The sequence below is a fragment of the Pseudochaenichthys georgianus genome, chromosome 12, assembly GCF_902827115.2.
Source record: "Pseudochaenichthys georgianus chromosome 12, fPseGeo1.2, whole genome shotgun sequence".
Classification (NCBI taxonomy): Eukaryota; Metazoa; Chordata; class Actinopteri; order Perciformes; family Channichthyidae; genus Pseudochaenichthys; species Pseudochaenichthys georgianus.
In genome coordinates, this window is record NC_047514.1 from 29,408,107 (window position 1) to 29,684,909 (window position 276,803).

Below are 276,803 nucleotides of genomic sequence, written 5' to 3' on the forward strand. Positions count from 1 at the left end.
TTGCCGGAGGACCGAGGATCGAGGAGCGATAATGGAGGAGCGATAACCGAGGAACCACCAGACCATCCTCTGGTGAAATTCTCAGACACTCGCCCCGCCCCCTTACTGTGTATCGCTCACTGATTGGACGAGGCAGCGCATGCACTGATCTGATGCTTCTTGACATGAGAGCAGTTTCCCAGAAGAGTGAAGAAAACACATGAACCTCACAGGACTCACTCCTCAGTTTATACCGTGTTTTGTTTCAATTAATGTTTCATTTAGTTACAAATATGTGATACATCTGAACAACAACGTGGTCAAAAATCATTTTATTCACTTTTTGGAAACATTTTCATGATCGCTTTTTTCGTTTTACATTTTCATTTATTGTCATTTCCATTCAGTCAGTCATTAAGTTCTATTTAAAATGTTAATGTGCTACATATCCACACAAACACACAAAGTGTGCAATCCAATGAATGTTAATCTAACTGGGTTTTGATAGATAACATATCTCTTTTTCTTCTCTCAATTATTTTATTTCTATTGTGCACTCTAATCAATATTAATCCAACTAATGTTCGTTTATACATTTTAAGAATGGCGTTTATCTTTTTTGAGAATTAGTTTGATTTTATTTATTTGGTTCTACAACAGATGATACAAATGTTTGTGTCAGTAAATGTGTACTAACAGAGGCGGGGTGTTTGTGGAAATAACGGGGACAGAGCTGCTGTCAGACGATCAGCTGTGCGGCGTCATCACAAACGGACGTCGCTTCACGTGACGCTCCAGAGGAAAGGACGTCCCATTCCTAGGCTGCAGTCGAATAGTTTAAAAATCAGCTCCTAAGTTCTAACCCTATCGTCTATTCCTTGACCTCTGAGTGAAACGTCACGGGGTTAAGGGATAGTGGATAGGAGAATTAAAAAGGACTTAGGAGAAGAGACTGCGGTACTTTAGAGAATCCGAATGCACTTTCACTATCCGACGTGTTTATGATGCGCCAGCGGACGTCATTGTGTGCGTCTGCTGCTGTGGGGAAACTATGGAAACCACAGTTTTCTATACAGCGGACTACAACATGGATGTTTAATAAGAACGAGGGACTACTGTGAACTCATCTAGAGACTCTGCACCGTGCTCTGATGCTGCTGCTTTGCTTTATGAACGTGGACAACAGAGAAACATATTCTTCATGACCAAAGTTGGAATTTAAATAAAAAAGGAAAGTGAAACTTATGCTCGTCACCCTCTCCCTCCGGTTCACATTAATACAAATGATCCCAATACGTATGATTGTATGAACTAAAGATCTTAAAATCAATACAGATGTATTTATTATAAACGTTAGTCCTTAACATCTATCACTGTGTATATCACCATTCAAACATCTTTTAAAAGTTGAACAAACCCCACACAGCTCAGTGAAGACTGAAATGTTGACTTTATTTGATCATTTCAGTGAAAACTAACGTTCATATTTCTCTCTTTGATTATAATACTGATGAACGTTCAAAACAAAGCACTTTGGCAACTTACCACCTATGTTTTAAAAAGCTTAATAAGCACCGTAACTTTCATGATATCATTTCTCCGTCATAATAGTTTTTTTCCGTGAACGGCCGACTGTTGAGTGACGGCAAATGCTGCGGCTGCAATGCATTGTGGGGCAGCATCTTCGCTTCTCCTGTCAGTTAGGGAGGTCCAGTGGTTCCTAAGCTAAAAGAGGTTATAAAGGAAGTTTGAAACTTCCTTTCCTATCATTCTCATCATTCTAGAGAATTCGAACGGCACTTATCATGGCTGCCACTGAGGGACTTCCGGGTCATTTCACTCCTTTAGGAAGGTTCCTAAGCTAAATGGACTATTCGACTTCAGCCCTAGATATATATAAACACTAGATGACTCACCCGCGCTGCTGGCCAATGGAGACCGACGTTGCCACTTGGCCGCCATCTTGCTACAGGCAGTTCTCTCATTCATAACATTATGATTTACTATTTAAATAACCATAGCTTGCTCAATTTTCAACCAATTTTCAAACGGTTTGGTTTTTTATAAACATCAAAGATGTAGTTATGATACTGCATACTTATAATCATGGACTTTCATATGAAAATAACATTAATCAGATAAAGCAATAGCTATGCTATACACACACACACACACACACACACACACACACACACACACACACACACACACACACACACACACACACACACACACACACGGTATTTATATTAAATATGTGCCGGTGTATATATTTCCATTTCTTTTATTATATTGTCCATCTTCTCCCGCTTATCCGTGGTCGGGTCGCGGGGGCAGCAGTTCCAGCAGAGAGCCCCAAACTTTCTTTTCCCTGGCGACATCAACCAGCTCTGACTGGGGGATCCCAAGGCGCTCCCAGGCCAGCGAAGAGATATAATCCCTCCACCTGGTCCTAGGTCTACCCCTTGGTCTCTTCCCAGCTGGACGTGCCTGGAACACCTCCCTAGGGAGGCGCCCAGGTGGCATCCTAACTAGGTGCCCGAACCACCTCAACTGGCTTCTTTCGACGCGAAGGAGGAGCGGCTCAACTCCGAGTCCCTCCCTGATGACCGAACTTCTCACCTTATCTCTAAGGGAGACACCAGCCACCCGGCGGAGGAAACCCATCTCGGCCGCTTGTATCCGCGATCTCGTTCTTTCGGTCATGACCCATCCTTCATGACCATAGGTGAGGGTAGGAACGAAAATGGCCCGGTAGACAGAGAGCTTTGCCTTCCGGCTCAGCTCCCTTTTCGTCACAACGGTGCGGTAAAGCGACTGCAATACCGCTCCCGCTGCTCCGATTCTCCGGCCCATCTCACGCTCCATTGATCCCTCACTCGAGAACAAGACCCCGAGATACTTGAACTCCTTCACTTGGGGTAAGGACTCATTCCCTACTTGGAGTGGACAGTCCATCGGTTTCCTGCTGAGAACCATGGCCTCAGATTTGGAGGTGCTGATCCTCATCCCAGCCGCTTCACACTCGGTTGCGAACCGATCCAGTGAGTGCTGAAGGTCGCAGACCGATGAAGCCATCAGAACCACATCATCTGCAAAAAGCAGTGGTGCAATCCTTAGTCCACCGAACTGCAGACCCCCCCCCCCACGACTACGCCTCGAAATCCGATCCATGTATATTACAAACAGGATTGGTGACAAAGCGCAGCCCTGGCGGAGGCCAACCCTCACCGGAAATGGGTCCGACTTACTGCCGAGGACCCGGACACAGCTCTCGCTTTGGGAGTACAGAGATTGGATGGCCCTGAGTAGAGACCCCCTCACCCCATACTCCCGCAGCACCTCCCACAGTAACTCCCTGGGAACCCGGTCATACGCCTTCTCCAAGTCTACAAAACACATGTAGACCGGATAAGCGTACTCCCAGGCCCCCTCCAGGATCCTTGCGAGAGTAAAAAGCTGATCCGTCGTTCCACGACCAGGACGGTGTCAGTACCAGATGTGTTCGGCCCATAGATATATATAAACACTAGATGGCTCATGGGAGATTTTCCAGCGTAGCTGACTGGCCGCCATCTTGCTACAGTCAACAGTTACTCTGATTCGCGTTATGGTAGCTGTTGTAAGGTGAGTGATCTGCACAAAAATACTCTTAACTCGCTGAAATCTTGACTGATTTACAAACGGTTTGGTTTATTATAAACATTATTAGCATGGCTATGATACAGGATGCTTGGACATGTTGAAATTGCAGCTTTTCTTTGTGTATGTGGTTGTATTTATTAGCTGGCTAATAACAAGAGGCTGTCAGTGAGACCTAGTATTACAAAGTTCACCCAGCAACTTTACACCAGTGGGAGAGGCAGAACTGCTCTTTCTTTTCAACATAACTTAAGTTACACATGATTTCTTCCAAGTGGTTTGGCTTGTTAAAAACATCTTGCATTATGATACAGGAATTTGCTGGCTTTGTGTTTACAGAAGTACCTGACTATGCCGGACTTTTGTGCAGCCTACGGATGCTCCAATCGCCGCTGTCTGCAAACAAGAACCCGTGGGATCACCACATATAATTATGTTTGCTCAGTCTAATAAACCCATAACATGGTTGTGAAAGAATACCAAAGCTGAGGCTGGACGATGATTGATTGTTAGTGTGCCATGTGTCACTGTGTGTCTTATTGGTTTTGTGGTATACTGTATTTTATTGTATTGTGTGCAAGACACATTTAAAACAAATAACCTTGAAGCCCCATCTCTCCCCACCTGCTCCTGCTTCCTACATCCCCTCCACACCACACCAAGTTGTTCTTCTTAATAATAATAATACATTTATGTTGGGGGGCCGTCTTTCATAACACCCAAGGACACCTTACAGGGGCATAGGGGCAATATAGGGAACAATTTAAACAGTGGATTTTGTGATATATCAGCCGGGGTGAGTCAAGACAAACCACAAATGGACTACAGAAGGACATATGGTACAGTTTATATTATTCTTGGTCTTTTTTCAATAACATATTTCATAGGTTCTGGATTTGTTTACAAATCTAGAAACTAAATACAAAACTAGGATGATATGAAGATCTCATGTCAAAAATAATTGTGATAAATTAGACAGAACTGGCCTGTCTGTGAGCACATTTTATGTTGGTTTGGTTCTTCTGATAAAGGTGTGAATATCTAAATAATATACCAACATATGCTATTGTCATTAGTTGTGTCCCTGTTCTTCAAGCTAAGGCATTGCTCAATTAACAACTCTTGGTTTACAGAGTGGTAACATGAGACCGATTTTTATATATAAAATATAAATGTATTTTAATTTTATAATTTATTTATAATTTATTTTAAATATTGACAATATAATAAAATAAATGGAAATATATACACCGGCAAATATTTAATATAAATACCTTGTGTGTGTGTATAGCTATTGCTTTATCTGATTAATGTTATTTTCATATGAAAGTCCATGATTATAAGTATGCAGTATCATAACTACATCTTTGATGTTTATAAAAAACCAAACCGTTTGAAAATCGGTTGAAAATTGAGCAAGCTATGGTTATTTAAATAGTAAACCATAATGTTATGAATGAGAGCACTGCCTGTAGCGAGATGGCGGCCAAGTGGCAACGTCGGTCTCCATTGGCCAGCAGCGCGTGTGAGCCATCTAGTGTTTATATTATAGACTGTATATATAAATGGACGTAGGGTCCGTGACGTCACCCATAGGATTCTGCAGAGTTGCCGTGAAGCCCTTAGTAGGCGGAGTCGGCCACTAACGGCTCGACAGCGACGTCAGAGTCTAACTCCCGCCTTCTCCCGCCTGCTCCAAATAAGGGCAAAGAGGCGGTGCTGAGGCGGAGCCGAGGTTGGACAGGGCGGGACCTGCTGCCACCGAGCGTGACGTTCCAGACCTAGCTCAGGCTAAGAAGCTAAGCTAACATGCTCTATTCAGTATTAAGCTAACAACCTATGCTAACAACCCAGCTTGAGGTCACTGCTCCTCGTTCCCGGCATATTCTGAAGGTAAGATACCCTGTAACTTTACAAAACTTGTTCTTTTGATTTAAATGTTCTTGAACCTACACTATAAAATTGTTTTTTAAGTGCTTCACCGTTTTTCAAATATAAATGTCATTTGTAACTAAACTTTGTAAACTAGCAGAGATATGGCCAGTGTTGCGTGAATTAAATGTGATTAATGAAATATGACTGTAGAAAAAGAAAGGTGCTTTTATATTGATTAAACCATTTTTATTTCTTTCAGCATTAAGAAAAATGAAGATGGCAACCTCCTCTACGCCAAACTGCACAACCTGTAAATTGATGGTCCTGGCTTACTTTACATGACTTCAGATGGTTGACATTACACACAAACATACTATACATATACATGTGTGCACAATTGTAGATAAACAGCACACAGTATATAAATATATATATATAAACTCTGTGCTGTTAATCTGTTTTTTGAGGTTTTGCTCTCTTGTTACTTTTAACCATACAGGTGTGATTTCATAGTTATTTAGCATGTTATTGTCAAAGGAACAACATGAGAAACCCTTTATAATTGATTTGATATTCCTCATGATCTGAAGCATTTGTTGCTCTCATTTATTTTCCTCCCATAGTGACTGTATGGATAATCGGAGACAGCTATGTCCGGCATGGAGCCCAGAGAGCTACAGAGACCATCGGCAGCAACCTTGGCCTCGACCTGAGGGTGTGCTGGTTCGGTTGGGGTGGACTGCGCTGGAGAGGTGTCCTCCCTTTCTTTTCCTACTCCCTGCGAGGAAGAGCAGTCCCGGATGTCCTCCTCATCCACTGTGGCGGCAATGACTTGGGGGATGTGCCCAGTGTTCAGTTGCTGAACCAGATGAAGGAGGACCTGCACCAGCTTCACCATCGGCACCCTGGCATGAAGATCATGCTCTCCCAGATGAACCAGAGGCGCCGGTGGAGGGCTGGTGCAAATCCTGTCAAAATGGACAAGGCCCGGAAGTTTGTTAACAGTGTTATGGCTACTTTTGTTCATAGCCTAAATGGTGCCATTGTTGACCACTCCAACATTAGACATGACAGTCCTGGGCTGTTTTTGCGAGATGGAGTTAATTTCACCCCTTGGGGAAATGATATTTTTTGTAAAGTCACTAGCCAATTGCCTGAAAGACCACCTCCAAAGACTGTGAACTGCTAAAATGTCAGTATCACTGTTTTTGGATTTGGCCTTTAGAGTATGTATTCTAAGGCCCTTGCTAAGCCCAGACTGTCATGGCTAATGTTGAGTTAGATATTACATCTGTAGCCATAACACTGTTAACATGGCTGCTCTTCCTCTTCCCCACATCCCACCCCCCCCTCTTCCCCCAATGGACTCTGCAGCTCTCCAGGCCCATGCTGGGCATGGCTGTCTGTCAAACCTTTTATTTTGTATTTGTTATGATGTTTTTTGTTATTTTATTTGTTAAAATAATTATGTATTTATGTAAATATTGAAAATAAATTACATTCATATTTTCACTTCTTTTGTCTACTGCTTACTGAAAATGTTAGCTATCACATCCAAATGGGACTATCAAATGAAAGGATAAGCTTACCATACAATACAGAAAACATTACACATTAAGGCTCAAATCTTTTCCCCGGAGCAGTGTGAAAAGAGTCCCAAGTTTAAAAACACAAAATCTTGACAATGAATACTACACTGTCATTTGTCAGTGACAATGCAAACAACAGGAAGGTCTCCCCTAGTCCCATGTATGTTGGCATCAATGTCATAAGCATACCATAGAATGTAATTATGAAGTGCAATACCCACAATCCCTACAGGGTCGTACCGTCACAGAAGATAATACCTTTTAGAGAGTTTCTAAATTGTTCAGTATGCAGATAAATATTTGTTTTACAATAGAACATTTTTTCTCTATAAATGTTCCCACATGTTGTGAGCATCTACTTTAAATCTGTTGTCAACAAATAAAAAACATCTTAATTTCCTTTAGGACAACATTTTGTTCATAACACCACTACATTAACAATAAGCATAGGAAAATGATAACTGTCAACATTTAAGATTGTGCTTTTACTCTTTATTTAATCAGATCTATTTACATTGAAAATGTGATAAATACACAAGCCACATTGAAAGTTACATCTTGCATTTTATGAAAAGTAAAGGTTTCGAATCATTGTATGACTTAAAGGGATAGTGGAAATCCGCGAATTTTGGGTTTAACTTATGTATTTTTATTAAAAATAAGCATAATAAACCATTTTTTTTTATTTCATGCGCCTAGTTTCATTTTATTTTCAATTTTACTGCTCCCGACCACGCCCTCTCAATGAAACGAAATACTTCGGGAATCTTCGGGTGATGACGAAAACAAAGGAAGACGGGCACAAACATTGGACGAGGCACGAGTATTTTATTATGTTTTCTGGCTGATTTAATGCATCATTAGCCTGTACCATTGTGTACAACGCCATTTATTGCCTGTCGATTAGGCGACCGGAGGCCTCGTCATCCGATAATCCGGTACACAGTGTCGAATGTGTACACTACAGTCATCATATAGACATGATAGACTAACAGTACTGTGAGTACAGCCTACACTTGACAGGCAGCCTGGCTAGCCTAGGATTAGGACCATACTACGTCAAAAGACCGATTGGCTCTAGCTGTATATCATGCTAGTATACAATTCATTTAAATGTATTCATGTAATTAATGCCCATAAGGCTGTTACATATACAATAATAAATGTGACAAGATAATTTATGTGAACCTGACCCTGGTATGTTATGAAATGTACCCTACATGCAGTCATCCTCGGGCATAGCCATAGGCCTACAGTGCATGCATGCCAACTTTTGCAATATATAATATAGCGCCTAGCGTGAGCTATGCTTAGGGACCTACCAGTCAAGATTATTTGTGCGTAGGGGTGCATCATCTGGCGCCTGGTCCTGGTCATCCTCGCCATTGCCCATGCCGTGAACTAACTCCATCACCTCGGGCTCGAACAAATAAGGACGTAATGGTCCATCGTCTGGCTCAATATTCTCACCATCGTCGCTTACTGAACCGGATTCAGATTCAGTTCCTAAAACTACATTTTCGCAGGAAAGCCGAGAGGATGTTTCTGACTCGCTATCATCACTGGATACCTCGTACAATCCTTCTTCTTTGTCTGGTATATTTGCCCTTCCACGTTCATTCTGCATAGACGCCATGGTTTGTTATTGTTTCGTCTTCCTGAGTTTTCCTCACTTCCGGTTTGGCTGACTCGATCATTTCGTTTCTAAAAAAGTTCGGGGAAGCTGCAATAAAGTGCTTCTAACATGCGTAAGGCAATTATTATATTTTTTTAATCAGGTGTGATTGTTTTGGTACGTAATTATGCTTGTATATAAATTAAAACGAAACTATTTGGGGTTCAATTTCCACTATCCCTTTAAGTACACTACAAAATAAATTAAAGATGTGCAACAACTGTATCAGTAATTAAAATGATATAACCTATGCACAGGCTTGGGAGGGCTACTTGCCAAAAACACAACCAGTAACTTCATGTGAGTATCAAGATATAAAAGTAATGTAACCTGATAACTTTCTTTTTGTTTTGGATTACTTCAATATCAAATGTAATGCAAATAAACACAGGAGAGAAGAAATATGAATATGATTTTTTTACTTAAAATGTATAATATAATACCATAAAGCAGATTCAGGCAGTAGGTGTAGAGATTCACAATGAAAGTATTATCCTCCAGAACAGTACGGCTTCCAGAGAAGAGATACCATTTGATCATTTTAGGTTTTGAATAAGATTGTAATCCTGAGTTTCCCTATTATTAAAAAAAGTAAAACTAATCCGATTACATCTCTTCCTATGTAACTAAGGATTACACTTTCATTTTTTTCTATACGATCTTGATTCGTGTTCGATGTAATCCATTACTATCTAAGCCAATACAAGTCATAACTTTTGGAAAATTGTCTCAAGTTATAAATTATGCCTTCAATCTCTTTCACGTGGAGAAGACATCCCATTGGCCGAGGCGTTGCAACTTCCCTCAAGCGTCCTACATGAAAGAAAGATTACATGTTAGAAATGTGTGCACAAACTATTCAGTATGACCCGTCTTAGTTTAAAGCCCAAGTGTAAGAGTGAACAGAGGCGGAGTCTGCCTGTTTTCCAATTTGTTTTGTTTGTTGGCTGCTGCTGCCCAAACCAACACCCTCCTCACAAGCATTGACTGTTGGAATGTCATTACGCTCCACATGTGGAACAACAAAGGCTTCTTCAGGCATGCCTTGTATCATAATGATATTGCTCTGATCAGCAGCAAGACTGTTTTCACCACTACCATGGTCTACATCTGCAACCTCCTCATTGCTATTAACAGTCGAACTAGGAGTGTCACTTACCTCGTCATTGTTACTCACCCTGCTTTTCCTTCCAGGCTGTTGTTCTTTGCCATTGGTGAAATAGAAAATGGTGGGCACTGCAGTGTTTTTCAGGCATCTCCTTCCCTAATAAAAATAATAAACAAAAACACATAAAATAACTTTTTGAGGTCTGTAGATATTCAACTTTCTTTTGAATAATGTTGTTTTAAATGTAAGAGTGCATTATAAAAGACAATAGAGGGCCAACATGTTAACTATGCAGTTAATCCATTCAACAATTACGTGTTTCCAAGATTCAGATTCAAAGGATTTATGTCATAGCACATAGGCTACAGTGTGGGAATGGCAATGAAAATCATCTGTCCCGAGCTCCTCCAACAATGCAACAGTTATATAAGACATAAAACAATAAAAGAAATTCAAAATTAAATTAAGAATAATAAATTAGTGCAGGCAAAAATCTATATACACGTAAATATAATAAGACATATGCAAGAACAGAATGTAAAGATAAATATTGTATAGTAAAATTAAATCATTTTTTTTTTACAGTGATAGCTGTTAAGATAAATAAGTTATAAGATGACAACAGATGAATGAATGTTGCTATTAAAATAATGTAAAAAAAAGGTAATATAATTCATCTGTTTTTAACATAGAGTATGTGGGGGGAAATGGCAATTCTCTATCTATGATAAAGAGTCTTTGCATAAATTGAAGAGAAATGTGATGGTTTGCAAACAAATCGATTTCTATTTTTCTTTACTTAACTGGCAAAATCTTAATTTGGCCTTTAATAAAAAGAACATTACTCATCACTGATGTGCAAGCTGTGCCATAACAATTATTTAGCATTGTATAATGTATAACATGTATTTAATTAGTAACAACAATTTACACTCACAAATGGAACCAAGTTATTTTGTTTTTAAAAAAGGATCTGTACCCATGAGTCCGTGCTGAAGGGATGACTCTCAAAGTGTGCACTGCACAGGCGAGAAGAAACGTTGGGGGTCCATGTATTCCTCCGGATGTTCAGCACCCACTGGTCCAGCCTGTCTGGATCACCGAAAGGAAACCTTTATTCAAAAATACATGAAAACCGACCCAAAGACAACAGGAGGGTTAATGCCATATTCACTTAGTAACGCATGAACAACTTTTACAAATATTTCTATATAGTCTGTGTTGGTAAATGTAATCTAGGTTGCACATTTCCTGCTGAAATACATGCATGGGCCTACCAAGTTACTGCGTGGCACTTTGGTTTTGATAAAACAGTGTAGTTCCACTATATAAACGTTACATTCATAATCAAACAAGATAATATGCAAGATAAATAGCTATTTGTTGTTATTCTTAATGCTTGTCATTCACACGTTAATAAAATAAAATAAGTACCGATACATAGCAGAACAATTGTGGCGATGTTCAGCTTAATAAGCCTTGTTCAACATCATTTCTTTAGCTAATACTATAGCGGGCTGCAGGCGAACGAAGTCCGCGTTTCGCTGCATTCCTTGATCTCCAGTTATAACGCCGGGCTCCGCCGCTGGCCGAAGCTAACGGAGCCGCAAAGGGCTAGCTACGGCTCCGGTTAGCTTCGGCGGCGGACTCCGGCAGCCACCACTGGGATCATTTGGTCCCCTTTTAACATTTGCTCCCATTTAGCATTATGGGCGTCATAGCCATAGACTATAAAAGTCTTACCCAAGGCTGAATCATAAACTAAACTGTATATATATATATATATATACACATGCATAAAGGGTTACGTCCTTAGCTAGCTACATAACAAGCTAAGCTAACAAGCACACAAACACCTGCTAACGGGGTTAACATGTATAATATTATCATTTTACTCACCGAAAAAAGCTGAGAGTAGACTTCTTGGAAGTTCTGTTAGTACATTCAAGCGCACAGCACGACATCTTAATTGTCTGGTATATCACCACGAACACGGCTAAAGCTAAAGGGTCAAGTACAGTACTATGACTAACTAACGTTGTAGCCACTATGGTTGTAGCCTAGCAGAGTGGACAAGTTGCTGTTAGCTGACAGTGAGGCACGTATCTGTCAATCAAAGTGACCACGCCCTAATGTATGCACAAACTTTAAGACCTAATATAAATAAAAGGGTCGCGTTAGAAAACAATTCACTCACAGATCCATAATCATGAAGGTGGAATCTAACTATATCGATAATAAAATGTATGGAGCCAGGGAGAGAAACATGTTTTTTTCCGCTGTAAAGTTGGGCATTTTAACATGGGGGTCTATGGAAATTGCTCCTTTCTGCAGCCATCGCCTATCGGCCAATATATGAACTGCAGTGTGTGGCACTTCCGTATTGGCTTCCCGGCTCTTCCCCAGAGTTTGCCGCTTGGTTTATATATATCTATGCCTACACCGGCTCCCGTCGTTCACTATAGGAAACGCCCCTATAGGAAACGCCTCCTTGCTGCGGTCTGCAGACAGACTCTATTGGACTGTTGAGTGACGGCAAATGCTGCGGCTGCAAGGCATTGTGGGGCAGCATTTTCGCTTCTCCTGTCGGTTAGGGAGGTCCAGTGGTTCCTAAGCTAAAGGAGGTTATAAAGGAAGTTTGAAACCTCCTTTCCTATCATTCTCATCATTCTAGAGAATTCGAACGGCACTTATCATGGCTGCCACTGAGGGACTTCCGGGTCATTTCACTCCTTTAGGAAGGTTCCTAAGCTAAATGGACTATTCGACTTCAGCCGTGGTTTCCATAGAGCAGGGGTTGGCAAACCGCGGCCCACGGGCCGCATGCGGCCCTTTAAGCCCTCTGCTCTGGCTCCCTTGAGCTTAGAGAAAAATAAGAAAGAGATAAAATAAAAGTATTTGTAGGACTATTTATATTTAGTTGCATGGTTGAAAATGTTTCGTATCTTGTATTTTGAGGTGATACTGTGACACATAAATAAAAAACAAAACGGTTTTAATTAGGTCAACTAAAAATATGCGTCACATCCTGCTCCGGTCCCGCGCGAGCGCCTTTTCTTGGAGGCGAATAACCTGACCCCGGCTCGATGAGCGAACTATGGATAAATCAAAGAAAAGTACCGGAGGAACACAGGATTTAATTCTGCGTGGACAGAGTTATCTGCTTTCACAGCAAACGATGCTGGTTTACCGGTATGTTTGATATGTAGAGAGAAGTTGTCAACGGTGGTGCAGCCTTTACGAGGGAGAGAAGACAGCTGACGATCGTCAGTCATAATTCAATGGGGTATGTAATTTATTTCAGAAAACACTTTTTGTTATATTCCATGGAATGCTCTTAACGTCCCGATAGCAATGAATATATTAAATGCTTTGACAATAAATACATACAAAAATTAATCTCTGGAAGCCGTAGCGCTGTAAAAAGCACGACCAATCATCTGAGCCGGCCCGGCTAAAGTAACTGGATGGCCTGCCTGCCTGTCAGCCTTCCATCGGGGCACAAACGTATCTCGTGCCCTCATTGGTCATGTGCGCGTTCGTGTGTGTTGGAGGAGGGGCTCTGTGAGGAAGTCTGAAGGAAGAGGCATATTTTTTCCGGTTGTGTACTTTCAAATTCTAGCGCACTCGAGCTGGTTTCTCCATTCGTACCTACCCTACCTTTAACTCTTTTTAGGGTGAAGCTATATGTTTTATTTATTTCAAAGTGGGCCCATTTTAATAATATTTTTTTTCCCTTCAAATGTGCAGAGGACTCCCCAAGTGCTGTGTTTAATTTATTTTAAAGTAGGCCTGTGTATTATTTTTAATTCTCCTTATAAGAGTTCTTTGTTTCTTTTTAGAGGTTAACAGTTTTATATCATGTAATAAATAGCCTAATAAATGCAAAAAAAACTGTAGTTTTTGTCTGATATAACAATAAAAAACTATGAAATATGTTTTGTGGCTCCAGACAAAAAAATGTTTGGGAAAAAGGAACAACATGGCTCTTTTGGTCAAAAAGGTTGCAGACCCCTGCCATAGAGGCTTCTCAATACTCAAATTTACCCTCCTCGACTCCTCGACCGAGCATCGAGCGTCGAGGAGGCTCTCTGGAGGAGCTATAACCGAGGATACACTGATGGTTCCTCCACAGCTCCTCCGCGGATGCATTTCCGGGAACGGTGGAGGCGTGACGCACGGCCGGATTTATCTCAGCCAATGATAGCTCTGCATGCATCCCTTGGATATTATATTAGTAACTGCTTGTTTACAGTGAGAACAGCTGTGAGGTCCGGCAGAAAGCAGAGCAGTGTGTAAAATAAATATCACTCAGTATAGAGAACCGCAGTGACGCGTCCTAAAACCCGGAAGTAAGTTAGCATTTTTAGCACTTCCGGTTCCTTCGTCAAAAAAGCAATGTATTTTCTCCATAGGGTTTTGGAAAATAGCTCGAAATAAGGTCTGTGTTTGACACACCTTTAAGAGATAAATCACGTTTTGTTCTACGACAGTAGATACATCAGCAGTGACCCCACTGGTGATTTTTGAAGAGTTTACGTGTCTGAAAAACGATGGTTGTTACCGAGTGGCTGAATAGGACTACAGAAATTGTCGAGGCCGTTGTACGTCATTACGCCTACACACGTAAACACTCCCGCTAAGTTTGTTTTCCCCTGTGTTCTGCTTGAAAGCAAGTACCTGCCTATCTTTAGTAGCCTATCTGTAGTATCTTTAGTATCTGTATATCTATATCTTACCATTAGAATCTCTATTTTTGAAATGGTCATTTTTAACACCGTAGTTTTACAAATTATAGAACAATTAATTACCAGTGTTTTCCAATTTGACTCGGCAGTTCGTTTCGTTGGCTAACGTTAGCTAATGCTAGCGCTACTAGTTAGCTACGCAATGGTTTGTTGCTTTGCTCCGGGTTGCAGCCACAGGTCTTCGCATGAAACGTGCTCGTTCTATCGTTTCCCGGCCAATGTTTTCCAAAGGAGAGTCTGGATTCGTGCTATGAGGTAAGCTGACGTTACATTTGTGTCCATGTCACGGTGAAATGCAAATGATGGGTAGTGACTGTATCGCCGTTTTAGAGATGGCACTGCTGAAAAGACCGCAACATAAGTAAAGAAAATGAATACATCCTATTAAAACCTGTGTGGCTTATATGATAAGTCTAATTAGTACAAGCAGCATAACGTTTCACCATGTAACTAAAGATTGTATTCAGGGAAATCAGTTTGACATATTTAACTAATAACAAATCACCTCTGCCTGGCAGAGAACTCTCTGCTCCATAGCTTCTCTTGGACGTAAAACCACATGTACATTTTACATTTATATTCAATTTAATATTCCATCCCTCACATACTTTTGTATATATAATAACTTATATTTTGTTTTTCTTGTTATGCTGCTGCAACACTAACATTTCCCCAATTGGGATCAATACAGTAATATCTTAATTAATTAAGAAATATAACTATTATAATCAGTGTAGCAGCTGACACCTATTTTCAATATGGATTAATCTACCTTTATTTCTTTAGTTCAATTTTGATCTATAAAAATGTCAAAATAGTGAAAATGTTCACGAGACAAAGTGCAAGGTTATATCTTTAGATGTTTTGTTTTAGCCTATGTACTGTATGTCTTAACGCTCTTATATGTGACGGTGTGACTTCCATGAAACTCCTATTTGATATCTTCCCAACAGACGAGCTGACAGGAAACACTCTAACAACCACAACATTGCAAAGGCGAGTAAATGTAAATTAAAAACGATTCACAATTTCTTAATGTCTTCTTCTTTCTTGCAGTGAGGTGAAGCTGACCTTGCACTTGGTGCCAGTAAGGATGCTCCTCACGCAGGCTGAATGTTTCTCCCTCCTTACTGACACAGAAGCCCTTGATTTGCAATGCTTCACTAATTGTCATTTCCCTGGCTCCGTAGGAACACTTTACCTCCAGCACAGCGGGAGACCCTACCAGACCATCTGGAGATGCCCCCAACACTCCTGATTGGGAGAGCCACAAACCTGACTCATGGACCTGCATCTGGGTTGCAGTGGTGAATGCCCTGACGCCCTCACATTCATTCATAGTCCCCCACTGTACAGACAAAACACCATCAAGGGCCTGTTGTTGCCCTAGCACCCTGGCACTAAGGGCAGCAGTCACACGCTTTGACCTCAGGACAGCTCCAACGTTGCTGGCAGTCAACCTTCCTTTCCTGAACAAATGCCAGTTTGGGTTGGTTCGCTGACCAGTGTAGCCACCTGAATTGCCCTCTGTTGCTCCTCAGACTATGCCATGCTTGCCACAATTGCCTCAGGTCCCTGATGCCCAACAGATTTGAGAATTTCAGGAACAGTACGTGTTTCCAAGCTGTAGTGTTCCTCTTCTGGCTCGGGGGAGAGAAGCCAAGACATTCCTGAGAACCTGCCCCCGAGTCTGTCCCTCAGCCAGTCACGGTCTTCGGAGGTGGGCTCTCTTGTCAGCGGGTTGAATGACTTATTGGTTGGAGGAAATAGCTCCTCCACTGGATGCGTACGTGTAGCTGCCTTTGGCTTCTTCCACTGACGGGGTGTCAGTGCAGCTGAAACTGTGGATGGCAAAGATGGCTATGCAGCCGCATGACTGCATTTCCATTCTCCACGTGGGCATTCACATTCTGTGGAGAGAATTCCCTCTTCTCCTGTAGTTAGTGATACCTGTGGTGGTGGGATTGTTTTATTATTTAAAATATATTTACATTTGTAATGCCTTCCCAATTATCCCTTTAATTATTTATAGCCTACTGTATGTTTATTTCATGGATATTTCTGTGTTTTCTGGTGTGTAATATTTGTAATCTTGGGGCCTCTTCTCTTTAACGTCTACATGCTACCACTGGCTCAGATAATGAAGAACAACAAAATAAGTTACCATAGCTATGCAGATGACACACACATTTACATAACCATTTCACCAGGAGACTATGCTCCAATTCAAACACTGAGTAAGTGCATTGAACAAATCAATGACTGGATGTGTCAGAACTTTCTCCAATTAAACAAAGATAAAACTGAGGTAATGGTTTTTGGAGCAAAGTCAGAACGTATAAAAGTTAGCGCTGAGCTTCAGTCTGCAATGTTCAAAACAACAGATAAAGCCAGGAATCTAGGTGTAGTCATGGACTCTGACCTGAGTTTCAACAGTCACATTAAAACAGTTACTAAATCAGCCTACTATCACCTAAAGAACACATCTAGGATTAAAAGACTAATGTCACAGCAGGATTTGGAAAAACTTGTCCATGCTTTTATCTTCAGTAGACTCGACTACTGCAATGGTGTCTTCACAGGTCTCACTAAAACATCTATTAGGAAGCTGCAGCTGATTCAGAACGCCTGCTCGAGTCCTCACTAACACTAAGAAAGTGGATCACATCACTCCTGCTCTGAAGTCTTTTCACTGGCTTCCTGTGTGTCAAAGAATAGATTTCATAATACTGCTGCTGGTTTATAAAGCACTGAATGGTTTAGGCCCAAAATACATTTCTGACCTCCTGCTAAATGATGAACCATCCAGATCTCTCAGGTCTTCAGGGACTGGTCAGCTTCCTGTCCCCAGAGACAGATCTCTCAGGTCTTCAGGGACTGGTCAGCTTTCTGTCCCCAGATTCAGAACTAAACATGGAGAAGCAGCGTTCAGTTATTATGCTCCACATATCTGGAACAAAGCAAGAAGACTTTTCTTTTTGCCGCTGCTTTTAATTGAACTATTCATATCTTAAACTGCACTGTAACTTTTATCCATGTATTTTTTCTTTTAATGTTTATTTTATTAGCTTTTCTTTTTAATGACTGGTTTTAAATGCCATTTTCTTAATGTCTTTCATTTTTTGTAAAGCACTTTGAATTGCCTTGTGTTGAAAAGTGCTATATAAATAAACTTGCCTTGCCTAATAAAGATTTCATGTGACACATCAAATGGATTTGTTGATGGGAATTAATGTGAATAAATTAACTCTAGGTTAACGGTACTCTTGCTATCACTACTCACCGACACTCTATAATCCTTGTCCCTCATGCTAGCCCTGACAACACCGGTAAGTACACCTTCATCGAGGCTGCACGTGTCCTGACTTGTAGTGGTTCTCTCCTCTATCTCCATTCTTCTTGTCATCTTTGTAAAACGATATCAGACTGGTAATTGACACAGCCATGACTTCTAGTTAAATTCAGTGTGGCTAAAATGAAAAGCTTTGTTAAAATATGCAAGCACGCGGAAGTCAAAGTCAGCTTTATTGTAAACAAATTCTACATGTGTTATACATCCAGAAATATCGTTTCCCACAGTGTGACATGTAGCCTATACATAAAACAAAACAAAAAGGGCCTAGATAAACGGGGAGTTTAAAATGTTAATATATTTAAAGTGTTCAAAGTGCAGTTTCAGTGCAAGTCAGTTGAAACGATCTTAAGTTGGCGTGACGTTGAAGTCGTGCGACCCTGCTGCTGTACTGGCTTGTAGTTCGTTTATAGCATAACGTTAGCATTTCGCTTTTGGCGACTAGATTTATGATTCAAAAATTATAAAAGTAGGGGAGACATGTGGAGATTATCCGGCTGAACAAAACGTGATCCTTCTCTTAAATGTGTGTCAACCACAGACCTTATTTCGAGCTATTTTCCAAAATCCTATGGAGAAATTGCATTGGTTTTTGACGAAGGAACCAGAAGAAGTTTACTTCCGGGTTTTAGGACGCGTCACTACGGTTCTCTATAACAGGCCTACTCTCTTTATTTGCTTTAGTTTAGTAGATATATACAAACAAAGAGTCGATATTTTTCCAAAACCATTTAGTGCTTCACATAATAAAATACACAACGGCTGTAGCCTGATTATGCTTTAGGAGCTGTAGGTGTGAGTGGTACAGTGTGTAGGTGTGTGTGTGTGTGTGTGTGTGTGTGTGTGTGTGTGTGTGTGTGTGTGTGTGTGTGTGTGTGTGTGTGTGTGTGTGTGTGTGTGTGTGTGTGTGTGTGTGTGTGTGTGTGTGTGTGTGTGTGTGTGTGTGTGGTACAGTTCGCAGATGCGGCGGACAGACAGGTCTCAGTTGGTTTGGTGTCCTCTGCTTACTTTTAATACTTGCAAATACAACTTTTGGCCCGTAATTTCAATTCCCCATTTCAGCGACCAGAGAGAGGGGGGGATATATCCAGTCTCTGATTGTGTTACGTTATTATGAGAGTGCTCTCATACTTTAAATTGCATATATTTATATAAATATATTTGTGTGTGTGTGTGTCCGCATCTGTAGCCTGTTATTGTCTCATTATACAGCACTCTCAATGAATTCAAAGTAAATATGTGGGGGAACAATGTTCAGCTGATCTAACAGAGATTATAAAATATGACAAAACACTCGACAGCTGATGCAGCCGTTGCCACGTAATAATGAACGGACGTCGCTTTAATATGACCGCTCAGAGGAGAGGAGTTCTCATTTCTTTAAACGCCTGCTGCTTCCCCTCCTCGGTCCTCCGCTCGCATCTCCTGTGGGCGGGACTAAGTCTCGAGGAGGGGAGTCGAGGAGGGGAGTCGAGGAGGGGGAATTTAAGAATTGAGAAGCCTCTCTTGCATCTTTCCATGCTTCCCTGGAGGGACTAGTCGCAGGGAAACGACGCAAATGAGGGACGCAAGGAATCCATTTAACCGAAGTGAGAAGGGCCCGAGGATTCGAGGAGGGGAAATTTGGGTATTGAGAAACCTCTCCTGTTTCCACCCTCCTGTGCAGCAGGCGGCGGTATGCCCCGGCCTTCAGGCTGTCAGAGGAAGAAAGAACATTCCAGAGCTAACAGCCCGACCCGCGAGCCGTGAGTGTGGAGAACAGAGACTACTGTATAGACCACTGAGGGATGGTATGGACCTTTACTGAACAGGAAACACTGGAGTAAATGTAAGAGCGGTCATTTCGTCGTTACGAATTCAGTGAGCTTACTTACTTGGAGATGTGTCTAAAGTGACATGTTAGTCGGTGCAGGACAGTTGTGAAGGTATTATAACTGCTAAATAGCCTAAACTAAAGTACCCTTGCGTAAAAAAACGTGTTTACCGTTAGATTATTTGCTTTGATTTATGTTTGTTCTTTGCCAACTAACGTTAGCTGTTAGCAAGGTTAAGGGCCACGTTACCAAACTAACGTCTGTCAGTTTGTAACACTGAAGCCACAGCTAACAGCCCCACAGCAGCACGTCTCCTCGGGCTCCAGGTTAGCTAGTTCCAATGTGTGTCTGAATACAGCTGTAACACCCACATGAACAGTGATGGAATGTAACTAAGTACATTTACTCAAGTACTGCAGTAAACAAATTGAGTTACTTGTGCTTTACTTGAGTATTTTTCACATATTGCTACTTATACTCATTTTGGAGGATGTAGTGACTAGTTACTTTGCAGATTTCATTTCAAACCTTTATTTATAAAGATAAATCCCATTGATATCATTGATCTCTTTTTCAAGGGAGACCTGCTCAAGTAGTTCCACATGAAACATAAAAACATAAACAGAACAACAAAAGGACATTATACAGCATCATTTACATAATTAACCACATAAGCAGGTACCAATAGCTTCCAATTGACTAGCATCCAACCGAGCTTCAAAAACATTTAGTGGCACCAGATTGTTCAGTTTCCATTTAATTTGCAGACTATTCCAAGACAGAGGAGCTGCGCATCTAAAAGCTGTCTTCCCTAAGACAGTCCTAGCAGTTGGCACATTTAATAAAACCACAGCATTCGATCTCAGGCAGTAGCCACTTACAATTCTCCGAGAGATCAGGGAGCAGATATAAGATGGAAGTTTCCCTAACATGGCTTTGTCTATAAAAATGTACCAGTGACTGAGCCTCCGTACAGTTAGTGAAAGCAAACCAGCCCTTGCATACAGGGTACAGTGATGGGTTAATGCTTTACAGTTTGTCACAAATCTCAGAGCGCTGTGATACGCAGCATCTAACTTGACCAGGCAATTGGCAGGTGCATTCATATACATCAGATCCCCATAGTCCAGCACAGGTCAAAGGTCACAGAGCCTTTTCCTGGCCTCAAGCGAGAAACAGGACTTGTTCCTGTAGAAGAAACCTAGCCTAACCCTCAGCTTTTTAAGCAGGTTATTTACATGAAGTTTAAAAGTGAGACAATCATCAAGCCAGATACCAAGGTATTTGTAACAGGTAACAACTTCAAGTTTTGTTCCTTGCGTAGTTACAATATCTAAAACAGGCTCTGGTGTCTTTTTTGCTTTTGAAAAGAGCATTACCTTGGTTTTATCAACATTTAAAAGAAGCTTTAGTTCAGAGAGCTGAGTCTGAATAGTGTTAAAAACAGTCTGTAATTTAACAACAGCCTCTTTAATGGAGGGACCTGCACAGTACATCACAGTATCATCCGCATAAAAAATTAAAGTAGCTTCATCCACATTTTCACCTACGCTGTTAATATATATGGAGAATAAAAGTGGTCCTAAAACAGAACCTTGTGGTACACCATTAGTAATGTTTAACCACTCAGAAGACAGCCCATCAAAGTGAACACATTGGGACCTTTCAGAGAGGTAGTTCACAAACCACCCACTGCATTGCTGGATAGGCCAATACTGAGTAGCCTCTGCTTTAAGATGCGATGATCAACGGTGTCAAACGCTTTGGAAAGGTCAATAAACAGAGCTGCACAACTCTGCTTATTATCTAAGATACTCTCCACATCATTCACCACTTTCATTGTGGCAGTGATGGTGCTGTGTTTCTTTCTGAAGCCTGACTGATGTTTAGACAGGATATCATTTGTACATAAAAACTCCTTTACTTGTTCACTCACAAGTCGTTCGAGCACCTTAGCCAGAACTGACAATTTAGAGATTGGCCTATAGTTATTTAAAATAGTTGCCTCCCCTCCTTTCAGTAAAGGCAAGACATAAGCAGACTTCCATACTTTTGGAATTGTATTTGTGCTGAGGGAGAGGTTAAAAAGAGAAGTGAGAGGTGGAGCAATAAAATCTGCAGCTATCTTTAAAAAGAAAGGTTCTAAGTTGTCCGGGCCAGCCGGTTTCCTAGGATCTAACTTGGATAATGCTTCATGAACAATACCAATAGTTAAAGGAGTAAAACTGAAAGGGTTTTCCAGACCACATTGTTCAGAGTCAAGGATTGGAGCGTTCACAGAAGCAGAAGTACAGTCAGTGACAGAATCAAACATAGAGCCACAAGACACAAAATGCTTATTAAAGCAATTTAGCATAGTAGCCCTGTCTGATATAGATTTAGATTACAATACAACATATTAAATTCGCTAGTACATTTTTTATATTTAATTATAGGTTAAGCCAGCCAGTGTGTGTATACAATGATTCTAATAACCCCCCTTTTACCAAGTCCAACATTGGAGTTATGAATACATACCATTACTTTGACGTTTTGATACTAAAAGTATATTTTCATGTTATTGGCTTAACAATTTGCTTCAATAACGAGAAACACATCATCCATTTTATTAATATATTTATTTGTTTAATGTATTTTTATTCTTGGCTACTTAGAGTAGAAAAGCAAAAGGTGTGCCCTGAAGACCTATAGATAGGCTTCAAAACCTAATACACAGCAAATGGAAATATCTTTACCAATTTACCTGCATATTGGTTAGGTGTATCTGTTTTATCTCTAAACACTGCTTGTGGAAAAAAGTACATAAACAGTCACCCATGGACTTATATGTCAAACAAACCCATGTTCTTGTGTTTCCTCAGCATGGAGTCCGGTCACCTCCTCTCTCCTGAGTCCACGGTGACGTCCCTGCTGTCCAGCTCCAGTCACCTGAGGAGCAGCCTGCTGGCTCCTGAACACAACACCACCTTCAGACACAGAGATAAGGTCTGCTTCTACTGGGGTCAGCTTTCTACAGTAGGGATGGGGCACAGTGGAGGATATCTGCCTGTCTTTATTTCCTGTCTTGTTATAATAACCGAGCCAAAGTGGGCAGCCATTTATACCAGACCTGACAATGAGGTCTTTTTCTGTACACCAGCATGGCACTGAGGTTCTCAGAGCTCAATCAGAACGTGTCGGTTTTAGTTAAAGATCATTCTAAAGATCAAAGAAGGTTATTATTATGAGTGGTTCAAATAAAAATTCGTACCTGCTTCCGATAAAATAACTCCAGCATTCTTTCTGTTCTTAGGAAAAATACAAAAAGACAAGCTGTTGGCCCAGAAGATGTTTATGGGGCTGGGCTTACTAAAAATTAATCTCATGCTTAATGATTTAATCATGGATATATGGATTTCAGAACTACACCTCGGCCTCTGCGGCGTTGGACGCCTACATCTCAGACTTTGAGCGGAGTCAGAGCAGCCAGTTTGTTACGAGGGGGCTGGTTCTGCCTCACAGTCTGCCCTCCACGCCGAGGGGACCCAGAGCGAGCACGCTCAGAAACACAGATGGTGGGTCACCACATTATTTAAGTTAATACGTTTGTTTTATGATAGTTTATCTTTATGTGATTGTCTTCTTTTGTTTCTTTAGTTCTCAGGGAACATTTGACCGACAGAGAGCTGGACTTCCTGAGCCTTCCCGTTAGCTCCCTCCATCACCGTGGCAACAGAGATAGACTCTCCATAACTACAGACGAGCTGCTATCTATTCCTTATGACGGCTCAATGCCTGTCACGCACACCTCCGCCTTCCTCCAAGGTCATTAAACGCATCACTCAAACTCCCCCTGACTTCCTCTGAGAATCAATGCTTTCCCCTCACCTCTGACTTCATCTGAGGTCATTTAATGCATCACTCCTTTCTCCTCCTCCATCTCATGTTTCTGAATGCATCATGTTGGGATGATGGCAATTTTCTGTGTTTCAGAAATGGTGTGGTGACTAGGGGTGTAACGGTATCCATATTCGTCCAGAAAGTCAAGGTTCGGACGTCACGGTTCAGACGTCACGGTTCGACACATGCAGTCACACGACGAATACGCCTTTTTTTTATGAGTGGGAAAAAAGTCTGTCACTGAGGGCAGTATCCATAAGAGAAGTTAGTATGGCGATTTCAGATAACACACAGGAGCTAGAAGAACCACCTGCTTCGTTTAAATCAGCTGTGTGGAAACATTTTGTGTTCCATGTGGACTACAATAACGATGGAGTGCGAGTGGTGGATCGGACGAGGACGGTGTGTTGGTGTTGTTCGACAGTGGTGCGGTATGCTAATGGGAACACGCCAAACATGCTCAATCATATCAGAAGGCATCACTCAGATTTGCCAATAGCCGCTTTCACACCAAGTACTTTGCCGTACTTAGTTCCCAGCACTTAGTTCCCCCATGGAACTAAGTACAGATCGCGTTCACACCGGAATAAGTCCCTGAGGGAAGATTACTCAAATGAAGCCGCTGACGTCACTTCTTCTTCTTTTTCTGCTTTGGGTTTGCTGGCAGGCCGCAAACAACTTCACGGCGTATACTGCCACCCGAAGTCCCCGGCCGGAAGTCCCCGGAGTTGGGGACTGGCGTCAACAGAAGCTGCTGGGACACCCAGCAGCTTCTACTGAAGCCTTCCGAGTAAATCGCCAGAACGCCGACACCTCCTCATCACTCCACCGCTCCCATGTTTTTTTTTGTTGTGTTGCCATAAGTTAGTCTCTCTCCGTTGGTGCGCTGGGCTAATGCTAATTAACGCTAATAATGCTATTGCCAGCAAATACAATGGCGGCTTTACAAAACTTTTCAGAGTTTAAAGGGGCGTGGTTTGCAATTCGCCCAGCCAAAGTACCTGCTCTCAAGCAGGGACTGAAAAGGGGGGACAAGTTCTCATGAACTAAGTTCTCTTTTTGGTGAGAACGCAAAATCCCAGGAACTATCGGAACTAAAAGAAAAAAGTACTCCGGTGTGAAAGCGCCCAATCACCAGAGCCCGGCAAAAGACAACAGCAGTTCAACAGCTTATCCCCGCTGTTTTTAAGAAGCCAATAGACATGAAAGCCGAGAGACCAAAATAAAGAACGGAAGCTATTGGCATATATATTTCAACGGCTATGCGCTCTGGAAACACTTTCTTATTATTTATTTTGTAATATTTTCAAGACATTATTTTTAGTTTTACAGCTTGATGAAACCTTTTAGTTTGACATCAGCCATTATAGATTATATGGCCATCTGCGTGTGTGGTGCTGTTTGTGGTTTGTTTTTAACTGTGTATTACCGTAATTATTCAAAATGTTAGATTTCCTTATCTTTATACTGAAACTTGCACTACTGTTCAAAAATAAATAACAACAAATTATTATTACAAATGCATAATTATTAGAATGGGACTTTTTTAAAGCTTTTTCTTGTTGTGCCGAACCCGTACCGAACCGTGACCCGCAAACCGAGGTACGTACCGAACCGTGAATTCTGTGAACCGTTACACCCCTAGTGGTTACAGGATAAATGGGTTGATAGAACTAATAATCGATGGATGAGTCAATAACGATAGTTACGGCTGTAACTACGGTTCTATGAGTCCCGGATGACCGCCAGAGGCGGTGCTTTAGCACTGGATATGTCCATCGCGCGCATGCGCAGCTCGAGTACCAATAACAACAAAGTCACCTGTGACCCACGTGACACCGGCTATATCAGCCGGTATTGTCAGAGGATCTGTTCCCCGAATCTTCTCGCGAGCACACAAGAATTCTGAGTGACAGGGAACTCTGGCGGTCATCCGGGACTCACAGAACCGTAGTTACAGCCGTAACTATCGTTCTATTTCGTCCCTACTGACCGCCAGAGGCGGTGCTTTAGCACTGGATGACCTATACCAACAATGTCATGAAGAATCCAAGCCCTTGCTCACCACTGGAAGCAGCGGAGCTCGGCAAAAGGACCACGCCCAAAGAATGGGGAGTGGCGACATTGACCTGATGACAACTGGAGAATGTGCCAGAAGACGCCCACGACGCCGCGGCGCAGATGGTCTCCAGGGGCACCCCTCTCAGGGCAGCCCAATATGTTGAGATGCTCCTTGTAGAGTGGCATCTCAGCCTGGTGGCAGGGGGCGGCCACTGGCCCCGTAAGCCTGTGAGATGGTATCGACAACCCAGTGGGGAAGCCACTGGTTAGAGGGCCTAACCTCCTTTAGTGCCGCCAGGGCAAACTCAAGAGTTGCTCCTCCTGCCGTATACAGGCAGTAGCCTTGATATACGCCCTTTGGGCACCCCCCGGGCACAGCAACTTCGATGTGCCGTACTCCTGAATGTCAAAGCGTGCCAGCTGGGCAGGCTGATTGAAGTGAGTTTGTGGAAGGACCCCGGGCGGGAATGCCACATTTGCCCAAAGGGCAACGCATGAGAGTCCCACCTCGGGCATGTATTGTTTATGGAGAGGACATGCAACTCCCCGACTCGCTTCCCTGAGGCTATGGCAAGCAGAAATGCTGCCTTTGTGGGCAGCCACCTAAGCCCCACCTGGGCCAGGGGCTCGAAGGGAGGAGGTGATAGGGCATCCGGCAGCAAGGGCAGGTCCCAAGCCGGAGCCCTCGGGGTGCAAGGGGGACGCTGCCGTAAAGCCCCTCTCATAAAGAGGGACACCGACCTGTGGCACCCCGCCGTGGCGCCGTCGACCCGAACATGTCGGGCAGAATCGCAGCCACATAAATTCAGAGTGGAGTGAGAACGTCCACTATCTAGAAGGGACTGTTGTCTAAGCAACAACGTACATGCTGTCCCCAAGGAACACGCACATTCTTGCCCCCCAGTTGGGGTAGAAAGTGCGTGAGTGCAAGCTGCACGGCCCGAAGCTCTAGCACGTTGACCCGGCGCGCACTCTGCTGGGCAGACCACTGACCCTGAACGGTCCTGCCCTGCCGCACTGCACCCCACCCTGAGAGACATGCACCTATGGTGATGGTCTCCTGGCGGGATGGGATGGCGCCCATGGGCACGCCACACCCTGACTTCACTGTGCCTGTGCCACTTGGCGTCCAAGTGAAGGCTGTTCAGCCACATCTGCATGGGGCACAACGACAGCGGGCCTAAGGGCCCAGCGGCCGAGGCAGCTGCCAGTCTGCCCAAGGGCCGGAGGAACTGAATATAAGGCACCCTCTTGCCCGGCCCACGTGGAAGTAGGCATCCCTCGGTTGGGAACCACTCCACCTGTGCGTATGCAGTAGTCAGCATATAGAATGGCAGCACCTTCAGGAATCTGTTGATTCCTCTGAGGTCCAAGATCGGGCGAAATCCGCCGACTTTCTTGCTCACGAGAAAGTATGCCGAGTAGAACCCCCTGGCTAAGCAGAGGGTCTTACTGGGTTGATTGCGTCCTTGGACAAAAGGACGGACAACTCTTGGCCCAGAGGTAGGGCCCCTGCCGGATCGCTGACGACTGTCAATTAGACCCAGCCGAAGGCTAGGGGCCGGAGCTGCGGTCCGTACCCCTGGGTTAAGGTGAAAACCACCCAAGGGACGGAAGTACAGACTGCCCAGAAACTGAGCTGCTGCTGGGAAAGCAGCCGCCGACCACCCTCGGGATTTCAGAGCCCAGCCCCCCGGACCCTGGAGCCTCTTGGGGGGTTCCGGTCAGGCTCTGGGGCACGAGGCCGCCTGGAAGGCGGGCGACATGGGGCACGAAAGTCATTGGGAGGCGGTTGAGTGGGCCGCTAAGACCTCTGCAGACCACCCCTGTAATCCAGCGGCTGAGTGCGGCTGCTAGAGTGGCCCCTGGGCCTGCTGGGAGTGGGCACAGGTCTGCGAGGACCCGAGTGCTGCTGCCTGGTCTGCCTAGCTTGGGCGGCACACTCCAGTGCCTCCGAGGGCAGCTGATCTAAACAGCTCCCCTGGCTCGACTGGTACGCGACGGAGGACTCTCCGTCAACCGGAGGAGGTGCGTCAGCCGAAGGAGGGGCGCCAACCGAAGGAGGGGCGCCAACCGAAGGAGGGGCGCCAACCGAAGAAGGGGCGCCCACCGAAGGGGGGGTTAGCAGCCCCTACACCGGGCCCAGGCTGAAGGGCCAAGAGGCGACTTCATCATGCCCCTATCGGCAGCTAGCCGATCCACTTTAGAGGACAGCCTATTTCTAGTCCTTCTATTGGGGGGAGCACACAAAGCCATCGCTCCCTCAAGTCGCCGGGAACGGCCGAATTGATCTGGAGGAGTACGTGACAAGGAGAGGTGTCTGTTGGCTGCTGCCAGACGTTCCACCTCAGTGATTCGAGCCACTCTGAGCACCCGAGGCATGCAGCTACAGCTCATGCAGGCGTTTACCGTGAGAACCTCCCTCAGATGCTCGAATTTCGTCCCCACTGACCGCCAGAAGCGGCCGAGGCAGGAGGGGCAGCGGTCGTGGCCGTCCTCGGGCTCAAGAGAAACCCTACAGGCGCTACATGAATGAACCATTCTGTAGGTAGCCAGATGCAGCGTAGCCAGGAGCGGGTGCGGGAACACAGCCTTCACCAGCTACCTGCTTAATGGAAAGAGTAGAGCGTTGCTGCTACTCGCCGAACAGAAAGAGGGATGTAATTACACCCACGTTACGGCAGAGGGAGCGGGAGCGAGATCACTGCCTTCACCTAGCTGGATTAGTAAATAAGGCAGTTTACCAAGAGCGGGGGCGAAAACACTGCCTTCACTGGCTGAGCTAGAGGCGAGTGCCAGATGCAGCGTAACCGGGAGCGGGTGCGGGAACACAGCCTTCACCAGCTACCTGCTTAACGGAACCAGGCAGTTTAGCGTCTACCAGGAGCGGGGGCGAGAACACTGCCTTCACTGGTTAAATTAAGACGAATGCCAGATGCAGCGTAACCGGGAGCGGGTGCGGGAACGCAGCCTTCACCAGCTACCTGCTTAACAGAATAAACAAGGCAGTTTAGCGTCTACCAGGAGCGGGGGCGAGAACACTGCCTTCACTGGTTGAGTTAGAGACGAATGCCAGATGCAGCGTAACCGGGAGCGGGTGCGGGAACACAGCCTTCACCAGCTACCTGCTTAACAGAAAAACAAGGCAGTTTGGCGTCTACCAGGAGCGGGGGCAAGAACTGCCTTCACTGGTTGAGTTAGAGACGAATGCCAGATGCAGTGTAACCGGGAGCGGGTGCGGGAACACAGCCTTCACCAGCTACCTGCTTAACAGAAAAACAAGGCAGTTTGGCGTCTACCAGGAGCGGGGGCGAGAACTGCCTTCACTGGTTGAGTTAGAGACGAATGCCAGATGCAGTGTAACCGGGAGCGGGTGCGGGAACACAGCCTTCACCGGCTACCTGCTTAACGGAGAAACAAGGCAGTTCCGCGTCCACCAGGAGCGGGGGCGAGAACACTGCCTTCACTGGTTGAGTTAGAGACGAATGCCAGATGCAGTGTAACCGGGAGCGGGTGCGGGAACACAGCCTTCACCGGCTACCTGCTTAACGGAAAAACGAGGCCGTTTGGCGTCTACCAGGAGTGGGGGCGAGAACTGCCTTCACTGGTTAAGTTAGAGTCGAACGCCAGATGCAGTGTAACCGGGAGCGGGAACACAGCCTTCACCGGCTACCTGCTGAACGGGAAGAGTAGAGCGGTGCTACTACTCGCCGAACAGAAAAAGGGATGTAGCTACATCCGCATTACCGGTAGAGGGAGCGGGAGCGAGAGCACTGCCTTCACCTAGCTGGGTAAAATAAAGAAGCTAACAGTATACGCAAGACGTTAGCCGAGCGGCTGCTGCTAACGATCAAGCGAGATCAAGTCAAATAACACACATGTTTAAGACCAGATAACTAGCTTCTAAAGAATAGAATAGCACAGAGCCGTAGTTACAGCAGTAACCATGGCCAGGGCTCACACGGCATCTAACCGTAGTTACAGTAGTAACTATGGCCAGTACTTACACGGCTTAGCACCGTCGTTACAGTCGTAACTCTGGCCAGTACTTGCACGGCTTGGATACTTACACAGCATAGAGCCGTAGTTACAGTAGTTACAGTAGTAACTCTGGCCAGTACTTGCACGGCTTGGAACCGTAGTTACAGTAGTAACTATGGCCAGTACTTACATGGTTTAGAACCGTAGTTACAGTAGTAACTATGGCCATTACACGGCATAGAGCCGTAGTTACGGTATTGCCTATGGCCAGTACGTGCACGGCTTGGAACCGTAGTTACAGTAGTAACTATGGCCAGTACTTACGGCTTAACCCCGTAGTTACAGTATTAACTATGGCCAGTACTTACACAGCTTGGAACCGTAGTTACAGTAGTAATTATGGCCAGTACTTACGGCTTAGAACCTTAGTTACAATAGTAACTGTGGCCGGTGCCTAAAAGTGTCAGCCAACGGCTGCCCACTAGACAATATAATATTGGGAGGATGAAATCCTCCTTAATGGCCATACATGCAGAGCACACGCACACACAGTGAAGATTGTTCTCTGCATATCGTCCTAGTGCTAGGAGTCTAGTACTAGGAGCAGTAAATACCACGATATAGCGCTACTGCAACCATACCATGCGTTTACCGGGAGCAGCAGCGAGAGCACTGCCCTCACCGGCTGAGTTAAATAATGAAGCTTAACCGTACATGCAAGGTGTTAGCCAAGCGGCTGCTGCTAACAATCAAGCAACCAAGTCAGAATACAATGTTAAGACCAGATAATTAGCTTCTAAGAAAGAGAACAGCCCACATAGAACCGTGTCTGGTTACAGTAGTAACCGCACATGCCGAGCACACAGCACCCGCCGTGAAGATGTTCTCTGCAGATCATCCTAGTGCTAGGAGTCTAGTACTAGGAGCAGTAATACAACGAACTAGCGCTACTGCAATCAAACCCTATGCTACAGGGAGCGGGAGCACTGCCCTGAGTTAATAGTTAAGCTCAACAGCAAGGTGTTAGCCAAGCGGCTGCTGCTAACAAACAAGCGACCAAGTCAGAACACAAATGTTAAGACCAGATAATAGCTTCTAGAAAATAGAAAGTACTTACCTTACTTTCTGCATCTAAACGAAAAACGGGTTTAAAGTATGACACTCTTGGCTTTCCATACTAAATCGAATGAGGGACGCAGCCAAAGCTGGGACTCAAATGCTAATGATAGCTCGGGCACAACGCCACAACCAGAACTTTCAAAAGAGCATAAGGGCAACTTTATGGGAGAGGAAGCGGAACACTGTCGTCACCAGAAAGTCTAAGCCACAAACAATAAGACGGTAATCAGGACAACTTGGCTGGGAGCGGGTGTGGAAACACAGCCATCACTAGCAACAAGCTGACACAAACCTGTCTGTCGCGGCTCTGCACAGCCGGCCACAGCTCCTGGAGGACGCGTCTAACGACCCGTAGCTCCGACTGTCAGTCGCGAAGCTTCACGCGGCCAGCTGTTTGCAGAGAAATCCCTCAGATCAAACGTTCAAACCTGAACGCTGTAGGCTACGAAAACGTAGCCACGGTACCCTCGCACAGCGAGAAGATGAAAAGGAACAGATCCTCTGACAATACCGGCTGATATAGCCGGTGTCACGTGGGTCACAGGTGACTTTGTTGTTATTGGTACTCGAGCTGCGCATGCGCGCGATGGACATATCCAGTGCTAAAGCACCGCCTCTGGCGGTCAGTAGGAACGAAATAGAACTAACGTTTTGTCTCCTCTGCTGATCCAGGTCTGCTGTCACAGTGCGGAGCCCCCCAGCCCAGAGCAGTACACAGGAGCTGGGACAGACTCAGCAGCAGCCACCCTGCCCCCCAAATGAAGTCCCACCACCCCCATCCAACCAGGAGCTCCAGGTCAGTGCTCCTGCCACTTATCTGTCTCACTATGATTTTTTCTAAAAGATCTCCGTTCTCTCCTATTAGGAGGTCAGGGGTTCTCAACCTTTTCTACCTTTTCTGCCCGCTTTCCCCAAAAACAAGAACAAATTACAAAAATTAGTAATTGTCAGAATGCCGCAGCAGAAATTGAGACTCTTCAGATCAGGCAACATTTTAACAATCTTCTATTGTCCAGGTTTGGTCAGCCAGTGCGAATAGGAGCCTCAGTTTCCTGTTCTTATCTGACAGGAGGGGCACCCTGTGGGGTCTTCTGCTGCTGTAGCCCGTCTGCTTCAAGGTTCCCTGTGTTGTGTTCAGAGATGGTCTTCTGCATACCTGGGTTGTAACCAGTTTGTGGGAGCCATAAATGCATGTGTCTTTGTTTGTATTTTATCTGCAAGTTTAATTAATGATGGAGTATTCACTTGTGTGTGTGTATAAATGTAATCACTAGGTGATCAGGTGCAGGTGTTTTGGAACGGAAGCAAACGGTTTTCGACCATGTCGGCGAAGCTGTGTCAATATGAGCTGTGTGTGTTAAACCTGTTTGTATTCAGCGTGACTGGCGTGCATATTGGTATCTGAATGGTAACAGAAAGGCTATATGGACAACAAAATAAAAGGATCGATGGATTGAAAGATATACACTCGTATAGACATTGTTTTGTCATATGGAACACGCATCCGAACTTACACTGAACAAAAATATAAATGCAACACTTTTGTTTTTGCTCCCATTGTTCATGAGATGAACTCAAAGATCTAAAACATTTTCTATATACACAAAATAACCATTTCTCTCAAATATTGTTCACAAATCTGAAACAATGTGTGATAGTGAGCACTTCTCCTTTGCCGAGATAATCCATCCCACCTCACAGGTGTGGCATATCAAGATACTGATTAGACAGCATGATTATTGCACAGGTGTGCCTTAGGCTGGCCGTTCCCATCCCTCAGTGGCTTAAGTATGGATAAAGTTAAAAGCCACTACAGTTATTTGAGTTACTATTGTCTTTCTATCATCTTTAACAAGTCCAGTGCCCCAAAACTGGCTTCAAAATAAAAGCATTATGAAATACCTTGACTAGCTAAAATAATTACAATAAGCTAGAAAACAAATGTTTAATTACTAAATAACATAAATCAATGTTACAATCACATTTGACTTTTTAATTTCTTTGTCCTTCTCTCCAGGTGCAGAGGCAGACCGGGGGCAGCCATGATGAATCCAGACGTTGACATGGTCTCCCCCCACAGGGTGACTATCATCACATTGCAATGTGTGTTCTGGGCTCTGCCTCTTAACAGGACTGTAGTGTTGTCATGGTTTCCTCTTTGTGTCTCAGCAGTGTGCACACAGAGCAGACCCCTCTGTGTGTCTGCACCTCCCCCGCTGGTTTACCTCCAACAAGACCGACATGGACTGTTCTGGGATCAGCAATGTGCCGGACCAGAAGTACCCAGCCTGGATCCAGCGCTGTGACGTCAGCGAGCGGCCCCCACCCTCAGAGTCAGATTTGTGGGACGAACAAGGTACGCCCCCTTGAACTTTGATAACAAATATGGATGCACCGAATAGAATAGAAAACCAACATATTATTTTTTAATTAAAGTTCAAAAATCTGTAGTAGCTTTGACCCTTGTATGCACCCATCCATTTGCTGAAACATAACGTGTGTGTGCAGGTGCGCCGTAAGGGGGTGAAAAGTTAGGACGATTCTAAGGGCTCGTGACTGACAGGGGCCCAAACTATTTTAGAACGTGTGTGTGTGTGTGTGTGTGTGTGTGTGTGTGTGTGTGTGTGTGTGTGTGTGTGTGTGTGTGTGTGTGTGTGTGTGTGTGTGTGTGTGTGTGTGTGTGTGTGTGTGTGTGTGTGTGTGTGTGTGTGTGTGTGTGTGTGTGTGTGTGTGTGTGTGTGTGTGTGTGTGTGTGTGTGTGTGTGTGTGTGTGTGTGTGTGTGTGTGTGTGTGTGTGTGTGTGTGTGTGTGTGTGTGTGTGTGTGTGTGTGTGTGTGTGTGTGTGTGTGTGTGTGTGTGTGTGTGTGTGTGTGTAACCTGTAGATCCCAGAGGTGGCGCTCCTTCCTGGGTAGCAGAGCTGGACCACGAGGATCAGACCTTTTCACAGGCAAGACAACTCTTTTGGAACATATCATTAAAAATAACAATGTATAAAGTCAGCAGCTTGTGTGTGTGCAGGTTGGCAGTTGGCAGACTCTGAGAGATCTGAGGCTTCAGTTAGCTGAACACATCTGCCTACTCGCTGCAGAGAACAACAGATCGGGCATTGTGGAAACTATGTTCAGAGGTAAAAGACAAACGACTGACAGAAGACTACATATGTGTTCTACAGAGCAACACTGACGTTCTGTCTCTCTGGCTTCCCCCTCCCTCCCTCAGACAACAGGCTGGAGTCTCTGATCCAGAAGGCCGATCAGGTGCTGAGCTGTCTGACAAACAATCCTGCAGGTCCAGTAAAAAACTCAGAGCTTTACCTGACCTCAGCTTTATTATTTAAGCTTTGTTTAGATGTTTATTTTTGTATTTTTATTACATTTAGTAAATTGTATACTTTATACAAAAAGAGAGCAGAAGGAAGGTTAGCAAGCAAACTAAATCAGAAGAATTGAGTGTACTGGCTCAGAACAGGATGTACCTCTACAGTCAGGGGTGGCACTGCTCTTCACGAAGCTTCTCATCGGACGGCAACTCCTCAAGCCGCTCGGGACAGACCACATGGAGACGGCTAAAGGATTTGACGCTTTGAGCTGCTTGTGTATTCTTAGCAGAGGTGGGGACTCGAGTCACATGACTGGACTCGAGTCGCATATTTTTGGACTTGAGACTTGCTTGACTAACATTGATAAAAGACTTGACTTTGACTTGGTATTCATGACTTGAGACTTGACTTAAGCTTGAGATAGATGACTTGAAAGGACTTGACTTTTTAAAATTAAATATTTGCGTTTGTTTTTGTATTGAGATATTAACGTGATTGGGTGATTATAGCGCCATGCGCGCAGACCTGGCAACCCACTAGAAGGCAGGAGTCTCAGTTAACATGGCAGCGGCTAGCTTTACTCCAGAAATAGTGAAGTTTGGATTCAAGGAATATGTTGTCGATGACGGTAATAAGAAGAGAACAGCGGTATGCAGGGTCTGCAGCATACAGATCAGTGACACGACCACCACAACATCCAACTTCATTCGTCACTACAACAAACCCCACAGAGAAAGGTACGTGCATGGGTTGTGTTAGCTAGAAAGCTAACGCTAAGTTTAAGCTACGTTAGACTTGGTTTCAAATCGATTAAGCAAAGAGAAGACAACACGGTAAATGAACACGAGAGAGAGAGAGATGCCTCGTTTATTTCCCCTGTGTTATTATTATCAGAAGTTTCTGTAAACTGTTGAATAATGTAGTTCATCTACTTTTAGTAGTTTGTTTAAATGTTTTAATGATTTTGTTTGTAGAAGTGCATCATTCCTTGAGTTATTGTAATGAATCTGAACTTTTTGATCTATGATGATAAACTGAAGCAATTTCAAAATTAACCCCATTAAGTGAGTTGTAAGTCGTCCTACTTAGTTTATAAGGAAATGATGAAGAGGAACAAAGTAAATGATTTGAAAAAGATATCTCTGTAGGCGCTGACGCTGTTGGCGGTTCGAGTGTTAACAGACATTTAAATTAAATCTGTGTAATGGCAAATGCCATATGATTTTATCACCTGGAGTTCTGCCTTTTTGAACAGACTTCTTGAGTCCTAGCTTATTGTCTGCAGTTCTAGGGTTAATATGAATCTAATATGATTGTCATCGGTCTGAATTAGATTTCAAATGATGAACTGTGTGTGTAATGAAGATCATAGTGTGGGTTACATCCATTTTCATAACCACTGTCTTTGAACTGATTTAAATGTGGAAACTGGGCTTATTCATCAGAATGTTGTCTGACTTTATGTCTTTATGTCTTTATTAGGATCCCCATTAGCACTAGCATGAGCATTGGCTATTCTTCCTGGGGTCCTCACGCACTTGACTTGACTTGCTTGACCTGAGCAATGACTTGACTTGCTTGACTCTCACCACAGTGACTTGGACTTGCTTGATACTTGTAGGTCAAGACTTGAGACTTGCTCATGACTTGCACATGTAGGACACATCTTCTCTGTGGGCTACTGACATGTTTGTCAGAACAGCATCACCGCATGGACATATTTTTCCCGCACAGTGCTACCTTGATCTGATTGTATCTGTTGTTGCAGCAGTAGGTGGAGCTGATGGAGCTGTCCGTTCAGCGAACACTGAGCAGCTGCTCTCTTCCTCTCACTGTTGTCCACCCATCAGGTAGGACTCATTTACTCTCCCTAAAATCTTAGTTGCGATCATTTCATATAACCAAACGTACTTAGTACTCTGTGATGTCACCTGCAGGGACTCCGTGACAGTGGGGGGTGTCACAGAGGCTGGGACTGACAGAGGGGCTCAGGTAGGTGTTAACTTCACATGCAGACAGACACCGCTGCTCTCTCTGTGACTCTAATCCTGAGCAGCGTCCAAATACATCTTGTTGTCCCAATATGTTGTTGTCCCAATATGTTGTTGTCCCTTTGCTGGAATAGGCCTTAATGCCACTTGTGAGAGCCAACATGCTTGTTTAGCCATTGTGGATTATTTATATTTGTATCATTACACCACACTAGGGTTGCCAGAAACTGACCATGATCAAAATCGATTATTCGGCAGCACCCCCCCCTGCGGGAGAGAGAAAAAAAAAAAAAGGATTTCCGTTGTTTTCTTTACTGGAACATGTTTAACAGTACAAACAAGCATGTCATCACAACGACGTGGCCTTGAAGTGAAGTTGGTAATGGCCGGCTGTGCTGCGTCTTTCTCTGTAACCTCTTTGGCGTGCTTCGCACTCAAATGCCAACGCATTGTTGAGGTTGAGCTGTGATAGACCAACGTCTTTTCGCATAGCTTGCATTTAACTTCCTTTGGACTTGTATGTTCGAAGTAGTTCCACGAGGAGGAACTCTTGTTTACTGCCGCTTTGTTCATCTTTAGTCGCACGTGTGAGGGAGAGGGGGGGTGGGGGCGGGGGCGGTGTGTAGCGTGCTGCAGCAGCAGTCTGCTCTGCACGCAGGCTTCCTCCAAGTTTACAGTAAAACAAACTGGTGGTGTGACCAATGACCATTTACAATTATTAATACTATTACTATTATTAGCATATATATATATATATATTTATATATATTTTGGTTAAAACTAAGCCAGAAAAAAAAAAAAAAACATTAAACATTTTTTTTATATATAAATAAAATCGATTTTTAAAAATAATATTCGATTATGGAGACTGTAGCGAATATTCGAATAATCGAATAATCTCTGGCATCCCTACACCACACACCATTGTAATGAGTCTCTTCCTGAAATTTTCACATCAAGTTATTTATTCCACCTGTGGTGTGCCGGACATGAGGGTTGAATAAAGAGGGTGATTTGGTTCCTTTTGTAGTCTTGCTGTAAATGCTTGTTTATTTGTATTAAGTTGTATGGAACACACACTTCAGTAAGGACTGCTCATTGGGAGCGAGTCACAAGGAAGAACCAAACTTAGCCTCCCGAAACTTCATTCAATTTGTCTCTACACCACCACTTCAGAGTTTCCGTTATACATTTGTTTTGCCGGTCAACATGTCCGTTAAAGTTAAAATCTTCCGGACAAAATGTGCCGGTCAAAGGTCTTCTTTATTATTTATTGAGCTTTAAAACAAATTGATATTATTCGATATTAAACAAACTAATTATAGTAGATTAACTACATTATTCAAAAGTGTAGAGTAACTTACAATAACACGGGAATAATAAACGGAACGCTCTCTTCCTCTCCTGACAGCCCGTCAGTATCATGCAGCTCACAGATCCAGTAATGAGTGACCCGACAGTGAAAATAAACATATCTATAACTAGTTTAGGTAGTTTGAGAGGTAATTAAAATAGCTACGTGTGATATTCTAACCTGAAGTGTGTGTTTTGTTCCGCTAACCGCTGCAGGTTATCATACAGAGCTGCGTGTCGACTTGTCAGCAGCAGCTGATCTCTCTCCCGTCAGATTAGGCTGCAGCCACACGAGGACGATAACGGTCGTATCCACTACAGTTCTCTATCCTATAGACGGTTCGGCCACACAAGGCCGACAGGGAAACGCAGATAACGATAACGGGTCCCAAGTAGTGTTGTATGGTATACCGATACTTGAAAGGTACCGCGATACCCTGCCATTAAAAACGGTACGATTCCTCCGTTTCATTAGTATCGGTACTTTAAGAATGACGGGGGAAAGTACTCCGGTGAGAAAGCGCTCCGGTGAGAAAGCGCTGTTTAATAAGAGCTGTGTGTGTTCAGCGCTCTGCTTCCACTCCCTGCACGACAGCCGTGCCTGCTCCCGCCCCTCTCAAGCACGCTCTAAGTCCCTCCCCTCTCTCGTGCACGCGCTAGCTGCCAGAGCATGTGAGAAAACGAGAAGCATGGCTGCAAGTGGGAGTGCAACTGCCGCTGCGCCTCGGCTTGTTGACAAAAAAGACGCCAGAAGCGAAAAACAAAAAAGTTGTTTATAGATGATGCTTCATTGTATTTAATACAAATTCTAGTCATTTATTTAGTGTTTATTAAATGTTATTCTACGCACGAAAAGTGTATTATTCCGCCGACCTATTTTGGCCCTCTTCTCTTCCCGCATTGAACATCGCAGAAACTCCGTTCAAACATCAAAACGTTCAGCTCGGTCGGGAATCGATTACTTTTCTCATTCATAACTTTCATAATTCCAGAGATACATCCCCTAATAAAACACATTTTTCACCATTGAAGTCAATGGAGAGATTCTTCAGACTTCAACAAATCTTCATGCGACTTCAACTGCTAACTGTTCATTCATACTTTCACTCAGAAACCTCATTCCAACTTTAAAATGTTACACATCTTTCTGACATTATTCGTGTAAAACTTTTAAATCTGATTCTTACTTTTAGAGATATTAAACATTGTTCAGACCTTGTTTTAGAGGTTTTCTTCAGATTTTAACATTAACTAGAGTGTGTGATGTCACAGCTAGAGGGTAGAACATCTTGAAATGTGCCTTCATATCTTTTTTTAAAACTGCCATAATTCCCAAACCCTACATTGCTGAGACATAATTGTTCATGACAAACGTAGGAAAACATCTCGTAGCTTGAAAAATGACAAATAATTAAGCAAAATGCCTCTTGAAAGCATGAAGTGACAACAACTTTCAACATGCCTCCATTAAACCCCATTGTAATTTCAGGCTGATATTTCCTCACAGCAGCACCTTTAGTTAATCTGCCACATTATTAATACGAAAGTGCACAAAAATTACACTTCAGATACTCAACTTCCTTGACATGCCTCACGTTTTGAAATTTCACAGATATCTGTTACGGTTCTTCCACAAAACGTTCACATGTAAGAGGTTTATCTCTCATTCAGAACAATGGAAACCTGTGATCTCTACAGAGCTCGTTAGCTCAACTATAAACACCTGTGTAATGGAACACGATGATGTCCTCACTCCAGCTGACATGCTCAGAGCAGCAGACTTCAGATAGCAGTGTGCTAACAGTCTAGCCGTGAAGACATCTACGGGACAGTTTGGAGATTTCTTCAAATGTCGTTGCCATGGCAACTCAATGCTCGCCATGAAACACGGATTTCTCATAACTTCAGTGGAAATGCTCCAAACAGCCCAAAACTTCACAGGTTTGGTAACGATGCGGCCATCAACGCATCTCAGTGTATTATGGGGTGTCATCAAATGCCGTTGGCATGGCGACAGATAATTCGCCATCAAGTCAGTTCAGAAGTTTGCACTTCAAATATTTTTCTGCTTTTCCAAGCCTTTTTACTTTCTTTTCTTCTCTCATCACACATTCAAGCCCCCAGTGTTCATGTATCATTTCAATCTAAATTCTTCCCTTTCTTCTTACACATTTCATTTCAGCATAGCAGTTTAGCGTCAGCTTTTCAGCATAAAGCATTCCCACTAGCAATTTCTTCAGGAATTGCATTCTCTAGTTTAATTTATTGTTCTCATTGTTTAAAAGTTTGTGTTATGGTTATGGTTCTGGTGTGAAATAAAGCACAATAATTACATTTAAGACCGTTTCCCTTTTTTTTAAGATCGAAAAATAATCGGAATCGCAATTCTTGACTTGGTATCGGTATCGAAACCAAAATGTTGGTATCGTGACAACACTAGTCCCAAGGTGGGTAGATCTGCGGACAAAACGCTCTGGGGTGCCAAACGGTTCCGTGTCTACGCTCTATAACGATCATTTCCTGATAACGATAGCCCCAGTGTTTCGAGCCAGGTCCCGATATCTCGCAGGACAGTGCACCCAGCAGGAGCTTCCAGCTAGATTTGATCGATATGGACATAAACGCGAGTGAAGTCTAATCGGACAGGACAGGAGACACGAAGCTCTGCATGATCACCTGCAGCTCCGCCCGCGATGGAGCGATGAGCGGAACAAAACACACACACTTCAAGTTAGATCATCACCCTTAGCTATTTTAATTACCTCTCAAACTACCTAAACTAGTTATAACAGGGTTTGTACGGTCATTGAAAACCTGGAAAAGTCATGGAAATTCAAAATGCAAATTCCAAGCCCTGGAAAAGTTATGGAAAACAATATTTTTCGAAATATTGGAAAAGTCATGGAAATGTAACTAAAATTGCATCAAATATAATTTACATTTGATCTAATCGCCGAAATAATCTGCAGTCGCAAGCTGTTATGTGCCATCATGACGCGCATGGTGTTATTTTTTAATATATGAAGCGTGAGCTCGAGTCTTCCTGCCTGTCGGCTGAACTCTGCTGCTACATTACCTATGGGTGCGTTCGTTAACAGTAACTGTGTGGTCCGGAGTCACTGTGGCACAGACTGGATGGCTGGTGAACAGCTGTTAGAACGGGCCGTTCAGGTGTTCAGAGCAGGGCTCCCTGTCGGAGCGACAGAGCGTGATGTGCACAGAAACGTTTTTCTGTCGCAATATTATTTAAGGAATCGTTGAGCGAGCGAGCTAGCTAGCTAGCATACATTGTCACTATCTGCTAGCGTTAGCTTTAGCCTTAGTTTTCTAATAGTCTTTTTCATAGGCTATAAACAGAGGTCGTATAAGTATATATATTGTACTAGAGAAAAAGTAGAAGTACTCAGATCTTGTACTTGAGTAAAAGTAGAAGTACTCAGATCTTGTACTTAATTAAAAGTAGAAGTACTCAGATATTGAGCCAGTTGAGGTGGTTCGGGCACCTAGTTAGGATGCCACCTGGGCGCCTCCCTAGGGAGTTGTTCCAGGCACGTCCAGCTGGGAAGAGACCAAGGGGTAGACCTAGGACCAGGTGGAGGGATTATATCTCTTCGCTGGCCTGGGAGCGCCTTGGGATCCCCCAGTCAGAGCTGGTTGATGTCGCCAGGGAAAAGAAAGTTTGGGGCTCTCTGCTGGAACTGCTACCCCCGCGACCCGACCACGGATAAGCGGGAGAAGATGGATGGATGGATGGATGGTACTCAGATATTGTACTGGAGTAAAAGTAGAAGTACTCAGATCTTGTACTAGAGTAAAAGTAGGGGGGGGTGTGTGTCTACAGAAGGTCCAGCTGTGATAGACACGGTTCTCCACTGCTCAAAATGTTACCCAAGTATAGTACTTGAGTTTATGAACTTAGTTACTTTACACCTCTGGCTATAAAGATAGAAAGACTAACCCCTAGTTTCCACTGGGTCCGTCTGCGGCGCGTTACGGCTGTGCCGCGGTTTTGGTCCGGCTTCCTCCGGCGTCATACCCTACCGGGCGCGTTTCAGAAGCATTACGGAAGCGGAGCGTCGTGCCTGCCGGCTCGCAGTTCTTGTTGATTTGGGCATATTTCCTGGACATTTGTACTTCTACAAGAAAGTAAGTAGGCTACGTAGTTAAATGGTTTATTTAAATGGTTTAAATCGTGTTTATTGTTGTTATTTCCTATTTTGTTGTGTTGTAGACTGCAGACATAATTAATAATAATTGTAATAGTCCAGTTAAAAACAACATGAATCAAAGATGGGTTGCTGTATTTTAGTGGTAAAAAAAAGCATTCATCATCATAATTATTCTATATAATTTACACACAGTGCCTGTAAACCGAAGGAGAACGCTGGCCTTTATTCTCCTACTGGAAAGACTACAGAGGAGGGATGGGGGGAGGAGAAGGAACCGGTTTTGGGGGGTGGGCCGGATGCTGTCACCGTTCCGACATTACCTTACGGCTGCGTCGCGTGGAAAAATAGACTTCAATCCTATTTCGAGCGGAGCCCAGCGGCGAGACGCTTCTGGGACGCTTCTGAGCCGTAACACGGCGCGTCTGGTGGAATAGCACCCATTGACTAGAGTGGCCGCGATCCTTGCGGATGCCGCGGCGCAACGCGCCCGTAACGCGCCGCAGACGGACCCAGTGGAAATTATTATTACTTTTTTTTTTCAGTTGAATTATACTTAAAGTTCAGGGTAATCAACTGTTAAAAACATACTGTTAAAAAAAAAATTCTCCAATAAATTGATGTTTTCAAAGTAAATGGATAATCGTTTTTAATAATCGTGATATCAATTATTGACCCAAATAATCGAGATTATGATTTTTGCCATAATCGACCAGCCCTAGCGGGAAGTCTTCTTCACTGCTTTTAGTGTATTTTGTGGCGGAAGTACATCGCCACTTACAGGCCCGACATATGTACTACACCGTCTCCAGCCGGTCGAGCGGTCTCGTGTGAACGGACACGTTTCTGGTGCCTATTGCGTGTGGACGGAAGACTTTTTTGATAACGATTTCGGTTTGGTTCCATTATCGTCCTTGTGTGGCTGCAGCCTTAGAATTCACTTGCGTTTATGTCCATATCGATCAGATCCAGCTAGTTCTAGCTAATGATAGGACTACCTGCTTATTAAAAGACACCCAAACAATAAGCGTCGCTATGCTCCCGGGTCAGGCCGCAAAGTATAGCGCAGCATTATGCATTTGTTTACATGCCCACCGGAACCCCGAGGCATTACCAACAGATCAACGCACAATCAACCCATACAGGACATCTCTTTCTCCACATTAAGTGTTAGACATTAGAATGGACTATTCTTGCCTGTCACATACTATTCTTGTCTGTCACATAAGTGGCGCAACTGATGTGGTATTGTGCCAAGGGGAAATTATTTTGACCTGACATTTTGACCGGAGAGATTTAGATTTGCCGGTCTTCAGCATATTTTACCGGTCAAAGTCCGGGAATTACCGGCTAATGGAAACTCTGCACCACTTATAGCTGAGTTACATTACATGTCATTTGTTCGACGCTTTTATCTAAAGCGACTTACATACATTCAGTACTGTGGACAATCTCCACAGGAGCATTTTGGGGTGAAGTGTGTTACCCAGGGACACAACGACATGCTGACTGCAGTGGGATTCAAACTTGCTATCCCCTGATTCGAAGTCCATCACACTACCCACTGAGCCACAGCCTCCGAGTTGAAAACCTTTCCTCTTCCCCAAATGTTTCATGGAATGTTTCATAATCATGGTTTAGTGTAAGTATAAGAGCTAAACAGTGGATCAGTGAATGCTGACGTCAGCTGTGCTTTTTATGACACGTGTTCAGAGTAAACAGTTGAAATGTTGAAAGTCATACTGTAGATACTTCATTAAAATATAAAACACTGACAAGCCAAGGAAATACAATTGTCAGTGTTAGCTGCTGCCTGCCACTTGTCCACCTACAGACTGATCCCCTGTTGATTCAAATGAAACCATAAATGGACGGCGATCATTGACCTCCAATGACATTGTTTAATAGTTCGCCTGTATGATCATTCTTGTAGATAAATAAGGCGCAGTATATATTTTTGGGATGGGATTGGCAAAAACCCCAGAATCTGTATTTACCGGCATTTCAATGACAATGGACGGGAGCCACGACATAGAGGGGAAGTACCGGATGGGTTAGTCCAGGAAAGTCGTCCAGCAGCACAGAGAACAGAGCTAAATCAAAAGTGAAGCCAAACCATGCGGTTAAAGTGAGGCTCAAATGACCCTCTGACGTATCCCCAAGTGCCCCACTCATGTCTGCTGCCTCCCGCCTCCCCAGGGGCCGTGCTCCGGACTCCATGGAACCAGCGTGTTTAAGCAGCCAGGTCCAGTGGAGGCTCTGAAACAGATGCTGTTCAGACTGCAGGCGGTGGAGGCGGAGCTTCAGAGACAACCACAGGCTCCAGCTGCTGCAACACCTGCTGACAGGCTGCACACAGAGGAGGCTCCTCTGAAGCAGGTAACATCACAGCGTGCTTCCAATGCTCATGTGAAATAATATAGCTTGTGATGCTAAATAGGGTTTACCTCATCTTTCCCTGAACATACCTCAGGACTCTGCTGTCAACATTCAGCTGTGCTGTGAGGAACAAAGCTAACTCGTGGAGAGAGAAATACCTGAGACGTCTGTAGGAGGAGACTTAAGAAGGCCAAATTCACCTGCCAAGTTCATGTTAACTTTTACAGAGGTGGTCCATCAATCCGTGCTCTCTGGAAATGTTCTTCAGAGAATCAAACTAAGCACCTATTTAACAGCTGATTGCTAACAAGTTAGGAGTAAAAGCGGTCAGAACAGAAGTTTGTGTCTGACAAAGTACAATGTTAGTAGCCTTATCTTATTCCATTGTAACCCATCTTCTTTGCCCAGAGAAATAGTCTTATCCATCCAGGTTTTTTGTTATTCCTCTCGTTTGCAGATTGAAACAGCTTCAATGTCCACTTGTTGTCATGGTGACACAAGCAACTTGTTTACCTTTAGCTGCAGTTTTGTTGCATCGAGCCTAATTAAGATAACTGCAACTGCAGTTTGTGCTTTAGAATCATTAGAACAGGGGTCGGGAACCTTTTTCCTATCAAGGGCTATTTGCATTTTTACAACATCCTTCAAGGGCCATTCTAATTGTTGAACGTACAACCTCCGCTAACACGTTCAACTCCTGACTTTATTCTGTTTGTTTCGCAAATTATTTATCATCTAGTTAAAGATAAGTGCTAATACATCTGAACAACAAAATGGACCACATGCAACTTTCTTCATCTAAATATATATATATATATGTGTGTAGTGGAAACTTCTGTGCAGCAATGCAGTGGGAGTCACCGACTCAGGAAGGAGACACGGTAGAGCAGGAGCTTCGATGTCAAACACTGGAGGTTCATTTGGAGTTACGGCCGGAGGATTCACATTACAAGTCACACAGTCACGGTCTGACTGCACGGGTGGTTGCCACGTCAACTCTGGAGCGCCTCTCTCTCGTCAGCCCATTTAACTGGTTTCACAGAGTAATCAACATATCTAGATAAGATAGTTTCACAGTTGGGCACACTGAGTCACTTGCGTCCGTCACTTATGGCCTCGAGGATGTCATACCCTGGAGTCCACAAACAACAAAGAAGGAAGTGTCCCAGTGCACCCACAACAAAGACCATCTGTGACCTAGGCCCTTTCTCATTTCTCTAACTCCCCTCCTCGACTCCCCTCCTCGACTCCTATCCTCGAGACTTAGTCCCGCCCACAGGAGATGCGAGCGGAGGAGCCGAGGAGAGAGGAGGGGAAGCAGCAGGCGGTTAGAGAAATGAGAACTCCTCTCCTCTGAGCGGTCATTTTAAAGAGACGTCCATTAATGATGACAGGAGGCAGCAGCCCTCTGTCTGATGGACAGATGTGTTCATGATGACTTATATATTTACTTTGATTCATTCACAGTGCGGTGTCATGAGACAATAATGGCTACAGATGCGGACACACACACACATATATATATGTATATATTTATATAAATATATACAATTTCAGAATCAAGCAGAGCACTCTCATAATAACGTAACACTATCAGAGACTGGATATATCCCCCCCCCCCTCTCTGGTCGCTACAATGTGGAAAATAAATTACGGGCCAAAAGTTGTATTTACAAGTATTAAAAGTAAGCAGAGGACACCAAACCAACTGACACCTGTCTGTCCGCTGCATCTATGCACACACTGTACCACACACACCTACACCACACACACACACACACACACACGCATATACAGCTCCTAAAACAGGCTACAGCCGTGGTGTATTTTATTTTGTGAAGCACTAAATTGTTTTAGAAAAATATCGACTCTTTGTTTGTAGATATCTACTAAACTAAAGCAAAAAGAGTAGGCCTGTTCTACTGAGTGATATATATTATACACACTGCTCTGCTTTCTGCACGGGCCTCACAGCTGTTCTCACTGTAAACATCGCGTCGCGATGAAAGCAGTTAATAAAATAATATCCAGGGGATGCACGCAGAGCTGTCATTGGCTGAGATAAGTCCGGCCGTGCGTCACGACTCTTTGAAACATCTCTGTTGCTGGAAATGCATCCACGAAGCAGCCGTGGAGGACCGTGGAGGACCCATCAGTGTATCCTCGGTTATAGCTCCTCCAGAGAGCCTCCTCGACGCTCGATCCTCGGTCCTCGAAGTGCATTTAGAGAAATGAGACGTCCTTCAAAATGGCGCGCTGAAATTCATTTCCGGGTCACTACCGGAGGACCGAGGAGTCGAGGAGGGGGATTTGATGAAATGAGAAAGGGCCCTAGTGTTGCCCGGTCACAGAATGAGAACAATAGCATTATGGCTGAAGCAGCCTGTGTCCTTAAAGGAGATAAACAAACGTCAGGGTTGGTCCTGTACGTCATATCTAGGAGTCTAGGACAATAATTTCCCTAACAATATATATTTTTGTTATAAATCTCAGACAGTTTTGTTTGATCTAAAGTTTTTTGACATGACTTGACTCATAATCTCATCATTTCTTGGTTAACTATGTCACCTCACAACATTGTGATCCATTCATGGATTTAGACTGCCATGTTGTGTTCAAGGACCCTGACCCTGACGTGGCCAGGAAAAACTGTGAGGAGCCTGTTATATTTTGTTGCGGTCTAGATTTAAAATAAAAAAGGGAGGGCATCATTGCTCTGACCAAGCTACTGAGAGATCGTCTCCTTATAGTCCATTAACCAATAAACAGACCTGTGGGGGTACAACAGGACCCAGTCTGAGCCCCATTTCACTGAATCATTGTGGATGCAGACCCAAACTGGGTTCTGCAGCGCTTGATTAAAACCACCAACTGCTCAGAACCTCATTGATACCAGCGTCAGGCATATCCGTGAGCTCACCAGGCTGGCACCATCAGAACATAGAGCAGCTTATTTCCTCAATTCATCCGCTACAGTCTACAGACACCAATCATACAACACCACCCAATATGGAAGAGTATTTTTCTTTTAGTTTTTATATCTGGGGAATGTTTTCCAGGTGACATGGAGTTGTGTGTGTGTTGCAGAGATCTGAAGGTGGGGCAGATCTGGAGACTTTTCCTGGTGGACCTTCACTCCAGAGGTAACTGGCTCTGAACACATTCTGCTCCTCAGGGTTTCCCGTTCACATGTTCTGTTGCTGTTGTCACTTATCCTGGGAAACATCTCAAATGTTGTTTTAGCGGCGCTGCTAAAATCAGGGTTCTTACGGTCATTTAAAAACCTGGAAAAGTCATGGAAATTCAAAATGCTAATCCCAGGCCCTGGAAAAGTTATGGAAAACAATATTTTTCCCACATTTTTGGAAAAGTCATGGAAATGTAACTAAAGTGACATCACATATAATTTATATGTTATCTAATCGCCAAAATAGTAATACTATAATGATAATAAATACTGTATCCGATAGTAATGAAACGTAAAATGGCATTTAACTGACGAGGTATTTTGCTGGTGAGAGATTTGAGTTGCTTTAGCGTGTAGAAGCTAAGCCTACTATTTGATTTGTTTTAGATGGGCACAACATGTTTCAGATGCAGACCTTATTTCCTGTTCCATGTTCAAATAAACCATTTTCAGTGGTACCGCTGAGAAGAGTCATTTTTTTGGTCATGGAAAATGAGGTAAAGTCGTGGAGAAGCATCGGTGAAAAAGTGTATGAACCCTGTAAAATAGGATGCTGAACATGATAAACATTATAGCTGCTCAACCTCTAGCCCAGGGGTTCCAAAAGTAGGGGAGACCCTGAGTGGGGGTCACGAGATGATTACAAAATAAAAATTGAAAAAAAAGATGTGAAAACAATTGTATCCATTTTTTTTTTATTATGATTAATAATAACGTGTGCAGAGACCATTTTCAGGGCGGACTGGCAATCTGTAGAATGTCCCCGCAGATGAACCACACCGTAACTCTGTGTTGTGTGCATGCTCCATATGCTGCACTGTGCCCTCGTGAAGCCCTCAAATGTACATGTTCAAATGCTTGCATTAACTCGCACCAACACAATTGTAAGTTGAGAGCAATGTTTTTGAAGAATGTTTTCAAACCTCAGAGCGATGCATCACCTGAGCCGTCTGAAAGTGCTGGTGGAAGAACCCAAAGAGAAACCCAGAGGGCAGAAGGACGAAGACGAAGGACGTTACTCCTCTTCCTCTGCTGACGGACTCTCCTGCACCCAGCTGAAACCCTCCTGAAGCTGAAGTCCTCTTCCAGTGCGAGGGCCTTGGGTTAGTGTGGCCCTCAACCCTCAGGCAGTGTGGCCCTCAGTGCTCTCTGTCCTCTGGGACTGTTGGCTGTCCCCTCCAGCAGCAACATCACAGGTCTTAGATTACGTGCGTTCTGGAGTTGTGTGTTGGATGAAAACGTGCAATCCTCTAAAAAATACTCGGCCAGTTTTAAAACATTGGATACAGCTCACAGTTGTGGAAGTTTGAAAAAGGACACGGAGACAACACATATGGACCAAATAAAGGTTGTATAAGTCCTCTTGTTTGACGTTTCCCGGGTTACAGGAAGCGATGGTTCCTGAAGCTCTGACACAATGAAAGGGATCAGACGCAAAGAGCTGTGGGAAGGTGGATTGTTTTACTGCTGATGGAGCTCGACCTCCGCTCCGTTCCTGTGCTGGCTCTGCAGCGTCGTCTCAGCGATGTTGCAGACGGGCCCTCTGAAGGAAGAAATGACCAAGCGGATGTGCTAAAAGTGACATTGATATGAATAAAGGACACCATGTTGTGTGTAACTGCACTGACATGTTCTTCAATGATAACTCTTTGTAGAAATAGCGAAGCCATCAGCGATGCTCGCCGGATGGCAGTGTCGCATTGCTAGTTGGATACATTAATGCATTAACATGTTAGCATTCTGTCAAGTAAAACTGAACCTAAGCTTGGAAGTGTGTCAGAAGTTGTGACGAAGATGGCTTCGTCACTGGACTGACGGCTTCGGGCCTTGTACTATTGCACATGTGCTTTTATTTTGAAAAGTGTTTCCCTTTCCCCATGTCTGTTACTCCTGATTGTGTGCACCTGGTGCCCTGTGTTGTCTCCCCCCCCCCCCCCCTCACCTGTGTCTTGTTGTGCTGATTAGTGTGGGTCTTTAGGCTCTGTGTTCCCCGTCTGTGGAGGCTGGTAGTGTGCGTGAGAGCCTTGTGGCCGGTGGCTGTGTTCACCTGGGCAGCAACAGTGAGGCTGTGTCCTGAACCACAGCGATGAATAAATGCCCACACCGGGTTGTATTGAATTCTCTGCCTCCGCCTCCTTGCTTGATCGGCCGCTCAACGCTCAGCTTCACAGAAGTTGAACCCATTAATTTTCTCTTTTTTTATTTTGCTACACATCAGCATGTTTACCATGGATGTGAGCATGCTAACTGGAGCATTTTAAAATATGAACGTTAACAAGTGAACATGTCAACTGTCACTGTAGCCATAGTAACATGCTATCATTAAAATGTCTAAACGCCAACTGTCCCATGTTTCTACGTGTTAACATTACTCCGTGCTGAATGTGCACGATATGAATGGTAACACACATTAGTGACCATGTGATGCTGATGAAGAGGCCATGCTCAACTCCAAGGTCTCAACCCCAACAAGAAGAACGTGGTGATCTACATGATCAGACCTTTGGAACTTTACACTTTGGTTATTTGGGAAAGCTCTTCGTTCAACACAGGAAGAAGACGTTTTTTTTAAATATTTGTATTCATTCCTGCACCGCTCTATACACATAAAAAGTGAAACAGATACAAAACTGAAACGGGGAAATATTATAACTGTCTGTCTGAGCAGAGGGGTGTAACACTGAATCAGGGTTTAGTGCCAAGCTGGTTTATACATATGAGGATTAGCTTTGTTGCACATAAACACAGTAATACTTTCTAAAAAAGGAGCAAAAGGTAATACTATAATAACAACTATTATAACAAATGAAAAATAAAGAAAATGTGTAGACCTACAGTACAAATATAATGTAATGTGGAGAGCTGTGCAGACTTTAATTGGCGTAACACAGCTCCATATAATATTACTTTATGTTATAATAATGTATGGCGTTAAACTAACAAATTAGATATAGATACTGGAATTTACCACCACGTGGTAGCAGGCTGTGTGAGACAGAAAGCATGTGACCAAGTTTTCCATAGTTACTCTTTGGGTAGACTGCGCCGCACAGTTAGTTTCATGGATGTATAATGAGAAATAAGTTAGTTTAACCATAGGGTTTTAAATGAGTATTAGAACTGTTGACAACGCTGCTAGTGCTAACTCGGAAAACGAAGGACTGGGAGGGGCTACATACAATCTGTATGCTATGGAGTCCGATTTGGGTCAATATTCTAGGGCGCAAAACAGGGGGTTACGTATTGTAACCCTAGTCATATTTCACACAGGCTCCGCCCTCTACTGGACTCTATGGGTACTACTCTCTATCATGCTGTGCGTGCTTTCACCTACTGAGTTTACGTAAACGTAGCCGGCCAATCGGGGCGAGCCTACCTGAATGCGCGCAGGCCCACAGTATATAAAGGCGGCTACACCCGTCACCCACTATCCTATACACTCTTCAGCGAGCGGACTAGGAAAGACAGGGCACCCAGGTAGAGGGCTCCGCCTGTGCTTATACAGCAAGGAGGGGTTGGAGATATCTTGAACATTATAGTTGTAATTGTGAATTAATAAATGATGGCGCTCCATATATACAGCGCTCCATATATACAGATTTGTATAGACGGAGGATGCTGGCCTGTGCTGGAACATCTCTGCAGGGCACGACACATGGCCAAAAAGACCAACTGACCTGAGACCAACTGACCGACAGGGTAACTTGGGAAGGCACTGTCAATGACTGACTCTGCGGTGAACCTGACCAAACCTGACTTTACAACCTGACAGTGTGAGTGTGAGTGTGTGTATGTCTGCACCTGATCAGTGCAACTGCATGATTTAAAACGATGACTAATCAAGCATGTTTTGGACTAACACATTATTTTTGTGTGATAATAATGTGTGAAATGAGAGGTTTCCTAACATTGCACAAAAGGGGAAACCGTATCTAATCTGCTTCATGATGTTTCACTCCCACAGGAGGTGGCGGTTTGAAGAATGTGAAACTCAAACTATGAAATTTGGAATTCTGTTTCTTTTAGGACTGAATGATGGAGAGAAACACTCTCAAGTGTTTACTGGGAAAAATGTTTGGTATTGTCTTATAATCCATTATGACCTGAAGGTTTTCTTCCCATACAGGTTTTTGTTTACACATGAGAGAATGTGTAAAAAAGGGGGAGTGTAAACTTTACAATGTACATTTTTCATTTAGGGACTGAAAGGAACCTGCTGCCCAACTCCATTGTTCAATCTGACCATTGATTGACAGTTTTAGAATTGACCTGCTCCATATTTGGGGATAAGAGGCTGTTTGGTGAATGTGGACATGTATATAGTATTGATTGAGTTATAGCAGGTAACACAGGTAGAGAATCAGTGGCCAAGGGGCTACCAGAGAGATGTAAGTCCAGAATGAAATACTGGAGAGGCTGACCGGTGAGTAATGTGTCAACTAATGTTTCAACAGGTATTAAAGTAACTGAGGTTTGAAATGTAGAAAGAACATATTTACAGTTAAGCTAAAACATAGTAATGTAATGAGACACAATGTAATTTGGACAACATCATGTAACTAGTCTGGTAAAGAAGTAAAAGCCATAGACTTTATTGTTTAGGTCATTATGGGGATATACATTTCATCTACATTTAGAAAGACATTTGATGACAGTTGGTGGGAATTCTGTATTCATTTTTTCAGTGGGATAATATCTAAGCACTGACGGGTAGAAGCAGTATCACCAGGAAGCCATTCACTTTGTTAGTATTGTGATTGTGGTTGTTTTTGAATCCATAAGATTAGTGTGTTTCTTTACCAGAAACATTAGCAGTTCAAATCATATTTTTAGATTTTTAATGGGATCTCAGGGATTTCATTTAAAAAATAAATACAGATGCTTGTCAGAAATTCAGAGCTATTGAAATATGTTATTTAGTTTACCTAAAGATGTTGGGGTTCTTATTTAGTGGGCACAGTCCAAGATTCTGAAGCAGCACAATTAATTTAGAAAACCTGTGCACACACGTCTGTTGTTTTAAGACACCCCACCAACAGGCTCCAAGTTGCCACGCACTGGTGGGTCAAACAGCCGAGGGCCCCGGAGCGTAGGCTTGAGGGATTTGTATCAGATTTCTCCACACAGGTTGTGGATGCCAAAAGGGGGACCCGAGACGCAGGAGGCTGACTGTCAACCCCAGGCTCTCCGGCCCCGACCGAGTGACCCAGAGGACATCCCATGCCGTCCGCCTACAAGGAAAGGGGGACAACTGGTACCACTGTGCGGAGCCAGTGTGCGGCGGGGGAAAACACCTGCGAGGACCCTAGACGACATCAGGACAGATCTGGCTCTCGTCATGGAGGTCGACTCGGATGCTGTCATCAGCGGATTGGAGGAGAAGGACCTCGACGACATCCTTCATCCATCCAGCAGTCGTCCCGGGAGGCATCATCATCGGACCGGAGAAGGAAGATCGGGAGGACATCTATTCAGCATCGACTCGGAAGCCGCCGCCAGCGGATCAGAGGGGACAAAGACACGGCAAGCCAGGATGGCACAGGGGACTCCACTCTCCGCTGAAACAGGAGTGTGGGTTAAGTGCAACAAGACGGTGTATGGAGCCAGCCAGGCCTGCCAAGCTATGGGCAGCCTCTACCATGACAGCTGCTTCACCTGCAGCGCCTGTAGTCGAAGGCTGAGAGGGAAGGCGTTCTACTATGACGCAGGAAGGGTTTTCTGTGAAGAGGACTTTCTGTACTCTGGGTTCCAGCAGTCTGCAGACAAGTGCAACGCAGGTGGACATCTAATCATGGACATGCAGGCCCTGGGGAAGTCTTACCGCCCCGGTTGCTTCCGCTGCGTCATCTGCAACGAGAGCCTGGACGGAGTGCCCTTCACTGTGGACACTGAGAATAAAAAGTATGGAGACTCAGCAGACAAGGATGCAGTTTTTTGCAAGTGCCTTGTATAAATTGCACTCTCTTTTTTAAGAGTGCAAAAGAGGGAATTGTAAGGATATATTTGTATGTATTCATGCAAACTGTGAAGAAGCTTGAAAATGATTTGTGTAGAAAACTGGGCTGGTTTTGGGCCTGCTAACATGTGGTTTTTAGAGGACACAGGAAGAGGGGGAAGGTCAGGAGTTAACATACAGTCATCCCTGATGTGGGGTGTTGATGATAATTTGGGCAGCCAATCACTGGTCTGGAAGGGAGGCGCAGATAACTCCTCCTTGGGTCAGCGAGGGATATAGACAGAAACCCCGCTGTGTTCGGTCTCTTTCTGGCTGGCTGGCTGGCTGGCTGGCTGGCTGACAGAACTGTATGTAATTTGTATTGATTGTATTGCATTGTATATTACCATTAAAGTGGATTATTGTTTAACGGTTACTTGTATGATCTGGATTCCCTTCCTATAAGATAATGGCTTGTGTAGGGACGCGAGGAGATTTGGAAATGCGGCCTAATTAACATTTATATCTCCTAACAAAACTCAGTAGGTGAAAGCACGCACAGCATGATAGAGAGTAGTACCCATAGAGTCCAGTAGAGGGCGGAGCCTGTGTGAAATATAACAAGCTACTCACGAGCGGAAAATGTGCTTCTACTATGGAGTCAGATTTGGGTCAATATTCTAGCGCGCAAAACAAGCTACTCACGAGTGGAAAATATGGAGTCAGATTTGGGTCAATATTCTAGCACGTAAAACAAGCTACTCACGAGCGGAAAATGTGCTTTACACGCGCATAAAATGACCCCCGCGCACTAGGGGTGTAACGGTATCCGTATTCGTCCCGTACCGTCACGGTTCGGACGTCACGGTTCGGCACATGCAGTCACACGGCGAATACCCCTTTTTTTACGAGTGGGAAAAAAGTCTGTCACTCAGGGCAGTATTATACTATTTATAATCCAGGGGGCGGTATTGCGCCTAAAAGCCAGCCGCCCGTAAATAACAAATGAAGAACAAGAACAAAACACAACAAAATGAACACAATACATGAAGAAGAAAAGTTAGCAGCTATGGCGAGTTCACACAACACACAGGAGCTAGAAGACCCACCTGCTTCTTTTAAATCAGGTGTGGGAACATTGCGGGTTCCCTGTGGACTACAACAATGATGGGGTGCGAGTTGTGGATCGGACGAGGACGGTGTGTCGGCGTTGTTCGACAGCGGTGCGGTATGCTAGTGGTAAGCACATCCGAGTCAGTCTCAGTCCCCAGCGAGAGCGTTTCCTCGACGGCAGGTGTCATAGTTACCGCCAACATATCTGCCCTCACTACTAACAACGTAGACAAACATCTTTTTGAAGAACAACTTGAAAATAGAGTAAAGCTTGAGTATCTTTATTTAGGCATAATGGCCTCACACACTCACAAGTTAATTACACATGTTAGACTTTGCTCCTAAAGGTACAGATTTTATTTTGTTTTATATTTTATCATTGTATTTATTGTATATGTTGACATCAGGAGATGTTATACAGTTCTGTATTGCCTTTTATTGATTGTGATTGAAACACTTTCTTATTATTTATTTTAATATTTTCAAGACATTCTTTTTAGTTGTACAGCTTATTTAACCTTTTAGTTTGACATCAGCCATTATAGATAATATGGCCATCTGAGTGTGTGTGTGTGTGTGTGTGTGTGTGTGTGTGTGTGTGTGTGTGTGTGTGTGTGTGTGTGTGTGTGTGTGTGTGTGTGTGTGTGTGTGTGTGTGTGTGTGTGTGTGTGTTGTTGTAGGTTTGGGGTTCTTACAACCCAACTCCTCACCGCGTGTTGTTTTGGCGAGTCCTGCTTGAAATCATAACAGGGAGGGAATTAGAAGACACCAGGATACCAGTTAAACAATAATCCGTTTTAATTAAACAAAGTAATAATGCAATACAATATAATATAATACATTACTATACAATTCAAAGAATCATATAAGCAACGTGTGGAGTACTCCCGCCCTTATTCACGCGCTGCGGACATCCTTTCGTCTTGTCAGCGCATGGAGAGAGACCCAACAACCAGATACACATTTCCCTAATACTAAGAAGGGGTGGCGTTTCATTTGGGAGATACCAAAACGCTATCTCACAGGGAATCAGCGCGGGCAGCTATGAAAGCCACAGGTGTTGGGAAGGCCTGCAGGATGCACCTCATTAAAATCAGGGGAAATGTCCCTCCCAATTTGCAAAGCCTATCGATGGTTTAACCCAGAAAAACATTCTAAGGGATAATCTTTACACTCAAAACAGAAATCACCATTAATTCTGCATCTTCCTTCTTCACAAATAGCTTAAAACACCCTTTTGATAAACAGGTAAAAAGTCAAAGAAAAAGACTATTGCACTAATCTACTTTTAAGAAAAAGGGAACATTGTTTCAGGAATCTATAAAAAACCTCTCTATATTTGAGAGGAAAAATGTACCTTTTGTTCCTTCAACTATTAACACACAGGAATGTATAAACCCACACATATACTTATTCAAGATATGTAGACTTCCCTGAAACATGGCCTGCTTGAGATCTTAAGCAGAATAGACTCTTCCCCCACCTAGCACCCTGTCCTGCATATCTCCACCTCCCCCACATGGCAATACAACCCAGTTTACTCTTAACAGCCCTTTGTCTATCGCCATTTTAAGGCCCTGACACACCAAGCAGTCACCAGAGGACTAGCTGACGCTGAAGTCGGCTGTTGCCTGGCCGTGTTCTCTTGCGTTTTGGCCATGTGTCGCACGGGAACACACCGCACCGACTTCAGTGCATGAGTGGCAATAACTCTCCTTACCAGCAGGCGGCGGTAGTGTGTATTCGTCATTCAAAAGAGGCAACAACCGGAAGACAGAGAAGAAGAAGAGTATATTTTCTCCGTAATATCATACAGAGCTGGCCTCTCCTGGATCAAGGTGATGAGCAGGTCTTCGTTTGCATCATTCCAGATCGCCATGATGAGATGAAAATGAATAGCAGTCTGTGTGTGCCTTCTTAAATCGTTTGTTTACGTCCCTCACTTCCGCTTCGCTTCTCATGCACTGATTTGCTAGCTGAACAGCCAATCAGAGTGATTATTTGGTCCAACTGCCAGACCCGATGCATGGCCGATTCAACATGTTGAATCGGCCATGCATCGGGTCTGGCAGTCCAAATAAGGCGTGTCACGGTCGACGGTGCGGGACACACCAACCTGACTACGGCGCCGCGAATGCCCGACAGCCTCTGACGGCCTCTGACTCCCAAAATCGGGTTGGTGTGTCAGGGCCTTAAGTCCTCACATTTATGAAAGGATAAAACAGAGAAATCACTATAAAACACAAACACAGGTATTGTTTGAACAGTATTCACTTAACTGCTACTATTGATAATTACCAGAGAAACTCAAAGGGACCTCTTTTAATATCTGGAAATTGCAACAAGACTTTCTGCCACTTCAAATGTAACACACTTCTTCGGTACAATATCTCACATCAATTTCCACAATTCCGTCTTTTGCACTCTTAAAAAAGAGTGTAACTTACACAAGGCACTTGAAACATAACTATTGTCACTCCTCTCCACTGTGTTCATCTCTCAACATTATATTTAGAGCCCTTTAAACATTTGGAAACAGCCCTTCATAGCAATTTCTTATGGTAGAAGGAGAGGGAGACCAAAACATGTCAAAAAGCTGAGTCTCCATACTCGTCCTCTCCCTCTGAGACATAGGCCAACAGAGGCATTTGATATGGAGGAGGAGAAGCATCTTTTCCTTCAATGGTGGAACTGATTAGTCTGACACATAATGAGCGGATGCACGCCACACAACAACACCCACATGTTATTAAAATGGCCACAAAAGTACCTACAGATATAAAAAGAGACATTATTAAACCCTTCCATTGACCAAACATGTTAGCAAACCACTCTTCAAGGGGATTGTGTATCCCTGATTGCTCATGCATAGTTTTAAATAGGATACGAAGACCTTCTAAGGCTCTGGTCACGGAACCGTCCGGCGCCGTGTTGTTGGGAATAAACGTACAGCACATATCCTTGAACATTGAGCAAACACCCCCTTTCTCCGCCAGAAGCATATCCAGCGCCATCCTATTCTGCACAGCCATAAGGGACGTTGGACCTAATTGTTCAGCCAGGCCTTCCACCGCGTCCCTAGTGAGATTGGCCAATCGGAGTATGTTGTAATGGACATAGTTGATTCTTTCCACATTTTTGACAGGGGTAACGGGGAAAATGGCAGAGATAACTGGAAAACTTTCAAACCCTGCAGCTATTTGGTCAGCTAGTTTGTATTCATTAGGGACTCCTCGTGGAACTCCTATGGAATCTATAAAGGTGGGAGAATTGAGGGATAAATCAAACGTGTTTTTGGTGTCCCTTTTAGCCAATACATGTAGGGAGGCTTTAGGGTCCGTGGGTATCAGTTTTTTTCCTAGCATCATTAGGGGTGCATGGAGACGGACCATAGCACACAATCCTACAGATAATTCGGGGATACGTGTGTACAGGCGGTGGCCCCCACAATAATAGTAAAGACCAGCCCTGGCCCAATGTCCTATACTAGTGCTAGACACGGTGTGGTTACACCAATCCGTAGGGATATTTCCTAGGACAAAACGTGGAGATTTTTGGACCATGGCAAAACAGGTGTACCCACCGGCGCCTCTGCTATGCGTGAATACGCCTGTCCTAGTACCATTATCAATTGGAGGGAAAACCTTGGCCAGGGTGATGCAGTTAGGAGGACTAGCCATCTTGGTCAGCTGTAACATACAGTTGTAACCCCAGGTATCTGTGAGAAATAAGGGCGCAGGGTCAGTGACTAATTGTGGGCGGGCCGTGGCACAGGCTAGGCAATCCCCTGCCATTTGTTCTTGGGCTGTCCGAGCAACCCATTTTAACCATAAATTGTCATCTGTGTATCCTGTGGCCATTTGGATGACGTCTAGAGGTTGAAGTTGGTTATAATCCCCCGTACATTTATCTGTGCATGTGATTTTAGACAGGTATTTAACCTTAGGTCCTGTCTGAGGGAGGTTTTGCTTTACCTTTGGTTTAACTTTAATTTCGAAGAGGCCTTGTGGCGAACCCCTTCCTGCATGAACTGCGAGGACATAAAGTCCAGCGTCGGAGCGCACGACATTCTTTAGTGTTATGCGTACCAGATTACAAAACCTGCCGGAGCACGGAACGCCTGGGTCTCTCCTAACCACTTTCATTCTATATTTGAGGGATCTAACAATTTCCTCTGATCGGTAAGGTGGCATGTATCCCCAGTCATCAGGACCCGAATTTACTATGACACCGCCCCAGGACTCGCAGGAGCAACCGTAGGTGTATTTAACGAACACATGAGGATCGCCTTTGATTCTAACTATACTGCCTTGGTAAATGTAAGGACTGCCTTTGGCCTTACGTTGGACGGTTCTATTACATACCGCTGGGGCTAAGCAGATGTATTTGATTAGGTTGGAATAGGTTCTGGCGAGGTTTCCGCAGGGGGCAATTCTGCACAGGTCGATTTGTATTATCCCATCACTGCCTTCTTGTAAAGAGAATATTTGTTTAGGAGACATGGTGGTAACTATTACCTCATATTTGACCTCAACGATCCGTTTGACCCTAATTACGGACTCATCTGGCGGGGGAGTGGAGTCTGGGTGGTCAATGGAATCACATAAGATTAAAACAATGGCAACAGTCAAAGTAGAAAACAGGACTAAGCCTGTGACACATTTCCAATTCTCATACATGGTTATGCTGTTAGCTCCAACTCTTCTAGTGTCAGTAAAAAACGTCTATGCCAACGCATGGTATACAAACCCAAGTTATCAAGAATGCTGTGGACCAAGGGGTCATTCAACCTTGACTTTTTAAGGGTTACAATGTGCATACAGTAGGGTGGACAAATAGACTACTATTCCCAATAGTAGTCGCGACCAACCGGTTGTCAGGAAATTCAGGGCTCCTTCAGCCCTTTTTCATTCTCTGAAATGTTCTGGTCTCTGTATCAGCCGTAAAAGATCCCTTGAATATGAGTTAATAAAAAGTCCCGCAAATAATGGGATATTAAAAGTTCCTCAAAAAATGGAATATTAAAAAGTTCCTCAAAAAATGGAATATTAAAAGTTCCTCAAAAAATGGAATATTAAAAGTAACTCCTCAAAAAAAATGGAATATTAAAAGTTCCTCAAAAAATGGAATATTAAAAGTAACTCCACAGCGGCTATATCCACCAAAAATGGGATACAAAAACAAACTCCACACCAGCTATATCCACCTGATCCAGCGGAGAGTGTAGTCCCCTGTGCCGCCCTGGTTTGCCGTGTCTTTGTCCCCCCCGATCCGCTGACGGCGGCTTCTGGGCTGCCTGCTAGAGAGATGTCTTCCTTCTCCTCCTGCTCGCTGATGGCGGCTTCCGAGTCGATGCTGAATAGATGTCTTCCCGATCTTCCTTCTCCGGTCCGATGATGATGCCTCCTGGGACGACTGCTGGATGGATGTCCTCCCGATCCTCCTTCCCCGGTCCGATGATGATGCCTCCTGGGACGACTGCTGGATGGATGTCCTCCCGATCCTCCTTCCCCGGTCCGATGATGATGCCTCCTGGGATGACTGCTTTGACGAGAGCCAGATCCGTCCTGATGTCGTCTAGGGTCCTCGCAGGTGTTTTCCCGACCGCACACTGGCTCCAGTGGTACCAGTTGTCCCCCTTTCCTTGTAGGCGGACGGCATGGGATGTCCTCTGGGTAGTGACCCAGAGGACATCCCATGCCGTCCGCCTTCCGGTAGGGGCCGGAAAACCTGGGGTTGAGCCACTTTGTCCCGATGACAGTCTGCCTCCTGCGTCTCGGGTCCCCCTTTTGGCGTCAACAACCTGTGTGGAGAAATCTGATACAAATCCCTCAAGCCTACGCTAATTGTGCAGCTTCAGAATCTTAATACTTGGACTGTGCCAACTAAATAAGAACCCCAACATCTTTAGGTAAACTAAATAACATATTTCAATAGCTCTGAATTTCTGACAAGCATCTGTGTTTATTTTTAAATGAAATCCTTGAGATCCCATTACAAATCTAAATATGATTTGAACTGCTAATGTTTCCGGTAAAGAAACACACTAATGTTATGGATTCAAAAACAACCAAAATCACAATACTAACAAAGTGAATGGCTTCCTGGTGATACTGTTTTTACCCGTCAGTGCTTAGATATTATCCCGCTGAAAAAATGAATACAGAATTCCAACAAACTGACATCAAATGTCTTTCTATTTAGATGAAATGTATATCCCCATAATGACCTAAACAATAAAGTCTATGGCTTTTACTTCTTTACCAGGCTAGTTACATGATGGTGTTTAAATTACATTTTGTCTCATTACATTACTATGTTTTAGCTTAACTGTAAATATGTTCTTTCTACATTTCAAACCTCAGTTACTTTAATACCTGTTGAAACATTACTCACAGGTCAGCTTCTTCAGTATTCCATTCTGGACTTACATCTCTCTGGTAGCCCCTTGGCCACTGATTCTTAATACTCAATCAATATTAGAGACATGTCAACATTCATCAAACAGTGTCTTCTCCCCAGATATGGAGCAGGTCAATTCTAAAACTGTCAATCAATGGTCAGATTGAACAATCTAGTTGGGGCAGCCGGTTCCTTTCAGTCCCTAAATGAAAAATGTACATTGTGAAGTTTACACTCCCCCTTTTTTACACATTAACTCATGTGTAAACAAAATCCTGTATGGGAAGAAAACCTTCAGGTCATAATGGATTATAAGACAATACCAAACATTTTCCAAATGTACATCCATTATTTCCCCAGTAAACACTTCAGTGAAATGAAGTGTTTCTCTCCCTCTTTCAGTCCTAAAAGAAACAGAATCCTCAAATGTCATAGTTTGAGTTTCACATTCTGCAAACTGCAACCTCCTGTGGGAGTGAAATATCATCAAGCAGATTAGAAACGGTTTCCCCTTTTGTGCAATGTTAGGAAACCTCTCATTTCACACATTATTATCACACAAAAATAATGTGTTAGTCCAAAAACATGCTTGATTAGTCATTGTTTTAAATCATGCAGTTGCACTGATCAGATGCAGACATACACTCACTCACACTGTCAGGTTGTAAAGTCAAGTTTGGTCAGGTACACCTCAGAGTCAGTCATTGACAGTGCCTTCCCAAGTTACCCTGTCGGTCAGGGTCAAAGGTCAGTTGGTCTCAGTCTTTTTGGCCATGTGTCGTGCTCTGCAGAGACTCCGATCTTCCAGCACAGGCCAGCATCCTCCGTCTATAAAAATCTGTATATATGGAGCGCCATCATTTATTAATTCACAATTCCAACTATAATGTTCAAGATATCTCTAACTTTTCATTGGAACAGCTGTTTTCCCACATTCCCTGAAAAGTGTTAGCCAAAAAATGTCACTTCCTTATTGTACTACTACTGCAGTTCATTAACACCTAATCAATATCAACACGTCTAATAGATGTAATTCAGAAACTTGTGCACACAATTATTATCTTGAGTCAAACCTCTACTACGACCTGTGTAGCTCTTCATCTCTCACTATACCCATGTATCTTCAATTCTGGTATACCTAAAAAACAATGTTAACGTCTTTAACCGTGCGTGGAACCCTGGGTGTCCGAACATGCAACAACCACTCCTTCCTCTATCAAGGACCTAAAAACAGAAGTAATTTCATCAATGGTTTGTAGCTGAACTTAGGAATTATCCCTCATGGTAGGTATGTTTTTACTTTTTAACATCTCTAAATGTCAGTTAATTACTAACTAAATGAATGTCCATTAGGAGGTGGTCCTCTAAACTCATAATCTGATGCCGTGCACTTCCTGTGAAGCTGCAAGTAAGATTTCAAAACCCACTGCAGGGTGGGTCGAGTGACCCCTCCTCCCTATTGGTCGTCAATAATATGCACCCTTACAATGGGTGATTGAAGGCCCCACATTATTTCCCATTTCAGCATCAGCCTTCTTTACTCTAAAATTACTTTTTAAATAGGAATATGTAGAAATGGAACAAATATTCAATCTTCAGAAAAGTTCTTAACCAATGTCTGTCTAGTGAATAGCCAACATATTTTAAAATGTCAGATGTATAAAAATAAGCCTAAATACTCCCTTACCATCAAAGTCCAAATCTAGACACAAGGTGAACAGTTTTGGTAACGGACAATTTAATCTAAAAACAAAACAAAATTGGACTTGTGTCCTTGTTATTTGTTCTTCAAAATACATTAGCAAATACCCTGCGAAGTATTCGCAACATAACTAACCCTCCCCAGGATATGAACTCCATTAATCCCTTTACTCATAGTTAGTTTATATGTCTAGATTATTATGTGTGACCTAATAATCAGATGTCTTGTTTGCCAAACAAGGATATTAAACTTTAATCTTTTCAGTATTCCAGACCATCGTTTAAACAATCAGCCTCCCTTCTCAAACACTAATGTTATTGTTGTACACCACCCTCTGGAAAACTCTTGCACAGTTATGCTGTCAAATCATCGCATAATTTCTTCAGAGTCTGAACCGTCTGAGACCAGCCTGTCTCAAGATCTTGTCATAATGTGAACAGTCAGTGATGCGTTGTCCTCTGCAGCTGTAGTCAATAGGATCAATGAAACTCTTGTTTTGCACTGGGATGTCCTGAGGGGGAAGGCACCTCTGGATCAATGTGCTACAATCAGCAGACACACGTTGTCCTCTGCACAGCAGGAATCCCCAAAAACTGCTGTTCCTCTTCACACCACTGTTGCCTTGGCAACGAGGTACACGCAAAATGTCAAACCCTCCTCAGATGCGTTCTTTGCACAGTTCTTCTGTTTCTGTAGTGAGCAACTCTTCACCAACACACTGATTCAGAGTACAACCCAAAGGTGGTGCACAACTTTCCAGTACCGCTGTAATCACAATAAATCAGCAACTGGAGATAAACTCAATTTAAATCTCTCCCCCAAAGGGTTACAAAATAAAACGGCTGAGTGTCTCTATGGTCAGGAATGCTGAAACATGTGAATGTTAAAACAAATCAATGGCAGTAGTCTACCCAAAAGTAGTAAAACCACATTGTAACATCTCTTTTGTCTAGTTGAAGTCCTGCTTCTAAAGTTCTAGTCAGGAAAAAATAAACTTCATCTTTAAAATCTTCTTTAATTTGAAACCAAAAAAGGTCTTCCTTCTCCACCATGATCCTATTTCTACATCCAAGTCCATACAAACTGATGATTTATCTTTAGAAACCATGAGGAATGACAGTTCTCACAAAACACTATTCTTCCTTACTTCAGTTCTAAATCGAATGAGCCAGACAGGAAACCCCCTTTAACCACTTGCTTATTCTATTCTTTTTGAAATTGTTTATCTAAGTTGTGTTACAAGCAGGTTAGATCTGTAACAAAATACAAAACTAACTGTATTTAGCGCTATAATTGAAAAACAAGTAATCTGATCATATTTAATGAATATATATGTTTGAACACTTATCATTGGTGGAAAGTTTTCCTCACAAAATGTAATCTCCATTACTAAAGCTAAAACCTAAAGAAATCATCACGGAACAGTTTTCTGTCCTTATCACTTATTTGTCTCAATACAAACTAAAAAGCGTTGTGAAAACTCCCACTCTTGAGAACATCTCAACACTTTATTCCATCTGAGCACGAGTGTTTGACAGACACGCCCTATTAATCCAAAACGGTCTTTAATGGTATCAATCGTGAACTTCCTTAATATGAATTGTAAATGCAACATATGTTCTCTTTAGAACACAGATAGGACAGTAGCTGCTGAAACTGGTTAATAGCAGTTTTCTGTCAACCTAGTTAAGCATGTTGTTGTTATATCTAGTAAATATATTTGTATTTCATGTTTACTCACAAAACAATATGACATTATTTAGAATCAAGTTTTACTCACCCTGAACTCTTCAAAACATCTACTTCTCTTGTCTCTCTCAGTTTTGCAGCTGCCGGCTCAAGTTTCCCCTCATCAATCACCTCTGTGTGTTTGTGCAACACCTCTGTCATGCGTAACCATTTAACAGATTCATTCTGACTGACAACCTTATAACAACCTCCTGTTTACTTTCTACTCTTTCTTCATAAACTTACAAACACAATTAATGTCTACTAATGATATTACAAAAACACTAGGTGGAATAATCCACTATTATGTTCAATTTGAATCAAACTTTAACCTGCTTCATATACTCAGCAAAAGCTATTATTACTTTCCCTCAACGTTACTGTATGCAATAAATGCCTCTGAAATATAAGTAGGCTAAACTTCTCAGTAAATGACAAATACCACGAAATTCACAATGCAATGTTTCTTATTTATTTAAATATCTATGACACATTGATCTATTAATCTTCAATGTTATTCCCTCCTTTTTCAGAGGAAAGCTGTGAAGTGGGGGCTTTCTCGAACCCACGCCTCCAGCCTGACTTCGCATGTCTTTATCTGACTTTTCTCCCTTATCTTATTAGTAATTATTCACAGAAAATTATTCCCCGTACAGTCTATCGAGCTTTTTTAGATTAATAACCCCACAGAATAAGAGAACGAGATTCCGTTCGTTTCAAAATGGCTTTTTGAAATTTGCGTATCTCTCCCTTGGATTTATAACATATAATACACTCCAGCTTCCTATGAAGCTGAATAAGTATTATTCAGTTTCGCCCTGGATGGATATCTTTTTTTAAGAAACCCACTGGACTTCCCCGACGGAAATTGCCGACTTGATTTCTGAAAAACCAACGGGGCCTTGCACCTTCGTCTTACATTTCTCGTCGCTTCACGTGTAGCTTATCCCCGAGGTTCCTAACCGTTGCTTTATCAATATTAGTAGTCCATCATTACCTACCTATGCTAATATATGCATTGCACCATTTTATAACATTGATAGTCCGTCGTTACCTACCTATGCTAATATATGCATTGCATTATTTTATAAGATTAGTAGTCCTTTGTTACCTACCTATGCTAATATATGCATTGCATTATTTTATAATAAAGTCTATGACACTGAGAAATATTCCTGACAACTCTAAACAATTTGAATATATCCAAATCACAGATTTTGAGTGTAACGGGTATCCGTGCTTACCTGTGTTTTTGTATAGAGCTCTGTTTTTAGTTGTCAGAAAGTATTTCGAGGTGCCCCCCTGGACAGCTTCGTCCGCTGGCTCCTGATGTGACTCCCTTTGAACTCCCACTCGCTAACGTCGGGTCACCACTTGTTGTAGGTTTGGGGTTCTTACAACCCAACTCCTCACCGCGTGTTGTTTTGGCGAGTCCTGCTTGAAATCATAACAGGGAGGGAATTAGAAGACACCAGGATACCAGTTAAACAATAATCCGTTTTAATTAAACAAAGTAATAATGCAATACAATATAATATAATTAGGGCTGTCAGTCGATTAAAATATTTAATCGCGATTAATCGCATGATTGTCCATAGTTAATCGCGATTAATCGCAAATTAATCGCACATTTTTGATCTGTTCTAAATGTACCTTAGAGGAATATTTTTCAAGTTTGTAATACTCTTATCAACATATGAGTGGACAAATATGCTTTATGCTAATGTTTATTATCATTTGAACAATGACAAATATTCTCATGAATATTAAACACAACAACCTCTGAACATTACAAATATTCGCCTCAATTCAACCTGGAACCTCTCTCATACAATACAAATGGTGTGTGTGTGTGTGTGTGTGTGTGTGTGTGTGTGTGTGTGTGTGTGTGTGTGTGTGTGTGTGTGTGTGTGTGTGTGTGTGTGTGTGTGTGTGTGTGTGTGTGTGTGTGTGTGTGTGTGTGTGTGTGTGTGTGTGTGTGTGTGTGTGTGTGTGTGTGTGTGTGTGTGTGTGGGATCGTTGGAGCTATGTGCAACTGAAGGCATATGCTCGAACGGGAGCTGCCTGGACGCTGCAATCATGTTGCTGCAATCATGAGTGTGCTGACTTCTCCTACAATGTCCCGCTGTCTGCTTCCTGCATAAAGTTAAGTGCTCGGCGCAGTTGTGTGGATCGAGCGCTCCTCTGTTTTCATTGAAACAGCTCCTTATATCCGTTAGCGCAGCTAGCTAGCACCCGATGCTAACAACAACAATGCACGTAAGGTCTCTCTCTCGCTCGCTCGGGCCACACAAACACACACCCTCCCGGTCCTCCAGATGGCCAGTCGGTGCCTGCCGGTGAGCGTGGAAGTGTGGTCTGCCACAAGCGGGCGGCAGGAGCGGGGCTGTCAGCAGCGGGGCTGTCAGCAGCGGGGCTGTCAGCAGCATCAGCTTGTAGATGGTATTTTAAACTCGATGCGCTCTGAAACTACGGGGCGGCCAAGGAAAAAAAATACACATGCGTTAATCGCGTTAAAATAATTAGTGGCGTTAATTTTTTTTGCGTTAACGTGTTATTAACTTGACAGCCCTAAATATAATACATTACTATACAATTCAAAGAATCATATAAGCAACGTGTGGAGTACTCCCGCCCAGGGTGGGAATTTCACGACGGCCACGACGGCCATGGCCGTCGTTGCCCCGCACTTTGGCCGTGATGCCCTGTTAAAAAAAATGCAATTCACGGCCAAAGTGGCCTTTGTGCCCCTGTCAAAAGTAAAAAAAAATGTCCTGTGGTATTGGTATTTTGACTAGCAATTTAGTTAAATTGTTTCGTTTATCAACGCTACAACATAGCGTTTCGTGAGTCGGTTGTCGTTGTTGGGGGGAAAGCAAACAGCTGTTTGCTGCTCGCGATGTGCTCCGCAGCAAACATCTGTTTGCTGCGGAGCACATCGCGAGCAGGCTCCCGTGAGCGGGAGGGTGCTCCTTCTTCACTACAGACTATCGCGCCACCTAACCATTCTCCAAAATGTTTTTAATACCAGCGGTAACCGGCCAAGCGCCGGGCAAAAAACAATCTTCTAATAAAAGAAAGTCACCGGAGGAGTTAAAGGATTGACAGGGAGTTGGCTGCAGTGCCGCGTCCTAAAACCCTTTTATAATCTATCGATTCAATTTATGATTCGAACATTATAAAAGTAGGGTAGACATGTGGAGATTATCCGACTGAACAAAACGTGCATTTATCAAACAGGTTTGTTTTCCACAGACCTTATTTCCAGCTATTTTCCAAAACCCTGTGGAGAAATTCCATTGCTTTTTGTGGAAGGAACCATCAGCTTACTTCCTGGTTTCAGGACGCGTCACTGGCTGCACCTCTCAATATGATGCCAGTATAAACAAGGTATTCTGTCGGCTCTGTAGATCAATGCCGACCTATGCTGACAAGTAAGTGAAGAGTAGACAATATAAAGGTATTGGCGAAATGTCCCAGCAGTTTAGGATAATGAAGGCTCTAATCTAATCTACTACATAGCCATTACATGTCTAACTCCTAATGACAGGAAGGCAGAAAGTGCATTATACAAATAATAATACTCATAATAATAGCAGACATTTTTTAACAATGACCACAATATCATTATTTTAATAAACCAAATATGAACAATTGAGGAAAACGAGGAAGAACTGATGATTAAAATGTTGTAGTACAAGTAGTAATGTAGTTAGTGCATAAATTATTGCAACAAATGTGTTAATTTTCTTCATTATTAGTCGATTTTTTTTTGGTGGACGAATGCTCCGGGCCAGTGGTTACAATGGTGGGGCCAGTGACAATACAATTTTACCCTTACTGTCTACCCCTGACTGACTTATGTGGTTTATGGCTGAACTTAACATAATACGTTTAAGAAACACTATTGCTCTTCAGCCGTTTGTAAAACGACTGGTGTTGACGTTAGTGCTACACTTTTCAGTCATGTTGATTGACCAGCGTAATTTAACCAAACAGCCTTTGTGCCCTGTCATGTGGCCTTTGTGCCCTGTCATGTGGCCTTTGTGCCCTTAAAAAAAATGTGAACGGGAAGGCCAAATGGCCTTGCCCCTAAAATGACGAAATTCCAAGCCTGCTCCCGCCCTTATTCACGCGCTGCGGACATCCTTTCGTCTTGTCAGCGCATGGAGAGAGACCCAACAACCAGATACACATTTCCCTAATACTAAGAAGGGGTGGCGTTTCATTTGGGAGATACCAAAACGCTATCTCACAGGGAATCAGCGCGGGCAGCTATGAAAGCCACAGGTGTTGGGAAGGCCTGCAGGATGCACCTCATTAAAATCAGGGGAAATGTCCCTCCCAATTTGCAAAGCCTATCGATGGTTTAACCCAGAAAAACATTCTAAGGGATAATCTTTACACTCAAAACAGAAATCACCATTAATTCTGCATCTTCCTTCTTCACAAATAGCTTAAAACACCCTTTTGATAAACAGGTAAAAAGTCAAAGAAAAAGACTATTGCGCTAATCTACTTTTAAGAAAAAGGGAACATTGTTTCAGGAATCTATAAAAAACCTCTCTATATTTGAGAGGAAACATTTTTGTTCCTTCAACTATTAACACACAGGAATGTATAAACCCACACATATACTATTCAAGATATGTAGACTTCCCTGAAACATGACCTGCTAGAGATCTTAAGCAGAATATACTCTTCCCCCACCTAGCACCCTGTCCTGCATATCTCCACCTCCCCCACATGGCAATAAAACCCAGTTTACTCTTAACAGCCCTTTGTCTATCGCCATTTTAGTCCTCACATTTATGAAAGGATAAAACAGAGAAATCACTATAAAACACAAACACAGGTATTGTTTGAACAGTATTCACTTAACTGCTACTATTGATAATTACCAGAGAAACTCAAAGGGACCTCTTTTAATATCTGGAAATTGCAACAAGACTTTCTGCCATTTCAAATGTAACACACTTCTTCGGTACAATATCTCAATTTCCACAGTGTGTGTGTGTGTGTGTTTCTGTTTGTGTGTTACTGTTTGTGGTTTGTTTTTAACTGTGTAATACAGTTAATGATTCCAAATGTTAGAGTTCCTTATTTTCATACCAAAACTTGCACTACTGTTCAAAATAAATAACAGCAACAAAAATTATGCATTTGGGACTTTTTTTTGCTTTTCCTTGTTGTACCGAACCCGTACCGAACCGTGACCCCCAAACCGAGGTACGAACCGAACCGTGACTTCTGTGAACCGTTACACCCCTACCGCGCACAGATTAAACCCCCGCGAGCGGCTATGCGAGAGAGACAGCCCTCTTGCTCCCTCGCGGGAGTGTCAGCCTCACTCGCTCGCGGAGTCTGTCTACGCGCGCGTGAAAAGTTTCTGACACTTTGGGGCGGAGCCACTGGACTTTGATTGACAGCTGCCAGGAACCCCGGAGTTGCCAGGTTTGATAAATGCCTGAACTACCAAGAGCCGAGGAGTGACAGCTGCAAGATCAGTTGGACGAGATTGAATGGTAAAGTTGTCCATAAAAAGCTATTATATTCGTACAGCTAATATATATATATCAATTCATTTGATATAAAAAAATTACATTAATTCTAGGAGTGCAATACTTTTACAAACACTATAGTAATAATATGCATTCATTATGACAATATCATACTATTACTATAGGAGTGTTCTATAGTGTGTTCAAAAAACAACTACAGAAACACTATATATTATACTATAGTAGTACTATTTAAAATAATATAGTCTTAATACGGAAACACCAACAAAAACACTATAGTAATACTTTTACAAACACTATAGTAATAATATGCATTCACTATGACAATATCATGCTATTAGGAGTGTTATATAGTGTGTTTAAAAAACAACTACAGAAACACTATATATTATACTATTTAAAATAATATAGGAATACTACAAAGATCTAGATACAGAGTATTACTATTGAAATAGTATAGGGCTACTATAGCTAATAAAATGGCACTACAGAAAAAACTATAGTAATACAATAGCTGGTGAAAAATACTACAGAACACTACAAACTTACTATAGTAGGACACTATACAACTCTTATAGTATACTATAGTAATACTAGTTCATTTATAGTTCATTTCGTAAGGGAGGTGCATACAGCAGACAATAGCTAGCAGTTTTCGACAGATACAGCCCACTCAAAAATATATTGTTTTATATAAAATTAATTAATATATATATATATATTAGCTGTACACTTTACGAATATAATAGTTTTGTATGGACACATTTACCATTCAATCTCGTCCAACTGATCTTGCAGCTGTCACTCCTCGGCTCTTGGTAGTTCAGGCATTTATCAAACCTGGCAACTCCGGGCTTCCTGGCAGCTGTCAATCAAAGTCCAGTGGCTCCGCCCCATAGTGTCAGAAACTTTTCAGGCGCGTAGACAGACTTCGTGAGCGAGTGAGGCTGACACTCCCGCGAGGGAGCAAGAGGGCTGTCTCTCTCGTGAGCGAGCGCATAGCCGCTCGCGGGGGTTTCATGCGCGTGTAAAAGCACATGTTCCACTCGTGAGTAGCTTGTTTTGCGCGCTAGAATATTGACCCAAATCTATGGAGTCAGAGCCGAGGAGTGACAGCTGCAAGATCAGTTGGACGAGATGAAATGGTAAAGTTGTCCATAAAAAACTATTATATTCGTAAAGTGTACAGCTAATATATATATATATATATATATATATATATCAATTAATTTGATATAAAAAAATTACACATTAATTCTAGGAGTGCAATACTTTTACAAACACTATAGTAATAATATGCATTCATTATGACAATATCATACTATTACTATAGGAGTGTTCTATAGTGTGTTCAAAAAACAACTACAGAAACACTATATATTATACTATAGTAGTACTATTTAAAATAATATAGTCTTAATACGGAAACACCAACAAAAACACTATAGTAATACTTTTACAAGCACTATAGTAATAATATGCATTCACTATGACAATATCATGCTATTAGGAGTGTTCTATAGTGTGTTTACTACATACTATATATTATACTATAGTTATACTATTTAAAATAATATAGGAATACTACAAAGATCTAGATCCAGAGTATTACTATTGAAATATTATAGGGCTACTATAGCTAATAAAATGGCACTACAGAAAAAACTATAGTAATATAATAGCTGGTGAAAAATACTACAGAACACTACAAACTTACTATAGTAGGACACTATACAACTCTTATAGTATACTATAGTAATACTAGTTCATTTATAGTTCATTTCGTAAGGGAGGTGCATACAGCAGACAGTAGCTAGCAGTTTTCGACAGACACAGCCCACTCAAAAAATATATTGTTTTATATACAATTAATTAATATATATATATATTAGCTGTACACTTTACGAATATAATAGTTTTTTTATGGACAACTTTACCATTCAATCTCGTCCAACTGATCTTGCAGCTGTCACTCCTCGGCTCTTGGTAGTTCAGGCATTTATCAAACCTGGCAACTCCGGGCTTCCTTGCAGCTGTCAATCAAAGTCCAGTGGCTCCGCCCCAAAGTGTCATAAACTTTTCACGCACTCGCAGACAGACTCCGCGAGCGAGCAAGACGGCTGTCTCATAGCCGCTCGCAGTAGCTTGTTTTGCGCGCTAGAATATTGACCAAAATCTGACTCCATAGGTGCCCCTTTAAGTTATTTGTGGTGGTGTTGTGTCCATGTTCACACACTTCTATTTTTAATAAGCACATTATAGAGTGGTGCAGTGACGAGTCCTAAATCCCGGAAGTGAGTTAGCATTTTACCACTCGTCTCAGAGCCAATGGGATTTCTTCATAGAATCTTGGAAAATAGCTCGAAATAAGGTCTGTGGTTGACACAAATTTAAGAGACGGATCACGTTTTGTTCTACGACATTAAATACATCAGCAGTGACCCCTACTTTTTGAAGAGTAACATGTGGCTGAATAGGACTACAGAAGTTGTAGAGGACGTTGCAAGTCATTGCGCCGAACACGTAAACACTCCCGCTAAGTTTGTTTGCCCCTGTTCTGATTGAAAGCAAGTACATGCACGCTTGCAAACTGTTAAAACAAACGCTTCACGTTGTACCATTTAGAATCTGTATTTTTGAATATGGATCTAAATTTGGCGTGTCGTTGAAGTCATGCGACCCTGCTGTACTCGACTGTAGTTTGTTTATAGCATAACGTTAGCATTTTGCTTCTGGCGATTAGATGTATGATTAGAAAATTATAAATGTATGGTGGACATGTGGATATGATCCTGCTGAACAAAACGTGCATTTATCAAACAGGTTCGTTTTCTACAGACCTTATTTGGAGCTATTTTCCAAAATCCTATGGAGAAATCCCGTTGCTCTTTGTCGAGGGAACCTGAGCGCAGCTTACTTCCGGGTAAATACGTCATCCCTGCACCGCTCTATTGTGCCAAAAAGATCATTATTTTTTTTTCATAGATTTACAAAAAAATCGAGAGGGGTCTGCCTGCAGACCTCCACTCTCAGGACAGTTCCGGTGCAGACCTCCACTCTCAGGACACCTCCACTGTCAGTACAGGAAGTGCACGCTAAGAATTCCAAAATAAAATCACCACTATCAGTACAGTGCCACTTTCCAAACAGGAAATGCACGCAAATACAAAAATAAAATCGGATCGTGACGGATCGTGACACTTAATATAATACATATGTATATATGTATATATATATATATATATATAGATATACGGACATCTTGTATTGTAGTTACTATCAGTACAGCCGCAGCGCCACTTTCAGAACAGGAAATGCACGCAAATACAAAATAAAATCGTACTGACACTTATTATATACATAAAGTATATATAGATATATATAAAAATAGGGACACCTTGTATTGTTTACTCTCAGTACAGCACCACTTTCCGAACAGGAAATGCACGCTAATACAACATAAAATAGCACTGACACTTATTATCTATATAGATATCTATATAGATATATATATATTTATTTATATATATAAATACGACATCTTGTATTTTAGTTACACCCGCTAGACAACAGTGGAAGGTTCGAGAAACAACCGTGTTTGCCGGGTGCACCGCGGCGGAGGTGGAGAGGTTCCAGCTGGGAACCTCCACTCCGCTGCGGGACCCCTGGATGTAGAAAGTGTGTGTGGAAGTCTTTGAAGAATGTGTGATAACGGACGCCAGATCTGTTTTGCTTCAAACTAAGAGACTGTTTCCGGGTCATCTCGGCTGGCGCGCGTTGATACGCTACGAAAGCCCATCGTTTGTATATGGGCCAATAGATGACCTGTATGGGAGGACCCTCCACACAGCTCCTCCTGTTGTTTTTACAATATCTCCTGTTGAGTCCTTGTGTCCGGTCTCTTTTCCTCCTGCCGTCAAGACTGATGATGTTCTCCCGGCATTAGAACCAGGGCCGGGGTAATCCGGATTACTTATAATTTATAACTTTACCAATGGTTGCTGTGAAGTATTCCTCTGTTAATCTGTTAATCTGACGCGCGGAGGCAGAGGGGGGCCTTAGAGCCCCCGCCAAAGAATTACGTCTGCCACAACAAGCTGTCCTGAGGTCAAAGCGTGTGACTGCTTCCCTTAGTGCCAGGGTGCTAGGGCAACAACAGGCCCTTGATGGTGTTTTGTCTGTACAGTGGGGGACTATGAATGAATGTGAGGGCGTCAGGGCATTCACCACTGCAACCCAGATGCAGGTCCATGAGTCAGGTTTGTGGCTCTCCCAATCAGGAGTGTTGGGGGCATCTCCAGATGGTCTGGTAGGGTCTCCCGCTGTGCTGGAGGTAAAGTGTCCCTACGGAGCCAGGGAAATGACAATTAGTGAAGCATGGCAAATCAAGGGCTTCTGTGTCAGTAAGGAGGGAGACACATTCAGCCTGCGTGAGGAGCATCCTTACTGGCACCAAGTGCAAGGTCAGCTTCACCTCACTGCAAGACAGAAGAAGAAATTAAAAATTGTGAATCGTTTTTAATTTACATTTACTCGCCTTTGCAATGTTGTGGTTGTTAGAGTGTTAGGCTTCCTGTCAGCTCGTCTGTTGGGAAGATATCAAATATTAGTTTCATGGAAGTCACACCATCACAAATAAGAGCATTAAGACATACAGTACATAGGCTAAAACAAAACATCTAAAGATATAACCTTGCACTTTGTCTCGTGAACATTTTCACTATTTTGACATTTTTATAGATCAAAATTGAACTAAAGAAATAAAGGTAGATTAATCCATATTGAAAATAGGTGTCAGCTGCTACACTGATTATAATAGTTATATTTCTTAATTAATTAAGATATTACTGTATTGATCCCAATTGGGGAAATGTTTGTGTTGCAGCAGCATAACAAGAAAAACAAAATATAAGTTATTATATATACAAAAGTATGTGAGGGATGGAATATTAAATTGAATATAAATGTAAAATGTACATGTGATGTTACGTCCAAGAGAAGCTATGGAGCAGAGAGTCCTCTGCCAGCCAGAGGTGATTTGTAATTAGTTCAATATGTCAAACTGATTTCCCTGACTACAATCTTTAGTTACATGGTGAAACGTTATGCTGCTTGTACTAATTAGACTTATCATATAAGCCACACAGGTTTTAATAGGATGTATTCATTATCTTTACTTATGTTGCGGTCTTTTCAGCAGCGCCATCTCTAAAACGGCGATACAGTCACTACCCATCATTTACATTTCACCGTGACATGGACAAAAATGTAACGTCAGCTTACCTCATGGCACAAATCCAGACTCTCCTTTGGAAAACATTGTCCAGAAAACGATAGAACGAGCACGTTTCATACGAAGACCTGTGGCTGCAACCCGGAGCAAAGCAACAAACCATTGCGTAGCTAACTAGTAGCGCTAGCTAGTAGCGCTAGCTTTAGCTAACGTTAGCCAACGAAACTAACTGCCGAGTAAAATTGGAAAACACTGGTAATTAATTGTTCTATAATTTATAAAACTACGGTGTTAAAAATGACAATTTCAAAAATACAGATTCTAATGGTCAGATATAGATATACAGATACTAAAGATACTAAAGATAGGCAGGTACTTGCTTTCAAGCAGAACACAGGGGAAAACAAACTTAGCGGGAGTGTTTACGTGTTCGGCGTAATGACGTACAACGGTCTCGACAATGTCTGTAGTCCTATTCAGCCACTCGGTAACAACCATTGTTTTTCAGACACGTAAACTCTTCAAAAATCACCAGTGGTGTCACTGCTGATGTATTTAATGTCGGAGAACAAAACGTGATTTATCTCTTAAATTTGTGTCAACCACAGACCTTATTTCGAGCTATTTTTCAAAACCCTATGGAGAAAATGCATTGCTTTTTGACGAAAAATGAGTTGTTATTTCAGATTATGTGTGCAGTGGATGCACATGATCTTTAGTTTGCTAGTTATTACGAAGATTACTTCAAGAAATTGTGTCTATACAACGTTTTCATTGTTACCAGGTGGTTGCTAGGGACGCTGCTATCGATATTATTTCTGTTATGTTGGGTAAAATGGTGTTATCTTTATTGCTACCCCCTTCCCCGTCAATGTATAGTGTTGGTCCACAGCGCAAACTTATTAGTTTAACAAAATCCGCATCTAAAATTGTGGCATAGTGTGGTGCCGAGAGATGGGAGTCGGAGGCGGGGTATCAAAGGTACAAGCTAGACTTTTATTTAGCATCTCAAAACACATGTAAACAACTTCATGCCCGGGAAGCGAAGACCGGCGGATACAGGCAGTCCGGCTCACTAAAATGTCTGTGCAGAACAATACCCTAACCCATAGATCCGTGGGTGAATAATGTCAATCACCACAATAGATTAGTGTTGTCACGATACCAACATTTTGGTTTCGATACCGATACCAAGTCAAGAATTGCGATTTCGATTCTTTTTCGATACTTTTCTTAAAAAAAGGGAAACAGTCTTAAATATAATCAGGGATGCAAACTCATCAGGTATGGAAAAGGTGACAAGGACCCGAGCCCACGGAATATCGGCTTTAAAATGAGGAATAACAGGATGTTAGCAGTCAAAACAACTAAAGCAGGTAGTAAGAACAGAAACGCCAAAGAGTCACATCTCATAGAAATATATAAAAGCATTTATTTTAATTGTGTAGCCGTCAGTTTATCATTCTGGCTGTTGAGCATTTTGAAATGTATTTCCATGCCTCTGTGCAAGGCTGAGTCGTTCTATCTTTATAGCCACTGGTGTGAAGTAACTAAGTTCATAAACTCAAGTACTACTTGGGTACAATTTTGAGATACTTGTACTTTATTTAAGTATTTCAATGTTTCTTTTGCTACTTTGTACTTCTACTCCTCTACAGTTCAGAGGTACATGGTGTACTTCTCCTCCACTACATGTATTAATCCCTTTAGTATACTTCTCAGATGTGGATGAATGATGGTAAATCTAATCAAGTGTTGAATCAGACTTGAGTTCCACCTGGAGTAAATCCACCAGCTACCCTGCAGTCTACAAAGTACTTCAGACTAGCTGCACCTCCACCAGCTACCCTGCAGTCTACAAAGTACTTCAGACTAGCTGCACCTCCTCCAGCTACCCTGCAGTCTACAAAGTACTTCAGACTAGCTGCACCTTCACCAGCTACCCTGCAGTCTACAAAGTACTTCAGACTAGCTGCTCCTTCACCAGCTACCCTGCAGTCTACAAAGTACTTCAGACTAGCTGCTCCTTCACCAGCTTTGAGAACACTTCCATGATCAATCATTATAAAACATATATATATATTATTCTGAAATGGACCAATCTGCACAACGACGACTTTTACTGTCGCTACTTTTTACTTTTACTGTAACAGAGTATTCCTACACTCTGGTGCTTCTAGTACAAGACCTGAGTACTTCTACTTTTACTGTTGCTACTTTAACTATATTTTGATGATAATACTTTTGTACTTTTATTTGAGGAACATTTTGATTGCAGGATTGTTCCTACATTCTGGTACTTCTACTTTAACTCAAGTACAAGACCTGGGTACTTCTACTTTTACTCAAGTACAAGATATATACTTATACCACCTCCGTTTATAGCCTATGAAAAAAACTAATAGAAAACGAAGGCTAAAGCTAACGTTAGCAGATAGTGATGCTAGTTTGCTAGCTAGCTAGCTCAACGATAATATTGCGACATAAACACTTTTCAGTGCACATCACGCTCTGCGCTCCGCAGGGAGCTCTGCTCTGAACACCTGAACGGCCCGTTCACAGACTTCTGGCGTCTTTTCTGTCAACAAGCCGAGGCGCAGCCATGCTTCTCGTTTTCTCACATGCTCTGGCAGCTAGCGCGTGGCCGAGTGCACGAGAGAGGGGAGGGACTTAGAGCGTGCTTGAGAGGGGCGGGAGCAGGCACGGCTGCAGGGAGTGGAAGCAGAGCGCTGAACACACACGGCTCTTATTAAAACGGCGCTTTCTCACGGGAGTACTTTCCCCCGTCATTCTTAAAGTACCGATACTAATGAAACGGAGGAATCGTACCGTTTTTAACGGTAGGGTATCGCGTTACCTTTCAAGTATCGGTACACCGTGCAACACTACAATAGATACGGTATTTTCCCCTGTGCAATTCTCAATTTACTCAACAATAACACATAATTATCCTTGTGTTTATTTATTTGTTTGATTAATAAACACAAGTTGGAGTCCGTCAGGACCGAGGGTCTCATTTGCAGCAGCTCATTTGCTTTACAGAATATTACACCCGGAAGTAAGTATTCTCTCCGCTTCGCTTGACAAACCCCATGATAGTCCTCAAGCTCTGTGATCGGAGAGTGTGCAGAGCGTCGAACAGCACTTGAAATGGGATGGAACCACGGCAGAATGTCCAAAACTGGATTTGAACGGGTCCACCGCGTCCCCCCCTCCCCCACCCCGTCCCCAGAACTACACATGCTGGCTATTGTGTGTTTCGCAACATGTTCTCTATATGGCACGTCTCTACTGGGAGTTGTAGTTTTAAAAGACGTTTTCGTATTTCCCATAATAAGAAGTTGCCAGTATTAAACTGTGTACATCCCTGGAGGTTTAGGGGACAGGAAACACTCACATTTAAAACATATCATTAATAAATGGGTGAAAATTGCTTGTGCCCATAATGGGCAGCATTAATATATATACCCACATGCCAGCTAAGGTCAGAAGAGCTTTATTTAACAGCTGGTCTTATGTGTGTGACCCCTGTGATAACATTACATTACATTAATTGATAAGCCTGAAACATGCACTTGTCAAGGTTCAGAGGCACATTGTGCAAATATGGCAGTAGCCATCGATCAGCTTAAGATAAGATATACTTTATTGATCCCAAGTTGGAAACATTTGCGTTACATCAGCATGTGTATAGTTGTAAATATGCAGTGGTGTTTATTTGTAAATCATTTAGTATAATCACACAAATTCTGTGTTTTATATTCAACAATTCTGTGTTCTTTATTTTTTGATTGTTCAATACCTGACAAGGCCGGAGATGAAAAACTTTGGTCACAGGTTCCTCAACAGTGCATCACAAGACATCTTTCAATATGTGTGTTTACCTCCACCATTAAATTGTCATATTCTGCACATTTCTTATACTATCTACATACATCTTATATAAGAGTATAATACATATGTATAATATCAGTTAAAATAAATGCTTCAACATAGTTAACATTGCTGGAGGTATGCACAAATATTGATAGATGTCTTGTAATGCACTGTTGAGGAACCTGCGACCCAAGTTTTTCAGTCATTGCAGAACTACACCGTAGTTGTGTATAATATGTCAATAAACCTTAGAAAATCTTGAAATCTTGAAAGGGATGTGCAAAATGCAGATATTTAATATTTAATGCAGCCGAACCGTGTATTACAATGCCGTTATGTGATGACTTTCAAAGAGAAAAGCAAGCACACTCGGAATAAAGTGTTTTCGGTCTGTTGCCGGTATTTGTTAATGACGATGTGCTGTGAGATGTGAGACTGGAATTGCACAGGGGGAAAATAACGTTTCTGCACCATTTTAGATGCGGATTTTGTTAAACTAATAAGTTTGCGCTGTGGACCAACACTATACTTTGACGGGGAAGGGGGTAGCAATAAAGATAACACCATTAAACAGTTACACAACATAACAGAAATAATATCGATAGCAGCGTCCCGAGCAACCACCTTGGTAACAATGAAAACGTTGTATAGACACCATTTCCCGAAGTAATCTTCGTAATAACTAGCAAACTAAAGATCATGTACATCCACTGCACACATCGTCTGAAATAACAACTCATATTTCTCGCATCAAATGACATCAAAACGCATTTTAATGGCCAAAGTAACTTTAAATAGGCATTTTACACCGAGAATAAAACGAAGTTCGGCCATGTTTTTTTTTTTCTGCAGGGAGAAATGTGAAGATCACATGACATAGACGCCAGCCATTGGAATGAATGGTGAAAAAAAACGTAGGGATCTTACAATTTCAGAGGCGTTTTCGTAGAAATACTACGTCCTACGTTGTGGACCAACGTAGTTATTACACGTTTTTTTGTGAGACTGGGTTGGAACAACAGAAGAGTTTCTCTGCTCGCCCCAAAAGACCTGAGACGGCGGAGCAAATCAATTCTTTGTTTTGTCCTTTTGCTCAGATATTCAATGTGATCCTTCCATGACAGCAGATGGTCAATCATTACACCCAAGTATGTGTATGAAACTCCCTGCTTGATTTCATCTGTATGGATGACCATGGGGACTTTATGGGAGTCAGATGGAGCCAAAAACAACAACAAGAGCATTGCTGTCAGTCCACTCAGCACCTGATGCACAGCCTGTTGGTGCAGCTCAGGGTCGTCTGTGGTACTGAGCAGAGATATCATTCAGTATCATCGGAGTACTTCATGGTGACTTGATTTGGTGTGTTGGTACGACAATTAGTGTAGAGAGTAAAGAGCACAGCGGAACTCACGCAGCCCTGGGGGGGGTGGGGGGTGTGATGACAGGGTTTTGTTAACCTTCACAAGTTGCTCTCTACTAGTGAGGAAAGCTGCATACCAGTAAATCAGGTATGGATGTACTGTAGTCCTTATGTTCTTTTGGGCAGCGGTTTGATGTGTGAAGTGTCCCATGGCAGAGGGATGGTGTGCGTGTCAATAGAAGCCTGAAAGAGGCGTGGCCTCACGGGAGCCGGCTCAGGATCAACGCTTTTCAGCAGAAAGCCGCTGCACCTATCTGGCCCAGCTGCTTTCTTGGTGTTGGTGCACTGAAAGGTTTTTCTGACCTCTTCGACACTGATGGTAATTTTGTCAGAGGAAGCAGGTATTATGGTTTCTACCTATGTTGCAAATGTATTATCTTTTCAATTTACACACAGCATCTATTGCACGTCTGTTCGGCCTGGGAGAGGGATCCCTCCTCTGTTGCTCTCCCTGAGGTTTCTCCCATTTTCCCTTAAACTGTGGGTTTTCTCCGGAAGTTTTTCCTTGTACGATGTGAGGGTCTAAGGACAGATTGTCATACTGATATTCTGTACACACTGTGAAGACCACTGAGACAAATGTAACATTTGTGATATTGGGCTATATAAATAAACATTGATTGATTGATTATGGTTTCGAGCATTTCAGTGCACTTTGCAGAATTATCCAGTGACTCAAAACAGGTGTTTAGTTCGTGAGCAAAACAAAATTCATTGTTCGTCACAATAGGTTTAGCTGAGGATGACATGCCTGTCATGGTTTTCAAGGTGTCCCATACCTTTTTGGGGTTTTTGGCTTTAAAAGCATTTTCCAAAAGCTCTCTGTGTGCCAGTTTTGATTCCCTCATATTGATCAAAACACGTTTGTCTCTGTTCATCCAAAACTATCCGGTAGCAAAATATTCCAAAAATATTCGTAATCTTATTCTTTGACCAGTTCCTATTTTTTATTTTGAGTTTTATATAATGTATTTTATGTAGAAAAAGCTTCAACGTAAAGGACTGCAGGAAAACGTTTATTTCTTAAAGTTTCAACAAAAATAAAAAAAGACTGGACTCAGGTATTCTATCTACTAGTATAAAAGGACTTTTTCAGAACTGAAATATTTGAAGAGCCTTGCTGACAGCCAAATCTGAGATCCTCTGAAGGGTTCAGTTCTTGGTTCAGGCCCAGACATTGATCAGTCCATCACTCCCTGCTGACAGCACAGCCCTCCCCCTGTGGTCGAAGGCCACGCTCTGCACGCTGTCCCTGTGTCCCGGCAGGCTGCTGGACACCAGAGAGTCCACCTCCACGACTCTGACCAGTCCATCTGAGCAGGCCACAGCCAGCGTCCTCCCTGACGGGCTGAACGCCACCTGGTTGGCAGCCCGGGGCCCGGCATCCACTGTGGCCATGGACACCGCAGGCTTCCTGATGTCCCACAGGTTGATGATGCCACAGGAGTCGCAGGATGCCACGGTGTGGCCCACCATGCTGCAGGTGGAGTGGTTGCAGGGGTGCTGGTGTCCCTGGAAGATAGCAGTGCAGACCCCCAGCCTGGCATCCCACAGGGCCAGGGTTTTGTCGGCTGAGCAGGTGAGAAGGAGGTCGGAGAAGGGCAGGAAGCAGACACTGTTGACGGAGGCGGTGTGGCGGCGCAGGGTGAGGGTGCAGCGCTGGCTACTCAGGTCCCACAGCCGCGCCGTCCTGTCAGCATAGCAGGAAGCCAGGAAGTGACCACAGGAGTGGAAGCAGCAACCCCAAGTGGGCCGGCTGTGGCTCAGCGTCAACACACAGCCGCCGCCGCAAGAGAAGTCCCAAAGCCGCACCTGCAGGAAGAAACACCTGCAGAGTTAGGGGTTAGAAACATCTGGAGAGTTAGGGGATAGAAACATCTGGAGAGTTAGGGGTTAGAAACACCTGCAGAGTTAGGGGATAGAAACACCTGGAGAGTTAGGGGATAGAAACATCTGGGGAGTTAGGGGTTAGAAACACCTGGAGAGTTAGGGGATAGAAACATCTGGGGAGTTAGGGGTTAGAAACACCTGGAGAGTTAGGGGATATAAACATCTGGAGAGTTAGGGGTTAGAAACACCTGGAGAGTTAGGGGATATAAACATCTGGAGAGTTAGGGGGTTAGAAACATCTGGATAGTTAGGGGTTAGAAACATCTGGAGAGTTAGGGGTTAGAAACACCTGGAGAGTTAGGGGTTAGAAACATCTGGAGAGTTAGGGGGTTAGAAACATCTGGAGAGTTAGGGGATAGAAACATCTGGAGAGTTAGGGGTTAGAAACATCTGGAGAGTTAGGGGTTAGAAACACCTGCAGAGTTAGGGGATAGAAACACCTGGAGAGTTAGGGGTTAGAAACACCTGGAGAGTTAGGGGATAGAAACATCTGGAGAGTTAGGGGATAGAAACATCTGGAGAGTTAGGGGTTAGAAACACTTGGAGAGTTAGGGTTTAGAAACACCTGGAGAGTTAGGGGTTAGAAACACTTGGAGAGTTAGGGGTTAGAAACACCACAGTCAGGGGCCCCACCTGCACCTGCTGAGGCAGTGGTGTAAAGTAACTAAGTATATTTACTGTACTTAAGTACAATTATGAGGTAATTGTACTTTACTTCACTTCACTTCAAATACTTTACTGTATTTCAATGTTATGCTACTATGTACACTACAATTCAGAGGTAAAAGGTGTACTTTAACTCCACTACATTTATTGAATGCCTTTAGTAACTTTACAGATTTGGATTATTGATGTGAAATATGATCGACTCTTAAATCAGACTTTGTTTGCACCTGGTTGCTATTGTCTGCAGTAGATGCAGTGTTGCTGGCGAGTAGTGATGGTTGTTTTAACCATTTTTGTATATCCATGATTATCCACAGATGCAGTGTCACTGCACTGCTGTACAGGCATCTGACATAACAACGTTACTTACCGTGTTAGCGGACAAAATGAATGCAGCAGACAATGTCATTTAATTACAATTACAATTTGTTTTGCTTTCAATTAAATTATTATTATTATATTTGTAATATTTTTCACCCCCATCTCTTTTTTCAATAGAAGGTGCATACAATTATATTGGGGGTGCAATGCATGATAATGCATCCCTGTAGAACCTGGCCTGGGCCCCGCTAAGGTGGAACCGCCCACAATGATGCGCTGCATCTGTACGACTCTACGAGGTCTGCGTCCTGCTGTGGGACGGCACGGGACGGAGAGGAACTCACCGTGCTGTCTCCACTCGTTGTTGCTAATTTCCCTCCATCTGGGTGGAAGCTGCAGCCAGACAACCAATCAGAGTGACCCTCACCTGTCAGCACCATCTGACCCACCTGCAACACACATCACATGACATTACTTTTAGCCAATCACAGTGACTCCATTGACTTGTCTCGTCTGTTCAACTCTTTTATAACATGATGTTTGTTCTGGTCTGATTTAGCCTCACACTGTCCCATCCATTTGTTTCATGTAAGGAAATGGGATTGGAGGACTTCTAATCCTCACACACACACACACACACACACACACACACACACACACACACACACACACACACACACACACACACACACACACACACACACACACACACACACACACACACACGCACGCACGCACGCACGCACGCACGCACGCACGCACGCACGCACGCACACACACACACACACACACACACACACACACACACACACACACACACACACACACACACACACACACACACACACACACACACACACACACACTGAATGTAGACTCTGTTTTAACCCAACATATTGTTAGGGGCAGTGGGTAGCTATATATGTATATACAACCTTGGTCGAAGGGACCCAGTACCCAGTAGGGGAACTGGTTCCCTGAGAGTACCAGTCCACACTAATGGCGCATTTCCACTGCAGGGCCTTGCACGGCTTAGTACGGTATAGTTAGGCCTAGGTAGCGAAACACAAAACCAACACAGCCGTTAGCTGTTAGCACTCAGAGCTCACAGCTCCTCATATCTGTTCAGAAACTAGACAAAAGTTATACAAGTACAAACCACAGACTGCCTGTGTCATGGAGAATACAGTCGCTGCTTTATTTATGTCTGTTTAGGCCGTTGTTGTGAGTGTGGACGGTTAGAGCATATACTGCGTTAGCTTAGCCGATCTCCATTTAGAAAACACGCATTTTAAAAGGTGTTTCTCTGCCGTCTGTCTGCAGACTTGTGAAAGCATTAATTCATGGTTTTTACTAACCGGTATCAGGATGTTGTTACTTCGGCATCATTTTGAAACGTGTATTACAATTAAATCACGGTCAAATATGTTCATCTTGTTGTAGTTGCCAGCAATTCTCTCACTAGTTTAGCATACTCAGCCTGGTTGTTGGCCCGGAAAGAACCTCGATTTTGGAGAGCCAGAAAAACTGAAAAAGTATCCGCTAGCCGGAACTACTCCGAGTGGAAACGCAACCAAAAACGTCCGGGCACGGCACGCTTAAACCACGCTGTAGTGGAAATGCGCTCAAGTCCGCTCAGGGACTTGATCTGCGTGACCTTTGTGAATCTAACCTTGTTACATGTCTGTCCCCCCTCTCATATAAGGTTAGCTCACTGGATCTTATTCAGAATCTCCAGTGTGTCCTCCCACCTCCTCATGCATCATTTCATCTTTATCTTCAGCTCTTTTGTCTCATTTCATCCTTTATCACACAATCATTCTCTATCAAACAATCGATTGTCTTTTCTCATAACTTAGTATGTCATATTGTATCTGATCTAAACTTGCAATATTTATATTGTCCCATCTTTTCACTTCTCTTTTTTCCATTGTATTATTTTACCTTTACTCATGTCTTGTAATTTCATGTGATTCAACCTGCGATCTATATTATCTGTCACATTCTCTTGAAGTCTTAGCCCAGGGATGGCAAACATACGGCCCGCGGGCCGGATCTGGGCCGGGAGGCATTCCATCTTGGCCCACGGGGCTGAAGGACTTTGCTAAGTAGGCTATGGCTGCATCTCAGGTCGGTTAAATGGAATCCTTGCGTCTCTCACTTGCGTCGTTTCCCTGCGTCTAGTCCCTCCCACCAGGGAAGCATGGAGAGACGCAAGGAAACCACGAGAAGCAGGGAAATTAGTTTTAAGAGCAATGGGACGTCCTTTCCTCCGGAGCGTCACGTGAAGCGACGTCCGTTTGTGATGACACTGCACAGCTGATCGTCTGACAGCAGCTCTGTCCCCGTTGTTTTCACACAACAAACAAGTGAAGTACATAAAGCCGTGGAGGGCGGTAGTTTATAAACCAAAGAGTTTAAGTAAAGCGAACACACCCGCAATGACACCTAGGCCAGGTGTCATTGCGGCCTAACCCTAACTCTATTGGTTGAGGGATTTTGACAGGGTTGTTGCACAAAAGATCCGAGCGCGCACAGAAGAAATCTGAGAGCAGACATTTCACGAGCGCACAGAAACAGCCTGAGTGCGAGGAGAAGGTTTTAAGCTGGAACACAGGGAATCTGTAAGCAGCAATATATCTGAGTGCAAGCGTACAGTTTGAGCAGATCTAAGCGCAAGCAGGCACTATTTGAGTGTGAGGACAGGGTTTGAGGGAAATAAATCAATAAAGTATGCTCTCAAATTTAAATACCACGCTCTTGAATAAAGATAGGGAATAACCCCCATATGACACTCATCCCCAAATGTCTCTGTCAAAAAAGAGAAAAGTGGACACTGGGTGCCGAGTTTTCCAAGAAAAATGGACCGCATCCTATTTTTTTACAGATGTAAATGGAAAACCTGTATGCTTGGTGTGTTCGCAGCAAGTTGCTGTGCCCAAAGAATATAATATTCGCCGCCATTATGAGACTCACCATGGAGAGAAATACGACTGCTTGCAAGGACAACGGAGAAAAGAGAAGATAAATGACCTGCTATCAGGTCTAAAGAAACAACAGGCAGTTTTTACCCGGAGCCGAGATATAAGTGACGCAGCCGTGAAAGCCAGCTATCTCATTGCTAACGAAATAGAATCAGCCTCAAAGCCATACTCTGAGGGTGAGTTTGTGAAAACATGCATGCTGAAGGCTGCAGAAATCGTGTGTCCTGATAAGCGACAGGCTTTTGCCAACATTAGTCTAACGAGGAATACAGTGAAGGATAGGATTGCCGATCTTTCAGCAGATTTGGATAGCCAGAAAAAAACAAAAGTCAAGTCATTCGTAGCATTTTCAGTTGCAATCGATGACAGCACTGACATTACAGATGTTGCTCAACTGGCCATATTCATTCGTGGTGTTGATGAGACTTTGACGGCCACCGAAGAGTTCCTTGAGTTGGTTCCTATAACAGACACCACTAAAGCGGATGACATTTGTAGCGCTCTCGTTGAAGCACTGGACAGGGTCGGAGTGGAGTAGACCCGTGCTGTCAGTCTGGCTACAGACGGCGCACCATCAATGAAATGAAATGAAAAAAGCAGGTGTTGCGACGAAAGTACAAGCAGCAAATGGAGGAGATCGTTTTTGGACATTCCACTGTATTTTGCACCAGGAGGCATTGTGTTGCAAGACGTTACAAATGGAACACGTCATGAAAGTGGTTGTCCAAACCACTTTCATCCGAGCCAGAGGGCTGAATCACCGTCAGTTCGACAGCCTCCTCAGTGATAAAGACATCACCTGTAGCCTACCATATCACACTGAAGTAAGGTGGTTGAGCCGAGGTGCCGTGCTGAAGCGTTTTTCTGATCTACGGGAAGAAATTGGACAGTTCATGGAGAAAAAGGGTAAGCCAGTGCATGAATTAAAAAACCCAGAATGGCTGCAGGACCTTGCATTTATGGTGGATATTTCAGAGCACTTGAATAATCTGAACATAACGATGCAAGGTCGCAAAAAAGTTGTCAGAATATTGTGACAGCATACGTGCATTTAAGTTGAAGCTGGCTTTGTGGGAGACACAGCTGTCAAGTGGTGACCCTGCTCATTTCCCTCATCTAAGAAATGTGCATATGACCGGAGTTACTGCTGAGATGAGAAGGTACAAAGACAAAATTACGGAATTGCTGCGTTTGAGCGGCGGTTTCAGGTCTTTGGTGAGCTTGAGACAGAGTTTGCAGTTTTTCGCTTGCCATTTGCAGTTAAGGCTGCGGATCTGCCCATCGACATACAACTTGAGATAATCGACTTACAGATGTAGCGCTTCATTTCAGACGCCTACCCGTAATCGGGACGGGGTGGGCCCCTGCTGAAAAGGAAAACCCCCCCGCAGGACTTGAAACGCCCCCTTGATAAATACATTTAATTATAATGAAACCAGCTGCAATGGATCATGGATCCACCAGGGGGAGCCGTGATTAAAAAGCTGCCACACTGGAACTCATGTGAAATAAACAGCTGATCTACAGGTATCTGATATAGCGGATATTTGTTAAGATCCATATGTCACGGATAGGATCATATTCTGTGCTAAATAAGAGACATGTAATCATTTACTAAACATCACCATGTTTTTATTTAACAAAATAATGTTTAATTCACGTTGGCGTAAGTACAAAACCATCGCTATGTCTTTAGATCAGGAAATGCATCCAGGCTCAAACAAACGATTTTCAATCATCATCCTCACGATCATGTAATGTATCATATGTTCGCGAGTTGAAATTAATGCACTAAATTTAATCCACGTGAGTTTACAACAGGGGTGATTCTCAGTCGATCGCGAGATGTGTCTAAAAATAGAACAACAATATTCAGTTTTATCGTTAATGTCCTATATCATAATCTTCCTGTGCCAGAATAATGCACTTGAACGCATCAACGCTTTGTGATTGGCCGGCGTGACCCCATGTGTCGGGGCGTGACTTGTGGGCAGTGGGCACTAGTTCGCTGACGTTGTCCGTGTCAACAGAAGTGACAGTCTGCACACACACAAGAATGGCAGAAGCAAAAAAGCCCCAAATATATCATTTTCACTCCGAGTGGGAGGATGATCATTTTTGTATGTATTCCAATTCAAAGTCCATCTGTCTCATCTGCAATGCGAGCGTGGCTTTATCGAAGAAGGGTAATTTAGGAGCGGCATTTCAAAACAGTGCACAAACGCTACGAGACGGAATTCCCTCCTAATTCTGCGCTCCCAAAAGGGGAGGGGCCTGAAAGGACCGCTAAATGCACAGCAGTCCATTTTCACCAGGCCCAACAACAAGAGCAAGGCTGCTACCATAGCACCTTATCGTGTCAGTCACGTTCTTGCGAAACACATGAAGTCTTTCAAAGACGGCGAAGTTGTGAAAGAAGCAATAAAAATAACAGTAGCGTTTCAACAGGTTTTTGATATAATAAAAACTCAAGTTAGATACCGTTATTAATCAGCTGTAAGTTTTAGTTTGTTTGAACTTATTCATTATAATTATTGTACAAAATGGTATAAGAATGCAAACATTAAGATCTGTTCTGTTTAAATTGATTATAGTCTATCATCAATTCAGGTTAAGAAACTAGTGTTGCTTGCATCCTATTTTAAAGGCATTTATTTTTATACTCTACTAAAATGCAACAAAAAAGGTTTTGATTCTATTAATTTTGTCTTTTTTATTGTACTTAGGCAGCAGATTCCTGAGTAGCTTCAGATCTGAGTTGTCTTATTAGTAAGCCTAATTAATACTTTTGTAGCAACACTAGTTTTATATAATGGCAAAGAAAGGGTTCAGAGTCTTTTCTTTTTTCCCTGTGTCATATGTGGCAGCACTGTTCAATGTTTCTTGAAAACATTACCCACTGTAGTATGTGACGTGTGAATAAACTCCAACTCTGTATCAACAACACTGTTGTGTAACTTCAGTTAAATACTTGTATGTGTGTAGATTAGAAAGAGGTAAGATAAAGGATCTGCAGTATTTTATGAAGTATTAATCTTACAAAGGTCAGTTGTATACATGTATATCACATCCGACCGGAGGAAAATGCAGCACGGCTCTCACTACCGATCATCCTAATCCCACGGGCAAACAATAATATGTACAGTGTTAATAGTTTACTGTATTATTAGTGTATAATATTACTGGGGATTTCGGAATGGTACTGGATTTTGATTTATTGTATCGGCTTCATATCGCAGTATATTCCCGAAGTCTGAAATGCAAAAATGTCCCACATTAGGGCAATTCACCCTACATTTAATCATTCAAACAAAATCATATTTCGTTTCTTTTTAACGAAATAAATGTGGTTTAATCAACATAATTTACTGTGTTAATTGTAGTGTGCACATTACTTTTCGCTGCTTGTTGCACCTGGTTAGAAGCTAAACTGCATTTCGTTGTCTCAGTACCTGCAATATGTGCAATAACAATAAAGTTGAATCTAATCTTGAGCAGGAACAAATGTATTTAGGCTACTTAGTACATATCTGACATAAACGATTAAACACATTTGTGCATTCTTTAAACCGAGTCAAGCCGAGTCCGGAGGCGGCGGCACATTAAAGTGTGCACCTGATTGTTTAACTTGAAGGTGCCTGATGACATTTAATCATTCAAACAAAATCATATTTCGTTTATTTTTAACGAAATAAATGTGGTTTAATCCACATAATGTAGGCCTACTGTGTTAATTGTTTACTGTAGTATTGTTTAACTTGAAGGTGCCTGATGCAAAGTCCTGCACGGGTCTGATTGTCAAGACCGGCTCCCGCCCCGCGACGTGCAATACCGAACCCGCCCGCTACCCGCACATATTGCCAATTAGTTCTGCAACCCGACCCGTCGGCACAAGATCCGCAACCCGACCCGAACCCGCATAGCCTAGCCTATATATGAGTAGTGAAAACGTGCAATTCTTAACACATGCAGTTGCATATGTGTCTCAAAAAGCGTGGGATGTTGGTTATTTTCTCCATCTAGGAACCAAAAGCCTCCCAGACGTTGGATTTCGCTCTTGAGGAAGTGTTATTGAAAATGCTGTATTCTCCGCTAGAGAGCTTCACCTCAGCCATTTCGAATGTGGCGTGCTCAGCAGCAGATTGATGCGCTGCAGAGGTTATGATTATGCACGGTCCCGCGGTGGAGAAGTCTGAGGATTTAAACATTAAACTAAATTATTATTATTTTAATATATTTATTATGCAACACCCGCGACCCGACCCGCATCATCTTTGTTTTACCCTAACCCAACCCGGAAAAAAGCGTTTGAAAAAATACCACCCGCGAATCACCTTTTTTGCGGGTCACCCGATGCAGGACGCTGGCCTGATGTGAACATTTCCAGAAGAACTCTAGCTTGAATGGCCTTTGTATGTATACAGTAGGCCTACAGTATAGCCCAACCATGTACACCTTCCTTTTTTCCCGTCCAAAGTTTGAATTGGATAAAGGTAATGGTTATCGATGGTACTTTTATAGCCTATTGTATAATAACTGTGTGATTTATATTGCTTTTCAAATGCATATATGGCCACCCATTTACACGGCTCTTCCCGTCAAGAATATGAATAGAACTTAGTTAGATCACTTTACATTTCTGCAAATTAATTTTTAATCACACACGTCTCCCCACGTCTCCCGTCCCGAAAATGATAAATAAAATAAAAAGAGGAAACAATTTTCAAGTTCAGTTTTCCACGTTTTATTTAAAATAACTGACATAACAGACACCATACTGTAGGCCTATCTGCTGCGGAAACCAGGACGAGCTATTTCGGGATCTGTTTTTCGGGGGCTCCTCAGTGTGTAAGAGTGAAAATGTATGTATGTAAAAGGAGAATATATGTGTGTAAGAGTGAACATGTATGTATGTAAAAGGAGAATATATGTGTGTAAGAGTGAAAATGTATGTATGTAAAAGGAGAATATATGTGTGTAAGAGTGAAAATATGCTGCATTTTGAATGTCCGATAGTCCACCATTTCCACCGGAAATATCAAACATTTAATAAAAGTGAAAAACAATGAACAAGACTTAACGTATTCATCATAATTAATTATATTTATTTCGTTTGGATGTAGGATTTTTGACTTTGTTTAGAGCAGTGATCTTCTACTATATGAACATTTTGGACCTAAAATCACAAAAAAAAAAAAACGTAAAAACAGATTTTGAAAATGATATTATTTTTCATATAGGTAACACAAACATACACAACGAAACCATTTAAAAGCTGGAAATATATACATGGGCAACACACTCTCACTCCATAATCGTCCAGGAGCGACGTTTGGTCAGGGTCCGGTGTCGTCCAATTGTGGCTCCTAGGCTCCTTCAGCGTCATAAAGGGACGCAAATAGCTTTCAACTGATTGCAATGTATTCCCATCTGCGTCGGGATTTGACGCTCATGGAAGCACGGCATTTGTTTGTGTCGGCTGCCCTTAAAGGTAATGTGAGCGTCCATTCCCATTGGATAACGGAGAATTGTACACCCGGATGTAAGTATTCCTCTTACTGTCGATTGATTTTACAGTGATATCTGCACTACTCATCGACTAAAAAGCACCAGATTATCCTTGTTAATTACACAACATTGATTGTCTTAAATTGTGTGCAATGCTTTTGTATTTTTCGCCTTCGATTCGGAGAAACAAATATTTGTTCTGAGTAAAGGATGGCAGAAGACACTACACTACCCAGAATCCCCAGCTATCGTTTGGACTACACCATGTGCTCTGTTTGACAAACCCCGTGATAGTCCTCAAGCTCTGTGATTGGAGAGTGTGCTCTGAGGGTTAAGCCGATTCTCGAACAGCACTTGAAATGGGATGAAACCACGGCAGACTGTCCAAAACTGGATTTGAACGGGTCCACCGCGTCCCCCCTCCCCCACCCCGTCCCCAGAACTACACATGCTGGCTATTCTGTTTCGCAACATGTTCTCTATGGCACGTCTCTACTGGGAGTTGTAGTTTTAAAAGACGTTTTCGTATTTCCCATAATAAGAAGTTGCTTATTAAACTGTGTACATCCCTGGAGGTTTAGGGGACAGGAAACACTCACATTTAAAACATATAATTAATAAATGGGTGAAAATTGCTTGTGCCCATTATGGGCAGTATTACTATATATACCCACATGCCAGCTAAGGTCAGAAGAGCTTTATTTAACAGCTGGTCTTATGTGTGTGACCCCTGTGATAACATTACATTACATTAATTGATAAGCCTGAAACATGCACTTGTCAAGGTTCAGAGGCACATTTTGCAAATATGGCAGTAGCCATCGATCAGCTTAAGATAAGATATACTTTATTGATCCCAAGTTGGAACATTTGCGTTACATCAGCATGTGTAACAGTTACATATGCAGTTGTGTTTATTTGAAAATCATTTAGTATAATCACACAAATTCTGTGTTTTATATTCAACAATTCTGTGTTCTTTATTTATTGATTGTTCAATACCTGACAAGGCCGGAGATGAAATATCTATATACATCTTATAAGAGTATAATACATTATGTATAATATCAGTTAAAATAAGTGCTTCAACATAGTTAACATTGCTGGAGGTATGCACACATATTGATAGATGTCTTGTAATGCACTATTGAGGAACCTGTAACCCAAGTTTTTCATTCAGTGCAGAACTACACTATAGTTGTGTAGGCCTATATGATATGTCAATAAACCTTAGAACATCTTGAAATCTTGAAAGGGATGTGCAAAATAGTCATTATATACAGTCTTTAATTAACTATTAGTAGAGAATAATGAGTAATGAATATACTTTATAGGGATCCTATTAATATCTAATAATAAAAATAATTAAATTCAATAACATGCTTTAACCACCAGGTGTCCCTTTATATCAGATGTGCTGTGTAAGGTGTAAATACAGCCGATCTACCAATTGGATCAAATATAAAAGTGAGCCGAATTAGTGTTGATACTGCAAGGAGACGTATTGTGTGAAAAGAAATGTAAGATGTTGTTTAATGGCTGATATATTTATGATCCACGTCACGTTTTCAGTTCCTCATGTTTGTCTAGAGGTCTTCTCATTAGGGCTCTATAAATACAGAACTACGGCAGATATGTAACATTTAATGCAGCCGAACCGTGTATTACAATGCCGTTATGTGATGACTTCCAAAGAGAAAAGCAAGCACACACGGAATAAAGTATTATTATTTTTTTTTAAAAATGTTTTCGGTCTGTTTCCGGTATTTGTTAATGACGATGTGCTGTGAGATGTGAGACTGGAATTGCACGGGGGGAAATAACGTAGGCTATCTTTAGATGCGGATTTTGTTGAACTAATATGTTTAGGCTGTGGACAAACACTATACATTGACGGGGAAGGGGCTAGCAATAAAGATAACACCATTAAACAGTTACACAACATAACAGAAATAATATCGATAGCAGCGTCCCTAGCAACCACCTTGGTAACAATGAAAACGTCGCGATTTCCTGAAGTAATCTTCGTAATAACTAGCAAACTAAAGATCATGTACATCCACTGCACACATAATCTGAAATAACAACTCATATTTCTCGCATCAAAACGCATTTTAATGGCCAAACTTACTTTAAAATAGGCATTTTCCACCGAGAATAAAACGAAGTTCGGCCATGTTTTCTTTTTCTGCAGGGAGAAATGTGAAGATCATGTGACATAGACGCCAGCCAGTGGAATGAATGGTGAAACAAACGGGGTTTGTCAAACAGAGCACATGGTGTAGTCCAAACGATAGCTGGGGATTCTGGGTAGTGTAGTGTCTTCTGCCATCCTTTACTCAGAACAAATATTTGTTTCTCCGAATCGAAGGGGAAAAATATAAAAGCATTGCACACAATTTAAACCAATGTAATTGTGTAATTAACAAGGATAATCTGGTGTTTTTTAATCGATGAGTAGTGCAGATATCACTGTAAAATCAATCGACAGTAAGAGGAATACTTACTTCCGGGTGTACAATTCTCCGTTATCCAATGGGAATGGACGCTCACATTGCCTTTAAGGGCAGCCGACATAAACGAATGCCGTGCTTCCATAAATATAATACAAATAATATATATATATACACATTATGTACAAAAATCCGTTGTTTCTGTCTTTATCTGTGCCACACTTCAAAGCGGTTTCTGTCAACTACGACACAGAGGGCAACATCACAGATTCCTCCTCCTCCAGGTCAAAAAACAAGCTTAAAGCTTAACTCACGTTCAGAGTTCTCTTCATCATAGTTGAATCTTCAAAACTCTAAATCTATCTAACTATATCTAAATTCTCAATGTTTGTCTGTCACTTTACTTCAATCGCAGTCTCCCGTAGCCTCTCTTCGTCTCCCGCCACCTGTCTTCGTATATCTTCGTCTCTCTCCATTTCCCGCCGTCTCTCTTCGGTTCCCGCCGTCCCTCTTCGTCTCTTTTCGTCTCGTTTCGTATCACTCCGTTTACCTGATTACCTCACCCCTCCCTGGTAAATACATCCTGTTGAGCAGAATCTACAGTTTCCAGTATTTTCCGTTTCGTAAAATGATCAAATACGGCGAAGATATTAAAATATGTTCTTCCATGTTTCATACTTTTGAAATGTATTAACTTTATATCATCGTATCTCCGTGTTTACTGGGTATTTTTGCATGAAACAAAGACTGGGATATAGTTTCAAGCCAGTACTTTCGACAGAAACACACGGCAATGTTGTCCGGACTGTTGTTTTTATGCGGCACCGGCTTGAACAGGTCATGTGATCTGATCACGCCGGCGTGACGGTCGACTCCAAAGGGTTAATATTAAATACATATAAATATCTTTACAACTTGTATTTAGAAATACTCTGTTGTAATTATTGATGCATACATGTGTTCATCTATTCAATGTGGCATCTGCTATAATGGGGTTAATGTATGATATTACTTAATAATACAATACATTATAATATATGATATGATAATTACATTTTAGTTTTATTAATTTCTTATTTCATAGTTTCTCATTGTTATTATTTTTATCGCTCATCTTATTTTTAATTGTATTAATCTGTGTGAATCTGTGCTGTCCTGTTTTTCACTCTCACCCTGTTGCTGTTTAAACTACTGAATTTCCCCACGGGATTAATAAAGGTCCATCTTATCTTATCTTAATGTATAAGTTGATTTACTTCAATCTACTGTACTGTGTAAAAACACCCCAACACTATTACAAGAAATATACTGCATAAAGCAAACTATATACTTTATTTGATCTAAAACATTGATGTTTTTTCATTATAGTAGCTTGTGAAAACCATACAGTAACACATAAGTGATTAAATGCTACAGTATTCAGTAACATAACTGCAGAGCTGCAAACATTGAAACAGACTAAGTTCTACAACACCCAGTTGTCTCTGTGTATTTTGTGAATGAAGCGCCATCTCATGGTTAAATCCTGTAATTTAACAAATGGGGAAATTGGGCATCGCCCTCTAGCAATTTGGCAACACCCCCAGCCACTGGCTTCCGCTGGGCTTTTGACTGGGACACACCCATGTGAGTCCTATCTGGGGTGCTACATCTGTACAATGTGATCAGGATTTAAAGGACAAATTTGCCTCGTCGGACTTGGGCACATTTTATCGGTATCTTTTGCCAGGATACCCAAATTGACAGCCTTGGCAGCAAAAGTTTTGAGCATGTTTGGGACCACCACAGGTTTTCTCTGTAATGAACATTACTAAAACAAAGCTGCGCTCAAGACTCACACACAAGTGCCTGAATGAAATAATTAAATTGGCTACTAGTCAGGATTTTAAGTCTGATATTGATGCGCTTGTGAGGGCTAAAAGATGTCAAGTTTCAGGAGAAAATTAATCAGTGAGTTGACCTACTGTTCAGTGACCTCAGTTCTGTGAATATAAGAACCTACTGAAATATTTGAACATTCCATCCATCCATCTTCTCCCGCTTATCCGTGGTCGGGTCACGGGCGTAGCCGTTCCAGCAGAGAGCCCCAAACTTTCCTTTCCCCTCATCAACCAGCTCTGACTGGGGGGTCCCAAGGCGCTCTCAGGCCAGCGAAGAGATATAATCCCTCCACCTGGTCCTAGGTCTACCCCTTGGTCTCTTCCCAGCTGGACGTGCCTGGAACACCTCCCTAGGGAGGCGCCCAGGTGGCATCCTAACTAGTTGCCCGAACCACCTCAACTGGCTCCTTTCGACGTGAAGGAGGAGCGGCTCAACTCCGAGTCCCTCCCTGATGACCGAACTTCTCACCTTATCCCTAAGGGAGACACCAGCCACCCTGCGGAGAAAACCCATCTCGGCCGGTTGTATCCGCGATCTCGTTCTTTCGGTCATGACTAGTGCTGCGTACCGGTACGCCGAACCGGTACTGGACTTGTAAAAAGTTTCGGTTCAAGTCCGGTTAAAACCGGAACGCCAGGAACCGGTACTTGGCCTCGCAAAAAAACTAGCACTTACGTATATTCTGGTGTCTGTGGTTATTTAAACATTCCCTGATAAACGTTATTCAGCGTCAATAAATGAGTGCTAATCCCAGTGTGCTCAGTGTACAACATCACATGTAATTTCACCTTCGACTCACGGTTTGAAAACGTAGCATTTCGCCACATGCTAATGCTAACCGGAAGTGAAGAATTTTCAGAATAAAAGTAGTAAGTAAATAGTGTGAACTTCCGTTTTTTTCAGAATAAAACTGATTTAAATTAAATAGTGTATTTAATTCAAAATTACGCCATATCAACATTGATTTTAATTTCTAACAGTATGTACATCACTATGTATGTAGTATGTACTGTATAATGTACACATGTAGAGTTGTAGAAAATACATGGTGTACAGACAGTACAGTTACAGTACGCTCTGACTGTACAGTCACTACAGTGTATACTGTATAGTAGGTGTGTAACAGTGTAATGCGTATAGTCTACTCTACACTCTACCTTTCAGCAACGTTTTAGGGATTTAGGCTCAGTCAGCTCAGGGACTGTTTGGTTACTTTAGTTTGGTAAATGAAATAAATGTTTGAACTTTGTAGTAGTTCACTGTAGTTGCTGTCATAAGTCATTTGTAGACTAAGTCGCAAAAAGTGTTTTTTTTACATTTGTACTTTGTAGAGAAATGTAGACACAAGTTCGAAGGGAGCACAATAAACCTGACGAGTTTGAATTTTAATTGATTATGAGTTAATTTTCAATTGATAATTAACTCACAATAAGTTCACCTCCAAATCTGAGGCCATGGTTCTCAGCAGGAAACCGATGGACTGTCCACTCCAAGTAGGGAATGAGTCCTTACCCCAAGTGAAGGAGTTCAAGTATCTCGGGGTCTTGTTCTCGAGTGAGGGATCAATGGAGCGTGAGATGGGCCGGAGAATCGGAGCAGCGGGAGCGGTATTGCAGTCGCTTTACCGCACCGTTGTGACGAAAAGGGAGCTGAGCCGGAAGGCAAAGCTCTCTGTCTACCGGGCCATTTTCGTTCCTACCCTCACCTATGGTCATGAAGGATGGGTCATGACCGAAAGAACGAGATCGCGGATACAAGCGGCCGAGATGGGTTTCCTCCGCCGGGTGGCTGGTGTCTCCCTTAGAGATAAGGTGAGAAGTTCGGTCATCAGGGAGGGACTCGAAGTTGAGCCGCTCCTCCTTCGCGTCGAAAGAAGCCAGTGGAGGTGGTTCGGGCACCTAGTTAGGATGCCACCTGGGCGCCTCCCTAGGGAGGTGTTCCAGGCACGTCCAGCTGGGAAGAGACCAAGGGGTAGACCTAGGACCAGGTGGAGGGATTATATCTCTTCGCTGGCCTGGGAGCGCCTTGGGATCCCCCAGTCAGAGCTGGTTGATGTCGCCAGGGAAAAGAAAGTTTGGGGCTCTCTGCTGGAACTGCTACCCCCGCGACCCGACCACGGATAAGCGGGAGAAGATGGATGGAAGTTCACTTTAGTTACTCGCACAACTTGACACAAGCCATGGGTTCAGGTCCGGACTTATAAGTCCGGACCTGAACCTGAACCTCTGGACTTGAGTCCGGACCTGAACCTGAATGTGAGTCCAGGTACGCAGCACTAGTCATGACCCATCCTTCATGACCATAGGTGAGGGTAGGAACGAACATGGCCCGGTAGACAGAGAGCTTTGCCTTCTGGCTCAGCTCCCTTTTCGTCACAACGGTGCGGTAAAGCGACTGCAGTACCGCTCCCGCTGCTCCGATTCTCCGGCCCATCTCACGCTCCATTGTTCCCTCACTCGAGAACAAGACCCCGAGATACTTGAACTCCTTCACTTGGGGTATTTGAACATTGTGTATTATAATGTCAATCAGCAGCTTCATTGGATAAACAATAGTTTGGTTTGATGTGACACTGTGGCTGCACTGCCCCAACTTTCAATATAGAAATTCTATATTTTCAAGGCAAGGGATATAACTCAAACTCCCACGTTTTTATTTGTATTTTGTGGTGAGTCAGTTCAGGTGGAAACTGTGTCTTAATACATTTCAGTTTGTTCATAACGTTTTGCATCTCATTACATGTGGACATTTTCTGAATGTACTTGTAGCCTACTTATTTGCACTTAAACAGAAATATTGTCATTATAGGGCCTGTGGGTTATTATGCTATGATTTTACTGGTCCGGCCCACTTGAGATCAAAGTGGGCAGTGTGTGGGCCCTTAACGGGAGATGGGTCTGTCTGCAGACCGCAGCAAGGAGGCGTTTCCTATAGGGGCGTTTCCTATAGGGGCGTTTCCTAACTTTTTTTATCCAGCTGCTTTTATAAATCCTCGCAGAAGAAGTCATTGTTCTAGTGATGGGAATTCCGGCTCTTCTTGCTGAGCCGGATCATTTGGCTCACCAAGAAGAGCCGGCTCTTTCGGCTCCCAAAGGGCTCTTCAGTTTACCACATATTATACCTTTTAATTAAATCAAATGTAGCCCTGTTTTGACTAATGATTTATATGTGTACACATATATCACTTAAATTATTCAAGACATCCTTTGTACTAAAGTATTCAAAAGTAAAAATTACATGTTTAATATAATTTATTTGCTGTGGCCAATTGTTTTCATTGCATTTACAGACCCGTGTAACTCTCTGATACCACCCAATTAATGCATTGACTTGCTTGTAGAACCACGCTACACAAAACAGATAGCAACACCTATAAAAACTATTTTAAAAAAGGGGCTACTGTATCAACCTATATAAAGTATATAAATATAGTTTTTCTCCCTGCAGGAGAGGGGAGCGTGCTTTGAGATCAACTGCTAGGCTGCAGCGGGGAGAAGAGGGGGACAAAAAGTAGGAAGAGAAGTAATGGGTCAGAAACCCTCCTTTTTACGCAGCGGTCCAGACATAGGGCATTAGGGCAGAGATATCTTTCAAGGTTTCACATAATGAATTGTGCTACTTTTAAAGCAAGCAACGATGTTTTCAAATCTGTAATCAAAAACACTATAGAAGCAGTTCCTGCCGTTGTTACGTTAGTTCAAACAGTAGCAACGGACTACTTTTCTTAGCGGAGAGAGCCAATAGAGTCTGTCTGCAGACCGCAGCAGGAGGCGTTTCCTATAGGGGCGTTTCCTATAGGGGCGTTTCCTATAGGAGCGTTTCCTATAGTGAGCGACGGGAGCCGGCTCTCGCCCGCGAATGAGACGTTTTTTTGTTTTGTTTTTGCGGAGGGATCTAGATCGGCATGAAGGCACATTATGCAATGTGCAATGTGGACATTATCCCGCTTATTACACATGGCCACATTCTCAACAAAGTAACGACATGACTCCCAATAATAATTTAAATGCTTTTATGGATTTAGAAAAAGATTTTATTGATTTAAAAAATAGTTTTATGTATTGATTTAAATTGACATGCATCCGCTAAGAAAAGTAGTCCGTTGTTACTGTTTGAACTAACGTAACAACGGCAGGAACTGCTTCTATAGTGTTTTTGAGGAGCTTTTTGATTACAGATTTGAAAACATCGTTGCTTGCTTTAAAAGTAGCACAATTCATTATGTCAAACCTTGAAAGATATCCCTGCCCTAATGCCAAAAGTAACTGGCAACTGAATATATGTCGCCGTAGCTATGATGTCTATGTCTGGGCCGCTGAGTTGATCTCAAAGCACGCTCCCCTCTCCTGCAGGGAGAAAAACTATATTTATATACTTTATATAGGTTGATACAGTAGCCCCTTTTTTTAAATAGTTTTTATAGGTGTTGCCATCTGTTTTGTGTAGCGTGGTTCTACAAGCAAGTCAATGCATTAATTGGGTGGTATCAGAGAGTTACACGGGTCTGTAAATGCAATGAAAACAATTGGCCACAGCAAATAATTTATATTAAACATGTAATTTTTACTTTTGAATACTTCAGTACAAAGGATGTCTTGAATAATTTAAGTGATATATGTGTACACATATAAATCATTAGTCAAAACAGCGCTACATTTAATTTAATTAAAAGGTATAATATGTGGTAAACTGAAGAGCCCTTTGGGAGCCGAAAGAGCCGGCTCTTCTTGGTGAGCCAAATGATCCGGCTCAGCAAGAAGAGCCGGAATTCCCATCACTAGAACAATGACGATTTATAAAAGCAGCTGGATAAAAAAAGTTAGGAAACGCCCCTATAGGAAACGCCCCTATAGGAAACGCCTCCTTGCTGCGGTCTGCAGACAGACCCATCTCCCTTGCTGCGGTCTGCAGACAGACTCTATTGCTTAACGGAGCGTCCACACAACAGCTTCAAAAAAAGCTTGGAGCTGGGCGTGTCTGAAGCTTGGGGATTTTATTCAAGCAACACGACCAACAACCAATCACATGAATCTCCCGCCCCCGACATACAAAGCAAAAAAACCCGGGGATTTTATGGGAGCAATATATATATATAAACTCCCCAAACAGGCGAAAACCTACCAGTTTCCCCCACTGTCTCTGCCACCTCCCTCCATGCCTGGTTCCTCCGGTTTGTATCCCGGTAGGTGAAGAGGGTCTGGTCATACAAAACCGGGTGATGGCTACGGCGATAGTTAGTTTCTCCTCCAACTTTTTTTGAAATATAGAAATGAACGTATCTCCGTGTTTACTGGGTCTTTTTGCATGAAACAAAGGCTGGGATATAGTTTCAAGCCAGTACTTTCGACAGAAACACACGGCAATGTTGTCCGGACTGTTGTTTTTATGCGGCACCGGCTTGAACAGGTCATGTGATCTGATCACGCCGGTGTGACGGTCGACTCCAAAGGGTTAATATTAAATACATATAAGTATTTTTACAACTTGTATTTAGAAATACTCTGTTGTAATTATTGATGCATACATGTGTTCATCCATTCAATGTGGCATCTGCTATAATGGGGTTAATGTATGATATTACTTAATAATACAATACATTAATTTATAATATATGATATGATAATTACATTTTAGTTTTATTCATTTCTTATTTAATAGTTTCTCATTATTATTATTATTTTTTATCGCTCATCTTATTTTTGATTTTATTAATCTGTGTGAATCTGTGCTGTCCTGTTTTTCACTCTCACCCTGTTGCTGTTTGAACTACTGAATTTCCCCACGGGATTAATAAAGGTCCATCTTATCTTATCTTAATGTATACGTTGATTTACTTCAATCTACTGTACAATATTATAAGAAATATACTGCATAAAGCAAACTATATACTTTATTTGATCTAAAATATTGATGTTTCTACAACACCCATTGTGTATTTTGTGAATGAAGCGCCATCTCATGGTCAAATCCTGTAATTGAACAAATGGGGAAATTGGGCAACGCCCTCAAGCAATTTGGCAACACCCCCAGCCACTGGCATCCGCTGGGCTTTTGACTGAGACACACCCATTTGAGTCTGATCTGGAGTGCTACATCTGTGTCTCTCCCAGCTTAGACGCGGTTTGATTGGCTACGGCTTCAGCTGTCAGATTTTCAGAAACGGGATTTGATTGGCTGGCGCTGGCTACTCCGGCGTCTCCGGCGGAGACGGACCGCTCTGCTACCCACAATTCAGTTCGGCGAAAAAGCGAGGCAACGTGACGTCACCCCATTGAAAGTGAATGGCAGATTGGAGTTTTCGACGCTGTCGACGCTGTAGTGTAGACGGGCCATAACTGAAATGAGTTTGCCAGCCCTGCCTGGCTTAGCCTGTCAGACCTCACTACAATGATCTCGTGTTCTAGTCCCATCTCATGTATCATTGCTACAGTGGCATACAGCAGCAGAGAACTCTCATCAAGTTGCTACATTTTGGTTTGATTGTTGCATTGTTATGATGGGAGAACATATGGCTGATGACAGAGATATAGGCTACCCAGCATATTTCTGCTTTATCTACTCATTTATTTTATAGGTTTCATTCTTTTATTTATTCATTTTTGTCTTTGAGAGCGATCATTATTCATTTTGTTGTATGATATTGTTATTATCATACCTACTTTACCCCCTTGTGTCCCTTGAATTGTTATATATGCTGTTATGCTGCATGTGTGCAAAAAGGTTTAACGTCTGACCTGAAGGGAATTTCTTCTTTAGTTTGTGATGTGTAGAGGCTGTGAAAGCACTTTGAGCTGCACCAGGGGTATGAAACGTGCTATAGTACAAAGCTTAATATACATTACTACTATTATTAACCCCTTCTCTTACCTTCTCCCCGTGGGCTTGAAGCAGCCATAGCCTCCAGCTGCAGTCATCACTGGCGGAGGCGACGATGAGTTTTCGTGGATGGAGGTGGATGCAGCTGATAGGAAGCTTGTGGGCTCTGATGGAGTAGGACAGGCTGAGAGGGGTTTCCATGGTTTCATGTTCAGTTTCCGGCCCCCTGCTGCAGGTGGGAACCCCGGTGTGCTCCGAGTGTGGGGCCTCGGTATCCTGTGGCCCAGTGCCGCCACTTTTTATGCTTCTCTCTTTCTTGATCTGGGAATCCTGCTGATTCAGTGCTTTGGAGTTTTGAACTCTGTCTTTCTTTAAACTGAGGAGCATTTTCTTCCTGAGAGCCTCCTGAATGGTGTCCTCGAGCCGCCTCAGTGCCGGCCTGTAGGACTGCAGGTGTTTCTTCAGCTGGTGGAGGTCCTCCATCAGCCTACTTTTGTGTTCGGCGACACGTTGGTACTGCAGCCGGTAGAAATCCCTCTCCCTTTGCGTCCTCAGCAGACGCTCCCCTGCATGCAGCACTTCCTGTCTGAGCGGGTCTGTGTCTCTGTGCACAGTGTCCAGCTGAGCCTGGACCAGCTGCCTGTGTGTAAGCGCATCAGGCACGAGGAGGACTCCTGCCCTCCACAGGGTCTGGGTCATGAGTTTCTGCGCTGAGCCGTACCACTCCTTCTCGAAGCTGATCATAGTCCGGCCCAGGCCCGCTCTCTGGAGGACATTTCTCAGGAAGTCGTCCACTGCCTCCGGGATTTTGGGGACGATTTGTTGTTTAGATGGTCTAAGGTTTCTGCTCACGGCAGTGGCGGGGGCGGCCGCCATCAGCATCTCTTCGAAGGCCTCCTCTGAAAAAACCTCTGGTGCTCTTTCTGTTCTTCTCACAGACATTTCCTCTGTCTCTGAACTTCTTGTTTACCTGTTGCCATAGTAACTATGCAGAACAGCTGAGTGTTGTTGTCCACTTTGTAACCATAGTAACTCTGCTACAACTGCTTTGTTTTATATTAAAGCTACAGTTGTTATTAAGTATATATTATATTAATTGTATTCATGTACTTTCTATTGTTATGCTCTGTTAATTGCAAGTACATTTCAAGTAATCATGATTATGCGTTAATTATGCGGCCGTTTTCTCTCACAGGATTTTCTGACAGTTTTATTAGCAAAGTTTTAAATATATATATAATATTTAATGACATTTGGGATTCACACACTCAGCATGCAAATCCTAATAGCAGATAAAGATATTTGCACATGTCGCCGCCTGAGGGCACTGCGCCACCCTAAACTGTGTGTCACATGACTTAGTCACATGACCGCTGGGGAACCACAACAGGAAGAGACTGAACATACTTCACATCTGGTTACATGGGTTACATTAGATGTCAGATCAGCACGCGATCTCCTGTCTTTAGTCTTTATAAAGCTGCTTCTGTGTTCCTGAAGTCACGTTCCTGAATCAGGGCGCACGCGCTGTTCTCTCCAGGAAGAAGCCCCCCCTCCCAAGAAGATATCTGGATTAACCGAGGTACGGATACATTAACACACTATTTAAGGCCTTTCTTGAATAAATGCTATGTAAAAGTAGTTTCAACAGATATGTTAAGTGTTATTCAGATAGCCTATATTTAATCCGTTCTTTGCCCCTCTGAGTGACCACTTCCGTTTGGTTAAATCTGTTTTTAGCGACGTTACTAATATAGGCTTGTTTCATGGAAGTATAATCAGAACGGTTTGTTTGAGATGAGCTGTGGCTCGCCTCGAAAGTAGACGAGAATAGCCGATTGCAGCCGGGGGAGGTCTAAAAAAACTCTCCTGAAGTCGGACAGCTCGGAGTCAGCTTGACTCTGTTTGCATTTATAAAGAATGCACAAATGTGTTTAATCGTTAATGTCAGATATGTACTAAGTAAATACATTTGTTCCTGCTCAAGATTAGATTCAACTTTATTGTTATTGCACATAGTACAGGTACTGAGACAACGAAATGCAGTTTAGCTTCTAACCAGGTGCAACAAGCAGTGAAGTGAAAAGTAATGTACACAATCTACAGAATAACATATAGAATGAATTGAATGATGAATAAACAGTGAGGGGTATGAATACACTAGATATCAGCCTGTGAGCAGTATGAACAGTGTGTATGAATACACTAGATATACACAGCAGCCTGTGAGCAGTATGAACAGTGTGTATGAATACACTAGATATACACAGCAGCCTGTGAGCAGTATGAACAGTGTGTATGAATACACTAGATATACACAGCAGCCTGGAGCAGTATGAACAGTGTGTATGAATATGCTAAAAATATATAAAGTATGAAAACGGTAAGCAGTGCAAGTATAGTATATATAGATATAAAAATGTGAATGGAAGTGGCGACGTAAAACTGACACTATAAACAACAACAAACGTTTGCGCATGCTCTGTGAGCGCTCATACGGGTTCTTCTGCTCTGATAGCCAGGCATGATGGGTAATCTGTGACGTTTTATGGAAGCAAACAAGAGACAGAAGTAGGGATGGGTATCGTCTGAAATGTATCGATTGCGGTTCTTATCGATTCCACGTTTCGATTCCAAACTTGTAAAAGAAAGAGGTCAAACGTTTAGATAACACAAATATCTTTATTCATTTAAGCTTTAACTGACATTTTTACAAATAAAAAATATACATGCAATACAAATGTATTGCACAATAGCTGTGCTTTATTTGAGCTGAGCTATGCCTGTGGCAAGCTATTAGCAGGCATTACACTGTGCCTTGTCTTTTTCTTTCTAATGGCGCGTTTCCACTGCAGGCCTCGCTCGGTTTGGTTAGGCCTTATTAGGCCCGGCTCACTTTAATGCTGCGCTTCCATTACAGTTTAGGAACTGGGGCAGTTACTATAGTAACACAGTGCCTACACTGCGTTACTATAGTAACGTGACGTCATCTTGAATGAGAGCCCCAGAAAAACAACACAGCCGTTAGCTCTTAGCACTCAGAGCTCACAGCTCCTCATGTCTGTTCAGAAATTAGACAAAAGTTAAACAAGTACAAACCACAGACTGTCTGTGTCATGGAGAATACAGTCGCTGGTTTATTTTTGGCTGTAGGCCGTTGTTGTGAGTGTGGACGGTCGGAGCATATACAACGTTAGCTTAGCCAAGCTCCATTTAGAAAACACGCATTTTAAAAGGGTTTTTTGCCTGCCGTCTGTCTGCAGACTTGTCAAAGCATTAATTCATGGTTTTTACTAACCGGTATCAGTATGTTGTTACTTCGGCATCATTTTGAAACGTGTATTACAATTAACTCACGGTCAAATATGTTCATCTTGTTGTAGTTGTAGCCCCCTTGCCAGCGATTCTCTCTCTAGTTTAGTATACTCAGCCCGACTCAGCCTGGTTGTTCCTGGCCCTAGAACCACGATTTAGTCGGGCCAGAAAAAGGTGAAAAAGTAGCCCCGGGCCAAAACTAGGCCAACTGGAAACGCAACCAAAAACGGGCCCCGCACGGCTTGAAACGCTTAAAGCGAGCTACCCGCTGCAGTGGAAACGCGCCATTAGTGTAGTGGAGCCTCACTTTAGAGCGTTTACCGCGATCCATCTTTGGTGTTATGAAGCGACTTAGCTCGTGAACTGTCTACGGGAGGGCGGGGGGAGCCTCGCTGCGGGGCAACTGTGGACCTCTGTCGCCTGTCAACGCAGCTTACATGATGCCGTTTAAAAAAATGAAGGGCGGTGCCGGCCGTCAGCGAACCGAGCCGGCCGTCAACGACCCGCTGACGACCGGCCGTTCTGTGATTCTCCAGAACACACATATGGCCAGTCCGCCGCTGTATTCCACCGGGTCGCCACAGCGCAGACGGACCAGGTGGAATACAGGGTCTACTGCGTTTAGGAAACGTTAAGCAGAACCGAAATTGTGTATTTTGTATGGGTGCCCGGTACCCGGCATTTTCTTATCGGTTCTCATCTGGAACCGAGTTTCGGTTCCCAACTCTAGACAGAAGAGGCTTCTCAATTCTTACATTTCCCCTCTTCGACTCCTATCCTCGAGACTTAGTCCCGCCCACAGATGTGAGCGGAGGAGCCGAGGAGGGGAACCGAGGAGAGAGGAGGGGAAGCAGCAGGCGGTTAGAGAAAGGAGAACTCCTCTCCTCTGAGCGGTCATTTTAAAGAGACGTCCATTAATGATGACAGGAGGCAGCAGCCCTCTGTCTGATGGACAGATGTGTTCATGACCACTTCTATATTTACTTTGATTCATTCACAGTGCGGTATAATGAGACAATAACAGGCTACAGATGCGGACACACACACACACACACACACACACACACACACACACACACACACACACACACACACACATACACACACACACATACACATACACATACACATACACATACACATACACACACACCTACACACTGTACAACACACACACCTACACACCAGGCTTGGAATTTCGTCATGTTAGGGGCCTTCCCGTTCACATTTTTTTTAAGGGCACAAAGGCCACATGACAGGGCACAAAGGCTGTTTGGTTAAATTACGCTGGTCAATCAACATGACTGAAAAGTGTAGCACTAACGTCAACACCAGTCGTTTTACAAACCGCTGAATAGCAATAGTGTTTCTTAAACGTATTATGTTAAGTTCAGCCATAAACCACATAAGTCAGTCAGGGGTAGACAGTAAGGGTAAACTTGTATTGTCACTGGCCCCACCATTGTAACCACTGGCCCGGAGCATTCGTCCACCAAAACAAAATGGCCGTCGTGGCCGTCGTGAAATTCCCACCCTGCTACACACTGTACCACACACACACCTACACACTGTACAACAAACACACCTACACACTGTACCACACACACCTACAGCTCCTAAAGCATAACCAGGCTACAGCCGTTGTGTACTTTATTATGTGAAGCACTAAATGGTCTTAGAAAAATATTGACTCTTTGTTTTTAGATATCTACTAAACTAAAGCATACAGAGAGTAATGTAGGCCTGTTCTACTGAGTGATATATAGTTTACACACTGCTCTGCTTTCTGCACGGACCTCACAGCTGGTCTCACTGTAAACATCACGTTGCGATGACAGCAGTTAATAAAATAATATCCAGGGGATGCATGCAGAGTTGTCATTGGCTGAGATAAGTCACGGCTCTGCCTACACTGCGTTACTATAGTTACTGCCCCAGCTACTAAACTGTAATGGAATCGCAGCATAAAGTGAGCCAGTCCTAACAAGGCCTAACTATACGGTACTCAGCCGAGCGAGGCCCTGCAATGGAAATACGCCATTTGTTTCCCTTTTTAAAACAGCTGCGGGCAGCAGATAGATACTCTGAGAGTTACAGACATGAATTCATAGATCAAAGCAGGCTGGTTCACAGAATCTCCTGTTCTCCAATCCGGTGCTTAAACAAATAGCTATACACCCCTGGCCGAAATGTCCTTAAAATGAAGTCTGAGTTTGAAATATATCTCAAATAATGTATGCACTGCCATTTCCCCACATAAACATAACAGTCTGCAATGAAATGGTTATCTCCTGTGTGCTCCACTTCCTACTTGGCGCACCGGTAACTTTCTCAACAACAAAAAAAGTCGGGATAAAGGGTTAGTTTCTCGTGAGCACGAGATACTAGCCCGAGATATCTCGCCCTACCGGGCATGTTTCAGGAGCATTTCAGAAGCGGAGCCTCTTGTGTGCCGGCTCGCAGTTTTTGTTGATTTGGGCATTTTACCTGGACAGGCTACTTCGGCCTACGGACAAAGTTAATAATAATTGTAATTAGGGATGCACGATATCGTTTTTTTTAAACCGATACCGATAACTTCCTGCTTCTCAAGACCGATACCGATAACCGATAATAATATAATATATATATATATATTAAATGTTCCTGTAGTTTTTGCACACCTGGTGGTAAAAAGAGACTAGTAGTGAGTAGGGCTGCACGATTTTGGGAAAAAATCTAATTGCGATTTTTCTGACAAATATTGCGATTGCGATTCGAATTGCGATATTTATTTTTAAGCGACCCAATAGAAGTTTATTGTAAAATGCGGCCATAACTGTGTCTAGGAAGGTCGTATCAACATACTCTTGTCTCTAGCACCCCACAGCCCGAGCTACGAGTGAAATAACTAAACTTACATGAAACTTCCGTTGGGTTGCTTTAAAGTCAAGCTTCAGTTAAAGATTCACCCTGTAATAGAAACATGTGATGGAGCATCACTAACCTGACCCAGATGGTTTGTTTCACCAAACTATCTAGGAAGCCATTTGGAAAGGGCAGGCACTTTCAAAAGCACTTGGCAGGTGATTGGATCAATCTGTCTATGACCTTCTATCATGGGCCACTTCTGATTGATTAACAATGGCTGGTACATGTGGAGCACAGCACTTCTGATTGGTGTGGATGACTGACACACAAGAAAAAAAAAAAAAAATGTAAAAAAAAATCGCAGGCTTTGCGATTTGATAATCACATCATCTCGAATCGCGATTTCGATTTAAAATCGATTAATCGTTCAGCCCTAGTAGTGAGCAAAGGACATGAGCATTACTACTATGAACAAAGCAAAGCCAAGAGCAGTTCTGACTCTTCAAAGTGACCAGATTTATTTTCCCAAATAAAGTTCTTGCCTTTTTCAAAAGCCTCGTCGATAGGTAAAAGCCCCGGTGCCTTTATAAGACTACATTTACATCGTCAAGAGGTCCTTTTGTTCTTTTTGACTAACATTCCTGACAATAGATCTCAAAAGTCATCTTTTATGGTGTAAATGCCTTTTTATTAGTGGTGCACGATAATTATCGGTCCGATATTAGGAATTATGACGTCACCCCGATAAAAGTATTAATAGCCCCGATAATATACAATATATTCTTTAGGTAAAAAAAAAGAAAAGATCCTGCGGTGTGGGTGGATTGTCGTCGGTAGTATGGGACTATTTCAAAGTTTCAGAGTTAGATGGTTCGCTTGCTATTTGTATTAACAGATGCAGAAGTTCCACGAGGAGGGAAAAAGGCAACGAGCTATAATACTTCCAACCTGATCAGTCACCTGAAACATCGCCATGGCTACGATGGTGTGTTCAAAGCGCACGAAGACGCCTGCGCTGCTAAACTAGCGGAGAATCCAAAGCCAGCTGCAAAGGCACCGGGGCTTTTACCTATCGACGAGGCTTTTGAAAAAGGCGAGAACTTTATTTGGGAAAATAAATATGGTCACTTTGAAGAGTCAGAACTGCTCTTGGCTTTGCTTTGTTCATAGTAGTAATGCTCATGTCCTTTGCTCACTACTAGTCTCTTTTTACCACCAGGTGTGCAAAAACTACAGGTACATTTAATATATAATATATATATATATATATTATATATTTATCGGTATCTGTCTTGAGAAGCAGGAAGGTATCGGTTTCAAAAAGCCAATATTGTGCATCCCTACTTTTTAATAATAACATTTTTGAATGGAACATTCTCAACACTTCAACAATTCTCAATCCAAATAAATATAACTTAAATATGTGGGAAAATACTGTGTTTGAAATGTATAATTGAAATGAGATGTTAGCTTTTTGTTTTGATATATATTGTAGTGCCGAGCGATAAGGGAGTCAGAGGCGGTGCAATGAAGGTGTAAAAGGGAACTTTATTTGAGAGCAGCAAAGGTCATGTTGTCCGGTTGCAGTCCGGGAAGAAGAGCGTGAAGAGAGGAGGGCACACAACATATATAGACAACACCTAACATGTCCGTGTGGAAACAAAACCCCAACTGTAGTTCCATGTGTGAATTATGAACCCCAGTGTATTAATGAGTGGTCACCACACAAGCCCCCCCAGAATTCAAACATGGCAAAATAAATCCTCGCGTCCGTGGAGGAAGCACCACAGGGACCGAGGAGGGTGGGGTCACAGGTGAGGGCCGGGACATGGAACGGGCCACGAAAGGGGGCCGCAGGAGAGGGTAGGGGCCCTAACGAGGCCGAGGGCACCCCCACTGGGGCCGGCCGCAGTAGGTGTTGTGGCGAACCCATCAGGAAAGAGCGCTGCCCAGTCGCAGGTGAAGACACAGCGGCGGCGGGCATGAAATCTCCAGAAGAACGGAGAGGAATCCCAGGGAGGAAGGAGCGCAACCCGGCCGCAGGCAGACACACAACGCCGGCGGGCACGAAGTCCTCGGCAAGCGTTGAGGTATCCCTGGAAGAGAGGGGAGAGAGAAAAGCAGAGAAAGAGATGTGAGAGAAAAGAGAGAAAGCCTTTGAGCTCCATACTGTTTCAGAAATAATCCTTGATAATCCATGATATGGCGTTTCATCACCGCAGTATCTGCCGGTAGAATCTCCCGCATGAGCTCAGCCCCCTCCTTTTTTTTTTTTAAAGCTTTATACCCAAAATCAGCACTTTTGAAACAGGAAGTGAAATAGAGGGATATGAGGCATGGCTAGAATGGGTGATCTGTTTGGTATTTTGAGCAAAACACTTCATAGACATGTTTTTTATCTATGTTATTGCCTAAAAATAGCATGATGGGTGCACTTTAACATAGGGTCTACGGGAAATGCTCCCATCTGCATCCATCACCTACAGTTTGCAGCATAGAGTGCCATAGTGACGCGTCCTAAAACCCTAATCGGTCATAAATCTTTCGATTTAGATTTATGATAAAAAAATTATAAAAGTAGGGTAGACATGTGGATATTATCCGGCTGAACAAAACGTGATCTGTCTCTTCAATTTGTGTCAACCACAGACCTTATTTCGAGCTATTTTCCAAAATCCTGTGGCGAAATTGCATTGGTTTTTGTCGAAGGAACCGGAAGTGGTAAAATGCTAACTTACTTCCGGGTTTTAGAACGCGTCACTTTGGCACTCTATTGGCACTGCCCCGGAGTTCGCCGCTTGGCTCTGATAGGCCAGAAGTCGGTTCGATTGCATTCAGGCTTGATTGCTTATCCTGTCTGGGTAGCCCAGATGATGCTCCCTCTACATTTTTGACATCGAATTTTAAGCACCGAATTTGACCATTCAAATTTTTTTAACGTGAATTTTTAGCTCTGAATTTGTGAACACTGAAACAAATACATTGAAATTCAGCTTTTGAAATCGATTTGGCTGTTTAGCGCAGTGTAATTGTGTTTAATTTGTATTTTAAATATTCAATTTAAAGGAATGGAATACTGCTAACTAACTGTGCATGTTCAGTTAGCATACATTGCTGACAACCGGAGACGTACTGTGATTCTCCAGAACACACAGTTGGCCAGTCCGCCCCTGTGTAGCATATTATTTTCGATGAGCAGATCCCCACTGGGCTTTCAACTAAAGACACAGCCCCGCAAAAAGTGTGGCTCCTTATGGGTACTGCAATGGTAGTTCCTCCCTGATCGTTTCACCATGGAGGAAAGCAGCAGGAAGTCGACTGGAGGTAAAGAGAGCGCGGCCTAGAAGTTATCCTTCTGCGCTGCGTTGCGTGCATGGCTTCCTTCTGCAGGGGGAGACGCGCTCTGCCGGCGAGTCCTTTACCTCACTGAGCTCTTGGTATCAGCCTCAATCCAACAACAATCCGCGGTACCGATGCACACCCTCTCTTTCTCTCTCTTGCTCGCTCGCACTTTGGCTGTGAGCTGCGGGCGCCTGATAAGTCAACATCCCCCATTTTCATCACTTACAGCGCCCACCGTACAGAGCAAATGAAAAGTGTAACCGGGGTGAAAAGGGTGTTACCTTGACTTAATAGTGAATGTTGTTACATGAATGCTGAAAATTAGGATGAGCCAAACAGTCAAAAATGTTTTTTTCCCTCCCAGAACTACCAGTGCAGCGCCCCCCCAGATCTCGCACCCCCCCAGATCTCGCGCCCTAGGCGTTTTCGGTACAGCAGAAAATATTATCACAAAACATAAAATATTTGTTGGGGTTTTTAATTATTATTAAACTGTGAATAATGTATTCACTCAAATAAATACAAAGTATAATAAAAGAAACATTAAGGTGCAGCATTTTGATGAACTGAAATAATCTGTATTTGAACAGTACTGTACTGTACTAGTACCTAAGCAGCCAGCTTGACATTAGGACTTGCTTGTCATTGTGTTTTCATGTTTTTTTAAAGAATAATGAACTTGTCCACATTGCTTGCCGAAAGGGCAGATCTGCTGGCACGAACAATGTCTCCTGCTGTGGAGAACACCCCCTCTAGGGACAGAGGTAGCAGATACAGTTCTTATTATACATCCATGATACAACCGGGTAACGCTCTGCTAACATGGCACTGAACTCTCTGCGAGTGGTGGAGGCTTACATGCTAGCGGGAGTTGGGTTTGCACTGTAGTCTTTTTTCTTTTGGTACCGGTGATATTCACGTTCGGGTGATGCCTTTTCAAATGAGTGGGTAAGTTTGATGTATTGCCAGCCGCGTAACCAATGTTAGTTGAACAATGCCGACAAACAGCTTTGGTTCGGTCCACCTGTCTTTGTCCGTCATCCTTGTACGTAACTGCGAAACTAAAATGTTCCCAAACCGGAGACTTCAATGATGCTGGAGGATTTTCAGCTCAACTTTATCTGCGTTCGCCATTTCCTCAAACTACTGACTACATTTGAACGCATCCCTGTGACCAGCTCTCATAGCATGCCTCTCGTCCAATGAAATGACTTGATCGGTCTGTGACGCGTTGAACCCAATGTGAGCAAATTACTCTGAACGCTGCGACGCAGCACCTGAGATTATTAAATATATATTTCCAAAACGTTTTTCACGTTGTACCCTTTTTTTACGACCCAAAGGGCCCATACGGAATATTTTCGGTACGAATACGTATACCGTTACACCCCTAGTGAACACAGAGCCTGTTGTCAGATGTGTACTCAGTATCTGCAGTAAGCGAGGTGCTGTATCTGAATCAGTAGCAGTTTAACTGGAGTATCCAACTCCTTTTCTGTTATCAGATAGTAATAAAACATTTAGCTTAATGTAAACATATTCTCAGGAAATATTTAAATCTGTCAAATGACCAAAACATGTGGAAACCACCATCATAGTGTCACTGATCCACTGATAACGAAGTGCTAACAGCCTACATTTCCTAAGTGAATACATCTGAATGGGATTAATAATGAAATAAAAGAACCCTTCCAATTATCCCAACATTGGATCAGATTGGACATCATGGTAGTCTTATTCTTCTAAACATCATGTTGCATATGTCTATCATACCGTCCGAAGGTCAATATACATTCATATTTGTACTATATTTCTTATTACAAAGCAAAATAAAACACCTGATTACTCCATACCACATATATCACACCTCTATCACCCGCAACAACTCAGACATTTGAAAATGTACAAACAAATTAAGATATTCAGATACTGTTGTATTTGTACAGATATTGAGAGGGTGACATTTAAGTATGGGATCACAACCGAGCCATTCTTACTGCTGTTGACTGACCAGGAAGATCATCTAATACTGTTCGCTGTACTACATGTTGTCCTGCAGGGTCAGAGGTCAGCATGGGCTCTACAGTGGAGAGGACAGACGAACATGTCCGGGAGTATCTGATCTACCGGGGCTTCACCAGCACCCTCAAACACATGGACACGGAGATGAAGAGCGACAAGGAGAAAGGCTTCAGGGTACCACTGACGGAGATATGGAGGAATTGATGTTTGACTGAGTAATGTGCAACTGTTCTCAATGTGAGTGGGTTATTTTCATGTTCTGTTTCAGGTGGATAAGATCATCGAGCAGCTGCAGCAGTTTGTCCAGAGCTTTGACCTGTGTGGTCTGAGGGAGTACTGGCAGTACCTGGACAGACGTCTGTTCTGCAGACTGGAGGATGTGTACAGATCCACAGTGAACAAACTGAGAACCAGCCTGTACAGGTTCTACGTCATTAACACCATCCAGGTAAGAGCCTGTATAGAGACCCACAACGCACTTCTGTTCTAACGCATACAGATAAAGAACGTGACTCCGTCCTTTCCTCCAACCAGAAAGGAAACCTGGAGAAGACTCAGGAGTTTTTCCAGAAGCAGGCGCTGGAGCTGCAGACTCAGACCGAGTGGCGCGATTGGTTCATCCTGCCGTTTATTGGCACCCCCGAGCAGAACCCTGCCTTCTCTCCGTACTTCTCCCGCCAGTGGGCTGACACCTTCCTGGTTTCACTGCACAACTTCCTGTCTGTCCTCTTCCAGTGTATGCATATCCTTTAGCTCAATCGAAGCTGCCATGTTTCACATGAGCAGTTTAATGTCCAGTGTGTTGCTCCATTAGAGTCTGTCTGTCTGTCTGTCTGTCTGTCTTTAAACTGGTACTGCTGGTTCTTAACTGCTCTCACCCCAGCCCGTCCTCCTCAGCTTTGACTCTGAAGTCCAGAAGACCACGAGTCTGACTGAAGAGAACGAACAGCTCCGCCAGATGGTGAGAATACATGATTTAAAAGAAGTACTTTTTAAAATGTTTATGTAGAGGCTAAGCCAACGCTTTAAGCCTCTGAGCATCCGCGTAATTGACGCACACACATTTTGCTAGGTGAATAAAAGTCTGAAACAAAGTTTCCAGTTCGATACAGTCCATTTATTTCCTTTTCACTGGTTTCCATTTAACTTGCTTTGTTTTCTCATTCACCATACACGATATAAACGGTTCACACAATACCTTTAGCAAATGTTTGTAATCGTGTGTGTGTGGTCAAAAAGGGTATGGCCTTCCGGCGGAACCTCTAACCACAAACATAGGTTCCTACTTTATAGTCACGGTGTTAATTGGCTCCTCTTCAAACTTGACCTTTATTTTGATCTCAACTTCCTACCTAAAAATTACATGCATCCATCTTTCACAGTTGCAATGCTATTTTGGTCCACACAAACAAACACACAGACGTGGTACTTCCTGCTACAGTGCGGCCCCATCAGGTTTACATTACAAGGCTCATAATGATGTTAAAGCAACACACATACCACATGTGTGTTGCAGTATAATAACAGTAAAATGCCTATTTGGGGAGTTCTTCTTTTGTAACTTTCTTGGTTGGAACATATTATTGATATTGTTTGCCTCCGTGGTTTTTATCATACACTGAACAAAAATATAAATGCAACACTTTTGTTTTTGCTCCCATTGTTCATGAGATGAACTCAAAGATCTAAAACATTTTCTAAATACACAAAATAACCATTTCTCTCAAATATTGTTCACAAATCTGAAAAGATCTGTGATAGTGAGCACTTCTCCTTTGCCGAGATAATCCATCCCACCTCACAGGTGTGGCATATCAAGATGCTGATTAGACAGCATGATTATTGCACAGGTGTGCCTTAGGCTGGCCACAATAAAAGGCCACTCTAAAATGTTCAGTTTTATCACACAGCACAATGCCACAGATGTCACAAGTTTTGAGGGAGCGTGCAATTGGCATGCTGACAGCAGGAATGTCCACCAGAGCTGTTGCCCGTGAATTGAATGTTCATTTCTCTACCATAAGCCGTCTCCAAAGGCATTTCAGAGAATTTGGCAGTACATCCAACCGGCCTCACAACCGCAGACCACGTGTAACCACACCAGCCCAGGACCTCCACATCCAGCATGTTCACCTCCAAGATGGTCTGAGACCAGCCAATCGGACAGCTGCTGCAACAATCGCTTTGCATAACCAAAGACTTTCTGCACAAACTGTCAGAAAGCGTCTCAGGGAAGCTCATCTGCATGCTCGTCGTCCTCATCGGGGTCTCGACCTGACTCCGGTTCGTCTTGAGTGGGCAAATGCTCACATTCGATGGCGTCTGGCACGTTGGAGAGGTGTTCTCTTCACGGGTGAATCCTGGTTTTCACTGTTCAGGGCAGATGGCAGACAGCGTGTGTGGCGTCGTGTGGGTGAGCGGTTTTCTGATGTCAATGTTGTGAATGGAGTGGCCCATGGTGGTGGTGGGGTTATGGTATGGGCAGGCGTATGTTATGGACGACGAACACAGGTGCATTTTATTGATGGCATTGTGAATGCACAGAGATACCGTGACGAGATCCTGAGGCCCATTGTTGTGCCATTCGACCACGACCATCACCTCATGTTGCAGCATGATAATGCACGGCCCCATGTTGCAAGGATCTGTACACAATTCCTGGAGGCTGAAAACATCCCAGTTCTTGGATGGCCAGCATACTCACCGGACATGTCACCCATTGAGCATGTTTGGGATGCTCTGGATCGGCGTATACGACAGCGTGTTCCAGTTCCTGCCAATATCCAGCAACTTGGCTCAGCCATTGAAGAGGAGTGGACATTCCACAGGCCACAATCACCAACCTGATCAACTCTATGCCAAGGAGATGTGTTGCACTGCGTGAGGCAAATGGTGGTCACACCAGATACTGACTGGTTTTCGGACACCCCCAATAAAGCAAAACAAAAACAAAAGTGTTGCATTTATATTTTTGTTCAGTGTAGTGTGTTAAGGCCGCCGCCTTCTATCTGCCTATTAACTGTTCAGTAAGTGTTTTCAGCTGTGTGTTATATGTATATGGTACTCTCGGTACTCTCTCTGTACATGCGGTGCTAGTTTCTGTTAACAGTGGTTAACTAGGTTGTGTGTATATTTGTGCTTGTTCTTACAACTCTGTTTATCTTGTAATACAAACGTTAACTGTGGTTAACCCAGGCTGTGTTTTGGTGACTGCCTATTTTTGTTAGCCTTATTCTTTTTATCCCACTTTAGAAGTGAGGTTTTCTTTAGGTTATTTTGTTTGTCTAAAACTTACAAACTCTCATTTAAAGAGTCTCCCTTAGTTCCTTTGTTTACTTATTTAAACCAGTGCCTTTGTGTTTTGATAGTGGCGGTTTGTTGCCAACTTTATTGTTTGCATTCATTAAAAAAACTTCCTATTTACCAATTTCAACTGGTTATATGTTACCTTCCACTTTCCACGAGCCGGGACGTAACTTAGTTGTATTATGAATGAGTTCTTGCTTTGAGACGTTTCCCGCTGGTGTAGGAGTACCACATGTGCCGTCATAGAGCCTGTGACCTGGTGCTTTGTATATGTGCTGACCATTCAAACGTTTTCTCTGGACCTTGATACCCCCCCGAGTAAAACTGTCAGGATCAACAGTTTTAAACAGAATGTGGCCATATTTGTACTCTGTGGGCTGATATGTTTCAACTATTATCAACATAGGGTATAATACTAATTAATACTAATTATGGCAACTTGTGTTAATTGTGCAAATTGCCCAATATATGCAGGTTAGGGGTACTCATTTCCTGGTTCACAATAAGACTCTATCACTCTGATGGTGTGTGATGGTCCTGAGGCTGACTGTGTGTGTGGTGTGTGTTCCAGCTGTTTGCTCTGCAGACGGAATGCCGGGAGCAGAGTGAGGGCGAGGAGACGGTCCACCACAAGCTGCCGCTGTACGTCCAGAACATGGACCGCCTTGGGGACACTGAGCTGTGAGACTTTAATCCACTGTATTACTGAAGACTCTCTGAAATGGCGGTCACTCTGTTCACGTTCAAAGTTCTTTATTGCACCTAGAGGCGATACTTGGCAGGTCCCCCCCCCCCCCCCCTTATGTGTTGTTTCAGAAGGCAGCCATCTTATTTCTTTCTTACCGTTGCACTTTTGCGATTTTCCTCCCTGACTTAGCTTTGTGTGCTTTTGTTTCTATCAAACAGAGGGCAGTCACATGACATGTCTCTGGTGGAAGCACTTCAGGGCGCTCAGGCCCTGTGTCCACAGAGCCCATTTTTCTGGCAGGGCTCTTATTTAACATCTCTATGACAACGTGACAGAATAGCTCTGCCCCTTCGCTTTTAACTATCGGTTTGTGCTTCGATACATGTGTGTTTGCACCATGAACATCAACCTGAAGAGTTTTGCTCTCAGAATGCTCTGTCTGAATGAGCTTCGGCAGCCAGCATACGGAGATACGAGTACAACAGTCGTACATGTTGTACATATTAAAGAAAAACACTTCACCTTAGGTCTTTGTCTGGACAGTTACTGTCTGAAAGACAACATCCAGCTTCTCCTCCATATCCTGCAGGGATTTCACCAGCTCTTACTGAAGTCAAATATTTTCCAGCTCGGAGCGGCTGCAAAAAAAGGCTTAGCTCTCAGAAAAGTTGCCACGTGGACACAGACCCTTACTCATTGTTTAATCTGTCCTCAGTGCATGGACTGACGCTATTTGTTTTACTGGAATTTCATCTAAAAGGTTTAACTATGTAGTCTCAGTTGTTGAGTGTATAAAAAAAGAGCGTTGCTGAATTTTAGAACAGAACATGCCTCTGCGTAATACAGAGTGCTAAAGTTCTTTACTTCTACTATTAGTACTGGTTCTGGAGAGTCTGACATGGTGAGCGATGCCAGAGTCAGATGTGAGCTGAATACGAATTGTGACTTCATTCTAAAGGTTTTGTTTTCACAGACGTTGTAGAAGACCAATTGTTCAGTCCCTCCACTACCTTTATCCCAGTCACCTTTAAGCAGACATAACTGCTATATTATTTTCAGTTTATTTATATCAAAGATATATTTGTAAACATTTAACTAACTCATTGTAAGCGATACAGTATATATGCTGTTTTACGTGTGCCGTGATGCAGTTGATGTGGCCAAATACACAATTCACCCGATGAATTGTTGTTTCTTGTACTGACAAGAAACAACAATTCATCAGCTGAATTGTGTATTTATACGATCCATCTTTTGTTTTCATTTTAAAAACATAATGAGAAAAATAATACAAATGTGTTGGTATACCAGTAGATAAATATGAGTTGTAAGAATTGATTTAAAGGAACATAGTGATTATGTCGCCCCATTGGATTTTATTATCTGTTTGTTTGTATTATATATATATATATATATATATATATATATATATATTAGGGCTGTCAAACGATTACACATTTTAATCAGATTAATCACAGCTTAAAAAAGTATTAATCATGATTAATCACCATTCGAACTATGTCCAAAATATGTCATTTCTTGTGGGAATGGAAAGATAAATGAAAGAAGGCGGATATATCCATTTAACATACAGTATCTATGTTTATTATAACATTGTTCTGTGTGTCAAAATGAAAGTCGGCCCACACACCTCTCAATCATCAAACCGTGGGGTCTTATTTCATTACGTGTTGATTTCTATAAACACAGGGGGGGGGTGATCTAACCGCCTTCTGGAAAAGCTTCACAAGTACGTCGGTACGCAAATGCGCTTTGTGACACAAGTGACGGTAAGCATTTCAGATTGTTGCCGTGCATGCGTACCTGCATACCAGTTATGTGCACCTACTACAGCAAAAGTATTCTCCGTCGGGACAACACCACGCCGTTATCTTGATTCTGATTGGCCAGAAGACATTATCAAAGATGTTCTATTGAGAAGACATTCACTACGTGACAAAAGTTTTAAAAACCGTTTCTGGTCTTCGGTATTTCCAGACAAGTGGCTACTGAAATCAATCTTGCTAACTGCCGTCTGTACAATTCTCGGCGCGAGTTGGCGGACTTTATTTTGCTTACTTTAACATCATTTTTCATGGTGGGGCTAAGCCATTTCTTGGTATGGGTGTAGCCTACCCCAGCCATACTCTGGCGCTGCCACTGGTGAGATGTATGGGGCGGGCCATTCTGCACATGCTTTAAATATTTTAATTCAATTAATTCAAAAAATTAATTACCGCATTTAAGGCGATAATTTTGACAGCATTAATATAATATTAATAATAATATATATATATATATACACTGAACAAAAATATAAATGCAACACTTTTGTTTTTGCTCCCATTGTTCATGAGATGAACTCAAAGATCTAAAACATTTTCTATATACACAAAATAACCATTTCTCTCAAATATTGTTCACAAATCTGAACAAATCTGTGATAGTGAGCACTTCTCCTTTGCCGAGATAATCCATCCCACCTCACAGGTGTGGCATATCTAGATGTTGATTAGACAGCATGATTATTGCACAGGTGTGCCTTAGGCTGGCCACAATAAAAGTCCACTCTAAAATGTTCAGTTTTATCACACAGCACAATGCCACAGATGTCGCAAGTTTTGAGGGAGCGTGCAATTGGCATGCTGACAGCAGGAATGTCCACCAGAGCTGTTGCCCGTGAATTGAATGTTCATTTCTCTACCATAAGCCGTCTCCAAAGGCGTTTCAGAGAATTTGGCAGTACATCCAACCGGCCTCACAACCGCAGACCACGTGTAACCACACCAGCCCAGGACCTCCACATCCAGCATGTTCACCTCCAAGATCGTCTGAGACCAGCCACTCGGACAGCTGCTGCAACAATGGGTTTGCATAACCAAAGAATTTCTGAACAAACTGTCAGAAAGCGTCTCAGGGAAGCTCATCTGCATGCTCGTCGTCCTCATCGGGGTCTCGACCTGACTCCGGTTCGTCTTGAGTGGGCAAATGCTCACATTCGATGGCGTCTGGCACGTTGGAGAGGTGTTCTCTTCACGGGTGAATCCTGGTTTTCACTGTTCAGGGCAGATGGCAGACAGCGTGTGTGGCGTCGTGTGGGTGAGCGGTTTTCTGATGTCAATGTTGTGAATCGAGTGGCCCATGGTGGTGGTGGGGTTATGGTATGGGCAGGCGTATGTTATGGACGACGAACACAGGTGCATTTTATTGATGGCATTGTGAATGCACAGAGATACCGTGACGAGATCCTGAGGCCCATTGTTGTGCCATTCGTCCACGACCATCACCTCATGTTGCAGCATGATAATGCACGGCCCCATGATGCAAGGATCTGTACACAATTCCTGGAGGCTGAAAACATCCCAGTTCTTGCATGGCCAGCATACTCACCGGACATGTCACCCATTGAGCATGTTTGGGATGCTCTGGATCGGCGTATGCGACAGCGTGTTCCAGTTCCTGCCAATATCCAGCAACTTGGCACAGCCATTGAAGAGGAGAGGACCAACATTCCACAGGCCACAATCAACAACCTGATCAACTCTATGCCAAGGAGATGTGTTGCACTGCGTGAGGCAAATGGTGGTCACACCAGATACTGACTGGTTTTCGGACCCCCCCAGAGCCCCCAAAAGCAAAACTGCACGTTTCAGAGTGGCCTTTTATTGTGGCCAGCCTAAAGCACACCTGTGCAATAATCATGCTGTGTAATCAGCATCTTGATATGCCACACCTGTGAGGTGGGATGGATTATCTCGGCAAAGGAGAAGTGCTCACTATCACAGATCTTTTCAGATTTGTGAACAATATTTGAGAGAAATGGTTATTTTGTGTATTTAGAAAATGTTTTAGATCTTTGAGTTCATCTCATGAAAAATGGGAGCAAAAACAAAAGTGTTGCATTTATATTTTTGTTCAGTGTATATATATATAATTTAATTTAGATTAATCGCATGATATCCATAGTTAATCGCAAATGAATCGCACATTTTGTATCTTTTCTAAATGCACCTTAGAGGAATATTTTTCAAGTTTTGAATACACTCAACATATGAGTGTACAAATATGCTTTATGCAAATGTTTGTTTATTATCATTGGAACAATGACAAATATCCTCCTGAATATTCTCCACACAACAACCTCGAACCTCTCTCTCTCTCTCACACTCTCTCTCTCTCTCTCCCTCGCTCTCTCCCTCTCTCTCTCTCTCTCTCTCTCTCTCTCTCTCTCACACTCTCTCCCAACCCTGTGCACTTCTCTGCACTGAGCCAGTTGCTCAAACAGACAGGCCTGTTAACAGTTGTCGGTGAAATGCCGCTCCTCTGTCTTCATAGCAGTCAAAGCATGAGACTGAAGTTCCCTCTGTGGGTCAGAACAATGCGCTGTGATGTGCAGTCGACACGTTGGATGCGATCCGAATGATCGCACGCAGCTCCTCGTCCTCCACAGTGTTAAGGCCGCTACACACCAACCTGAGACCAAAGAACGCGTACCGAAGGCGTCCCAACGTTTACGTCCCCTGCGTCAGCTACGCTGCCCGCCTACGCCGCCCGCCTACGCCGCCCGCCTACGCCGCCCGCCTACGCCGCCCGCCTACGAACACACCGCAAAGACTTCAGTAGACGAGTCACGAGTGGCAATAACTGTCCTTACCAGCAGGCAGCGGTAGTGTGTATTCGTCATTCAAAAGAGGCAACAGCCAATCAGAGAGATTTCTTTGGCCGATTCAACATGTTGAATCGGCCGCGGGAGTTGTGAAAATGTGCCGTAAAGCAACGATGGTGCGGGACACACCAACCTGAGTAGCGCGCCGCGAATGCCCGACTGCCTCTGATTCCCAAAATCAGGTAGGTGTGTCAGGGCCTTTAAGCTGTAGCCACCCATTTAGCTATCGCTGTTGCAAGTGTGGTCTGCCGCCAGCGAGCGGCAGGAGCGGGGCTGTCAGCATCAGCTGTGTGCTTGGCTTGCTGTTTAAAACACCTTTTTTTGTATCCATACCTCGCTGGAATCTCTCACCATCAACAACAACAACGTCAAGCCTTTGGGCTCTGAAACTACGGGGCAGGCCGAGGACAAATACACATGCATTAATCGCACATTAAAATAATTAGTGGCGTTAATTTTTTAACATTGAGTCCTGCTGGCCTGCTGAATAGCTGACGGTTTAAACATTTCTAGGGGTGTAAGGGCTAATCTGTCCTGCCATCTCAACCTCTCTGAATATTTGGGCCTCAAACTTAACATTTAGCTTTCCAAAACCAGTGGGTAAAAAGCCTGAAACAGACTCTAGGTTGCTCTATATAAAGATGACAATAAGTCTTTGCAGCAGTAACTGAATGGAGGCGCTGACGTTTATGTAAAAACACTGAGAACCCTGAATATCTTTAGTGTGTGATGTCCTGACCATGTACGGCCACAGAACTATGATTTGCTCTTCATCTGGGAACAAACACACTTTCTGCAGTTTTGCGTACATTTATGTACTAGTATGCTCATCTGACTGTACAACAAACCTGGAGCTGAGGAAACTGAGCCCCCCCCCCCGTGTTGCCTACAGCTGTATCACAGAATCCTGACTTAAAACTTTGACTTGGTGTGGCCTGTTCGATGTAAAATAATAATACCACTTGATAACAAATGAAATTCACCTGCAATAGATTTTTTTGAGGACGAAATGTGGATGATTATTATTGAAAGCAGAACTTAAATCAATTTAAAAAGAAACAACTTTCTAAATGTTTCAAGGGCATTAATGTGAGGATGGCATTATTTTGACGTATTGCTTATGTTCTTTTTTGTCGCCCTCCTTAGTGACTTAGTGTCGAGCCAGCGCCCGGTCAGCACCGCCATCACTCCCTCCAGAAACTTCTTCTCGACATTCCTGCCGCAGGGCAGGCGCACCCCGGGGAAACTGCCTCAGACCAGCGGTTCCTCGCCCAGCCAGGCAGCAGTGGGAAGGAAGGACCCCTCCACCAACCCCCCTGTAAGAGAGACCTAGAAGTTTCATTGTTTAAACCTGTTAAGCCCCGAGCCTGTTTTTCAGGTCTCAGGCTCGAAAATGACAGTCCCAGAACAAATGACCATATCTTCCCTTCTAAAAGGGTTACATTAATAATATCTTTTCTCAAAGCAAGGTTACACCTGTGAGTTGGATGTAGAAGTGTCAGAATCAATATAGATGTTTTTATTTTAAAGTAAATTCAGATTGAACACAAAATGATGGGATGGTAGACTAAAAGCTTTAGGAATCCAAACTACAACATATAATAAGTACCCTGTATCAAGATTGATGCAAAACAAGTGAAATTTGACCTTTTTTTTTTAGATATTTAGCAAAAAAAAGGTCATTTGGGTGGATTTGACCTATCTCTGGCCCCCCTTGCTCGATTTTGCTGATTGGCTCTTTCTAACCGTCGGAGCCAATGGAATCAAGGGGAACTCCTACATACTCCTTATTTGGTAATGTGTGTGTGTGTGTGAGACTGACGCATAGCCAAAACCGGAAGCTGCGATAACTCTGGTGGCTACCATTAGCAGCTAACTTTTACTCTTCGATTTTTACATAAAAATGGAATTATGGATTATAAATTAAAAAAAAAAATTCCACAGAAACATTATCAACCTATGGATTAACCGATTCAGCCGCGTTTTTTCTCATTGTAATGCCATTGAACAAGTCTTTTTATCAGATTGACAGCTACGGTGAGACGATCTCCCGTAAAAGCTACGTAAAGGTACGTGTTGTTCTGTCAAGAGTTCGGATCACTCAGTGATGATACCTAAATAATCTGTGGAACCTCAGTTTTAATCGGTGATTTTCCGTTAAAGTCCGTTAGCATTTTTCGCTAAGGGGTCATTTAGATGCTTCTTTTGAAACTTGTGTTTTGTTTTGGTAAAAATGGTTTGTATCGTCAGTTAGCTGAGATTCTTCCCGTTAATCTGGTATAACCAAGGGGCAAACTCTGGGGAATAGCCGGGACGCCAATACGGAAGTGCCACACACTGCAGGTCATATATTGGCCGATAGGCGATGGATGCAGAAAGGAGCAATTTCCATAGACCCCCATGTTAAAATGCCCAACTTTACAGCAGAAAAAAACATGTTTCTACCCCTGGCTCCATACATTTTATTATCGATATAGTTAGATTCCACCTTCATGATTATGGATCTGTGAGTGAATTGTTTTCTAACACAACCCTTTTATTTATATTGGGTCTTAAAGTTGTTGCATAAATTAGGGCGTGGTCAGATTGAGTGACGGCTCTGTCAAGTGACTGCTGCTGCTAGCTTCTTGTCTCTCTGCTACCTGCTCCGTGAAGCTACAGGGACTCTGCCTGCTCAGCTCATCCAGGAAACACAACTTGAAGCCGGCCGTGGTTGTTTGTTCTCATGCTTATATATCGGACTATTGTGACTCGCTCTGCGGTTGAAACAGACGGTGCATGAATGCGGTTTTGCAGTAAGTGAAATTCGAGTGCTTTATTTATGTGTTAATGATTTTAATCAGCTACGTAATGAATGTTAAGGCTTGGGTTAGCGTGTAGTGAGTGGTAGCTACATCGGTGCTAACGATGCTAATCGTAGCCTCCAAGTTAAAATAATAGACTGTATATATAAAGGTTAAAACGAAATAGACGTTAAGTGGGATAATACTGTAGAACAAACGGCTTCTGTTTGAGGTTATAAAATAAGGTCATCCTTGTAACTTAGAGATATTTTATTATGTAGGTAGAACTGTATGCATCGCTAAGGTTAATTTAAATTGGCTATGCTCAAGTATGTAGACAAGCTAACGTCGAAGTAGTGTATGTGAAATCAACCTCACAATAAGATGTGTATATTACAATTATTATTGTCATATTTCAAGATGATTACTTAGATATTACAATATGGTGGATTGAGCTGGAGTTCATTATCGAGCTTACACGTTAACGTCACAGTCATCTGAAGAACGAACCCAAACCTTGTTGTTTGTATTAATTGCATTACCAAATGGCTATCAAATAAACAGTAAGAATTGGTAACACAACTTCCAAAGTTACAGTAAAATAAAAAGGACCCTGACTCGGACAATACACAATCCAACATGTTCAACAGAAGAGAATCAGTTATATTGTTTGTACACATGTTACTTTACATACATATATATATATATATATATATGTTTGTTTAAGCTGTCCAGGTGATGCAGACAGGCTGGACCAGAGAGTGAGAGACAGAACTGGACTCCTCACAGCAGTGAACTTCAGCACAGGTACAAAGACTCTTTTTTCATACTGTACAAAGAATCAAGAAAGATATTGGTTTAAATGAATGAAGTATTGACTTTAATACACTGATATACATTCCATTAAACAATACTAAATACTAGATCACCTACACATCAGTTAAGTTGAGGGTTTTTTACATGCAAAAAGTTACATTTAGATGTTAACACGCACTATGATTTTGTCAGCTTTCTAATTTAATGTATTGAAGGCAAAGATATTTAACACATAGTGAGAACTGCTACTATTTATCTCTCAATATTGTCTGTAAAAAAACGTGGTAAAAGTGATTCTTTCAGTGAGACAACAGAGCAAGCTTCTACAGTTGCATTACGTTTTGATAACAGTTCAATATTATTTTGATAATAAGATATATTTCAATGTTGATGTTCATACTGTTCATTCATAATCTGATTGTCTTTGTAGCTCACTGTTGAAATAAAAAAAAAAACATTACAATTACAAAATAATGATATCTACAGCCCCTAAACACACAAACACACCGCTTTCATAAATAACACACTTGTTCTGCAATAATGTTTTATGTTTCCTGTCATTTTTGTTAGGAAAGGACATGCCTGGAAGACACGACATGTTCTCCTTCTCTGAGGGTCAAGAAGAACATCCAAGAGGAACATTAAAAGCTGATGATATGAGATTTTAAGACCAGTACAGGACATTCACTAAGAAACTACTTTTATTGTAAAAACAGTCAGCTGATCGAATGCAGCTATTTCCACATCTCCACTCCATCAGCTGATTATTTCTATTTGCCTCACTTTATGAGCTTCACATCACTTGTGCCTTGTACCGCAGAGTTTGCAACGTCACAAATAAATGGGGCCAATCTTCAGTCAGATGTGAATGTGTAATATAATATTTTCAGTAAGAATAATGGACAAAAGGAGTGCAAATACAATTTATTGAAATGTGAACCAAAAGTTAATCAAATGTTTTAAATAAAAAGCACATATGGACAGAAGGTGTAAACCTATTAAATGTATAAGTAAACACATTTAGTCAAATAAAGTGACAGACTAGGCCTGTGCAGTTGGTATCAGCTGTGCCCAGTAGTGTTAATTCCGTTGACTAAAACTATGACGAAATATGTTCGTCAACGACCTTTTTTTCCATGACGAAAACGAGACGATGACGAGACGGCACCGACGGCAGTAAACAATAACTGTAACGAAATCATCATGCAATATCGTTGACGAAAAGTGACGAGACGAAAATGTAGTTTACTAAATAAAAACTATGCCAAAATCTCTTTTTACTTTTGTTGACGAAAAATGAGGAGACGAAATATTATCAAAGATAACGTTACATCTCTGATAGTCAGTTTTTCTCCCAGCAGTTCCATTTCCGGTGCTGCGCTGGGCAGAAGCTGTTTCTGTGCTGCGCGCGGCGGTGCATTTGAGTTACACCGGGCAGCGGCACACTGTGAACTGTCAGGAAGACTCGGGTCTAACTCATGGTCTAACTAACCTTATATAACAGAAAATAAAATGGTAACAACAGGGCTTGGGAGCAGTGGTCGCACTAGCGTTAACCGAATACCCCCCCGCAGCGCGAGTGAGTGATAAATTGTGCACTCGACGGATAATAATGGATTATGACGGAAATGTTACAATCCTGTCCGTCAAAATTACTGACACCACTGCTTGGGAGAAAGAAACGACGTAATATGTGGGCCCTTTTTTGCTACAATGAGGCGGAGAAAAAAAGCGAATGCATTGTTTTATCAGAAGGGAAGAAATGTGGCCATAACACAGCTGGTAAAAACACCACAAACCTGAGTAGATACTCTCTGCAAAGCTGCATTCTTAATCAATCAACCTGTGTTTTTCATCAAATAAGGACAAGATTATTGTGAAATACGTTTGACTAAAATGACACATTTTTTGTTTTTGGCTAGACTAGTTTGACTGAAATGTTCTATATAATCTGATGACTAAAAAAGACTCAACAGTTTTCATTGACAAAAAGTAGACTAAAATAATTTGTTTTGTTTGACTAAAATAAGACTAAAATGCTCAGACTTTTAGTCGACTAAAACTTGACTAAATAAAAACGGGATGAAGGTGACTAAATATGACTAAAACTAAAAAGAACATTTCACACAGGACTAAGACTAAAACTAAATTAAAGAATAGCTGACGAAATTAACACTATTGCCCAGCATGGGCTCCTCCATCAGGCCTGGTCCTCCTCGCTGAGGAAAGACCCTCAGTCCTCTCCAAACCAACAGACAGGACGTCCATCACACGGAGGTTTCTCCCTGAAGTCTCTGCAGCTCTCTGGACACCAGGCTGTCTCAATCCGTCCACACTGAATATGAGAGGGGGAAAATGAAAATAATAAATGCTTTAGACAATAAGAAATATAAAGTTGACTGTTGAGTTGCTCAGTTTTTTTAGATTGTCAATACTATTACTGTATAACTAATATATCAGGTTAAGAGGCACATTCAAATAAAGATTGGTCTTTCAATACATGTTGTCTTTTGAATTGTTTGTCGAAAGTCAAGGATCTAGAACTGGTACTTAGTTTTAATGATACAGTCTGGTTATTATGCTGTTTGGAGGAGGCCTCACAGGTAAGAGCACTAACTAGCTACCATCACATGTACCTTAGCTTGACTTAAATATATTAAACGTATAGTTAAAGGTGGGGTAGGTAAGTTTCAGAAACCGGCTCGAGATACACTTTTTGTTATATTCCGTGGAATGCTCTTAACATCCCGATAGCAATGAATATCTTAAGTGCTTTGACAAAAAATCCATACAAAAAAGTCATCTGTAGAAGCCGTAATACTTTAAAAAGTACAACCTAAACGGATTGGATGGCCTACCTGTCTGTCAGCCTTCCATCGGGGCACAAACTTATCTCGTGCCCTCATTGGTCATGTGCGCGTTCGTGTGTGTTGGAGGAGGGGCTCTATAAGGAAGGGTTGTGTATTTTCAAATTCTAGCGATCTCGAGCCGGTTTCTCAAACTTACCTACCCCACCTTTAAGTGATATCAAAACACAAATAACTAATGTCATGCAAACATATTAATATTTGCTTGATTCCAGTGTTGAATTTAGCACAATTGCATACAAACGTTAAGGGATTTTAAGATTCTGAAGTATTATGCTAAAAACTCAATAACTTAGATTATTATTTATAGGTTTGCTGAATAGTTTCATGTCCGCTTACCTTAGAAACGTAAAATGTGACGGCACTGTGCAGATGGGGAGCATGTTAGCTTAGCTTGGTAGCTTCAGCTAGCTCTGGCCTTCCAGCTCGGTGGCAGCAGGTCCCGCCTCGGCTCCGCCTCTTTGCCCTTATTTGGAGCAGGCTGGAACAGGCGGGAGTTGAACTCTGACGTCAATCAATCAATCAATCAATCAATCAATCAATGTTTATTTATATTTATATAGCCCAATATCACAAATGTTACATTTGTCTCAGTGGTCTTCACAGTGTGTACAGAATATCAGTATGACAATACGACACCCTCTGTCCTTAGACCCTCACATCGTACAAGGAAAAACTTCCGGAGAAAACCCACAGTTTAAAGGGAAAAATGGGAGAAACCTCAGGGAGAGCAACAGAGGAGGGATCCCTCTCCCAGGACGGACAGACATGCAATAGATGCTGTGTGTAAATTGAAAAGATAATACATTTGCAACATAGGTAGTCCAAATGTTTGGAAATGCATGTGTGTACAATAGGAAGATGAATCCACAAGGATATTCATCCAGGACCTATGATCCAGGACCACAGCCACGACTCAAGATCCAGGGCTCGCTATCCAGGACACAGGACCGCAGGATCATCCATGACTCCGGATCCCGGCGTATATAGACACCAAAAAGAAAGACATTTGGGGAAGCTGGGTTAATCGGAACATGAGAGTACACAGGTATAGACAGAGAGAAGGAAGAAGTAAGATGTCCCCCGACAAACTAAGAATATATCAGCAAAACTAGGGGCTGAATCTAATCAGCCCTAACTATAAGCTTTATCAAAAAGGAAGGTCATAAGCGCACTCTTAAAAACGGATAGGGTGTCTGCCGCCCGAACACAAACTGGAAGCTGATTCCACAAATGTGGAGCTTGATAAGAAAAGGCTCTGGCTCCCATTGTACTTTTCGAGACTCTAGGAACAACCAACAACCCTGCATTCTTGGAACGCAATGCCCTAGTAGGACAGTAGGGTATAAAGAGTTCTTTAAGTTAAGAATGCGCCAGCCCATTAAGGGCTTTGTAGGCGAGAAGAAGAATTTTAAATAATATCCTGTGTTCTATAGGGAGCCAGTGTTAGGCAGCCAGAACAGGAGTAATGTGGTCCCTTTTTCTAACTCTGGTTAGTACATGAGCTGCAACATTTTGAATCAGCTGAAGTGACTTGACTGACTTCTTGGTACTCCCTGATAATAAGGGGTTACAATAATCCAGCCTTGAAGTAACAAATGCATTGACTAGTTTCTCTGCATCGTTTTGAGGCAAGATATGCCTGATTTTTGCAATGTTACGTAGATGGAAGTAGGCGGTCCTTGAGATTGATTTTATGTGGGCGGTAAAGGATAAATCCTGATCAAATATAACACCAAGATTCCTTACAGTCTCACTGGAGGCCAAATTAATGCCATCCATAATTAGTATATCTTTAGATAGTTTGTTTCGTAGATTCTTCGGGCCGAGTACAATAACTTCAGTTTTGGTCGTGTTTAACATCAAAAAGTTTAAGGTCATCCACATTTTTAAGTCCTTAAGGCAGTCTTGAATTTTACTTAGATGATTAATTTCATCAGGCTTGATTGATAAATATAGTTGAGTATCATCCGCATAACAATGAAAGTTTACAGAATCATTCCTTATAATATTGCCTAATGGAAGCATATATAATGTAAACAAAATAGGTCCGAGCACTGAACCCTGTGGCACTCCATAGCTAACTTTGGTTTGCGTGGAAGATTCATCGTTAACACGTACAAACTGAGAGCGTTCAGATAGATAGGACCTAAACCAGCCTAAAGCAGTTCCCTGTATGCCAACTAAGTGCTCTAGTCTTTGCAATAGGATATCATGGTCGATAGTATCAAATGCAGCACTGAGATCGAGCAAAACAAGAATAGAGACAAGTCCCTTGTCTGAGGCTATTAGAATGTCATTTGTGACTTTAACCAGAGCTGTCTCTGTGCTATGATGTGTTCTAAAGCCAGACTGAAAATCTTCAGATAAATCATTGTTTTTTAAGTAATCACACAACTGTTTTGCGACTGCTTTCTCAAGAATCTTTGAGAGGAACGGAAGATTAGAAATAGGTCTATAGTTGGCTAAAACCTCTGGATCGAGGTTGTGCTTTTTAAGAAGCGGTTTTATCACTGCTACTTTGAATGATTGTGGAACATAGCCTGCTAATAAAGACATATTCATAATATTTAATAAAGAAGTGCTAATTAATGGAAAAACTTCCTTCAACAGCTTAGTTGGAATTGGGTCTAACATGCACGTTGATGGTTTAGAAGAGAGAATCATTGAATTTAATTGTTCAAGGTTTATGGCTGAATAGCATTCTAGTTTACTATCTAGTGTAATATTAGAACTTACGTTTCTGGGAGCTGTTGATAACACTATACTGGTCAAAGGCAAGAGGTCATTAATTTTGTTTCTAAAAGTAACAATTTTATCGTTAAAAAAGCACATAAAATCATTACTACTGAGTGCTATGGGAATAGAAGGCTCAGTCGAGCTGTGGCTCTCTGTCAGCCTGGCTACAGTGCTGAAAAGAAATCTTGCATTATTCTTATTCTCATCTATTAATGAAGAGTAGTAGCTGCTCTCGCTTTACGCAGTGCTTTCTTATATTCATTGAGAGTAATATGCCAAATTAAAACGAGATTCTTCAAGTTTAGTGGAACGCCATATACTTTCAAGTTGTCTAGACTTTTGCTTTATTTTGCGGGTTTCGGCATTATGCCATGGAGCTAATCTATATTGTTTTATTTTCTTCTTTTTCAAAGGAGCAACAGAGTCTAATTTTATTCGCAGCGCATCTATAGCACTATCAACAACATGATCAATTTGGGGTGGTGTACATTTTGTATAAGTTTCCTCCCCTACATGCAGACATGCTATCGAGTTAGGTATTGGTGGAATCTCTTCCTTAAATGTGGCTATAGCACTAACAGATAGGTTTCTGCTGCAAGAGCTTTTGACTAATGCTTTGTAGTCTCGTAATAGTACTTCAAAAGTTACTAAGAAATGGTCGGATAAAGCAGGTTTATGCGGTTCGACTAATAGTTGCTCAATTTCAATACCATAAGTCAGAACAAGGTCGAGAGTGTGATTATAGCAGTGGGTTGGTTTATTTACACTCTGATAAAAACCAACAGAATCTAATATAGAGTTAATTGCAACAGTAAGGCTATTTTTTATCATCGTCAACATGAATATTAAAGTCACCTACGATAATTACTTTGTCTGTTTTAAGAACCAAAGTTGATAAAAACTCAGAGAATTCTGATAAGAATTCTGAATAAGGACCTGGTGCACGGTACACTGTAACAAATAAGATTGGCTGCAAAGTTTTCCAGGTCGGATGTGTAAGACTAAAAACGAGGCTTTCAAAGGAGGTATAATTTAATTTTGGTTTAGTATTGATAAGTAAACTTGAGTCAAAGATTGCTGCAACTCCACCTCCTCGGCCCGTGTCTCGAGCAATATGAGTATTGATATGGCTGGGTGGAGTGGCCTCATTTAAGCTGACATATTCTTCATGTCTCAACCAAGTTTCAGTGAGACAGCATATATCAATATTATAATCTGATATTAAATCATTTACCAATATTGCTTTAGATGCTAGAGATCTTATATTTAAGAGACCACATTTAATATTCCTGTTTTGTTGCACTGTAGTAGTTGTTACATTTACTTTTATTAGGTTATTATGTATGACACCTCTATTAGGTTTTACCTTAAATTGTACCTTGGGCAGACACACACACCGCTAATATTGGGTATTTTATTGGGTTCGGGATTCCTATGGATGACTGCCTCGGAGAGAGCGCAGACTATATAAGACTGCGACTCCGCCTCCTGGTCTCAACTCCAGTTTGTCATGGATTAAGTCCACAAAGACCTGAAATGTTTGCCGAAATGAGATCTGCACCTTCCAAAGTAGGATGAATCAGACCAGGTTTTCCCCAGAAGGCTGTCCAATTATTTACGAAGCCCACATTGTTTGCTGGGCACCACCAAGACAACCAGCGCTGAAATGATGACATGCGGCTATACATGTCATCATTGATCAGATTGGGGAGGGGACCAGAGAAGACTGTGCGAAATATGTCACATTTATATAATGACTATCACAGAGTCAGTCACTGACGTCACTGTCGAGCCGTTAGTGGCCGACTCCGGCCACTAACTGCTTCTCGGCAACTCTGCAGAATCCTATGGGTGACGTCACGGACCCTACGTCCATTTATATATACAGTCTATGGGTATAACACATGAATAGGTTCTTAAATATTAAGATCACCTGAGACACAGTGTCGTGAAAAAAAAAAAAAGGACCCGCCGAGGGGGCCCTTGGGGCTTAACAGGTTTTTAAACATTTATTTTGGTTCAGAGCATGCACTGCAGCTGAAATCCTGCTCACTGTAAATCTGCGTTGTTGAAAATCTGTCTTTTCAGATATTGAGACCAAACAGTGAAGCCAATGCAGAAGAGGTAAAAACTGCAGTTGTACAGGTTATTTCCCACCAATAGATAAAATTGGCAAATTATCACTGACATGTGTTAGTGAATGAATACATTTTATTGCGTCAATCACAATATTCATTTGTGATTAATGACAATTAATTAGAAGTGCAAAATGCTGGTATTCACTTGTATTTGAATGATAAAACAAATTCGTAGTGTTGTAATTAGGAAATGCACGACATACTGGCGAGAGAAATCTGAGGTTCTTTTAATTTATTATGATTTTCCAGCAGTAAGCTAAAATATTGAAAAAGCCACTGTCACAGAGAGCTGAACATGGCATATACTTGTTTGGTAGTATTCATACTTCCAGCTCTATCTGTGTTTGTCAAGCGTTTCAGTCCATCACACTTTCCACAAGGCCACCCCCCTTCCTCGCCAGGCTTTAAATCAGGGGTGGGGAGCCTCCGGCCCCTGGGCCGTGTACGGCCTGCGAGACCATTTGTGATCTGCTCTATCGAAATCAGTCGCATTGACCCGAAGACAAATTTTGAGTTGTATACACTGTTGGAAAGAGGATATTCCTAGCTTTCTAATGATATCAGGATTGTTTTTGTACTCCAAATATTAAGCGAAATATGTCACATTATATAATGACTGTCACCGAGTCCTCATTTTGAGAAAAAGGCCTTCAAAGTTTTCTCTTCTCTGGAATCCATCGATCTGATTGATTATTAGTGGAGCAAATGATCAAAATACTACGGAAGGAAGATATTTTCGTTTGGAGGGGAAGCGCGAGTGTGTGTGTGTGTGTATACGTGTGTTTGTGTGTGTGTGTTTGTGTAATTTTGCGTTTGTGTGTATTGTGTTTGTTTCCCGGGAAAAACACTCACACTCACACCGGCTGTTGTTATGGCTGCTGTGACGTAAAGTTACTCCGTTCTCCGCTTGTAATTATGCCGTTACAAGCTTCAAAGTTGTATTTATCATCTGAATTTGCCGAAACAAGTTTAATATTCTGAAAGCCAAGACTTTGTTTATTTGAAATCAGATGAAAAGAAACTGTAACGGACCCTGCCGTGTTATCTCTGATTACTATACTCTTACATTCATAACTTCAGCCGGAGGGAGGGGGGGCGGCGCTGTGGAAGAGCAGATTGCAGTGAGAGGTGCTTGTCTTCGTCCCTTTACAAGCTTCAAAAATGTATTTATCGTTTGATTTTGGAAATAAAAGTTTCATATTCTGAAAGCCAAGACTTTATTTGTTTAAAATCAAACAAAACACCCGAACCCCGAAAAAATAGTTTTTTACGTAAATCCACGTTTATTTTGAAATGAGCCGTTGCGACTTCCGACTGATTTCGATAGAGCGGGACAAACATACGCAAAAAAGAAAATAATTAAAGAAATCTAGACCGCAAAAAAATTAAACAAGCGAGTGAGGGTCCTTGAACATAACACGAGCCTAACGTGTCATCACGTGGTATATGTCTCGTCTGACAGGGGTGCAGTTCTGACGTAGAGCACCAGAACGCCGCTCCGCCACTTCCAAAAATTGCAGTACCCATAAGGAGCCGTACACATGCTGCAGTTTTTGCGTGGCTGTGTCTTTAGTTGAAAGCCCGGTGGCGATCTTCTCATCTGTCATACTGATCATACAGTCAATAACTTTGTTGTTATTAGCATCTGGTTAGCTAGCTATGCTAACGAATATAAGAAGCTTTTTCTACAACCAGTGAGGTAAAGGCAAATCTTTATATGATCACTATAGTTATAAAAAAATAAGAGCATAAAGTAAACAGGTATAAAATACTATATGACAGTAAATAACAGTTATTAATAAACAAGAATACAGTTTGAAAGGGGAGTGATTGGTAAAATATCCATAAAGAAAAATAAATCTGCTTACAGTTCTGTTGGGTGTTGAGAGATGTATCCATAGATCTCTTCATGTTGCTCTCAAAGTGCACCAGATTGATGGTTTTAACTTCAATATTTAAAAAAAAAATGTTCCTGGGGGAGCATGCCCCCTGGACCCCCCTAGAGGAGGTGAGGTCCCCCCCACTTAAATCAAGTCCACATGGAAAGAAAACGAAATACATTTGCACACATCTTGTGTCCATATATTTCTGTTTTGGTGGTCACGCCACAACTGTGCATGTGAATGCATGCGCGAGTCATGGTAAGATATCTGGATTAAGAGGTTGCTTTTTCTTTGCACAGCAAGAAAGAAAGGCCAAATGCTAGAGCTTTTCTGGTTCGGAACCGTTTTTTCTTTTCAGCCCCCGTTTTGTTCACACCGTCCAGAGACCAAATAGTGCTGCCGCTGCTGCGTCATGACATTCGGTTCCGCTTTTCGATGCCTGAGGAAATGGTTCTCGCTGCTCTCCGTAGCCTACTGTATGACTGCGGTGGGGCGGGAAATGTAGCGTTGTACCTACACTTCCTACAGCGTAACCTGAGACCATGGCCGGCCCGTCGCACTGGCGTTATAGATGTTCGCCTAGGGCGCCAGATCTGTGGAGGCACCGCGCTGACAGCTCTGGGACGAGAAAAAAAAGTTTTGACCGTTGGTGCTCATCCTAATTTTCGGCCTTGATGTAACAACATTCATAATTAAGTAAATGTAACACCCTTTTCATCCCGGTTACACTTTTCATTTGCCCTGTACGATGGGCGCTGTAAGTGATAAAAATGGAGGATGTTGGCTTATCTGGCGTCCGCAGCTCACAGCCAAAGTGCGAGTGAGCGTGGGAGCGAGCGAGGGAGAAAGGGAGGGTGCGCGCTGTTGTTATTAGCATCTGGTGCTAGCTGCTCTAACGAAAGAAGTAGATGTTTCTACAATGATGTGGAGGGAGAGTCCTCTCCTGTCAGACTGAGAGGCTGATAACTACAGCTCAGTGAGGTAAAGGACTCTGAGTGTTTAGATAGTTCACTTTAGTCTAAGTTATCTCAGTGGGTCTCAAACGTTTTGATCACAATTTATGTAAACACATACAGTGGGGCAAAAAAGTATTTAGTCAGCCACCAATTGTGCACGTTCTCCCACTTAAAAAGATGAGAGAGGCCTGTAATTTTCATCCTAGGTATACCTCAACTATGAGAGACAAAATGAGAAAAATCCAGAAAATCACATTGTCTGACTTTTAAAGAATTTATTTGCAAATTATGGTGGAAAATAAGTATTTGGTCAATAACAAAAGTTCATCTCAATACTTTGTTATATACCCTTTGTTGGCAATGACAGAGGTCAAACGTTTTCTGTAAGTCTTCACAAGGTGTTCACTGTTGCTGGTATGTTGGCCCATTCCTCCATGCAGATCTCCTCTAGAGCAGTGATGTGTTGGGGCTGTCGCTGGGCAACACAGACTTTCAACTCCCTCCAAAGATTCTCTATGGGGTTGAGATCTGGAGACTGGCTAGGCCACTCCAGGACCTTGAAATGCTTCTTACGAAGCCACTCCTTCGTTGCCCGGGCGGTGTGTTTAGGATCATTGTCATGCTGAAAGACCCAGCCACGTTTCATCTTCAATGCCCTTGCTGATGGAAGGAGGTTGTCACTCAAAATCTCACGATACATGGCCCCATTCATTCTTTCCTTTCCACGGATCAGTCGTCCTGGTCCCTTTGCATAAAAACAGCCCCAAAGCATGATGTTTCCACCCCCATGTTTCACAGTAGGTATGGTGTTCTTTGGATGCAACTGAGCATTCTTTCTCCTCCAAACACGTCTAGTTGAGTTTTTACCAAAAAGTTCTATTTTGGTTTCATCTGACCATATGACATTCTCCCAATCCTCTTCTGGATCATCTACATGCTCTCTAGCAAACTTCAGACGGGCCTGGACATGTACTGGCTTAAGCAGGGGGACACGTCTGGCACTGCAGGGATTGAGTCCCTGGCGGCGTAGTGTGTTACTGATGGTAGCCTTTGTTACTTTGGTCCCAGCTCTCTGCAGGTCATTGACTAGGTCCCCCCGTATGGTTCTGGGATCTTTGCTCACCGTTTCTTGTGATCATTTGACCCCACGGGGTGAGATCTTGCGTGGAGCCCCAGATCGAGGGAGATTATCAGTGGTCTTGTATGTCTTCCATTTTCTAATAATTGCTCCCACAGTTGATTTCTTCACACCAAGCTGCTTACCTATTGCAGATTCAGTCTTCCCAGCATGGTGCAGGTCTACAATTGTGTTTCTTGTGTCCTTTGACAGCTCTTTGGTCTTGGCCATAGTGGAGTTTGGAGTGTGACTGTTTGAGGTTGTGGACAGGTGTCTTTTATACTGATAACGAGTTCAAACAGGTGCCATTAATACAGTTAACGAGTGGAGGACAGAGGAGGCTCTTAAAGAAGAAGTTACAGGTCTGTGAGAGCCAGACATCTTGTTTGTTTGTAGGTGACCAAATACTTATTTTACCAAGGAATTTACCAATTCATTCATTACAAATCCTACAATGTGATTTCCTGGATTCTTTCCCCCCATTCTGTCTCTCATAGTTGAAGTGAACCTAGGATTAAAATTACAGGCCTCTCATCTTTTTAAGTGGGAGTACTTGCACAATTGGTGGCTGACTAAATACCTTTTTGCCCCACTGTATTTCCAAGGCACTCCTTTATAATTATTGGGATAAAACAGGTTTGAAATCATTCCAATGTATACTATAGGACAGTAAACCAGACATATCGGAGAGATAAAAAAATATGCATAAATAAAATAGTAAAATAAGATATGAATGAACAACAGAAATAAAATACGTTACATGTATTTGTTATTGGCTATGGTAGGTTATTGGTTATGTTCACATACTTATTTAATTATTAAAATGTAAACCAATCTTTTTCATATGGGTGTTTAGAGTTGTACCCCCTAGATCTAGTCTCTAGTAATTCTGCTTAAAGTGCACCAGATTGAAGCATTTTACTTTAAAATGCTCAAACATTTCTTCCCGGTATGCCTGAGAAGGCAGGTATGCTTGTTTTTCTCAACAAGAACTGTTTTTAAATGGGGGGGGGGGGGGGGGGGGGGGCGGGCTCTATAAGGAAGTAGCAGCCTCTAGCAGATTATCTCCGGTTGTGTATTTTCAAATTCTAGCGATCTCGAGCCGGTTTCTCTCAAATGTACCTACCCCACCTTTAATACGCCAAAAATAGAAAACACAATGATTGTTCACGAGTCCCAACACACGAGTCCAAGTCGAGTCTGAAGTCTTTTGGTCACGAGTCCAAGTCAAGTCTGAAGTCTCTGTGTGTGCGACTTAAGTGCGACTCGAGTCCCCATCTCTGCTTGAAAACTAACCGGATTCCGGAGCTTATAGGCGGGCTCTGCTGCGGTGTGAACAGAAAAAAACGGTGCTTTTCAGGCTCTAGCGGCGAACCGGCCCTAGAACCGCATTGGTGTGAAAGCCCCAATTTACTGGCATCCATCCTAGTTCTTAGTTGTGTGTGTTGCTGAACAGAATTTACGGCATTTTGTTGTTGTTGATCAGATTAATCCCACCTCCGACGTTAAGTGTGACGTGTGCGGTTCTTGCTTCTAGACGGACAATATTTTCGAGCTTGGTAAGAACCGGTTTTCGGGGAAAAGAGCCGGCTCCGCTGCGGTGTGAACAGTAAAAACCGGTGCTTATCAGGCTCCAGCTCCGAACCGGCCCTGGAACCGCGTTGGTGTGAAAGGGGCCTTTGTGACCTGTATGGGTTACACAGGTGTTTCTGTCATGCTATGCCATAATGAGAATCGTCTATCGCAGGGCTTCTCAAACTCCGGACCAGGGTCCGGATCCAGACCGAACTGCAAATCAATCCGGACCGAACCCTGTGTCCCATTATTAAAACAAATAAAAAAAAAAAAAATTCTGATTCTTATAATTAAAGTGGACCTATTATGCTATATTGGAAAAATATATTGTAGGGCCATACCTATACAAAACATGTCTGTGAAGTGTTTTGCTTAAAATACCAAACAGATCACCCATTGTAGCCATGCCTCATACTGCTCATACCCCTCTTTTGCAGCTCTGTTAGAGAAACGCGGATTTTGGGTCCTTAGCTTGAAAAAAAAAAAAAAAGAGAGAGGAGGCGGAGCTAATGCCTGATCAGAATTCTACCGGAGATAAAGTTAAATTCTGCTGTCATAAAACGCCATCCTGTTCTAAACCACATCAAAGATTATTTCTGAAACAGTATGGAGCTCAAATGCTTTCTCTCTTGTGGGTTTATCACAAGGTGAGTTCCTTTTTTAATTTCCTGCTTTTTAAAACACATGTGCTCTACAGCAGTGTTTCTCAAACTTTTTCATACCAAGGACCACTTAAGGGGGAGTTTACTGACATTAATCCGGACCATTGACGTTGTATACAATTCACAAGTGGACCTTGAACAAAAAAGTTTGAGTACCCCTGGTCTATCGTCTCTGGCTGCCATATTGGAGGTCTTCAACATTGTGAGTGGCTGATAGGATTCTGACCTGATATCTGCTCTGTATAAAATGAGTTTGTGTTTCCAGCCTGCAAAGTCAAAGGATGGTTTCCAAGCTAAGGAGGTAAAGCCAGTTTCCAGCCAGGCCTCCCCCAGTGAAGCTGCAAGCTCACAGCCCCAACAGGCAACACACACCTCCTCACATCCCCGACACAAGAGGGTCCAGGACCATGAGAAGGAGAGACGGGAGCTTTTCTCCAAACCACCAGCACAGGTACCTTCAGAGCCGAGGTCAATGTTTTCTTTACAAAATTCAGTTTCCCTGTCCAGTCAATCTTCATTTATGCTCCCCTATTATACTGTTTTTAATCAATATATTATAGGTCTCAGATATATACAAAACAAAACATGTCTCTAAAGTGTTTAACAAACAGATCACCCATTGTAGCATCTCATAATCCCCTCTGTTTCAGCCCTGTTTCAAAAAGGCTGATTCTCTGTCTGTTACTTTAGATGAAAATAAGGAGCCACTCCCCACGCCCCTCTGAGAGATATTTGGTTAAAAAGAACACAATGGTGCTCTTGGAGGAGATTTAGGTGATAAGGTGGGGGGGGGGTTACCTTGACTAGTTTGTTACCTACAGTGCGTTCGTTAACAGTAACTGTGCGGAGTCACTGTGGCACAGACTGGACTGGACAGCTGTTTGAACAGTTCAGGTGGTCAGAGCAGAGCTCCCTGTCGGAGCGGCAGAGCGTGATGTGCACTGAAAAGTTTTTATGTCGCAATATTATTTAAGGAATCGTTGAGCTAGCTAACTAGCATACATTGTCAGTATCTGCTAACATTAGCTTTAGCCTTAATGTTCTAATAGTTTTTTTCATAGGCTATAAACAGAGGTCGTATAAGTATAGATATTATTACTTTTTGTTTTGTTTTGTTACTTCCCATTGTAAAGCATCCTTGGGTTTCGTGAAAGGCGCTATATAAATTGAAATTATTATTGTTATTATTAGAGTTTATGAATGTATGAATAATGATAATACATACTGTATCGTATAGTAATGAAACGTAGAATGGCATTTTACTGTCGAGGTATTTTGCTGGTGAGAGACTTTTACAATCATGCCCTCTAGTCTACAGTTGCTGTAAATTCACAAGCTACCCTGCAGTATACAAAGTCATTAATATTCACAATATACATCCTTCCGATTGGTGATATCATCCGCAGCCATGGTCTCTGTTTCCACTCCTACGCCGACGAAACCCAACTGTACATCAGCACAAAACCCTCTGCCCATCTCCCCCTCAGGAGTATGTTTCTTTGTAAAGCGACCTTGAGGTTATGAAAGGCGCTATATCAATTCAAGTTATTATTATTATTATTCAAATTAGCTTCACATTTACCAGCTTTGATAACACTTTAATGATCAATAATTATAAAACACATCATATATATTACAAGTAGTGCTGTCAAAATTATCGCGTTAACGGCGGTAATCCATTTTTTGAATTAATTGCGTTAAAATATTTAACGCATTTAAAGCATGCGCAGAATGGCCCGCCCCATACGTGCCACCAGTGGCAGCGCCAGGGTATGGCTGGGGTAGGCCCCACCCATACCAAGAAATGGCTTAGCCCCACCATGAAAAATGATGTTAAACTAAGCAAAATAAAGTCTGCCAACTCGCGCGAGTAAATTGCACAGACAGCAGTTAGTAAGATCGATTTCAGTAGGCACGGTTTTGAAAACTTTTGTCACGTAGTGATCGTCTTCTTAATAGAACATCTTTGATAACGGAGTGGTGTTGTTGCAGGAAGTCCCGACGGAGAATACTTTTGCTAACTGGTACGCAGGTTATGTGCGTAATCTGAAATGCGTCCGTCACTTGTGTCACAAAGTGCATTTGCGTACTGACGTACTTGTGAAGCTTTTCCAGAAGGCGGTTAGATCACCGGACGACAGAGTCGGTCTCCGTGTGCACAGACAGGGCTGCTGTTAACGTCGGTCTGTACAACGGAATTGTGCCAAAACTGCGGAGGGAGACTCCCCCCCCCCCTTCACTGGAGAACTGCGCTAAAACAGCTGATCACAACGTTCACACTCTGTGGTCACGAAGTACTCCACTATCCGCCGCCCCCCCCCCTCTGTCGACTTTCCTGAAGTACTCCCCCGTTGATAGAAATCAACACGCAATGAATTAAGACCCCACGGTTTGATGATTGATAGGTGTGTGGGTTGTCTTTCATTTTGACACGCAGAAAAATGTTATAATAAACATAGATACTGTATGTTAAATGGATATATCCACCTTCTTTCATTTATCTTTCCATTCCCACAACAATATACATAAATAAATGGCATATTTTGGACATAGTTTTGAATGGTGATTAATCATGATTAATTACTTTTTAAACTGTGATTGATCTGATTAAAAATTGTAATCGTTTGACAGCCCTAATTACAAGATTTGAGTACTTCATCCGCCACTACTGACCACCTCCTTCCTTTTTATACATTCAGACAGCAGAGAAGAGAGGGGAGGGGGGGGAGGTAGAGCCTCCTCCCGACACCTCCAGTGACCCCCCCGAGTCCTGCTCAGACAGCAGGGGCTGTCAATCAGGAAGGGAGAGGGGGGGTCTCTCAGCGGAGCAGCCTTTCATCAAACTGAGCCAGGAGGAGTACGGAGAACACCACTCCTCCATCATGCACTGCAGGTGGGCCCTCTCCTCCTCACATCTCAATCTGTGTCTGAATAACAGAAGGAACTCTCACAAGAAATTCAGCTTTAACTGCAGGTTATAGTCTAGTTGCCAGCATAGGGAACCCAGAAATGTTAACTACCCAAAGTATTGTGATTTGAAATGTATAGTAGGGTCCCCAGCACATAGAAACTGCAGGATGCTAACTTGCATATGTTGGGCAATTTGCACAATTAGCACAAGTTGCGTTAATTCAAATGAATGGCAATATAGCCTATGCTGACAATAGTAAAACAAAATTACTCAGCCAATTTGTACTATATTGGTGTTGTTTTGGGGGTTATTGAGAAGGATGATTCCATTTCTGACAGGCGGGCTGTTTTTGACTACCATGAGTAGTATTGCAACCATTGGATATAGGGAGCACAAGATGAAAATGATTGTCTCTACTGTGGACAATTCTTTTTTCAAATAAATAGGCAATCTTTCCAATCCAAATGATTCAGAGTCCCATAAATCTTCCAAATCGACCCAAAATGTATCAAAATCAGTCCAGAGAGAGTACACATACTGGCATTTCCTGGTTAAAACTGCCGTTTTGGTTCCTGGAAAGGTCAGAAATTGATTCAGAATCCTCAAAAAAAAATGTTTTCCAAACTTAACTATTGTCAACATAAGCTACAATGGTAATTCATGCTAGTTAATGTAACTTATGCTTATTGTACAAATTGCCCAACATATCCAGGTTAGCATCTGGCATGTTATATGTGCTGGGGACCCTACAATACATTTCTAACATAAAACGTTGGGATACTCAACATTTCCGGGTTCACTATGCTGGCAACTAGACTATCACCGGCTTTTAAAGTTACATAGAAGAGAAAAACGGTATCAAAAATGTTCGTTGCTATCTCCTTCATGTATTTCTCTTCCTATTTTTCAGGGTTGACTGTTCTGGTCGCCGGGTTGCCAGTTTGGATGTAGACGGAGTCATAAAGGTGAATCTTTTATCTTTTGGGATTTGGCAAACCCAGCAAAGATAAAAGCACATATTACCATTCATAACTTATTGAGCCCATAATAAGGTTTTCATTGTCCTCTTCCCCAGGTGTGGTCATTCAACCCCATCATGCAGACCAAAGCCACCATCATGTCCAAGTCTCCTCTGCTGTCTCTGGAGTGGGCCACCAAGCCGGACCGACTGGTAAGAGCAGAGCGGAGGGCTGGGGTTACGTACTGTACCCCAGATGATATGAGTGTAGGCGCAGCCCTCTAAGGCTATCGCTATTGGGTAATCCCCTGCGCATGTGCAGCACTGAAAGACTTGTAATCCGCGCCCACCTATGACGTGGGCCCCACCTACGGACTCACTTCCGTATAAATAGGAAGTAGTCCCTACAATCCGCTCCCACACAAACAGCTTTTCTTCAACCATTCGCGGAGCCAGTGGGGCCCGAACCTTAGAGGGCTGCGCCTATACTCATAGAAGCTAGGTTACAGTACGTAACCCCATTTCTACATCGTATAGGCTTCGCCCTCTACGGCTATCGCTATTGGGTTAAGGGCGAAGCAGGATGTAGTTTACGCCCCACTGGTCCGTCCGTTACCATAAGCACAAAAACACATCTACTCAATTAATAACCCATGCTCATTACACTGTGCATAATGGTGCATCACAGTCCCTGAAATATAGCATTTTAAAAAAAAAAGAAAAAAGAATATTCTCCATGCGGGGACGAAGTGTCGTTGTGAAAAGTAGAGACGATGTCACACTTTCTTAAAAGGATAAAAGAGGGGGGGGGGGGAAGGGCCGTTGTCTGCGTGCCGACAGGCAGGAGAGAGGGCCCAACATCACTTTATCTGACACACTCAGTACAGAGTGTGTTAGAGAGGAAAAAGGGAACATCCCTCTCATAAGAGAACAGGGGGAAGACCAAGATGCAGCAGTGCAAATGTCTTCCACTGTCATTCCTCCGTGCAAAGCCGTAGAGGATGAAATTCCTCTGGTGGAGTGCACACTGACGTTCTCCAGGGGATCCACCCCAGAGGAGACATACGCCTGTGACACAGCCTCACACAGCCAGTGTGACAGGCGTTGTGCAGACAGAGGCTGCCCTATTGAGCACCTTTTTTCTGGCCCTCCAAAATCGAGGTTCACGCACGCGCAGCCACTCTGAGTAATACTCGGATAGCGGGTGTACATGCTCTGGATGTGCTGTGGATGTCATGGTGACGAGCCACGCCAGAGCCCTCGCCGCCGTTGCCCGTGGCTCTCATCATGTCTCTGTTTAGGAGAAGGCTCGTAAACCGGATATTGAGGCGCGTTCACGCTCAAACCCGCTGAGGAATGAGCGGAGGTGTGTGTAGGAGGCACATCTGAGACAGAGGGAAAAACCTGTGCTTAACCGACCGGTTATGAGGCAGCCGGCATTTTTTATGCAGCTTTTTTTATGTCATCCGGAGGAGAGCTTTCCTGAACCAGGGGAATGGGGAGATCTCTCCAGGCGGCAGCCTTTCCGATGATCTCCGGGAGTTCCTGGAGAACACCGCCTATCGACGGCAGAGTCGTGATGGCGGAGAGAGGGACCCGGTGTCAGCCCGGCAGCCTGGGCTGACACCGGGTCCCCGCCCTGTCTCCTCCATCCGGAGGAGAGGGAGGATGGGGGAACCACATGGTGATCCGTGAATGGAGGGGAAGGAGTCGCCTGACTGCTGCCCGCCACTCGGATTCAATAAGTCAAGGGCTTCGTCCACAATGAGTAATAATAATAATATATTGGATTTATATAGCGCTTTTATAGTACCCAAAGACGCTTTACAATATGAGGGGGGGGGGGGGGGGGTAGATAGACTGGGGCAGGTAGACAGCAGACTAAGAAAAACAACAAAAACAACAAAACAAAACACAGTGGCAGTCAGGAGGAGGTCGAAAATGAGTGGGGGGGTGTTTTACGGATAGAGAGAGGTGAAAAGATGGGTTTTGAGGCGGGACTGGAACAGAGTGAGGGACTCGGACTCACGGAGGTCTTGGGGGAGGGAGTTCCAGAGCTTTGGGGCGGCCACAGAGAAGGCTCTGTCTCCAAAGCTCCGGGGGTTGCCAATGGGGGTGGAAAGCAGGCCGGCCGAGGTGGATCTGAGGGTCCGGGGAGGATGGTAGGGGATGAGAAGGTCAGTGAGGTACGGGGGGGCCAGATGGTGGAGGGCTTTATAGGTAAGGACCAGGAGTTTGTATTTGATGCGGTGAGTAACGGGAAGCCAGTGTAGTTCTTTGAGGACCGGGGTGATATGGTGCCATGATTTAGTGTGGGTGAGAAGTCTGGCGGCTGCGTTCTGAACACGCTGGAGTCTACTGAGGGAGGTGGAGCTGATGCCGTATAGGAGGGAGTTACAGTAGTCGAGGCGGGAGGAGATGAAGGCGTGAATGAGTCGCTCAGCTGCGGGGCGGGTAAGATAGGGACGGATTTTGGCAATGTTGCGGAGATGGAAAAATGAGATTTTGACAACTTGGCGGATGTGGGAGTCAAGGGAGAGGGTGGGATCGAATATAACCCCGAGGTTGCGTGCCTGGGTTGAGGGGGAAACAGGGGTGCCATCGATGGTCAGTGTGAGGTTGGGGGTTTTACTGAGGGTGGATTTGGAGCCGATGAGGAGGAGTTCAGTTTTATTGCTGTTGAGTTTAAGAAAGTTTTTTTGCATCCAGGATTTCAAGTCAGTCAGACAGGATTCAATGTGGGTGATGGGGGGGGTTATGGAGGGATTTGGTGCTGAGGTAGATTTGAGTGTCATCGGCGTAGCAGTGGAAGTCCAGGTTGTAGTGGCGGAGAATCTGACCAAGGGGGAGGATGTAGATGATGATGAAGAGGAGGGGGCCGAGTACTGAGCCTTGGGGAACACCTTGGGTGACTGTAGCGGTGGCAGAGGAGTGATTATTGAGGGAGATGAAGTGGGATCTGTCGGAGAGATATGACTGGAGCCACCTGAGCGCAGTACCTTCGATACCGATGTCTTGGAGTCGGGTGAGCAGGATGTTGTGGCTCACGGTATCAAAGGCTGCACTCAGGTCGAGGAGGATGAGGATGTTGAGGGAACCGGTGTCAGCAGAGGTGAGGAGGTCATTGAGGACCCTGACGAGTGCCGTTTCTGTGCTGTGATGGGGACGAAAACCAGACTGAAGGGGTTCGAAGAGGTGATTTGATTGAAGATGGCGGTGAAGTTGTTTGGAGATGATGCGTTCTATTGTTTTGGAGAGAAAGGGGAGGTTGGAGATGGGGCGGTAGTTACTGAGGGATGAGGGATCCAGACCGGGTTTTTTGAGGATGGGAGTGACAGCAGCAGTTTTAAAGGCAGAGGGAACGGTTCCTTGGGACAGGGAGGAGTTGAAGAGGTTGACAAGGTAGGGGCAGAGGACGGGGAGGCAGGACTTCAGTAGAGGGGTGGGAAGAGGGTCAAGGGAGCAGGTAGTGGGTTTGGAGGAGCTGATCAGATTGAGAATTTCAGAGGGGGAGACCAGAGTGAACTGGGAGAGGCGGCCGTGGGGAGGGGGAGTCGGGAGGTCAGGGGAGAAGGAGGGAGAGATTGGAGAAGCAGATAGGGAGTGATTAATGGCAGTGATTTTGTCCGAGAAAAACTGGAGGAATGAACTGCATAAGGTGGAAGTGGAGGAAGTGAGGGTGTCGGCACGGGGTTTGAGGAGCTTGTTGACGGTGGAGAAGAGGGTCCTGGGGTTGCGGGAGGGGTCGGTGAAGATGTTGGAGAGGTAAGCTGATTTTGCGGCAGTCAGGGCATCTCTGTAGGTGGTGAGATGAAGTTTGTAGGATTGGTGGTGAACTGTGAGGGATGATTTTTTTGTTAAGCGTTCAAGCTGACGGCCGGTTTGTTTCATTCTACGGAGTGCAGGGGTGAACCAGGGAGACGAGGTTGTAAAGGTGACAGTTTTCCTTTTGAGGGGGGCCAGGCTGTTGAGGGAGGTGAGAAGGGTGGAGTTGAGGTGATTGAGTAGGTCATCAGGTGTGCTGAGGTTCGAGTCCAGGGGGAGAGTAGAGGATAGCAGGTGGGATAGGTGCTGGGGATCGACAGAGCGTAGGTTACGGAAGGTGATGTTCCTGGAAGGGGGGGGGGGGTAGCGGACAGGGGAGGTGATGGCGAACTGTATAAGTTTGTGGTCAGAGAGGGGAAAGGGGCAGGGGTGGAGGTCGAGTACTGGGAGGTTGGTGGAGCAGACAAGGTCAAGGATGTGTCCTTTATCATGGGTGGGGAAGGTGACATGTTGGGTAAGTGAGAAGTTGTCCAGAAGGGAGGAAAGTTCAGAGGCATGTTTGCAGGTGGAGGAGTCCATGTGGATGTTGAAGTCACCAAGGAGTAACATACGTGGGGAGAGGGATGAAGCAATGATGAGGAGTTCAGTGAGATCAGAGAGGAAGGAGGGGTCGGGTTTGGGGGGCCGGTAGATGAGGATAACTGTCAGTGAGGGAGGGGCTCTGAAGGCGAGGAATTCAAAGGATGGTACTGAGGGGAGGGTGAGTTCTGTAATCCGGATGTTCTGGTTGTAGATGACAGCCAGCCCACCACCACGGCGTGAGGGGCGGGGTTTCGTGATGTAATTAAAACCAGGAGGTGATGTTTGGTTGAGGGAGAAGAAGTCGTTGGGTTGTTGCCAGGTTTCAGTGAGCAGAAGGAAGTCAATCGATTTGTCCAGAATTTGTTCGTGAAGGATGTGGGTTTTGTTGGTAAGTGACCGGATGTTGAGGAGGGCGAAGTTGGTCAGGTGGGGGATTGGAGGGGTGGTGGCAGGGTGGAGAGGTATGAGGTTATCCAGGTTAGCAACACGGGGGTGGGGAGGAGAAGGGGGGTGGTGGTGGAGCAGAGGTGGGGGGCATGGTGGTAGGGAAAACTGGTTTGTTATGCGTATTGGGAGGCGGAGGGGAGTGGAATCCGCTCCGGGTATTCTGTGGAGCTGGGAATGTGGGGGAGCAGGTTGTGTTGGGAGGCGGAGGGGAGTGGAATCCGGTCCGGGTATTCCGTGCAGTGTAAGAGGAACAGTAGGAGGTGCGCTCTGATGACGCCTCAGGTGTGCGACAGTGTGTTGGGTAGAGCAGATGGATGGTATGGATTGTTGTCCGTGCTGAGAGTAAACGAAACTGCGACGAGTGCTTCGGTGGATGTAGCGGGGTCGACGGAGGAGTCCAAGATGTCTGATGACTGAGGTGGATAACGGGATGGAGGATTTATTAAGTGATAGAAGCTGTGAGACGGTGTATTTCAGCATGATGACAGGCGGAAAGGCTGGACGCAGCGGGTTAGCGGCGACCGCGGCTAGCAGGCTAGCTGCACAGAGGTAGATGATTCCCGTGGAGACGAGGAAAATCCACGACATGGGAGGAGGACGTGAACAGTGGGACGGAACAGATGCACCCCAGATACGAAGGCAGGAGGCAGAGAGAGTCCAAGGATGTTGTGTGCGATGGGGACAGACAGGAGGTAGGTGATGTAGCAGATAGCAAATAGCCACCCGGCACTTTGATGAGTGAGGGCAGCCAGTTACAGACAGCAGCAGAGGCAGAAGTCCAAAGTAACTTACAAAAAGTCCAAAGTAACTTACAAAAAGTCCAAGGTAACTTACAAAATGATAGCTGATGTGAAAGAGGGTAGCAGAGGCGGAAAAGCGGCGAACAATCAGCGCCAGCGTCCTTTCGAGTCAGTATGAAGTGATGACTCTGTTGAGTGCACGACACCTGGGGAGTGAGAGCCGCGTTTGCGTGCTCCGATCCCAGGCAGGAGTGCCGGTCGTAAGTCAAAAACAGGATACTGTTTGGCATGAAGGGCAATCCCGAACACAGCCCTGACATACCTTAATAATTGGAACAAAGCTTTTTAGAAGAGGAATCTTTGCTTTTTAGTGTGCCTGACAGTGCTTCTGCAACGGAGTGCTGAAGAAAAGTGGGAGCAGATTGTCGGGCCTACTTCCTATTTATACGGAAGTGAGTCCGTAGGTGGGGCCCACGTCATAGGTGGGCGTGGATTACAAGTCTTTCAGTGCTGCGCATGCGCAGGGGATTACCCAATAGCAATAGCCTTAGAGGGCGAAGCCTATACGATGTAGAACAGCCAGCATTCCTCAGGGTTCAGTCTTAGATAAACTGCTCAGGAATTAATCTGATCACTAAAGTGCTGTTAATTAATCACACAACACACTCCTAAATATACACAACTACATACAAACAACTAAAAAGAAGAAAAACATAGACTGACACATTCAATACAGCACAAAGCATGTCAAAGGTAATGTGTGTGTGTGTGTGTGTGTGTGTGTGTGTGTGTGTGTGTGTGTGTGTGTGTGTGTGTGTGTGTGTGTGTGTGTGTGTGTGTGTGTGTGTGTGTGTGTGTGTGTGTGTGTGTGTGTGTGTGTGTGTGTGTGTGTGTGTGTGTGTGTGTGTGTGTGTGTGTGTGTGTGTGTGTGTGTGTGTGTGTGTGTGTGTGTGTGTGTGTGTGTGTGTGTGTGTGTGTGTGTGTGTGTGTGTGTGTGTGTGTGTGTGTGTGTGTGTGTGTGTGTGTGTGTGTGTGTGTGTGTGTGTGTGTGTGTGTGTGTGTGTGTGTGTGCAGTTGTTACTAGGCAGTGGAGTTGGCACAGTGCGGTTGTATGACACGGATGCCAAGAAGAATCTTTATGAGATGAACATTGATGAAACCCACCCACGGTAAACGGTCCCTTCATCAGTTCCCTGTTCACTGACATTCATTTTTTCATGTAGCAATAATATGTAACTGTTTGATGGTGATAAAGAATGTGTCCTCTGTCCTTCAGCATCTTGTCTCTAGCCTGCAGTCCCAGCGGCTCGTCGTTCATCTGCTCTGCTGCAGCTCTCAGCGGAGACTCCGCTCCTCGACTTCCTGTGTCTGGCCAGCTGCTGCTCTGGGACACAAAGACTGTCAAACAACAGGTAACAACTCAGCTAATAAGCTAGGGCTTGGGGCCCCAGGCTTTAGGGCCCTGTAGAGCTGACTAGTGTTGTCACGATACCAACATTTTTGTTTCAATACCGATACCAAGTCAAGAATTGCGATTTCGATTCTTGTTCAATACTTGTCTTAAAAAAGGGGAACCCGTCTTAAATGTAGTTATTGTGCTTTATTTTAAACCTGGAAAAATGTTTCTGTCATAACACAAACTTATGAACAATGAGAACAATAAATAAAACTAGAAAATGCATTTCCTGCTGAAAATGCGTGTGAATGCTGTAAACTGTGAAAAAGCTGAATATGTTATTCAATCAATCGAGGATCCCGGCGTATATCTGGACACAAAAAAGAGATTTGGTGAAGCTGGGTTAATCGGAACATGAGAGTACACAGGCACAGACAGACAGAAGGAAGAAGTAAGGTGTCTCCCGGAATAGGCCTCTCTGCAATCTGTTACCCTCTATTAGAACCTCGAGAGGTCAGAGAGGGGAAAGGTTTTGGATAAAGTTTTAAATATAAGATCTAAGTTTTTAGGATTTAAGTGAAAGAGTAAGAACTAAAATGTATAGGTGAAGAGGCACAACGTATCTACGTCAATACACTCTTATTAGATTATTTTATTTTATCACTATAAGCTTTATCAAAAAGGAAGGTCTTAAGCGCACTCTTAAAAACGGATAGGCTGTCTGCCGCCCGAACACAAACTGGAAGCTGATTCCACAAATGTGGAGCTTGATAAGAAAAGGCTCTGGCTCCCATTGTACTTTTAGAGACTCTAGGAACAACCAACAACCCTGCATTCTTGGAACGCAATGCCCTAGTAGGACAGTAGGGTATAATGAGTTCTTTAAGGTAAGATGGCGCCTGCCCATTAAGCGCTTTGTAGGCGAGAAGAAGAATTTTAAATTCTATCCTGTGTTCTATAGGGAGCCAGTGTAAGGCAGCCAGAACAGGAGTAATGTGGTCCCTTTTCCTAACTCTGGTTAGTACACGAGCCGCAGCATTTTGAATCAGCTGAAGCCACTTGACTGACTTCTTGGTACTCCCTGATAATAAAGAGTTACAATAATCCAGCCTAGAAGTAACAAATGCATGGACTAGTTTCTCTGCATCGTTTTGAGGCAAGATATGCCTGATTTTTGCAATGTTACGTAGATGGAAGTAGGCGGTCCTTGAGATTGATTTCATGTGGGCGTTAAAGGATAAATCCTGATCAAATATAACACCAAGATTCCTTACAGTCTCACTGGAGGCCAAATTAATGCCATCCATAGTTAGTATATCTTTAGATAGTTTGTTTCGTAGATTCTTCGGGCCGAGTACAATAACTTCAGTTTTGGTCGTGTTTAACATCAACAAGTTTAAGGTCTTCCACGTTTTTAAGTCAGTCTTGAATTTTATTTAGATGATTAATTTCATCAGGCTTGATGGATAAAAATAGTTGAGTATCATCCGCATAACAATGAAAGTTTACAGAATGATTCCTTATAATATTGCCTAACGGAAGCATATATAATGTGAACAAAATAGGTCCGAGCCCTGAGCCCTGTGGCACTCCATGGCTAACTTTGGTTTGCGTGGAAGATTCATCGTTAACACGTACAAACTGAGAGCGTTCAGATAGATAGGACCTAAACCAGCCTAAAGCAGTTCCCTGTATGCCAACTAAGTGCTCTAGTCTTTGCAATAGGATATCATGGTCGATAGTATCAAATGCAGCACTGAGATCGAGCAAGACAAGAATAGAGACAAGTCCCTTGTCTGAAGCTATTAGAATGTCATTTGTGACTTTAACCAGAGCTGTCTCTGTGCTATGATGTGTTCTAAAGCCAGACTGAAAATCTTCAAATAAATCATTGTTTTTTAAGTAATCACACAACTGTTTTGCGACCGCTTTCTCAAGAATTAGAACGGAAGATTAGAAATAGGTCTATAGTTGGCTAAAACCTCTGGATCGAGGTTGTGCTTTTTAAGAAGCGGTTTTATCACTGCTACTTTGAATGATTGTGGAACATAGCCTGCTAATAAAGACATATTCATAATATTTAATAAAGAAGTGCTCATTAATGGAAAAACTTCCTTCAACAGCTTAGTTGGAATTGGGTCTAACATGCACGTTGATGGTTTAGAAGAGAGAATCATTGAATGTAATTGTTCAAGGTTAATGGCTGAAAAGCATTCTAGTTTACTATCTAGTGTAATATTAGAACTTACGTTTCCGGGAGCTGTTGATAACACTATACTGGTCGAAGGCAAGAGGTCATTAATTTTGTTTCTAAGAGTAACAATTTTATCGTTAAAAAAGCACATAAAATCATTACTACTGAGTGCTATGGGAATAGAAGGCTCAATGGAGCTGTGGCTCTCTGTCAGCCTGGCTACAGTGCTGAAAAGAAATCTTGCATTATTCTTATTCTCATCTATTAATGAAGAGTACTAGGCTGCTCTCGCTTTACGCAGTGCTTTCTTATATTCATTGAGAGTAATATGCCAAATTAAACGAGATTCTTCAAGTTTAGTGGAACGCCATATACTTTCAAGTTGTCTAGACTTTTGCTTTATTTTGCGGGTTTCGGCATTATGCCATGGAGCTAATCTATGTTGTTTTATTTTCTTCTTTTTCAAAGGAGCAACAGAGTCTAATTTTATTCGCAGCGCATCTGTAGCACTATCAACAACATGATCAATTTGGGGTGGTGTACATTTTGTATAAGTTTCCTCCCCTACATGCAGACATGCTATCGAGTTAAGTATTGGTGGCATCTCTTCCTTACATTTGGCTATAGCACTAACAGATTTAGTATTGATAAGTAAACTTGAGTCAAAGATTGCTGCAACTCCACCTCCTCGGCCCGTGCCTCGAGCAATATGAGTGTTGATATGGCTGGGTGGAGTGGCCTCATTTATGCTGACAAATTCTTCATGTCTCTCAACCAAGTTTCAGTGAGACAGCATATATCAATATTATAATCTGATATTAAATCATTTACCAATATTGCTTTAGATGCTAGAGATCTTATGTTTAAGAGACCACATTTAATATTCCTGTTTTGTTGCACTGTAGGAGTTGTTACATTTACTTTTATTAGGTTATTATGTATGACACCTCTATTAGGTTTTACCTTAAATTGTCCTTGGGCAGACACACACACCGCTAATATTGGGTATTTCATTGGGTTCGGGATTCCTATGGATGACTGCCTAGGAGAGAGCGCAGAGAAGCGTGTAAGACTGCGACTCCGCCTCCTGGTCTCAACTCCAGTTTGTCATGGATTACGTCCACAAAGACCTGAAATGTTTGCCGAAATGAGATCTGCACCTTCCAAAGTAGGATGAATGCCGTCTCTCTTAATCAGACCAGGTTTTCCCCAGAAGGCTGTCCAATTATTTACGAAGCCCACATTGTTTGCTGGGCACCACCAAGACAACCAGTGCTGAAATGATGACATGCGGCTATACATGTCATCATTGATCAGATTGGGGAGGGGACCAGAGAAGATTACGGTGTCCGACATTGTTTTAGCATAACTACACACCGACTCCACGTTAACTTTGGTGCATTCTAATTGGCGTAAACGAACATCATTACCACCGACGTGAATAACAATCCTACTGTATTTACGTTTATTTAGTAGTTTAAGATGCGCCTCAACGTCGCCCGCTCTGGCCCCCGGAATGCATGTGACTGTGGAGGCTTCGGTCCGTAATTCACGTGTCTCATAATAGAGCTACCAATAACCAGAGTTGGCTTCTCAGCGGGTGTCTCGCTGAGTGGGGAGTATCTGTTAGATACGTGAACGGGTTGGTTTGGGGTTATTTGAATAATAATAATAAATGATATTTATATAGCGCCTTTCAAGGGACCCAAGGTCGCTCTACATGGTGGACAAACAAAACAAACAGACAATCAAAGGGCAAACAAAAAATAAAGGAAGCCGGGGGACCAAGAAAGGGCTAGGGCCCGAAGGCCAGGGTGAACAGGTGTGTTTTTAGTGATGATTTGAATGGTCTCTGTAGCTGCTTTTAGCTACACAAACCAAGTCAGTGTGTTGCTGAACTTAGCGGAGAAATGCAGAAAAGTGAAATGATTTAAATCAAAATTGATACAGCTCAAATGCATTGCAATGACTTTGTTGGAAACTTGAAATGTTAAACTGGAAGAGTTGGAAAAATAGTGAAGAAGCTTAATATTTAAAAGAAAAGGTTTACAAAAGGTATAAACAACCAAATGTATAGCCTCAATGTCCTGAAATAGAAGTAGTAGTAGTAGTAGTAGTAGTAGTAGTAGTTGTCAAGTCCTTCAGGTTTTTGGCCTGTTTCAGTGATTTAGCCTGACTTGATAGGCTAGAGGGCAACAGAGGACGCTTTGGACAACTCGAATTTGTTCTTTTTGTCTTTATTTAATCAAGAAAGCTCCAAGAATTCATCAGGTTGAAAACCTTCAAACACAAAGGACAAACAAAAGTTAGCTCACATGCTACACAAATTACAAACATTTTGCAGGTCTCACTGCATTCTCAATAATAACAATAATAGCACCACAAACTATGTTTTAATTAAAAAGGATAAATTGTTACTTTAAAACCACATCATTAACTTAAATGAATTAATAAGAGTGTTTATCTCCACTTGGAAACAAGCACCAGATAAAACCTCATCTGACCACCTGCGCCGTCTGAATCACACAGAAATCACTGGAGCACAGGCAGACCGCGCTGCGTAAAAACACAGTTGATTGCGCAACAGCACTCTCGCAAAGTGCGACAACAGATCAAGTAAATAAACACAATACACATACCAACGGCGTCTCCGGAGCCTCACACACACTGTCGCCTGGTTCTCTCTCCGTGGCTTTGAGAACAAGAGACCGGCCATCACAATCAACACCCCTTTTTGTAGCCGTGTTGCCGGAAGCGGCATTCATATCTTTCCTCCTACAGCTCGCTTCTGACAAGTAGCCCACGCTATCAAAATAAACAAATACCCTCTCCTGGTATTGAACAATACTATAATAATAATAATCTAAATGAAAACACATAATATTTATTAGTCCGTTTTTCACAGATATTATTATATATTGACCTATTGACTTTCATCTCGACAGTAGTAGTAGTAGTAGTATAAGTAGTTGGAGTAGTTATAGTAGTTGCACTGGCGGCACATATCAGACCCGGGCCGGGGGGCGGGCCACATGACCGGGCCCTTTAAACCCAATAAAGCTTGACAAAAATATCAGGAGTCCGGGGTGGTAATCTGACGCTCGTGCGTAAAAAGTCGCTCCGTCAGTAAGATTACAATTTAAAACAATGTTTGAAAGAAAAGTAACTAAAGAAAGGTGTAATATTTAAGATTTCGTTTCTACAAAGGGTATAGAAACGAAATATATATATATATATATATATATATACACATATATATCAGAGATAATAATGATATAACATGACATAAAGTCCAACAAGGACAACGAAAACATAGCCTAATAAAATGACTACATTTCTGACACACCATTCACCATGGACAGCCAGCAGCCACCATGAGAGCAGAGCAGTGTAAAATTGGCACGGCGGCCCATACATGCACGTACAAGTAGGCTACTGTACAAATTACATTTGAAGTGTACTCACCATGCACTACTCGAAGGGTACTCGGCGAGCCTTGCGCTCCGCGAACTCGTCCACAATCCGCTGTATGTCCAATTTCTTGGCTCGGTCACTTTCGATGGACAGCAAGGCCAGTCCACTCAGTCTCTCCTGTCTCATCGTGCTCCTCAAATAGTTTTTGATGAGTTTTAATTTGGAGAAAGAGCGCTCGGCGGTTGCCACGGTGACAGGAAGAGTCAGAAATAAGATGAAGGCTGTGCAAACCTCACTGAATGTAGATGTTACTGCTGGGTTGTAAACAATGAGCATTTTTACCAGATCCGCGACAGATTTTAGTTTTGGTATTTGGTCCCTGAAACAGGTTCTGAAAGAAAGCAGCTGGCCAGGGAAGCTGGCGGCGATGTCCCGACTGTAGTGCTCTCTAAGCCGCTGGGCAGCTTGGTGTAAATCCTCATCCTTTGCTTGCAGTAGTGTGTTGGGGTGAATTGCCTCAAACATGTTCACAGTTGCATTTAAGCTGGTGAATCTTTGGGACAGTTGCTGGATGATTATATCGAGACATGCATTGAAAACGGTCACCCGAAAGTTGCTCTCTGCGTCAGTGAGGCGGCTGTCTTCAGAAAGTTCATCAAAGTGTCTCTTAACTTTCCTGGCCCTGGTTGTTTCAAACTGTGTTTGACTTCCCCATTTAGTAGCCAGGGCATGAGTGGCGGACTTCGCCTCATCAAATTGTCCCCTATACTCCACCAAAACACTGATGGCATTTTGCAGTAGAGTAGATGCTTTGAGAATATCCGCGTCTTTTGCTTGCAGTAACTGTGAAGCACAATTTATGCTTTCCAAAATCTTGGTCTGCATGTTGCTTCTGGCATTCTTGAGTGCACTTGCTTCATTGCGCTCATCCTTTTTGTCACTGGTAAGGGATATTTTGACGAGGGCTTTTATAATGTCTCCATATCTGTGCCTTAACGCAACAAGCGCATCATGGCGAGATGACCAGCGAGTGGGACATAAGCGTTTTAATGTGATAGTTCTGCTCTCTGGCGTCATTAACTCACTGAGCAATGCCCATCGTTTGATACTGTGACCAAAATAGTTGTAGAGCGTCTCTACAGTGTCAAAGAACTGCTTCACTCCAGGGACATTTTTAACAGAGTCGTTGAGTGCTAGGTTGAGATTATGAGCAGCGCAATGACCATAGTGAGCAAGGGGCTCCTTCTCCGCTATTCTTGCTTGCACGCCTGAATACACACCACTCATATTAGCCGCCCCATCATAGCCCTGTCCGCGACATTTAGACAGATCTAATCCGTTTTTCTCTATAGAACCAAGGATTTTGTTTTCAAGCTCTGAAGCTGATGAACCTTCAGTCACTTCAAAACCCAAAAATACTTCATTGATCTGTATATCTGTTGCAATATCCATGTCGTTCTTAACAACAGTTATGTAACGGTAAACCTGACTCAAATGGTCTATCTTTGACACATCTTGCGTTGTGTCCATGATGACGGAATAAAATGGGGCTTCGTTTATTTCATCAATGATGTCAGCTTTCACACGTTGAGATAATATGTAAATAATCTCATCTTGAATCTGGTGACTGAGGTATTTCACTGACCCTTCTGGTCGGTTGATTAGCTCTTTCAAAACAGGGTCGTAGCGAGCCAATAATTCTATTATTGACAAAAAGTTGCCAGCTTTTCCCTGACCTAGAACCTCTCGATGGCCCCTGGATGCCAAGTTGCTTGAAGCTAGAGTGAGAGTTACATTAACAATGCGCTCCATGACCTATCTCCAAAATTGGGCAGCATTACGCACATTCCTCTCCATGTCAGCATCTATTGTGCCGTTGGTTTTCCACTGCTCATATACTATGCATGCACCAAGGTGTATTTGAGTGGATTCATGCCTCTCAATTTTTGTAGAAAGATGTTTCCAGTCTTTTATTCCGTTTACCCATGCATTGTTGTAGAACGGTGCGTTTCGGTTGGCAAAAAGCCAGCAAGGCTCACAGTAGCAGCAGTCCAATTTTGGGGAATAGCACATCCAGCTGCGTGGAAATTTCATCCCAACTTTAGTGGTGGAGGTGTAATATCTTTCTGAAAAGCAACGGTTATCCTTGTCTTTGGGAAATGGACCTTTGGGTTTGCATGGGCCCATTTTAAGGATATATCTTTTGATATTGGCGTCCTCAATGTTTTCAAAATAGTTTGCCCGATCAGTCGGAAAACGCTCCAGAGGATAATTGCAGGACACATCATGATCCGTGGTCTGAGTTTCACCCGTAGGCGTAGCGTGAGGAGGAGACCTGTTGCTGCTTTCATTCCCAGTGTCCAGTACTTCTTCACCTTGCGGCGCAGCAGGTAAGGAGCCGGAGGGGGAGGGGTGCGGCTGGTCAAGCGTCAGGCCTGGCTCTCTAGACGAGGAGCTAGCAGCTGCTTTGTCGTCCCTATTATCACTACAGCCGAGAGACAGAAAAGGAAATAAGCTAGGCGGCCGAGCTACACGAAGCAAGTAACAACAACCATATGATATCAACATTTGCCACAAACTCACACTTTCTTGTTGACAGTGTGTGTCCGTGATTGTAGCCTACCTGTTCATCTGGCTAACCCCCGCTAACGTTGTTGGCGGGCTGGGGCTCGGAAATGAAACACCGCTGGCAGTGGCAACAACTTCAGGTTCATCTCCCGCAGGAGGAGGAGTAGGGCGAAAAAAGTATCCATCTAGCTTGGACAATTTGGCCTTTTGGTCCTCCTTTTTATCTTTTTCTTTGCGTTTTGTAGCTCCACTTTTGTGTTTATAGCTGCTCATGCTTAGGCAGTGCTCTGTTGAATGACAAGTGATTGATGATGACGTTGACGTTCATTTACGTATGATGTTGATGGACGGCTGTTGATGACGATTTTACCCAAAAATACATTTGGAGACAATAGAAGGGATTCACTTGCAATTTTTCATGTTTTAATGTTAAATGTGAGTGTGAAAATAGCAGCACAAGTTCAACTCATATTATAGGCTACAATGCTTTATACCTAATATGACCACGAACGTCAGTGCACTCAGTGGCGCGAGGCAGCAGGGCCCGCCGGCGAATATCTCGGGGGCGGAGCCTGCTGCCTCGGCGACGGGCCCCCATTGGGTCCCGGGCCCGGGGAGCCCTGCCCCTACAGCCCCCCCTGAAGCTCCGCCCCTGAGTAGTTGTTGTTTGACTAGTAGTATAAGTAATAGTAGTTGCATAAGTAGTAGTAGTAGTAGTAGTATTATGAGTTGTATTAGTAGTAGTAGTAGTAGTACTACTGTAGTTGTATTTTATTTAGCAAAAATCCTCATCCTGAGCTTCTTTTTTGGATACAGTGATATTCTAGAGCTTTTATTTTGGAAATCTATTGGGCTTTTATTTTGAAGGTGTGTGTGGTTGAGAGGGGGAGAAAAACAACTAGAGAATGCAATTCCTGAAGAAATTGCTAGTGGGAGTGCTTTATGCTGAACAGCTGACGCTGAAATGTGATGTGCAAGAAGAAAGGGAAGAAGCAGGAATATTTGGGAAAGCAGCAGAATATTTTAACTGCAAACTTTTTAACTAAAACCATGTGTCACCAATAATGTATAAAATATGTGGAAGATGTTGAAGTGTGTTTGGAGTTTCCATCAGACAGTATAGGCTGAGACAGTCTGTTAAACTCCAGCCTGTGTGCCCAGAGATCAAAGGTTTCCATGGAGATGTGCAGTGATCAGGGAAAGGAGAGCCTTTCCATTATCTGAATGAGAGATAAACCTCTTACATTTCTAACTTTTGTTGAATAACCGTAGCAGCTATCGGTAAAATGTCAATGCGTGCAGCATGTCAGTACCGCGAGGAGCGCCTCAGTGTGCTTTTTGTGTACTTTTTGGCAGATGAACTAAAGGTGTGCGGCTGGTGCTGTGATGAAAGATGAGGCTGAATGTACAATGAAGGAGACATGTTGAAGGCCTTTGTCACGTCATGCCCTCAAGAGGCATTTTGTTTCATTTTTTTGCTTAATTTTCTTTTTTTTTCAACGTAAGAGAGGGTTTCCTATGTTTTTTGAAGTTTAAGAATAAAGAATTGAAGAACAATAGTGGAATGCTGTTGCACAGCAAGAGGGGGAGGAGGAGGAGATTAAAGAAGAACAAGCAATGGCATTTAAGGTACAATTACAAGTGTTATGATATTAGGGCCATACAGAGTCAGATGGCTTTCCCCTTAAGGGAGAGAGATGGGTGTGTGCATGGTAGAGCGAGCGAGAGTGAGGTGGTATGTGTTTTGAAGCGAACGAAGCAGCAGCAAAATAGGTCTGTTGAGTGTCCTCAAAGTTAGATCTGTAACAAAGACCTCGAGACATGCAACGGCCTCCCAAAGAAGAGCTGCCTGTCTGCCTTATTGAAATGTGGGTTATTTAACCCAACGTTTGTTGCTTCGGCCCTGGAAGACTGCAGAGAGTCGTCCCCTGTCTTCCTCGACTATGGTCTGGGAGCCGACGGGAAAGTTTAACACAAGAATCCTTATTAACTAAAACAGCAGCATCATCTCAAACAACAAACACAGTCTCTCATGCCCCTTTCACACCAGTGCCTTTTCAGCTCCGGCTCGGAGCTGGAGCCTGAAAAGCGCCGGTTTTTCCTGTTCACACCGCAGCGGCGCTGGCTCTTAGCTCCGGAATCGGGTTCACTTCCAGCTCCAAAAAATTGTCGGTCTAGAGGCAAGAGCTTCGGAGCTAAGAGGCGACGTCGCTTACGTCTCTCTTACGTCGAGGCGTGCAGGAAACTAAACCCACCTCCCCTGGGTCAACTGTTATGCCTGCCTACAAGCAGTAGTGCTTATAAACACACTTTATAAAGTCAGGGAACACTAACAGGCTTCGTGTGATTCTGTTTATTTGTGCCTTACTTTGACCATCCGTTCACTGTTATCGATCGTTGTGGAGAGAGGCAGACGTGTTGTTTTGTATTATTGCAGCTATCGGATGCAAGTAGTCAGTTTAGCTTCGGTTGCTATGCCAACATCACCCGTTTTATACCAGAGAAACTTTCATAACAGCGTTGTGATACCAAACAGTGTCAATTCAGACTGACACACATTCACTTAGGCTAAGGGGAACTGGGGATATGCATCAGCTGCTTGTGTGAGTCGGACAGTGAATACTTTAGAGCGGCCGCTGCAGTGTGAGCTAACCGGGAGCTAACGAGAGCTAACGGGAGAATACACTCCGTGGAAGAGCAGCACTGCAGCGGTCGGTAAATGCTGCAGAAACACATTAATAAACAATGAACCACGGCACTCTGGAGAAAAGTATAAGGTTGGAGAAGTCGTTATTCAATTTATTCTGGCTTCGTGTGATTAAAAGCAACACGATCATCGACCCAACGCAGTTCCCCGTTGTTGTTGTTGTTGTTGTGAGCGCCGTAATGGCTGCCGTTGGGGAGCAAATCAGCGATGTAAACGGTGACGTCATGACGCAGCAGGGGCAGCTCTGGGCGCCAGTGGGCGCTGTGAACAGAGCGGGAGCTGAAAAGGGAAACCGGAGCTGAACCAGAAAAGCTCCCGCTCGGAGCTAGAAACTGAAAAGCGCTGGTGTGAAAGCCGCAATGGAGGAGCTGACAACGGCTGCAGGGAGGCACCTTTCGAGTAATGGAGCACTCTAGCTGACGTCCTCCAACAACCCATAATGAAAGAGCTTGAAAGAAGTGAACGTGAGGACAAAGAAAACCTAAAACTTGATGTTCGCCCTATTTACTGCTATCGGCAAATGAGGTGACATTCACCGGTGGCAGCCGCCGATGCTTTTGTTATTTTTGTTCACGTTCCGTCATAACATCTGTGGCACCGGTAGATCGTTTATATAAAAAAAACATTAACTAAAGAAAACAAAAAACAACATGTCGGCAGTGTGGGACTATTTCAGTTTCACCCAGAGATCCACGATTTGCGGTTTGCAAAAAGTGTTCCGTCTCATGCAGCTCGCTGATCCGGTAATGAGTGATCCGACAGTAAAGAATAAATATATTTATAACTAGTGTAGGTAGATTCAGAGGTAGATAAAATAGCTAAGTGTGATAGGTCTAACTCTAAAGGTGTGTTTTGCTCCGATCACCCGTCCCCTCACAGCGGGCAGAGCTGCAGCTGCAGCTTTCTAAACAGCGTACTATGGTGTTATAATAACGAACTTGCTCAGCCTTTGGAACTGAAACCATTTTGCGCGAAAAAACTATTAAAAAAACATAAAACATCGGCATCGGCCAAGAAATGTAGCATTGGTGCGTCCCTAAATACAATACAACAGTAATGTAACCTGATACTACCCATTGCTTTCTGATGTATTTAATATCAATCCAATGCAAGAAAATACAAGACAAAATACATATCAATAAGTTAATTATTTGTATAACAACAGAACAATGAAAACCAAGATAAATATCTTGGTTTCTCGTTTCATGTTACTTCTTTCAATGTGCACATGTGCTTCATAATAAATTGTTCGTTAAAATATGATACATTCTTATCCTGCTAGTTATGAATGCATTTTTTTTTGTATAAATGGAACAGTAATCTGATAATGTATTTATTTTAACTGTATTGGACATTTTTCTTTTTTTATCCTGATGATTATATTTAAACCAGAATACTGCACAGTTCCCACGCCTGAGTATAATCTTTCTGTCCCTCAGCTCCAGTTCTCTTTAGAACCTGACCCAGTAGCCGTGAACTGCACCGCCTTTAACCACAACGGGAACCTGCTGGTGACCGGAGCCGCTGACGGAGTCATCCGCCTGTTTGGTCAGTCGGACTCAATTGTCTGACTATCATTAAAAACCATGAGCATTTTTTACACCTTTTACAACCATTTCAAAAGTGTAGATCAGTCCTGTGTTATATCTTTGTGAAGCAGGTCAGTACTTTACACAGTACAGCTGGCCTCTGGGGAGAGCTGGACAGTTGACATGTTTTTCCTGTTTGACCACTATTACTAGCTGTTTGTACTGCAAGGCCCTGCACCTCCCTCGTGGTGATCAAGGAGCAATTGATGTAAACATAGTTCTACTTTTTTGGGTACTTCCTGTAACGTTTGAATCTCATAGACTTCTTAAATGTGTGAATATTGATCGGGCAATATAGAAAATGTCTCTGGATTCCTTGCTGTAGATATGCAGCGGTATGAGAGTGCGATGAGCTGGAAAGCTCACGACGGAGAAGTGTACAGTGTGGAGTTCAGCTACGATGAAAACACAGTCTTCAGCATCGGAGAAGATGGCAAGGTACAGGTTAACGTGGTGTCTGGTATTTCTTAAAGTCACTTTGAAAGACATGTCTCAATGTATCGGAGCATGTTTGCTATAGCACACAGTGAACATGTGTTTTCAGTTCATCCAGTGGAACATCCACCGATGCGGGGTAAAGCAGTCGGAGCAGGCGTTGGCTCAGGATGCCACGGGGCCCTTCATCCTGTCCGGTTACAGCGGATACAAACAGGTCAGCCATCGCCCTACAGCTTCATGTGTCTATTGATGTGTTCTAATTAACGTCTCTTTGAATAAAATGAATGTATGACCAGTTGATGTGTGAATGTCCTATTGTTCAGGTGCAGGTTCCTCGAGGTCGGCTGTTTGCCTTCGACTCTGAAGGCCAACACATCCTGACCTGCTCCGGCAGCGGAGGACTCATCTACAGAGTAAATACCCTGTTGAAATGCTCTTTCTAATGCGTATATATGTTTTATATTATCTGTCTGGGTTTCTATGATCCCCTTGCTGGATCAAAATGAATATGTTGTTTTATGTTCTAAGTTTGTAACATCCTCATTTCAGCTGACCGATGGGGAGCCAGCTCTGGAGAGTGTGCTCTCACTGGGCGGGCACAAAGCGCCGGTGGTGACAGTTGATTGGTGCTCGGCCGTGGACTGCGGCACCTGCCTGACAGCCTCCATGGACGGGAAGATCAAACTGAGCACGCTCCTGGCTCAGAAGTCCTGACCGACCACCTGATTGGGGTCGAAGGTCATCAGAATCTATGATGAACTGGTTTAATTGGCTTGTTTGATGAATGTATCTCACATGTCGATGAAGAACTCACCCACCCTTTATTAAGTCGTATTAAAATGAAAAACTCACTGAGAGTTCCAGCTGACAGCAGGTGTCTTTGTTGCGGGCGGGCAGGCGGGCAGGCGGGCAGGCGGGCGGGCAGGCAGGCAGGCAGGCAGGCAGGCAGGCAGGCAGGCAGACAGACGGACAGACAGACGGGCAGGCAGAGCAGTGATGTCAAGCATTACACAACTTAAAGATATATATATTTAAAATAAGATACAAATATGATAAAAATATGGCGAGTATATACAAATTAACAATAGAAAATACATATAATGGCGTTCCGGTATGACCGCAAGCGAGTGAGCCACACTTAAACCTGCTCCGCTACAATCCTTGACAAATGTTGATTCAAAAGGACAGAACTGTTCCCAAAAGGTGTCGGTAACTTTCGGTATCGAGGCAGCAATGCCACATCTTGGAAAGTCAAGCAGAGTGTAGGAGATGTTATGGGTGTAGTTTGCATGTCCAATCCAATCCAACTTTATTTATATAGCACTTTAAAACCTTCAGACCAAAGTGCTGTACAGAGAGATAAGCTCACACAACATAATATAAATACATTTAAAATACAAGATACAAACACAAAAGAAACCAGAATAAATGTAATAATTAAAAAATAAATAACAGCCATATAATAAAAACAATAGACCACTGAAAGCAAATAAAAGCAACAATCTACTTGTTTCTGAATGCCAAGGAGAAGAGGTGGGTGTTAAGACGGGATTTAAAAGCAGTCCGTGTGGGAGCCTGTCTGATGAGCAAGGGCAGGTCAGTTTATTCAATGTATATTTATAGTGCAATACTATTTTTGAACACTAGGTGGCGGGGTTTATACCGGTTGTATAAAAAGGGGTCATAGGTGAAAGAGCATACCGATTCCACCAGCCCGACAGATGCTCATACCACAACCATTGACTGAATAATTAAACCCTGGTAATGTAAACGCTCAATAAACATCCTTCTAAACTGCACCAAAGGACCGGAAGTCATCTGTTTGTGTCCGCGTCCGGATCACTCCATCTCCTGTGAAGTGATGGCAATAAAAGAGTAGACATTGGAACAACAAAGGTGCCATTACACAGAGAAAGGGGGAAAACACCAACGGATGTTTTATATCACATAGATAGCAAAAAGTCATTGAATCAACATTGAGACATGGTCACGCTGACGATTGAAATCAACATTGATGTCAGACATTGAAAGAACAGTGAATGTGCTCACTGAAAGAACATTGCATTTTCAATCAATCCCAACAATGAATCAACCTTGATTCTATAACACATAGGTTTGAGCAAGCTCTCTGATTGGTCAATAGGCGTGTTTGATTCCACGATCAAACAACGATCAAATAGAACGTGCCTAATCACAAAGTATCCAGTGGCCTACACACGCCACTAGCCTGCCGAAACTACTCCCATGAGCCTACACCGTGTGGCTTCCATAGCGACGTTTAGCGACACACAGCCGTTACACTGTTATACCTCTCTCGTTGGAAATCGGCCAGAGAAATCATGTCCGTTAGCGGACATAAAAACGAGTCATCGCTTCGCAGCTACTGGGCTCCATCTCTAGTCAACAGAAAGATGTGGAGCAACGCGCTTTTTGCCGGTCCGTGACACGCCATGAAACGTCCGCTGGAGGAAAGCTCTCCCTATAACGTAGTCCTACCCGTGAACACCACGGCACCACCTGCAAAAAAGTCTGGCATGGAGTTCATGGAGAGCTGTTTCAAGAATTGCACTTTTAATGGCAGCATGAACATCCACCTTCATTCTGAACCCAAAATGTTTCAGCACCATGGACAGCCTGATTTGATTTGCTAATCCCACACAGTGATTACTCAGATATTTAAATAGCCTAATTCAAGAATTGTTTTCAATAAATTGTTTTCAATAAATTGGTTAATAATATATTATTTACTATAATTAGGCTATATCAATAACTGTAAGCGAGGAAGCAGGAGTGTTCGATTGATCGGCTATCGTTACCATGGGAACTACTTTCTAGGAACTACTTTCTGACGGAGATGAACTCAAGCAGAAAGCGTAGGTTTGGGAGTAAATTAGCCCACATTATGAAATTATTATACGATATTGTTGATTACAATAGTGCAATAATGCATGTTCACACTGCGGTACTTTTCCCACAAAGGTTCATGCGAACTTAGTTCATGCGAACTCTTTAGTTCTCATGAACTAAGTACAGATCGCGTTCACACCAGAAAAAGTCCCTGGGGGTGGATTAGGCAAATGAAGCCGCTGACGTCACTTCTTCTTCTGCTTTGGGTTTACTGGCAGGCCGCAAATCACTTCACGGCGTATACTGCCGCCCAAAGTCCCCGGCTGGAAGTCCCCGGAGTTGGGGAAGGCTTCAGTCGAAGCTGCTGGGACTCCCAGCAGCTTCGACTGAAGCCTTCCGAGTAAATCGCCAGAACGCCGACACCTCCTCATCTCCACCGCTCCCATGTTTTATTTTGTGTTGCCATAAGTTAGTCTCTCTGCGTTTCTGCGCTGGGCTAATGCTAATGCTAATAATGCTAATGCGAGGATAATAAAATGGCGGCTTCACAACACTCTTTGGGAGTTTTACGGGGCGTGGTTTGCAATCCGCCCAGCCAATCAGGAATATAGCTCTTTTCTCAAAAAAGAGGGTAAAAAGGTTCGCATGAACTACTTTTAGTACAGGCTCTTTTTGGTGTGAACGCGATCATGAACTAAGTTCGCATCAACCTTTGTGGGAAAAGTACCGCAGTGTGAACGCGGCTAATGATAGTTTGTGTAATAGAATCGCAATCATACACTTGAGGCCGTTCTTGAACGTCATTATTGGTACAACAGTACTGCGGCAGGATCGAGGCGCTTGCGCCGAGGTCCGTACGCCTGTACTGGAGTACAGTGTATGATATACATTAAAGATCACATGGCATTCCATATGATGTGTGTTATTGAGTTGGGTCACACACAGAGAGACAATGGTCGTTCTGAATTATCAATGGATGTATTCATTTTAAGTGAGCTGACACCGAGGTTCAGAGAAGGCCTCAGGTTATAAAAAACGGTTCACCTTTTTGTTTGTTAACTACAACTAAAGATGTCAACAATGACATTTAAACATATACAACTATAGCTTTCAGAGAGATAAACATGTGGCATTTGTGTGGTAGGCTGCATGATAAAATATGTGTGTTCATTACAGTGGTGTTGAAAATAATCGTTTCTACGATGCATTGCGATGCGGACGTGGACGATTCGGTATCGATGCAGTGACGGAAGATAATCGATTATAGCGTAGTAACGTTGCTTCCTGATTTTCCGGCCGCGGCTTTACTATAACGTTTTTTTTTCTGTCACTTTAATATCAAATCGGTCGGTGACGCAGAGATCAGGGAACAGACGTGACAGCGGCACAGCAACACGGAGCAGTCTGCTTTATCCACCAACACAAGAACACCAGTCCAGAACCAACAGCAGAAGGACCCGCTCCGAATCACTCAGTCTCGCTGCGGCTCAGACACACAGGGATTTATGTTTTTCAAAAATAATCGCGTTACAATCAGTGTGTGAAAAAGTACACGTCCCACCGCCCGGGACGTGTTATTTACAATATCGGACAAGTAGATCTGTCAATTGACTTGTCCGGCGGACAATTGACGTTTATTGACAAATTATTGATAAATTCAGTTTACAAAAGGCAGAACTCATTCGCAAATTGTCCGTGTCCGCCATTGTTCGTTTAGAAACGTTAGTTTCGGTTCTGCTTGTCGATTCCTAAGGAAATGCATCTCGCCGCTTTCTGTACAGTTAGACGGGGGCGGGGTGGGAAGTGTAGCACAGTGGCCGGGTTGGGAAGCAAAACTCGGTTCCGAGTAGGAACAAATAACAATTGTCCGGTCCCGGGATTAATAAGAGTTGTGAGGACAGGAGGCGAGGCCGAGCCCCGCGGACCGAGCTCTCTCTATGCTCGGTATCAGCTGATCACAGCTCAGCGTCTCTCTCTCTCTGTCTCTGTCTCTCTGTCTCTCTGTCTCTGTCTCTCTCTCTGTCTCTCTCTCTCTGTCTCTCTCTCTGTCTCTCTCTGTCTCTGTCTCTCTCTGTCTGTCTCTCTCTGTCTCTCTCTCTGTCTCTCTCTCTGTCTCTCTCTCTGTCTCTCTCTGTCTCTCTGTCTCTCTCTCTCTCTGTCTCTCTCTCTCTCTGTCTCTCTCTCTCTCTCTCTCTCTCTCTCTCTCTCTCTCTCTCTCTCTCTCTCTCTCTCTCTCTCTCTCTCTCTCTCTCTCTCTTTCTACACTCAGCGGATCCGCTGCCCGTTTAACAGCCTCATCTTTGTCAAACGTTCTTTTGAAGGTTATTAAGCGTTTTAGCTCCTGTGTTGTTAATATTGACCGCCATTTCCTTTATGAAGTAAAGCAGCCTCCCTGTCTGTGTCCTCGCGCTGTCCTCACATCCCCGGACCCCCAGACTCGGAGGAGCACAGGGATGTTAGTATTGTTTATGAAGCAGGGCATAGAAAGTAGCTACATTATTGAAATGAAAATACTATTTATTTACTTTTACAAACAGTGAGCAGCTGGGCAGCTGCAGCATGTGTATAAGCGTGCAAGCATCTTTGAGTTGTAGAAAAGCGCTAGGCCTATAGGCTATACATCTAATGTATTATTATTATTATTAGGCCTATGTGTTGCCCTCTGTCTCACAGGCAGGTTGCAGTGTAACATCAGAGGAGACTGGGCCAATTGTACATTCTCAAACTGCACCACTTAGAACTAACTAAACAATGCAGAGATTATTTTTATATAATTGTATTCAATAACTGTAAGAAATTAAACAATATGAAGTGATTTGTAAATAGGAATACAGATTTGACTTAAGGTTTTCATAAATATATCTTTCTCCCAGTTTGACTTATTTTTACCCTCTCAAAGAACCGGAATCGAGAACCGAAAATAACCGGAATCGAAAAGCAGAACCGGAATCGTTAAAATCCAAACGATACCCTTCTTATTATCTTATTCTTATTATACATCCATGGTGTGATGCAGTCAAATCTTACCGCTCACTTACGTTAGCGGTGTCGTAAAAACCGTGGGAAAATATAAAATACGATGACGAAGAAGAAGATTCCAGTGGCCCCAATTTTTGTCCATTCTGGACAAGTGAAAAATGTATTCGGAGAAGTAAATTGCCGACTCACTTGTCCATGGACAAGTACTCTCTAAAAACGTTTTCTCACACTGCACAATCATGTCAGGTTTTTGGTGGATTTAATTAAGTCTTGTATTGCAAAGTATGAATGTCCTCTAGCAATTTTCAGACGATATATACGTGTGTAAAGTTTGTGAAGGCAGGAGGAAAAAAGCTTCTGCGATCACCGTCTCCTCTGTTCCTCCAAACCCCGCCCCCTCCCTGAAAATAATGAGTGACATGCTGATAGTGACCCGATAGAAACTTTATTATTCACTTAATCACTGATTGAGATGATGAAGATAACTTAGTCTCATACATTCATGGGATTTATGCAACAGTAAGACAGAGAATGTGAGTGTGCACCCACATGCAGTATTTTAGTTTGTATATGCTGTTGTAAATACTCCTGTTGTCTGCTGTGTTCAGACTCAAGTCCTGTGTGTGATGCCACATTCAGGACATTCAGTGTCCTTTCTTTAACAGAAGGCCGTGGCTAGAAGCTGCAGCTAGACTGCAGAAGCATTAGCTTTTTATTTTTGAGGATGGAACAACTTCACACACGGAGGCTAGACCTATACAATTCATTTATTTTGGTTTATAAATTAATGTCGAGACATTTATGTTATTGATTTCTGAAGCACTTTCTAAATAATAAAACGAGAGTTCATATGTATTGACTGCATGTATGCATTGATGAAAAATAAGCCATGTGCAGTAATATAGAACATTGAGGATGCAACGCATTGGTATGAATCGTGATGCATCGGGATATCGAATTGAATCGAAGGCGGGATAATCGAATCGATTCGTGAGACCAGTGAAGATGCACAGCCCTAGTGGCTATAGACAGTGGGGCAAATAAGTATTTAGTCAGCCACCAATTGTGCAAGTTCTCCCATTTAAAAAGATGAGAATTGTAATTTTCATCCTAGGTATACCTCAACTATGAGACAGAATGAGAAAAAAAAAATCCAGAAAATCACATTGTCTGATTTTTAAAGAATTTATTTGCAAATTATGGTGGAAAATAAGTATTTGGTCAATAACAAAAGTTCATCTCAATACTTTGTTCCTCTTAAGCCCTGAGCCTGTTTTTCAGGTTTCAGGCTTGAAAATGCCACTAACACAACAAAGACTATATCTTCACTTCTAAAAAGGGGTAAATTAATAATCCTTTCTCTCAAAGCAAGTTTACTTCTGTGAGTTGGATGTAGAAGTGTCAGAATCAATATAGATGTTTTGATTTTAAAGTAAATTCAGATTGAACACAGTAAAAACATGTAAATTATAATGTCCGTCCAGCAGCGGCGGGTTTCACCCCTTGATCTGATGATCATTGCACTGTGCCACACCGTCCATCTTCACGCCTCGAGGTCATCGAGGCGCTTTTTACAAGTATACATTGGTATTATACATGTACTGTGGACAATACCCACATTACCCACAGGAGCAAATCCGGGTGAAGTGTCTTGCCCAAGGACACAACGGCCTGACGCAGTGGCGGCAGGAGCGGGTTTCGAACTGGAGTTCCCCAGCACTCCCCCTTGATCTGATGATCGGATGCACAGACCACTGCGCCACCCGTCCCCGAGCATCTGGTTAGCTAGCTGCACTAACGGACATACAGAGCTGTTTGTTCCACAACAAGCTGGAGGAGAGTCCTCCTCTCAGGCTGAGAGGCTCAGGTGAGCTGAGTGTTTAGATAGTTAACTTTAGTCTAAGTTATCTCAGTGGGTCTCAAACGGTTTGGTCACAAATTATTCAAAAGATTATTTCCGCGGCACACTTTCATATGATCATTATCGTTTTAAAAACAATAAGAGAATAAAGGAAAAACAGTTATGAAATACTATATGGCAGTAAAACAAGAATACAGTTTGAAAGGGGAGTGATTTGGAAAATATCCATAAAGAAAAAGAACATCTGCTTACAGTTGTGTTTCATCTGGGTGTTGAGAGATGTATCCATAGATCTCTTAATGTTGCTCTCAAAGTGCACCAGATTGATGCTTTCAACTTCAATATTTAAAAAAAATCTTCCCGGTGGAGCATCCCCCCGGACCCCCCTAAAGGAGGTGAGGACCGCTCCCCACTCGTAAAAAATAGCACTTTACCCCTGCCTATATGTCGTGAGCTGATTATCGAGCCTTCATTGTAACAGTCGCAGGTGTACTGTGTGTTTGCGTGTGGGGAGTGCTTTTGTGTGTGCTCTAGAGTGCCCGTAATAGTGTTCACTGGAGTCCAGCACTTCAGCACCCCCACTCAAAATACCTTCCCGCGCCTCTGCCTGTCTGTGAGCACATTTTATGTTGGTTTGGTTCTTCTGATAAAGGTGTGAATATCTAAATAATATACCAACATATGCTATTGTCATTAGTTGTGTCCCTGTTCTTCAAGCTAAGGCATTGCTAAATTAACAACTCTTGGCTTACAGAGTGGTAACATGAGACCGATTTTTATATATAAAATATAAATGTATTTTAATTTTATAATTTATTTATAATTTATTTTAAATATTAACAATATAATAAAATAAATGGAAAAATATACACCCGCAAATATTTAATATAAATACCTTGTGTGTATAGCTATTGCTTTATCTGATTAATGTTATTTTCATATGAAAGTCCATGATTATAAGTATGCAGTATCATAACTACATCTTTGATGTTTATAAAAAACCAAACTGTTTGAAAATTGGTTGAAAATTGAGCAAGCTATGGTTATTTAAAGTAAACCATAATGTTATGAATGAGAGCACTGCCTGTAGCAAGATGGCGGCCAAGTGGCAACGTCGGTCTCCATTGTAGAGATGTATGCAGACCACAGCAAGGAGGCGGATCCTAAAGGGGGCGGATCCTAAAGGGGGGGGGGGGGCGTTTCCTAAAGGGTTATTGTTCATGTTGTGTCTGGTGGTAAGATTAATTAATTAATTAACGTATTTATTATTTTTGAAACATTACAATACACATAAAATACTAAACATGAAATGTATAGTACATACCAATACATTGTACGTAAGATATATACAGTACATACAAAGAGGAAAGTCTTCATTAAACATAAACATTTTATTGGGTGTTCTAATTCAGCAACCACAAAAGATGTGCCCAGATTTCATTATCTCTGACTTCATCAACCAAAAGATCAGTTTTGATATTTAACATGAACTCAGAAAGAAAAACACACCGTCTGCCTTCTACAACTTTTGTTGGTCATCTTTGAATATCATCCAAGTTTTATAGATGGACAATGTTGCTATGATTAGTATAAGGTTTACACTAGGCTATATATTTCACAATGGGGTGTGTTAAGAAGACCCAGAATGATATGTGGCTATGTCTGTGTAAACTCCACTTTGAACAGAGACGAGATAAGGGCACAGCTCGAGTCGCCCAAGCATCGACACGAAACACACAGAATGTCTGTCTCCTCTGTGACCAACCACACAGCACACAGAGGAGTAGGGGCAAGCTTCCATTCGTACAGGTTTTACATATTTGGAAGAATGTCATGTCATATTTGAAAATTGAATTCTGGCAATTGACCCTCTGGAGAAACGGTCTGTAGCTGCCATACATTATTTGACTTGCTGTTTGTCAACCACAGCTTCCCAGTCCGTCTGCATGTATGATGTCTGCTTGTATTGTTTTACCAGTACATCCTGTCAGAGCCACGTGAACATGGTCATGTGATCTTACTCAAAGGAAGAATCAGAGCATAATAAAGGAAGCGGTAAGACACTCATACTTGCTATGCACCCAATGTCTGATGCATTATGAACATTCTTATGATGTATTATAATCAGCTTATAACACTGTATACTTATAGTTATAAGAACTCATTAATGCTCATAAATGAACTAGTTGATGTTGATTCAACAATAGACTCAAGTGTCTCCATTCTCGTATGTAGGGTGTGAGCTTGCTTTACTGAACAGGACTATGAAGCACAGCTTCCCAGCATGTCTGTATGTACAGTACGATGTCTGCTTGTATACTATTCTACAAGTACATCCTGTCAGAGCCACGTGAACATTGTCAATGTAATCTTTGGGTTTTGCTTCTATTATTTAGAAGCAGGAGCCATCTTTTAGGGATTGCCTTTCTAATAATGAATAATTCACTTCCCCAATTCCTTTTGTCCTGAAGCTTATGGCATATCTTTAATGCAAATGATTCCTGAGTCAATCCAATGTTGATACATGAATGAATTTCCTCTAAGATCCGTTATACACGTAGATCCCCAAACGGTCTGGGTTCCAGCCTCATCTCCTGGACGGCTCCTCTCGTGTTCCACCGCCTGCTTTCTGCAGCTCGCCCATCTTGAATGACACATTGATAGAAAGAAGGAATCCCAGTTCAAATCAAGGTCTTTTCCGAATCAATTGAGAAATAGTTTAGGCAAAACAACCAGTCCCCTGGTGTTGGGTGATTGGTCCATAATACGCTTCAACCAACCAATGAAGTGCTTCTCTGTGAGATACAAATATATAGCATTTTAAACCCTGTCTCATAATCTCCAGTGATAACTGATCGTTTTCAATTGTGTGCCTCTTTCCAGACCAAATAGTCCAGGGGTAAGATGAGTAACTTGGCTTTGGATGAGTTGGGCCTATAAATAAGGGAAATACTGTACCGTACACCACATGGCTTTAATAAACACATACTGTTTATGAGGAGAGAAAAGCTGTGTTGTTCATCAACGCATACAGTATATGGAAAGGAAGTTACATCAACACACATAAGATAATTGCATAACACAAATTCCCCTTAAACCTTCATCTTATTCAAAGGAAGAATTAGAGCATAATGAATGAAGCGGTAATACTGGCTATGCATCATACTTATAATGTATTATAATCAGCTTATAACACCAGAAGTATTGTTATAGGAACTCATTGATGCTATAAAGGAAGCAGTTGATGTGGGACTCAGCAGTAGTAGGATTCAAGTGTCTCCTTGCTCTTGTTCTGAACACTTATGTAGGATTTAGAAGGCGTTTTTAGAATCGGCGATACAGTTATACAGAAGGACCAGAGTTTGCTCTGAACAGGAAGTGTTTTAAGGAAGATTTCAGAACTAAAACACATACACGCATATTACAATCCCTCACTTAGACTGGCCTCCAATGTGTTAAAACAAGAGATGCAGATCAGTGTCCCTTATGGGGTTCATTAGGGTTAGGCTTGGGACTAGGGGGGAAGTTAGTTTTGAGGGAACATAGGGCTGACTATATACGCTCCCGTGTATGACAGTGCAACATGTTTGCCTAATCTTTGACTCCTGTTGTCTGTTATTCTGTGTTAAAGTAGTAATAGTCGTCCTTTAGCACAGTTACATATCTGCCCGGTACAAGTGTTTAAGTGAACAGCTTGACCTGTATCTGTTATGTGTACTTGTCTAGGCGGATGATGTGTCCCTTCAAAATGTGGCAGGCAAGACAGTTTTCTGAATCGTACATCAATGATTGCTATTAAAAATCATTGCTATCTGAAACATTAAAATACAAGGTTATTTAATTTCCAACAGTGTAATAGAATCAGACCATACGATCTTCATCAGCATCTGGGCTGTACAAAGAGCAGTCAGCACTGTGGAAAAAAGGACAAATATATGAGAGAAGTATACAAGTTTATTTTGTATAACATGTAAAGCCTAGAAACACGATATGTGTATGCACAAATGACTCAAGTATAAAGACATCAGCCCATTGTGTCCGATGACAGCGGAAGGAGAGAGCTGGTGAGGAAGGCGTGACTCCTTTCCCCGCAGCGTTCCATAACTTCAGCATTGGTCTGTTTATAGGAACACATATGCAGCACTGTGCCGTTGTGGAGGATGCAGGACTTAATAATAAGTATGATTAAAACGAGCTACGCCATTACCCTCTCGACAACAAATACATTATTATTATTATTTATTTATTTTACCTTGAAATTAGCATATTTATTTTTGTATTTAAAATTGTAGATGAACGTTATCTTGGATGAAAGACAACATATTTAATCCGTTTCACTTTTTAAATAAAATAAAAAATTCTTTCTTTTTTCTCCAGATAACAGAACATACAACAACACATGTAACAACAAACAACTAAACAAAACGTAACGGGGGGGGGGGGGGGGGGGGGAATGCAAGGATGACTTCCTAAGACAGCTGATTGTGACATGCATAGGACATTCCATACACAATACATTACACAGGAGATGCCATATTGACAGGGTCAGATAGGATGGCTGCGGACAGTGAACCGCAATCCTCCCGTCTTCCCTCAAAGCCCCCAGCAGAGAAGCGGCACGCTCCGTGTTCAGTAGGTCCAGATGCTCCCTCAGCCACGAGTCCCTAGTGAAGCCGGCTGGTTTGCGTTCCTTCCAGTTTAGTAGGATGAGTCTTTGTGTGGCTAAACAGCCCGATGTCCAGAGCCGATCGGCAGTCCTTGCAACATTGCCATCTGGCTTGAGACCCAGCATGCAATGGGAAATTAACTTTTAAAGATTCAGACATTAAGGATATTACTTCTGACCAAAGTTTTTTTCCCGCTGGGCATTCCCAAAGTAGGTGCAACAGTGTACCTCGCTTGCCACATGCATGCCAGCATAAGTCTCTGTGTTTGTTGTCCATCTTGGATTGTGTACCAGGGGTGATGTAAGCTCTATTGAGCATTCTGAACTGGATGACCCTGAATGTTACACGTTTAGAAGAGAGCATAGCTGACCTCCACATGGAGTTCCATTGCAGAGCAGACAGAGAGATATTCAAGGCATGCTCCCAGGACAGTTGGACAGGAGAATAGGTATTCGGGGCGGCCCTAGATAATCATTGATACATGTGAGAGACCACACCGGATGATAGGATTGCTTTCTGGAGGCGCTGGTCCTCTTCCATACAGGAAGCAGGCATGGCTCCCTCCTTACATGTTGTACTAATAATAGATGCTAGTTGTGCATATGATAGAGAAGATGAGTCTGAGAGACCATACTGATGTTTGAGTTGTTGAAATGGAAGGGTTTGGTCTCTATATATCTGTCCAGTGGTAGTAATACCAGCCCCCTGCCAGATAGTATTACTTAAGGTGCTCCTCCTGCAGAGAGGCAGGGGTTACTCCACATGGGGCAAGACGACAAAGAGCCCCTTTATGTTGAGTCTCCTGAGCGGTTGCTTTACAGTAGAGCATGGAAAGCGGATGATGGTATCATCCATTGAGGGTGGTGGTTTTGGGCAGTACCACATTGAGGCCAGAGATATGTTTTGATTTACAGACATGATGGATTGCTCCAGCCGTTGCCAACTGCCTACCGGAGAGGCACTTTGGTATGCCCACGATAATGGATACTTTGCGTTGAAGGACAGATAATACTGGAATACATCCGGGACTCCCAAACCTCCCATCGATCTTGGAATGATCAACTTATTATGTGCGATTCTGGGTTTTTTATTATTCCAAAGGAACTGAGTGAAGAGGGATTTGATATCTTTAAACCATCTTAGTGGGAATTCAAGAGGGATAGAGGAGATACTGAGAAAGCCTTGGGAGAACATTCATTGTCAAGGTGTCTGCTCTGCCCCGTAGAGAAGGTGGTATGGCCATCCATCTGTTGATGTCCTCTTTAATGGACTGGAAAACAGCGGGGCCGTTAAGGCTACAGATTTTGGAGATAGGACAGACGATGTTAATTCCCAAATACCTCATTCCACTTGCTTTCCAAACAAAGGGGGTGTTCATTAGGTTGTGCTTATATGTGTATGAGTTAAGTGGATTGCTTCACTCTTGTTCCAATTGATCTTATATCCAGAGAAGCGGCCAAATAAATGTATCATATCAAGAACTGCGGGGATAGAGAGTGCTGGCTTGCTCAAAGTAAGAAGTATATCGTCAGCGTACATATTTAATTTGAAGTCGTGACCATGAATGTTCACACCATGTATGTCACCATTAGAGCGAATTGCACAGGCTAATGGTTCTAGGGCCATAATAAAAATTAGGGGACTAAGTGGACACCCTCGCCTCACGCCACAATGTCAGGGGAAAGGTTTGGAGATGAGTCCATTAGTTCTAACAGAAGAGAAGGGAGCGCTATCCAAAGCCTTTACCCAGCTAATCAACTTGGGCCTGAAGCCACATGTTTGAGCGTGTAAAATAGATATGCCCATTCTATTTGGTCAAAAGCTTCCTCAGCATCTAGTGATGCTGCAATCATTGGTCGATCGCTGGAGCTTGCTTCTAGCATCATCTGAAAAACCCTCCTCATGTTATTCGAGGGCTGGCGGCCTGGAATGAAACCTACTTGGTCCAGACGCACGATAGATGGAACCGCCTCCTCCAAACGGAGTGCCAGCATCTTGGCTAGAATCTTGTAGTCACAGTTTAAAAGGCTTAGGGCGGTGGTTACCCATCAGAGAGGGATCGTTGGCCCGCTCATGGAGGGAGGCATGGCTTCAGATTCTAATACTTCATTAATAACAACAGTAAATACGGTGAAAGCTGTTCTTTAAAACATTTATAGAACTCTGTTCCAAAGCCGTCGTCCCCTGGAGTTGTTCCTGATGCCATCTTCATGATTGCTTCCATAGCAGATCTGTCAGCCAAGCTGACGCTAGGGAGGTTAGAACCTCCACAAGAGCTATCTAAGGCTTCTCCATTCAACTTGTTTTTTGTGCTATATAATTTAGAATAATAATTGTTGAAGGATTGGTTGATCGTGGCTGCTCACGCTGTAGCCTGTCCTGCTCAGCTCTGATCGCTGGAATAATCCGTCTGTTTTCTATTTGTTTCAATCTATGAGCAACATTTTCCCTGCTTGGTTCAAAGAATGTTCTTCGTAAACGAAAGAGAGCAAAAGCTGTCTCCTCATGTGCAAGTCTCTGCCAATGAGTCCTGGCGGGGAGAAGTGAGTTCCTTAGATCTAAATGATGGGTCTAGCACACGCTGCTCTTCTAGAGTCTTGAGTTTAAAGTTCCATTGGGATTTCACCTCTCTGCGCTTTTTATTCTCTGCCGAGGAGAAACTGGTTAGCCAGCATGTCGCTTTGGAAGCCTCCCAGACGGTGGTGACGCTTGGTACAGAGTTTAGATTGATCTCAAAGAAATCTAAAAGGTGGTCTTTAATGAGCAGTAGTGGTAGAGATGTATTAAGTCGCCACCGTCTGGATCTGCAAGCGTTGGTTGGAGGGAAACATGTGACAGATCCCGCAGCATGATCACTTAAAAATATACTATGCATTTTGATCTCAATAACATTCTGGATCAAATTTGAAGACATCATTATGTCATCTATCCTTGAGTAGGAGTTATGCGCACCGGAATAGAAAGAGTACTCTCGAGCATCTGGCTGCACTAGGCGCCACACATCTGTAACACCGAGCTCGGATTGGAAGTCCCTCAAGGCAGCGGACATGTTTTTATCTGAAGGGAGAGGGTAGCTGGATCGATCCACTATAGGGTCACAGACAGAGTTGAAATCGCCACCTATAATAAGAGGACCCTCTATGCACTGCGATGTCTTTGGGCACAGCGAGGTAAATAATTTAGATTGTAAACTATTTGGAGCATACACATTCACTAATGTCACCATTTAATTCTGTAGCAAGCCTGAGACAATTACATATCTTCCCTCTTGATCAACATGTGCATTGGATGATTTGAAAGGCTTATTCTTAGAAATGTAAATACTGACTCCTCTACTAGCTTTTCCTCCAGGGGAAGAGAATATCTGCCCTACCCAATTCTGTCCTAGTTTTTTAGATTCCATCGCATTCACATGAGTCTCCTGTAGCATAGCAATATCACAATTTAGAGACTTTGAGTACAACAACATCTTATGTCTTTTGACTGGATTCTGAATTCCATTTACATTCAGACTAAGCAAGATCATTTTGTTCAATTGTGTATCCATTTAAGTAAGGTAACAATCATATCGGACGCCCGGCTAGTATTTTGGTCAAATTGGAAGGGTGTCATCGATGCATCAAGGGAGGGGAGGGGAGATATATAAACAACAACAACACAAGACCGTAGACAATACAACACAAGATTACATGAAAACATAGAGATGCTACCACCCTTCCCCCTAACAATACACACAAAAACTATATTGCCAAAAGGCAATACGACGGAAAATTCATTGAGATGCAGGAAAGTCCATCTCTACCCGTGAAGAAAAAGAAGAGCCGCGGAGCTCAGGTGCGGAGAGGCAGTCCTTCAACAGCCTATAGGCCTGTTCATTTGTCTGCCATTAACCAACACTGTGCTAACTAGCTGGGGGTTACATTACAGTATAGCCTGCATCAAAATCCTAATGAGGGTGTGTGCGACTGTGAGTCAGTGTATGTGCGGGCATGCGTGTGCGTCAGTATAAATGAGTGTGTGCATGTGCGCGTGTGCGGTGGGGGTGTAGGCCAACTCACAGTCTTGTGGTAATGTCACATCCCAAATAACCAACCCAGTCTCACGGCATTTCGTGTTCACCAACACGATTTTTAATCTATTGATTCGTGTTCACCATCACGATTTGCCCCTTTTTTTCGTGTTGCACAGCACGATTTTAAAAGCAATGTATTTCTACTGGTAATGTGTTTCGTGCCTGCAGGCTGCAGCACGTCTTTTTCTCCGGTCGGGTCGTGGAAGACCGGAAGCTGTGTGGTTCATAAAAACATGTTCTTACTCAATATCAAGCCACAGTTATTGCTTTTATTTTAAATCGTATAATTTCGGACTTTTGTTGCCGTCTGTGAGGAAAATAAATGGGGCTCAGAGCCTCAGGATACTGAAATCTGTATTTTTTAAATCTTTTTTTCCTTCTAATTTGTTATTCTTTTCAAAATAACACACTGTTATTTACTCACCAATAACACACAATTATCCTTGCTTTTATTTATTGGTTTAATTCCATAATCTCGGGCTTTTTCGGCGTCCGTCAGGAACTGAATTTCAAAATAAATATAACCGGAAACAGACGTAGGCATTTTGAGTGATTACCCAAGATCCTCAGCTATGGTTTTAAGCTTGCTGATTGGATGTGTTATCCGCAATGCATGCTGGGATTTGGTGTTCATATTATATGAAATCCGGAAAACATTTTAAAAGAATAAAATAATACTTAATTCCGAGTGCTCTTGCTTTTCTCTTTGAAAGTCATCACATAACGGCATTGTAATACACGGTTCGGCTGCATTACATATTACAGATCTGCCGTAGTTCTTTATTTATAGAGCCCTGATGAGAAGACCTTTGGAAAAACTGGAAGAAATGCTGCTGAAACTGAATACTTGACGTGGATCATAAATATATTCAACAATTAAACAACATCTTCAATTTCTCTTCACACAATACGTCTCCTTGCAGTATCAACACTAATTCGGCTGACTTTTACATTTGATCTAATTCATAGATAGGTTATATTTACACCATAACGGTAGCTGATAGAAAAGGACTGTAGTTTTTAAAGATATTACTGATTTTCTTTGAATGTAAGAATGTAAATACTGAGTCTGAAATAGTATAGCAATATGCTGTAAAATGATGTGAAAGCATGAATAAAACGTGTCCTACACTAATAATACAAAGTTATTATGGCTGTGTGTACCTTGTGTGCACCGCCTAGTGGTTAAAGCACGTTATTGAATTATTGTTTTTATATGTTATAATATAACACATAAAAACAATAATGTACTCTTTATATTTTTTTCATCAAATATTATTTGAATAAAAATATGAAGAGTACATACTTTCATAGGGGGAAAGTAGAAGGTCTGTGATAGAAATATAGAATATAAAAAATCAAGAAGATACTATAAGTGATCTCTACAATAAAACAGTTTAGTGCAGGATGTACAAAGATATTAATAGGAGGAGGTGCAAAACAGAAAAACTAATTAACCTTTATTTAAACATTAAATAACAGATTAAGGTCTTCTTTTAAATAAGAAAAAAACTTTGGGGGTATCTATCTACAGATAAATATTAAGCCTGACAAAGTACTTAACGTCTAATATATTGCTTTCCTGCAATGTTAACTATGTTGAAGCACTTATTTTAACTGATATTATACACATTAATTATACTCTTATGTATGTAGATAGAATAAGAAATGTGCAGAATATGACAGTTTAATGGTGGAGGTACACACATATTGATAGATGTCTTGTAATGCACTGTTGAGGAACCTGTGACCCAAGTTTTTCATTCATTGCATAACTACACCGTAGTTGTGTATGATATGTCAATAACCTTTGAAAATCTTGAAAGGGATGTGCAAAATAGCCATAATATACAGTCTTTAATTAACTATTAGTAGAGAATAACGAGTAATGAATATACTTTATTACTTGTTTCCATTCATGTCAATTGCAGATACATGTTTAGTCTTCTCAAGCACCAACTATCAAATATCTCTCCTGATTGTTGGCACTTGACAATCACCTTCCCTGTATTTTACTCAGGTGTAACTAAAGTCTGATTTAAGGGTTGTTTATATTTCACATCATTAATCAGAATATGCAAAGTAACTCAAATAAATGCAGTGGAGTAAAAATACCAGGTTAACCTCTGAATTGTCGTGGAGTAGAATTACAAAGTAGCAATGAGCTGTCATGTGGGTATACGGCATTAATATAATGCTGCGCATTATGGACACAAGTGATTTTCACCCATTTATTAATTATATGTTTTACATTTGATAACACCAATACGATAGGGACTTGGCTTGGCAACTGGAAGGTCACCGGTTCAAGTCCCGGCAAGTGCTACCGAGGTGTCCCTGAGCAAGGCACCGTTCCCCACACTGCTCCCCGGGCGCCGTTCAAAATGGCAGCACACTGCTCCTAACACTAGGATGGGTCAAATGCAGAGGAACAATTTCCCCACGAGGGATTAATAAAAGTCCATCTTAATCTTAATCTTAATCTTAATGTGTTTAATACTGGCAACTTCTAATGGTGGGAAAAACGAAAACGTTCAGTAGAGACGTCCCATAGAACATTTTGCGAAACACAATAGCCAGCATGTGTAGTTCTGGGGGGGCGTTCGATTCCAGTTTTGGATAGACTGGCGTGGTTTCGTTCCATTTCACACAGCTGTTTGACGCTCTGCGTAACCTTACGGGAACTGTAGTCCTAAACGATAGCTGGGGATTATGGGTAGTGTAGTGTCTTCGGCCATCCTAAACTCAGAAATGTTGACAATCGCAATGATGCTCGAAATGTCCCTTATAGGCCTACGTCTGTTTCCGGTTATTTTTATTTTGAAATTCAGTTCCTGACGGACGCCAAAAAAGCCCGAGATTATGGAATTAAACCAATAAATAAAAGCAAGGATAATTGTGTTATTGGTGAGTAAATAACAGTGTGTTATTTTGAAAAGAATAACAAATTAGAAGGAAAAAAATATTTAAAAATACAGATTTCCGTATTCTGAGGCTCTGAGCACCATTTATTGTCTGAGCCCCATTTATTTTCCTCACAGACAGCAACAAAAGTCCGAAATTATACGATTTAAAATAAAAGCAATAACTGTGGCTTGATATTGAGTAAGAACATGTTTTTATGAACCACACAGCTTCCGGTCTCCCACGACCCGACCGGAGAAAAAGACGTGCTGCAGGCAGTAGAAATACATTGCTTTTAAAATCGTGCTGTGCAACACGAAAAAAAGGGGCAAATCGTGTTGGTGAACACGAATCAATAGATTAAAAATCGTGTTGGTGAACACGAAATGCCATGAGACTGGGTTGAAATAAGTCAGGTCTCTTTTCTTTTAGAACTTTCTCAGCTTCCTTGGGTTCTTTGAATATGAAAGTCTCCTCGTTGATGGTTACGATGAGTCTGGCAGGGTACAGGATGCCGCGCCGTAAGTCTTCTTTGCGCAGTATGCTACGGAGCTCTCTGTATGAATCCCGCTGGCGCTGTATCTCCATTGGGAAATCCTGAAACATGCGAAGATCATGTCCGTCCCATGTCAGCTTTCCTTCAGCAGACGCCAGCGTCTTAAACACCTCGTTCTTATCGCTCCATCTGAGAAAACGTATGATGATATGCCGCAGAGGGTGCCCAGGGTCCGGGATGGGACGCAGAGCGCGGTGGGCACGCTCTATCTCAGGTGCGGGGATTGTGTCACTCAGCTTCAGGAAGTGTTGGAGAATTTTATCCAGTAGTGGGGAGATGCCACCGGCTTCTTTACCCTCGGGGAGGCCTGCGATCCACGTTTTTCATTCATTGCATAACTACACCGTAGTTGTGTTTATGATATGTCAATAAACCTTAGAAAATCTTGAAATCTTGAAAGGGATGTGCAAAATAGTCATTACATACAGTCTTTAATGAACTATTAGTAGAGAATAACGAGTAATGAATATACTTTATAGGGGTCCTATTAATATCTAATAATAAAAATAATGAAATTCAATAACATGCTTTAACCACTAGGTGTCCCTTTATATCAGCTGTGCACCTTTATGGTGTAAATACAGCCGATCTACCAATTGGATCAAATATAAAAGTCAGCCGAATTAGTGTTGATACTGCAAGGAGACGTATTGTGTGAAAAGAAATGTAAGATGTTGTTTTAATTGCTGATATATTTATGATCCACGTCACGTTTTCAGTTCTTCATGTTTGTCTAGAAGTCTTCTCATCAGGACTCTATAAATACAGAACTACGGCATATATGTAATATTTAATTCAGCCGAACCGTGTATTACAATGCCGTTATGTGATGACTTTTAAAGAGAAAAGCAAGCACACTCGGAATAAAGTATTATTTTTTGTTTTCGGTCTGTTTCCGGTATTTGTTAATGACGATGTGCTGTGAGATGTGAGACTGGAATTGCACAGGGGAAAATAACGTATCTTTAGAAGCGGATTTTGTTAAACTAATATGTTTAGGCTGTGGACCAACACTATACATTGACGGGGAAGGGGGTAGCAATAAAGATAACACCATTAAACAGTTACACAACATAATAGAAATAATATCGATAGCAGCGTCCCTAGCAACCACCTTGGTAACAATGAAAACGTTATATGGACGCAATTTCCTGAAGGTATCTTAGTAATAACGAGCAAACTAAAGATCATGTGCATCCACTGCACACATAATCTGAAATAACAACTCATATTTCTCGCATCAAATGACATCAAAACGCATTTTAATGGCCAAACTAACTTTAAAATAGGCATTTTCCACCGAGAATAAAACGAAGTTCGGCCATGTTTTTTTTTTTCTGCAGGGAGAAATTTGAAGATCACGTTACATAGACGCCAGCCAGTGGAATGAATGGTGAAGGGCAGCCGACACAAACGGATGCCGTGCTTCCATGAGCGTCAAATCCCGCCGCAGATGGGAATAAATTGCAATCAGTTGAAAGCTATTTGCGTCCCTTTATGAAGCTGAAGGAGCCTAGGAGCGTCACAACTGCACGCCACAGGACCCTGACCAAGCGTCGCTCCTGGACGTTTATGGAGTGAGAGTGTGTTGTGTATGGGCTCAGAACAGTCTCATAATACACACATGCGCACAGAAGGATTCACACTTGTATTTCATGATCCGCAAAAGGATTCAAACTTGTATTTCCGGATCCACACTTGTGTTTTTCAATGCACACACAAATGTATTCCGTTTCATATGCATGTAAATAAAATCCAAATACAGAAAAAAGTTTTACATGTGTATTTTTGATCCTCACATATTTGTTTTCCGTTTAAATCCCCTGAACCTGCAAACACAAACAGCTTTCTGTGCACGGATCGCTGTGCATTCGTGTGTGGGTTTTTTGAGACTCCCCTGACGGTCAGCCGATTCGTACTTGTAATTATTTCTATCTATAGCCAATCAGATGTCTCCTCAATTCTAAGCCAATCACATGAGCGCGCCCCCACGAGGGTAGATTTCTTGCGTTCATGACGTAGCGCTTCATGTACGCATTTTGTACAGTGTGTATGTGTGTGTTGTACAGTGCGCAGATGCCGCGGACAGACGGGTCTCAGTTGGTTTGATGCCCTTACTTTTAATACTTGCAAATACAACTTTTGGCCCGTAATTTCAATTCCCCATTTCAGCGACCAGAGAGGGGGGGGGGGGGGGGGGGGGATATATCCAGTCTCTGATTGTGTTACGTTATTATGAGAGTGCTCTCATACTTTAAATTGCATATATTTATATAAATATATTTGTGTGTGTGTGTCCGCATCTGTAGCCTGTTATTGTCTCATTATACAGCACTCTCAATGAATTCAAAGTAAATATGTGGGGGAACAATGTTCAGCTGATCTAACAGAGATTATAAAATATGACAAAACACTCGACAGCTGATGCAGCTGTTGCCACGTAATAATGAACGGACGTCGCTTTAATATGACCGCTCAGAGGAGAGGAGTTCTCATTTCTTTAAACGTCTGCTGCTTCCCCTCCTCTCTCCTCGGTTCCCCTCCTCGGTCCTCCGCTCGCATCTCCTGTGGGCGGGTCTAAGTCTCGAGGAGGGGAGTCGAGGAGGGGAAATTTGAGTATTGAGAAGCCTCTAAGGCCATTGGGACGCTACTCAAGATGGCGCAGACAAATCAACTTCCGGTGAGACCGAGGAGCGAGGAAATGAAAAATAAGAGAAGTGAGAAAGGGCCAGTGACAGCCACAACGAATATTTTCCTCAGAGTTCGGTGCACTTCCTAGGGGCTTGGCCGCAGGGGGCGGGCTAACCGTCTGTGCTGTAATTCCTCACGGCGAAGAAGACGCATGAGCAAAAACAATAACACACAACTAGCTGCTCTCGGAAAAACAACTACGAAATACCCCGTATTTAGCTCAAAATTCACATTAGAACACATATAAGCAGAAGGTGTCCGTGAGTGTTGTAAACATAACTCTTCATGGAGGTGAGCTCCGCGCCATGTTGTGTTCTTCACAGCAATAGCATGCCTTCGTGGTTGTGACGCGATACCTAGCTGTCCCGCTAGCTGTTCACTTCCCGCTCTGTGTTTCTGTTTAATGTCACTGCTCCCTGCTAACGCGCAGACATGGAGAGTTTGTACAAGCGCAAAATGTTCGCTTCCATGCGGAAAACCAAAGTGGACGCATCGAAGAAAAAGCAGATCGGCCTGCCTGCTTCGATCCTGGACGACAGTGACGAAGGCTCCTTCACATCCTCCTCCTCCGGATCCCAGTCCGACTTCTTGAGCTCCCCGGAGGAGGATAGCGAGAAGGAGGACCGGGGCCGAAGCGGCTCCGGGGCGACTTCCAGCGATGACAGCCGCTCCGTGACCCGCAGAAAGCGCTCCTTTCTGGGAGGGGACAACAGCTCCTCTTCTTCCAGCCCCGGAGAGGAGGACACAACTAATGATGAAGAGGGGGACACGAGCCAACCGAAGAGGATGTCGCAGCCCAGGAAGCGGATCCGGCTGAAGCGACAGGAAGAGTCCGACTCGGATTGTGTGGAGGAGAAGCAGAGAGAGGAGGCGGAGAAGCTGAAGAGGAGGCAGAGACACAACAAGCTGCTGGCGCTGTCCCGGAGAATGAAGGCCCGGGTCCCGAGCCGGAGGAGGATCCGTCTCTCGCAGGTAGGCTACCTCCTGGACCTCCTTCACACCCAGGGTCTGACTGCAGTTCTGAGTAAAACCCGGTTCAGGTAAAATGTGCGCATAATAATGCTTGTCTATCCTGGGTCAGTTTTACTTTTAACGTGCAGTGAGTGGGACTTGATACAGCTATCACAGGTTAACTAGGAAGAACTATTCAGACCATGCTTTACTGGAGTAAAACTATAGATACATTACTCTCGAAATTACATTTAATTTTTTTCATACTTATTTACAACTAATAGTCCTTCATTCAAAGTCTTACTGAAGTTTAAGTACAAAAGTATTATCAGCAACATTTAACTTAAAGGTCACCTATCATGCAAAATGCACTTTTTATGTCTTTTATACATAAATGTGTCCCCGGTGTGTCAGGAGACTCACAAAGTGTCAGGAAATACAACCCTCTCTCTTTTCCCCCTTACGGAGCGTCCACACTACAGCTCCAAAAATAGCTTGGAGCTGGGCGTGTCTGGAGCTTGGGGATTTTATTCAAGCAACACGACCAACAACCAATCACATGAATCTCCCGCCCCCGACATACAAAGCAAAAACCCCCGGGGATTTTATGCGAGCAATATATATATATAAACTCCCCAAACAGGCGAAAACCTACCAGTTTCCCCCACTGTCTCTGCCACCTCCCTCCATGCCTGGTTCCTCCGGTTTGTATCCCGGTAGTGAAGAGGGTCTGGTCATACAAAACCGGGTGATTTGCTACGGCGATAGTTAGTTTCTCCTCCGACTTTTTTTGAAATATAGAAATGAACGGCGGGATATCTCTCCCAGCTTAGACGCGGTTTGATTGGCTACGGCTTCAGCTGTCAGATTTTGGGAAACGGGATTTGATTGGCTGGCGCTGGCTACTACGGCGTCTCAGGCGACAGAAGTTGGACGGCCCGTCCACACAGCGGCGTGCGCTGACGCTTGCCGGCGGGCGTGTCTGAAACTCGACCAACAACCAATCACATGAATCTCCCGCCCCTGACACACAAGCAGCGGTTTGATTGGCTAGAGCTTGTACTGGCATATGATTCGATTGGCTGACGCCTCGCCGAGGCGTCAAAAGTTGAACATTGCTCAACTTTTGCAGCGAGCCCCGCCAGCTACGCTCCACGTCGCTTCCCACGATGCATTTCGGCTAAAAGTGACGTCACCCCATTCAAAGTGAATGGGGAAGCGTCAACGCACGCCGCTGTGTGGACGGGCCGTTAGACGCCTGAGACGCCTCGCTCTGCTACCCACAATTCAGTTCGGCGAAAAAGCGCGGCTACGTGACGTCACCCCATTGAAAGTGAATGGGCAGAGTGGAGCAGATTGGAGCTTTCGACGCTGTCGACGCTGTAGTGTAGACGGGCCGTTACCCAAATCTCTCAAAATGGGGGTACAACGGAGCTGATCCAGATTTGCTGCGGTCATGACGACATTACTAAAAATGTGGGCTGGCTTTAGACCCACGGGACTATCAGAAACAATGAGCGACATGTTTGTGTACGTGTGTACAATAGGGGTGATCTGTTTGGTATTTTGAGAAAAACACTTCAGAGACATGTTTTGTATAGATTTGGCCCTATAATATATTGCTCAAATATAGCATAATAGGTGAGCTTCAAAGTATAGAAAGTAAAAGTCATCATTGGGCAGAAAAAATTGCCTTATATGTGAAGCATTTTATTGACTTTTTGTAAGATATTTAAATTATCATTTTCTAGTAACATTTTTAGAAATGCATTTTGTTAAAAGTAGTCCTTTTATGAGAGTAGTTGCTTTTACTTTGAAAACATAATAGTGTCATCCTGAGCCTACTTTAAAAGGATATAGGTACTTTCTAGGGTTTCTATTTTTTTCTTTATGTTTCTAACAAGCTTTTTGCTGAGGCACCTGTCAAGATACCGTTTTTATTTAGAAGTGTTGGGAGAGGTTATTCCATATAAGGGTGTAGGAAAAGGTCCTTTGGCCTCCTGAATTCTCCTACCTAAACTTCCCCAGTGAGGTGGCCAATACACCGTGTGCACAATTATTAGGGATGCACGATATTGGTTTTTTGAAACCGATACCGATACCGATAACTTCCTGCTTCTCAACACCGATAATAAAAAAAAAATTACGCCACTAATTATTTTAACGCGATTAACGCATGTGTATTTTTTTTACCTTGGCCGCCCCGTAGTTTCAGAGCGCATCGAGTTTAAAATACCATCTACAAGCTGATGCTGACAGCCCCGCTCCTGTCGCCCGCTTGTGGCAGACCACACTTCCACGCTCACCGGCAGGCACCGACTGGCCATCGGGAGGACCGGGAGGGTGTGTGTGTGTGTGTGTGGCTCGAGCGAGAGAGAGACCTTACGTGCATTGTTGTTGTTAGCATCTGGTGCTAGCTAGCTGCGCTAACGGATATAAGGAGCGACATTTCGCCACAACTGCGCCGAGCACTTGACTTGATGCAGGAAGCAGACAGCAGGACATTGTACGAAAAGTCAGCACACTCAGCAACATGATTGCAGCGTCCAGGCAGCTCCGGTTCGAGCATATGCCTTAGGGCTGTGCAATTAATCGTATTTTAATCGTATTTTAATCGTATTTTAATCGCGATTACGATTATGGCGTGCAACGATTATGAAAACAGCATAATTGACAAAATACGATAATTTTGCTGGGTGCGCTTTCGCCCCTCCCTAAAAGCCCACTCGGCCACGTGGGAGTGACATGTGGTGTGAGTGTTCAGCGCGAGCGAAGATGTCAAAACAAGAGCAGCAACTCGTTAAAAAGAAGGGTAAAACTATTTCCACTATTTGCAAGTACTTTGTCATTACGTTTCACATCGCTAAAGATGTGCCCAGTTAGCACTGTTAGCAACCAGGGCTTTAAGCAACTTGTCAACACGTTGGACAAGCGTTACGCGATGCCGTCTCGGTATTATTTCAGCAGGTCTGCGCTGCCTGCACTATATGACAAATGCCGTGGGGAAGTTGAGAGAGATGTGGCTTCAGCTGACTACTTTGCTACCACAACAGACCTATGGTCGAGCCGAGGGGTGCCCAACCAGTCGATCGCTAGATGTGTCTAAAAATAGAACAACGATATTCTGTTTTATCGTTAATGTCCTGTAACGTAATCTTCCTGTGCCAGAATAATGCACTTGAACGCATCAAAGCTTTGTGATTGGCCGGCGTCACCCCATGTGTCGGGCGTGGCTGAGGGTCTTCAGTACAGGTGGCTTGTCACCTGCCTGCGCTCATCTCTGAAACCAGACCATGTAAACAGGCTGGTGCTTCTTGCAAAACATCTTTAAGAGATGACATGAGCAGCCCTACCAGCATTTGCCATGGTGGCCTAAACATTTTTATTTGGTCTTAAATTGTAGTTCAACATTTATTTCCTGTTACTTCTGGACCATGACGGTTGGCCAGCCTTCAACGTTAAACTGAGTGGAATATGTTGAATATGTTTTACCAAAATGTTGGCTATATGTTAAGGAGTGTTCAGTAGGTTGTGACAGTGCACTGCATCATATTTGATTTAATTTATTTTGGTCTAATTTATTTGTATTTATCATATTAATAATGTTTAGTATGGTTTTGGAAGTGCTCTCCAACATATTTGTTGATCTTGTTTATTGGTAAAATATTATTTGTTTTAAAGTTCAATAAATGGTCAATGAATAATCGTCAAAATAATCGTAATATCAATTATTGACCCAAATAATCGTGATTATGATTTTTGCCATAATCGCACAGCCCTAATATGCCTTGAGTTGCACATAGCTCCAACGCGCGCGCAGACACACACACACAAAAATACACTTTGTATTGTATTATTGTCTTCGTACGCTTTTACCACACCATCGTAGCGATGGCGATGTTTCAGGTGACTGATCAGGTTCGAAGTATTAGGGAGCGCTGGATTTGTGAAGAACTCCCCTCTTCCTAAACCACTAATACCACAGTACTGGCAAAACGGGAGGAGCCGAGTGAAAAACAAGCGCCCCTCATCCCAATCCACCCACACCGCAGTATTTCTTTCTTTTTTTTTACCCAAAAAATATATTGTATATTATCGGGGCTATTAATACTGGTATCGGGTTTATCGGGATGACGTCATAATTCCTAATATCGGACCGATAATTATTGTCCAGCTAGAGGTGGAAAAAAGCAGTATCACGATAGACGATATTTATCACGATATTTTTTCATGTCGGTTATTATGGTTATTTTTCAAGTTACTTAACAGTACAACCACCTAAAAGGTAACAACAACTAAAATAGAAGAAGAAGAAGAAGTAACAGACCAAAATACCATTTCAAGCTGGTTTTAATTCTGCAGTGAATCCCTGAATGAACAATTCAACAGGAATGTTGATATGGCTTCCTCAGTGTTCAAGTAGGTAGGCCTACACCTACACAACAAACGTTAACACTGGTTTCTTCACCAAGTAAAGTGCACTCTCTTGCTAAATAAAATAAAATATTCAAGGCACAGTTTCTCAGTATAAAAATGCACTTTCTGTTTTAGGCAGCACTCGCAGTGATGTAACATCAATACACATGAAAAGGAGAGTAAAACATAACTAAGTAAAACATAAAACACCAATGAGGAAAAGTCAGTGCCAAACAATTAAAATGTAAACTTTAGACTTCAAGTGCAATCAAAGACTTTAACATAACTGAACATCTGTTTCAAAAGGGAAACACAATATAAATACCTTATTGATCAAATAAAATATAAGCCAACAGAATCAACCAAAACAATAAATGAAGTGCAGTACTGTCTGAATCCTGACTAGACACTAGACAGCTTGGTTTATCAGTATGTAGTTACTTCGGCATCATTTTGAAACGTGTATTACAATTAAATCACGGTAAAATAGGTTAATTTTGTCGTAGTTGGTTTCCACCACAGTATTTACATGGATATAAGCCCCGCCCCCTCACCATCACGTCCTCTTTGAATGACAGGAGTAAACAGCTGACAGCCGCGGTGAAACTCCAGCGGTTAGAGCGATGAGAATATTCGCATCGTGTCCGTTGTGAACGCAGCATAATGCAGTTCAGAAACCACTGTTCTGACGCTTTTAAAGCAACTTCGAGATTTTAACAGTATGAGGGGCATACAGGCCATGGTGGCCGTAGGACGTACAATTATTTTCGGGGCTTTACGGCCAGACCGAGGGGCAATGACGTGACATGGCATGGCCGTCATGGCCGCCGTGAAAATCATACCCTGGTGCACTCACAGTGAGTGCACATTCTATGACTGAGTGACTCTCTGTATCACGAGCAGTGTTGGGCAAGTTACTTTTAAAAAGTAACTAGTAATAGTTATAGTTACTGCTCTCAAAAAAGTAACTAGTTACTTTATTAGTTACTAAATTATAAAAGTAACAAGTTACTTTACTTTAAAAATAATAACAATTAAAACAGTTAATTTCGAGCCCTGATATCTTGAAAAACACAGGTTGAATGATTGAGAAGCTTTGCAGAGAGTATCTGCTCAGGTGTGTGGTGTTTGTACCAGCTGTGTTATGGCCACATTGCTTCCCTTCTGATGAAACAATGCATTCGCTTTTTTTCTCCGCCTCATTGTAGTGAAAATGGGCCCAAATATCACATAGTTTCTTTCTCCCAAGCAGTGGTGGCTTTAGACTTTTTCGTTGTCAGTCATTTTGACGGACAGGATCGTAACATTTCCGTCATAATCCATTATTACCCGTCGAGTGCATAATTTATCACTCACTCGCGCTGACGGGGGGGGGGGTATTCGGTTAACGCGAGTGCGACCACTGCTCCCAAGCCCTGTTGTTGCCATTTTATTTTCTGTTGAATAAGGTTAGTTAGACCATGAGTTAGTTAGACACGAGTCTTTCACGTTAACAATGTGCCGCTGCCCGGTGTAATTCAAATGTACCGCCGCGCGCAGCACAGACACAAACAGCTGCTGCCCTGCCGCAGCACCGGAAATGGAACTGCTGGGAGAAAAACTGACTGATCAGAGATGTAAAGTTATCTTTGATAATATTTCGTCTAGTTTTTATTTATTAAACTACATTTTTTTTAACGATATTGCATGATGATTTCGTTACAGTTATTGTTTACTGCCGTCTCGTCATCGTCTCGTTTTCGTCATGGGAAAAAAGATCGTTGACGAACATATTTCGTCATAGTTTTAGTCAACGAAATTAACACTAGTGTTGGCAAGTGTTTGTGTGTCTGTATATTTTCCCCATAAGGCAAGACCCGCCCAACTCTGTCTCTGATTGGCTTACCCTGAAATGTTACCCCACGTTAACCAATCTTCACTCCTCTCTGGTTACTTTCACTTTTCCATGGTGCTGTGAGAGGACATCACTGTGTTCGCCTGTAAGCTACATCCGCAGGGAGATTCGGTTCCATCATATAATGTAACGCAGTAACGCACCCATTTAAATCACAGTAACTATAACGGCGTTACTGAATAGGTAACTAGTAACGTTATTAGTTACCGCAAAAGGTAGTTGCGTTACAGTAACGCGTTAGTTTGTAACACGTTAGTCCCAACCAGAGATGGGGACTCGAGTCTGCGACTCGGACTCGAGTCGCACTTAAGTCGCACACACAGAGACTTCAGACTTGACTTGGACTCGTGACCAAAAGACTTCAGACTCGACTTGGACTCGTGTGTTGGGACTCGTGAACAATCATTGTGTTTTCTATTTTTGGCGTATTAAAGGTGGGGTAGGTACATTTGAGAGAAACCGGCTCGAGATCGCTAGAATTTGAAAATACACAACCGGAGATAATCTGCTAGAGGCTGCTACTTCCTTATAGAGCCCGCCTCCTCCAACACACACGAACGCGCACATGACCAATGAGGGCACGAGATAAGTTTGTGCCCAGATGGAAGGCTGACAGGCAGGTAGGCCATCCAGTTATTTTAGCCGGGCTCATTACGCAGACGTGCGCGCCTCTGTTACTACCTCGTAGTAACACAATGGCGACCGGCGGCACACCTGCGGCTGTACCGCTTGTAATTAGGTTCAACTACAAAAACTTCGAACAAAACGCCGGCGGCACCAACAAAAGGAGCGCACACTGCAAAGTCTGCAATATCAAAATCAAGGATGCTGGCGCAACAACGTCGAATTTCATCAGCACTTGAAAACTCACCCGGAGAGGTCAGTCACATTAACGCATATGGACGGTTAGCAAACATGTTTAGCTCAGCATCAGCTATGTAATGTTAACTGATTTCTGATTCTGAAGTGTTTTGCTTATAAGTTGTTTGCATTTAGCTAAAGTGTGATGTTTTCCTCATATTGTATTGCAATAGCCTGTTTAAAGTGATCATATAACAAACAACTAATCAGTACTGATACTGTATGCTAATAGATATAGGAGTGATAATAACACAGTACATGCTTTGAATTTCTTAGATATAGCGTGCAGTATTCTTAACAGACTGGATAGCAGCAGACAATAGAAGGCTTATTACAACCAGAAGAGACATGAGACTTTTATTTGTTAGAGACTTGACTTGGACTCGTGACCAAAGACTTGAGACTTGATCAAGTCTCACCCCACAAAGACTTGAGACTTGACTTGGACTCGTGACCAAAGACTTGAGACTTGACTTGGACTTGCAAAAAAAGACTTGTGAACATCTCTGGTCCCAACACTGATCACGATAGATATGATATCTCTAAAAAGGCATATCGTGGAGACCTAATATCGTCTCGACGATATATATCATCATATCGCCCACCCCTATGTCCAGCTGCAGGTGGAGAGGATGGGTAGAGTGCTAATCTCCACCACAGCTTCAGACCCCATTTACACGCAAACGCATACGAAACAAACCGAATACTATATCAAACAAGTATTCCGTTCACACGAGACCACTCTGGAGTGCTGGAGACGCTGTAGTACATATGCCGGGCCTGCAAGTGGCGCTGTACTTCCGCCACAAAATACACCAAAAGCAGCAAAGAAGACCCCCGAGCATGGTTGCCATGGTTGCCCTTCTGTTTATGCCCCGCAGTGGATTTAGCAACATGTAGTTCATGTAATTCTCCATGTCCACTTGTTGCTGATGGTTGTGGTAGTGGAGCTGTCTATTTTGAACTAACATCTACTGTCAGTAGCTACTGCTACTGCTACTGACCATGCTACAGCAGTGAGCAGCAGAGGTGGGGCTATGGCTTCATCGTTATCAGGAAATGATCGTATAGGGCAGGGGTGCCCAACCTTTTTTGAACCGAGAGCTACTTTTAAAGTTGCCAGTCTGCCGTCTTTGAAAGACTTCATGTGTTTCACAAGAACGTGACTGACACGATGAGATGCTCTGGCAGCAGCCTTGCTCTTGTTGTTGGGCCTGGTGGAAATGGACTGCTGTGCATTTAGCTGTCCTTTCAGGCCCCTCCCCTTTTGGAGCGTAGGGCAGAATTAGGAGGGAATTCCGTCTCCTAGCGTTTGTGCACTATTTTGAAATGCCGCTCCTAAATGACCCTTCTTCGATAAAGCCACGCTCGCATTGCAGACGAGACAGATGGACTTTGAATTGGAATAGACTAAAATAATCATTCTCCCACTCGGAGTGAAAATTATATATTTTGGGCTTTGTTGCTTCTGCCATGATTGCGGTCTTGTGTGTGTGCGGACTGTCCTGTTGACACGGAGAACGTCAGCTAACTAATGCCCACTGCCCACCAGCCACGCCCCGACACATGGGGTCACGGCCAGGGCCGGACTGGGACAATAAGTCAGGCCGGGAATTATACACCCAGCCAGGCCACTACCAGTTTTCTTTTGTGCCATTTTCCTGGATTTATTTGTCAATATTTACAGCGTTGCTGCCCATAGTGATAGCCCTAAACTTTAAATCTACTACCCCAGATGCATCGATCTGGTGCACTTTGAGGGGGAAATAAAGAGACTACACCCATATGAAACAGAACTGTATACATTTAAATAATCATAAAATCATAAAAACATGGCCATAACCAATAACACACCATATCCAATATGAAAAAACATTGAAACTTGTTTATTTGTTTTTGGTTCATTTATAGTTGTGAGTGTGTCTGGGCTCCTGAACCAGCCTCTCCTGTCTCCCCCCTCTCCCCCCTGCTCCTCTTTGACAGCAGCAAAGACTAGTTTTAGCTCTCAACAAGTTTTAAAAGTTTATCTTACCTTTTTTCACCTAGTTAACGTTTTATTTGTATTATTCATGCATATTTTGCCAGTAGAAATACATTGCTTTTAAAATCGTGCTGTGCAATACGAAAAAAAGGGGCAAATGGTGTTGGTGAACACGAAATGCCGTAAGACTGGGTTGTTCCATCTGAGTGTTGAGAGCTGTATCCGTAAATCCACGTTGCTCTCAACGGGCACCAGGTTGATGCATTTCACTTCAACATTTACAAAACACATGTTGTGGGGCTTGAAAAGGCCACCAGCTCAAAGTGGGGAATGACAAAGAGTTTGAGAACCACTGCATTGTTGGGACATCGGCTGATGTTAGTCCTATTTACCACCGGCACATCGGTAAATAAGGTGCCATTCGCCGATGGCAGCCGCCCATGTTTATGTTTTGCTCGGTGACCGGGAGAAATTGCACTAGCGTGGTTGTTATTAAATCTGACGGACAAAATCTGAAGTCCGGCATCATTTTGAAGGATTAGAGCTGTGACTGTGGGTCTGCCGTACTTTAAAAGTAATCTCCTCCGTAAGGCGCTGCTGCTGCAGGGGGTACATGCTGCAGGGGGGCACATGCTGCAGGGGGGTACATGCTGCAGGGGGTACATGCTGCAGGGGGGTACATGCTGCAGGGGGTACATGCTGCAGGGGGCACATGCTGCAGGGGGCACATGCTGCAGGGGGGTACATGCTGCAGGGGGCACATGCTGCAGGGGGTACATGCTGCAGGGGGTACATGCTGCAGGGGGGTACATGCTGCAGGGGGGCACATGCTGCAGGGGGTACATGCTGCGGGGGGTACATGCTGCAGGGGGTACATGCTGCGGGGGGTACATGCTGCAGGGGGCACATGCTGCAGGGGGGTACATGCTGCGGGGGGTACATGCTGCGGGGGGTACATGATGCGGGGGGTACATGCTGCAGGGGGGTACATGCTGCAGGGGGGTACATGCTGCAGGGGGGCACATGCTGCAGGGGGTACATGCTGCAGGGGGTACATGCTGCAGGGGGGTACATGCTGCAGGGGGGCACATGCTGCAGGGGGTACATGCTGCAGGGGGCACATGCTGCAGGGGGCACATGCTGCAGGGGGCACATGCTGCAGGGGGGTACATGCTGCAGGGGGCACATGCTGCAGGGGGCACATGCTGCAGGGGGCACATGCTGCAGGACTTCCGCCACATGGAGCGGGTGTCTGCAGGATCGGTAAATGAAATCCAACATTGGATGTTCTTGGGAGGCTGTTGTTTATATTTGTGACTTTGTCATACTGCTGCTACTCCCGGTAACTTCCAGACACTTTCTACGCCCGCAACATGTATGTGTATGTCAGCGTTTAAGCCATTTGATTATATTGGCTCTAATTCTGGAACAACCTACTCCTCTCACCATCAACTGTTGTTGCTCAGGTTAATTGTTGCAGCTGTTGTCGTTGTCGGCCAGCTAGTTGTTGGTGCCTGAGCTGAACCGGTTCCCGGGGCCGGGCCACATTGGACACATGAACCAGCCCTGGAACCGCTTTGGCGGAGGTCTACGATCGGATCGTTAGTCTGTTTAATATCATAAACGTGTCTATATGAGACGGCAACAAAACAACCTACTTTATCAAATCAAAAATGACGTATGAAAGGTAAAACATATTATTATGGGATTGACAGCAGGTTTAAAATATTTATTTCTAAAGACTTGAAAGCTCCCCCACTCTAGCTGTGCTGTTATGATGTTATAAAGGTGTATCTTTTAATAATCCACTCGAGCTAACGGTCTGAACAATTCCCAAAACATAAACTGCCATTGTGTGAAAACCATGCCACCTATATTTCATCTGAAGAAGTCCCAAGTCTGGAGAAACGTTTCACTTGTTCTTCAGGTGAACATTGCTTTGTGCTTTTGACCTCTGCTCACCGCAATGACATGTGTTTGGATTTTCAGAGTGCAGACGATGGGGAAGAGTCCAAAGAAGGTGAAGATGAAGCTGGAGGGGAGGAAGAAGGAGGTGCAAGAGATAACAGCCACACTAAACCGGCTGCAGGAGGCGGAGAGGAGGAGAAAACCACAGAAGAAGAGAAAGAAGAAGAGGAGGAGGAGAAGGACAAGGGGGTGAAGTAGATTCACTCCATGTGGAAAAACAGAGAAGGGTTTGAATGTGAAAAACAAAATACCTAAACCATATGAAAATTACTCATTACTGTCAGTTTGTACATGTTTTTTTCACTGTCTTATCTCGTTGCTATAGAAACAGACATTGGTGGCATGTAACAAAAAGATGTGCAGATGATTTAGAGAGCTTCGATGGGACATTGTGGCTCCTGGTTCAGTATCTGATGATGATGATGATGATGATGATGATGATGATGATGATGATGATGATGATGATGATGATGATCAGTATCATCTGGTCATTTGTCATGTCAATCCTTTTTATTTATATATCCCAAAACAAGTTGTTGATCCCAGATAGACGTCAGACACCGATGTTCCATTCCATAGTTACCATAACACACCAGCGGTTGTGCAGCTGCTGGTAACGGAGGCTCTAGAAGGTGTTGGAGCTAGCCATAGCTATGTGTTGTCCCCATATGGATAGGGTATAGTCTCGTTGCCAGCTCATGGAGTCCGAAAGTGAACATTGAGTAATCCAAAGTGTTGTGTGAGAAATGTATTGGAGGCTCCCCAGCACACAGTCGGATGCTAACCTGCATATTTTGGGCAATTTGCATGATTAGCATAAGTTGCGTTAATTACCAATAATTAGCAATATAGCCTAAATTGGTGTTGGGGGTTATTGAGGATGCTTAATCAATGTCTGAAGATCAAAAATGGCAGTATTTTTAAACAGAGGATCCCAGTATTTGTACTCTCGATGGGCTGATTGTGGGTCTATCTGGAAGATCTAGGGGACTCCTCTTCCCCGTGTGCTCCCTCTATCCAATGGTTGGGACACTCCTCAGTCGAAAGATGCCACTTTTCTGCCATTTTTTACACTAGAAAGGTCAGAAATGGATCTGCATCCTCAATATCCCCCAGAACCACTCCAACATTGATCAATTGGGCAAGCAATGTTTTCCATATAGACTATAATGCAATGAGATGCTAATTATGCAAAAATCATGAGGACAAAAAAAAGGTGACACATCTTTGTTCACACTCATTTCTCAAAAACAAGATTGAGCTCTCGCCCAAAGGAGTGACACGCTGTTGGTACCAGGCAGCAGATCAGCAGCACAGCACTAAGGACTCCAGAGGCGCTACGCCCGTCGACGGACGCTGACCCTCATCTGGACGTGAATCTCACCATCATAAACACTGAGCTTTAAACCGTTTCATTATTGTTAAAAGTCAAAGGCAAACACTGGGAGAGAAGTCGACTACGAGTCCCAGGGAACATTGCTGTCAGAGACATCGAATAAGAAGGCTTCACAGGTCTGGAAGAAGAATGGCAGCTGAGGCTTCTGGGTACTGTAGTATTCAGAGATATTCAATATGTCCAGTCCAGAGTACTCACATTCTCCTCCTCTTTCATTACTTTATAGTTCAAATGAATGCAAACTGGTTTTTCCAAAAGATAGAACTTGTGATGTCAGTTCAGGCTCCTTGCCTGTGTCAGCAGCTGATGTAGACGACATGATTTCAGACGCACATTTAAACGCTGTACAGAAGCCTTTTAAGTGTTACACTTTACAGGCAATGTTTGCTTTTGTTGGTAGTTGTGTCCACCTCCTCCAGGAGTTCTAGACATCTGAGTTAGCAGCTACTGGCTGATAGAAGATTCTGTAATGGTTGGATTTGCTGATTTCTTTCTCTTCTATTTTGTTGTAAACAAATTAATTATTAATTATTGGGTTTTAAACTGTTGGTTTGAAGGAGGAAGACATTATAAGAAGTCGCATTGGGAATGTGTCCTTTACATTTTTAGTATTTCCTGATATTTAAAAAAAAAAGAGACAATTAATTGATAATTTACCAACAAATTAATAATGGGAATAATCTTTTGTTGCAGGCCTGGGTGAACACCCAAACTGTCTGAACACACTGAGTGTTTGGGCTCTGATAAACCTCGACAGTGAGCACAGATGTTTGTTTTTGTTTCAGAACAGCATAATAAAGACAACCTACTGGCTTATTCTGGGGTTTCCACTGCACGTCACACTAGAGTTAAAGTTTAATTTACCAACGGCTGAAAGATGATCAAAGAGTTCAGACTGACCCCAAAACCTTTTACAATGAATTTGATATTGTCCATTAAAATGTTATCATAGTTGACAAAACAATTTGACAGAACTATAACAAAAATAATCAAACAACTACAAGTGTTTGTTGTAGACATCAGATATTCTGGAAATGTCTCTCAAATGCATTGCCGTTATCTTTTTTTCTTTTCCAGAAAAAAAAGATTGTTATAATAATACAAAAAGTACAGTGTTTACAGTTTACTCATGCTAAGTAGCTAAAAGAGCAAGACACTTTAAGATAATATAATAGCAGCTTTTTTAGTTTAAGTATTACGTTTACCGTCTAGACATATATCCCTCTAATTATCAATACAAAAATAATCTGTATTTCAACCATTAAATAAATCAATTAGCAAACATAAATCAATGTATCAAGTGAGAGCCGTTAATAATGAATCGTTGTCTCCCTCTGGTGGTTAGTGAGATACATTACAGGGAGGTATGGAAGCGACTTCGGCCAATCAGATCCGACAACACTTGTCGTGACCTCTTCGCCGCCGCCATGTTTGTTAGTGGCAGTGAAGCCCGTGCGGAGGTGCAGGAGGAGCGCCAGCGGACCGTCGTGCAGTTCCTTACCAGAGTGTGTAGCCCGGCAGCAGCCATGGTTCAGACGTGCTCAGCGTACGGCTGTAAGAACCGCTACCATAAAGACAAAGACATTTCTTTTCACAAGTAAGTTGTTACCTGGCCAAATATGACGGATATGCACTGTGTGTCCTGTGAGGACTATCGAGAGATAGTTCACCAGCATTCGTTTCCACTCTGCCTGATTGAAGCTCAGTCTTTAACAGCATCAGTGAGGAGAAGTTGAAGCAAGAGCTTCCTTGTGTCTGTAGATTTTACCGGTAAAATCGGGTGACTGACATTTCACAAAGCACCATTCTGCTCTCATAAATTAAAAGTCTTGTATCAAGTTTGCCCGTGAGTTGCCCACTCCCCCACTTTAACAGCAAGTGAACCTACAGTGTTTACGGTGGTGATAATATTAAAACGTACCTTCAATTCTGGTTCACCTTTTCTATATAGGCTACGGCCTTTTACCAAGACCTAACACATGTAAAACACTTTGTCATAAACTCCAACATATTTTAATAATTAAGAAATATAATTCCATTAATTGTGATTAGAGTTTGATTACCATTCTATGGAGGTATTATCCTGCCATAACTCTAAAAACAACCTAAACATGTTTTACAAATGTCCTATGATTCACTAACAAACACAGTGTGAAAACAAACCATGCCCGGCGCCGGGGGAGGGCCAGGCATTTTACATTCCTGCACTCCCCCAATAAACACGTTTTTTATTATTTATAAAAATTAAAAAATATATATATTTAATTTTTTTAATTATAATTAAGCTGTGAACTTTTATGCTACGATGCATGTGATGTCAGATAGTAACTAAAACAAAAAATCGCAGGCTACTTCAAATAAATGCATGTGTCTGTTGTGATTTGTGATTCGTCCACATTTAGACCAATCACAGCGTCACACTCTGCCGCCTATTCTGGATTTGTTTATTGTGCATTCTGTAGACTGCCATTTCTGTTTCAATGACAAAATGGACATCAGAAATTGGCTTAAAAGATCTAAGGATTTATTCAAACGAAATAGCGATGAAAGAACTGCAGCCGATGCAGCTGCTGCCCCTGCACCTGCCGCTGCAGCAGCACGCCTTCATGTCACGAGCTTTACCTCGACAAACCCCGGGGCTGAGTTAGCGAGCCCAAGCCTTGACTCATCAAGGCGGCCGCCACCAACGCTGTCCTCCGAGGCACAGCTCCTTGTGCCCCTACCATCACCACCTGCGTTGCCACACCCTGTACCACATCATCCTCCTCCTCCTCCTCCTCCTCCTCCTCCTCCTCCTCCTCCTCCGTGCCTCCTCTACAGACGCTACCTTGCAGCACATCAACAGGTTCTATTGGGCCAGCAACCGCTCAAAGACCAACAGCCCCAGATGATCTTGGGGTGAAACCGGATCGTTATCAGGGAGATTGTTTTCAAAGAAAGAAAGAAGCGCACTTCTGCCGCTGCATGGTACAACAACAGACCATGGGTTGAATATTTGTTAAAAGCAGACGCAGCCTTTTGTTTCCTCGTAGACAGTTTAAAGTCAATACGTCTTCATCTGATGCGGCTTTTACTGTCAAAGGTTTTTGCCACTGGAAACACGCATTACAGACTGATAAAAGAGTTAATTGTTTTCTAATGCGACCCTTTTATTTATATTAGGTCTTAACGTTTTTGCATAAATTAGGGCGTGGTCACATTGAGTGACGGCTCTGTCAAGTGACTGCTGCTGCTAGCTTCTTGTCTCTCTGCTACCTGCTCCGTGAAGCTACAGGGACTCTGCCTGCTCAGTTCATCCAGGAAACACAACTTGAAGCCGGCCGTGGTTGTTTGTTCTCATGCTTATATATCGGACTATTGTGACTCGCTCTGCGGTTGAAACAGACGGTGCATGAATGCGGTTTTGCGGTAAGTGAAACTTGAGTACTTTATTTATGTGTTAATGATTTTAATCAGCTAAGTAATGAATGTTAAGGCTTGGGTTAGCGTGTAAGTGAGTGGTAGCTACATCGGTGCTAACGATGCTAATCGTAGCCTCCAAGTTAAAATAATAGACTGTATATATAAAGGTTAAAACGAAATAGACGTTAAGTGGGATAATACTGTAGAACAAACGGCTTCTGTTTGAGGTTATAAAATAAGGTCATCCTTGTAACGTAGAGAGATATTTTATTATGTAGGAAGGAACTGTATGCATCGCTAAGGTTAATTTAAATTGGCTATGCTCAAGTATGTAGACAAGCTAACGTCGAAGTAGTGTATGTGAAATCAACCTTACAATAAGATGTGTGTATATTACAATTATTAATGTCATATTTCAATATGATTACTTAGATATTACAATATGGTGGATTGAGCTGGAGTTCACTATTGAGCTTACACGTTAACGTCACAGTCATCTGAAGAACGAACCCAAACCTTGTTGTTTTTATTAATTGCATTACCAAATGGGTATCAAATAAACAGGAAGCATTGGTAACACAACTTCCAAAGTTACAGTAAAATAAAAAGGACCCTGACTCGGACAATACACAATCCAACATGTTCAACAGAAGAGAATCAGTTATATTGTTTGTACACATGGTACTTTACATATATATATATATATATATATATATATATATATATATATATATATATATATATATCTGTTTGTTTAAGCTGTCCAGGTGATGCAGACAGGCTGGACCAGAGAGTGAGAGACAGAACTGGACTCCTCACAGCAGTGAACTTCAGCACAGGTACAAAGACTCTTTTTTCATACTGTACAAAGAATCAAGAAAGATATTGGTTTAAATGAATGAAGTATTGACTTTAATACACTGATATACATTCCATTAAACAATACTAAATACTAGATCACCTACATCAGTGAAGTTGAGGGGTTTTTCACGCAAAAAGTTACATTTAGATATTTAGCAATATGACTGTCAGCTTTCTAATTTAATGTATTGAAGGCAAAGATATTTAACACATAGTGAGAACTGCTGCTATTTATCTCTCAATATTGTCTGTAAAAAACGTGGTAAAAGTGATTCTTTCAGTGAGACAACAGAGCAAGCTTCTTCAGTTGCACTACGTTTTGATAACAGTTAAATATTATTTTGATAATAACATATATTTCAATGTTGATGAACTTCATACTGTTCATTCATAATCTGATTGTCTTTGTAACTCAGTTAAAAAAAACAAAAAAACATTACAATTACAAAATAATATCTACAGCCCCTAAACACACAAACACACCGCTTTCATAAATAACACACTTGTTCTGCAATAATATGTTTTATGTTTCCTGTCATTTTTGTTAGGAAAGGACATGCCTGAAAGACACGACATTTTCTCCTTCTCTGAGGGTCAAGAAGAACATCCAAGAGGAACATTAAAAGCTGATTTTATGAGGTTTTAAGACCAGTACAGGACATTCACTAAGAAACTACTTTTATTGTAAAAACAGTCAGCTTATCGAATGCACCTATTTCCACATCTCCACTCCATCAGCTGATTATTTCTATTTGCCTCACTTTATGAGCTTCACATCACTTGTGCCTTGTACCGCAGAGTTTGCAACGTCACAAATAAATGCGGCCAATCTTCAGTCAGATGTGAATGTGTAATCTAACATTTTCAGTAAGAATAATGGACAAAAGGAGAGCAAATACAAATACAATTTATTGAAATGTGAACCAAAAGTTAATCAAACATGTTTTAAATAAAAAGCACATATGGACAGAAGGTGTAAACTTATTAAATGTATAAGTAAACACATTTAGTCAAATAAAGTGACAGACTTGGCCTGTGCAGTTGGTATCAGCTTTGCCCAGCACGGGCTCCTCCATCAGGCCTGGTCCTCCTCGCTGAGGAAAGACCCTCAGTCCTCTCCAAACCAAACAAAAAACAGCACGGTTAATGTATTATATTATTGAGGGAGAATTGTCCGGCCCTACAGAAAAAACATTCGGGGCTAAAGCCCAGAATACCCAGGCGACGCCACTGGTGAGGATGTCCGCCGATTAGTCAATTTGGACCAATCCGCAGACTTAACGAAACGTCTCTGCGGACATAATGTAATGGCTCCACGGATTGGTCCATTTGGGTATGGGCACGTCACTGTACCCAGGAATACAAATAAAAATGTCCAACGAGGCGTTCTGGGGCAGCATAGACAGGTATTTTCTGTGTTAGAGTTTTACTCGCTACAGGGTGTACTTTGAGGGTTTGTGACTTTGCAGACCGTTTACATGCAGAAAAACCTTCCTAACACACAAGGGGACGGGTAATAACCGGAAAGGCATGACATGGGACCTTTACATTTATTAAAAAGACTCTTGTACACACACACTGAGACTTTTGCATTTCAAAGTATTGCTTGTTCGTACAGTTGAAAGCTTGAGCTTCACTGTGCACTGCTGAATGATTTATGTGCAGTGTTTCTTCTGCTCTGAAATTGAATATATTTGTTACATATTAATAGATTTTTTGATTTTATTTCGGATTTTTGAATGGGAGAAGTTGAAGATAGAAAACATACCAAACACTAATTATTCAAAGTTTCATTTTATATATACGGTAATACTAAGGAGGCATAGGCCTATATGATTATATAATGTTTGAAATTATTGATATTAAAAAAGAGATTTGATTCCATTTCATTCTTGTATTTTTCTTATCAGAAAGTGAAGTCATTTATTTAGGGTGAATTGTCAACCGGGGGAGCCTCGCTGCGGGGATATTCTACAGATGGCCAGTCCGCCCCTGAAAAATGTCTATGCACACGTTATTATTAATAATAGTAATACAAATAACAGTGTTTCCCATACATCGACATACAAACCCCACAGATCCTCAACTCCGGTGTGTCTCACTCATTAAGGTGAGCCACGGCAGGCAAAAACATCGTTTTTCATGCTCTGGTCAATTTTGACATTTTGTGCCATTTTGATTCCATTACATGTTTTCTTTCAGGCTTTTGGAAGGAAAATGTTCATAATACACATTTAGGTGTTTATTTTACTATAGTTTGTCTATTTGCGTCTGTAGATTTCTCCTAAATTCACCAACAGTTAGCATTCTAACTAGGGATGCACGATATTGGTTTTTTGAAACCGATAACTTCCTTCTTCTCAAGACCGATACCGATAACCGATAATTAGATAATATATATATATATATATATATATATATTAAATGTACCTGTAGTTTTTGCACACCTGGTGGTAAAAAAAAGACTAGTAGTGAGCAAATGACATGAGCATTACTACTATGAACAAAACAAAGCCAAGAACAGTTTTGACTCTTCAAAGTGACCATATTTATTTTCCCAAATAAAGTTCTTGCCTTTTTCAAAAGCCTCGTCGATAGGTAAAAGCCCCGGTGCCTTTGCAGCTGGCTTTGGATTCGTCGCTAGTTTAGCAGCGCAGGCGTCTTCGTACGCTTTTTACACACCATCGTAGCGATGGCGATGTTTCAGGTGACTAATCAGGTTGGAAGTATTATAGCTCGTTGCCTTTTTCCCTCCTCGTAGAACTTCTGCATTGCATTTGTTAATACAAATAGCAAGCGAACTATCTAACTCTGAAACTTTAAAATAGTCCCATACTACCGACGACATGTTTGTTTACTGTCCTGGTTTCACGGCCGTGATGGGAATTCTTGGTGAGCCGGATCATTTGGCTCGGCTCACCAAGAAGAGCCGGCTCTTTCGGCTCCCAAACGGCTCTTCAGTTTACCACATATTATACCTTTTAATTAAATCAAATGTAGCCCTGTTTTGACTAATGATTTATATGTGTACACCAGTGGCGAGCCGTCAGGGCCCTCTAGGCCCTCTGTGAGGGCCTAAGATATTCTAAAAAATAATATTTGAAAACACTAAAAAAAATTCATTAACAACAATTCATTAGTTTTACCAAAATAACTTGATTTAATTGTATTTAAAATAATATTTCCAAATAAATAAATCCTTCAAATATGCCTGTTCAGTTTCTGTTGGAATGTGAAGGGTTAAATGCCGTCTCTCCGAGTTCTGTGAAGACGGGAGAGCTTGTTGGTCCCTCTCTACATTCACAGAGGGCCAGCTATAGTAACTCAACGAGAGAGTAATGTCAAATGACAGTACAATTGACCAATCATATCTTCCCTCTAAATGGGCGGGCTTTATTTTCGTGGACTCTATGACAAGTTCCTCCCGCTGTGAAGTCTATGCAAGTGGTGCAGTGACGCGTCCTAAAACCGGGAAGTAAGCCGCGCTCGGATTCCCTCGACAGAAAGCAACGGGATTTCTCCATAGGATTTTGGAAAATAGCTCAAAATAAGGTCTGTGGAAAACGAACCTGTTAGATAAATGCACGTTTTGTTCAGCCGGATAATATCCACATGTCTACCCTACTTTTATTATTTTCGAATCATAAATCTAATCGATAGATTTATAATTAGCATAAGTTCGTACATGGTGGCTCACTTCAGTGATAGTGATGACATCGTTGCGAAATTATTAACCGAGTCATTTTCAAGATTGAGTTCCAATGATAAACTGGAGTGACAAAGGATCAGCTGCATGACCCGCAAGTGCTTCATCCAAAAGGACAGGAGGATGGACTTTGTGTTTCAGTGATGTATCATCAAAGGTACGCCTAAGTCATTTTCAATGCGGGCCGCCTTTGAAGGGAGCCAGATCTTATGGCTCCGTTCCTTTTGCGAGAGCCGTTCAAAAGAGCCGCTTTTTTTTTAAGGGGGTGGGGTCACTAGGTTTATCTGCAAAATATACCTTTTTTATAATTCAATCAAATGTAGCCCTGTTTTGACTAATGATTTATATGTGTAAACATTAGGGGTGTAACGGTTCACAGAAGTCACGGTTCGGTTCATACCTCGGTTTGGGGGTCACGGTTCGGTACGGTTTCGGTACAACAAGGAAAAGTAAAAAAAAGTCCCAAATGCATATTTTTTTTGCTGTTATTTATTTGTAACAGTAGTGCAAGTTTTGGTATGAAAATAAGGAACTCTAACATTTGGAATCATTAACTGTATTACACAGTTAAAAACAAACTACAAACCGTAACACACACACTCAGATGGCCATATTATTTATAATGGCTGATGTCAAACAAAAAGGTTAAATAAGCTGTACAACTACAAATAATGTCTTGAAAATATTTAAATAAATAATAAGAAAGTGTTTCAATCACAATCAATAAAAGGCTATACAGAACTGTATAACATCTCCTGATGTCAACATATAAAATAAATACAATGATAAATATAAAACAAATACAATCTGTACCTTTAGGAGCAATGTCTAACATGTGTAATTAACTTGTGAGTGTGTGAGGCCATTATGCCTAAATAAAGATACTCAAGCTTTACTCTATTTTCAAGTTGTTCTTCAAAAAGATGTTTGTCTACGTTGTCAGCAGTGAGGGCAGATCTGTTGGCGGTAACTATGTCACCTGCCGTCGAGAAAGCCCTCTCGCTGGGGACTGAGACTGACTCGGATGTGATTGAGCATGTTTGACATGTTACCACTAGCATACCGCACCGCTGTCGAACAACGCCGACACACCGTCCTCGTCCGATCCACAACTCGCACCCCATCATTGTTGTATTCCACAGGGAACCCGAAATGTTCCCACACACCTGATTTAAAAGAAGCAGACCTGTGGGTCTTCTAGCTCCTGAGTGTTGTGTGAACTCGCCGTAGCTACTAACTGTTCTTCTTCATGTATTGTGTTCGTTTTGTTGTGTTCTTGTTCTTCATTTGTTATTTACGGGCGGCTGGTTTTTAGGCGCAATACCGCCCCCTGGATTATATATAATGTAATACTGCCCTGAGTGACAGACTTTTTTTCCCACTCGTAAAAAAAAGTCGCATTCGCTGTGTGACTGCATGTGCCGAACCGTGACGTCCGAACCGTGACGGGACGAATACGGATACCGTTACACCCCTAGTAAACATATCACTTAAATTAGGCCTATTCAATACATCCTTTGTAAAAAATGACATTTTTAATATAAATGATTTGCTTTGGTCAATTGTTTGCATTGCATTTACAGACCCTTGTAACTCTCTGATTGTAGAACCACGAAAAAAGCAGATAGCAACACCTATACAAACTGACAACAAATCTTTGCTGAGCCTAAAAATAATCATAAATAAATAACATAGGCTAATGAAAATAAATATATTGCAATGCGCAAAACAGCAGCATCCAACAGTCTCTAATCCTTGGATATTACATGTCACTGCATGCATGCACCCGTAGCACGGAGATCATCATATCATTCTGTCTTGTATTACTTAACAAACAAACAAACAAAAATGGCTTGTTCGCGACCAACACATCACTAGCACAATCTCATCGGATCCAAATATGGTCATTTCCTTTGTATCAGCAACCAATCGTGAAAGTACAAAGGGGTCTTAAACCAAAAAACCAAGCTAAAACCATTCTTGGTTTAGCTTTTGCTGGAAATTTAAATCTCAAAATGGCAAAAGAACAGTGAAAAAAACGTTTACATAGAAGACGACAACAATTGCCCCTTGCACGAAGCAATGTTAGACAAAAAACAAATGATCCCAAATTTGAAATACCTTCACAGAGTGCTGTCATCTTGTGTTATGTTCACATTTTGCACCCTTTGGTAATGTTCGGGTCAAATTGACCCGGGACATATTTCAGGGTTTAAAAAAAATACAGAACTCAATTCAACATGCACAATTCCCTATACAGTGGCGCAAAAAGTATTTAGTCAGCCACCAATTGTGCAAGTTCTCCCACTTAAAAAGATGAGAGAGGCCTGTAATGTTCATCCTAGGTACACTTCAACTATGAGACAGAATGGGGGGAACGAATCCAGGAAATCACATTGTAGGATTTGTAATGAATGAATTGGTAAATTCCTCGGTAAAATAAGTATTTGGTCACCTACAAACAAACAAGATGTCTGGCTCTCACAGACCTGTAACTTCTTCTTTAAGAGCCTCCTCTGTCCTCCACTCGTTAACTGTATTATGGAACCTGTTTGAACTCGTTATCAGTATAAAAGACACCTGTCCACAACCTCAAACAGTCACACTCCAAACTCCACTATGGCCAAGACCAAAGAGCTGTCAAAGGACACCAGAAACAAAATGGTAGACCTGCACCAGGCTGGGAAGACTGAATCTGCAACAGGTAAGCAGCTTGGTGTGAAGAAATCAACTGTGGGAGCAATTATTAGAAAATGGAAGACATACAAGACCACTGATAATCTCCCTCGATCTGGGGCTCCACGCAAGATCTCACCCTGTGGGGTCAAAATGATCACAAGAACGGTGAGCAAAGATCCCAGAACCACACGGGGGGACCGAGTCCATGACCTGCAGAGAGCTGGGACCAAAGTAACAAAGGCTACCATCAGTAACACACTACGTCGCCAGGGACTCAATCCCTGCAGTGCCAGACGTGTCCCCCTGCTTAAGCCAGTACATGTCCAGGCCCGTCTAAAGTTTGCTAGAGAGCATTTAGATGATCCAGAAGAGGATTCGGAGAATGTCATATGGTCAGATGAAACCAAAATAGAACTTTTTGGTAAAAACACAACTAGACGTGTTTGGAGGAGAAAGAATGCATCCAAAGAACACCATACCTACTGTGAAACATGGGGGTGGAAACATCATGCTTTGGGGCTGTTTTTACAGCACACTCTCACTCCCTAAGCGTCCAATAGCGACGTTTGGTCAGTGTCCGTGGCGTCCAATTGTGACTCTTCTAGGCTCCTTCAGCGTCATAAAGGGACGCAAATAGCTTTCAACTGATTGCAATGTATTCCCATCTGCGTCGGGATTTGACGCTCATGGAAGCACGGCATTCGTTTATGTCGGCTGCCCTTAAAGGCAATGTGAGCGTCCATTCCCATTGGATAACGGAGAATTGTACACCCGGAAGTAAGTATTCCTCTTACTGTCGATTGATTTTACAGTGATATCTGCACTACTCATCGACTAAAAAACACCAGATTATCCTTGTTAATTACACAACATTGATTGGTTTAAATTGTGTGCAATGCTTTTGTATTTTTCCCCTTCGATTCGGAGAAACAAATATTTTTTCTGAGTAAAGGATGACAGAAGACACTACACTACCCAGAATCCCCAGCTATCATTTGGACTACACCATGTGCTCTGTTTGACAAACCCCGTTTTTATATATTAATATAATTAATTTAATTTTTTTTAATTAAAAATAAATACATCAATAAATTAATACAATTAATTGAGTAAATTATGCAACCAATTTGCACTTATGTAAAAAATAAATACAAGTAAATCAAGATCACTGGCTTTTCTTTTTTTACAAAACTCTCCTGTAGCCTTAACCAAATACATCACAAATATGCATATGAACATGTTAAACTAGCTTGCATATCTCTCCTTTAAAATGTAAATATGTAATGCGTTTAAACCTGGCTGCCTTTTAATAAAACACTAGAACGTATGCAGGACATCTTGTTTTTCTTTACATTTTTAAACACCATTTTCTGCAGCTCTTAATTACAACTTCAGATAAACATGTATTAGCCATTAAGAAGGGTTTCAGTAGCATTACCAGAATCTGTGAAGTCACATTCTTTTTTAACTTAAAATGAAACATACAGAGGCCAAAACAATTAAGCAACGGAAAATGTAGTTCAATCCCTAGCATTGTAATCTTTGAACAAGGTTGGCCTTTTGTGTCAGTTCAATAATTTCAACCAGACACGAGTTCTTGTAGAGACTGAGCTGGAGGGTGTGGACAAGATGTCAGTATCGTCTGATTGAGCAGACGCTGCTTCTTCAGATGGTAAAGATGTATTCTTGGACACCATCATCAGGTATTGGGATGACCTTGATAGTTGTCTTCAAGGTCAGCCGTGGATGTCAGGTTGATTAGTGCATATCCAATGTCTCCGTCTTGATATTGCATTCTAAAACGTCCACCTATAGAGTGCCACAGTGACGCGTCCTAGAACCCGGAAGTAAGTCAGCATTTTACCACTTCCGGTTCCTTCGACAAAAAACAATGCAATTTCTCCATAGGATTTAGGAAAATAGCTGGAAATAAGGTCTGTGGTTGACACACATTTAAGAGACGGATCACGTTTTGTTCAGTCGGATAATATCCACATGTCTACCCTACTTTTATAATTTTCTAATCATAAATCCATCAATTAGATTTATGATCCGGCTGAACAAAACGTGATCCGTCTCTTAAATGTGTTTCAACCACAGACCTTATTTCCAGCTATTTTCCAAAATCCTAGGGAGAAATTGCATTGCTTTTTTGTCGAGGGAACCGGAAGGAGTTTACTTCCGGGTTTTAGGACGCGTCACTGTGGCTCTCCATTTCACACACTTTCCTGACTTCATCAGTAAGTCCATTGTCTCTGGAATTCCATCAGGCAGAACTAGCTTCCTGGTGTCATCGGGATTCCGAATAATTTGTAACTTGGCTGGCGTTTTTACGGTCATGTCAGGCAACCCAAAAGGAACTAGAAAAAACAAGAACATAAACAATGGTATTAGTAATAGTGAAATGATACACTGACGACTGAATGTCAGTGGATGTCTCACAACAGTGACATGCCTGGAATGACGGAGCAAATTATTGCCACCAGTAGCAATAAACATACCGATGTGAGGATTGACTTTACATGCAACAATATTAATGAAGTGCAGTCTTGTATTTTTAAATTTACTTGTACAATACATACTTTTTCTCATTTAACTTTAACATTTGGGTACCTAACTAGATATATTATCACTTGAGATTAGAGTAGAGTAACGCAGCGTCCACACAGCAGCGTGCGTTGAAGCTAAATTCAAATCACATCAATCTCCCGCCCCGGACACACAAGCACACGGTTTGATTGGCTAGAGCTTGTACTGGCATATAATTTGATTGGCTGACGCTTCCGTCGAAGCTTGAAAAGTTTAACTTTTCTCAACTTTTGAAGCGAGCAACGGAGGCAAAGTGAAGCGACGGAAGCACACTGCAGTTCGGCAAAGCGTGACGTCAAAGTGAATCAGAAGCTGTGTTGAAGCTTCAACCAGGGTTCAAGTTATAAACTGAGCTCTATGGGGTCTTTAAACAACAACACACACACACACACTTAAATATGAACAGGTTCAACTATGGACACACATCATCTTGGCTCGTGCAGCACGCTCACAGGCATAGATTGCGCAACCTTGGAACTGCAGTGCAGGCATATTGTCATTCAAGAGATGCGTAGTTCTTTTGGAAAACATGTTTTGAGTTTAGCCTATTCACCTCGTTAGCATAAATAATACTCATTACATTGACACATGCATTATTTTTGATAACGTATTAGCGACCCACACAGATGTATGATTTCACTGCGTCCGTTGGCTCCCACATAACTCGAACCCTGGCTTCAACGCACGCTGCCGTGTGGACGGGCCGTAAGTCTCCATTTTGGGTTTTTCAATCCTTTTTAAAACGTACATGAAAACTACTTTCAGTTCATTTTGGACCTTACCAAATCAGCATACATTGTGACCTTCAGTGGAAACGGCAAACCTCACACATCCTCACCCTCAAAGCATAGTCAACAAGACGGGCAGCGTGTTACAAGGAGATTCGGGTTGTTTCCTCCTCCCCACTGTTTACAGTCCCCTCTCCGGAGCGGCGTGGTCCGAGTGCGGGTTGCTGCAGAGCAGAGATACACCTTCAGCCACATAACTATAGCGGTCCCGGAGCTTTAATAACGGCTCGCCAAAAGTATAAACATCTCTAACGCTGGCTGGGGTCTGGCTGTTAGTGTGTTTAATATGCTGAGGGTTTTTTTTATGAGAGGAGCACACATTGAAAATGACCTGGTTTAACAGCTTAGAAACTAGCTAGCACATAGCTAAACTATGATAGTTTATGATAGCCCCATATAAAATACCTTAAGTGAAACCAATATAACATTTGCAACTATTTAAACGTTTCACCAGTCAAACCGACGCAACAAAAAATCGCCACTTGCATGATAAATGTATGAAAATTATCTGGTTAAGCCATCCTTAAAAAATGGTTATACGTGGTTAAACTTTGCTAGCTAACACATAGCCAAATACAAAGACAGATGGTAAATTAGTTGTTTATCTTGACACGACACTAAATGGATAAACATTTAAATATAGTTTAAAACAAAAAAAGCACCCATTTCAAATCCTTACCTTATTTAAAAGTTTTTTTGGGTCAGACAATCTCACAGACAGTGGGTAGCGGTGTAATGGCGGCTGCAGCAAATCTTGAAGTCACCTTGCTTTGTACGTCACGTGGTCATGTGACGTGCTTTGAAGTGAAAATAACGATTTAGGTTGAATATTGTTTTTAAGTTATTTCAGGGAGGGTGTATTTTGCTTCTGGGTAAACGGAAAAAATCATGTCAAAAACGGAATCCATGATTCTTAATTAGACCAATTTAAAAATGTATTTTGATTAAATGACACGGTCGTTGCACTTTTTTCAGTGTACAGCGGAACTTTGTTAAGATCCATATGTCACGGATATCATACTCTGTGCTAAGTAAGAGACATGTAATCATTTACAAAACATCACCATGTTGTTATTTAACAAAATAAAAAACAAAAAAAACGAACGGGAGGAAATGCAGCCCGGCTCTCGATTTTTAATCCTAATTTAATCCTCCTCTTCACCACGATCATTTATCTTTATGTTCGCCGAATTGACATGAAATCACTGACGCATATGAATATACTGTATTCAACTTCATTAAACGTGCCTAAACTCAGTAATTCACTAAAAATATTTATATTTTAATAGGGCCTTGTCGGCAGATCAGGATCCCGACGCAGGGCAGAGGGATCTAGATCAGCATGAAGGGTGTTATTTTCCCCATAAGGAACAAGTCGCTGCAAATTATCCCGCTTATTACACATGGCCACATTCTCAACAAAGTAACGACATGACTACCAATATTAATTGAAATGCTTTTATGGATTTAGAAAATGTTTTTATTGATTTAAAAAATAGTTGTATGAATTGATTTAAATTGACATGCATCCGCTAAGAAAAATAGTCCGTTGTTACCGTTTTTTAAACAGTCTGAATGAAACGGCAGCTCTCAGTTGTGTGTTTACACAACTAATGGCCCATCAACCACAGCTCTCTCCCCCCCTCCCCTTTCTTCTCCAGCAGCTACATTAACTGTAGGTTACTCTGAGTCAGGGGCGGACTGGCCATCGGGAATACCGGGAGGTTTTTTTGCCTAAATCCTACCGGCCCACATTTGTAAGTGTTCCGGCCACTCCCTTTTTTTTTTTTGCTTACCTAAATCCTACCGGCCCACATTTGTAAGTGTTCCGGCCCAGCCCAGCCCAGTGGGGTGTGGCCAGGGTTGGGTTGTAACGGAATACATGTAACGGCGTTACGTAATCAGAATACAAAAATCAAGTAACTGTATTCAGCTCGTGTTACATTTGAAAAACGAGTAATCTGATTACAGTTACTTTCGTAAACCTGAAGTGAATACATTTTGGATTACTTATTGGAATTATTGGTGGAAAGATTTCCTCACAACATGTAATATTCATTACTAAAGGTACAGCCTTGTCTGGTTTCTTGCTCAAGGGCACCACGGCAGGGCAGGAGGTGAACTGGGACCTCTCCAAGTAGAAGTCCACACTCCAAATAGGTCTGGTCTGGGACTTGAACCGGCGACCCTACGGCTCACAGTCCAAGCCCCTACTGACTGCCATAGATTTAGTCCCTAATTTTGCTCTCAAAACGGACCAGATTGATGCATTTAACTTCGACATTTAAAAAAAAATCTTCCCGGGGGAGCTTGCCCCCGGACCCCCCTAGAGGAGGTGAGGTCCACCACCTGCCCACACCCCCTGTTAAATTGTCTCACCCACATTGAGGATGCTTCGTACGTCGCCCATGTTTTATTCCATGTGTCAAGTCAGGCAAATTGGGTCAACATGTATATTGCATCAATGATCTGTTAACATTAAAATCACTTAATATATGCCGTAACTATTTTGCTCTAGGCAACTCAAGGGCTCAGGTAATGTGATTACTATATGAATAATTGTCTAAAATAACATTAAATGCATAGGGTTTTTTGTTAAGTAACATACTTTCGTCGCCGGCCGGCCGATACATGCCACGCATTAAGTGGGCCTGTCTGTCAATTAATCCCCGGGCCACTTTTTCCCCCCAGTCCGCCCCTGCTCTGAGTGACAAGATTACAGTTATGCCCCGGCCACACAAGGATGAAAACGGTCGTTTGCGTTACTGTTTAGTGTCATATAGACCGTTCGGCCACACGAGGACGACACTACGGCACTAAACGACTGCAGATATGATAACGGGTCCCAAGCTGGATAGAACGGCATACGCAACGCTCTGGGGGGTCCAACGGCTCAGTGTGTACGCCCTATGCGATCATTTTCTGATAATGATGAGGCAATAGCCCCGCCTCTCCCCACCTCTGCTGCTCACCCCCGCGTCAAAGTAAACTGCACACTGAATTCAGATTATTTATCTTTCTCTCGATATGGACCTAAACGAGAGTGAAGTCTAATCTGACAGGACGGAGACACTTCTCAAACTACCTAAACTAGTTATAAATATGTTTATTTTTACTGTTGGTCGGGTCACTCATTACTGGATCAGCTGCTGCATGAGACAGACACTGACGCTGTCCAAAGAGAGGAAGGAAAAAGAGAGGCTCCGTGTATTTTATTATTATATTATATAGTCGTTATTCATTTGTTTTAAAGCTCAATAAATAACAAAGAAGACCTTTGACCGGCACTTTTATAATTTTGTCCGGAAGATTTAAACTTTAATACACGTTGACTGGCGAAAAACTCTGCCCGGTTCCCTCGGCCCCCACCGCGAGAATAAACAGAAGGGCAACCATGACAACCATGCTTCTTCGCTGCTTTTGTGGAGGAAGTTACAGCGCCACGTACAGGCTCCTGCATATGTACTGCAGCTTCTCCAGCGGTTGGAGCTAAACAGAGCTGTCTCGTGTGGACAGACACTATCCGGATGACTATTGTGTGTGGACGGAAGATTTTTTGCGATTGCATTTGCGTTAATCCTATGCCTTTAGCCGTTTTCGTCCTCGTGTGTCCGGGGCATCAGACACAACACTGTCATTGCAAGTAACCCTCAGTTAGTTGACTTTAATGTTCAACTGCTAAATTCGTTACTGATAAAAAAGGGCTTCGACTGTACCTTATTACCTTAACACTAGTACCGCCAGAGGTTTTTGTATAGAACTACCAAACACCGTCAAATCCCGCTATTAGAATGCAATTTTTAACAACATAGGGTGCTACATAACACACTTTAAGGAAAAGTCACGGACTGGGAGACTTTAATATGTTATTGAAAAAAGTTACATTGCACACACACATCACACAAATTGACCCGATTGGCGGTTCTAGTGTTAAATAAACTCACTAATGAATGAAACCAGTTCAATACGCATTATTCTTATCCTTATCATTCTTTATGACCGCAGAAATAGTCTTAAAATCAGACCTGTTTTTTAAATGAAATCTGACGGCAGGCAGTTAGTCTGATCACCTATGATAAATGTGCCACACCTTGCTGGCCATTCAGCCACAGCTCCCTCTATACAAATCAAACTGTAGACGGTGTGAAAGCACCTATTGTTTTAAATAATGGTCAGAATGTGACCTGTGAGCCTTCTGAATTACCGTGGGACAGCACATTCTAAACTAAAATGTTCAATCAATAAACATCTTATCTTAATAATATCTTCATATTAATAATAAATCATACTGTATGTGTCCGAAAGGGAGCAGGAGGAAGCAAACACAAAAATATCCCAAAAATATACTGCATATTAAAGCAAACGATTGTAAAGGTAAAAGTATGAGCATAACAAATAAAGAAGTGTAATGTAAACATTTACATTATTATTATGATTATATATTATATAAAGACTATATATTATTGAAATACAAGATTAGATATACTTTAGTTGATCTAAAATATTGATATGTTCAAATGCTCTTCAAAACACAACTGCAAGTCCATGAAACTTGTCTTTCTGTATTTGTGAATGAAGTGCCATCTCCTGGTTAAAACCTGAAATTGAAAATCTGGCAACGCCCTCTTGGAAAATAGTGGGAGGGCTTAACATTCCTCGATACTGGTCTTAGGCAGGTCGTAGGCAGGAAGCTGTAAACTGGAGTCTGAAATGAGGTGCTACATCTGTATAATCAGACTTTGAATTGAGAAATATCCCTTTGCTTATGTTAAAATGATTTCTAGGGAAGGAACAAATCGTGAGTGGGTCAAAGTACATTTCTATTTATTTTGCCAGGTTTCCTTTGGCTCGCCCAGATGTTTGTGGTAAATGGGTGGCGGCTATGAGGAGGAACAACTTCAAGCCGACGAAGTACAGCAACATTTGCTCACAGCACTTCACCAAAGACTGCTTCAAGAGAGAGTGCAACAACCGAGTTCTGAACGAGAACGCCGTGCCCTCGCTCTTCGCCTGCAACCTCAACATCAAGGTGAACAGCGCAGTGCATTCCCACTGAAGACACACATTTGATCCGCACTGAGCTAAATATTATACACAAGAGTGATTGTTAGTTAGGTTTAGTTCAGTTGCATCAGAGCTTCATAAACAGTTTCCTCTGCATTTATTTGTGATTATTGTATGAGTATTTAAAACTATAAATGGTAAAGTCCTTTTGTGAACCCGGAAATGTTGAGTGCCCCAAAGTTTTATGTTAGAAATGTATAGTAGGGTTCCGAGCACATAGAAATTGTGGATGCTAACCTGCATATGTTGAGCAATTTGCACAATTAGCATACATTGTGTTAATTAGCATTGATGCAGTAATTCATGCAAAAGGATGCCCAACCAAGTACTGAGTGCATACACATGAACATACTTTTCAGAAGGCCGAACATCTCTTTATTGGTCTAATGTAATATTCAAATGTTCTGAGATACTGATTTTGGGGTTTTCATTAGCTGTAAAGGCCGCTACACACCAACCTGAGACCAAAGAACGCGTACCGACTTTTACGTCCGCTACGTCGCCTGCGCCTCCCGCCTACGAACACACCGCAAAGACTTCAGTCGACGAGTGTTAATAACTGTCCTTACCAGCAGTAGTGTGTATTCGTCATTCAAAAGAGGCAACAACCGGAAGACAGACTGCGTTATACACGAGAGAAGAAGAACAGACTGCGTGATATAAACAAACAACAAATAGCGTCTGGGTTCCATTTTCACTCTCTCGTAGATCGAAAACATGTATCGTACGGTACTGGCGTTATCAGCAATTGGAGTGTTGCTTGCGGCTGCAGAGATTAGGAATCGGAAGCGAAAAATTAGGAGACACCGCACTAAATGGGTGAAAACTTGGATACTACAGCGAGAAGCTCAGGGGGTTTTCCCAAACCTGTGTCGAGAGCTGTCCCAGGAAGATGGAGACAAGACCCTGAACTATGGCAGGCCACCCTGCCACACAGCACCAATATTCCAGCTCGAGCCAAGCAGCACAGGGATGAACTATCTATGCCAATATTTTAACGGTGTCGGTGCAGTGCCTTTTCAGTGGGATAAGATCTAGCAAATATGTCTAAAGAACTGTACAATGTAAACAATCGACAAAAATACAATACGATAAAAATAGTGTGTAATACAATTTAAAAAAAAAAAGAAAGTTTGCCAAATATGTCTAATGCTGTGTTATCAATGGCTGTAGTATCAAGGTACAAAATAAAGTTTTGTATTGCCTATCCTGCTATTTGTGTTTATTCTTTTAATCACACAGCGTTAATAAAAAATGTGCCTACATAACTGTCAGTTGCAGCCGTACATTATTATTGGTTTAACTACTAACAGTATATTTTTAACACATTTTAAAATGACCATCTTGAACAGCTACAACGTTAAAATACTTCTAGGCAGATTGTGGAGGATAATGGGAGAAAGAATAGAGGGGCAGACAGAAATCAGGGGCATAAGCCGTAATAATCAGGACTAAAACAAATAAAGGCTTGAAATATTTCACTTTGTGTGTAATGAATTATTATAATATATGAGTTTCACTTTTTGAATTTAATTAATGAAATAAATTGGGACTGCATGCGCATGCGCATCTCTCACACAGAAGGATAAGGAGCCCTGCCCTTTTGTTTTAGACAGGGCAGATGTGTGCAAATCCTTTTTGTGTGCAGTTCGGCTGGCAGAGGTGTTCACAGACATCTTCAACAGGTGCCTGCTGCAGTCTGTAGTCCCCACATGCTTCAAACACTCCACCATTGTTCCTGTCCTCAAAAAGACAAAAATCACCAGCCTCAAGGACTACCGCCCAGCAGGGCTCTCGACTAACTTTTTTCCCCATCCTCCCGGAACCGTCCCGAAATACAATCCAAGCCGTCCCGAAATTAATGTGGACCGTCCCGATTTTTTTCTTTTTTTTTTCTACATTATCATTAGTTAAAATCATTCAAAGTGACCTTTAACATAAATAAAACATCATACAAATCATTAGATGATAATGCATCAACCTTTTTATTTTAGTAAATCATTCAATCACATAAACAAAGGCCAAATATATTTAAACAAACACACAAACGAGAAAATTACTCTAATATTGAATCCAATCAAGTCCCATCCAATTATCAAAAAAAATCCAACACTGTGTCCTGAAGACAGAACCCAGAGTAACCACTAACAGGATGACAGTCTGTAACACAGTCAGGAGACCTTTACAAACTGCCCCGCCCCCTCGCACATAGACGGGACAGAGAGATCTCATCTGGATTGGAAAGCTCGAAAATACATCATAGATGCATGTTTTAGTCTTATTGCATATTAGAAACGGAGTTGGTGAAACTAAAACTGCGATATAATGTGTATGTAGCAATAATACATATGACATATATTTTTTAAATGTCTCCTGTACCGATAAAAAGTCTGATAACGTCGGAGCTTAACGTTACCACTGTCTTTAATAATTCCGGCCCGGGGCCCGTTTAACACCGGGGCTCGGTACCCATTCCTACATGGGGAGAGGCCGCATATTGCTAAGGACTAAATACGATGGAGGGTTCTCATCTCAGCCTTGTTACCCATAGGGGATGAAGAGGAGTAAGTGAATAAAGAGGCCGGCGCTCCAGGGTCTGTTTCTGCTGTGCGTTTTTGTGATGTAACGGTAAAACATTTCAGAATTCCTCCACGGAATGCCATTGTCATTGTACAACACTCAACCCGCGAAATACACACACTCAGTACATAGCTAGACCAGGGTTTCCGCTAGGATTTTCTCTCGCCGGTCAAATGTCCGGGCAGATTTTATTTTACCGGACTAATTTGAAACTTACCGGTCATATTTCAATAATAATAATAATAGTTGTGTAGCAGAGTTTCCGTTAGCAGGTAATTACCGGACTATGAGCGGATATGCTTCAGTTTAAAACTCAGTTCACGGGGCTCATTTTGATATTGCTTCAGTTTATAATCGTAACAGATCGAAACATTCAGATTCATTTTTCAATAAATTATTCCACAAACAACATAATTATTACATTCAAACAAACTACTTGTAGTAGATAACGTACATTATTCAGAAGTTTACATCAACTTTGAATAATAACACGGGAGAAACGGAGCCTCTCTTTTCCCCTCTCCCTCCCTCTCTCTCCTGACAGTTTCTCCTGCAGCTCCTGCAGCCCGCTAAACAGAGGGCGGGGCTTCAGGTGATTATGCAGAGCTGCGTGTCTCCGTCTGACTCAGCAGCTGATCTGATCTCTCTCTCGCTCCGGTTACACTTCACTCGCGTTTATGTCCATATCGATCAGATCCAGCTCTCCTGATCGGCCTTTATAGAGAGCACCGATCAAACTATTAAGAGTGAATATCAGCCGATAATGACCTGCGGCCGATCGATCGGAGCCTCCCTAATTATTACCAGACAATTTGACCGTCAGGTTTTGAATTTACCGGTTTTTTATAAATTTTACCAGCTAAAAACCGGTAATTACCGGCTAACGGAAACCCTGAGCTAGACCCAGAGCCATATTATATTAATCTGGCTAGACCATAGAGCGCGAATTTGCGGACCAGGAATTCGCGGGCACAGCCAGCTGGGCGGCTGGCTGACAGCCAGCGGCACGCTGACAGCCAGCGGCACAGCAGTGGCTACATGTGTGTGTATTTCGCGGGTTGCTAAATGTTTTGTGCGTGTGTGTTTATGTTGACAAGGAGGTTTAATAACTGTGTGCTACACAAAACGTGCAGTCGGTTTCATTTTCATCGCCGTTTGTAGAGTTAGCAGGATATTTTTATTTTAACTCTCGTCCCAAATTCGTCCCAAAATTATTTTGTATCCTCCCCGACACTATTTTTTTCGGCCCCGGGACGACGGGACGTCCTTAAGCTCGAGCCCTGCCGCCCAGTAGTACTCACCTCCTTCATCATGAAGTGCTTTGAGCGGTTAGTCAAAACCGTCATCACCTCCTCCCTCCCTGACTCTCTGGACCCCCTGCAGATTGCCTTCAGAGCAAACCGGTCCACAGACTACGCCATAGCCCTCACCATCCACACTGCCCTCTCACACCTGGACCAGAGGAACACATATGTGAGAATGCTGTTCATTGACTACAGTTCAGCTTTCAACACTTCAAGCCCTCCAAGCTGATCATCAAGCTCAGAGACCTCGGGCTCAACAGCGGCCTCTGTGATTGGCTCCTGAACTTCCTGACGGGCAGACCCCAGGCAGTGCGGGTGGGAAACATCACATCCTCCACCCTGATCCTCAACACCGGAGCCCCTCAAGGCTGCTCCCTGTTCACACACGACTGCATGGCAACAGACAGCTCCAACACCATCGTGAAGTTTGCTGACGACACGACCGTCATCGGCCAGATCACAGACAGAGAGGAGGTTGAAAACCTGACATCTTGGTGCCAGGATAACAACCTCCATCTCAACGTCAGCAAAACCATGGAGCTGATTGTGGATTACAGGAAGGAGCAGAGAGAGGGACACGCCCCCATCACCATCAATGGGACTACTACGGTGGAGAGAGTCAGCAGCTTCAGGTTCCTCGGTGTCCACATCACTGAGGACCTGACATGGACTCTTCACACAAACACCATCATCAAAACAGCTCGACAGTGGCTCTTCTTCCTCCGCAGGCTGAGGAGGTTCAACATGGACTCCAGGATACTCTGCAACTTCTACAGGCGCACCATAGAGAGCATCCTGACTGGCTGCATCACGGCCTGGTACGGCAGCTGCACCGCCCCCTAACAGTGTTTCCCACAGATCTGAAATATACTTGTGCTGGTAGCCGGGCACTTGCAACAGCATTAACATTAACCTTTCTGTTGGTCGCTTGTTAGCCGAGGATGTCATGATTTGACCTTAAGGGCTATACTGTATATTAGACCCTAAAGTAACTGCTCCATTATCTGTATCAAATGCACACATTGATGCCACCAAAGGACACAATAAAAATAGAAAGTACTACATATTAACTAGAATTAATTGACATCTTACATTATTAATATATACACAAAAAAAGGTTTCACAGAGATCTGCTTTTTTAAAGTAAAGTCAACACTTATCAAACCGTAAATATAGTCTATATTAAGAACGAAAAGTTTTAATGTATATATCGTTTTTTATACAAATGTGCGAGGGTGATGATGTCAGAGCATCGTCCTATGTGCCGGGGCTGAGCCCCGGACAGCCCCTGCCCAATTTAACCCCTGACTATGTACGTATGACTAATAAAAGCCTTGAACCTTGAACATATACATTTAAGGTGCAGACATTAAGAAACCATGTTGTTTTTTTTCCAAGAGTAGACTTGATATTACTTCGCCGTTGTTAACATGGGGACGTTCTCTTTATACATCTACGGCGCAGAGCTACGTTAATGCGGAAGTAGGCATGGTTAAATCTAAACGGGGTTGGAAAAACGACAGATGGAGTTGCACAGTTCTCTAGATTAATAAAGAACAGTGTAGCAGCGCAGCAGTCTGTGTGACCACACGAAGACACAGCAGCTCAGCCAGCAGCCAGCAGCCAGACCCAGCTGCTAGCACAGGCAGACAGTGGTGCAGGAATGAGTCTTAAAATATGGAAATTAGTTAGCCTTTATGCAGTTCAATTCCCTTGTCTCAAAGTCTGAAATAAGGTATTTGGTTAACACAAGCTGAAGACATTAGAATTTTGTATTCTACAACATCAAATAAGTCAGTTAATAGCCCACTGGTGGATTTAGCTAACAAGTGTCTAAATAAGCAACCCAGTCTCACGGCATTTCGTGTTCACCAACACGATTTTTAATCTATTGATTCGTGTTCACCAACACGATTTCCCCCTTTTTTTCGTGTTTCACAGCACGATTTTAAAAGCAATGTATTTCTACTGGTAATGTGTTTCGTGCCTGCAGCACGTCTTTTTCTCCGGTCGGGTCGAGGGAGACCGGAAGCTGTGTGGTTCATAAAAACATGTTCTTACTCAATATCAAGCCACAATTATTGCTTTTATTTTAAATCGTATAATTTCGGACTTTTGTTTCCGTCTGTGAGAAAAATAAATGGGGCTCAGAGCCTCAGGATACTGAAATCTGTATTTTTTAAATCTTGTTTTCCTTCTAATTTGTTATTCTTTTCAAAATAACACACTGTTATTTACTCACCAATAACACACAATTATCCTTGCTTTTATTTATTGGTTTAATTCCATAATCTCTGGCTTTTTTGGCGTCCGTCAGGAACTGAATTTCAAAATAAAAATAACCGGAAACAGACGTAGGCATTTTGAACGATTACCCAAGATCCTCAGCTATGGTTTAAAAAAAGAAAAAGACGTGCTGCAGGCACGAAACACATTACCAGTAGAAATACATTGCTTTTAAAATCGTGCTGTGCAACACGAAAAAAAGGGGGAAATCGTGTTGGTGAATACGAATCAATAAATTAAAAATCGTGTTGGTGAACACGAAATGCCATGAGACTGGGTTGCTTATTAAACTAAACTAAACGTCATCACTCCCAGCATTTGCCACCTTTAGCTTAGCGATGGTGACGTGAAGTCATGTGATGTGCTGTAGTTCCTTTATAAGCCAACATTAGCCTCCTTTAGCTTAGCGGTGGTGACGTGAAGTCATGTGACCGTGCTGTAGTTCCTTTATAGCCCAACATTAACCACCTTTAGCTTAGCGGTTAGCCTCCTTTAGCTTAGCGGTGGTGACGTGAAGTCATGTGACCGTGCTGTAGTTCCTTTATAGCCCAACATTAACCACCTTTAGCTTAGCGGTGGTGACGTGAAGTCATGTGACCGTGCTGTAGTTCCTTTATAGCCCAACATTAGCCTCCTTTAGCTTAGCGGTGGTGACGTGAAGTCATGTGTTGTGCTGTAGTTCCTTTATAGCCCAACATTAGCCACCTTTAGCTTAGCGGTGGTGACGTGAAGTCATGTGACCGTGCTGTAGTTCCTTTATAGCCCAACATTAGCCTCCTTTAGCTTAGCGGTGGTGATGTGAAGTCATGTGACCGTGCTGTAGTTCCTTTATAGCCCAACATTAGCCACCTTTAGCTTAGCGGTGGTGACGTGAAGTCATGTGATGTGCTGTAGTTCCTTTATAGGCCAACATTAGCCTCCTTTAGCTTAGCGGTGGTGACGTGAAGTCATGTGATTGTGCTGTAGTTCCTTTATAGCCCAACATTAGCCACCTTTAGCTTAGCGGTGGTGACGTGAAGTCATGTGACCGTGCTGTAGTTCCTTTATAGCCCAACATTAGCCACCTTTAGCTTAGCTGTGGTGACGTGAAGTCATGTGACCATGCTGTAGTTCCTTTATAGCCCAACATTAGCCACCTTTAGCTTAGCGGTGGTGACTTGAAGTCAATCAATCAATCAATCAATGTTTATTTATATAGCCCAATATCACAAATGTTACATTTGTCTCAGTGGTCTTCACAGTGTGTACAGAATATCAGTATGACAATACGACACCCTCTGTCCTTAGACCCTCACATCGTACAAGGAAAAACTTCCGAAGATAACCCAGTTTAAAGGGAAAAATGGGAGAAACCTCAGGGAGAGCAACAGAGGAGGGATCCCTCTCCCAGGACGGACAGACGTGCAATAGATGCCGTGTGTAAATTGAAAAGATAATACATTTGCAACATAGGTAGTCCAAATAGGAAGTCATGTGGCCGTGCTGTTCCTTTATAGGCCAACATTAGCCACCTTTAGCTTAGCGGTGGTGACGTGAAGTCATGTGGCCGTGCTGTAGTTCCTTTATAGGCCAACATTAGCCACCTTTAGCTTAGCGGTGGTGACGTGAAGTCATGTGGCCGTGCCGTGGTTCCTTTATATCCCAACATTAGCCACCTTTAGCTTAGCGGTGGAGAAGCAGCCATAGTCCCACCTACTTAACTCTGATTGCTCGATCGTTTCTCCAGTGGCTGTGAGGTTTTGTGATAAAGCTGCCAAATCCTCAAGGTTTCTCCCTGCTCATATTTGGAATATCTGTGAAATGTGTTGACCTCTAATTAAATTCTGAATTCTTGTGTGTTTTCTGACAGTCGGAGTCTCTGGAGGATCCTTTCCCCTCGGATATCCACTTCCCTCTCTCTCTGCCTCTGACCTCAGACCCAGCAGTGGAAGAGGAAGAGGAGCCCGGGAGAAGCCTGCCTGAGATCTGGTGTGACAAGGTGGCAGTTTCCTGTGACCACAACTACACAGCAGAGGACTCCGCTCGGCAGAAAAAGCGCATTGAGCAGCTGGAGGAGCAGCTGGGGAGTCTGAGGAAGAAGCTGAAGACGACTCAGCAGAAATGCCGAAGACAGGAGAGACAGTTGAAGATGCTGAAGGCAGCATGCGAGACGCCGAGGACCGGCCGCCAGCCGCCTGCAACCTTCGGAGAGGGATACGTGATTCTACCCAAACACATCTACCACACACTCAAAGGCATCAAGTAACCATGAACTAATGAAAAGGAGATGTGGTCAAAATGAGAGGCAGATAAAACTGTCAGCAGCAGGAGACATCCGCAGATCTTCCTAGCCAGCAGCGCAGCCCTGAGTCCAGACAGGAAGGGCTCCGTAAGAATGCAGGAAGCAGGAAACTCGGAATTGGTCGGTTCAACAACTACTTGCATATTCCTCGTGTTAGGGCTGCACTGAAATTGCTTTAACCCTTGTGTTGGCTTACTTTTTAATTGTTGTGCTCCCAGTTTGACTATTTCCATAGCATATAGCGTATAAATAATCACCCAAATCTATGTTACACCTTTTAAGGCAACTTCATCTACTTATTATGTTTTACTCTTCTTTTTTAAATGTATGTTCAATACACCTAATTTACACACAATTAAACCTAAAACCGAATTTGAATAAACTTAGATTCTTCAAGAAATAGTCCACCATGTTACTCCCCCTGAAAAAAACAATAACTGTGACTTTAATTTCTAAAAGGAGTGTAACAAACGGTTAATTTGTATGATTTACTTCTTTCTGTGTTTTATTTTTTCCTCACATAAAAGCAATACAGAAACATTGTGTGTCTGTCTATGTTCCTGTGAAAGTTGTTTATTAAAAATATTTTAGATAAGAAGGGTATCGTGACTTAAAATTGGAAAGAGGAAGCTAGCCACGAGACGCTGTGGAAGAATAATGGATGTGTTTGAAGTCCAAACTCGGCAGCATATCTGAAGTTTAAAAGTCAACAGAAGGATGACCTTAATCCAAAGATCAGGAACAAATGAACTTTAAGCATGTCTGCTGGGTGGGCGTTAAACTGTCTCCTCTCTTCTTCTTTGTTTTTTCATTGTTAATTCTTCTATATTTTTTACCGGTCCAAATATCACATTAATTCCGTTAGACCAGTGGTTCCCAACCTTTTTGTCTGGTGTCCCCCTTGAGCTGGTTCTCAGTCAAGAACCCCCTCACTCATTTGTGATGGTTCGCCTACATTTGGTCTTGTATTAAACCCTTTGTAATTCTATTTAACCCAATTTTTTTTACCGACACTCCGCGTGTTTGTTGCTCTGCTGCTGCTGCCGCTGCTACCGCCGCCGCCGCCGGGATGGCTTCATAGAATGATGTGCCAGGACTTCGCCACTAAAAGAACACTGTGGCTTTGTTGGATCATCAGATGAACATGTGACTCCATGAGAGATGTATTCCTCACTGAACTGCCGGTGTTCGGAGGGCCAAGATAATTTTATTTCACTAGGCTCTCCTAACCCCGGTTCTGGATGGAGCATGGAGGAGGCTCTCTTTAACCGAGGATACACTGATGTATCCCCCGGAGATGTATGACGCACGGCTGGACTGATCTCAACCAATGACAGCTCTGCAAACTGTTCCCGTTGTGATTATAAGTTATTTAAGATGATCAAATGTGCCTCAGACTTTCTGCCCTTTCCCGTTTGTTTACTCAGCCTAACATCCAGGGGAGATGTGATTAGTATTTTGTTTATTTAATGTAATGGTGACGCGATGTTTACAGTGAGAACAGCGGCTGAGGTTTGTGCAGAAAGCAGAGCAGTGTGTATAATATATAGCACTCAATAATATATAACGGGCTTAAATAACACTCTTTATTTGTAGGCTTCCTTTCTGAAGAACCAGCACCTTACCGTGGTAGAGAGGTTGCCCTGATGAACCTGGGGGGCTGTGTTGTCTGGAATCTTGTGTTCCTGGTAGGGTCTCCCATGGCAAATTGGTCTCAGGCAAGGGGCCAGACTAAGATTGGTTCAAAAGACCTCATGAAAGAAAAACCAAGAAGTGAGGATACCCGGCCCGGAGGAAGCCCGGGGTCCCCTTCTGGAGCCAGGCCCAGAAGGAGGACTCGTCGGCGAGCGTCTGGTGGCCGGGCTTGCCACGGAGCCCGGCCGGGCCCAGCCCGAAAAGGCAACGTGGGCAAAACCTCCGCTTCTCCCTCCCGCGGGCCCACCACCTACGGGAAACAACGATGGGGTCGGGTGCGCTGCCAGAAGGGTGGCAGTGAAAGCGGAGGGTCTCGACGGACCAGACCCGGGCGGCAGAAGCTGGCTTTGGGGACGTGGAACGTCACCTCTCTGGGGGGGAAGGAGCCGGAGCTTGTGCGGGAGGTGGAGCGGTACCAGTTGGATCTGGTTGGGCTCACCTCTACGCACAGCGTCGGCTCTGGAACCTTACTTCTTAAAAAAAAGAATACTAAATACAAGTATTTATACCGAATTTAAATTTCAATATACAAAGAACCTGAAAAGCTGAACAACTAAAACACTTAAGACAATGAAAATATGACAAGATGTTGTTCACATGAAGTGCACTAATGTACTGCACAACGTGTGTGGGGTGGATACAAAGTCAGTGGGGGTCATGGGCCTTGTTGATGAAGCCGGTAGCAGAGGGGAAGACACTGTCTCCACCGTCTTGAGAGCATTGAGCTCCAAGCGGTTGTCCCTGCACCAGGTCACCAGATGGTCCCTGTCCCACCTGTAGGCAGACCCCCCCCACCAGAGATGAGTCCGTTGAGCGTGGTGCCGTCTGAACTTCAGGAGCATGACAGACTGGTGACTGCAGGTGCAGCTGTTGGTGTACAGGGAGAAGAGCAGAGGGGAAAGAACGCAGCCTTGAGGGGAACCGGCGCTGATGGCCCGGGGGTCAGAGACGTGTTTCCCCAGCCTCACATGCTGCTTCCTGTCAGACAGGAAGTCTGATCCACCTGCAGGTGGAGTCGGGCACATGCAGCTGGTAGAGCTTGTCCTGCAGCAGAGCCGGGATGATGGTGTCGAAGGCGGAGCTGAAGTCCACAAACAGGATCCTGGCGTAGGTTCTTGCTGTGTCCAGGTGCTGGAGGGGGAAGTGAAGGGCCATGTTGACAGCATAATCTCCAGACCTATTGGCTCTGTAGGCGAACTTCAGGGGGGGGGTCCAGGAGGGGTCTCTGATGGATTGTATGTGGGAAAGGACAAGGCGCTCAAAGGACTTCATAACCACATGTCGGGGCGACGGGTCTGTAGTCATTGAATCCTGTGGTCCTTTTTTTTCTTCGGGACCAGGATGATGGTGGGAAATGTGTTTGTTTCGACAGCTTCCTTTGGGGATTGCATACATTTGTTTATGTGTATTTGTTGGTGTATTTACTGTCAATTGTTCAACATTGTTTATTTTTTGGTGAAAGTCGTCTTGTCTTTTACTCTGTCCTTTCACAGTTGGTTCAATCTGCACTAACCAAGAAACCAGGTGGTGATCGTATTATCAAAGGATACAACCGGACGAAAGGTCTGACTGACTCCACACGGTGACAGATGGTTAACATCCTCGCTGCTGAGATGACTGAAACTCATGGGTAATTATTTTATTTTGTGAAATTGAAGATCTCATCCATTGTGCGGAAGCTACCTCAAATGAAGAGGACATGAATGATGACACGCTTGCCTCTGGTAGTTGAATTATTCTGGCCGTGTCTCAATTCAGGGGCTGCATCCTTCGAAGGATGCATTGGTAGACTGTTTGCGTCACTTCCGCCGAAAGAAGGCTGTTGCAATTCAACTCTCCAATGTCCACCGAACTGTCCATTGCGTGGGTTTACAGGGCGGACGCAATCGACGGCTGCCATGTCACTAAGATGTTTTCAGAAACAGAATATCAAAAGATGAATAAAGAAACTTTTGCTAAATGATTTTCCCCATAACAAATGTCTCTGCTCTAAAATTGTTTTACATACCTTTCATAGATATTGATGGTCCACGGGAATCTCCTCCAGGGCAGACACCTCTGCAGACAGTTGGTCCCGCCAAGGGGCACCACCGACTGCCTCCAACCCCTTCTCCCCCTCATCCTCCGCCACGTCCTCAACACAACCTGATGGTGTGCATTACAGCACATGCTGTAATGACCTGAAATTGCAAAAGTGGCAATATGTTATAACTTCGAAAAATAAGTCATGTTAGGTCATCCAACTCTTCTTCAGTATTATACAAAATCCTGTTGAGTGATTACTTACTTGAGGAATGAAGGTGTGGTGCACCGCTTTAATGCTCCTAAAACGGGTCTTCATCATCCCGAAGGCGCGCTCGATGATGGAGTGTGCCCGGGAGTGATTGCTGTTAAAGCGCTGGGGTCCCACACCTTGCAACGGCTGTCTGTACGGAGTGATGAGGCGGAGTGGATGTTGGAGGCAAAAAAAGTGTCAGGATCACTTTCATTAAATTGCAATAACAAGCGCAAGTTGTTAGCATCGAACCGATGAGGAGACCTGGGCACCTGCTCACCGTGCCACTCACCCAACACCGCACCATCTCTGACCATAGAAAGACGTTGTCCTTCCATATCCAGTTTGGCTTTCTCAGTCTCCTGCCGCATCCGCTCCACTGCCATTTCCTTTTCAAACTCCATCTCATACCTCCTTTTGTCATGACTCAGCTGCAACAACAACATCTCCTTCTGCTGCTCAAAGGACAGTGCACTAGCCTGACAAAAAGGTTTTAACAACACCCCCTCTTCCTTTCAGCAAACACTCCTGTCTCACATAATGTCGACACTATAGAGTCTTTTATGTTGTCTTTCACCCTTCTATCACCGACAATAGACACAGAGAAATGCTCAGCAATTAAGAGCAGCTGCTCTCTTGAGAAAGTGGCAAGAGACTCCTGAGACGGAGCTTCAATAAATGCCTCTACGTCAGCCATCTTAATTTACACCGACCCCTCACCGGAACACAACACCGGACCTTTAAACCGAAAGAAGAGAACAAAAACAAAAACCAACCGGACAGATACCACCACGTTTATTATGCGTCCAAAGTGGAACACACATTTTTTGATTGGAGTTTCCCCACTAACCTAATCCCACTGACTAATCTCCTCCCTTGTCTTCATGCAGTTACTTGTGGTGGGTATGTATGCACTGGAGACTGCTAATCCAGCAAAGCGACTAGCAAGCTAGCAACACTACTGAGACCACGGCCATGCTCCCAAGCCAAAGCTTCAACCACTTTCTCCGCAACACGACACACCCCGCTCAACGATCCCAAGGGAACCGTCGCTTAACCTGCCAGGGAAAACTCTGCACTGTTCCGCACTGCTCCACATGCAACGCACCAACACACCCACACAAGAGAGAAAGGAAAACAACAAAGCAAACAGCTGACCACGGCTAAGAACAACTAGAAGCAACCACTCTCCCGAAATATAATACCAAACAAATCAAAGCCTCACAAAGTAATCAAATCAGTCCCCCAAACAACAATCTGAAATCTAATGTCCTTCCCACAACGAGCCGAAACAAAGAAACCGGCCCACTGCAAACGCGCTCCCAACAAACATATACACTCGCAACAACTCCCAACACAAATCTCACCTATCCGTTGCTGTATCACAGATACAAAGAAGTGGACGAGCCCCCAGCTGTCATGGCTCTCAGCCACAACAAACGCGCGACAGAAAACGGGGGGAGGCAGGGGTCGTCACACCCTGGAGAAGGGTAGAGTGCCCGCCCGTACAGTGGACTCTACAGTCAGACTGACCCAGGCCGGCCCACGTACGTGTCAATGAAGCGGCCCTGATGGTCACAAACTGCCTGCAGAATAATTGAGGGAAAAAGCTTCCAATTTCTATAACAGTCACCATCAGGGCCGCTTGGTGGCACGATGCGGACATGGCAGCCGTTGAGTGCTCCAGCAGCTTTTCTGAAGGCTCGGTGTCTGGCCAGCTCTGCGAACCCACGCGACACAGCCTCCAGGTCTTCTGCTGTCCTGGGGAGGTGGATGACCTGGTGGTGAATGGCCACCACCTCCTCAGTGACCCTACAGCAGAGGTGCCCAGTACGTCGGGCAATGCTGATAGACCGCGAGTCATTAATAAAAAAAAAAAAAAATCAAGCTCCGTTAAAATAGACAAAACCGGTTTTGATCCCCCCTCCCTTGGCCTCCCTGCCACTTAATTCAGGAGTTTACTTGATTGACAGAAAAAGCAACCTATCGCTTTCCAGTCTGTTAACCCAGAATGCAAAGCGATATAACATCAGTCAAGTGCCGGGAAAACTCAAATTAATGTAAACAAGAGACAAATAACAAAATGAGTGCGGGACCGAGCAAAAAGCTAAAGACATACCACTTCCACCCAGAATGTGATGTCACATTCAAACGTGATTTTCCTTATATGTAAAGCAAGCGTCGCTCTGCCAAAGAAATGTAACGTGGAGAGGCATTATCGGAGTGTTCACAAGGCATATGACAGCGACTTCCCTCCGAGTAGCGAGTTGAGAAAGAGAAAGGTGAGGGAACTTAAGTCACAATTAGCTGGACAGCAGTCACTTTTCGTAAAGCCGACATCCACTGCAAAGGCAGCCACTGAAGCATCTCTACGAGTGAGTCACGCTATAATCAAACACAAACAATCCTTTCAAGATGGAGAGATGGTGAAAGAAGCCTTCGTAGAAGCAGCAGACGCCTTGTTTCGGGATTACACAAACAAAACAGAAATAGTAAACGCTATCAAGGCCGTCCAATTATCACGGAGCACAGTCACACATCGCTGTGAAGTCATGGCTGAGGATTTGACCCAGCAACTCAGGAAGGACATAGAAGACTGCGAGTGTTTCTCACTCCAACTAGACGAGTCCACTGACGTGAGCGATACAGCACAATTGTGCGTTTTTATCCGCATGGTGTTCACAGACATGACGGCGAAAGAGGAACTGCTGACAATTCTGCCAATGAAGGAACACACTCGGGGCGAGGACATTTTTCGGACGTTTAAAAACTTTGTTGACAAAACAAAACTCCCCATGTCTAAGTTGAGTTCCATCACAACGGATGGAGAGCCTGCGATGGTGGGCCGGTGTAATGGCTTCATCGCAAAATGCAGAGAGCATTCCCTGACTTTCTGAATGATCACTGCATCATACACCAGCACGCACTTTGTGCTAAAATGCTGAACATGAAAGAGGTAATGGATGTGTCACTTAAAGTGGCCTGTTCTATTCGGGCAAGACCTCTTCAAAGACGGCTGTTTCGTGCATATCTGGAGGATGCCGACTGTGTTCACACTGACCTCTTACTACACACCGACGTAAGATGGCTGAGTAGGGGCAATTTTCTCGAGAGATTTCGAGTGCTTCTACCGGAGATAAAGGCATTTCTCCATGGCACCAAGCTCGCGGAGTACGCACGTCTCGATGACGAGGAGTGGCTGTTAGATTTGGCGTTTTTAACAGACATTACACACATGTTGAATGAGCTGAACTTGGAGCTACAAGGGAAAGACAGAACTGTGGTTGACATGATCAGCTCAGTTAATGCCTTCAAACGAAGACTGCATCTGCTGTGTTCAAAGCTGCAGCGCAAAGATTTGACCAACTTCCAAAACATCGCCTCTGAGCTGGAGAAGCAAGGGAAGGACAGCGCGCTCCTTGACAGTGCGCGCTACACAGAGCAAGTCAATAACATTACATCTGACTTCGAGAAACGCTTCCGAGACTTCGCTTTGCTCGAGCCAATCGCCACATTCATGTGCTATCCATTTAGTGAAGACCATGATATTGATTCGCTGGCCCAAAACATCGGAGCAGTGTTTCATCTGAACCCGTCTGCGCTGGAGGATGAGATGTTGTCGCTGACCTCACTGACCTCACTCTTCGGCTCGACTTATTTATGCGAGTCAGCCTTCTCCAAAATGAAGATAGTGAAGTCGAAATACCGTTCCCAATTAACTGATGAACATTTGGAGGCCAATTTTGCAGCATTATATCAGGTCCATGGAGAGAGGTTTCTTACCCTGCTTGTTTTTATGTGTTTCTTAACAGGGAAATGAAGGGAGAGAGAGAGAGAGAGAGAGAGAGAGAGAGGAGAGAGAGAGAGAGAGAGAGAGAGAGAGAGAGAGAGAGAGAGAGATAGAGAGAGAGAGAGAGAGAGAGAGAGAGAGAGAGAGAGAGAGAGAGAGAGCCATTGATCAAAATCAATTCTGGGATCTGTGGAACAACTTCAACACAAAACAACCACAAGCATTACCCATCCACACGGTGACGTCTGGAGAGAACATTTTGAAAGTTTGTACAAAGACATACCAATAAATCTAATAAATTCAAATCAGTGTATTACAAAAGAGAAACTCCAAACATTAGAAGAAACTATTAAAGACAACCAAAACCCTCTTGATTTCCCAATGACTTGGGAAGAATTGACCACACAGACACAATCTCTCCGGCCAAGGAAAGCTTGTGGCCCAGACAACATTAAAAACGAAATGCTCCGATGCAGCACCCCAGAGATGCAGGGACAGTGTTCAAGCTGTTCAATATCGTATTGCAGTCAGGATGTTTTCCTGACATCTGGTGCAAAGGGCTCATTTCCCCCATTCATAAGAGTGGAGACAAATCAGACCCTAAGAACTACCGTGGCATCTGTGTCAGCAGCTGTCTGGGGACATTATTCTGTAGCATTCTAAATAAAAGAATACAAGATTTCCTTAACCAACAATCCATCTTGAGTAAAAATCAAATTGGCTTCCTTCCAAAACACCGCACCACCGACCATGTGTCTACCCTTCACACTTTAGTTAACAAACATGTACACCAAACACAACATGGTAAAATATTCACTTGTTTCATTGATTTCAAAAAAGCTTTGGACTCTATTTGGCACGAAGGGCTCTATTATAGACTTCTACATTGTGGTATAGGGGGCAAAATGTACGATCTGGTTAAATCAATGTATTTAGAGAATAAATGTGCTGTTAAAATTGGAGACAAACAAACTGAATTCTTCACCCAGAGAAGAGGCGTTCGTCAGGGTTGCAATTTAAGTCCCACTTTATTTAATATATATATAAATGAACTTGCTGTTCAGTTGGATCACTGTGCTGCTCCTGGCCTCTCCCTCCTAGATAGAGAGGTGAAGTGTCTGCTTTATGCTGATGACCTTGTTCTGCTGTCTCCTACTGAACAAGGACTCCAACAGCAGCTGGACATAGTAGACCAGTACTGTAAGGACTGGGCCCTGGCAGTCAATATGAAGAAAACTAATGTCATGGTTTTCCAAAAACGCCCCAGATGTCAGGAGAACAAATACCAGTTTACCATAAACAATCATATCATCGAACATAGTATGAGTTACACCTACCTCGGTTTCACCATAACAGCATCGGGAAGTTTCAACATGGCAGAGAATGCACTCAAAGAGAGAGCCAGAAGAGCTCTAAATGCAATTAAGAGAACATTTTATAATGTCCAAATTCCAGTTAAAATCTGGCTCAAAATCTTTGATAGTGTGATCCAGCCCATTGCGCTGTACGGTAGTGAAGTGTGGGGTCCACTCAGTCACCAGAGCTATGCCCGCTGGGACAAACATCCAACAGAGTCTTTACATGCAGAATTCTGCAGATACATTTTACGTGTTCAGAGAAAAACACCAACAAATGCATGTAGAGCAGAATTAGGCAGATACCCACTGATCATCAACACTCAAAAGAGAGCACTAGCATTCTGTAACCACCTTAGATCCAGCCCCCGAGACACCATCCACTCCAAAGCCCTCCAGAGCCAAGAGCTGACCCAGAAAAGAGTCCCCTATGGCAGCTGGTGCTGAGGCTAGCTGCCCCCTCTCAGAGCCAAGAGCTGACCCAGAGAAGAGTCCCCTATGGCAGCTGGTGCTGAGGCTAGCTGCCCCCTCTCAGAGCCAAGAGCTGACCCAGAGAAGAGTCACCTATGGCAGCTGGTGCTGAGGCTAGCTGCCCCCTCTCAGAGCCAAGAGCTGACCCAGAGAAGAGTCCCCTATGGCAGCTGGTGCTGAGGCTAGCTGCCCCCTCTCAGAGCCAAGAGCTGACCCAGAGAAGAGTCCCCTATGGCAGCTGGCTCTGAGGCTAGCTGCCCCCTCCAGAGCCAAGAGCTGACCCAGAGAAGAGTCCCCTATGGCAGCTGGTGCTGAGGCTAGCTGCCCCCTCTCAGAGCCACTCTGACCAGTCTCTCAGCAGCACTACTCTCCAAACACCAATCGCAGTCAAACGCATTATAGCACAATGTAAAGACAACTATTTACAACATTGGGAAGACGAGACGAGAAGCCAAAGCAGATTAGAATGTTACCTGGCTCTAAACAGAGAGTACGAGCTGGCAGAATATCTCTCTGCTGTCAGAGATAGAAAGCAGAGACAGATCCTAACCAAGCACAGGCTCAGTGACCACAGACTGGCAATCGAAACAGGAAGACTCAAAAGATCCTGGCAACCAAAAGAGAACAGAACGTGTGGTCACTGTACGACAGGTGAGACCGAGACAGAGATGCACTTCCTCCTGAAGTGCCAAACATTCAACGAAGTAAGGAGCGTTTACTGGAACAAGTTGAACTCTGTAATCCCAGGTTTCAAGGAGGTTGATGACCTCTCAAGACTGAGAGTACTCCTAGGAGAAGGAGACAAGGCACACCTTGCTGCCCAATATGTATACTCATGCCACAACCTGAGGGACAGTGAATGACACACACACACACACACACACACACACACACACACACACACACACACACACACACACACACACACACACACACACACACACACACACACACACACACACACACACACACACGTTGAAATGTAATTATATCACTGTATATATATCATCAATAATATGTAAACATTTGAAATGTATGTTAATGTTGTTAATTATTTTGTATTGTGATGCTTTGGCAACATTGTTTAATTTAACTTTCATGCCAATAAAGCCCCATTGAGAGAGAGAGAGAGAGAGAGAGAGAGAGAGAGAGAGAGAGAGAGAGAGAGAGAGAGAGAGAGAGAGAGAGAGAGAGAGAGAGAGAGAGAGAGAGAGAGAGAGAGAGAGAGAGAATATGCCTATATTGGACCTATGTATATATCATTATAACTTTGAAAGACTGTTCATAGGACCCATTTGAGTCTGGTGTCTAAGTTGAGTGTTCTACTCGTTTATTGTATTCCTTGTACTTATATTTGTGTTTTATGTTTAAGATTTCAGGACATGGAGAGTGGTTTCTTAGCCTGCTTGTTATGTGGTTTCTTCACAGAGAGAGAGAGAAATAGAGAGAGGTTAACATGCCATTTTAGTTTTATGTATTCATGTATTTGTTTCTGTTCAAGAACCCAAATAGAGTTGTTGTAGTTATCCCATGTATACATAAAACGTGTTATTCAGCCCCTTGCCATTTGGGATTTTATTTTTGGTTGGTAGACCTCGGTGAGCTGGTCATTTCAAAAGTAGCCCACCGGCCCAAAAAGTGTGGGCACCCCTGCCCTACTGTATAATGTTTCGTTTTTTTGTTTGTCATGTAACATATTAAGGTTTTGACCTTCTGTTTAGGATGTAAAGGTATCTATTTAATAATTTATTTAAAGATAGACATTTATAATATGTTATAAATGTCTATTTTGTTATATAATACAACATATAACATTTGACATTAATAACAGGCATGATTATTACACAGTCAACCCTTATTCAGAGTGCCTAATAAATGTATATATATTTTTACAGTGCAGATTTAGGCTTTTTTGGGACCATCGCACATGTGTGTAAGTAACACGTATGCTGTATAATCTGCAACAACTGTCAGGTGGTGTTATTGATTATCTTTGCAAAAGAGCCCCCACCGATATTAATTTTGAAAAATATCTTTTAATTGAAATATGGGAGCAAAAACAAAAGGGTAGAATTGATCATACCATATTATGTTATTATTGCAACTGTTTTTATTATATTGTGTTGTTTTGTATATATATGTATGTGTGTGTGTACAAATGAATTAATATAAAGTGTATATATGTGAGTGTGTGTATAAATGAATGAATACATCTGTGTGTATACATGAATAAATACATGTGTGATTACATATAAGTGTGTGTTTATATATATGTTTATAAATAAATAAATGTGTGTATATATATATAAAATAGTATCATTAAATAATGCTGTCAGATAAATGAAGTACACAGTAATAGTCAAGGTTATATTCAATATTCTGCACTTACACCAGCTGATAAGATATTTAAAACGTTTTAAACGACATTTGAGGATACACATAGAGAGCTGTATAATAGAAGAGTTACGACAACGGAAGTCCAAAAACGGTTATCGTCACGTGGTTCATGTAGACGAGGATCGTTCCCCGGAAGTTCATGGCGGGCAATGTGAATGCATTGATAACAGATTTTGATTTGCAATATTTATACAACAAATCGATATGTGTATGTATTTACATCAATATGTTTTAAAAAATAATAGAATTTGCTAATATTAAGTGATAATATTAGGATTAGTGTGAACAACTAGTTTACATGTTACTAACAGTGCCTTGTTAAAGAGCATGTTGCTGTTTATATAGCTTTGAATTCTTTCAAACCAATATTATCTTCTTAAACTTGTATGGTAGTCAGGAGCATCACTTTCTAATGTTTATTGATACATTTAGAGGGAGGGGATCTAAAGTAATGCTTTAAAATTCAGATTGGATTCATTTCTACCATTTTCTTAAATTCATGGTAGTTTCAGTAATCCCCTGGTGATTGAGGACACAAGTTATCTAAATGACTAATGTCGTCTTTATGGCTTTCAGAAAGGACAGGAGACCGACAGGTGACTATCAAAGGACTAGCAGCAGCATATGATGATGATGATGTTAAATGTGTTGTTTTAGGAACATCCATTGCAAATACATGGAATTCAATAAACATTGAATAGCATATCATGCAGTTTGTCGGTGCCTTTTCCTCCGTGTTGTCCTGGTTTGCTGTGCTGCCTCCTAGTCGCCACCATGGTTTGCTGTGCTGCCTGGGGATGCTCAAATCGCTCCGAGAAAGGAGTACGAATGATTGATATACTTTATTAATCCCCGTGGGGAAATTGTTTCTCTGCATTTGACCCATCCTAGTGTTAGGAGCAGTGGGCAGCCATTTTGAACAGCGCCCGGGGAGCAGTGTAGGGAACGGTGCCTTGCTCAGGGACACCTCGGTAGCACTTGGTCTTGCCGGGACTTGAACTGGTGACCTTCCAGTTGCCAAGCCAAGTCCCTATCGACTTCGCCACCACCGCCACAATGTATGGCTTCCCCACTGACACAGAGCGGAGGAAGCAGGAGCAATTTCACGACCAACAGCAAAAAAATATGTGATTTATATACAAACACTGCATTTGCACTTTTTCACAAAACGAAAACCACACCATTGGGAAAGCTTAATGTTTTGTTTAATACAAAAAAACAGGGAAAGGCTTGAAAAACACAGAGTTGAGACTCAGGGTGCAGGGTGAGGGTCTCAGTGCAGGTATTCAGGCTCCATTGAATCCCCCTCTGGTTCTTGTGCTGAAAGAGGGAGTAACAGACAGGAGAAAGGGTTATACACACAGCACACCTATTGGATGGGAAATTGCCTCGGGGAGATAAGGTGTGGTCTTTGTTCCCAACTGAAGTTATGGAACTTTATTATTTGTGAGTTTAACAAAGTATGACAAATGGCATCAGTAACAGATGTGATGTGAATTTCTATAAAGTTGTCTCACATTCTTGGTCATATTTTATATACAGTATGTAATGAGTATAACATGTCCAGTAAGTATAAAGTGTTTCCTAATACTGTGTATTCAACCACTATGGAATATGTATGTGGGCAGACAACACTGAGTTGTTCTGTGTGTGAAGTAACCTCAAGTCACTCGTTTGTCAAGACAAAAAAGGGCAAGACTAGGCTGAGAGCAGAGGCTATACCCACCATCTTCGTGCATCGCCCTGTGGTCAAAAAGAGAAGGGCCCCTGTATCTACAAAGCCCATAGCTCATGATCACAGCTAGTGTGAAAGGTGACACAGGTATAATAAGTATGAACTCTTAGTAACAAAAGTAATATTTCTTATTTTTAAGTGGTATAATATTTTAAATGTTCGAACATTTACAGTGCCATGTCTTCTACTTACATTAGTCTCAAAGATTGAAGGAAGAAGGGAAGGGATCACTGCCCTTCGCCTGCCAGCACCCAGCCAGAGGAGCGCAAACAACAAAAACAAGCAAGGTGTCCCGTCATGTCAACCCAGTTTCACGGCATTTCGTGTTCACCAACACGATTTTTAATCTATAGATTCGTGTTCACCAACGCGATTTTTAATCTATTGATTCGTGTTCACCATCACGATTTGCCCCTTTTTTTCGTGTTGCACAGCACGATTTTAAAAGCAATGTATTTCTACTGGTAATGTGTTTCGTGCCTGCAGGCTGCAGCACGTCTTTTTCTCCGGTCAGGTCGTGGAAGACCGGAAGCTGTGTGGTTCATAAAAACATGTTCTTACTCAATATCAAGCCACAGTTATTGCTTTTATTTTAAATCGTATAATTTCGGACTTTTGTTGCCGTCTGTGAGGAAAATAAATGGGGCTCAGAGCCTCAGGATACTGAAATCTGTATTTTTTAAATCTTTTTTTCCTTCTAAGTTGTTATTCTTTTCAAAATAACACACTGTTATTTACTCACCAATAACACACAATTATCCTTGCTTTTATTTATTGGTTTAATTCCATAATCTCTGGCTTTTTTGGCGTCCGTCAGGAACTGAATTTCAAAATAAATATAACCGGAAACATTACCCAAGATCCTCAGCTATGGTTTTAAGCTCGCTGATTGGATGTGTTAGCCGCAATGCATGCTGGGATTTGGTGTTTATATGATATGAAATCCGGAAAACATTTTAAAAGTATAAAATAATACTTAATTCCAAGTGCTCTTGCTTTTCTCTTTGAAAGTCATCACATAACGGCATTGTAATACACGGTTCGGCTGCATTACATATCACAGATCTGCCGTAGTTCTTTATTTAGAGAGCCCTGATGAGAAGACTTTTGGAAAAACTGGAAGAAATGCCGCTGAAACTGAATACTTGACGTGGATCATAAATATATCAACAATTAAACAACATCTTCAATTTCTCTTCACACAATACGTCTCCTTGCAGTATCAACACTAATTCGGCTGACTTTTACATTTGATCTAATTCATAGATATGTTATATTTACACCATAACGGTGCACAGCTGATAGAAAAGGACTGTAGTTTTTAAAGATATTACTGATTTTCTTTGAATGTAAGAATGTAAATACTGAGTCTGAAATAGTATAGCAATATGCTGTAAAATGATGTGAAAGCATGCATAAAACTATACATCTTCAGATGTTGTACATACATACTAATAATACAAAGTTATTATGGCTGTGTGCACCTTGTGTGCACCTCCTAGTGGTTAAAGCACGTTATTGAATTATTGTTTTTATGTGTTATATTTGATTACAAAAATATTAAGAGTACATACTTTCATAGGGGGAAAGTATAAATATAGAAATATAGAATATAAAAAATCAAGAAGATACTATAAGTGATCTCTACAATAAAACAGTTTAGTGCAGGATGTACACAGATATTAATAGGAGGAGGTGCAAAACAGAAAAACGGATTATCCTTTATTTAAACATTAAATATTAAGCCTGACAAAGTAATTAATGTCTAATATATTGCTTTCCTGCAATGTTAACTATGTTGAAGCACTTATTTTAACTGATATTATACACATTAATTATACTCTTATGTATGTAGATAGAATAAGAAATGTGCAGAATATGACAGTTTAATGGTGGAGGTACACACATATTGATAGATGTCTTGTAATGCACTGTTTTGGAACCTGTGACCCAAGTTTTTCATTCATTGCATAACTACACCGTAGTTGTGTATGATATGTCAATAAACCTTTGAAAATCTTGAAAGGGATGTGCAAAATAGCCATAATATACAGTCTTTAATGAACTATTAGTAGAGAATAACGAGTAATGAATATACTTTATTACTCGTTTCCATTAATGTCAATTGCAGATACATGTTTAGTCTTCTCAAGCACCAACTATCAAATATCTCTCCTGATTGTTGGCACTTGACAATCACCTTGCCTGAATTGTACTCAGGTGTAACTAAAGTCTGATTTAAGGGTTGTTTATATTTCACATAATTAATCAGAATCTGCAAAGTAACTCAAATAAATGCAGTGGAGTAAAAATACCAGGTTAACCTCTGAATTGTAGTGGAGTAGAATTACAAAGTAGCAATGAGCTGTCATGTGGGTATACGGCATTAATATAATGCTGCGCATTATGGACATAAGTGATTTTCACCCATTTATTAATTATATGTTTTACATTTGATAACACCAATGTGTTTAATAATGGCAACTTCCAATTGTGGGAAAAACGAAAACGTTCAGTCGAGTAGAACATTTTGCGAAACACAATAGCCAGCATGTGTAGTTCTGGGGGGGCGTTCGATTCCAGTTTTGGATAGTCTGGCGTGGTTTCGTTCCATTTCACACAGCTGTTTGACGCTCTGCGTAACCTTACGGGGACTGTAGTCCTAAACGATAGCTGGGGATTATGGGTAGTGTAGTGTCTTCGGCCATCCTAAACTCAGAAATGTTGACAATCGCAATGATGCTCGAAATGTCCCTTATAGGCCTACGTCTGTTTCCGGTTATTTTTATTTTGAAATTCAGTTCCTGACGGACACCAAAAAAGCCCGAGATTATGGAATTAAACCAATATATAAAAGCAAGGATAATTGTGTGTTATTGGTGAGTAAATAACAGTGTGTTATTTTGAAAAGAATAACAAATTAGAAGGAAAAAAATATTTAAAAATACAGATTTCAGTATCCTGAGGCTCTGAGCCCCATTTATTTTCCTCACAGACGGCAACAAAAGTCCGAAATTATACGATTTAAAATAAAAGCAATAATTGTGGCTTGATATTGAGTAAGAACATGTTTTTATGAACCACACAGCTTCCTGTCTTCCACGACCCAACCGGAGAAAAAGACGTGCTGCAGCCTGCAGGCACGAAACACGTTACCAGTATAAATACATTGCTTTTAAAATCGTGGTGTACAACACGAAAAAAGGGGCAAATCGTGATGGTGAACACGAATCAATAGATTAAAAATCGTGTTGGTGAACACGAAATGCCGTGAGACTGGGTTGGTCATGTACCTGGAAGTTTGGGTTGGCAAAATGGAGTAAGAGAGGGACTTGAAAAACCTTGGTGGCTCTCTACTCATGTTGTTACAGTTGTCTTGGTTACAGCTCTCAAGTTTTTTTTTGTGCCATTTCCACATCTTTAGAAAATATGAAAAAATTGGAGTGAAATCAAACTTTGATTTCTCTGTCTTGTGAGTTTGCAGTCTTGCAGTTTTGCTCCTCCACCTGTAACATCACTGCCCCTCCACCTGCCATACAGTAGGTTACTAACAAGACTACTTATATAATACAGTGATAGAATACATGTTTAATATGCTTACTTATATAAAACAGTAGTATTAAACTTACCTTGTGTTTTCACTCTCACTTAAGTCCCTCTCCCTTTGCCATCAATCCAAAATCAGCTGAGCTGCAACATTATACAGACAGGTAATAATCAACATAATCACAAGGACACACTATGGCTCTGCTAAAAACACTCACTCTTACACGCACCAAAGTTATATTTATCTAATATTTAACTCCCTCCACCCCCGCATACAATCCCGTTTAGAATCCCCTCTTCTCTAATTCAACAACGTTGGACGAAATGACATTAAGAGAACGGAATTTACAATTAAAAGGCTGTTCCACGTGTGTTGCTAACTTGCTTCGGTATCCTAGCTTGATCCGTTATCTGTAAACGTTCCCTAAATCTACTAATTTAGGGATAATCCACTGACATCCTTTAATACACATGTTCATTAGAATCAGATGTACTGATAATATCCGCAATATAAATCTTTAAACTTCTTCTTACCTTTAAAAGTCCGTCACGAACGGTCTATTATGCTGCAACTCCACAGCTCTGCCAGCCTTGGCGCTAACTTCCGGGGAACGATTGAGAGGCTCCACGATCCGCCATTGCTGTAAAAAAGTGGTCCATTGGAGTGAACGGAGATGTCGTAACTCTTCTATTATACGGCTCTGACACAGGCTATTCTGATAAGATATTTAAAACGTCTTTTGTTTGTCCTGAAAACGACATTTGAGGATGCACACAGGCTATTTATAGATGATAAAACACCAGTAATACAATTATAGGACTCTTCGATATGGCTTTGATTACAGGATCGTTTACTTTCAGTCAACAAATCCTTTGGAAAGACAAAAAACAACTATTCAATATCCTGCTTTACCGCGACCGCAATAACTGCCGAAGAAGAAGTCTATGACGCTATCGCGTAGAGCTACGTCGATCCTTGCGTAATGCGGAAGTAGGCGTGGTTACATCTAAACTGGGTTGGAAAAACCATAGATATATATAAACACGAGATGGCTCATGGGAGATTTTCCAGCGTAGCTGACCGGCCGCCATCTTGCTACAGTCAACAGTTACTCTGATTCGTGTTATGGTAGCTGTTGTAAGGTGAGTGATCTGCACAAAAATACTCTTAACTCGCTGAAATCTTGACTGATTTACAAACGGTTTGGTTTATTATAAGCATGATTAGATACAGGATGCTTGGACATGTTGAAATTGCAGCTTTTCTTTGTGTATGTGGTTGTATTTATTAGCTGGCTAATAACAAGAGGCTGTGAGTGAGACCTAGTATTACAAAGTTGACCCAGCAACTTTACACCAGTGGGAGAGGCAGAACTGCTCTTTCTTTTCAACATAACTTAAGTTACACATGATTTCTTTCAAGTGTTTTGGCTTGTTAAAAACATCTTGCATTATGATACAGGAATTTGCTGGCTTTGTGTTTACAGAAGTACCTGACTATGCCGGACTTTTGTGCAGCCTACGGATGCTCCAATCGCCGCTGCCTGCAAACAAGAACCCGTGGGATCACCACATATTGTTTTCTCAGTCTAATAAACCCATAACATGGTTGTGAAAGAATACCAAAGCTGAGCTGGACGATGATTGATTGTTGGTGTGCCATGTGTCACCGTGTGTCTTATTGGTTTTGTGTTATACTGTATTTTATTGTGTGCAGCTGGTCCTTATCTCCAAGACACATTTAAAACAAATAACCTTGAACCTTGAAGCCCCATCTCTCCCCACCTGCTCCTGCTTCCTACATCCCCTCCACACTGCACCAAGTTGTTCTTCTTAATAATAATAATACATTTATGTTGGGGGGCCGCCTTTCATAACACCCAAGGACACCTTACAGGGGCATAGGGGCGATATACTGTAACTGGGTTTTGATAGAGAATATATCTCTTTTTCTTCTCTCAATTATTTTATTTCTCTTGTGCACTCTAATCAATATTAATCAAACTAGTGTTCGTTTCTACATTTTAAGAATGGCGTTTATCTTTTTTGAGAATGAGTTCTTATTTTATTTTATTTATTGGGGTCTACAACAGATAATACAAATGTTTGTGTCAGTAAATGTGTGGCGGGGGTGATTGTGAAAACAAAGGGGCCAGAGCTGCTGTCAGACGAACAGCTGTGCAGCGTCATCACAAACGGACGTCGCTTCACGTGACGCTCCAGAGGAAAGGACGTCCCATTGCTCTTAAAACTAGGGCTGCAGTCGAATAGTCCAAAGATCAGCTCCTAAGTTCTAACCCTATCGTCTATTCCTTGACCTCTGAGTGAAACGTCACGGGGTTAAGGGATAGTGGACAGGAGAATTTAAAAGGACTTAGGAGAAGAGACTGCGGTACTTTAGAGAATCCGAATGCACTTTCACTATCCGACGTGTTTATGATGCGCCAGCGGACATCATGAATGTGTGTCTGCTGCTATGGGGAAACTATGGAAACTACAGTTTTCTATACAGCGGACTACAACATGGATGTTTAATAAGAACGAGGGACTACTTTAAACTCATCTAGAGACTCTGCACCGTGCTCTGATGCTGTTGCTTTGCTTTATGAACGTGGACAACAGAGAAACATATTCTTCATGACCAAAGTTGGAATTGAAATAAAAAAGGAAAGTGAAACTTCTGCTCGTCACCCTCTCCCTCCGGTCCACATTAATACCAATGGTCCCAATACGTATGATTGTATGAACTAAAGATCTTAAAATCAATACAAATGTATTTATTATAAACGTTAGTCCTTACCATCTATCACTGTGTACATCACCATTCAAACATCTTTTAAAAGTTGAACAAACCCCACACAGCTCAGTAAAGACTGTGACATGTTGACTTTATTTGATCATTTCAGTAAAAACTAACGTTCATATTTCTCTTTTTGATTATAATACTGATGAACGTTCAAAACAAAGCACTTTGGCAACTTACCACCTATGTTTTAAAATGCTTAATAGGCACCGTAACTTTCATGATATCATTTCTCGGTCATAATCGGTTGTTTCCGTGAACGGCCGACTGTTGAGTGACGGCAAATACTGCGGCTGAAAGGCATTGTGGGGCAGCATTTTCGTTTCTCCTGTCGGTTAGGGAGGTCCAGTGGTTCCTAAGCTAAAGGAGGTTATAAAGGAAGTTTGAAACCTCCTTTCCTATCATTCTCATCATTCTAGAGAATTGGAACGGCACTTATCATGGCTGCCACTGAGGGACTTCCGGGTAATTTCACTCCTTTAGGAAGGTTCCTAAGCTAAATGGACTATTCGACTTCAGCCTAATTTCCCTGCTTCTCGTGGTTTCCTTGCGTCCCTCCATGCTTCCCTGGTGGGAGGGACTAGACGCAGGGAAACGACGCAAGTGAGGGAAGCAAGGATTTAATTTAACCGACCTGAGACGGGGCCCTATCCTCTTGTCTTAGTCCCGCCCACAGGTATGGTGGCCCTGAAGTGCAAGACACCACAGCATTTCAGAAAACACTACAGCATTTCAGAAAACGCTGCAGCATTTCAGAAAACGCCACAGCATTTCAGAAAACGCCACAGCATTTCAGTGTGTATCCTCGATTATAGCTCCTCCAGAGAGCCTCCTTGACGCCCGATCCTCGAAGTGCATAGAGAGGCGAAGTCCCTCCCCTTCCAGGGGAGATCCATGGGACCTTATTTCGGAAAAAGTATGTATTGAAGTCAATGGAGAGAGAAAGATTATCTTTCGATTCCGTTTGAATTGTGCCACGAATTACACATATGATGTTTGTCAATTTAAAAGATAATTTTGCTAGTCAAAAAAATAAAAATGTGTCGTAAAACTGTGAAGTAACAATTTTTGTGTGAAACCGCTCAATGAACTACATCTCCCGTCTCGCACCACACACCAAGACGGCCGTCACGTTGGCACATTTCACTTATTTCTTTCAGAATGAGGCGGAAAGTATTAAAAGAGGTGAAAATCACTCCAAGTCTGGGCATGTTGAGAGCTGTACATACACACAAGGGGAGTTAGTCGGTTCCGTAAGAGCCAGCATGCGGGACTGGGATTTGTAGTCTTTCTAGTAGTCTAGTTTTCCGAAATAAGGTCCCATGACTTCGCCTCTCTATTTAGAGAAATGAGATGTCCTTCAACATGGCGCGCTGAAATTCATTTCCGGGTCACTATCGGAGGACCGAGGATTCGAGGAGTCGAGAAGGGGAAATTAGTGAAATGAGAAAGGGACACAGACGTGCACACACACTCGCACAAACACACACACACACACACACACACACACACACACACACACACACACACACACACACACACACACACACACACACACACACACACACACACACACACACACACACACACACACACACACACACACACACACACACACACACACACACACCACACACACACACACACACACCCAGCGAGGAATGTGTAAAGCTATACAGACATTTAGCTTTGCTTAGCATAAAGACTGGAAACTGATGTGTGGATGTAAAGGGATATAACAGCTGTGGTCACATGACAGAACATGTTATAAATACCACAATATACCAACTATGTCCTAAAATTAAAAAAAAACATTTTATTGTGAGATACTTAGTCTTAATATCAACTTTAATAAAGGTGCATTTTTAGGATAATATTTTTATATTTTAAAGAAAAAATGTAATGTCCTTAGAAGTCATTTCTGAAAAAATTGAATTAAGGGGAAACATTTTTTAAGAACAAGGTTCTTAAATTAAAGAAAACGTTAAGATACATTTAATCCAGATTGTTATTATATTTTAAAATAGAACTCTGACTAAGTCTTTATATTTAGAGAGCAAAATTATAAATGTATATAAATACAAACATTGATGGTAATGGTCTTCCGAAAATGGAGTTGACATATTTTGAGAACAATATCAGAATGTTTCAACACATTTTAGATTATGTAGAAAACTCTATTAGCCTAAATGCAGCATATCCAGTTGCTATTTTACCGTTTCAACACAAAATCCAGACAGGAACCAGGTTTTTGTCAGAATAAAGTCAAAGTATTTTTGAGAAAAGTTTTAATATTTTAATTAAAAACAACAATTCTGAAAGAAAAACAGATGTGTTTTTTTCTGGGATATTGCGCTTCTTTAGCAATAACATCTTACATCTACAGCAGTGACCACCAACTGGCGGCCTGTGGGCCACATCCGGCCCGCAAGACATTCTCATCTGGCCCGCACGACGGGGGTGACCGTGGCGTTGGCCGAGTGGTTACTGCGTTTGCCTCCCACCCATTATTTTTTTTACAACGTCTCGTGAGTAAGGTGCAGTACCGGAGTCCAACAGAGAGGCAGCAGCTGCGGGACAGTAGACTGCGTACTGCGAAACCTTCCCTGCCTTGAAGAAGAAGTCATCCTTCGTTGTGAAGAGTGTGCTTTGTGCGCTCCGCACCACAGCAGTAGCCCCGACAGAGTCCAACAGGGAGGCAGGAGCTGCGGACAGCAGCCTAGAAGCAGGGTTGGGTTGTAACAAAATACATGTAACGGCGTTACGTAATCAGAATACAAAACTCAAGTAGGCTAACTGTATTCAGCTGGCGTTACATTTGAAAAACGAGTAATCTGATTACAGTTACTTTCGTAAACCTGAAATGAATACATTTTGGAATACTTATTGGAATTATTGGTGGAAAAGTTTCCTCACAAAATGTAATATTCATTACCGGCAGAACTGTGTGCATTGCAGCATGTCTGTGCAACACACTCTCACTCCCTAAGCGTCCAATAGCAACATTTGGTCAGTGTCCGTGGTGTCCAATTTAGGGCTGCACGATTAATCAAAAAAAGATCGTGATTTCGATTCAGACACCTATGCGATCTCATTTCTAAATTACGGCGATCCTATGACGTCAAGCTGATTTTTTTTTTGGGGATTTTTTTATTATTTTGCTTCTGAATAATACCAACTTGCAATGTCAATCATACTTAAACGATGTAAAGCAAATATACTCTATACATTTAACATTAAAGTACCATGATCGCATCCAAATAGTAGTGTTCTGTCTGTCTCTCCTCTTCTCATGCAGTGTTAACGCTGCAGCCACTCGTGTTGCCAGTTTTTGCGGAAGGAATAAGAAACCAGGTCTATGAAAACAAGCGCAAAAGAACATGAGCACTTTAAACCTATATGTCGGGTCTACAAACTCACAACCGCAACAACCATTATTACTTACTACCAAGCAACTTCACAGAAAGATAAGCCCAATGTGGCTTATAATAAGTATACCTGGCAACACTCACTGACTGCAGCACGTGAGGGCAGGAGCCGGCAGTATGTTTACAGAAGCGTTAGCATTAGCACTGATTAGCAAAGAGTGACGAGAGCGACTAGTAGTACAGGAAAAACAGAAATGAGTGACACAGAAATGAGTGACGAGGAGGACGAGGACAATGACAACAACACTGATGAAAATCCCGGTGGCGACTCTGGCGAGAGTGAGAGGGAAGTTGTGCTTGTGCCGAAAAAAGTAGATGGACTGTGCTAGTAGCTAGGCAGCTAGGCTTTATTTACATTTATTCTGAAGCTGTAACTTTATGTTCTGTTCCGTTTTTATATTCAGTACTGACTGCAGTATTTAAGTTAATCCTTTTGATTAAGTGATATTACTACTCAGTGGAGTCTAGCACTTTGTTTAAGTTTATGTTTTTTCAGTACAAGAACCTTTAAGTGTAGTAGTTGAACTGGGTGCTAGCCGGCTAGGCTTTTTTTAATATTATTATTCTAAAGCTGTGACTGTTTTGTTTTTATATTCAGCACTGTGGTGAAGTATTTTGAGTAACTTAAGTGCATTCCTCCCTGTAACAAACAGGTTGGTGTTGTTGTACAGTAGTTGGGTGTCCTGTCACTGTGGACAGGTGCTACTGCACAACCCAGTCTCACGGCATTTCGTGTTCACCAACACGATTTTTAATCTATTGATTCGTGTTCACCATCACGATTTGCCCCTTTTTTTCGTGTTGCACAGCACGATTTTAAAAGCAATGCATTTCTACTGGTAATGTGTTTCGTGCCTGCAGGCTGCAGCACGTCTTTTTCTCCGGTCGGGTCGTGGAAGACCGGAAGCTGTGTGGTTCATAAAAACATGTTCTTACTCAATATCAAGCCACAGTTATTGCTTTTATTTTAAATCGTATAATTTCGGACTTTTGTTGCCGTCTGTGAGGAAAATAAATGGGGCTCAGAGCCTCAGGATACTGAAATCTGTATTTTTAAAATCTTTTTTTCCTTCTAATTTGTTATTCTTTTCAAAATAACACACTTTTATTTACTCACCAATAACACACAATTATCCTTGCTTTTATTTATTGGTTTAATTCCATAATCTCGGGCTTTTTTGGCGTCCGTCAGGAACTGAATTTCAAAATAAATATAACCGGAAACAGACGTAGGCATTTCGAGCGATTACCCAAGATCCTCAGCTATGGTTTTAAGCTCGCTGATTGGATGTGTTAGCCGCAATGCATGCTGGGATTTGGTGTTTATATTATATGAAATCCGGAAAACATTTTAAAAGTATAAAATAATTCTTAATTCCGAGTGCTCTTGCTTTTCTCTTTGAAAGTCATCACATAACGGCATTGTAATACACGGTTCGGCTGCATTACATATCACAGATCTGCCGTAGTTCTTTATTTAGAGAGCCCTGATGAGAAGACCTAGACCTAGAAAAACTAGAAGAAATGGCGCCGAAACTGAATACTTGACGTGGATCATAAAGATATCAACAATTAAACAACATCTTCAATTTCTCTTCACACAATACGTCTCCTTGCAGTATCAACACTAATTCGGCTGACTTTTACATTTGATCTAATTCATAGATAGGTTATATTTACACCAGGGTTGCCAACTTTGGCTGGAGTGAGATTTTGATATCATGGGTTTAATTACACATATGCGCACTAAATGACTGCTATCGTGTCAGCAGCGGGACCTTAGCATATATATAGGATATATATACAAGTATATATACAAATACACAAAATTGGACACAGACTATAAAGGGCACAACGTTTCATTCACTAATGAAAGTCAAACACATGTTTGTTTCCACTGTTTTATTGTGTGCCTGTCGCGATAAGCAATTAATTGACTTATCGTACAATAAATAAAAATGAACTCGATACATTTACATTTACATGAGGATGTGACTAGCAGTTCGAAAGGATGTACTTCAATTATTATTATATATTATCATTATGTCAAGGGTCTAAAATGGTCATACAACGGTGCCGACAATATTATTGTTTATCGCAATAATTTCCTTGGAAATGTATCCAACAAAATTAATTATCGTGAGAGGCCTATACATGAAACACACACACAAACAAATCTACAGACTTACTCCAAACTGCCATACATATTAATTAACACACTCTATGTTGGCCTAGTAGAACAATAAGCAGCAGACTTTTACTTTTTTATCATTTCTACTGGATCTTAGATCTGCGCTTGCGCAATACGGGTCGGCAGTTGCCAGAGAGTATTTTTGTTGGGTAATCTATGGTAGGGCTAACCCATACAGTGGTGGGGTGAAGTCAGTATTTGCAATGTAATTACATACACGCTCCCCTTGACAGTGAAACGCCACGCGTGAGGTTTAGATTATTTCCCTGTCTCAATCCAAATTGAACTGTATGAAATAAAAAGGCACATTTGTCTTGTAGTAAATAAAAAGGGCGACCTGGAGCCAATCCTGCAACTTCCCCACAGGTAAAAGAGTTGACATGCTGAAAACTCAACCCCTGCAGGTCTGGGGGGATTCTCCCCCAGGAGATTTTTTGAAATACTAACATAAAATACACATTCTGGTACTCTCTTGAGAAGAAAAATAAATAAATCTATTACTCCACGACATATTTAAACAAATGAATGCCATTTTAGTTTTGTGTTACTTTGTTCTGAAAGCTGCACCTGCTGCTCCTCACAGAGAGAAGAGGGAAGAAGTGTTAATTACTTTACATTGTGGATAAGGGTTGATAGCCCCCATTGTTCTGTGTGTCAACATGAAAGACAGCCCACACACCTATCAATCATCAAACCGTGGTTTCTTATTTCATTACGTGTTGATTTCTATCAACACGTAATGTTGTATCGATGTATATAGAGTATTCTCCGTCGGGACTTCCTGCAACAACACCACGCCGTTATCTTGATTCTGGTTGGCCAGAAGACATTATCAAAGATGTTCTATTGAGAAGAAGATCACTACCTGACAAAAGTTTTCAAAACCGTTTATAGTCTTCGGTATTCTTGTTTTTGGCGTGAGAATAGTTTGGGCAGAGTGAGAGCGTGAGATTGAGGATGAAAGCGTGTGTCACACGCCAGATGCGTGAGAGTTGGCAACCCTGATTTACACCATAACGGTGCACAGCTGATAGAAAAGGACTGTAGTTTTCAAAGATATTACTGATTTTCTTTGAATGTAAGAATGTAAATACTAAGTCTGACATAGTATAGCAATATGCTGTAAAATGATGTGAAAGCATGCATAAAACTATACATCTTCAGATGTTGTACATACACACTAATAATACAAAGTTATTATGGCAGTGTGCACCTTGTGTGCACCTCCTAGTGGTTAAAGCACGCTATTGAATTATTGTTTGTATGTGTTATATTTGATTAAAAAATATTAAGAGTACATACTTTCATAGGGGGAAAGTATAAATATAGAAATATAGAATATAAAAAATCAAGAAGATACTATAAGTGATCTCTACAATAAAACAGTTTAGTGCAGGATGTACACAGATATTAATAGGAGGAGGTGCACAACAGAAAAACGGATTAACCTTTATTTAAACATTAAATATTAAATATTAATGTCACAATTCACATGTTATGTCACGCTTGTAGTTTTGTCTGTGTTGGTGTTTTTCTTGTCTTTGGGTTTCCTGTCTTATTGTGTTAAGTGTTCACCCCCGTTTCCTGCCTGTCTGCTTTCTGTCTGTTTCCCTCCCTGATTACCCGATTGTGTTCACCTGTTGTCCTTGTGTTTCTCCTCCCCTGCCCGGCTGTTTCTCGTTGTCATGATTACCCCTTCTTGTATTTAGTCTTGTCTCTGTCTGTGTTCAGTGTTGGGTCATTGTTTGTTGGTGACGGAGTTCACCGGAGAGTGTTCTGTTCTTTATTTGTCATTTATCCTTTATCCTTGGAATAAAGGGTTTCTCAAAAGTTATCTGCATTTGGGTCCTGCTTCCTTCACTCATCCGTGACAGAATGACCCAACCAGAAATGGACCCAGCAGATGACCCTTTTGAGGTGGAGCTGCAACAGTTTTCTTTTCCTTTGGAATGTTGCCACGATTGGTGGAAGGAAGCGTCCAGTGTTCGGCTGAAGGAGGCCGCCCTGGTAGAGGCGCACCGGTTGGCGATGGAGAAGCCCGACTTGGTGGAATTCTTACCTGACTGGATGTTGGACTTCCTCTGGAGGTGTGAGTTCCAGCCTGCTGACTACAGACGTCTCGGAGTGTTCCGTCTGGAGTCAACCTCTGCTTCTTCCCCAGTTCCTGCTCCTATTCATGAGTCTTATGCTGGAACTCGTCAGGCTTATGGAGGCCCACGGAGCATTCAGGCGGCTGCTAAGAGGAGTCGTCGCAAGGCCAGACAAGGAGCCCGGGCCCCAGCAGCCATGGTCCCAGTACAGGCGCCAGCAGCCATGGTTCCAGCCTCAGTCCTGGCCCCAGCAGCCACGGTTCCGGCCCCAGCAGCCACGGTTTCGGCCCCAGCAGCCATGGTTCCTGCCCCAGTGCAGGCTCCCGCAGCCATGTTTCCGGCTCCGAGTCCGCCCCACACAGTCATGATCCGGGCTCCAGAGCTGGATCATACAGCCATGTTTCCGGCTCCAGGGCCGGCCCCAGCGGCTATGGTCCCGGCTCCGGGAGCGCCCTATACGGCCGTGTTTCCGGCGTCGAAGCTGGAGCTTATAGACAGGATTCTGGCTGCTATTCCGGTCCCTGCAGCCAGGGTTTCGGCCCCAGTTCTGGTCCCAGCAGCCATGGTCCCGACCCCAGCTGCCTTGGTTCCAGACCCGGATCTGGTCCCGGCTGTCACGGTCCCATCTCGGGTTCCCTCCTCTGGTTCCTCCTCGAGTCCCCTCTCTAGTTTCCCTCTCGAGTTCCCTTCTCTAGTTACTCTTCTAGTCCCTCCTCTAGTCTCTCCTCTAGTCCCCTCTTTAGTCTCTGTTCGAGTCCCCTCTCTGTTTCCATCTCAAGTTCCCTCTCGAGTCCCCTCTCGAGTTCCCTCCTTTAGTCCCTCCTTTAGGCCCTCCTCTAGTCCCTCCTCGAGTCCCCTCTCTAGTTCCCCTCTCGAGTTCCCTTCTCTAGTTACTCCTCTAGTCCCCTCTTTAGTCTCTGTTCGAGTCCCCTCTCTGTTTCCATCTCAAGTTCCCTCTCCAGTTCCCCCTCGAGTCCGCTCTCGAGTTCCCTCCTTTAGGCCCTCCTCTAGTCCCTCCTCGAGTCCCCTCTCGAGTTCCCTTCTTTAGTTACTCCTCTAGTCCCTCCTCTAGTTTCTCCTCTAGTCCCCTCTGTAGTCCCTTCTCGAGTCCCCTCTCTGTTTCCATCTCCAGTTCCCTCTCGAGTTCCCTCCTTTAGTCCCTCCTCTAGTCCCCTCTCTAGTTTCCCTCTCGAGTTCCCTTCTCTAGTTACTCATCTAGTCCCTCCTCTAGTCTCTCCTCTAGTCCCCTCTTTAGTCTCTGTTCGAGTCCCCTCTCTGTTTCCATCTCAAGTTCCCTCTCCAGTTCCCCCTCGAGTCCCCTCTCGAGTTCCCTCCTTTAGTCCCTCCTTTAGTCCCTCCTTTAGGCCCTCTAGTCCCTCCTCGGGTCCCCTCTCTAGTTCCCCTCTCGAGTTCCCTTCCCTAGTTACTCCTCTAGTCCCCTCTGTAGTCCCTTCTCGAGTTCCCCCTCGAGTTCCATCTCGAGTCCCCTCTCCAGTTCCCCCTCGAGTTCCCTCTCGAGTTCCCTCTCGAGTTCCCTCCTCTGGTCCCTCCTCTGGAGTCCCCTCTCCAGTCTCCTCTCGAGTCCCCTCTCAAGTCTCCGCTCGAGTTCCCTCTCCATTCCCTATTCAAGCCCCTACGCAAGTGTCGTTGGAGGTCCCGCCGTCTACTCCCCTGCCGGGGGTCCTGCCAACCCGGTGTCCTGTGCCGTTGGAGGTCCCGCAGAATACTCTTCTGCCGGGGGTCCTGCCAACCCTGTGTCCTGTGTTGTTGGAGGTCCCGCCGTCTACTCCCCTGCCGGGGATCCTGCCAACCCTTTCTCCTGTCCCGTTGGAGGTCCCGCAGAATACTCTTCTGCCGGGGGTCCTGCCAACCCTTTCTCCTGTCCCGTTGGAGGTCCCGCCGTCTACTACCCTGCCGGGGGTCCTGCCAGCTCTGTGTCCTGTGCCGTTGGAGGTCCCGCCGTCTACTCCCCTGCCGGGGGTCCTGCCAACCCTGTGTCTTGTGTCGTTGGAGGTCCCGCCGTCTACTCCCCTGCCGGGGGTCCTGCCAACCCTTTCTCCTGTCCCGTTGGAGGTCCCGCCGTCTACTCCCCTGCCGGGGGTCCTGCCATCTCTGTGTCCTGTGTCGTTGGAGGTCCCGCCGTCTGCTCCCCTGCCGGGGGCCCTGCCAACCCTGTGTCCTGTGCCGTTGGAGGTCCCGCCGTCTACTCCCCTGCCGGGGGTCCTGCCAACCCTTTCTCCTGTCCTGTTGGAGGTCCCGCAGAATACTCTTCTGCCGGGGGTCCTGCCAACCCTTTCTCCTGTCCCGTTGGAGGTCCCGCCGTCTACTCCCCTGCCGGGGGTCCTGCCAGCTCTGTGTCCTGTGCCGTTGGAGGTCCCGCCGTCTACTCCCCTGCCGGGGGTCCTGCCAACCCTGTGTCCTGTCCCGTTGGAGGTCCCGCCGTCTACTCCCCTGCCGGGGGTCCTGCCAGCTCTGTGTCCTGTGCCGTTGGAGGTCCCGCCGTCTACTCCCCTGCCGGGGGTCCTGCCAACCCTGTGTCCTGTGCCGTTGGAGGTCCCGCAGAATACTCCCCTGCCGGGGGTCCTTCCAACCCTGTGTCCTGTGTCGTTGGAGGTCCCGCCGTCTACTCCCCTGCCGGGGGTCCTGCCAACCCTATATCCCGTGCCGTTCGAGGTTCTACCGGGGGCCCTGCCAGCCCCATGTCCATCACCGGTCTCGCCGGGGTTCCTGCCAACTCCTGGTCCTTTTCCGTGGGGGATCCTGCCGAAGCCTGTCCGACCGGCTCCGGTTTCTGTCCGGCCGACACCGGGTCCTGCCCGATCTCTGGAACTGACCCATCAGCGCTTTCCTGCCCGGCCTCCTGATCCTGTCCGGTCGACACCGGCTCGAGCCCGGCCCCCTGAGAGCCGCGGTCTTCACCCTCGAGCCCGGCCCCCTGAGAGCCGCGGTCTTCGCCCTCGAGCCCGGCCCCCTGAGAGCCGCGGTCTTCGCCCTCGAGCCCGGCCCCCTGAGAGCCGCGGTCTTCGCCCTCGAGCCCGGCCCCCTGAGAGCTGCGGTCTTCGCCCTCGGGCCCGACCCCCTGACTCTTCCTGCCGTTGCCTTCGCCCTCGGACCCGGGTCCCTGACTCTTCCTGCCGTTGCCTTCGCCCTCGGACCCGGGTCCCTGACTCTTCCTACCGCTGCCTTCGGTCCTCCATGGTCCCCACCTTGGACTCTTTTTGACCCCGGGCCATCCGCCCGAGGGCCCTTCCTGGTTCTCTGCCTTGTCCCCGGGCAGTCCGCCCGAATCCCCCTTTTTGGACTGTACCTTGCCCCTCGGGCCGTCCGCCCGTGACCCCTTCCTGGTCCTCCGCTGTGTTCCTGGGCTGTCAGCCCAAGACCCATCCTCCGGACCCCCTCCACCCACCCTGCTTGGGGTTTTGGACTTTTTTGTTTTGTTTTTTTTAGGGACGTCTGGAATCCGTCCCTTGAGGGGGGGGGGGGGTTCTGTCACAATTCACATGTTATGTCACGCTTGTAGTTTTGTCTGTGTTGGTGTTTTTCTTGTCTTTGGGTTTCCTGTCTTATTGTGTTAAGTGTTCACCCCCGTTTCCTGCCTGTCTGCTTTCTGTCCGTTTCCCTCCCTGATTACCCGATTGTGTTCACCTGTTGTCCTTGTGTTTCTCCTCCCCTGCCCGGCTGTTTCTCGTTGTCATGATTACCCCTTCTTGTATTTAGTCTTGTCTCTGTCTGTGTTCAGTGTTGGGTCATTGTTTGTTGGTGACGGAGTGTTCTGTTCTTTATTTGTCATTTATCCTTTATCCTTGGAATAAAGGGTTTCTCAAAAGTTATCTGCATTTGGGTCCTGCTTCCTTCACTCATCCGTGACAATTAAGCCTGACAAAGTAATTAACGTCTAATATATTGCTTTCCTGCAATGTTAACTATGTTGAAACACTTATTTTAACTGATATTATACACATTAATTATACTCTTATGTATTGTAAGGAAATATTTGTATGTATTCGTGCAAACTGTGAAGAAGCTTGAAAATGATTTGTGTAGAAAACTGGGCTGGTTTTGGGCCTGCTAACATGTGGTTTTGTGAGGACAAAGGAAGAGGGGGAAGGTGTGGAGTTGACATACAGTCATCTCAGATCCCTGTGATAAGGAAGCTGAGCCACTGGGATTGGGGACTTAAGATGTGGGGTGTTGATGATAATTTGGGCAGCCAATCACTGGTCTGGAAGGGAGGCGCAGATAACTCCTCCTTGGGTCAGCGAGGGATATAGACAGAAACCCCGCTGTGTTCGGTCTTTTTCTTCTCTGGCTGGCTGGCTGGCTGGCTGGCTCACGTGAGTATCAGGTAAATGTGGGATCCCACAGAACTGTATGTAATTTGATTGTATTGCATTGTATATTACCATTAAAGTGGATTATTGTTAAACGGTTACTTGTAGGTTCTGGGTTTCCTTCCTGTAAGATAACGGCTTGTAGGAACGCGAGGAGATTTAAGAAAGTGGACAAGTTGTCTACCAAATCTCCTAACAAATGGTGATCTCCGACGTTTCCGAGTAGACAGGGCTGTGGAAGGATTCAGAGGACCACACTGGGTCGGGAGCAAGCACTTTTAGACGCCTCGGACAATAGCAGGGCCATGTATGATTGTCTGTAGGCGTTTCAGAGTGTTTTTGAAGTTTGAATGGAGTATACAATGCATCTTTTTTACCATGTTAGGAAAGTTATATATAACACGTGAACGTTGATCGCTAGGTATAGAGAGTCCTGCGTAACGAGAAATTAGAGCAGTTTGCGTGGATCTCAGGTATTTTAGTCCTGAAGTGGCGTAGGAGCGGTGCAGTTCGTGGGATGTGAGTGTGAGTCTCACACGGCGGAACCTGGATGATCGATACTCCAAGATCGGTCCGCCGTTTATAACTGGGGGTAAAATAGCAGTCTGAGACCGAATAAGCGAAAGTGTCAGTGGACTGCTATTCTGTTAAATCCTTGGGAGAGAGCGCTAACGTCACCTACATTGTGACGAGACCGGCTCCCGTTTCCCTTGTCTGTAAAAATAAATTTGAAAGGCTGACGTAAACGTAACGTTGATCGCAAGGTAGGCAGAGAGTCCTGCGTGACGACATATGTAACACCTTATCAAGCCGGACAAACTGTACGGGGAATAAATCTGTGTGATTTTTACCTGAATAATCTGTGTGACCGATTGTCTGTGATAATCACACATTCGCTCAGAAGAGTGAAGCTTATTTGTGCTCTGCTGCTGCCATCTAGTGGCTGAAAGGGGGGGATGCACGTTAATTAAGTCAGATAAATAAAAGCGAAGTCAATATATTGCGTATATTTAAAGAAATGAGCTGTCTGTAGGTTGTCATTGTTGATTAGTAAAGACCTTGTTTTATGTTGGTAAATGTAATGGTACAAAAGACAGGGGTACTTATGCCCGCTTCGGTTTTCAATGTCCGCCATCACGTTAAAACAGAGGTTGGTGGCATTTTCAGTTCATTGCTTGCTTCCACACGCCTTCCCCCTCCTTGTCTCTTTCACGACTATAGTTAATGCATTAGAACGATTGTCAACTTGCCGTGTTTCTAGGAATCGGCCTCGCTGTTTCGGAGCGGCCTTTCAAAATAAAAGCCAAAGGCCGCTGTTCGCCAGAGATGCCTTCACAATAAAACAGTAATTACCTTAACAATATATTTAACTTATATTGCGTCTTTAAATATTGATTTTAATTCATTACAGATCTAACCTGCTTGCAACACAACTTAGATAAACAATTTCAAGTGGTTAAAAGGGGTTTCCTGTCTGGCTCATTTGATTTAGAACTGAAGTAAGGGAGAATAGTGTTTTATGAGTCATTCCTCATGGTTTATAAAGATAAATCATCAGTTTGTCTGGACTTTGATATAGAGATAGGATCATGGTGGAGAAGGAAGACCTTTTTTGGTTTCAAATTAAAGTAGAGTTTAAGGATGAAGTAAGCAGGACTTCAACTGGCCAAAAGACATTTTAAAGTTTAATATTCTTGGTTAGCAAACAAGACATCTGATTATTATGTCACATGTGATAATCTTGTTATAGAAACTAGCTTAAAATATTGGAGAAAATATGTAGATGTTCTTTCGTGGTGTGTGGAATATGTGATGCTGGAAACATGTACGTTTTTCAATGTATAGGAGAAAATGGTTTCCTGAAAGAGTTATGTTGGGTACATATGTAGCAATGGATGAAACAATTTTTAGAGTGAGTTTTTGTAATATCATTTGTAGACATCAGTTATGTTGTTTAGATGGCATTTAACAATTAAGACAGATAGTATGATTACAAAGAGTCAGAGTGGAAAGGGTTGGATTTATTTAACCTCAGTGTGCTAGATTTTTTATAGGTAATGCGTCCCGAGACCTGGACTCCCCCTCTGAGTTAGAAAAGGCTACGGTCCCGACCCTCCAAGCAGACAAAAGACCTAACCCAACGGGAGACTCCTCCTTCTCCATCGAACAGACAGAGAACCAGAGCTGTAACAACAACAACTGCAGCCAGAACTATCTCCACCTGTGGCATCCAGAACCAAACAGCATGCTGACGGGCAGAAATCTACGCTCATCGGTCCCTCAGACGGGACCATGAAGTTCCAAGCTGAGCACGAGAGCAAAGTGTGGGAGATGAGCAGAATCCGCCCTCCATAAAAACAGCAGGGAGACTGTAAAGGAGGAGATGAAATGTAAAGCAGTGCAAGAACATTGGCATGAGGGCGCATGCAGATGTAACTGGGCCAATGGCTGACAGCGGATGAAGTTACAGCGGATGGACTGAAGAGAACACAGAATCAGAGGAGTTGGCATGGTCGATTAGAAGTGAGGAGGCCGGGGTCACGGCTTGAGAAAACCAGAGGAGGAGAAAAGGAAAACGGGACTGAGTGAGTTTGCACATAAACACACTTATTCACAAAACGCACATTTAAAGCATAAATACGTAAAGACAGAAAGATTTATTAAATTAAAAATAGCAGTAAACTATTAGAGTAAAATGAGAACACACTGAGGGTTCAGAATACAACCATATTCTTCAATCTTTTCATCAGGTTAACATAATATTCTTTGACATTTTTATTCACGTGTGAATAAAGTAGTGGGATAGTTTTAGGAACCACTCTATAAGACAAATCTTTATCTGTATGGATAATGTTAAAGGGAGAGCTGGTGCCAAGCCAGATATAGTATTCCAATCTAAATAATTGATTTCACCATTGTAGCATAGTTATTACCATGGGAAATATGAAATGACTTCTGTTTTTAAATCCTTGATAAAGGAGGGAGGAATGGTTGCATGTTCGGACATCCAGGGTTCCACACACTGCTAAAGAGTTTAACATTGGTTTTTAGGTGGATCAGAATTGATGACATGTGGTTGTTATACCATTGTTATCGTGAACAAAACATAAATAAGGACATAGTATCTGCTTGAAGATGAATGGATTTCATATCCTAGAGGGGATTAGTTATTGTGAAGACTCCACAAGGTATCTACTAATGTATTGTAAAGAACTTGAATTGACTTGATAAATAAGTGAAGATAAGAAGATGTATGGACCATAAATTAGTCAAGTGGTAAATAAAAATAGCGGAAAAGAGGGGAACTATTAAAGGGAAGTGGAAAATCAGTCTAATACACACTGATAAAAAAAAGGGGGGGGGCATGAAGGAAGTATGCACTGGACTTTTTATTCGTGTGTGAATTTGGTAGTGTTTTAATTTGTTACAGTATTGATCAGTTCAAAGGGAGAGTTTTAGTAACAGCTCTATAAGATCAGATAAATATTTATTTATATAGGTCATGTTGAAGGGAAAGCTGGTTCTAAACAAAATATAGTATTTCAATTTGAGGTACTGGTTTCATGTTCAGACACCCAGAGTTCCACGCACTGTGAAAGAGGGTAACATTGTTCTTTAAGTGCACCAGAATTGAAGATAAATTGATAGAACGAGTTATGGAATAAATAGCAGAGCTTTACAGATCCTAGTAATGTTTTGACACAAGATAGTGATGTACACATGTTTCTGAAATAGATCTATTAGTCATTTTAATACTAATTAGGTGTAAATGAATTGCAGTAATAGTAATAGTACAATAAGGAAGTGACCTTTTTTTTGGCTAGACACTTTTCAGGGAATGTGGGAAACAGCAAGGAGGGGTTGGAGATATCTTGAACATTATAGTTGTAATTGTGAATTAATAAATGATGGCGCTCCATATATACAGATTTGTATAGACGGAGGATGCTGGCCTGTGCTGGAACATCAAAGTCTCTGCAGAGCACAACACATGGCCAAAAAGACGGAGACCAACTGACCTTTGACCCTGACCGACAGGGTAACTTGGGAAGGCACTGTCAATGACTGACTCTGCGGTGAACCTGACCAAACCTGACTTTACAACCTGACAGTGTGAGTGTGAGTGTGTGTATGTCTGCACCTGATCAGTGCAACTGCGTGATTTGAAACGATGACTAATCAAGCATGTTTTGGACTAACACATTATTTTTGTGTGATAATAATGTGTGAAATGAGAGGTTTCCTAACATTGCACAAAAGGGGAAACCGTATCTAATCTGGTTGATGATGTTTCACTCCCACAGGAGGTGGCTGTTTGCAGAATGTGAAACTCAAACTAGGAAATTTGGAATTCTGTTTCTTTTAGGACTGAATGATGGAGAGAAACACTCTCAAGTGTTTACTGGGAAAAATGTTTGGTATTGTCTTATAATCCATTATGACCTGAAGGTTTTCTTCCCATACAGGTTTTTGTTTACACATGAGAGAATGTGTAAAAAAGGGGGAGTGTAAACTTTACAATGTACATTTTTCATTTAGGGACTGAAAGGAATCTGCTGCCCAACTCCATTGTTCAATCTGACCATTGATTGACAGTTTTAGAATTGACCTGCTCCATATTTGGGGATAAGAGGCTGTTTGGTGAATGTTGACATGTCTCTAGTATTGATTGAGTTATAGCAGGTAACACAGGTAGAGAATCAGTGGCCAAGGGGCTGCCAGAAAGATGTAAGTCCAGAATGAAATACTGGAGAGGCTGACCGGTGAGTAATGTGTCAACTAATGTTTCAACAGGTATTAAAGTAACTGAGGTTTGAAATGTAGAAAGAACATATTTACAGTTAAGCTAAAACATAGTAATGTAATGAGACACAATGTGATTTGGACAACATCATGTAACTAGTCTGGTAAAGAAGTAAAAGCCATAGACTTTATTGTTTAGGTCATTATGGGGATATACATTTCATCTACATTTAGAAAGACATTTGATGACAGTTGGTGGGAATTCTGTATTCATTTTTGAGTGGGATAATATCTAAGCACTGACGGGTAGAAGCAGTATCACCAGGAAGCCATTCACTTTGTTAGTATTGTGATTTTGGTTGTTTTTGAATCCATAAGATTAGTGTGTTTCTTTACCAGAAACATTAGCAGTTCAAATCATATTTTTAGATTTTTAATGGGATCTCAAGGATTTCATTTAAATAAATACAGATGCTTGTCAGAAATTCAGAGCTATTGAAATATGTTATTTAGTTTACCTAAAGATGTTGGGGTTCTTATTTAGTGGGCACAGTCCAAGTATTAAGATTCTGAAGCTGCACAATTAATTTAGAAAACCTGTTCACACACGTCTGTTGTTTTAAGACACCCCACCAACAGGCTCCAAGTGGCCACGCACTGGTGGGTCAAACAGCCGAGGGCCCCAGAGCCCGGAGCGTAGGCTTGAGGGATTTGTATCAGATTTCTCCACACAGGTTGTTGATGCCAAAAGGGGGACCCGAGACGCAGGAGGCTGACTGTCAACCCCAGGCTCTCCGGCCCTGACCAAGTGACCCAGAGGACATCCCGTGCCGTCCGCCTACAAGGAAAGGGGGACAACTGGTACCACTGTGCGGAGCCAGTGTGCGGCGGGGGGAAACACCTGCGAGGACCCTAGACGACATCAGGACGGATCGGGCTCTCATCAGGGAGGTCGACTCGGAGGCTGTCATCAGCGGATTGGAGGAGAAGGACCTCGAGGAGATCCATCATCCATCCAGCAGTCGTCCCAGGAGGCATCATCAACGGACCGGAGAAGGAAGATCGAAAGGAAATCTATTCAGCATCGACTCGGAAGCCGCCATCACTGCCAAGCTATGGGCAGCCTCTACCATGACAGCTGCTTCACCTGCAGCGCCTGTAGTCGAAGGCTGAGAGGGAAGGCGTTCTACTATGACGCAGGAAGGGTTTTCTGTGAAGAGGACTTTCTGTACTCTGGGTTCCAGCAGTCTGCAAACAAGTGCAACGCAGGTGGACATCTAATCATGGACATGCAGGCCGGCAGGCCCTGGGGAAGTCTTACCGCCCCGGTTGCTTCCGCTGCGTCATCTGCAACGAGAGCCTGGACGGAGTGCCCTTCACTGTGGAGACTGAGAATAAAAAGTATGGAGACTCAGCAGACAAGGATGCAGTTTTTTGCAAGTGCCTTGTGTAAATTGCACTCTCTTTTTAAGAGTGCAAAAGAGGGAATTGTAAGGAAATATTTGTATGTATTCGTGCAAACTGTGAAGAAGCTTGAAAATGATTTGTGTAGAAAACTGGGCTGGTTTTGGGCCTGCTAACATGTGGTTTTGTGAGGACAAAGGAAGAGGGGGAAGGTGTGGAGTTGACATACAGTCATCTCAGATCCCTGTGATAAGGAAGCTGAGCCACTGGGATTGGGGACTTAAGATGTGGGGTGTTGATGATAATTTGGGCAGCCAATCACTGGTCTGGAAGGGAGGCGCAGATAACTCCTCCTTGGGTCAGCGAGGGATATAGACAGAAACCCCGCTGTGTTCGGTCTTTTTCTTCTCTGGCTGGCTGGCTGGCTGGCTGGCTCACGTGAGTATCAGGTAAATGTGGGATCCCACAGAACTGTATGTAATTTGATTGTATTGCATTGTATATTACCATTAAAGTGGATTATTGTTAAACGGTTACTTGTAGGTTCTGGGTTTCCTTCCTGTAAGATAACGGCTTGTAGGAACGCGAGGAGATTTAAGAAAGTGGACAAGTTGTCTACCAAATCTCCTAACAGTATGTAGATAGAATAAGAAATGTGCAGAATATGACAGTTTAATGGTGGAGGTACACACATATTGATAGATGTCTTGTAATGCACTGTTGAGGAACCTGTGACCCAAGTGTTTCATTCATTGCATAACTACACCGTAGTTGTGTATATGATATGTCAATAAACCTTTGAAAATCTTGAAAGGGATGTGCAAAATAGCCATAATATACAGTCTTTAATTAACTATTAGTAGAGAATAACGAGTAATGAATATAATTTATTACTTGTTTCCATTCATGTCAATTGCATATACATGTTTAGTCTTCTCAAGCACCAACTATCAAATATCTCTCCTGATTGTTGGCACTTGACAATCACCTTACCTGTATTTTACTCAGGTGTAACTAAAGTCTGATTTAAGGGTTGTTTATATTTCACATCATTAATCAAAATCTGCAAAGTAACTCAAATAAATGCAGTGGAGTAAAAATACCAGGTTAACCTCTGAATTGTCGTGGAGTAGAATTACAAAGTAGCAATGAGCTGTCATGTGGGTATACGGCATTAATATAATGCTGCGCATTATGGACACAAGCGATGTTCACCCATTTATTAATGATATGTTTTACATTTGATAACACCAATGTGTTTAATAATGGCAACTTCTAATTGTGGGGAAAACGAAAACGTTCAGTAGAGACGTCCCATAGAACATTTTGCGAAACACAATAGCCAGCATGTGTAGTTCTGGAGGGGTGTTCAATTCCAGTTTTGGATAGTCTGGCGTGGTTTCGTTCCATTTCACCCAGCTGTTTGACGCTCTGCATAACCTTACGGGGACTGTAGTCCTAAACGATAGCTGGGGATTATGGGTAGTGTAGTGTCTTCGGCCATCCTAAACTCAGAAATGTTGACAATCGCAATGATGCTCGAAATGTCCCTTATAGGCCTATGTCTGTTTCCGGTTATTTTTATTTTGAAATTCAGTTCCTGACGGACACCAAAAAAGCCCGAGATTATGGAAGTAAACCAATAAATAAAAGCAAGGATAATTGTGTGTTATTGGTGAGTAAATAACAGTGTGTTATTTTGAAAAGAATAACAAATTAGAAGGAAAAAAATATTTAAAAATACAGATTTCAGTATCCTGAGGCTCTGAGCCCCATTTATTTTCCTCACAGACGGCAACAAAAGTCCGAAATTATACGATTTAAAATAAAAGCAATAATTGTGGCTTGATATTGAGTAAGAACATGTTTTTATGAACCACACAGCTTCCGGTCTTCCACGACCCGACCGGAGAAAAAGACGTGCTGCAGCCTGCAGGCACGAAACACGTTACCAGTAGAAATACATTGCTTTTAAAATCGTGCTGTGCAACACGAAAAAAAGTGGCAAATCGTGATGGTGAACACGAATCAATAGATTAAAAATCGTGTTGGTGAACACGAAATGCCGTGAGACTGGGTTGTATTGCAAAGTTTACATTTTGTTATTATAAAGCTGCAACAATTCTATTTTTTATGTTCAGCACTCAGGCAGCAGCAATATCTTTATTTTAGTTACTGTATGTTTTGTTACCAGAGAGACTTGAGTTTAAGTCAAGCACTTTGTTTAAAGCCACAGTAGTTGGCTGTCAAATTCATTTTAGTTACTCTATGTTTTTGCTACAAGAAACTGAGACTTGGATTTAAGTCCAGCACTTTGAACTCAAGGTTCCACATTTTGAATGTAGTAATGTTTGTTCAGTATTCAGCAACTACAGACGAAAGACAAAGTTACGTTTTTGTTACAAGAGAGACAAATGTTGTCTGTTTAAATTCATTGTACTCACGTGACGTCTAAGAGTAAGAGTGCAATAAATATTTTCATTAAAACTATGAGAATCGTGTGAGAATCGTGATCTCAATTCTTATGGAGGAAAATCGTGATTCATATTTGAACAAGAATCGTGCAACCCTAGTCCAATTGTGACGCTCCTCGGCTCCTTCAGCTTCATAAAGGGACACAAATAGCTTTCAACTGATTGCAATGTATTCCCATCTGCGTCGGGATTTGACGCTCATGGAAGCGCGGCATTCGTTTATGTCGGCTGCCCTTAAGGGCAATGTGAGCGTCCATTCCCATTGGATAACGGAGAATTGTACACCCGGAAGTAAGTATTCCTCTTACTGTCGATTGATTTTACAGTGATATCTGCACTACTCATCGACTAAAAAACACCAGCTTATCCTTGTTAATTACACAACATTGATTGGTTTAAATTGTGTGCAATGCTTTTGTATTTTTCCCCTTCGATTCGGAGAAACAAATATTTTTTCTGAGTAAAGGATGGCAGAAGACACTACACTACCCAGAATCCCCAGCTATCGTTTGGACTACACCATGTGCTCTGTTTGACAAACCCCGTTTTTTTCACCATTCATTCCGATGGCTGGCGTCTATGTCACGTGATCTTCACATTTCTCCCTGCAGAAAAAGAAAACATGGCCGAACTTCGTTTTATTCTCGGTGTAAAATGCCTATTTTAAAGTTAGTTTGGCCATTAAAATGCGTTTTGATGTCATTTGATGCGAGAAATATGAGTTGTTATTTCAGATTATGTGTGCAGTGGATGTACATGATCTTTAGTTTGCTAGTTATTACGAAGATTACTTCAGGAAATCGCGACGTTTTCATTGTTACCAAGGTGGTTGCTAGGGACGCTGCTATCGATATTATTTCTGTTATGTTGTGTAACTGTTTAATGGTGTTATCTTTATTGCTACCCCCTTCCCCGTCAATGTATAGTGTTGGTCCACAGCGCAAACATATTAGTTTAACAAAATCCGCATCTAAAGATAGCCTACGTTATTTTCCCCTGTGCAATTCCAGTCTCACATCTCACAGCACATCGTCATTAACAAATACCGGAAACAGACCGAAAACATTTAAAAAAAAAAGAATAATACTTTATTCCAAGTGTGCTTGCTTTTCTCTTTGAAAGTCATCACATAACGGCATTGTAATATACGGTTCGGCTGCATTAAATATTACATATCTGCCCTAGTTCTCTATTTATAGAGCCCTGATGAGAAGACCTCTAGACAAACATGAGGAACTGAAAACGTGACGTGGATCATAAATATATAATCCATTAAACAACATCTTACATCTCTTTTCACACAATACGTCTCCTTGCAGTATCAACACTAATTCGGCTCACTTTTATATTTGATCCAATTGGTAGATAGGCTGTATTTACACCATAAAGGTGCACAGCTGATATAAAGGGACACCTGGTGGTTAAAGCATGTTATTGAATTTAATTATTTTTATTATTAGATATTAATACGATCCCTATAAAGTATATTCATTACTCGTTATTCTCTACTAATAGTTAATTAAAGACTGTATATAATGACTATTTTGCACATCCCTTTCAAGATTTCAAGATTTTCTAAGGTTTATTGACATATCATATAGGCCTACACAACTGTGGTGTAGTTCTGCACTGAATGAAAAACTTGGGTTGCAGGTTCCTCAATAGTGCATTACAAGACATCTATCAATATTTGTGCATACCTCCAGCAATGTTAACTATGTTGAAGCACTTATTTTAACTGATATTATACATAATGTATTATACTCTTATAAGATGTATGTAGATATTTCATCTCCGGCCTTGTCAGGTATTGAACAATCAATAAATAAAGAACACAGAATTGTTGAATATAAAACACAGAATTTGTGTGATTATACTAAATGATTTTCAAATAAACACAACTGCATATTTAACTGTTACACATGCTGATGTAACGCAAATGTTCCAACTTGGGATCAATAAAGTATATCTTATCTTAAGCTGATCGATGGCTACTGCCATATTTGCAAAATGTGCCTCTGAACCTTGACAAGTGCATGGTTCAGGCTTATCAATTAATGTAATGTAATGTTATCACAAACATAAGACCAGCTGTTAAATAAAGCTGTTCTGACCTTAGCTGGCATGTGGGTATATATATTAATACTGCCCATAATGGGCACAAGCAATTTTCACCCATTTATTAATTATATGTTTTAAATGTGAGTGTTTCCTGTCCCCTAAACCTCCAGGGATGTACACAGTTTAATACTGGCAACTTCTTATTATGGGAAATACAAAAACGTCTTTTAAAACTACAACTCCCAGTAGAGACGTGCCATAGAGAACATGTTGCGAAACAGAATAGCCAGCATGTGTAGTTCTGGGGACGGGGTGGGGGAGGGGGGACGCGGTGGACCCGTTCAAATCCAGTTTTGGACAGTCTGCCGTGGTTCCATCCCATTTCAAGTGCTGTTCGAGAATCGGCTTAACCCTCGGAGCACACTCTCCAATCACAGAGCTTGAGGACTATCACGGGGTTTGTCAAACAGAGCACATGGTGTAGTCCAAACGATAGCTGGGGATTCTGGGTAGTGTAGTGTCTTATGCCATCCTTTACTCAGAACAAATATTTGTTTCTCCGAATCGAAGGGGAAAAATACAAAATCATTGCACACAATTTAAGCCAATCAATGTTGTGTAATTAACAAGGATAATCTGGTGTTTTTTAGTCGATGAGTAGTGCAGATATCACTGTAAAATCAATCGTCAGTAAGAGGAATACTTACATCCGAGTGTACAATTCTCCGTTATCCAATGGGAATGGACGCTCACATTGCCTTTAAGGGCAGCCGACACAAACGAATGCCGTGCTTCCATGAGCGTCAAATCCCGACGCAGATGGGAATACATTTCAATCAGTTGAAAGCTCTTTGCGTCCCTTTATGACACTGAAGGAGCCTAGGAGCGTCACAATTGGACACCACGGACACTGACCAAACGTCGCTATTGGATGCTTAGGGAGTGAGAGTGTGTTGGTCTGTGAGCGAGAGAGAGATGCAGCATGTCTGTGAGGCCCCGCCCCCGCACGCAGATGAGAGAGATAGATCTCTTTTAAAATATATTGAAAGTTAGAAACGGAGATGGTTAGATAAAATGTGCAAGATAACGTTTATGGAGCATTTCTTTATTGTCGAAATGATGACATTTATAACGGGATAAAATCAAAGTGAATGGCCTGCTGCTGCTGAAGGCATGGGGCAAGTGACTGGAAAAAGTTTTAAAAGTGATTACATCGTTTCAAATAATAATAATTCATTCTATTTAGGGGCGCCTTTAAAAGTACCCAAGGACACCTTACAATAAATAACATTCCAAGGAAAGGTTTTAAGACAGTACAAAGGATGCAGTCCGGGTGATGTTTTTTATGTGTGTAAGAGTATTAAAAACTTGAAAAATGTCCCTCTAAGGTACATTTAGAACAGATAATAAATGTGCGATTAATTTGCGATTAATCGTGATTAACTATGGACAATCATGCCATTAATCGCGATTAAATATTTTAATCGACTGACAGCCCTATAAAACACATAATTTAGTGAAAACAAGTTTTCACTAAATGTTACCTTTAATTGTTTACGTTTTTTTATATTATTAGAGAATAATAGAGACATTCGCTGCAGAATGTGACGTCATAGAAAAGCGCCACTCACAACGAGCGCGCATTCATGACGTCATCCCCTGTTTATTCCAACCGCTCGCGGATACAGGAAAACACTACAGACAGAACAAACATACACATTACATTAATGTCACCATGTGCACGTGTGCCTTGGTGGAGTGGACAGAAGGTAGTGACAACGGACTTAGGAGCATTCTGCCGATTGACTGTGTTCGAGATTTTCATGAAGAGAATTACTTGAATGGCGACGAAAAAACTCCTGAGGAGTTTTTGGTGGAATGGCGCCATGGACGCAAGGGAGCTAATAGACAGTGGCCAGTGTATCAAGCCAGGATCATCAAGGTTGCAAGTATGTACACGCTATCCATATTTATTTAGCTTTAGTAACTAATTAAATGAACAAAAGTATGGAGCTATTTCAGGGTCATAAGTTTTCATCATTCAGAAAAATGTATTTGAAAGTTCAAGTTTTTATCCTGAACTTTGAAAAATACAATGATGTATTCAAAATAAAAATAAGTATTTGAAATAATAGTTTAGGTTGAATATTATTTTGATTCAGTTCAGCAATTTTTTTGAATAAAATATTTATTTTCAGATTTCACTTTTATACTTATAGTTAATCGCGATTAATCGCAAATTAATCGCACATTTTTGATCTGTTCTTATGGAAGCCCATTTCCGCCACTTGAAAAAAATAAAATCCCCATGAAAAGTCATAATTATGAGATAAAAAAGTCGAAATAATGAGATAAAAAGTCATAATTATGAGATAAGAAAGTCGAAATAATGAGATAAAAAGTCATAATTATGAGATAAAAAGTCATAATGATGAGATAAGAAGTGCGCATGCGCTGCAGTGGTGCTGTCTTCAAAGGTCCCTTCATCACCTTGCTGCTCTCCACCATGCAAACGGCATCTAGTAGAGATGTTAAGATTCACCGATTCGCATCGGCATAAACGTTCAAGATGCGAGTGCACCGGTTGAAAGAGTGCACATCGGCTACAGTTTGGGTTGAACCGGGTTGAACTCGCGATGCATCGATTGCGTAGCGTCTTTGCATCGGTAAAAAAAAACGATTCATTCATATAAAATCCCCTCATCCTGTCAACGCTCAGCAGAGACGATCTTTGATTTGGATATTTGCTTCGCCCGAGGCCGAGAGTCTCAGTTATCAACACACACGGAAGTTGAGGAGAAAGAGAAACACAGCGCACCGAAAAATACCTACAAATCAAACGTTTGGCAACACTTCGGATTGTTCAAGAAAGACGGTGTAATAGTCCTTTATGCTATATAGTTGACCGCAGGTCATGGAGAGTAATAAGGTATCCGTATAGCCATGATACATAGATGCGGGCTTGCATACACACAGTATCACTCCGCAGCCGCACCCCATCAGTAACGTCAGTAACGTCCTGATGGTATATGTGCGCGGCACTATATACTACAGTCAACTTGAAAAATCGCTCGCAAATTGTAAACGATGCCGAGCCGCTTTAAAGTACACAAGTAGTACGAGGAACTTAGCGACGCACATAAAGAGGCGACATGGGGTCTGCGGCTGAAAAGAGAAACCTGAAAGTTAGACATATGAGTTAAATCACTTATGGCGCATTTCCACTGCAGCGGGTAGCCCCGTTTAAGCGTCCTGGACCGTCCTCAAGCGGCCAGGCCAGTTTTTGGTGGCATTTCCATATAGCCTAGTACCGGCTAGCGGGTACTTTTTCTCTCTTTTTCCGGCCCCATAAAATCGTGGTTCTATCAGACCAGGCCAGGGCTGTGACGTCAACACTCGACTGCTGATTGGTCAGAGAGAATCGTCACAAGATCGCGCGCGAGATCATCCCTCGCGTCACATATATATATCAAGAAGCAAGCTTGCAGCATTTTGTAAACGGAGGAGCTACAAAAATGGCAACGTCGAAGAAAAGCACACCGTGGTCGACCGAGGAGGTGACGACGTTCCTACATCTCATTGGGGATGATAAAATCCAGCGGGAGCTCGACGGAACAACGCGAAATGTGAAAGTGTTCCAGGATGTCTCTGCACAGATGTCCGAGCGCGGATTTTCCTGCGATGTAGGGAAAACGGAACGGCTTTACTGGAGTCCCTGCAAGGTACACTAGTAGTGATACAAATGCCACTTCAATCTCATTAGTATGCAGAAAAAGTGACAGGTCGCCCCGCCCCTTTTCGACCGGAAGTCCCGCCTTATTTGACCGGAAGTCCCGCCTTTTTATTTTATTTTGAAACCGGAAGTCCCGCCTCGTTCGACCGGAAGTCCCGCCTCGTTCGACCGGATGTCCCGCCCCCGCTTCCGGCGGATGTCCCGCCCCCGCTTCTGGCGGATGTCCCGCCCCCGCTTCCGGTTTTCAAAATAAAATAAAAAATAAATTAAAATTAAAAAAATGAGAAAAATAAAATGCCGTTGTTTTCAATCAATTAATATGCCTAGGATATATGTCCCGCCTCCTTACCACTTCCTGTGTGGTTAATCCTGTATACAGTATCGAATGTAACTTACAAATACTTGCAAATAACATGAAATTAATCCCAAAAGTAAGGCATCTTAAAAACATATATTTAAACCTCTCTGTTTTTGCAAACAGGACATGACAGGACATGAGGGGAGAAAACATATGGTGGAGGAGGGGGAACACACACACACACACACACACACACACACACACACACACACACACACACACACACACACTTTCCCCCGCCCCTCACCCTCTCCCTCTGTCTAAATAAAAAGCCATCGTCTTTAGTCACTCTTAAATATTTTTCAAGTCGAGAGAAAATGGCCAAGAGACGTCTTGATATGAATTTAATCAGCGAGACACCGGTGACAACTTACAGCCATCCGTTGGGTGCTCCAAATCAAAGTAAAGCATATAAAAAACAGATATTTTAAAAAGTCAGCCTTTTTTGCTAAAGGATAAGGGAGGGGGAAAACCCCAAACCCCCTATGGAGAAGTCATAAACCCCCTATGGAGACAAGCATGTTGTAAACAGAGGGGAGGTAGGTAATATACTTAAATATATATAGAAAGTCAGAGAATATTTATCAGAGGATAACGCATATACATTTGTACAAGTCGACACGGGTGCATTTTGTTAAGAAAACAGAGTTTTCGTACTCAGGCCGCTGCAACAATTTCAAGCAGATCTCTGCGATATGCAGTCGCTGTCCGAATATAATGATGGCTTTAATTATTTGTTAACAGTCATAAATGTATTTAGAAAAACCTGTGCTCAAACATTAAAAAGAAAAAGAAGGGTAAGGTTACCAAAGCTTTTTGATACAGTTTTAACACACAGCGAGATCCCTAAAAAGTTACAAACAGCTGAGGGGAAAGAATTCTTTAATAAAGTTTAATAAAGTTTTTCAAAACTTGTTGAAGAGAAAACGGTATACAATATTATATATATATATATATATAACAGCCATTGACATATAGGCATGTAGGGTAGAAAGATTTAACCGTACGCTGAAAACTAAAATGTGGAGGTATTTTACAGCTAAAAAGACTCATAGATAGCGTTTTTTATGTATGACAACTTTACAACTGGTAGAAAGTTAAGTACTTTTTCTGAGCAGATTTTCTTTAAGACTGTGACTCTTAACACACCAACCCCCCGAGAGCCAGACATACTCATCCCCTTTTCAACGTATTTTGTTTTTGTCTTTCTCGCTTTTTTTTTCCATTATATTTTTGAAAAAACTACATAGTGATTGCTAGCAAAAATACAACATGCAACTAATACATTATACAATATTACGACTTTTGGCGATATTTTCAACACAATATACTTGTACCCTTTTTTTTTTTTTTTTTTGTAGGACTTCAAGATATGTTGCATGTCATGCATAAACACGGTGTCATCTTTCTTGAAACTGACGTGCTGTCCGTTTTACAAATAAGTTATGTTTATGCTTCTTCATCCTCTGAATGTTCCTCCCCGTCCCTCTTCACAATAACAATCAAGGTGGATCTGTGAAATGAAACATCTCTTCCCAAAGCGTGACTACCCTATTGAGGGCATGCAGTAGGGGCAGTAGGGCAGTAGGGTCTAAATCGATGGGCCAGATATACTAACATGCAGAACGTACGGTATGTTTGAAAAAGACTAACCATTTATCCAGTTCAAGCTGTCTTTAAGATGTGACATAGCGCTCTGACTATTTCCCATAAAATTGTGACAAACTATTACTTGTTCTTACATTTGACCTCTTGCTGCTTGGTTGAAAATGATAGATGAAAAAGAACTTTTTTTAAAAGAGTCAAACCACAAATGTTTTAAGATTGTTACAAATGTAAAAAATAAAAAAGGTCGAGACAAATTAATTCAGGTGACTCTGGCTTTATTAGGACAACAAACATATAATACAAATGGGTTAGGGGTTTAAATATAACCATCGTGGACTTAATTAGTCTAACAAAATACTTTTTATCTGAATACATTTGTTCTTTTTAAGAGCACTTTTTGAAATTATTTATTTATTATTATTTCAGTGGAACAATCCAGTGTTTGTTAACATTAACGCTTTCTTCTCTTTTTTCTTGTGTTACTAAGATACTTTTAAACACACTTTGGTGTATTGCAACACTTGTTCAGATAAAACAAGGTTTTTCTTTTCTGATAAACTTACATATTTTAGTTATTTTATGTTACCAAGATACTTTGAGATACACCCTGATGTACACAACACTTA

General features: G+C 42.7%; 5 protein-coding genes and 1 long non-coding RNA gene across 14 annotated transcripts; 5 read left to right on the top strand and 1 right to left on the bottom strand.

Annotated features, from left to right (window-relative positions):
• Window positions 1-19,434: 19,434 nt before the first annotated feature.
• c12h18orf54 (chromosome 12 C18orf54 homolog) lies at window positions 19,435-49,336 on the top strand. 8 transcript variants are annotated; one of them, XR_004553218.2, is made up of 16 exons: window positions 19,435-19,796; window positions 22,644-22,767; window positions 23,183-23,336; window positions 23,419-23,586; window positions 31,495-31,618; window positions 32,840-32,903; window positions 32,992-33,178; window positions 33,706-33,770; window positions 33,827-33,950; window positions 34,043-34,111; window positions 35,914-35,992; window positions 36,080-36,134; window positions 43,852-44,031; window positions 44,126-44,260; window positions 47,119-47,174; window positions 48,147-48,189. XR_004553218.2 is itself a non-coding variant. In XM_034095756.2 (15 exons), exons 2-14 carry the CDS (start codon window positions 22,645-22,647, stop codon window positions 47,124-47,126), a joined length of 1,428 nt encoding a protein of 475 aa, XP_033951647.1. In that variant the 5' UTR covers window positions 19,435-19,796; window position 22,644; the 3' UTR covers window positions 47,127-47,174; window positions 48,147-48,189. The 8 variants fall into 8 exon arrangements, 7 of the variants coding, with proteins under 7 accessions (XP_033951647.1, XP_033951644.1, XP_033951648.1 ...); XM_034095756.2 differs by lacking the exon at window positions 44,126-44,260 and having other exon boundaries at window positions 47,091-47,174; XM_034095753.2 differs by lacking the exon at window positions 44,126-44,260 and having other exon boundaries at window positions 19,438-19,758; window positions 48,147-49,336.
• Window positions 49,337-81,155: 31,819 nt separating this feature from the next.
• Window positions 81,156-103,666, bottom strand: LOC117456433 (sperm-associated antigen 16 protein). Its single transcript, XM_034096322.2, has 3 exons — window positions 102,723-103,666; window positions 83,374-83,478; window positions 81,156-81,964 (listed from the first exon to the last, which is right to left on the bottom strand). Exons 1-3 carry the CDS (start codon window positions 103,611-103,613, stop codon window positions 81,317-81,319), a joined length of 1,644 nt encoding a protein of 547 aa, XP_033952213.1. The 5' UTR covers window positions 103,614-103,666; the 3' UTR covers window positions 81,156-81,316.
• A 359-nt stretch (window positions 103,667-104,025) lies between these two features.
• On the top strand, window positions 104,026-164,956 carry wdr91 (WD repeat domain 91). The gene is made up of 18 exons (XM_071205071.1): window positions 104,026-104,253; window positions 114,238-114,374; window positions 114,469-114,648; window positions 114,735-114,941; window positions 115,078-115,161; window positions 118,078-118,187; window positions 124,007-124,178; window positions 140,662-140,847; window positions 143,096-143,289; window positions 144,218-144,272; window positions 144,383-144,478; window positions 150,874-150,968; window positions 151,076-151,211; window positions 163,518-163,626; window positions 163,993-164,105; window positions 164,212-164,319; window positions 164,429-164,518; window positions 164,655-164,956. The coding sequence occupies exons 2-18, from the start codon at window positions 114,252-114,254 to the stop codon at window positions 164,817-164,819; spliced, it is 2,223 nt and encodes a 740-aa protein (XP_071061172.1). The 5' UTR covers window positions 104,026-104,253; window positions 114,238-114,251; the 3' UTR covers window positions 164,820-164,956.
• Window positions 164,957-186,282: 21,326 nt separating this feature from the next.
• On the top strand, window positions 186,283-200,989 carry LOC117455936 (uncharacterized protein DDB_G0286299-like). 2 transcript variants are annotated; one of them, XM_034095582.2, is made up of 2 exons: window positions 186,283-187,722; window positions 198,775-200,989. In XM_034095582.2, exons 1-2 carry the CDS (start codon window positions 187,115-187,117, stop codon window positions 198,944-198,946), a joined length of 780 nt encoding a protein of 259 aa, XP_033951473.1. In that variant the 5' UTR covers window positions 186,283-187,114; the 3' UTR covers window positions 198,947-200,989. The 2 variants fall into 2 exon arrangements, with proteins under 2 accessions (XP_033951473.1, XP_033951474.1); XM_034095583.2 differs by having other exon boundaries at window positions 186,294-187,654; window positions 198,775-200,965.
• A 295-nt stretch (window positions 200,990-201,284) lies between these two features.
• thap1 (THAP domain containing, apoptosis associated protein 1) lies at window positions 201,285-228,229 on the top strand. The gene is made up of 3 exons (XM_034095581.2): window positions 201,285-201,746; window positions 219,011-219,203; window positions 227,258-228,229. The coding sequence occupies exons 1-3, from the start codon at window positions 201,466-201,468 to the stop codon at window positions 227,651-227,653; spliced, it is 870 nt and encodes a 289-aa protein (XP_033951472.1). The 5' UTR covers window positions 201,285-201,465; the 3' UTR covers window positions 227,654-228,229.
• On the top strand, window positions 202,967-205,058 carry LOC139434873 (uncharacterized). The gene is made up of 3 exons (XR_011644176.1): window positions 202,967-203,557; window positions 204,311-204,390; window positions 204,961-205,058. It is a non-coding gene; the product is annotated as an uncharacterized lncRNA (long non-coding RNA).
• Window positions 228,230-276,803: the final 48,574 nt, after the last annotated feature.

Bases quoted from the DNA above. Each gene is read 5' to 3' on its own strand.
- c12h18orf54 (XM_034095753.2), top strand. From the start codon at position 22,645: ATGGAGTCCGGTCACCTCCTCTCTCCTGAGTCCACGGTGACGTCCCTG. The intron at 32,904-32,991 runs GTGACTATCATC...TTTGTGTCTCAG, and splicing joins ACATGGTCTCCCCCCACAGG to CAGTGTGCACACAGAGCAGA. The intron at 36,135-43,851 runs GTAGGTGTTAAC...CCGCCTCCCCAG, and splicing joins GGACTGACAGAGGGGCTCAG to GGGCCGTGCTCCGGACTCCA.
- LOC117456433 (XM_034096322.2), bottom strand. From the start codon at position 103,613: ATGTCTGTGAGAAGAACAGAAAGAGCACCAGAGGTTTTTTCAGAGGAG. The intron at 83,479-102,722 runs GTAAGAGAAGGG...TGTGTGTTGCAG, and splicing joins TTCAAGCCCACGGGGAGAAG to GTGGGTCAGATGGTGCTGAC. The intron at 81,965-83,373 runs GTGAGTTCCTCT...TTCTTCCTGCAG, and splicing joins CAACGAGTGGAGACAGCACG to GTGCGGCTTTGGGACTTCTC.
- wdr91 (XM_071205071.1), top strand. From the start codon at position 114,252: ATGGGCTCTACAGTGGAGAGGACAGACGAACATGTCCGGGAGTATCTG. The intron at 114,649-114,734 runs GTAAGAGCCTGT...TCCTCCAACCAG, and splicing joins ACGTCATTAACACCATCCAG to AAAGGAAACCTGGAGAAGAC. The intron at 143,290-144,217 runs GTGGGCCCTCTC...CCTATTTTTCAG, and splicing joins TCCTCCATCATGCACTGCAG to GGTTGACTGTTCTGGTCGCC.
- LOC117455936 (XM_034095582.2), top strand. From the start codon at position 187,115: ATGGAGAGTTTGTACAAGCGCAAAATGTTCGCTTCCATGCGGAAAACC. The intron at 187,723-198,774 runs GTAAAATGTGCG...TTGGATTTTCAG, and splicing joins CTGAGTAAAACCCGGTTCAG to AGTGCAGACGATGGGGAAGA.
- thap1 (XM_034095581.2), top strand. From the start codon at position 201,466: ATGAATCGTTGTCTCCCTCTGGTGGTTAGTGAGATACATTACAGGGAG. The intron at 201,747-219,010 runs GTAAGTTGTTAC...TTATTTTGCCAG, and splicing joins AAAGACATTTCTTTTCACAA to GTTTCCTTTGGCTCGCCCAG. The intron at 219,204-227,257 runs GTGAACAGCGCA...GTTTTCTGACAG, and splicing joins CCTGCAACCTCAACATCAAG to TCGGAGTCTCTGGAGGATCC.